Source organism: Chrysemys picta, chromosome 11 (genome assembly GCF_011386835.1).
Source record: "Chrysemys picta bellii isolate R12L10 chromosome 11, ASM1138683v2, whole genome shotgun sequence".
NCBI lineage: Eukaryota > Metazoa > Chordata > Testudines > Emydidae > Chrysemys > Chrysemys picta.
The window spans coordinates 14,638,853-14,927,210 of record NC_088801.1 but is presented as its reverse complement, the minus strand read 5'-3'; the positions used below and the strand labels follow the sequence as shown (position 1 = coordinate 14,927,210).

Genomic DNA, 288,358 nt, shown 5'->3' with positions numbered 1-288,358 from the left:
TCTTCAGCAAAGCCTGGCGCTTTTCAAATGTTATAAATTGGGCACCCAAAAACACTTGTCACTTGTGACAATTCTGGCCAGTGCTTCACAAAAATGGGCCAAATCCTCTGCTGACACCATTCTGTCTACTGAATGAGGTTAGGCCAGCAGAGAATTTGGCTCAAAGCTTCATCGTGTGTTTCCCTAACCAAATTCTCTTTTATAAAATCTCACAGTGAACAACTAAACTATCATTAACGTGGTATTTGTAGGACTAATAGTGAGCGCATAGGCACATGTGCACTGCTTTTCAGCCCTGCTGAAAAACAACGGAGACATTCCTGTTCCTTCCACACATTTGCGTGGAGCTACAGTCTATAGCTGGGCTCAGGCTGTCCCTGCCATATCTATAGGGTCCAAACATTTTTCAGCTCTTAAAATAACATTACTTCTTAAGCTTCTTCCTATAAATACAATCACATCCAACATGGGATCAACAGACCACGTATCTGAAAAACAATGTGTCATTATTCATATTTAAAGGGGAAAACACACACACACAATATATAAATATGAAGGCAGGGAGTGCTGTTTTTGTTTACAATCTGCTAGCGAAAGATGGTTTCTATGACAGCAGGAAATCTAAAGTTTCTTTTTTCAAGAAGGGTTAGTGATTTTAAGGAGATTTACTTACTCTATTAAAAATATTTGTTCTTTGACGATATGCTAAAAGTGATAAAGCATCAGCCATTTGTATTGTGCAATGTGGAGTAACCCTTACCTGCAGATACGTTGAAGGAGATTTTTACTTTCTTATTGCTGTTTCGTGTGTGAAACAAAAGCATTGGAGAAGTAACAAGGGCATTTGATTATTGTTTTATAAACAGCTGGAAGGAGGGAATCCTAAGTTAATTAACAATATGATGCTAGGAGAGCATGAGAGAGCAGCAAAATTTGTCATAATTTGCCATCAGCTCTTTAGAAGTACATAGCATTAGGTTCACAGGAATTACATTACTTTTAGGATAAACAGCTGTTCAACTGATCAAACGTAGAAGCATTTAGAAAGAACCATCAAATGTAGAAACATTTATTACATCTGACAACGGGGTGTCTCCTACTCATTATGACTTTCTACGTTTCTGCACATTCATAATGACATTTGAGATGGGTGAAAGGTTGTTTTTTTTGGGGGGGCGGAGGGAAACCGTTTTGAGTTCATCACATGAAATCCAAACATTGCAGGTTCAAGTTCAAAGAACACAAAGATTGTGATGTCTAAGTTGCACAGAGAGCTGAGCAGGAACTGGATTTTCTATTTTCCATTTTGCAGGAAATTCCACAATTTAAAAAAAAAATTATTCCAAAACAGAATGAAAACAAAAAAAAAATCAAAATTCCCCATAAAAACTAAATTCTGACAAAAAATTCCTTGCAGGTCAATCTAAATGTTTTGTTTTGATAAATCATAAATATTTCATTCCAATTTTGACCTTTAAACTTCTTTAAATGTTTGTATGTAAACAAATTAAATTTCAAAAAATCTTTTCAAGACAAAAAGTTTAAACTAGTAATTCCAAATCTGTCAAAACAGGACATGTTGGGGTTCTCTAAACAAATTTGTCAAAATGGATACATTTTCAAAACATTTTTATTGCAACAAAAATAGGATTTTTCATGAAAACTGTTAACTTTAGATGAAAAATGTCCAACCAGTTCTAGCTACATGAGACATGCTGATGCAGTGTCACATGATGATGTTGGCCTCTTGGTTTCATTTCGCCACTGTGCCATCACAGAAGACATAGTATTTCAGGGTCACAGTCGTAGAAGCATGTTGCCCTATCCACGCTACCATGTTTCAACATAGATGAACCTAACAGTGGCAAACCACTGTGCAGAGATGCCACTATATTGTGAGCCCAACATTGTTTAAATGTTTAGGAGCCCGGAGGATGATCCTGAAGTCAATGATAAAACTTCTATTGACGTCCATGGTGTAGGTTCAAGCCCCTCTCTTTGTGAACTGTTTTAAAATAAAATACCTCCCAAACTCTACACAACTTCCTAGTCCATTTGTTCTGGGCCTTAGCTCACATGCCCAGGTGTAACACCTACTAAGGTGCTATGGAGGGAGCCCTACTCTGATATGCCACAGGAGCTCTGCAGCTGGGGAAGGTGTCCGAATGGCAGAATTCCTATGATTCACCAGAGCAGGAGTTTTGATCCATTGAACATCAGCACACCACAGCACTCCCCATAGGCTCTTCCCAGTTTTCTCTGGAACCGCAGTTTGCCTCCAAATACACATTGGGAAATAAAGATTACATTGTATAACTTCCTCACTGTTTTCAGGAGGATTCAGTCAAACAAGAATGGCTAGGTTCTGGAGGCCTCAAACAAGGATGTCAATGTGAGAGTGATTCTAGTTCATGGAATATACACTCTCTATTTGCTGTTCTCTGGAAGCCAGTAAATCTTTCAGCATTAGGGCCTGAGCCTACAAACACCTATGCAAGTGAGTAACTTCATGCAAATCTATAGTCCCATTTTACCCAATGTCCAATGTCACGTAAGTTGAACTCAGTGCAACTACTCACATCCATGAAGTTACTCACCTATAACAGCGTTTGCCGGAGTGGGGCCTTAATCTGCCCACTTACATTTTAGAGTAGACAATACTAGTTAGAGTCTATTTCTGAGCACTGCCAATGCTAGACAGAGCACTTAAAGCTTAGCTCATGCTTTTACTTCTTGAGCTGCCATTCTGCTGAAGTGTGACTTTCATTTTGTCAAACACAACATAACTGATGATAAAGGATCTTGCATCATTCCAGTCATGGGAATTTTTCTGTTGACTTGACAGGGAGCAGGATTAAGCTCTTAGACATCTCCATAGAATAGTCAGAATGAAAAGGTGGTTTTGTTTAGTTGTGCAGCAAGATCTCTCTTTGTTCTGTTTTTACTTAACAAAACAGCTAAGAGGTGGTATCTAAGACATAAATGGCAACTAGGCCCCTAATTCCTATTGATTTGCAATAAGAATTAGGCACCTAGCTGCCATTTGTGCCTTTGACGGGTCTCCCTCTAAATGTAAAAATGACTGATTTCTGATAGGGGGTTGAGGAAATTGAAGAAAAAGAAATTGCATGAAAAGGTAGCAAGTGCTAGTGATTTCCTTTCTCCTCTTGATATCTGACCTATCTCTCCTCTTCCCAAAGAAGTTCTCCACAAATCAGAAGAAATTGAATGATATATTTTAATATCACTGCAGGCTAAGTTTGACCTTTAAATATTAGTTTTTAAATATTAATGAAATTCCAGGAGGAAAGCAGACTGACAGGTGTATTACAAGTCAGACAAAATAGCACAGTAAAATTCTATGCTGCTTTGAAATTCCCATTAGTGGTAATGAGATATGCACATATAACTCCACACACTGATCTGACAATATACTCTGAAACATCCAAACAGAATAAATGAACAGGAAATTGTGTTAAAAGTAATTATCCTTATTTCATAATTTTGGGGGGTATATTTAAAGGAAGCAAAAATCAGAAACCTACCTTTATGTAAGTAGATTTGTTATTTTATTTTTTTTAATTGACTCCTTTATCAAATTCATTTCCTGAAATATTTTTACCCAGAAAGCCCTCTTCCATTCCACTAATTTAGGCAAATCTTAATCTTCACATAATTCTTCTAAGCAGCTCACTACACTATTCCCTATTCATCAAAGATAACCTTCCAAGTTTGCCCTGTGTACTAGCATGGTTTGACTTCGGTGCTATTGAAGTTGTCTGGGAATGGCAAAACACACACACACACACACACACACACACACACACACACACCAAAAAGCATCACCACGTACAAAGAGTATAAACACTATATCATAAAGTACAGTATTGTAAATAAGAATCAAATTGTCCAAGTGGTCTCAATCTGCCCTTCACCTCTGTATTCAAGATCTTGCAGATATAATTTTGTCACCTGTGTATTCAAAAAAAAGGCAGAATTAGACAAATTAGGTAGGGAACCACCTAACTGGTAAACTTGTATCCACAAAAAATCTAAATGTTGGAGATTACAAAACATGGGCATTTAAAACTGGGCAAAAAAAAACTGAACATGCAAATACACAGGCTGTTTTGCAAATGTGACCCAGAGAGTCTGGCTTAAACCCAGAGAAGACAAGAAATTCAAAATTAAGAAGAGCTTAACTCTGTTCCCTCAGAGATATGCATTATTATAGAACATATGTTGTTTAATGAAAAGATAACACAATGACTTGCAAATATTTTATTTACAAATCCAGCATAGTTAATTATCTGGGAGGATGTAAATATTCATATTAGGAGCCATGAAGGTGAAATGCCTTCAACCACCTGAAAAAAGAAATATCCTGCCTTAACAGACTTCTTGTGGCATTCTGGTTTACCTAAAAATGCTTTTCATCTATAGGGCCAGATTCATTTTGAGCAGTACTTTACTCTTATCAGCAGTAAAATCAGTGGCACTACTGGTGGAACAAGGAACTAATCAATGTTAGTAACAGTACCAAAATCTGACACAAGGCCAGATGGTGAACCCCTTACTCCCACTGATGAGCAGTTACTTGAACTAGCAGTCCCATTGAATTCAACAGGACTCCTTTTGCGAGTAAATGCTCACCAGGGTGAATAAGGATTTCATGATCTGTACCATAGTGACCATAGCATCATAGACTATTAGGGTTGGAAGAGACCTCAGGAAGTCATCTACTCCGATCCCTTGCTCAAAGCAGGACCACCACCAACTAAATCATCCCAGCCAAGGCTTTGTCAAGGCAGGCCTTAAAAACCTCAAAGGGTACGTCTTCACTACCCGCCGTATCGGCGGGTAGCAATCGATTTATCCGGGATCAATATATCGCATCTCGTTAAGACGCAATATATCGATCCCTGAACGCCCTCACCGTCAACTCCAGAACTCCACCAGAGTGAGCGGCGGTAGCGCAGTCGACGGGGGAGCCGCGGCTGTCGATCCCGCACCGTGTGGACCAGGTAATTTGATATAAGATACTTCGACTTCAGCTACGCTATTCGCGTAGCTGAAGTTGCGTATCTTAGATCGATCCCCCTCCCCAAGTGTAGACCAGCCCCAAGGATGGAGATTCCACCAGATCCCTAGGTAACCCATTCCAGTGCTTCACCACCCTCCTAGTGAAATAGTGTTTCCTAATATCCAACCTAGACCTCCCCCACTGCAACTTGAGGCCATTGCTCCTTGTTCCGTCATCTGCCACCACTGAGAACAGTCAAGCTCCATCCTCTTTGGAACCCCCTTCAGGTAGTTGAAGGCTGCTATCAAATCCCCCCTCACTCTTCTCTTCTGCAGACTAAATAAGCCCAATTCCCTCAGCCTCTCCTCGTAAGTCATGTGCCCCAGCCCCCTAATCATTTTCGTTGCCCTCTGCTGGACTCTCTCCAATTTGTCCACATCCCTTCTGTAGTGTGGAGACCAAAACTGGACACAATACTCCAGGTGTGGCCTCACCAGTGTTGAATAGAAGGGAATAATCACTTCCCTTGATCTGCTGGCAATGCTCCTATTAATACAGCCCAATATGCCATTGGCCTTCTTGGCACTGAGGGCATACTACTGACTCATATCCAGCTTCTCATCCACTGTAATCCCCAAGTCCTTTTCTGCAGCACTGTATGGGATTCTTCCTTCCTAAGTGTAGGACTGTGCACATGTCCTTGGTGAACCTCATCAGATTTCTTTTGGCCCAATCCTCCAATTTGTCTAGGTCACTCTGGACCCTATCCCTACCCTCCAGTTTAGTGTCACCCCCAAACTTGCTGAGGGTGCAATTAATCCCATCATCCAGATCATTAATAAAGATGTTTAACAAAAGCGGCCCCAGTACTGACCCCTGGGGCACTCCACTTGATACCAGCTGCCAACTAGACATCAAGCCATTGATCACAACCCGTTGAGCCCGACAATCTAGCCAGCTTTTTATCCACCTTATAGTCCATTCATCCAATCCATACTTCTTTAACTTGCTGGCAAGAATACAGTGGGAGACTGTATCAAAAGCTTTGCTAAAGTCAAGCTATATCACATCCACCTCTTTCTCCATATCCACAGAGCCAGTTATCTCATCATAGAAGGCAATCAGGTTGATCAGGTATGAATTGCCCTTGGTGAATCCATGTTGACTGTTCCTGATCACCTTCCTCTCCTCCAAATGCTTCAAAATGGATTCCTTGAGTACCTGCTCCATGATTTTGCCAAGGGCTGAAAAGAGGCTGATTGGTCTGTAGTTCCCCAGGTTCTCTTTCTTCCCTTTTTAAAATATGGGCACTATATTCACCTTTTTCCAGTTGTCCAGGACCTCCCGCGATCACCACAAGTTTTCAAAGATAATGGCCAATGGCTCTGCAATCACATCAGCCAATTCCCTCAGCACCCTCGGATGCATTAGATCTAGACCCGTGGATTTGTGCACATCCAGCTTTTCTAAATAGTCCTTAATCTGTTCTTTCACCACTGAAGACTGCTCACCTTCTCCCCATACTGTGTTGCCCAGTGCAGCAGTCTGGAAGCTGCCCTTGTCTGTGAAGACCAAGGTAAAAAAAGTATTGAGTACTTCAGCTTTTGCCACATCATCTTTCACTATGTTGCCTCCCCATTCAGTAAGGGTCCCACACTTTCCCTGACCTTCTTCTTGTTGCTAACATACCTGTAGAAACCCTTCTGGTTATCCTTCACATCCCTTGCTAGCTGCAACTCCAATTGTGCCTTGACCTTCCTGATTACACCCCTGCATGCTGTAGCAATATTTTTATACTCCTCCCTAGTCATCCGTCCAAATCTGACCAAGATCTGACCAACAAGGGTCCATCCAAGAGCAGCCAATATCAGAGCACTGTATAGGCTATGAACTCTCAGGATAGCTGAAAATGTTACTCTTCTAATACTCCCATCTCCATGTATTGTGGGAAGTAAGTGATCTTGTGCAGGGTTGAAAGAAAACATTACTTGTCACCTCATCCCTGCCCTCCCCCCAGAGCTCGCACCCCCAGCTGGAATCCTCACCCCCACACATACACCCCAACCCCCTGCCCCAGCCCAGATCCCTCTCCTGTATTCTGAACCCTTCATTCCTGGCCCCACTCCAGAGCTCACACCCCCAGCCAGAGCCCTCACTCCCTTCCCACAACCCAACCCCACCCCCCTGCCCCAGCCCAGTGAAAGTGAGTGAAGGTATGGGAGAGCGAGCAATGGAGGGAGGGGGGATGGAGCAAGCAGGGCCATGGCCTTGGACAAGGGGCGAGACAGGGGTGTTCGGTTTTGTGCAATTAGAAAGTTGGCAACCCTATGGCCAACAGAACATTGAGCTTTTGCTTCACAGAAGAGGAGAAGAACCAGATGTCTTCTGCTCTTTCTCCTAGGACTGACAACTAAAGGGTAAAATGATCTTTTGGAGCACAAAGTCTCTGCATGCTCTCAGACCCATGTAAGTCCTCAAAATAGGAGTGAAACAAGACTCATTTCATTCATAGGCCTTTAGCTGCATCTCTGCAGAGTGCTGAATTTGACCTTCTTCACTATTACCCTTTCTGCACCCACAAATAGGAGAAGTTGGTATAATACCATTGCAAACTTATCTATATTAGCTTATTTATATTGATAACATATAGGTCTAAATCCTGAAAGTTGGGGTGAAAAAGACACCTAAAGCAGAGGACCTAGCACAAGGCCTATGGCCAATTACTCCTACTTAAGCCCTAAAAATAGGGACGTATGTGCAACTTAGACCTTCTGGTGGCCCCTCTGCACCTGAATTCACCTTTGAGCATTGACTTTCTATGGCCTTTGTTATACAGAAGTTCAGACTATCATAATAGTCATTTCTGGCCTTAAAATCTATGAATCCACAATTCCTCATGAAATTGGTATCTTAGCATCTCTCAGGATTTGCTCACACCAGTTATGGAGAGCAATATGCTGTATACATACAAATTGTGTTAGTACTTAACATATCCTCAATGCCTTTCTCTAGCTGTGCACCTGCGTCACTGTTTTATTTTCCTTGAATCACATTAACCCTGGCTCAGGATTTTAATTTTCAACATCTGAAAGGGCTAGGGCTCTTTTATACTTCTTGCCTCCTGCTGTGAAATGGCATTTATTGCTGTGTGAGTTCTGTCATACCGGGGATGTAGGTACTCTAGTCTTCACATAAAGTTCTGAATCATTCTTAACAAATATTTTTGTCGGTGCATTTGTTCTCTGTCTGGGGCTACTCTATACTGCCTCCTCTTCTTCCTCCTCCTTCCTTTTTATTCTTCATTCATTAGGGACACAAAGAGGGAAGAAATCCATTATGAAAGAGTAACGCATCGTTTACTCAAAGCATGGACATTTCTAAACAGTGCAATCTTCAGATGAAAAAAATTCTTTCCAGTCTGTTTGGTCTTGACTTCTCATTAACAAAGCTTTGTTTCACCCTATATATTCCAGAAAAGGAATCCAAGCCTCATTGCAAAGAATGCTGGGAAGGAAGGCAATGTTGAAAAGTCTGGGGAGAGACCTAGAGGGAGTAGGACTTGCTAGGAGTTAGACTTGGAGAGTGCAGAGCTGCTGCAGCTTCTCTGCAGAAGGAGCTAGGTGGTAGCCGCAGAAGGAGCTGAAGCGACATGAGCAGAGTGATAGGAGGACTTTGAAGAGGAATAAATGAAGGGAGCTTGTGCAGAGTAGCAGAATGGGCCTGAAGCCTGACTACCTGCTTCCTTCCAAAGGGCCAAGGCTGACGCTTTTTGGTAGAGGAAGGGAGAGCAGATTGAACTTCCCCTTCACCTCCCCACTGTACCAAGAAAGGACTTGGGCATAGAACCCAGAGACTCCTGTGAACCAGGGACACTAGCAGGAAGATTTTGTGTAGACTTGAATTGGATGTTTTTGGTTTAGCAGAAGGCTAAACGACTGAGCCAGCAAGAAAAATGAAGTAAATGGCTCCCTCAATACCCCAAAACTTGACAGAAAGATGGCTGGCCACCAGGGATGGCACAGGGCTGCTGAAAGCAACGTAGAAGAATGTCAGACCAGCTTGGGGCTGAATTTCAGCATAAAATTTCCACCAGAAAAGACAGCAGAGCTGCTCCACAGATGGAGTACCTCCCTACAATCATTAATTTTCTTATCATGAGGAAGTCTCATTAATTTGCTGAGCCCCATTACCAAACATGAGACTTCTGTTCCTTTTCACCTAACTACACCTGGCCACGACCCACTCATAGGGCATGAGGTTAGAATTTCTCAAGGTTTAACTCTCAAGTTTTGGAAAGTGGAGTTGAGGCTATTGCTGTTGTCTCATGCTTTGCTCTCGCCTTAGTTGCTCGGAATTCCCATGAATGTCAGTTAGAATTCTGTGTGAGAAATTCATGCTAACTATGCTGTAGACTCCGGTGTTTATCTCAATGAAGTAAAGTAGCTCTTATTCATTTCCAGGTCCATTGGCTTTTACTCTGGGACAAACTCACCAACCCTGGAGTTTCTCCATGTTCCTTCCAGTATCTCTGTTTAGATGTATTTGTTATAAATGTAGTGGTGTGAGATGCTACTGGAAAAAATAAATCAGAAAGGTTTACTTGAGTGGCTATACATATCTTGCCCAAATCTGCTTCCCTTACTCTGTTTTTTCTATGCACAGACTCTCACCACCTTCTCAGCTATCTTTGTATTTCTTCAGTCCCCATTGAGACTCCTGTAGCAGAACTTCATAACATTTGCTCTGGGCTATTAATGATTCTACCCAAGTCATTCCGTGAATTTCCATCCATTATAGTTGGAGGGAATAATGTTTGAGTGGAAGATATTTGACCATCTAAATAGACACGACAAAGGGTGGGAGAAAGACAGTATTATCATCTCCATCTTATAGAGCACTGAAGAGCAGACTTTAAGTGACGTACTTAGATCACACAGGACCTCTGTGGCAGAGCTGGGAATTTAATTCATATTCCCTGAATCCAGTCCAGTGTCTGAACCCCAAGGCCAGCTTATCCCCTTGGGAAAAAAATAGTGGTAGATAATTTCCAGGATCTATCTTAGGGCTTAGCACTGCCCCACATCACTGGTGTTATTATTGTTAACACTTATAGTGCAGTAGTGCCTGCAGTCGCACAAGGCTGGGCCCCATTGCACTAGGCACTATACAGATAAATAGGAAATGAGAGTCCCTAAACATCTGAGAGCTTTCCACATAAAATAGATTGGCAATAGTGAGGTCTGGTCACACTTCTCAGGTTACTGACAGGTACCTCCTGCTGTGGGCACTACAAAACACATAGAGCACCTCCAGCTGCATACACAGGACTCTCACTGATACTCAATTGAGCAGAATAATCTGACTGCATTTGACAGGAACAGAGCTCTGGGCTCCCACTCCATAGTCCTTTCAGTAACCCAGGAGGGGTTGTTGAGCAAAGCAGTACTGACTACTTAACAGCTCTCCTTGAGGCTTGCTTGCTGAACCTATCATCCCCAGCTGGTATACCAGAGTCTGCTGTCTCCTTGTAGGATCAGCATGTGACCTCCTTGAGGGCAAAATCCCTGAAGCGTACCTCAGGTCTTTCTTTGGAAACTGGGGTCTACTCTCTCCTCCCTCAGCTCCTGTCTGACACTTGCTATTTTTAAACCCTTACTCCACCCCTGACATGATTGACAGGGCAAGAGGGGCAAGGCCAGCCCTGCTTACAGCAGCTCTTTAACCCCTTTGTCACCAGTGCAGGATTTATACACCCCATCACAGGTGCCCAGTGGACTTCATGGAATCTCTGGATCTTCTCCCTTTCTGGGGTTACAGAAAGCTCTGTTTGGGTGTGGGCTTCTGTGGGGGGCAAGTGGGGAAATGGGAGAATGGTTGATACTATGAACTTCATTCTTGTTATATTTATATTGCTGCTTTCCCAATTACCTGGCTATGTTTTAACCTCAAAAAAGTAGGTGGGGGGAGGGACTATATTGTTTGCATTAGCTGAGTACTGCATCTTTCAACCTGTACTTGCTTCCCTTACAAAAACCTCTCTTTTAATAAAGCTTTGTTAATTCCTTTAAACAGAGCTTCAGTATCTGATGTTCTACCGCATACATTGGAAATGACCTGTGTTTTAATGGGGACTTGCCATTATGTAAGTAAAGAAGGGAACATCTCTCTTTGCATGACTCAATGATGCAATAATTATTAATGAGATATTATGCCTTTGCACATTTCTGGCAGATGATTTAGTGCACTATAGACGTTTAACATCGCTCTTTGAGGTTTGCATTCTGATACCATGTCTCTATTACAATTTCACACATGCAGATAATATCAATTAGATTATAGCTGTATGGAACCAGTGTTGAGTTCCTGAGGAGAGTAACACAAGTTTTGCTTCTTTCAATCAATGTAGTCACATGTTCAGTGTGTCAAGAAGCTTGGCTACACATTGGAACTGAACACATTTGCTGTGTGCGTATCTGGTCAATTGTCACTGTTTACATGATTCCTACAAAATTCTGGCTTGCCTTTCATCTTTCTGATGAATGAGTTCAGCCTCCTCCTCGCCTACACTATAGGGGAAGGAACTCAACATAGTGCTCTGACCGGAGTCACTGGAAGTCGCTGTTACACTTAGGCCTGGTCTACACTATGATTTTAGGTCGAATTTAGCAGCGTTACCTCGATTTAAGCCTGGACCCGTCCACACGACACAGCCCTTTTTTTCGACTCAACAGGCTCTTTAAATCGATTTCTTTACTCCACCTCCAACGAGGGGATTAGCGCTGAAATCAGCCTTGCCGGGTCAAATTTGGGGTTGTGTGGACGCAATTCGACAGTATTGGCCTCCGGGAGCTATCCCAGAGTGCTCCATTGTGACCGTTCTGGGCAGTGCTCTCAACTCAGATGCACTGGCCAGGTAGACAGGAAAAGGCCCGTGAACTTTTGAATTTCATTTCCTGTTTGCCCAGCGTGGAGAGCACAGGTGACCATGCAGAGCTCATCAGCACAGGTAACCATGATGGAGTCCCAGGATCGCAAAAGAGCTCCGGCATGGACCGAACGGGAGATACAGGATCTGCTCGCCATATGGGGAGACGAATCCATGCTAGCTGAACTCTGTTGCAGTAAACGAAATGCCAAATCATTAGAAAAAGTCTCAAAGGGCATGAAGGACAGAGGCCATAACAGGGACACACAGCAGTGCCCCGTGAAAATTAAGAGCTAAGGTAAGCCTACCACAAAACCAGAGAGGCAAATGGAAGGTCCGGGGCAGAGCCGCAGACATGCTGCTTCTATGCTGAACTGCATGACATGCTAGGGGGTGCAGCCACCACTACTCCAACCTCCGTCAATGGAGAGTTGAACAGCTCCTGACTACTGTCCAGGCTGCCTGTATATGGCTTCATTAGCCATGGCATTAAAGGGTAGGCTGGGTCCCCAAGGATAACTATAGGCATTTCAACATCCCCAACGGTTATTTTCTGGTACAGGAAGAAAGTCCCTTCCTGCAGCTTTTGAAACAGACCAGAGTTCCTGAAGACGCGAGCGTCATGTACCTTTCCCGGCCATCCCACGTTGATGTTGGTGAAACGTCCCTTGTGATCCACCAGTGCTTGCAGCAGCATTGAAAAGTACCCCTTTCGGTTTATGTACTCGCTGGCTTGGTGCTCCGGTGCCAAGATAGGGATATGGGTTCCGTCTATCACCCCACCACAGTTAGGGAATCCCATTGCAACAAAGCCATCCACTATGGCCTGCACATTTCCCAGAGTCACTACCCTTGATATCAGCAGATCTTTTATTGCGTGGGCTACTTGGATCACAGCAGCCCCCACAGTAGATTTGCCCACTCCAAATTGATGCCCGACTGACCGGTAGCTGTCTGGCATTGCAAGCTTCCACAGGGCTATCGCCACTCACTTCTCAACTGTGAGGGTTGTTCTCATCTTGGTATTCTGGCGCTTCAGGGCAGGGGAAAGCAAGTCACAACGTTCCATGGAAGTGCCCTTACGCATGCAAAAGTTTCGCAGCCACTGGGAATCGTCCCACACCTGCAACACGATGCGGTACCACCAGTCTGTGCTTGTTTCCCGGGCCCAGAATCGGCGTTCCACGACATGAACCTGCCCCATTAACACTATGATGTGCACATTGCCGGGGACCATACTTTGTGAGAAGTCTATGTCCATGTCTATTTCCTCATCAATCTTGTCACCACGCTGCCGTTGCCTCCTCATCTGGTTTTGCTTTGGCAGGTTCTGGTTCTGCATATACTCCAGGATAATGCGCGTGTTGCTTATAGTGCTCATAATTGCCACGGTGATCTGAGCGGGCTCCATGATCCCAGTGTTATGGCGTCTGGGCTGAAAAAAGGCGTGAAACAATTGTCTGCCGTTGCTTTCACGGAGGGTGGGAGGGAGTGGGGGCCTGACAACATGTACCCAGAATCACCTGCGACACTGTTTTTGCCCCATCCGGCATTGGGATCTCAACCCAGAATTCCAATGGGCGGTGGAGACTGCGGGAACTGTGGGATAGCTAGCCACAACTACCCACAGTGCAACGCTCCGGAAGTCGACGCTAGCCTCAGTACTGTGGATGCAGTCCGCCAACTTAATGCACTTAGAGCATTTTGTGTGGGGACACACACAATCGACTGTATAAAAACGATTTCTAAAAAACCGACTTCTATAAATTTGACCTAATTTTGTAGTGTAGACATACTCTTAGTTGTATAAGTTCTTTTTCTTAACATGCAAGCACTGTTCAGTCTGAGGAAGTGTTGTGCTATTACTAGTTTTGTAATGCAGTTGTGCAAGAGCTTTTGCTCGCTGCCCCTTAATTTCTCTAACAAGAATCAGTTCTTGGGGCAGTGTTATTCCCGGAAACAGGCATTGATGTTTTGCTTAAGATTGATTCCTGAGAGAGGAGATTGCTCTGAGCTATTTGACCACCTCTGTTCAAGGACTGGTTATGGTAATGTAATGAAACAAGTTACACTAAGAAAATAACCCAGACTCCATGTCACTGATTTCCCTTCAATGGGAATCTAATCTGCAAGGCCCTGATATCTACTACCACTCAGCAGAGGAGCCACAAGATAAGTTGGCATTTTCACCATAGCTGAAATCAAGGTTCCTGGACAGCTGGAGGCAAAGAAAGACAGTTAATCAGTTGGGAATCTCCAGACCTTTCTGAAGTGAAGGTCTCTGTTGCCATTAGCTCAAAGAACAGCGCTATGGTGACCTTAGCACCTTGTAATTTGCTAGTCTGTTGCACATAATGGTTCCAGATTCTCCCAATCTTGGTATATGGGAAGGTTTAGGAGCTTCCCCCAACATACTGACAGTCACCAGGACTGAGAACCCAGTTGGGTATTTGAACAGTTTATTCCTGTTTTCTGTTTAGTTTGATTTACTATGGGTCCCATGTGTGCTGAATTTCATCTGTCTTGTGTAAAGAAACTGTATCTTCTTCTCTCTGTCTTCAGTGTTGTGATACATTAACGAGATTATTCATCTTTATAGTTTGTTATTCCTATTAACCACAGAGGGTTTGTTTAAAGCAACATCTACACAGGGAACATAGAGACTGAGATCTGCAAAGCAAGAATTTGTTCCATAAGAAGGCAACATGCTCATTCAAATATTGAATGAGCCCAATGGGATTGTGAGTAATAACCTATACTTCCTCCAAGCATACCATTACCACGTGCTAAGCTTGGTATGGTGGTATGAGAAGGGACTCAGTCGGCAGGAATGGTAACAGAATAAGGGGAGATTTGGGTGTGGGGAGGCTGAACATACATACGGAGAAATGGAAGGGTTTGCTGACGTCACATTAAAATTCTTCATTGACATTAATTAAATTCACCATGTCTGTAGTGAACACCTGAAGCCAGATTCTCTATCCCCGTTGAGTACTGCTTGGGTAGGAGGGCAAAAAGTGGTTTCTAGCCACATTTGTGTTCCCCTGAGCCTGGGGAAACAAGTTGTTTACCCAGTCTCCAGGATAAGATAGACAGGATAAGACTGACCTCTTTTATGCTAGCTGCCAACAGCCCAAAGTGCCCATTCTACCAGTCAGGAAGCAGCTGGATGCAGTGGAATCCCATGCACATCCCCTACACCTGGACCCTGAGGGAGATGATGTAGGAACTCCTAATGCAGCCCTATCCCATAGAGGATTCCTCTATACAAGAGGAATCCCTCACTGCCTGAATCCACTGCATTTTGGCTGCTTTGCACCAGTGGCCTGGCACTAAGGAACTCTATAGCATAGCCAGAGATCTGGCCCTTCATTCATTTTATTTTTAATACTAACTTACTTTTGTGTCCAATCCTGCAAAGCCTTACTCAGGTGAATTGTCCCATCAAGTTCAGTGGGGCTTCTCACATGAGCAAAATTGCCTGATAGGAGTGAAGGATGTAGAATCAAGCTTTTAGTTTGTATTCCCATTTGCAGTATTAGACTTTAACGCTTATCTCTTAAGAAACAGTGCCATCTCCTGGCTTTCACTAACAGTGATCTTCCACCAAAAATCAATGTGACTCTAGTTAAAGAATATGGCCGATCGTAAAGTCAAGCTTGCTTTGAACTTTTAAGGGAAAATGTCACTAATAATAAAGGACAGACAACTGAAAGTTGCAAAGGTTGATTTATTACAACCGCACTATAGAGGTTGTCAAAGTGTGCGGCAATCACAGCTTGGTACACTTCGTAAAGGCTTGAACTGTAAACGCTCTGAGCCTGATGGCACAAGCGGCTGAGGCCCACCTGTGAAGGCTGAGCTCCTTCAACATCCACGGAGTTTCAATAAAAAGTACAAATATCAAGTGTACAATTCAGGAATTAATTTCTAACAGCCTGGTCCTGATTCTAAGGGATGCTAAGACCCCCTTCCACTGCCCTGGCAGTGTAAAGAGATTTAAAGTGAGTATAAATGTAACTTAGGCACACTTTAAGGCCCTTTTATGCTGCCAGAGTGGTGTAAAGGGGCCACAGTGTCAATAGTGTAAATCTGGCCCCATACGTCCTATCATTCTCTGGTACCAACATAATCTATTGCTATGATTTGTGTATTAGCATTTAATGTTCCTGGGGAGTTAATTATTGTGAGGACACTCAGAGCTTCTGTACTGACTCTTTTTTACCTGTCAGTAAATCCAAATAAATTGATATTTTTAGTATTATTATTATTAGTGCCTAGGGGTCCCAACTGAAATTGGGATTCCACTGTGCTAGGTCCTGTACCAACACACAGTAAGGGCTGGTCTACACTATGGGGGGGGGGATCAATCTAAGTTACCCAACTTCAGCTACATGAATAATGTAGCTGAAGTCGACGTACTTAGATCTACTTATCGCACTGTCTTCATTGCGGTGTGTTGACAAGAGATGCTCTCCCATCCATTCCCCTTGCACTTCTGGTTGAGATGGAGTACCAGAGTCGATGCTAGAGTGATCAGCGGTCAATTTATTGTGTCTAGCAATTTATCGTGTTTGGCACAAGCTGCTGCACAACCCCACTGGATTGATCGCTGCTCATCGCTCTGTAGTGTAGACAAGCCCTAAGTGTCCGTCCCTGCTCCAAAGAGCTTACAGTTTAAAAAGAGACAATGGGAGAAAGGAAATGTGGTGATTCCCATTTTACAGAAGTGAAACCAAGACTCAGTGAGACTGAGTGATCACCCAAGCTCACACAGGAAGTCTGTGGCAAAGCAAGGAACTGAACTTTGATCTTGTGAATCCCAGTTTGATGCCTTTAAGTGCAAGACCATCCTTTCTCTCTACACAATAAAGAAATAAACATTCAAAACTGACAAAGTGTATGTATTATACTGAAAATAAGGAGCCTCTATTCTCCAGGAATTCTACAATTCAAAAGATCTGCCGCCATTCTATAATAGGAAGAATGCTATTCAAACCTATTATTAAATTTAATTAATACTTTATTTGATGGTAACATTTTGACTTCCTCCTTCCTGTATGGATCTATTCTCTTAGGTTGTTAGTGTTTGGATCAAGAGGAAAGATGTTAATTTTAAGATGTTAAAGGAAAACATTTTCTCTTTTGTTTAGCCCAACAGAGTGAAGTTTGGTAGGAAGCATCAGAAATAAGCTGTGTAACGTATCTGAAAGTATTTCACTGCAATTGGCATTGAAACTGAGAAGTACTTGGAATAACATTGCATTCCTGCTCTCAGTCTTCCATTACACCAAGACAAAGATAATCTTTGACCTCCACTTGGTGAAGCTAACATGGCTTCAAACATCAAGGAGCCTGATTTTTTACTTATTTTCCTAAACGGTATTGCACAATTGTACTGAAATTAGTATAGTTAAACCCAGTAGGAAAAATTTGCCATTAAACAGGAATTTCCAGTAAGGAGCAAGTTTAGTGATTCAGTAAAATCTACATTAATTATAAATGGAGGAACAAATTCAATGAGTACCTTGTTTACAAAAAAACAAGCAACCTCAATCTTATTTTGTGTGAATCTCCCTTCCCCTCTCTTTTGACTAACATCTCTTATCCCTGTGTCACATCATGTTGTACCTAACCTACAATCCTGAGGCAGAACCTTGAGTTCATTCTCCCTGCAAAATGCCATGGACTTGACTATACCCAACTTTATATACATTTACCTGATGTTCATGTCCAACTGCTATGCATGCAAATCTTTTTTAGCAGACCCAACCCTACTGTTCAAGTTTAGAAAATCTGGCCTTCAAAATAGAAGTTGAAAATTTTAGCCTGTACACTTCACTTAGTCGCTGCGTCAGGTGTCCGAGCTTTTGTGAGTTTAAATCTGACTTTTCATGTTAATTAAATGCAGCTGTTGTAGATAAAGAGAGAAAAATGATAAACCAGAATAAGTGGCACCTCTCCGCAGGAAAGGAGAAAGAAATACTTTTATTGGGATTCTTTAAATTAATAAGGGCAATGTATTATAGGAAAGCCTTTACCCCGGAGAAAATTATGATTTTAAGGATTATGAACCTGTCAGTCTGTAAATTATGAGCTAGCTGCTGCATCTGCAGTTTTGATTAATCTATTCCTCCTCACTTGACCCTACTGAAAGGCCACACAGCATTTTGAAAAATCTACACTGAGTTTCTTTTAAAAAAGGAAAATATTGGAACTCAGGTGCTCTGAAGTAATGAAAGAATGTCATGTTTTAAGAGACTATTCCAGTGCAAGGTACAGAGTATACAAATAAAAAGTGATATTGTGCTGTGATGTGGGCAGAAGCAAAAAAAAAAGCATAGAGAGGCCATTATTCACCGTTCCTCTCTGTGGAAAGGTTAAAATTAGGGCTGTTGATTAATCGCAGTTAACTCACGCGATTAACTCAAAAATTAATCGTGATTGAAAAAATAATCTTGATTAATCTCAGTTTTAATCGCAAAACCCAATTGAAATTTATGAAATATTTTTGGATGTTTTTCTACATTTTCAAATATATTGATTTTAGTTACAACACAGAATACAAAGTGTACACTGCTCACTTTATATTGTTATTTTTTATTACAAATATTTGCACTTTAAAAATGATAAAAGAAATAGTATTTTTCAATTCATCTCATACAAGTGCTGTAGTGCAATCTCTTTATCATGAAAGTACAACTTACAAATGTAGATTTTTTTTTTGTTACATAACTGCTCTGAAAAACAAAACAACGTAAAACTTTAGAGCCTACAAGTCCATTCAGTCCTACTTCATATCCTCTGGAATGGTGGTTGAAGCATGAAGGGACATATGAATCTTTAGTGCATCTGGCATGTAAATATCTTGCAGTGCTGGCTACAAGAATGCCATGTGAACGTCTGTTCTCACTTTCAGATGACATTGTAAACAAGAAGGGGGCAGCATTGTCTCCTGCAAATGAAAACAAACTTGTTCAGCCAATCGCTCAGACAAACAAGTAGGACTGAGTGGACTTATAGGCTCTAAAGTTTTACATTGTTTTGTTTTTGAATGCAGTTTTTTTATACATAATTCTACACTTGTAAGTTCAACTTTCATGATAAAGAGATTGCACTACAGTACTTATGTTAGGTGAATTGAAAAATACTATTTCTTTTGTTTTTTACAGTGCAAATATTTGTAATAAAAATAAATGTAAAGTGAGCACCGTACACTTTGTATTCTGTGTCGTAATTGAAATCAATATATTTGAAAAATGTAAACATCCAATAATATTTAAATACATGGCATTCTGTTATTGCTTACCAGCATGATTAATCGCGATTAATATTTTTAATCATATGATTTTTTTTTATACCTTGACAGTCCTAGTTAAAATGTGATCAAAATCCTGCATATTGACGGGGCTAGACTAGATGACCCTTGCGGTCACTTCTAACCCTATGTTTCTATGATTCTACAAAAACAAGACAATTGCAAACAACTCACCATGATAAACCTGTTCTCTATTTTCAGTTATTCATCCATCGAATGCAGAAATGTACTAGGATAGTACTTCAAAATTATGCCATTATGGAAGCAAATTTGTTGTGCAATGTTGCAAAAAACAGGATCTCGGTGATTCTATTCTATATGGGTTTTTATACCATGCTCATCACATATAGTAGCTAAGCACCTCCCAGTACGCATTAAGTAATGTGACTAAACATCTGTCATGTGTTGTTTAGTCTCTCATCCTCTAGGGGGAGAAACATGTGCAGTGGAGTGTCTTGCTGCAGTAAGGTTTTAGGTATCTTTGTTTGCTATTTAACATACAAGTTGCTATCTATGTACCTGTATTATAGAAGGCAAGGTCAAAGAAATGTGCCTTGTAGTTGGTTGGAACACAATGTGGTGAAGTTTGTGACAGTCCTTAGTTCCTGGGGGAGTTCATTCCACAGTCTCAAACCAGCCCCTGAGGAAGGTTTGTCTCCCACACAGACAACCTTTATGCTCGTAGAGAGTGCCTTTGTGCCAGAGAAGCAGAGTTGTCAACCACAGTTTTCAGCCCAGAGCTTTTGGAGGGCTTTTATATCTCCTGGGTCCAGGCCATGGAGTGCCTTTAAGATAAGGACCAAAACCTTAAATTTGATTAGAGCTTCTGATTTTTGGTTTTAACCGATAAACACTTATAAAACAGCATTGATTAAAAAATCAATCAATTAGTGTTTATCCAGTAAACACCAGAAATAGTTACTAAGTGCTTGTCTACACAGAGCAGTAATGCAGACTTGGGGGTGTGATTTCTAAGTCGCACTAACATGTTGTGCATCTACTGCCGGTGCCACTAAAGATTCTCTAGTGCACTTTAACCTAGTGCTGTTTGAAACAATACTGAGTTAAAGCGCGCTAGGAAACGTTACAAAGCGATTACTCATTACAGTATAAAGCACTGTACTGAGTAATGTAAATAATATAATATTACTAATTATAGTATATATAAAGAGGAAGCTCTGAAAAACCCCAATTTTTGACATCTACATAAAACTCAAAAATTGCTATAAATAACCCCCCAAAACTGAAATTAAATAAGCACTGAAAATCAGAAGTCCTAAATTTGATCTGAAATTCTATGAAAAGCCGGTATAGAGAGTGGAGAACAAGTAGAAAGTGCTCACAGCAGCCTGTGTTGTTGAGGAGACGTGCTGCAGTGTTCAGTACTACTTGGAATTTCCTAAGAGCTTGTGGCTTCATGCCCAGGTATATCACATTGCTGTAATCCAACCAAGGGGTGACGAACATGTGAATAACTGAGGCCAGGTCATCATCTGCCATGATGGGATGGAGACTCTTAGCCAACCAACCATGACGGAATCCATTATTTGCAGATGCTGCAAGGTGAGAGCTTAGCTTCAGTGAGGAATCCAAGACTACCCCTAAACTATGGACTGAATTGACCAATTGTGGATGTGTAACTTCAACCAAAGGAGACAGCACGTCACGTGGCTGCAAACTCCTCAAAATATTATCCTCTGCTCACCAGCATCACCTCTGTCTTGCTTAGGTTAAGCCTCAACTAACCGTTCTTCCTCCATAAAGTGACCTCATTCAAATTCTGGGTGGTAGTGGTGTGGCTGTATGTGGTGAAGGACAGACAGAGCTGTGTGTCATCTGCCTATTGCTGGCACTTGAGTCCATGTCATATGATCAGTTTGCCTAGTAGTTTCACATAGCTGTTGAAAAGGACCATAGTCAGAATTAGTGTTTGTGGGGTTCCACAAATGAAGGATGTGATGGTTGAGGAGCACTTTCCCCACTGCTATTCATTGGCTGCGTCCTGCCAGGAAGCCAATGTAATGCATTAGCCATGACTTCTGCCACCTCTCCCAGATGAGATAGCAGTATCTCATGGTCAACACTGAGTGCTGCAGAGAGGTCCAGGGGAATGAGAATGGATGTCTGCCCTCTAACCATTGACGGTGGAGATCACCCACCAATACCACTAAAGAGTTTTTAGTTCTATGTTCTGGCCTTTATTCAGATTGTGCCAGGTCTAGAATGTTGGCTTCAATTAGATGAGCTTGTAGTTGTAGCAGTGATGGATGTGATAATTAAAACTTAAAAAGGAAGAACTTTCCCAGAGCCAAGAAACCTGATCCTGCAAAATGTTGAACACCTCCTCGGAGGGGCTGAGCACTCTCAGCTCCCTGGGCACTGGACACTTGCAGGCCCCCAGATGTATGGAAAAAAGAAATGGGTTGAGTTGTACAGTATAGATGTGGAATTTGGAACCACCCTGAAGTTCAGATGGGTGTGGATTTGGGTTTCCAGTCTGACCACACAAATAGACCTGAGTTGTGAAGTTTGGAACCTGATGTAAAATTTCCCCAAGTTCTACAGGAATTCAATTTGAATCCATCTATATTTAAAAAACCTCCTAAAGGCTCAGAAGTTAGCTGTCTCCCCAGGAGTCAGCACTGAGCCAATACCCAGACTGATGTAAGGGGTACTGTGCCACTTGAGGTGCCATCATTTGCAGGCAACGTAAAACCAAACTCGTGAATACCTGTGATTGTTAAAGATCCCGTAGCACTTTTTGCAAGTGTAGGTGAGTTAACCCTCATGCCCTAATCAAACTCCAATACATACCTAAAATTCCTTTTGTAGATTCAATAGGATAAGTTATTCTACACTTCCTAAACTGTTGCTGCACAGTAGTAAATAGATGTTGCATTTTACTCCAGTGATAGCTGCACGTCAGTGGTATTCCAGGGAAAAAAATCCAGGGCAAAAGCTTGGCTCCATTGAAATCAATGGCAATTCTCCCAATGACTTCAAAGTAGCCAGGATTCCATCCGTTTATGCAGCAATAAAGTTGGAAAGCTAAGCATTTGGAAGTCAGGATATGCAGGTGTATATGCATCCAACTAGAGCCCTGTGTGGGACTAATGTGGAGCCCTGCAGTGGGACCAGGAGCCCGTGGGTCCCACAGGACACACTGCCATAACAGGGCAGGTGGGAGTGGGCATTGCGGGGTGGGACAGGACTCTACATCCAGTCAATCTGACCTCTGCCCAATATGAATATGACTTTAAATACAATCTCCATTTTTATTGCTTTATATTCCTTGTCAGATAATACACTATGCCATGTCCTGAGCTACTGTAAATAGCTCCATTGACTTAAATCTTCGTGCTACACTGATTTGCACCAGCGGAGTGCTACATAATATACCACTAGATCCATTGAGCTACACCAGTTTATACTAGCGGAGGATATGGCAACTCTGTCTACCGTCCATCTTTTTTAAAGTGTGATATTGCTGAACTAAGTGTGCAAATCAGTGATTTATATTTGCAAGTAACTTTGCATGTGTACCTCTTAGTTGCACACATAAATTGGAAGTTATTTTGTTTATAAAAAAAAGCATACCCACGTTGTTTAATGAATGTATCTGTTTATCTGATGTTCGACTTTAAACCTGTTGATTGTCCAGGACTAAATTTTGTCCATCCTAACAAACAGGCCAGTTTAAGAGGAAAAATTACACCTTTCTGAGAAAAAAAACATTGTTCTTGTTTTTAGAGTGGCAGCAGACAATAAAAGCTCTAATTTTCCATTTCAGTATTTTTAGATTTATGGCCAAGATTTTCATAAGTGATTAGTGATTTTGAGTGCCTCAGGTTTTGGATGTCAAACTGGAAACTATAAGGCCTGATTTTCAAAGGGTAGGTGCTGTGCTGAGCACTTTCTGAAAATCAGACTCCTTTAAGGTGTCTCACTTAGGCACCAAAACTTAAATCAAAATCACTATTCACTTTTGGAAAAACTTGGTCTTACACATTTGAAGTCAGATTCTGATACCCTTGCTCCAGTGCTTAATTTGTTGTAATGAAAGAGATGCCGGGGCTCAAGCAATTTTTTTACTTTCATAACTGATGCAGCAAACCCAGAGGTGCCAGGGCTATGAACTGCCAAGTCTACTGGTGCCAGGGCTCAGCCCTGGAAGAAATTAAGCACTGCCTTTCTCACCTTGAACAATACCTTATGCCAGGAGTGGGCCAGTTGAAATCAGTGAGATTATTCCTGCACTACAGTACTCATCAATGTAAGGAAGATACTAGTGAACATGAATAAGGATATCAGAATCTGGCCTTAATATTGATATTGCTCCTAGAGAGAAAATTATGAGATCAGATACAGATGGTATCAAAAACATTGAGTTGTCCTCCGAGAATAAAAAGTTTCTTAACATGGAAACTTCCTTAGATGTATATGAAACTTTTCCAGTCCAAAACATAAATTCCCTGCAAACCTTCCGGTAAGATTTTAGTGCAGAAGATTTGAGACATTTTGATGAGAACTCAATAGCTGTTAAAAACCTATGGTTAGTAACGATTGCTTGATATGAGACAAGTAATTGGGAATGAATCTGTGGGATAGAAATGAGATATATATACCTGAAGGAATGTCTGTGCCATCTAACAAATGCCCAACATCAGAGATAAAATGTTAATATATGAACTAGGGGTTAAACCACAGTCTGGACCTGTCACCAAGCAATTAGCAATACTGTTTGCTGAGCCTTCTGTTTCATGATTTTTAAAACTGCTGTTTGAAGGACAATTGAAAACAACTGAAAAAAAATGAAAAAAAGGCAGAAAGCAAGTATCCAAAGATGGACTGGACAGCTGCAACTTTACATCCTCTAATCAATGTCTTTAAAGCAAGCTATTGTAAAGAGCCAAACAAATGTAATGTCTGCACATCGTCATGTTTGGAATGTCTGCAAACATCACACTCGTAAGCAACTATCTCTAGGGCGTAGTAGAGGTCGTCTTTGACTAAAGGTCAAATAAGGATTCCATCCTGAAAACTTTTTCAAGTTAACAATCCTTATTCTCGTAAGTCATTGTACTGAATACAGTCTCTAAAGTGTAGTCTGATTAGTTGAAAGTCCATATACAGGATTAAATTAGCTGCAATCCTTCCACATTCACTTAAAATGCAGAATCCCTCAGCAGACTGTCAGGAGTAAAACCAAATTATATGTAGAGGCTTGCAACAAATGCTTATCTGTCTAACCTAGATAAAATGAAACCTGCATGAAGGATCTGCATTTCAAATAAGCAGCTCCTTATGTGACCACTTTAATGTATCCCCAAGGTTTCCAGACTAAGATCTGCATTTTGCAAACACTTACACATATGAGTAACCTTACTTATGCAAGTAGTTCCAAACCTTCCAAAGTTCAGTAGTTTTCCTTTCTGGGAGTTTTGTTCAGCAAAGTTCCAATTGGATCCTTTCCTCCAAAATTTTTTTATTGTTATGTCTCATCTCAGATTTATTACCACACAAATGAAGGATGGCACCACCTTTTCAATAACAGAGATCACCGCTTAGGAGAAATGTCCTTCCCCAGTCATTTTCCCCATCTCTTCAGATAGTTCCCGTAAGCAAAATTATTTTGTACTATTGCTCTTGTCTTACCACTCTCTCCCTGTGTACGTCTCCCTTTTCTTTCCTACTCTTTTTTATATCCCTTTTCCTCTGAAAATTCTTGGTATAATTTATCCAAAATATTTCTGGAGCAAGATGTTTGCAGTCAAGCAAAAGAATTGGCCAGCCCATTTGTTTACCCTTAGTTAGGCAGGGAAACTTGTCAAGAATTAATGACTGGATCTAACAATGGGAAATGTTAAGGTGGCAACCCTGAATCTTTATATAAACCTAGTGAATATGTCAAATCAAATCCTTGTGTCGCTCCCGTCATTTGGAAGGTTACACTAGCATTTTTAATTCTCATCCAACTAAGCCACACGAGCTCTTCAAAACAAAAACTGAAAAGGGCAAAAATTGAGTTTTGTTCTGCCTCCCACATCAGTAATTTTTATGAGAAGTTATACGTAATAATTGTTCTGAAATTAACATAGTAATAGCTCTGTATAGTGTGATTAATCCACATTATATCAAGATATTATAGGTTGCAAATTATGTTGTGTGTAGCAATTAAGGCTTTTAAGACCATGCAGCGGTTATTGGTTTATGATGGCAAAGCCACCTGCTGTATAATTCTTGTACTATTTGTGCCACCTACTGGTCAAAGTGCCTGGAATAATCTTTATTCCAAATTGATAGAATCAATTTTTTGGAAGAGGATGGGGAGCTGAGAAGAAAGAGAACATTAAAAGGAAAGGTCACATTGCCCATCACTTGGACTAAGGAGCAGCTGGGAAATCCAGCTGGCCAGTTGGAAAGTGCTGCCTGATAAAGATCCAGGAGCTCATGCACTGGAACTGATAGGCTCTAAAACTTGGCTGGCTGAGCAAGAACTGGCTGGCTCGTGAAGATTCAAGAGATTTGTGAGTTCTGGGAGCCCATCACTAGGGACGGACAGTACACCAGATGGTCAGTAAAGATCCATGGCTCTAGCAGAAGATCGTATTGAAGGCACATCTGTGCCCATTCTCACAATGGTCAGAGTCTAGGAGACCGGATTTCTGAAAGTTTCATGAATTTTAGCACCATTAGTGGAAAATGCCTGAGTCCTTTCTACACTACCGCTTTCACAGACACTGTCATTGGCGGAGCTACACCTACTACGAATCTTGGGTCTAAAAAATCCTACTGTAGCCACAGTCTAGGTTTATTTGTTGGCAAGAAGCTGAGCCATGTAGCAGCAGCAGTTTTCCCAATCTCACTTCTGCCGTTGTTGTTGGTCTGACTGGCCTCTCGTGTGGATAGGATGAAGCAGTGATATGCTGCCAATAAGGTTTCCCCCAAAATATTTTTCCCTTACAGACCTGCGTCAAACCCCATGTAATAAGGGTGAATGGGGAAGAGAAGACTGAGAGGGGACACGATAACAGTTTTCAAGTACATAAAAGGTTGTTACAAGGAGGTGGGAGAAAAATGGTTCTTAACCTCTGAGGACAGGACAAGAAGCAATGGGCTTAAATTGCAGCAAGGGAGGTTTATGTTGGACATTAGGAAAAACTTCTGTCAGGGTGGTTAAGCACTGGAATAAATTGCCTAGGGAGGTTGTGGAATCTCCATCATTGGGGATTTTTAAGAGCAGGTTGGACAAACACCTGTCAGGGATGGTCTAGATAATACTTAGTCCTGCCTTGAGTGTAGGGGACTGGACAAGAAGACCTCTCGAGGTCCCTTCCAGTTCTGTGATTCTATGTGATCACAGAGGTGAATGATGGGGAATAAATTCATTTATTTCCCCTACTTGAATTAAACACTTTCAACCAAGGAGGCAATGCCACTTTGCAAACAAGCTTACAGTAAATGCACTTTGTGAGAGAGGTTTATATTTCATTCCTGAAAATATAATACAGCATGTTGTTCATTCTCTGTAATCTGAACTATAGCAGGAGGGGAAGAGTGGAGTTTGGAGTGGATCACTGCGCATGGATGATAGGGGCGTGTAGATGTGTCTGTGGTGTGGGTCACTGAGCATGGATGATGGGGTGTGTGTATGGGGGGTCCTGTGGTGTAGGTTAGGGTTGCCAATTTTGGTTGGACATATTCCTGGAGATTTCATCACAAGATAATCTTTAATTAACGATTAATCTTTAATTCCTGGAGACTCCAGGACAATCCTGGAGGGTTGACAACCCTTGTGCGGGTTGCTGTGTGAGGATAGGGTGGCCAACCCTCCAAGATTGTCCTGGAGTCTCCAGGAATTCATCTTTAATTAAAGATTATGTCATGTGATGAAATCTCCAGGAATACGTCCAACCAAAATTGGCAACCCTATGCGAGCAGGGGCAGCTCCAGGCACCAGCGCACCAAGTGCATGCCTGAGGCGGCAAGCTGTGGGGGATGGCGTGCCGGTCAATGTGAGGGTGGCAGTCAGGCTGCCTTCGGGAGGTCCACCGGTCCTGTGGTTTCGGCGGCAATTCGGCGGCGGGTACGCCGAAGGCGCGGGACCAGCGGACCTCCTGCAGGCATGCCGCTGAAACCATGTTACCAGCGGACTTCCCGCAGGCGCGCCGCTGAAGGCTGCCTGACTACTGTGCTTGGGGCGGCAAAAAACATAGAGCTGCCCCTGTATGCGAGGATGATGCTGTGTGTGCTGTGGGTCGCTGTGTGTGATAAGGTGTATGTAGGTGTGTTACTGTGCATGGATGATGGGGTGTGTGTAGCCGTGTCTGTGTGTGGATCGCTGTGTGTGGAGGAGGGTGTGTAGAGGTGTTTCTGTGTGGTGGGTCACTGTGCGTGGAGGCAGGGGGGGTGGAGGTGTGTCTGTGGTGTGCATCCGAAGAAGTGGGCTGTAGTCCACGAAAGCTTATGCTCTAATAAATTTGTTAGTCTCTAAGGTGCCACCAGTACTCCTGTTCTTCTGTCTGTGGTGTGGATCACAGTGTGTGGAGGTGTGTCTGTGGTGTGGGTCGCTGTGTGTGGAGGGTGTGTCTATGGTAGGGTGACCAGATGTCCCGATTTTATAGGGACAGTCCTGCTATTTGGAGCTTTGTTTTATATAGGCACCTATTACCCCCCCACCCCGTCCCGATTTTTCACACTTGCTGTCTGGTCACCCTAGTCTATGGTGTGGATCACTGTGCGTGGATGATAGGGTGTGTATAGGTGTGTCTATATTGTGGGTTGCTGTGCATGGACAGTGTAGGTGTGTCAGTGGTGTGGATGGCTGTGCGTGGATGATAGGGTGTGTATAGGTGTGTCTGTAGTGTGGGTCGCTGTGCATGGAGGGTGTGTGAGTGTAGGTGTGTCAGTGGTGTGGGTCGCTGTGCACAGATGATGCAGCGTGCATATCCATGATCTGTTGCTGTGTGCATGTATAGCCGCACATACCCCTTCCCCCGGAATCTGTACTGAAAACTGTATCTTACAGTCACCGGTTCACTGAGATTTCTTATGGGTGTGGATCCCATACACGGGGGGAGGGGTGGGCGCGTGTCCCATAGGTGGGATCCACACGGTACCTGCACCAGCCCTGGGGAGAAACTCCCAACTGCCCTTCCCTTGGCAGCACCTCTCCGGGCAGAGGGAGGCGGAGGAGCCCATCCTCCCTCCGTCACCCCACTGTGAGCTCGCCCAGCCCCGGGCAGGGAGCGCGGCAGGGCCGGGCCTGGCAGCCCCAGAGAAGAGCGGCACGCGCCTGCCGCTGAGCCTCCCCGCCGCGCACGCGCAGCTCCCCGAGCGCAGTGTCTCCTCCTGGCCGCTAGAGGCCGCTGCGGGCCGCGAGAGCGGGGGAAGCGGTTCTGGGGCGCCCCGGCGGCTCTGTGCCCGGCCGATGCCCACGTGCGGCGGCGCTGCCGGACTCAGCGATCGGCGCGGGATGGCGGCGGCGGCCGGGAACCTGCCCATGCGGCTGCTCCGCAAGAAGATCCACAAGCGCAACCTCAAGCTGCGGCAGCGCAACCTGGCGCTACAGGGAGCCGGGCCGCCAGGTAGCGAGCCGGGGGGCGAGTCGGGGCCGCCAGGAGCCGAGCCGGGCCGGGGGGCGAGTCCGGGCCGCCAGGAGCCGAGCCGGGCCGGGGGGCGAGTCCGGGCCGCCAGGAGCCGAGCCGGGCCGGGGGGCGAGTCCGGGCCGCCAGGAGCCGAGCCGGGCCGGGGGGCGAGTCCGGGCCGCCAGGTGCCGAGCCGGGCCGAGCCGAGCCGGGGGGCGAGTCGGGGCCGCCGGGGGGCGAGCCGAGCCGGGCCGGGGGGGGCCGAGTCCGGGCCGCCAGGTACCGAGCCGGGGGGCGAGTCCGGGCCGCCAGGTACCGAGCCGAGCCGAGCCGGGGGGCGAGTCCGGGCTGCCAGGTACCGGGCCGGGCGGGCCTACTCCCGGAGAGCGCTGGGGGTGGCAGGAGCTGCCCCTGCCCGTCCCACTCGGGGTGTGTGTGCGGGGGGGGGGGTATATCTGGAGGCCCGGTCCGGCCCAGCCTCCCACGCAAAGCGCCCGGGGTACCTAGCCGAACGCGCAGCGGCCGAGCCAGGAGCGCCGGGCCCAGGGCAGAGCTCGGGCGGGCAGGCGGTCCCTGGGCCCTGCCCCGTTTCTCTGCCTAGAGCTCTCGGGGGGCCGGGGGCCCACGGGAACGCGTGGGGGGCGATATTGTAGCTGTAGAACCGGCCCGAGCTCATTATTTGGTGGTTGTGGTAAATGGCAGCGCGGCTCCAGGAACAGTTGTGTCCCTGACCTCGCCTTTTAAACGTGGCCCCTCCTGGTTAGCACTAGTGATTATGAATGTCCTGCGGAAACACCACCAGCCTGCTTTTCAGGGGTGCGGAGCAGGTCCCCTTGAAGTCATTTGGAGTTGTGTGTGCTCAGCTCCTCGGGAAATGAGGCCCTGATGCTCTCATGTTGGACAGTCAAGAACGGAAGTTCTCTCCATCAGTGGCCACTTTCGAAAATGGAGGTGGTGTTGCAGAGCTAGTTGTCACTGGACTACAAGCTGAAACAGCGACACCAGGTTCTAAACCAGAGAGAACTTTGAACTCGGTCTTCCATGGGTTTAATAAAGCACCTGCCCAACTAGTAATCGCACCATCCTGGAACTGTGAATGGTCACAGCTTCTGGAATTCTGCAGCTCCTAGTGTATTCTCAGGCATCAAACTACTGACTGTTGTTAATACTGTGCATATTACCGCAGAGTTCCAGGTGCTGTGATATTAGCTAGTGACTAATACCATTTCTCTGAACAATTCCAGTATTTTGATTAAACTGTAAATGTTTGGGATTTTTTTTTAATTTCCTTCCTCTTTTCTATTTTGGATTTGCCATTCCTGCTTCTTCTAGTGGAGACAAGATCTGTGGATCCGTCTGAGGAAGCTACGAACAATGTCATTTCTGAAGAATCAGTGGAGGAGCTTAAAGTGAAGAATGTAAAACAACCTCCACTAATAGCTAACGGTGAAGTAGCTGCAGAAGCAAAACATTCTGAGTCAAAGAAGAAGAAAAAGAAGAAAAAAAGGCAAATGATTAACACGGAAGAGGGTATGTCATCTTCAGTCTTACTTAAAATGTTATCCTCTGAGTTCCACCCTAAGCTGGCAGTAGTGTCTTTGAATGGGCCTACAAAACTCCACTAGTATAACCAACTTCAGCCAGCATTGATCTTGCAGCTATTCCTAGGGCTGTCCTGGGAATTTTTGGAAAGTTTAGTGTGATGATTCCTAGGGGTTATATCCAGATGTGACCAATTTTATGTAAACCATATGCTAGAAGACTTCTAGGTACCCCTATCTCTCTGTTGCAAGAAGAGTGTTACCCAAAGGTTTGTGATGAATCTCTGAATACTTCACTGTTTAAGAAAGTTTTGAAGGGACAGGTATCTAAATAAACTGTATATGGTCATATGCCTTAGAATTCATCACAATAAAAATAAAATCCTAACACATGTAGTTGTAAATGTTAATTAGTCATCACAGCCCTCTCTGTGAAGTAAGATATTAAGCATTTAAATTTGAAATGTATAGAAAGTAAGGAAAAGAGGTCAAGTAGTGTGACAAAGTGGTTAACTTTGTCTGATCTGGGATCAGAACACAGGGATCTTTTAGTGTCCTATGCTTTGTCTACACTGCCTCTCCCACCACTGAGCTATCCCTTACTGTAAACAGAGGTCATACTGGTGAGGTAGTAGGCTGTAGCTTCAATACTACAGTTGGCTGGAAGAAAGCTTGCATAGGGACAATAAGGATAGCACTGAACCTGTCCTGAAAACTGGTCTGATGTCTAACGCTTTATCTACTCTGAGTTAAGGGTGTGATTCCCTTGCTCATGTATACATACATGCAGTAGCTCCATGAGAGCTAGTGCAAGTGCAAATAGCAGTGTAGCCATGGTAGCACAGGTACTGGAGACGTGACTAGGCTGTGCCAAGTACATACCCACTGGTTTCAGCTCAGCTAAGTTACTGTGAATACACAACTGTTTATACTTTTGCTAGCTCTTATTGAGCTACCATGAGCATGTGTACGTGAGCAGGGGATTCACACCCCTAGCTCATAGTGTTAGACATAACCTTAAAAAAGTCATGATTTTCACAGACCCCACGTCAGCTTGAATAACTCATGATCTTTGCTACTGATTTTCCCCCTGAATTTACAACTTAAGTCATCTGTTTCCTATTTTCAAGGCTACAAGTGTTAACTATTTGCAAGGGCAAAATGCTATGAGGTTCTCAGATGAATAGAACTGCAAAGTAATACTACTCGGAGAAACTGAATATCAGAAATGTGTTCCTGACCGCAAATGCTACTATAACAGAATATTTTATCCAGGTTAGTTGGTGAAGCCCCACCACATGATACATTTAAAAAAAAAAAAATCAAGCTGGACAAAGCATTAGAAAATGTACTTAAGAATTGCACTGAAAGGCCTAATAATTTTCTCTCTCACCCTACAAAACTCATGCAACAGAATTTGATGAATGATACCTATGGATACACTAGAAAGCTTAGAGCGGTGCAGCTGCGTCACTATAAACTCTGTAGTGGAGCTGCTCTAAACTGGCGGGAGAGAGCTGTCCTGTCAACTTTTAATTAATTAACCCCCAACGAGCAGCTGTCCCTGTGTCAGTGGGAGAAGCCCACCCGCCGAAATAGCACTGTCCACGAAGGCGCTTAGGTCAGCGTAATTTAGGTCACTCAGTGGCTTATTCCCACCCCGGAGCGACATGAGCTATACCAACATAAGTAGTAGTAGCCTCAATGTTTTTGCATCTCATATATGTAGTATTTATAAGTAAAGATTTCAAACACAAATTATTTTTAAATGAAAATGACTGTCATTTATTCTATCTGCACTATCATTTAAGGGAAGTAATCAAAGTAATCATTGAGCTTAAAATGTAGATGTATATTAATAGCTAGTGATTTACATATTGTAACAGACATGTTTTTCCTCTAAATGAGAGAACTATACTCTAATGCATATTAAAGAGTTATCAGTCTACTTGTTGAACAGGGATTCTGCACGTTACATACTCCATCATACAGATGTTAAAATATTTCAGTATTTCCTGTTAAGAAGTGGAACTTTGCTCTGTAGTTGATTTCCAGAGTTAACTGTGTACCTCATGTCTTTCTGTTCAGGAGCACCGCTTCCCAACCTTTTGTAGCACATTTACAACGAGTGTACAGTTAATGTAAACTAATAATTATATCCTATAGCTATTGCTAAGCTTATGCACTTGCCTGCTTTGCAAAGGAAAGGAAGTAACTTTAAACTTTGTTTTAAGTTTTTCTCTCTCTCCTTGGTTGGGAACACACCTTCTGAATATGAACTGATGCAGTGTTGCCTGCCCTAGCTTGTGGGATGACTTCCTGAAACAATTTTTTTTCTCCCTGTGGGTAGATAAAAAGCATGAACTAAAATGAAACTCCTGCTATATTGAAATGTGCATGAGTGATTTACGTACTGGGGGAATAAATATCCCATTCTCTCTTTTTTTTTATTATAATGATTGCAAAGAATATATCTAAGTGTGACTTGTTTGGTATGTTCGTTCTCTCAAAAAATAAATTAATTGCAGGTACAGAAACTAAAAAAGCAAAGATTGAAGAACAAGCGTCTGCAGACATGGAAGATGCAAAAGATAGTAAGGATCCTGAAGTGGAAGAAAATAATGAGGATCCTGAAGAGATAGAAGTAATGGATGAAGATGCCGAAGAGCCCAGTTTACCTCTTGGTGTAACAGGTAACTTGTCAGAATTTCCATATCTCTGTTTTTCTTTTTGCCTAGAGCCAGAATGCAAGTTCTGAAACTCTTTAGAGTAAGTAATTTTTTTTCAAACTTAGGTACTTAAAGTTAGGTATCTGACTCTAAACAGCCAAATTTGAAAGTTTTTGCAGTAGGTTTTTCTTGTTAACGTTTGGCAAATATCTGATTCTTCTAAGTTGAATGTTAATTTTCATTTGTGAGGGCCTGCTCTTTAAGAGGTTTTTATGTCACTTACATGTTTGATTTGTCTTAGTTCCCCTGGTTTTCCTTTTCTTATTAACTTAATGATGAAGTGGTACTAATCTGCATAAGACAAAACTGCTTGTAGTAATCAGATACAGTAACTTGAAACTTAACTTGTTAATTCCTAGATCAATTTAGCCAAGTAGCCAATGAGGGTGGGCAGGTTTTGAAGAAACAAGGTTGAGATGATTGATGAACTGTTTCTCTTCAGGTGCTTTTGAAGACACCTCATTTGCTTCACTGTCTGATCTAGTCAGCGAGAACACGCTGAAAGGAATAACTGATATGGGCTTTACACACATGACAGAAATTCAACATAAAAGTATTAAACCCCTTCTGGAAGGCAGGTAGGAAAGAGATTTGTTTTGTTTTTTTAATAAAGGAGCATGTGTAATTAAAATTCCACCTCAGTTTTGTCTCCATGTGAAATGCAAACACCTTAAAAGTATTGGGATTGCAATTCCACCCTCGTACACAGACTGGCTTAGTGACATCTCTGCTACTGCATTAATGAAAAATTCGAATAGAAATGCTCGGAAAGAATGAGGATTTCTGGTCACACATGAAACTATTGAATACTTTTGCAATTTAGTATATATTAGTCCCTAATATTTATAGATTATGTTCTCATTTATTTGTCTATTTAGTCACTTTAATAATTGATGTCCTGCATGACCACTACAGGTTCAGGGACCCGTCCCTGCCCCGCCCAAGGTTTTACAAATAAATAATATTGAACATGTTATTTATATGGTATTTCCATCTTGTGCATGTGTTTTGTTTCATTATGTGTGTATATTTTATATAAAAATAAAGGTTTTTAAAAGTATTGGGATACAACCTATTTGGATTGTAGGAGTTATGTTGTAATATTTTTTAGAAAAGTCGTGGTTTTTTTTAGTGCTCATGTGTTCTAACTACTTTATATATGGTCCCCCGTTACCCAAGTACTAGTGTCTTCCACATATTTACGATACTTCCACATAATTCCCAAGTAGAATTAATTTTTCATTTGCTTGCTTTCTTCCCAGCCTTCTGGAGAAAGTTTGTTTGGTTGATAGGCTTATTTGTTTACTTTGTGCGAGTGTCCATGTTGTGCTTGTATGGTTTGTGTGAAGAAATTGAGGGGAAAGCTCAGTAGTAATTAGTTTTACATTTCGTTTTGAAAGTGGGGAGGTGAGTGAGTTCCATAGCGTAAGTCAGGCTTTCTCAAACAGGTCGCTGCTTGTGTAGGGAAAGCCCCGGCGGGCCGGGCCGGTTTGTTTACCTGCCTCGTCCGCAGGTCCGGCCGATCGCGGCTCCGGGCCAATGGGAGCTGGTGGAAGCGGCGTGGGCCCATTGGCCCGGAGCAGCGATCGGCCGGACCTGCGGACGGGGCAGGTAAACAAACCGGCCCGGCCCGCCAGGGGCTTTCCCTACACAAGCAGTGACCCCTGTTTGAGAAACCCTGGTGTAAGTCCTACACCTGTTAAAGTTCCATCTCTTGTTCCCATCGAACATAACTAGTGGAATGTCAGTCACGGGGGGAGAGAGAGAGTCTGTAAGCCAATCCCATAGCAAGTTGACTGCTCTGGTGACCAAAGTTCTCTGCCTTGATTGGATGGTTCCAGTCACAGTTGGCCAGGGTGGTTTTTGAATGGCTAAATACTTACCATTATCAAACCTTTGAGCTGTTAATTTTTTTTCTACAAAAGTAACTGAAGTTTTAAATGTTGCTGACAATGAAAAACTAAATATTTTCTTCCTAATTATGCCACCTACAGAGATATTCTAGCAGCTGCAAAAACGGGCAGTGGCAAAACACTTGCATTCCTCATTCCTGCCATAGAGCTCATCTACAAGTTAAGATTCATGCCTAGGAATGGTAAGGCTCTCTGTGCTTCTCAATTAAGTTGAAGTTATTCTTAAGGAGAAAGGGAAGGATTACTTGGTTTAATTTTTGCTGAAATGAGCAACTTCTTTTTTAGGAACAGGTGTTCTGATTCTTTCACCTACTCGAGAGCTTGCCATGCAGACTTATGGAGTTCTGAAAGAACTGATGACTCATCATGTTCACACCTATGGCCTGATAATGGGAGGCAGTAATCGATCAGCTGAGGCACAGAAACTTGCAAATGGGATCAACATTATAGTGGCAACACCAGGTAGACTTCTGGACCACATGCAGGTAGGTAAAATATCAGGTAGCCTTATGTATTTACAAAACAAAACAAAAATCCCACCTATATGTAGATTCTCTGGCTGACTTTGTGTTCATTAAAATCTTGTAGAACACCCCCGGGTTTATGTTCAAGAACCTGCAGTGTCTGGTAATTGATGAAGCCGATCGCATCCTAGAGGTTGGGTTTGAGGAAGAAATGAAACAGATCATAAAACTTCTGCCAAGTAAGTAAAAATCTGTGTCATTCCTAGAAATCATGTTACCTTCTGAGCAGCATGTTGGTCAAGGAAGGAGAGAACTAGGAGAAAAGGCTTCGGGTATAGTAGTTTTAGTATTGGAACGATTGTCCTACACTGTCTAATGCTTGTTCTCTCTCTCACACACACACACACACACACACACACACACACACACACACACACACACACACACACACACACACACACACACACACACACACACACACACACACACACACACACACACACACACACACACACACACGTCTTAATTCAGTAGTCAGCAGAAACTTGTTATATTCTACCATCTATAGATAGGTCAACTCACCACTGGAGCACCCCCTTATGGCTGGATGTGGGCTAGCAGGCTCTCCTCGTACAGCACCCCCTGCTGACAGTCTTTTTTTGCCTGCAGTACTCTGCTTCTTCTTGCAACTCAACCTTCTGATCAGGTCATATTTAGTCCCATCCCATCAGGGATGATAAAGTCCAGCAAAAACAAATGTCTGATCCCTCCATCCAGTCTGCCACCCTCAATTCTGGGTCCAGTGGTCCATACATCTTTTTCTCAGGGCTCCCATTAGTCCATATCTCATTTTCAGAGCTTTACACCACCTTACCGGTGGCTGGTAGGGAAACCCAGCCTCTCTCGCTACACTGGGTTCCAATCTAGGGACCCTAGGACAGGTAGTCAAGGTTCACTCCACCATACTCCTTGCTGTCTCCTCCCTGGACTTCTTCCTACTAAGCCCTACTGTGGACTTTCTCCTCACCTTACAAAATGCTTCCTATTTCCTACAAGTCTTGTCACTCCCTACTACCAGGACAGAGACAGCAGCATTTCTCCCTGCAGCCTCTTTCTGCTCCAAACTTCCTCTCTTTATAGAACCCAGCTGGTTTCATCATTAATTAGGGTTGACCCATCCCCCTTGTGTAACCAGGTGGGTTAATTGGTCTCAGAACCACATTAACCCTTTCATCGCCTGTGTGGGGTAGGCACTCCATCAGACCATCATTTATCTGAAGGACAGGCTTTTCCTGGGCACCTTAAAGAAATAATATAGCCCATAGAAGTTAACATAAGAGGTGTCTTTCATTTTTATCTAGGGCATCTTTCTGCCAATGCAGGCTTGTTCCCTACCATACAGTATTTTCTGACACAGTTTAAATGTCGCATGCTAAAAGGTTTCCATCCCTTCACTTGGGAGTCTCCTACACATATTCAGAGACTATACTTCAGGAAGTTTATCCTGATCCTTACCTGATTTTTTTTCTTTCCCTTTTCTAAATTTCATCCTATTACTCCTTGTATTGCTCTTTTATAGCAGGCAGTCTTTCTCCGAACCACTGAAGAACTCTTTCATCTTAGAAACAGAGGAAAACATGCAACAAGTGCATTTTAGTAAATATGCAGTCTGATGTATTTAAGAGTAGTAGCAACTTAATATGCAGTATGTAAAACCAAACAACAAAAGACGAGTAGAATAGCCACTCATACTGATAACTAGAGAGGCTAAAACTATAGGGAATCAATTTTGTTATTGTTCTTTGCATCGTAAGTAAAAGGGATTGTGCTTGATTTCCTCCCTAACCCCCATACATTTAGACAAGAGTGAAATATTGCAGGATCAGTGTCTATGTTTGTATAAGGCAATGGGAGCCAGGCAGGCAGCCCCTTGCACCTGTGCACAGTCCCAGTGAGGTCAGCAAGGCTCAGCATAGGGGTTGTCCCACACAGCAAAAGTAATGTGTGTACATATGTAATGTATGGTGGTATGGTATAACCTCTGTACCATGAAATTAGTTTAAAAGGTAAAACTGATAAAATAAATACTTTTTTGCATAACATATTAGTTACCTTGTTGCAATGAATTTCAGAAGTTTTTTTTGAGGATACAAAAAATATTTGATATTTATATGAATGAAAAAATATGCAGTTATACGGGCTAGAATTAAAATCTGATTTGGTCTGATTGCTATTTTCTGTGTAAACAGCAGTGCAAATGAATATTAACCTGCCCCTGAAGGGAAAGGACTGCTTAGGGTTTATAGGTATTAAATGTTTTTTAAAACAAGCATTGCTTTGTAGGTCATGAGTACTACATAGTGTAAATTACATTGATAGTGGTTGTAGTAGAGACAGACATGATATAGTAAAACCTATATTTGCCCACCCACTGAGGAAAACAGGCAAAACACACACCAGGAGCCCTGTAACTGCATCTTGTGTCTCTGCTATTTGCATAATTCTCTGCAAAAGTGAGATTATTTTTTGTGAATTATTTCAGAGCGCAGACAGACCATGCTTTTTTCTGCTACACAAACCCGAAAGGTTGAAGACCTGGCTAAGATATCGCTGAAAAAGGAGCCACTGTATGTTGGGGTTGATGATAACAAGGAAACAGCAACAGTAGATGGTCTTGAACAGGTAAAGTTAAGCAGATCTACTAGTAAAAATAGATGTAATATGTGCACAAACTACTTCTAAACATTGATTTATGTGCATTCTATAAATGTAAAGTATAGTCTTAAAGTTAAGGTGGCCTTTGGTCATCCTGGTTGGACAACTGCTAGTAGATTGATTAAATCTCTCTGGCATTAGCCACTTATAAGGAATTATTTACATTTAGTAGATGTTGCAAGATAAGCAATACCAACAGCTTTGGAATTAGAGCTTCAATTCACCATCTCTTCAATACTGTGAGGTGAGGAGGGTTGCTGCAGAATTACAGGTTGTTACATCACCTTTCCAGAGATGCCAAAGACTGGATTAGTAGCAGAATTTCTTTTTAAATAATGTGCTTTGAAAAAAGTTCTGAATGTTAAGGACCCAGGAGATGGATAGATATTGTAAGGTGTGTTATTTACAGTGATAAAAAAAATCTTGGAACATCTTTGTTGTTGTATAAACAACATAACTTCTACTCATCAATAATTCCCTAGTATGCGTCTCTTCATTAGATAATTTATTAAGTGTACTATGTGGATGTCAGTTCCCAAGAAGGTGAGACTGGGAAAAAGGGAACATGGGTGTCTGAAAGTTTTGTTTAATATTGCTGTAGAACCAAAGACTTAAACTGTGTGTTTTAAAGCTCCATTTGTTTGCACTGACTTAATTGAGTTATTTGAAACAAAAGCATATTTCATACATGTTTTAAATAACTGGCCTTGAATGATTTCCAGGGATATGTAGTGTGTCCATCCGAAAAAAGGTTCCTTCTGCTCTTCACATTCCTCAAGAAGAATCGGAAGAAAAAGCTGATGGTATTTTTCTCGTCATGTATGTCTGTGAAATACCACTATGAACTACTCAACTATATCGACTTGCCAGTCATGGCCATTCATGTAAGTATTTTCCTAAGTTAATCCTTTCAAACCAGCTTTCTCTTAAAGCTGGTCTTTTAAATATGCACCTGAAAAACAAGGTTTCTGGCACTGAGCTGGAGTTGTGTGTTAAAAGGGCATTTTCCATCAAACATCAAGTTTAGAGATTCCAAGTTTGCTCACTGAAACTGATTTCATCATGCTTCCGTGTTGTGGAGGTAGTGGAGCTTTTCATTGTCTATGTGGAAATTAATGTTACTATTGTTTTTTAGTTTAGCATTAGTCTTTGCTTAATAGTCTCCCCTTTACTAAGCAAGCCACCTGGGCAGGTATTTATATTTGGTAGAATTTGCAAAAAGGAAACAATAATTCTTTTTTGCCACACACTTCAGGCATCTCTTCAGTTGGTAACTGTTTTTTAAATGTTGACTTCCATTGCGTCCCCACTTGGATACGTGTTTTTATTTTGTTATATTATCACAACTGCAGCCCTAAATAGTTGGGAATATGGACTAATTGTATATTTGATTTAAGGTGATAAATACCTTATGAAACAAACATAATTGCGTTGTTAACTCACCTCAGTGTGTTTTGTTTGTTTTGGGGGGTTTTTGGGTCCTACCAAGGTCTTTGTGCTGCATTCTGAATGGAAGTGCTAAATCGGGGGTGAGGAGGAAGGAATCTTACCCTTCTTCTATTTCTCTGTAATCTTGCAAGTGTTACTGTTTTACTCTCTGATCCTTCAAACAATTAGGCATATCCTTAACTTTAAGCCCTTGAATTAGTCCCATTGCATTGTGTGTTCGGAGGATTGAGCACTTATTGCTTTAGAATGTACAATGTAACCTCCTCCAAAGTAGCATTTATGTTGCTCTATGGTGTACATCAGCCTGTTTTGTTTATGCACTATGAAAATGGTTCTGCTTTTAAAAGCCGTGGATGTGTGGGTATGTATGAGTCGGATAGATGGAAAGATGCTTTAACACATTGCTTTAAATCTTCTTAGTAACCACACAGTGTCTGAGAATATATTTCTTGTATATATGTAAAGCTATAATTCTGAAGGCTGATTTGCAGAATTTTTTCATTGTTAACTAATTCAATCCTGAATGTTTTCTCCTAGGGCAAGCAGAAACAAACTAAACGGACCACCACTTTTTTCCAGTTCTGTAATGCAGATTCTGGAATACTGCTGTGCACTGATGTAGCTGCCAGAGGACTGGATATTCCTGAAGTTGATTGGATTGTCCAGTATGACCCTCCAGATGACCCAAAGGTAACTTGTCTCCTGCAAATGCTTCTGATTTGTCTTTAACGTTCCACACTTTTGGAGAAAGTATGGACTTAATTACCCTTCTGCAGAAAACTGTTAAGGCTCAGGCAGGGTTTGCATCAAACAACTGACTTTCTATTGTTGTTCCTGGAAAATGCTTGATTTTGCAATTCATGTGCTGAATGCACCACTTATTTGAAGCATTCAGCATGCTTTTAAAATGATTGCCTGTTGGAAAAAATTATGTGTACTTAGACTTTTAGTTTAGTTAATTTTAAAAATGAGTCAAAAGAATTATAAAGTTGCATCCTTGACCTTAAGTCCCCCTGACAATTTTTGTGATTTTTTTCCAGTTTAGTTTTTCTTCCTGTTACTATGTGAAAGACCCATACAAACAACTGCACAAAGAAATCAAACTGAAAAAAAAATAGAAAAATTAGTTACAGTAATCATAGATGTTGGCTATAACAATAATAAGTAAAATATTTTCAAATGGATTTTTTTAAATTGAGTGTCTCTTCATCAAACCTAGTGCTTCAGGTTTGCAGCACTTGGTTTCTTTATCAGTAGATTTCAATGTGATGAGCAGAATTTACATCATTATGGATGAGAGACCCCATAGCTGCATTACTATTAAGTTTGTTTTTCTGTTAGGCTGTTCACATTTGCAAGAGTCAAAAGCAGATCCCATTGACCCAGGACCATGGAAATATTTATTTTGCATAGTGTTAAATGTTGAGTTTGACCATCATCTGCACTGATATTAGCATATTCTGGAGATAGTAATAGTGTTAATTTTAAAGAAATTACTTGGCGTAAGAATTTTGATTTCAAATTATTACACTTTTAACTATTCTTTTTCCAAAAAGGAATACATTCATCGTGTTGGTAGAACTGCCAGAGGTATAAATGGCAGAGGACATGCTCTACTCATTTTACGACCAGAAGAATTGGGTTTCCTTCGTTACCTAAAGCAAGCCAGGGTAAAGTCGTGTATAGTATTTTACTATGCTGCTGGAATTTTTTGATGTAGAAACTGTAATGATTAATCAAGTGTTTCAGTATTTTAACCGAAACCCATTTTATTGCTTAGAAAATGTTTAACTGAATAATTTAATAGAAATGCAAGGTGGCCACCGCAATAGAAACTAAATAATCATTTAAATTCCAGTGTAGCTGGAATCACTTGACAATGCAGCTTTACGATGTGCTGCAAAAGGGAAAAAATGTTTCTGAGAGTCCTCTACCAAAGCCACTAGGTACGTGGTGCTACAAGGAAGACACAACCCTAGTAATATATTTTTAAAAGTCTCTATTTTAAGAAATGGCAGGAAAAAAATCACAAGTTTCAGACAGTAGTATATCAAAAGGCAGGACAGCTGCTAAACTTACCAATTCTTCATTTGTTTTCTCAGTCCTGAGTCACTGCCACATTTCATTACCATAAAGGAGAAATGTCCCTTCAATGAGAAGAACATTAGTGTAAATATTGCTGCTAATGATGTGCTCTGATTAAAAACCTGATATTTCTTTAGCAGCAGGAAAGAGACTGAAATGCCTTCAAAATATCTATCTCAAGCCTTTATTCATATAGAAAAAGTGGTTCACTTTTTTCCATCGTTTTCAAGTTCAGAACCTGACTGTGGAAAACCCACTGTTCTCACCCTGGTGATAGAATGCTTTGCAGCAAAAAGCCCTGCAAAAATACTTACAGGAACTTTTAAAGGACATTATTTGAATAATGAAAAGAAGTCAACTATCTGCATATTCTTAACTTGCCGTCCTTTAGAACTTGTTTACATTAGAACATTTTGCTATTTTAATTATACCAGTATAATTAAAGTGGCAAAACCACATAGTCTGGACCACAATGATATGGATATAAAAGTGTTTATACTGGTATAAGATATTATACTAGTGTAACTGTGTCCACACTAGGGCATATTAACAGTATTAAAGTTATACACCTCTATCCTGATATAACGCGACCCGATATAACACGAATTCGGATATAACGCAGTAAAGCAGCGCTCGGGGGGGGGGGGCTACGCATGCCGGTGGATCAAAGCAAGTTCAGTATAACACGGTTTCACCTATAATGTGGTAAGATTTTTTGGCTCCCAAGGACAGTGTTATAGCTATACAAGTATCACTTTTTCTAGTGTAGATGGGGCCTTAGTTACCATTTTCTTTAGGTGAATGCTGTAACTTATTCCTTCTTGTTTAGGCTATATAATACTGTGTAAGAGTTATCTAAACACCTTTTTTTTTTTTTTCTTTTCTTTGTAGGTACCATTAAGTGAATTTGAATTTTCCTGGTCCAAAATTTCAGACATCCAGTCTCAGGTATAAAGTTATTTCATATTAGTTCTCTGAATTTTTACATGAAAATGATTATAGGTATAGACTAGCCTGCTCTTACAAAGCAATTGAAGGTTTAAAGAAATTGTGGAAATGTGCTTACATGATTTGAAAGATTCCTCTAGATATTTGCTCTTAAGTGCTAAGCCCTCATGTCATTACAGCTATCCATGACTTTATTATGACACCATGTTATAATTTCAGATACATTGTTTCATTTGAAGTATCAAATTCTGCCCTCATAACGTACAGGTCACCTGTCATTGACTTCAGTGAGAATGAACATATGCTTGTTTAGAAACAGGTCTTTTTCTTTTTTTAAATATGACAGTTTAATCTGCCATAGTAATTTTAAGCATATCTTTGACTTTATGAATAGAGGTTTATATTTGTGGATAAAGTGTGTGTACCTAGCACAATAAATGTAGGGTGTTTTTCCCTTACTGAATAAATGTACGTGTTCCATTTACTTTTCAGTAATGGAATACTTCATAAAAGGATTACTCTGTACCTCTACAGGAACAGGAAAATCTAGAAATGACATTTGTAAATTCTATAATGCATAGTAGGAACCTGTTTAACTGGCCTGATTTACATGCTGCCATAATCCAGTGGAAGATAGATCTGTTTAATGTTCAGCTATAAGGTGATGAGCATGGAGTAGGAATCCAAGTAGACTAGAATACGCATTTTTTGTAAATGTGGGAAGAATTCCATGTTATACGTACATACATTCAGTAATAAAAATGACTAATTTGAATTACATTTTAGAAAAAAAATTAAAATTTGGAGTGAGCTGTTTTTCAGTTAATACATAAATGTTGGTTTTATGCAATAATTTTTCTATAAATATGATTTTTCAATTGGCTTGAAATCCTGACTCAGCAAGATCATGGTTTAACTTAGAGTGTCAGAACTGATGGGCTCACCGTTCAGTTTGTGTTCTGCTTAAGTTGAGTTGAATTTCAGAGAGAGGCTCTGTTTATTTTTCAGAAGGTTGTCACTTGATTCTAAATGCAGAAACTAGTGAAGCAGTGTATTTGGGCACTGGCGGTTTTTTGGTCTATTATTTTTGAGGAATTTTGCCGTCTTTTTTGAATATTTGTTGTTAGTTGGTACATGGAGAACAATAAGTCTTGTCAATTCTAAATAATAAAAACCTTCAATTTAAGGAGAAAATTCAGATGTGCATCAAGGGAGAAGCTAACATTGCCTGTTTTAGTGGTAGAATCTAGCAACATACGCGTATCTTCGTAGGCCACCTTTGTCCATTAATTCCAAGCTCCCTAGTTTTAAGATTTGTTTGTACCATCTAAATATAGCTATAAAGTTAAGCTAAAGAGAATGCATTCAGACAGTGTAACTCATTATTTTTACAATACTTTTTAAGATTACTTTTTGAGGCTATGTAATGTAATTCAAATTGTTTTTTCCCCTCTGATTTATAAAGACACATTGAACTATTACAGTGAAATACAGCTTTATCAATTTTTCTGAAGTGAATATTATGGTTAATGTACTCATTGTAAATTACAAGCAAAATAGGGTGACCAGACAGCAAGTGTAAAAAATCGGGACGGGGTGGGGGGTAATAGGAGCCTATATAAGAAAAAGACCCAAAAATCAGGACTGTCCCTATAAAATCGGGACATCTGGTCACCCTAAAGCAAAATGAGTTATTTGCTGTATAATTTATAAACTGGTTACAGCCATAATTGGATACAACTGTCTTGCCTTTCTTTTTCCAGCTTGAAAAATTGATTGAGAAGAACTATTTCCTTCACAAGTCAGCTCAGGAAGCATACAAAGCATACATTAGAGCTTATGACTCCCATTCTCTGAAACAGATCTATAACGTCAATAACTTGGATCTACCCAAAGTTTCCCTTTCGTTTGGTTTCAAAGTCCCTCCGTTTGTTGATCTCAGTATCCTTTTATCGCAATGTGTCAAAACTAATTTATCTATCTGCTTAACATTTCTAATATGCACATCACTGAAGTATCCAAATGCAAATGATAGTTTTACTATTAATTATCTAAGCATGTCCTAACCCTAAGAGAATAGTTTTATAGAAGAAGTTAACCAGTTATTTGCCAGTTTTAATATTTGTTCATGACTATGTATGTATGGCAGGGCAAGAATAACAGCATTTTAATTTTTGCATATATAGTGGATCTGGGAATATTACATGTATATGCTTGAGAGTAATTTCCTCTTTTACTAATGTGGGGTTTGCACAATGAGATACATTCTTCAGTGTAATGGTTGTGGCATATTGTCCTGGGGAAAGAAAAATATAGAGACTGCTCAAATTGTTTCAGAACTACTGGTGGTAAAGGCTGACCCATTTATAGCTTTAGTGCAGTGCATTGTGTGAGAAGGAACAGAGTTAAACAGTTTGAAAGAAGGAAAAATAGAAAACAATCAAAGGAATAACAAACACTTGGTGAGTTTTCAGTTTGACAGGTTTTCTCCACCCTTGCATCCACTAAGTTTTTGCTCTGTAAAATGCCAGGCACACTATTATTCTTTTCCCCTGAAAGCATCCCACCATACTGAAAAATGTGACAGTTAAGTTAGTTTAATGTTTATTGTCTGTATTCCTTAACCAAAAATTCTTAGATGTGAACAGCAGCCAAGGTAGAAGATTGCAAAAAAGAGGCGGAGGTGGAGGATTTGGTTACCAGAAATCCAAGAATGTCCACAAATCCAAAATCTTCAAACACGTTAACAAGAAAAAGTCAGACAGCCGGCAGTTTTCTCGTTGAAGCTGTCCATTGAAATGACTTTTGTCATTAAAATAGACTCTCTCTTGGTGAAAATAATCTTACAGATATTTCCTTTGCAAATTGCTCAGGTTTAAGCTGTGCTCTGTTTAAATTTTAAAATTTTACATTTGGTTTCTGGCCATATATTATAACTCATTTCAAAAGCATTTACGCAGGAGAAAACAGACTGAGAAAACTAAGTGGTTTGGGAAACTTTCATCACAAAGGAGAGGATAGCTGGATGTAACCTTTTTTACCATAAACAAGCTAAACAAATTGTTCCTGAAAATAGAACACATTTTTCAGTGTTGTTTTTTCTATAAGATATTCTCCCTTTTCCTTCCTCACTCCACTGTCTAAGCACCCATCAAAAAAGGCAATTCTGAATACAGTATGGTTGTGCATAGCAAGAGTCCTTCAGAGTATTCAGAAATTAAAGGGGATGGCAGGTCGCTGAGACTATTTTTACAGCACAAAATAAAAGATCCTTGTTTACTTGGGTCACTGGACTTCTTTATAAAGCTACAAAACTGATTGCTTTTTCTAGTAAATACGATGAAGAATATGAAAATTCTTGACGAGCAGAGAATTTCTATGAGCATAATGTGTTTTTAAACCATCAAGGAAAACACTTTGGTCTGTGTATCAAAGAGTACAATGGCAAGACTACAAAAGCAAACTTAATAGTATATATTATGTGACATGCTTGAACTGCTTTTTGATATTATGTTAATATGCTAATTTATATTCCAGAGGAGCAATCTGTTTGCTTCAGCATCTTCTCTCAAATTTAGATTTAAATTTAACCATCTCATATAATTTCTAAAATATATTCACTTAAAACAAGAATATGCAAATAAAATGATACACCTTAATTTAATTTATAGTATCCTTTATGAAGAGGGTACAACAAGAACTGTTGCAACTATATTTTGTAAGTGTATTACTTTTTAGTAGCCATTCCTTAGATCAGTAGTGAGTAAAGCCAAAGATATAGTCACAGAATTGAGTGAATGCAACACCGTGTATGTAAGATTTAGAAAGGTGAAGTAGGGTGTAAATATAGGGAGATCTTGGAACGAGAAGTGGAAAAGACAGAAAATACAGGGTAAGATACAGAATATACATTATTGGGAAGGATGAGGTGGGGAAGGGTAAGAAACCAGTATGGTAGTAAGAAAGAGCGAGGGCAGTAAATTGATTGACAGTATTACAATTAAATACTTTGCACAGTGGACAATACACAACCAACTTAGTCCTTTAAATTGCAGAGTATGACAGGGCATGTATTTTCACTCTGGTGGATAGATTTAATCATTGGACTAATTTTTCATGTTTCTCCTCAATATCACTGCCCTGGTAGATAAGTAGTATTCTCATAAGACCACTGTGAAGTAGGGAAATAGCATTAGCCCTCTTTCAAAGATGCTAAGTGACTTGCCCACCTTGCTAGGGTAAGTCAGTAAAAAAAAAAATCAGAACCACAGAATCCTGATTCCATAATCCTGCAGCATCTCTCTGTGTAGCAGCTCAAATTTCATTTTACCCTCCCCACCACTCCCAAAATGCGGTAGGAATTTCCCTGACACTCAAACATTCCGTTTTTCAATCTTAATACTGATGTATAAAAGTGAACAGATTGTGAATGTGTTAATTTGAATATAGTTAATTCACTAAAACAGGCAATACGTTTTTAAATCAGCAAGTCAGACGTAAAAGTGAAAGACTTTGTATAGGAAGGCTTGACTCCTTTGTTTTATGGAGGGAACCGATTAGTGTTGAGAGAAGGAGCATGACCATTCTATTATCACTATTATCCTATAAATAATTAAACACATACCTGTAGCACTATGAAGAAACATTTCTTTAATCTGGCCCTTTTAAGGCTAACCTCAGCTACAAATTTTTTAAAAATAAATTTGTCAGTTAAGAAGTTTGGATTTCTGATACATCAAGTTGTTTGGATTTAAAGGCTTAAAGCTTCACTGGTTGCAATGAGGAGCAGAAGCTGTTCTTTAAATTAAAACTGCATTGATCAGATCTCTCTCTAATACCTAGCACAGTGGGGCACTGATCCTTGACTCCAAGTTATATTCTTATACAAATAATTGTTAAAAAGTCTCTAACGTGTTTTAGAAATACCTATGAAGTATATAACACCATAATATGTAAGGGTTTGTCTAGATGTGAAAGCTATCCAGTTTTGCAAATGGGAGCTGAACCCAGAACTCCTGTGTGTTAGCTACAAGACTCTCTTAATATTTTCAGAACTGAATGTTGCCAGTGAGCAATATTTCACTCTTCCTTTATACAAAGAAAGTTGTCTTATTCAAATCTAGTTTTTAATAAAGGAAGGCAATCTCTTACTGAGAGTGTGTGCTATCCTAAATTTTTCTTTCCCTTAGCTTAAAACTTTTATTCCTAGTTTTCTCTCTTTTTGCTTCCCTAAACAATTCCTCTCCCTCGTTGTTGAAGTCAATGGGAGTTTTGCCACAGACTTCAGTAGGACCAGGATTTCACCCTTAGTTCATAATCTTTTCTCAGCTGTCACATCCTCCAGCCCCATAATCAGAAAACAATAGCAAGTGATCTCTCTCCATTTTGTCTACATCTTTCTATTGGTTAGATGCCCAGAGTTGAATTCATTGCCTTTAACTGTGATCTTGTGAAAGCCATGGAGAGAGAGAGCTCCTGCTCTTGAGTCTTCTGTGAATTCAGCTTAAAAATAAGAGTGCTGTTCACTCACAGGTTCACCTTTCTGGAAGTTGAAAACTAATTGTCCCATACCCAGCTGCACAGCCCCCAGTCCGACCCTGCCTCTTTTGCAGTGTAGCTATGCAGCCAATACTGAAATCTAGCACAATGAAAACTAGGTACATGGGTTCAGTTTAAAATAGTGTCAAAAGAAATAAAGGGGCCACTCTACTGATTGTATTTTCATATTCAATGAAATAAAACTTCCTTTAAAACATGTCACTGAATTTTCATTCTGCCATACCTGAGAGCTTCAGGAACCGGAATACATTGCCATAGAGTTTGGGATCAGCTTGCCCTGGAAGAGGACATCTTTGCCAACAGCTTGGAATGTACATTTTCCATCTTGAGGGACCATAGTTGGTTTTACTTAAAAATCCTAGATTTATTGCACTCAGTCTGTATCTATGGGAATACTTACATATTCCACTATTTCATGTTCAGTTTCCTGACTAATCAGAAGAGTAAGTCCAGAGGTGAGTGTACATATGTATTGAAAGACAAGGACTGCAGCTCACTGGATTGTATAGATGCATAGATATCCTTCCTGGTTAATGCATCGTTAATGAAAAATACATCTGATAATAGAATATCTGCTCATTCAGATCAGGCGTCTGTTTCTACAAGGATGTTACTATAAGTTTCAAAGATCAAACTGATTGGAAATCTACAGTTTCCTTTACAGCTTCCCCTGTTATCAATCTTGTGAGCAGTTAATAGACCTCAGCCATCAGACTCTCAAGGCTTGTCTCATAAGAATGACTGATAGGCTGTGAACTAATATTGTATTCCTTGAGAAATTGCCTCCTCTCTCTTCAAGAACCTTGACAAAGAAATTGGACTTTTTAAGCTAGTTAAAGGGGTGATCAAAACTGGAAGAAAATTTTTTGACATTTTCCAGAACAAGTCCGTAGAGGAATTTTCCAGTGCCTAGATACTACTCATAATTGTGAAAGAATTTGTCATGATACAATCATCTCTTATGAATGCTGTAATACGGTGCGGTCCTAGACAGGCATAAACAAACTCCTCACTTTCAGATCTTTCAGGGCAAAATGTCATAGGTAGACAGTGAAGATTTACTAACACAGATAGCAAGGTTTTTGGGAGCTGGATGCAGGCTAGGACAGGTTTTTATCTATACTTGCTTCACCATGAATAGAAAAACACTAATTAAAACCCTGTTTCTTGCATAAATTGATGGCTTAATTTCATAATGAACAGTGAAATTCTAATGACTGAATTCACACTAGGACATTAAGGCCCTGATGCTGCAGTGCCTCTTGCAGTGTGCAAAAGGTAGATGTTCATCCGGCTATAAGCGAAGTGTTAAGCACAGCGCTACACATCAGAGTAAGCGTCAGGCCGCTTAGTTCTTCATGAAGGATGTTCTGGAGCCGATATGAACCATGTTGAAGGTTTATCTAGTTCCTAAAGGCAGATTTTCAAAATAAAAGATCACATAATTGGCATAGCCTTGTTAGTACTCCCTGAAGAAGCCACAAATTGATTGAAGGGCTTGGAGGTGATTTTCAGTCACTGCTGTAGCTGGTCCTCCCACATCAGGATTTGAGGCAATTTGATTAGGTCAACCAAGAGTTCTCTCGATCATTTCTTCTTTACCTGTACTCTGGATTTACAGAGGCCTCTGGATTCCAGCCCTATCACTCCAAACTCTCAAACCAGCATTAAAGTCACTCTGAAATAGTTGTTCTTTCCAAAGCTACAAGTGGTTCAAATTTTACTAGTGGTTTCAGTCACATCCATATCACGGGTCTGGATGATGTTAAGAGAAACATCTACATTGCTTTCCTACTCGAAATTGGTCCTTTAGAATCTCTCCAACCTTAATGTGGAATTGTGAAAAGATGAGGTAGGTTGGCCTTCTAATGAAGACACTGGGCAAAGATGCAAATGATCTAGGTTCAGTTCCCTGGTTTTACCAGGTTTTTTGGGAGGGGGGGGGAGAGCAAGCAATGTAGTCTGTCTGCCTCACTTTACCATCTCTAAAATTGGGGATGAGATTATCTTTATATATTTTTGTCTACTTAAACTGTAAGTTATTTATAGTAGGGACCATCTTACTATGTGTGTTCAGTGACTAGAGCATATCTTAATTAAGAACGTAAGAATAGCCACACTGGCTCAGACCAATGGTCTATCTAGCCCAGTATCCTGTCTTCCACCAGCAGCCAATGCCAGATGCTTCAGAGGGAATAAACAGAACAAGACATTTATTGACTGATCCATCTCCTGTCATCCAGGCTCAGTTTCGGGCAGAGGTTTAGGCTAGTAGACATGGATGGAGCTATCCTCCCTGAACTTATTTAATTCTTTTTAGAAACTTCCCTCTTATCCCATGACTGCTCAGCGTGCTTAACGACCTCTGGTGAGGGACCTTGTTAAAGGCTTTCTGAAAGTCCAAGTAGGCTATTTTGACTGGATCTCCCTTGTCCACATGCTCGTTCACACCCTCAAAGAATTCTAACAGAGTGGTGAGGCATGATTTCTCTTTACAAAAGCCTCAATATATTGTGTTCAAACTATGTGCTTGATAATTCCATTCTTTACTGTAATTTCAGACAATTTGCCTGGTACTGAAGTTACATTTACTGACCTGTAGCTGCCAGGATCACCTCGGAAGCATTTTTTAAAAATCAGTGTCACATTAGCTAGTTTCCAGTCATCTGGTACAGAGGCTGATTTAAGCGACAGGTTACATACTAGTTAGTAGTTCTACAATTTCATATTTGAGTTCCTTCAGAACTCTTGGGGGAATACCAGCTGGCCCTGGTGACATTACTGTTCAATTTATCAATTTGTTCCCAAACCACCTCTATTAACACCTCAATCTGGGACAGTTCCTCAGATTTGTCTCCTAAAAAGAATGGCTCAAGTGTGGGAATCTCCTTCACATCCTCTTCAGTGAAGACTAATGCAAAGAATCCATTTAGCTTTGGTTAGTTGGGCTCTCTCAATGCTATCATGACACTGACCCTCATCGAAGGTCATAATTCAGTCAGTACAAAATGGTGAAGTCACAAATCTATCCTCATCCTGTAGAAAAACACCATCCCACTCGAGAATTACAGTGGCTCTATTAAACAAAACATTGAGTATTCCATAGTACTACACCATAGCCCCAAATATTGCAGTATCACTAAGCTACAGTAGTAGATCATTAAAATAAAATTCTATAGTGTCTTTTGTCTGGAATCATCTTAAGAGTGCAGAGAAGCTCCCAGGCCATGCAAAATCTTGCACTGTGAGCCCCTAATGTCCTCCACAAACTCTTCCTTCTTGTAGCTGCCATTTTAAATATGCTTTGCTAAGGTGCTCTCCACACTCCCCTACGAATGAGTGCTGTTTCCTCTAGGAATGCTAAGCAGTGGTGCAAAAGGGTCATCATTAGAGTATCTAAATGCATGTTATGTTGGCATTTAAACTGGACATTCATTCCCAGGATATTGACAAACTCGGGTGCAGTAATGACTACTGAGTCTTTGTCCTTTAGGTCATTGTTTCAAGATTATTAGACTAAAGCATGTGATTCATTGTTGCTTTCTGTTACCAAGCTTGCAGTGAACATAAGTCCTTACATCATAGAGGTCCATTTAGCAGCCTACTGCAGCTGGGTTTGTGGTGCCATTTGAAGATAGAATACAGGCTGGTAAAATATTTTGGAGCTTTTGCCATGCTCCCCAACTCCACTCTCCCCCTATAGATCCTAGGACCCACGGAGCACCCTCCACAAGTAGAAAGGGGAAAAATATTGCCCTGGAGGCAGCAAAGCCATTCTGCACATCTAGCATCCTGACCCTGGACTGTCTCCTCTGCACGTGGATCTATGATTGGGTCCTGCATTATTAGTAGTATAATAGCACTGACAATGTAATGACAAGAGAGCACAGGCTGATCAGTGCTTGGCCTAAAACCCCTGCATGAAGGGCATGTCTGGTTCCAAAAACTGTAGTAAGCCAATTACAGAGACAGGAACTAATCAAAGTTTAGATCTGAAAGAGCTAAGACATTGATTTAGACTGATAAAGAGACTTGTGCCCTGCTTTTGCAAGTTATCTGTAAAGCAAATAATGCAGAACATATACTTCTCTCAAGCTGCAAACTACTATTGATGGGATGCGTAGATCTTAACTAATTTCAATATGGGACTGAAAGGATCTGATTTTTTTCTTACAATGTGGGCTTGCAATCGCTGTGTATACAATAAATATTTTCACACACAAATGAGCAGCTATGCCTCTAACTACCTACTTTCACATGCAGATTCCAGGTTTGTGAATGGGATCAGTTCATACAAAGCAAGCATCTATGTGCCCATACTTTCACCTACCCTGACCCCACATCAAAATCAAAGCTCTTCGTGATAATGGAATTCGTACATGTAGATCAAGGGCAATACATGAGCCCTACTGTGGAATGGTCTTAATAAGTTTTTCACTAAAAAGATGCTACTTCCAGCAACGTTGGAACTCAGCAATGAACATTAAGGAGAGTCTCCCCACAGATATAGAATGAGTTAGTGGCAAAGTCTTCTGGTGGTGGAAAAACACTTATGTTTAGCTGTAAAGCTTTGTTGAGGTGCCAAATCTGTCTGGGTGAGATCCACAAAAGTAGGTAGGCATCTGAGTCCCAGGTCTGGCTCCAATTCAATACACAAGACTCCTGCCAAACACGGTAGGTGCCTAAACTCACTTGATGCCTACGTTTTTCAAAGAAGTTTTCTAGGTGCCTATGATTCAGCCTCTGGGCAGGCACATTGCAGCCTCCCTCTAGGCATCCAGACACTTATCTTCTACCTAAGCCCTAGAGTGAGCCATAAACTGGGGGAAGACAGGCATGCAACTGCTGAGTCGCATGCAGGGGCACATCCTGCAGGCAAGCTCAGAAGGCACCTGCCGCATCTGGTCCCATTCAAAACGAGGAGGAAAAGGTACTGCCACTCACTTTATAACTTTTAGGCCAGGGGTTAAAGCAGAGGGGGAGAAGAGAGACCCCTGTTCAAATCCTATCTCTTAGGAAAGTGCTCTACTGCGCTATGGGACAGTCTGACATGGGGCTCCCTCAGTCAGTCCCGTTAAAGGTGTTCCACTGTGGACACATAGTGAAAGAGTGACTGGATCCAGGCGCTTCCATTTCCAGGTGGGTGCCCTAACCACTGAGCTATAGAGAGTATGTTGACACACCAATGTGAGTCCTGGCTTGGGCCTGGACTCAAGCCTAATCCTCCTTGCATCCACACACCAATTATTTTAATTTAGGGCTCAAACCTAGGGTCCCAGGACCCTCCAGGGCTGGAGGGTCTGAGTCCATGTTAAGCTGGGACCTAGGGTCTGAGCCCTATTCCTTTCCATAGACGCAGGAACTAGGGGTGCAGGGGATGCTGCAGTATTCCCAAGTTTTACTGTTAAAAGTTTGCTGCTGCTGTCAAAACGAAGCTAGCATTATTTTGCTATTCTTGAGAATCCAGGAGCTTTCCGACCCCCTGTGTAGGAATTGCACTTTTTTCACATTGCTTTTTAAGACACAGGGTTTACAGTCTTGTTAGCTGGCTTTCAGCACCCCCACTATAAAAAGCGTTCCAGCACCTCTGTGCCTTTCCTGTGTGCACGCGGCCCAGCTTGACTTGGGTCCCAGATGTTCTTTGGGTGTATCCCAGAGTTCCTTGGGGAAACTTCCTTAGTCCTCTATATGCTGACAATCTGAGGCTATTGCACTCTATTGCTAACAGAAGCTACACCCCCCTTTGCAAAGAGAGCTGCTGCCCGGTCACAAGAGCACAGTGCCCAGTGTACCCCTGTACACATGCCCCTGCTCTGTGGCTGAATGGTTTCATTTAATCTTACTGGCAATTGGGGATACTTTCCCTTTAGTTTTGAAAATCCCAGCTTAAATAATGAGCTCTTATTCTCACAAGCTACATAAAATTAACCTGTGTGTCAGTTGCAGTTCTGATACAATTATCAAAGGCAGAGGTGCTCCCATTGCTAACAAAATTAATAGTACTTAGCAGTTACATGATAAATATTTCAATTCCCCATAGAACTTTTTCCTCTACACAAAACTATGCTACCTCCTTGTAAAGAGTTCTTGTTCTTTCCCAAAGCTGTAAATCATTCTGACAAACTTCCTACATCTGCATCAATTCCATTGCAGTATACAAAGAACCAGTACTTACAGTGCGAATTTTGTGTGGATCTCTTTGTAAAGCATACTGGTTTTCCAAAGTAAGTAAGAAAACGCTGAGCAAGTTTCATTCCATTCTGCACTCTCTACCCACAAGAGGTCCTTTTGCTGGATATATTTTAAAATACATCTTTGAAGAGAGAGAAAATACAAATCACGTTCAGTGTTGCCCCACGCAACATCCTAAAACTAAGTGTTTCTATGATCCTAGTTATAAAAATTAGAAGTTCTTTGGAAATGTAAACTGTATATAAACCACATTTGCTATGACAATAGCAATCAGGAATGTGCAAAATTGGGTCCGCTATTTAGTTGTAACTGCGTCTCCCTGACATGGATTGTTAGCATAGCCTACTCCAGCACAGGTTGGAGTCCTCGGATGCCTTAGAAAATAGAGAGGTAATGAAGGAACTAGTTTAGGGAAATATAAAATGAGGACAGCTGCATCCCTGACAAAGTCAACTGTCTAAGAAGAAGTCCATGTAGGAGTTCAAAGGACTCAAGGTAGCAGGTTGCAGTGCAGAGCATATTGTAAAGAGCTTAAAGACAGAAAATGTTAATTATTTTTTAAGGACGTGACCATGCTCCATTCAAACCAATGGAAAAACTGCCATCGATTTGAATGGTGCACGATGAAGTTGTTAGTGAAGGGCACAGGCCTTGTGATGAGTTTTCTATACAGCATCTGCTTTGTGGGATTTCTTTGGGTGGTATTTGGTGATAGGTTACAGTCTGGAAAAATGTTTCAGAGCCTAGGCAATACTCCCCCCGCTCCACCTCAAGTCCACTCATGCACCCCAGAGACAACAAAACACCCTCCACAGAGACTGGAGAAAGGGCAAAAATGGTGTCAGGGAAACAACAAAGCCCCTTTCTGCACAGCTAGAATACAGAGCATGGACGGTCTCCTCTGCCCATAGATCTAGGAGCAATAATTGGGTCTTTTATTATCAGTAGTATAATAGCATTGATAGACTAATGACAAGCAAACACAATCTAATCAGTGCTTGGCCTAAGATCCCTGTATCATACGATGTCTGATTCTAGGATTTTTAGTTGGCCCACTACTGAGATGGGAGCTAGTCACAAAGTTACAAGCTTCCTCCAAAAGTTCAAGCTAGTTGGATGCTGGTTAAGGTCCATACCGTCTATAAATTATCCTTCTAACAGCGTGGCACTGACCTCTCAAGAGTGCCCACTGGCCGAGTGTGTTTGCCTGCACTCTCTTAGGGCTGGTCCACACTAACCCCCCACTTCGAACTAAGATACGCAACTTCAGCTACGTGAATAACGTAGCTGAAGTCGAAGTATCTTAGTTCGAACTTACCGCGGGTCCACACAGGGCAGGCTCCCCCGTCGACTCCACATACTCCTCTCGCGGAGCAGGAGTACCGGTGTCGAAGGCGAGCACTTCCGGGATCGATCCCAGAAGATCGATTGCTTACCGCCGGACCCGGAGGTAAGTATAGACGTACCCTTAGTCTGCAGCGACCCTGGTTGGTGGTTTCTCAGGCAGTTTTGCATGACTCTGTCCTCCAGCCAAGTCACACACATAGTCTGTCTGTGAAACGAAACAGACCCCTTCTATCCCAGTATCCATCTGTTGGTATCTCTGTAGCCCTCTCTGGGCTCAGTCTTTAAATAGTCCCGGCCCTGGTATGGGGCTGTGCCCCCAGGGCTTCCTCCCTGCAGACTCTTCACCCTTTCTGGGTCTTTGTAGCTCCAGCTGTTCTATCTTCAGTCCCAGCTAGGGTGACCAGATGTCCCGATTTTCTAGGGACAGTCCCGATATTTGAGGCTTTTTCTTATATAGAAGCCCATTACCCCCCCACCCCCTGTCCCGATTTTTCACACTTGCTGTCTGGTCACCCTAGTCCCAGCAGCCAGATAGGAGCTCCCTTTTGCTCCCTCCGTCCCTGCCAGCAACTGATCTGTTCGTGGTCCTACTGCTCTTTCAGCCAGCCATTAACACAGTCCTCACTCCTTCAGCTCCAGGAAGCCATTGAGTGACTCCGCCCCTGCAGCTCCTTTTATGAGAGACTGCTGGGCCCTGATTGGCTGCTCCCTGTGCAGTCTCTCTAGGCCACCTGGAGGACTTAGCTCCATTGCTCCTTTCAGGGATGGGGTGTAGTAGGACCCTGAGGCCTCCTGCAGGAGGCCTCTGGGTCTGATACACCCTGTCACAATCCTATTTCTGATTTGTTTGTGATTTCTATATTTATAAAAGTTTTACAAAAACAGATTCTTGTTTCCCATCTCTTATTCCTTCTTCCCTGAGCTCATGAACCACTGCGTCTATAGAAAGAAAGATAATGCCACTTTGCATTCACAGATCATTCCCTTCACCTACTCCCAGGTCCTTTGCAATAACATAAATTATAAAAAAAAGTGATGAAACAGTTGTTGATATCAGTTATCAAGTAAGAATGCCAAATATGCCTTTTGGAGGAGACAGGAAATTGAGTTAGAAGTTGCAGCCTTGACATAGACTGTGGCTTCAGTAGTCATTAAAATAGCAATGTAATCAAAGCATTTATACCCTGCTTCAAGAAGGCAGCATTTTGCAATACTGTAACTGCAAATTGAACTAAAATATGGTCTGTTGTTTACTTCCATTGTTCTACAGAAGAAGCAAGACACATTTATTTGTATATTTTACCCCTTTCACTTAGCATTTCAGTTGCTTTCCCATTATTTATAATATGTGAATATCTGGACGTCTCTTCACTTTCTTTTTAAACCATCTCCTCCTTCTCAAATCAGAGCCTGGTTCTTGAGGTGCTATAATGGGTTGCCATAGCAATCTTATAAAGCACCAGGACTTTGCGTTCATGGAATGAGAGAGCAGCCAAATGATTATCAAGGAGAAATAAATTCTGCTCAGACATTATGCAGTTACTGAAAAGGAAGTATTAACACAGAGCTTGGCCACCTCCTCCCAATGAGAAACATACAAAAGGGGTGCGTAGGGGGTTAGGAATCTCAAGAAAGTTGATCTCAAAGAGTTAGCAACTACTCTCAACTGAAGACGGGGCCTACCTGTCCCTTCAGGTGCGATGAGTTTGGGGGACTGTGGAAGAATCTGGTGGGTGCGTCATCCCACCAGGGGAAGGTGGCTTGTGTAAGATTAGCTTCTCCCCACTGTTAATAAGCCATGCTGGTGTGTTGATAAAAGGCGGTCTGGGGTCCAAAAAGGGAGATGAGGCTAATGAATCACTTGTTGACAGTTATAACATTAAATAGTGGTCCGGGGTTCCACGTCAAGTTATTGTTGGGTTATTCCAACTGTAACAATCATCATTAATTGGTTTAAACATATAGGAAAAGAAAGAACAGTTAAAAATGGAACCTAAAGAATCAAGTATGGCTTTTATTTTAATAATTTCCCTTACTCACTGTAGCTGTACAGAGTCTCTTATATGGGGAAAATCTGTTTGACAGTCGTTTTAGATGGCATTTAAAGATGGCAATAACTGTTCTCTTTGCAGGGAGAGATAAAGTTAGATTAGATGGTCTTGAGCTGCTGGTGAACTCCAATCTTGTTTTCTTTAAGACACATACGCAAAAAGGAGAAAAGAAGGATTGCGAAAGACAGAGCATGTGGCTTCTGTCTCTGATGCTCCCTCTTGGTTGCAACCAAATTAAGGTATGTGGTTTTATCAGCCACTCTAAGACCTGGCAAACTTTTACTGGCACTAGATTATTTCAGACATTGCTTTTGGTTTGCCTTTCTGATTAGCATGGCAAAAGGTAGAATTGTCTTAACCAGTTAAGCCAGGCTCTCATTAGATAGAAGGCAAAAAAGATAGATAGGAAAAAGAACAAAATTAGGTAGGAAAGGAAAATGACACAAGAGGGAGGATGACAACAGGAACCTCAGGTTCACATTTTAGATGAAGTTCAGGATTTAGTCAACACCAGTGCAGGTGATGATGGCAGCTGGTTCCCTTTCTTTAGCTAGATTTGTGTGTTACTCTGTACCTCAAAGTCACCGCATGGTGACTTGCCTGCCTGGTGCGAAGGTTGCGGATTTCTCGAGACATCTAGATAGACTTATGTGTAGTCCTTGGGAGGATCTGGTGGTCATGGTACATGTAGGTACCAATGACATAGGGAAGGATAGAGGAGACATCCTGGAGGCCAAATGTAGGCTGCTAGATAAGAAATTGGAGTCCAGGACCTCTATGGTAGCATTCTCTGAAAGGCTTCCAGTTCCACGCGCTGGGCCAGTTAGACAGGCAGAACTGTAGAGTCTCACTGTGTGAATGAGACGATAGTGTAGAGAGGAGGGGTTTAGATTTATTAGGAACTGGGGAAACTTTTGGGAAAGGGGGAGCCTATACAGGAAGGATGGGTTCCAAAATGGAACCAGATTGCTGGCAATTAAAATTAAAAAGGTTGTAGAGCAGTTTTTAAACTAATGGCTGGGGGAAAGCCGACAGGTACCGAAGAGCACATGGTTTGGACAGAGACATCCCTTAGGGGAGGATCTATTTAATGGAGACTCTCTAGGTCCTAGTAAGGAGGAGAGGATGGAAGATGATAAAATATGGGTAGGATCTGATGAGAAACAGTCAAATGAAAGAGAATCCCGTTCAATTACATCATGTAATGGCAGACAGCTAAAAAGGAACACGTTTTTAAAGTGCTAATATACAAATGCTAGAAGTCTAAATAATAAGATGGGTGAACTAGAGTGCCTCATATTAAATGAGGATATTGATATAATAGGCATCACAGAAACTTGGTGGATGGAGGATAATCAATGGGACACAGTAATACCAGGGTACAAAATATATCGCAAGGACAGAATAGGTCATGCTGCTGGGGGAGTGGCACTATATGTGAAAAAGCGTAGAATCAAATGATGTAAAAATCTTAAATGAACCAAAGAATCTCTATGGATAGTAATTCCATGCTCTAATAATAAGAATATAGCATTATGGATATATTACTGACCACCTGACCCAGATGGTGATAGTGACTACGAAATGCTCAGGGAGATTAGAGAGGCTATTAAAATAAAAAAAACAGTAATAATGGGGGATTTCAACTATCCCCCTGTTGACTAGATACATGTCACCTCAGGACCGGATGCAGAGAAAGTTTCTTGATAACGTAAATGACTGCTACTTGGAGCAGCTAGTCCTGAACCCACAAGAAGAAAGACAATTCTTGATTTAGTCGTAAGTGGAGCACAGGATTTGGTCCAAAAGGTGAATATAACTGGACTGCTTGGTAATAGTGACCACAATGTAATTAAATTTAACATCCCTGTGGCAGGAAAACACCACAGCAGCCCAACACTGTAGCCTTTAATTTCAGAAAGGGGACTACACAAAAATGAGAAAGTTAGTTAAACAGAAATTAAGAGGTTCGGTGCCAAAAGTGAAATCCCTGCAAGCTGAATGGAAACTTTTTAAAGACACCATAATAGAGGCTCAACTTACATGTATACCCCAAGTTAAAAAACATAGTAAGAGAACCAAAAAAGTGCCACCGTCGCGAAGCGACAAAGCAAAAGAAGCAGTGAGAGCAAAAAAGCATCCTTTAAAAAGTGGAAGTTAAATCTTAGTGAGGAAAATAAAAAAAGAGCATAAACTCTGGCAAATGAAGTGTAAAAATATAATTAGGAAGGCCGTGCCACCCCGAGCCAGAGCCACGCTGCCCAGCCGGGGCCGGAACTGCACCACCTGGCTGGGGCTGGAGCCGCACCACCCGGCTGGGGCTGGAGCCGCACCACCCGGCGCCGGAGCCACACCCAGGGTCGGCTCCAGGCACCAGCGTAGCAAGCAGGTGCCTGGGGCGGCCAATGAAGAGGGGGGCGGCACGTCCGGTCATTCAGCGGCGGGGCCGGAGCCGCACCACCCGGAGCCGGAGCCGCGCCCAGGGCCGGCTCCAGGCACCAGCGTAGCAAGCAGGTGCCTGGGGCGGCCAGTGAAGAGGGGGGCAGCACATCCGGCTGTTCAGTGGTGGGGCCATCACTCCCTCTCAGAGCGAAGGACCTGCTGCCGAATTGCCGCCGTAGAATGAAGCGGAGGTGGAGCTGCCGCCGATCGCAACTTTTTTTAAATTGCTGCTTGGGGCGGCAAATATGCTACAGCCAGCCCTGGCCGCGCCGCCCGGCCAGAGTTGGGGCCGGGGCTGGGGCTGCGCCGCCCAGCCAGAGTCGGGGCTGGGGCTGGGGCTGGGCCGGAGGGAGCCGATCCCTGCAGCCTTCCTCGTGCCCCTCCGCCCCAGCTTACCTGCCACTGCTTGTTTCCAGGCTTCCTACGTGAACATCTGATTCGCGGGAAGCAGGGGAGTGGGAAGGGGAGGAGAAAGGGGGCAGAGCGTTCAGGGAAGGAGGGGAAGGGGAGCTGGGGCCGGGGGCGGGGCGGACAGCTGCCGGAGCTTGGGAACCGGCTCCAGCTCACCACTGGGCGCGGGGCCCTCTTAGGCACGGGACCCGATTCAGGGGAATCGGCCTAAAACTGGCCCTGATTGGAAAAGGTTCAGAAAAGGGGAACAAAATGATTAGGGGTATGAAATGGCTGCCATATGAGGAGAGAATAATAAGACTGGGACTTTTCAGCTTGGAAAAGAGATGACTAAGGAGGGATATGATTGAGGTCTATAAAATCATGACTGGTGTGGAGAAAGTAAATAAGGAAGTGTTATTTACTCCTTCTCATAACACAAGAAGTAGGGGTCACCAAATGAAATTAATAGGCAACAGGTTTAAAACAAACAAACGAAAGTATTTTTTTCACACAATGCACAGTCAGTCTGTGGAACTCTACCAGAGGATGTTGTGAAAGCCAAGACTATAACAGGGTTCAAAAAATAACTAGATAAATTCATGGAAGATAGGTCCATCAATGGCTATTAGCCAGGATGGACAGGGATGGTGTCCCTGGCCTCCGTTTGCCAGAAGCTGGGAATGGGCAAGAGGGAATGGATCATTTGATGATTACCTGTTCTGTTCATTCCCTCTGGGGCACCTGGCATCAGAAGACAGGATACTGGGTTAGATGGACCTTTGGTCTGACCCAGTATGGTCATTCTTATGTTCTTAAAGTAGCACCCTGTAACCCCTATATTCATCATTCATATATGGTTGTGATATTTCATACAAAGCATGCCAAGTAAGATATCATATCTGCTGAACCCATTGTTCTGTCAAAATATGTATATCATTGGTGTGTATGAAGTAATGAGATTTTGCTGTATGGTTGTTATTGAAATATGTTGTAAGTTTGGGAGTCAGCCCTTGCAAGTTCTCCAGTGACAACAAAGGAGGTGACCCACACCCAGGTGGGTGTTAAATGACTATTAAATCAGTAGGGGAGTTGTAAACAAGGGATTTACAATTCTGTGAGAGAAGCACCAAATAATGGGGATTGCTCAACCCTGTGAGTTAGGAAGGCCCACGGGGCATGCCTGGGCTAGTTTCTTTCCAGGGACATGGACTAAGAGTATAAAATAAGGGACAGTGGCATCGTGCTTTTTACCTTTCTCCTCCCCCCCTTACGCTGGAAGCAACAAGAACACTAGGAAGACAAAGACTTGGACTGAGGAGACTGGTCCCAGGCTTAAAGGGAAAGTCTGTGAATTAAGGACAGTAACCTATCTGCAACGTCCAGTGGGGTGAGAAAAACTGCTTGATCCAACTACTGCTTTGTCTAATAAGGTTCAGGATTTAGACTGCATGCTTACTTTTTATTTTCGTTGGTAGTGATCTCTGACCTTTTGTGCCTACCACTTAAAATCTATCTTTCTGTAGTTAATGAATCTATTTTATATTTTACCTAAAACACTGTGTTTTGGTTGAGGGAAGATCTCCTCCTCTGCTGTCAGAGCCCAAGGAAGGGGATACATGTCTGGGGGACCAGGATGGTGCCAAAGCCACCTCTCTACCCTGATCCCGTCGGCTCTGGCCCCGAACCTCTGCTGAAGATCTGTACAAGGGCGATGGCTCTTGGTGACATGATCTTGGCAACCGGCGGTGGCATTCGGCAGATCAGTGATAGTATCCCGGCGATCAACACCTTACACTTAGCGAATGATGCCATTCTGTTGAGCAGTAACGTGAGAGAGTAGACTGATGTGTTGGGGACCATCAACATACTCACGGTGAACTGTACTGGTGGTCTGGTGACCGGACTCCAGGGACCAGCATCTCAACCCTCCGGAGGGGTACCAGGCACTTGGAGAGCCGCTTGGGTGCTCCCAGCAGCGGGGCTCTGGAGACTGCTGTCGTGCCTCTGCGGGTCTGCGCCAGCCCACTGTTGATCGTCGCTTCGAATCTGAGAAATGCTGCCTGGAGTCCGGGGACCGATGCCAGGAACTCTGGCTGGCAAGCCAACCCACGTCCATGGGCTGGTGGTGCTGCTCAGGTGAGCACTGATGGGACACCCCCTATGGCAAAGAGTGGTGCCACACTAATGGGGACTGTTGGAAGGGTCCCAAAGCAGGTTTACCCCTCGAACAGGGAACGTCCGTAACTAGCATGGGAGGCACTGGCAGGGACAGAAGGCCTCCAGCGTGGACGGCACTGATAGGTGCCGAGTGCCTCTGCCACTTCCCAGGGTGATGGGTGGGTCTTGGAGTGGGCTCAACCACGCAGCAGGAGTTGGAACCTGACCTCCGTCCAGAGGGGAAGAGCTGCCCCTCGTGGGTCTTTGCTCTCCTCCGGACCTCTCTTTCTCTTTATGGGACATATGTCCCCTCCCGGCATTTCTTTGCTTTTTAGCCGGTACCAGGGATTGGATTCAGCACAGGTATTAGACCTAGCACCACGGCCTTGGTGCAGAGCATGCCGCTGGCACCGGCCTAAGACCAGTGCCAGTGGCATGCTCTGCACCAAAGTCACGGCAGTAGGAGCAGAGTCCGATCTGGTCGGCTCTGGAGCCGGTGTAAGTACCGACTCCATAAGGAGCGCTCGGAGATGAACGTCCCGCTCCTTTTTGGTCCACGGTCTGAAGCTCTTGCAAATGTGACACTTGTCGCTAATGTGGGTTTCCCCTAAGCACTTCAAACAGCTTATATGGAGATCTCTGACTGGCATGGGTTTCTTGCAACAGTCACAAGGTTTGAAGCCCGGGGACTGGGGCATGCCCGGTCCCTAGGCTAAGTCCCATTCGGGACTAACACACACTAAGGGAACTATAAAACTAACAAATTTCTAACAATTATATACAGCAAGTTCTCAATTGTGCCTAGTTGTGAGGAGTAAGTTTCCCGAGGCAAGGAGACGTTTCAGCACCGTCACTGGCGGTAAGAAGGAATTGAGGGTGCAGGGGAGCCGACGGTGCCCCTTATATCAGTGCATATGCGTACCATTCCAGAGGGCGCCAGAGCTGGTCCTTTACGGATACCACTGAGAGAAAAACTTCCAGCACTGGTGCATGTGGCGAGCACACGCACCTACAACGGAATGGATATGAGCAAGCAGTTGAAGATGATGATTTTGTTTTTGTTTTTTTTTGTAGAGAAGTGGACTTCTCAGTATGGTTTGCATTGAATAACTTCTCATTGTGATCATGGTTCCCAATAAAATGGAGGTTTACTAAGTTTCCAAATTATTATAAAGGAAAACAAAGAAGCAGTCTTGCAGGATGAATTCAAAAAGAAATTCACATGTTAGAAAGTGAGCTGGCAAAATATGCAAGTTGCTATTTGATACTGTCAGACAGATATCACATCATCCATTTTAAAAAGACAAGCTTGTCTCCAAAAATACTATCAATGTCACTCTTAATAGATATTAATGGCTTTTCAAAGGAGATTTATAATAGACCTAAATTTTCAGAAGTGCCTATTGATTTTGCATGCTTCAATTTTTGGGTGCTTATCTTCAGAGACTTGAAAGAAGCCTGATTTTTCAGAAGGTGACTGCTCAGCACTTGTAAAACCTAGAGTGCTTCAAGCTGAACATAAAAAAATGGAAGCACCCAAATCATTAGTCACTTTTGGAAGTTCAGGCCTACAGAATTTTTGGACTGGAGAAGTTCCAGCAAGGCAAAGAAAGCTTGCATTCTGAAATAACATGCAGGGTTGGTAAAGTTATAAAACAAAGAAATGGAAGAGCTAGGAAATCTCTTATGAAGACATCTCATTGAGGAAAGACTGCACAGACAGAACATAAGTCGTAGTTTCAATTCTGAAACAGTCAGAGTTTGAGTCCTCTAAACACAGTTGTCAAGACAAGCAAAGGATAAAAATAAATTCTGAAGTAATAGTAAGATGTGTGATTGGACCCCACTTCTGGGATGCCACCAGATGTATTGGGATTTCACTGAGCCCACCAGCTCCACTAGTCTGGTCTCCCTTTCCCTCTTGCTGAATCAGGCTCTCTGGCATCTTGTAGCACATAGGCAGAGAGTACCAGCTGTAGAATCACACAGAGTTTTTAAACAGCTCTGTATGGGAAATTGCCCCGCACGCAAGTGCAGCTTCCCTCTGGAAAGTACACCCAAGATAATATTGTCTTGCACTGTATAGAAAGTTCTGAACAGTGCAAGCTCATAAAAATTCGTCCTATCCCTCAATATGAAGAGATATGCACAGCTTCTCCCCCCTCTCCCCGATATGGATTGCACAAACTGGTCACGTTAAAAACAAGAAATAAGTTTATTAGCTACAAAAGACAGATTTTAAATGATTATAAGGAATAGCAAACAGAACAAAGCAGATTACTAAACAAATAAAACAAAACACGCAAACCCAGCTTGATTCGCTAAAGAAACAGGTTACAAAATGTAATTTCTCACCCTAAATGTTGAATTAGGCAGGATGCAGTTTCTGTAGCTCAGAGTTCCAGTTATTTCTCTTTACAGACTAGACACCTCTGTCTCAGTCTGGACTCAGCCCTTGCTTTTCCCACTGCTCGCAGGGCCGGCTCTGGCTTTTTGGCTGCCCCAAGAAAAAAAAAAAAAAAACACACCTGCGGCGCGGCCAGAGCACAGTTGCAGGGGGACCGGCTGGGGGGGAAAGGGAGTGGGAGGGAGAGAGAGAGAGAGAGACAGAAGGGGGCGGCCACGCGGCCCCTCCCACTGTGCCGCCTCCTGCCACGAGGGCTCCGCTCCGGTCGGCGGGGAGGGAATAGGGTGACCAGACAGCAAGTGTGAAAAATCGGGATGGGGGTGGGGGGTAATAGGAGCCTATATAAGAAAAAGAACCAAAAATCGGGACTGTCCCTATAAAATCAGGACATCTGGTCACCCTAGGAGGGAAGGAAGAGGACTGCTCTGCAGGGCGCTCTGGTTCGCCGCGCCGCCACCCCCTACAGGGCGGCTGGAGCGGAACAAAAAAAAAAAAGCAGCCGTGCCACCCTAGGATTGGGCAGAATGCCGCCTCGAACAATCTGCTGCCCCACGCACCAGCTTGCTCAGCTGGTGCCTGGAGCCGGCCCTGACTGCTCGGTTCCTTTTTCTCTTCAGGTACTTTCAGCAGTCTTTCTTCTTGGGCAGGAAGGCAATGGAGAAGAGTCCTGCTTGCCTTACTCTCCAGCCTTAAATAAGATTTACATAAGGCAGGATTCTTTTGTTTCCAAGTCTTGACCTCCTCCTCCTTTTAGGGGGAAAATTACTAGAAGTCCAAGATAGTATTTAGTACCAGGTGACAGGACCACCTGACCTAGTAGTGTCACAGCTACATCTCAGGAAGGAGATTAGTATCTTTAAAGTCTTATTGTTTCTTCCAAATGGCCCATAAAAGCTGATGATCTGTTGTCTGGTGGGGGTCTCCCAAATACATACACAGTTGTAATTGTTACATAGTCAATATTCCTAACTTTGGATACAGAAATTATACATGCATACAAATTGGATAATCACATTCAGTAAATCATAACCTTTCCAATGATACCTTACAAGACCCATCTTGTGTAAAATATATCTTAGTTAGGCTATATTCATATCATGACCATATTTCCATGAAGAATCTGGCGTGTAACATCACAAGATGATATACAGTACATTTCTTTCCACCATTCTGTAAAGAATTATTGCAGTCACAAAAGTTTGGAAAAGTCTTAATGGCATATTTTTGACACATCGGGTATCCAAAGCACTCCATAGGTTAAATTGTGACAAGTGGAAAAATAGCTTATGAGTTTAAAAAAGTAATTTCTTAGCTCTAGTCTACACTACAAATATCGGTATAACTGCGTCATTCAGGGGTGTGAATTTTCCCGCTCACAGTATAAACAGCACTATGTCAGCCAAAAATATGGGCCATTGGGTTAGAGAGGCCTACAGTAGGGGATAGTTCAGTTTGGGTGGGTGTGCTGATGCTCCCAAAAGCGGTTGCCTCTGCCTGTTTTGAAGGATGGGGTCTTTGCATAATCCCACAGGAAATCAAACTGCTATTGGAAGAAAACAGCAAAAGTAAAGAAGGTAAGGATTGGGGCCTGTGGACTAACAGCTCATCTACATTGTAATTCATACCGTGTTGGGTAAGCTATATACAACATGGTAACCCTGCCCTAAGGCAGATAAAGCACAGTTGTGCCTTGTGTAAGCGGGGGAATGGTCCCGCTATTGTGGGGAACTTTCCTGGCTTCTGCACTACCCCGGTGAAGTGGGCTAGCGAAAGGATCTGAGTCCTTGCTCCCACTTCCTTTACCCAGAGGCCTCCCTGCCCTTGAGGGCTCTCCTTCCACTCTCCTGTCTGGCAGAGTCCTCATAACCCTAACAAGGCTGGGCCCAGGATTCCTGGGGGGCTCAACCCCCAACCCTGCTGTGGTCACCTAGGACAGGGGCTAGGATGTCCCCACTCCAGGGTACTCTCTCTGCACTGGGCACCTCCCTGACCCACTGATCATTTCATACAATTTAAAGCAAATACAAGTTGTTTAATTAACAATTAATCTAAAGAAAAGAATAAGGAAAAATGGGAGAGGTGAAAGGAAAACACAACACCCCGCTCTGTGGCAGGGAACATCACAAACAGTGTCTCTGGACATCAGGGCACTTCGCAGTCTGTTCCTTGTAGGTCTCAGGCCCTGGCTGTGCTGCAGGTATGCTGCGGGTTGGACACTCGCAATGGTGGTGGCCACACACCTCCGGGCTTTGAGTGGTGGGACCCTTCTTCCCAGCATCAGCCCCCTGTCAGGTTACGGTCCCCCTCCCGGTCTGGCCTGCAAGGGCCCTTGTCTGGGGGTGTCTTTCTGTGCTGGGCCCTTTGCCCAAGGTACCCCCTTGGCTGGCCCCACTTGCTCACCACACCTGGCTCCGTGGCTGCAGCTCTGCTCCCAGCACAGGATCTGCTCTCCCTGGGCTGCGTCTCTGGCTCTGTGGCTGCGCCTCTGGCACCTCTGGATCTGGTCCGGTTCTGCTCTCCAGCTCAGCTTGGGCCCCTGCTTTCCCCTTAGCTCCGCCCCACTCTGTCTGACCCAGGCAATTCCAACTCACATGGAGGATGGGACCCACTCTGGCCTCCTGTCATGCTGATTAGCCTGCCCGCCCTGTCAATCAGGCTAACCTGCAGCATTGGCCTCTCACCATTGTTCCTGGGGACTGTCAGTCTCAGGGTCCTAATTTCCCATCGACCCCTCCCCTTTTAGTGCTGGGAGCTAGCCAACCAAAACACCCCCACTGAATGTTAGTAAGGGGCAACAGTCCCCTTATACACTGCAAGTGTATATTACACCAAATTATACTTTAATCATGTCCCTGAACTATGCAACAGCCTTGGATTCTTACAGGTTACAGCAGAGTTCTCGAACACCATTAAAACAGTGCAGGCTTGTCAGCATTGCAACTCTAAACTATGTGGTAAGAAAACAAACATATTACCATAGTGTTTACCATGTTGTAATTATCTTCATTTCATAGAGTAACTGGATCACACAACATTGCAAGTATTACAGTGTAGATGGGACATAAGAGTACCTTTGAGCAACATGAAGATACAAAGTAGTTCTCCGACAGCACTGAAGTATGGGTTTTGATTGTCATGCCTGCTTAAGAGATACTGGATGCATTTTTAAATACCTTTTGTTTAATTAAAGGATTCAGATTGTAGATGCAGAAAGGAGGGAACACAAGTTACATAACAGTAACAGAAAAAGTTTTTGTTTCATGAAATAAAAAATAAGGATCATTAATTTTTAAATCAACATGGAAAGCAATGCCTCTTAGGGTGAAAACAACAACAAGATCACCAGTGATTAACTGAGGCACACACACATTCACACAATAATATTAGTTCTTATATAGTCCTTTTCATTCATATCTATTCTTTTCTATCTAGGTATTTGTACAGCTCTGGTCACTGTCGTATATTAGGACCTCACCATTATTAATGGATTTCATCCTCACAACAACTCTGAGATAAAGAAGTATTGTCCCCATTCTAGAGATGGGAAACTGAGGCACAGGTCAGATTAAGGCCCTGATCCTCTAAGGCTGTGGTTGGCAACCTGTGGCCCGTCACGGTAATCCACTGGCAGGTCACGAGACAGTTTGTTTACATTGGCCGCCGCTTCCCGCAACTCCCATTGACCGGGATCAGCGAACTGCAGCCACTGGGAGCTGCGGACGGCCGTGCCTGCAGACGGTCAATGTAAACAAACTGTCTCATGGCCCGCCAGCAGGTCGCAGGTTGCCCACCACTGCTCTAAGGTATTTAGTTGCCTAATTCCCACTGGAGGATCTGGGCCTAAGTGATTTGTCCAAAGTCATGCAGAAAGTCTGTGGCAAAGCTAAAGAATGAACCCAAGTCTCCTGAGTCCAGTTCTAGACACTAAACCAGTGTTTCTCAGCTGGTGGGTTGTGAGCCTCCCACCCCAGGCAACAACAATTTTATGACAGTCTAAAGCAAAGAAAATCTCTCTTCCCCACTCCCTGTTATGTGAACCTTATCCCTCAAGGTCATGTATTCTCGGACACTCTTGAAACACACATACAAATAAATTACATGGGCTTATCATGGGTAGGATTATGATTCCTACGGATAGAATTATGATTCTCAAAGCACTTCACTAAGGAAGGCAAAATTCATTATCCTAATTTTGCAGCTGGGGAAACTACGGTGTGGTGAACTGAAGTGAGTTACCCAAAATCACAGAGCATATAATGACACAAAGGGTAAGGCTGTTGCTCGGCAACCCTATGGGCCTGGATTTGACACACATTGTACCTGATTTAGATAAGCTCATAGAGGATAGGTCCATCAGTGGCTATTAGCCAAGATGGTCAGGAACACAACTCCATCTTCTGGGTGTCCCTAAACCTATGACTGACTGATGCTGGGACTGGACAACAGGGGATGGGTTACTTAATGATTGTCCTCTTCAGTTAATTCTCTTTGAAGCTTCTGGCACTGGCCACTGTTGGAAGACAGGATACTGGGCTAGATGGACCATTGGTCTGACCCAGTATGGCCATTCTTATGTGAGTGGCACTACCAAAAACAGAACCTGGATCTCCTGACTCCCAGTCAAGTGCCCTAACCAGTGGGGCCGCTCTATCTTCTTGACTCAAAGGACAGCAGTAGCCACAGATGTGATAAATTGGTGAGATGTTGGTCAGAGGCTCCGATATACAAAAGTCAAGTCTGAATTTGTGCTGTCTAACTAAGGGGTACATCTGAAATTCTAGAGAAGGCTGTTGGTGACAAGGGGTACATAAAGTTCAGCCCCAATGGGATCAGCTAATCATAAAATATGGCCTCAGCTGCACTTTACTCTGCCTCAAGAACAAAAACAGAGCAGATGACAGGAAGGTTTTATTGCTAGATATTTTGGGGGAGGGGGAGGGCAAAGTGACAGATTCTTTTAACATTAACTCCAGGTTAATGAAGTTTTCTGCCAGGAAATATTGAAGTTAGTAATCAATCCTGATTTATGCTGGCTGAAGGTATGATTCACCGTCTTCAGTTTTGGTCACCCCATCTCAAAAGGATATAGAAGAAATACAAAAGATCCTGAGAAGGGTATTGAAAATGATTGGAGGCATAAAATATTTCACTGTGGGAAAGATTAAAAAGACTAGAACTATTTAGTTCAGTTGGGGGATGAATAGGAGGTAACAAGGTAAAGAAATATAAAATAAATTGTACAGAGAAGGTAAATTGGCTGATTCTATATATCCTCCTACAGAATACAAGTGCAAGAGGAAGCTCAGTGTGATTAGGAGGCAATATATTAAAATCTGATAAAGTGTATAATTAACCTCTAGAACTCACCATCACTATTAATGAGTCAAAGAGCTTAGCATGATTTTTTGAAGTTGTTATTTATATGACTAGCAAAAATATCACATGCTTACACTAGCTAGGTTAAACATTTATAAGAGCTATTAACCCTCTTGCTTCAAGACCTTAGTCAATTACTCAATGCTCTGGCTTGGAAAGAAATTTCACCCACAGGCATGGTATTACGTAATTGCTCACACTGATGGTTTTACACCTTCCTCTGAAGATTTTGATGCTGGCTACTATGGTAAAGAGGATACTGCATTAGATGGACTGGAGAGCAATCACTGTTCCCTGTTCTGGAGCTTTAAGAAACAAACCAGGGAGATTTGAGTTCCATAATAAACTTAATTTAAGAAACAAAATATCACTTCCCTCCTTTTGTCTGTCACATTCAGCTGCTGTAGCTTTTCTTAAATTAGGATTGTAGATTCAGAGCAGGGATTGCTTCTTCCTATGTGTTTGCACAATGCCCTAGCACAATGGGACCCAACACTGACTGAGGCCGTTAGATACTACCGCAATACAAATGATAAATAAATGAAAATATTAGACCTGATTCCGAGGGGGAGTTAAGGAGGTGGGGCAGTACAAGTGATTGGAGAAGGCTTCCCGGAACACTGCAGTCTCCATCTTTTATAATGGTTCCATTAGAGGCCATCATAATTTAGAATAGCCTTCAGGCTTCTATGATGAATGCAGGGGAAGTGGCTCAATACACAGACAGCCCCAAATTGCAGAGTACATAGGTGTCTCATATCCGTGTTACACGAAGAGCTCACTCCCTGCAGCCAAGGAACAAGGGCAATGTTCTCTGACTGATACATTAACTTAAATAAACTCTTTGGATAAACTTCCAGTTAGAATTCATTGTGGGTGATTGTTATACCAAGCATGGTTCACAAACACACGCTCTCATCTCACATGAGCTGTCCCCTAAGTGTAACCAATACCGTGACACAAGCTGGAAGGACTGATGCATCCCACAAATTTTAAATTTATGCTTTTTTAAAAAAGAAATGGGATGGATATTTCTTTTGAATGAGTTTGTGTAATAACTAGTTGTTCTCTTCTTTTACCGAATAAGGAAGATCACCTAAGAAAAGCACATTGGCTTCATTTCCTGGAAGCAGGAAAGGATTTTTGCTTTCAATTACTCTGATTCAACAACCATAGAGACAAACTGATTCCCAGGAATTTCAGTTATTTACTTTAAACCATGTTCTATTTCTTCTACTGATTAGTATTAAATTTGCCTGAATAACACTTGATTGATTAGATGCAAGTCATATATTATAGAGTAGGTATAAATTGCTTGATTTACAATGTTAAGAACTCACTCTTCTCTCAAACTGGAGCCAGTTCCCTTCAAGTGTATTGCTCAGAATAGCACCAGTAAAGATGGTAACTGTTTTGGGCATCAGTATTCTTCCAACAACCCTTTCAGATGTTTCAAGAGTTAGTGCTGAAATTAGGGTCAACTTTCCCACTTCTAATCCACTCCAAATTTTAGCACTGATTATACCCATTGGCTTTGGATTTGGTGGGTCTAATTATCACTATGAAAGAGGCAGTGAGGAGCTGATGTGGTTGGGGACTCACATTATGAAGGAGGATGGGGTTGGTTATTTAGGAGTAGAGAGGGGTAGGGTTATGCTGTCCATCACTGAGGAGGAAGTACAATAACTAATCAATATGGTATAATGGAAAATAGATCTCCTCAAACAAACATTTGATATTGTTTCTTGGTGAGATCCCAAGTTAGGCTGATAAAGGTAACTAACTGGGTTGCCATAATATACGTAAAGTTTTGTAAGGCATGTTGTGACAGATATAGCCATTTCCTGCAATATCCTTGAAAAACTATGATTTCAGGATGGTCAGTTGAGGCATAAAACTTGAGGGGGATTGGGGAAGGGAACACACCTCAGCTCTCCCTAAGAGAGTGTGAGCACAAGGACTGACCTGAAATGTTCTCATTAAACTGTATTTTGGTATAATCACTGGAATTGTTTACCAGCTGAACAAATGTATGATATTTGAATTAATAAGTAGTAACAGCAGATGTTCTGTCTAGCAGTGGGGTGCCAGGAGGTCCTTGCGGTATTTGTCATATACCCCTGCTTTGTTCTTTTATGAAAGGGGGAGCAATATGACAGATTGAAAATTTCCTGTAATATCCTTGAAAAGCTTTAATGAATTGAGTTGAAGTATCTTTGGGGTCCATTATACTAAATGCAACATTTATGTATTATTGTGGGCTGGTATTGTATGCAACATCTTTAGGGAGGAGATGTGACGTAAGGCCTGGATGACCAAAGGACTACATTGAACAATGTGCCAGAAAAGAATGGACTATTGGGACAATATGTGTGAAATGGATTTCATGGGAAATACCTAGGGAAAGGTTAATGCAAATTCTCCACCTCTGGTTATGCAACAACCCAGCCTTTTACACTCTGAGAAGTGAGTCTTTGTCTGCTGATCACCTGTTATGTAAGGCCAAGATCAAAGGCCCAAGCTATATAAAGATAAAATTGAACTATTTATGGTGGTTCTGGTTCTAAATCTGAGACAGTCATGAACTTGAAACCATGGGGAAAACTCAGTTGAGGGTTTTGAAGGACTGACATCTACCAAAGCCCAGGGTTGCAGTTGGGGTGACCCTGGTCAGCTTTTTAGCATGTGTGTAGGTTCTTTTATTTTTTTTAAATAGGTTTTCTCTATAATGCTTTCACCTTAAGAATACATGCACTTGCTTATAGAGAGTTGTGTCATAACTAAAAACTTCATGCCATCATGCTGTCCATGGCCTTCGAAGAGAAAGAACAGCACAGATGTTGGCCTGGTTAGGCAGTCTGGCTTGCTGGGAATATTATAGTGTTGGCAGGGAATTTGTGCAGCCTGAAGAAGCTGGTCAGGAGGGAAAGATGCGGGTTTCTACTTAAGAGAGAAGACGCACTATACAAAATCATTGTGGCCCATGCTAAATGGATGAAAGACTGTTTAACTGACAGACTGCCAAAAGTAATTGTAAATGGGGAATCATCATCCTATGGGGATGTTTCTAGAGGGTCTCACAGGGAGCTGCTCTTGCCCCAATGTTATTCTATAGCTTTGTCAATGATCTGGAGAAAAATCATTGATGGTAAAATTTGCAGATGACACAAAAATTGCAGAAGTGGTAAATAATGATGGTGACCGGTCAGTTAGACACCAGCTTGGATCACTTGCTAAGGTGGGCTCATTTGAACAACCTGTTTTTTAATTCAGCCATATGCAAAGTCATACGTTTAGGAAGAATTGGGTCACACTTATGAGATGGGAGATAGTATCCTGGAATGCAGTGACAATGAAAAGGACTTGCGGGTAATTGCAGACAATCAATTGAACAGGTGCTCCCCTTGCAATTCTATAGTTGAGGGCTAATGTGATCCTTGGTTACATAAGCAGGGGAATATCAAGTAGGAGTAGGCAGGTGGTGTTACCTCTGAATACCACCTTAATGAGACCATTACTGGAATACTGTGTGCAGTTTGGTGCCCACATTTCAAAAAGAATGTTGAAATACTGGAAAGGGTTCAGAAAAGAGTTACAAGAATGGTTCAAGGTCTGGAAAATGCTTTACACTGAAAGACTAAAGAAGTTCAGTCTATTTAGTTTATCCAAAAAAAAAAAAAAAAAACACCTAAGAGCTGACTTGATCACAATCTACAAGTATCTCCAGGGTGAAGAGATTGCTTTTTTTGTGATTCATTTTCATAAAGAAACAGGCAATGAAAGGCACAAAATGGTAAATGACTTACAGATTGTTTGTTTCCAAATACATGTGCTTCACAGGAGCTCCAACAGAATTATGCAATTTTACAACCTGTCAAAACTGCAGGACCACACAGTACTGTTACATAGACAATGCTAGGATGGGGGTAACAGAGATAGTATCCTGGAATGCGGTGACAATGAAAAGAGAAGACATATCTAGGTAGGGAGAGGAGGAAAAAAGAGAAGGCATTCAGAGAAACGGAGGTCTGGCATTTTTTCAGCCATCTCAACTTTTTTTATCCAAATATATCTCAAAATGGGTCCAAATTTCTTCAAATTCATTTAACTGCTCTCTACGGTTAGCTATTATTTCCCTGGCTTCTCCCTCAGTCAGGTCCAAGTACCATGCTACTCTAGGTATAAGCCTACTCTTCCATTTTTGTAAAATCATATGTTGATAGTGGATGGCTATTTAATCTACAGAAGACGACGTAACAAGAGGTCATGTTTGGAAGCTGGAACTAGAGAAATTCAATCTAGAAATAAGGTGCAAATTTTTAACAGTCAGCATAATTAACCATTGGAACAACTTACCTAGGGATGTGGTGGAGTCTCTGTCACTTGAAGTCTTTGCATCCAGTCTTGATTTCTTTCTAAAAATGTGCAATAGCTCAAACAGGAGTTACGGGCCTGCTGCAAAAATTTATGGGTGAGGTTCTGTGGCTTGCAAATAAAAGTCAAACTAGATGATTATAATGATCCCTTCTGGCCTTAAAATCTATTAATCTGTTTAGGAAGAGTGAATGCCCTGACTGTGATATAGGAGGAGGGAAGGATCAGGGTGCTCTGGCTCTGACAGAGGAGCAGTGGGGTAGTTATTGCTAGGAGGGAAGGGGTGTCCTGACTGTTAGAGAGGAGGGAGGGGTAGGAGTGCTGGTACAGAGGAGGGAGCAGTGCATTGCCCACAGAGGAGGTAATGGACTGTGCTATTTGTACCCTGCCCAAAGGGGGAGTCCTGGTGCTGTGGGCTGGGAGGGGAGGCCCTAGCACTTCCCCCAGCAGGGGATCAGTGGGGAGGGGGGCTGCAGTCCAGATGCAGGGTCTCTCCACAGGGAGTGGGGCTGCAGGGGTCCACAGGAATGTACAGCACCCCCCCCCCCCCCGTGCTCTCTAGGCTAGGCCCTGTCCTGGCATGGGGGGAGGGGGGTTGGGTGGAACAGGAGGGCAGATGCTTCCTATGCTGGCTACAGCCCCACAAACCTGCCTGCAGCTGGCTCTGCCCTCTGCAAGCTATGCCTGAGGGTCACCCTGAGCCCTTCATTCTTCTCTGCCTCAGGACATGTGCCCTACTGGAGAGGGGTCCTTTCCCTGAGCCCCCTATCTGGTTGCACCCTGGTGGAGTAGGGTGTTCTAACTGTTTAGATGGGGGTGGGGTTCTCTGGTTGTTACAGATATGGGAGGCTGAGTGGGGGGTGGGGTAGGATTCTTTGGTTAGTATAGGGGGTGTGTGGGTGGGATGGTTGTGGGGAGGGGTGGAGTGTTCTGGTTGTAACAGAGGAGGGAGTGGGTAGGTTGGTTGGGGAGAGGGTGCTCTGGCGTAACAGGAGGGGTTGTGGGGGTAGAGTGCTCTGGCTGTTACCAAGGAAGGGGGTGGGTTGGTGGGGAGTAGGGTGCTCTGGCTGTTACAGAGGGGATGAGTTGGTTGGGGTGGGCGGTGCTCTGGCTGTTATGGGGGGGGGTGAGTTGGTTAAGAGAGGAGGGGACAGATGGGATGGTTGGAGGAGCGGTGAGTGCCCTGGCTGTTACAGAGGAGGGGATATGAGGATAGGGTGCTCTGGCTGTTACAGGAGAGGGGTTGGTTGGTTGTACTAGGGTGCTCTGGCTGCAACAAAGGGGTGGGGGTGCTCTGGTTGCTACAGGAAAGGGGTTGGTTGGTTGTGGTAGGGTGCTCCGGCTGATATAAAAGGGCGGGGGTGCTCTGGCTGTTATAGGAGGGGGTGGCTGGGTTGGTTGTGGTAGGGTGCTCTGGCTGCAACAGAGGGGTGGGGGGTGCTCTGGCTGTTAGAGGAGAGGGGTGGCTGGTTGTGGTAGGGTGCTCTGTCTGCTACAGAGGGGTGGGTGGGTTGGTTGGTTGGTTGGTTGGGGTAGGGAGCTCTGGCTGTTACAGGAGAGGGGTGGGTTGGTTGGGGTAGGTGCTCTGACAGTTACAGATGGGCGTGGCGGGGGGGTCATTCCTGAGAGCCCGGGGTTTGGCGCTCGTTGTGTCTCGCGGGCACCTGCCTGCGGGGAGAGGGGGCAGGACAAGGGGTGACAAAGGCTTTTCTCCAGTCCCGCCGCCGGCCGGTTGCCGCCCGCAGAAGCGCCGCCGGCTCCGCCCAGCGCCCGAAGCCCCCCAGCAGGCGGACCCCAGCGAGCTTCTCTTTCCCTTCGCCCTTTCCTGCAGCGGGAGCCGGTGCCACGGACCGGGGGCGAGCGGGGAGCCGGTGCCGCCTGGCCGGTGTAACGCACTACACCGGCACAGCGCCCCCCTCCCTGCCAGGGAGGCAGACGGGAGCACATGGCAACGGCAGGGAGCAGCCGCTGAAGGGAGGCAGCCCTAGCGTAGCTCTTACCTAGACTCACTTCGCTTCCCGGCGCCCGGACTGCACGCGGCGGCCAGCCCGGGCTCCGCGCTCGGCCGCGGGGCATTTAGCGGGGAGCGAGGGGCAGGCTCCGGATATCCCGGGAGCGCGTCTCTCCGGCGGTTTGCACCCCGCGCCGGGAAGAACGGACCCGCGCTGGCTTCCCCCTGGGCGCGCCAACGGAGCGCGCAACCCGCCTAGCCCAGCGCTGCTCCCCGCCCGCTGCTGGGGATGGCCCAGAGCCCAGCTCCATGGGCATCCAGACTCCCCGGCCAGCCAGCCATGGACATCAACGCGTCGTCCGCCCCGGCGGGGGGCAACGCCACCTCGGAGCTGGGGAGCGGCGCCTGGAGGAGCCGGGAGCCCTTCTCCATCTTCAGCATCCTCATCCTCACCCTGCTGGTCCTCCTGACCATCGCCACCTTCCTCTGGAACCTGCTGGTGCTGGTGACCATCCTGCGGGTCAAGACCTTCCACCGGGTGCCCCACAACCTGGTGGCCTCCACCGCCGTGTCCGACGTGCTGGTGGCGGCGCTGGTCATGCCCCTGAGCCTGGTGAAGGAGCTGTCGGCCGGGCGGCGCTGGCGGCTGGGCCGGGCGCTGTGCCACGTGTGGATCTCCTTCGACGTGCTGTGCTGCACCGCCAGCATCTGGAACGTGACGGCCATCGCCCTGGACCGCTACTGGTCCATCACCCGCCACCTGGAGTACACCCTGCGCGCCCGCCGCCGCATCTCCAACGTCATGATCGGCCTCACCTGGGCGCTCTCCGCCGTCATCTCCCTGGCGCCCCTCTCCGGCTGGGGCGAGACCTACAGCCCGGCGCAGCAGCGCTGCCAGGTCAGCCAGGAGCCCTCCTACACCGTCTTCTCCACCTGCGGCGCCTTCTACCTGCCGCTCTGCGTCGTGCTCTTCGTCTACTGGAAGATCTACAAGGCGGCCCGGTTCCGGATCGGCGGGCGCCGGAGGAACGCGGTCCTGCCGCTGCCGGAGAGGGGCCCGGTAAAGAGCCGCGGCGGGCGGGCACCGCGCCGCTGGGCTGCACGGGGAGGGGTGTGAGGAAGGGGGCAGGCACAGCTGGGCTGCACGGGGAGCAGGCAGGCACAGCTGGGCTGCACGGGGAGGGGTGCGGGGAGGGGACAGGCACAGCTGGGCTGCTGGGGAGGGGAGCGGGAGAAAAGGGGCAGGCGGGCACAGCTGGGCTGCACGGGAAGGGCGGGAGGAAGGGGGGCAGGGAGGCACAGCTGGGCTGCACGATGAAGAGGGGCAGGCGGGCATAGTTGGGCTGCACGGGGAGGGGGGCAGGGAGGCACAGCTGGGCTGGCAGTCTGCAATGACTATCTAAACTGAAGTCATCTATCTATCTACACAAACTCCTCTCCCATTCCCCTTGTGCTTCTGATCTGAAATGCAACATCCTTTAACTGAATTCTGCCTTCATGCCCAAGTATAGAGAAATAATATAGTCATGCACATGTGTTTCTCTTAGACTTAGAGTGTATATAAATATAAACAGATCCTAAAGTGAAGATGGTAACCTTTTAAACAGTGGCTAATAATCGACTATCAATGGACCATTTACCACTATTATGGGATAAAAGTTATTCCCATTTTTCTCATTTGCTTTTGTTTCAGTGTTCTTAAATGTGTGTGTATGTGTGTGTGTATATGAAATGAAAGTAATATATATGTCGATTAGATACTAATTGCAATATCATGCATGGTCCATTTAAAAAGTCCTAAATATGAATCCAGTGTTCCTGGGTTTCTCTTTCAAGAAAATTGTTCAGATAAAGATAGAAATAGAGCTGTACAGTATGTGCTGTTAGGGTATGTGTTTAATCTGTACACACTCTGTTGTATGTCTCTCACCGTCCACATACATAATTTGTTCACTCCTTTCATTTTATTTTATTTTTAAAAAGTATATACTTAAAATAAAATTATGGAATCAAGCAGAACACAAAAGAGAAAAATGGGAATATAATACTTATTCCACAATACTAGTAAATGATCCATTTATCATGTAATTGCTGCCAGCTGTTTAAAAAGTTCATATTCTCTCCTTTAAGTTATCCCAAACATTGATCCTGGTACTGAAAACACCTACTTGGTTAGTATTGATTTCAATACTACTCAGGCAAGTAAGAACTATTCTCCGGAGGAAGAGTTTGCAGGATTAGGAGCCTTGAGGTCTATTAAAACATGGGCCTCTAAGAGCCCAGTTCTGTCCCCTTACTCACAGTAATACCATACTGCACCAATAAGCCCAAATAATTTCAGTGAGGCTGCCTGCACAGTGAGGTACTACTCAACATGACAGAGACAAAGGGAAGTGGACTGAGTTCTAAATTAATTCATCTATGTTCATATCTACTTTCCTCTCTTTCTACAATCACTCAGTTTCCTGATACACACCCGTCCTCCTCCCTCCTCTGTTCTGAAACTACAGAATAATTCCTGATGGTTTGTTTTCCCCCTTCCTGACCAAGTATTTTCACTATATATATATATATTTTTAAAAAGTTGATCTAACCAAATGCAGACTGACTGAATGTTACAAAATAAGTATGGTGAGGTGCTCAGCACCATCTCCTCCACTGGGCCTGGCCCTGGCCCTGTCAAACCTCACTAATATACAAGCAGTAGAGCCAGTGGAAAAACTTAAACAAAACTTTTTTCCATTTGTCAAAACCAAAATCTTTTGATGGAAATTTCTTTTGAAGATTTCTTGGGTCCCAGTGGGGAGAGAGCAGCCTACCCAGAACAGCCAGTAAGCTGGTGGTTAGGGCACTCAGCTGGGATGTGGGAGACCATCCTGAATCCACCCTATCCCAGGTGAGGTCTCTAATCACAGGGCTACTGGCTATTCTGGGGTGGGTGGGTTGATAGTTCTCTTGTGAAAATTTTTGAAAGGTCTCATTTTCATTCGGCATCAAAACAAAAACAAATTTCAAAACCTTGAATGTTTGGTGGAATGGAATTGTTTTCTGGCCTGTCCTAGAAATAGTTGCATTGACTTCAACTTCAGATTGAAGTCAGTGGTACATATCATGTTACAATGGACAAGTGTGAAGGTTTGCATTCACTCTAGTGAGTAGTGACATCATCAGCAGATTGTAAGAAGCACTTGGCACCTCACAGGACTGGGACCTTATGTCTTAAAATAAAGAGATGCATATGGTTTAAATTGGCTTATAGACGAAACAATCATTCCAGAGCTATCGCCTGCACTAAGTCAGAAAATGTGTTAGAAAAGATGAGTGCCTCAAGCCTTTGGAAATGCATTCCTCCCCTCCCACCCTTTTGCACCAGATTTCCTGCCAAGTTTACTTCTCTAATTACAAATATGACAAATACGTTGCTTGGGATTTATCTACAACCTTCCCAAAGACAAAAACCAAACTGAATATGTACAATACATTTGCTCTCCCATAGACACTCATGCCCATAAAGTTTTCTACTGCTATTGTTTTGGAAAACTAATTTAATTGAGACAATACTACTAAGATTCTGCAACTCTCTCATCTTTTTCAGTAATTTAAACAAAATTAATTCCTGGGTTTTTGTTTGTTTGTTTTTAAATATATGTTGAATCTGTGATAGTATGGTAGATAGAGAGGACTTTACACTGTGGCTGAAAAAAATTAAGCTTCATTTGCAGGTTTAAAAAGCACCATACTAATCCAGAGGGAAATCTTTACCACCTGGTGGAAGAGCTAAACGCCTGAGGCAATGCTCTGAGCACTTATTGCTCTAGAGACTTGGTAGGCAAAGAAGACTGCTCAGGAAGAAAAATCGTGGTTTTTTTTTTTTTTTTTTTTTTTGCATAGTTTATTCCTGATGTCAGAGATTGTGATGTACTCATAAAAAGCTTCGTCCTGGTCACACTGAAGTCAATGGGAGTTTTTTTCCATTGGCTTCAGTAGGAGCAGGATCAAGTCCAAAATGCCACTGGAAAAATACCAGATTGTGGAGAGTTTAGGGAAAAACAAAGGGGATGTAGATCTGAGCCTTCTTCCCAAAACATCACTGTCATTCCACAGGAAGAGCTGAAATGCCTAGATTTTTTTTTTTAAGTTTGCATAAAATTGGATATAGCAGAGAATTTGTCAAAGTGGAACACAAGAAAATAGGGATCAGCATTTCTGGAATAAGGGGCGTGTCTCTTCCCCCCCCTTAAGTCAGGTGATCCAGCTATTCCTTCTTGCTCTTTCCATGTCCAGGTCCAATTGATGGTAGTTTTGTGGATGAAGCCTGTCTTGACTCTGTCTCCCTTCTCTTGCGTCCACCAATGCTCCTGTTTTCTGTTTTTTTCCATTTCTCTTTTCACTTCTATCCCTCATTTCACATTCTTCTTCCCCTTCCCAATCTCCTCTTACCCCCACCCTGCGACATCCAGCCTCACTCATTAACTCCTTCTGTACACCCCTGGCCGCTCTGTCCCCCAGCATTTCTAACATTCAGTGCTGTAAGGCAGCAGTTCTAATGACTAACACTAGAAATGCTATCAGCAATAGACGTCAAAGGCGGGTAGTGCTTCTCAAACTGAAGATGAGTAGTGAGAGTGATGCCTGTGGGGAGAGCGTGCCATGTTGTACCAGGAGGATTACATATTGTGACACTGGATTAGAACTGCCTGCCACGGGTGCAACTCATACCTTGAAACCCTGGTAGCCTAGTTGGCATTTTTCTAGCAACTGAGATTAAGGAGGAACAGATTTGAAGCCACAGGAGTTAAATGCCATCAAAATTGCCTGAAGAAACTGATGCTCCAGATGGAAGAATTATTATAATTATACCTTCCTTCTGTATAGTGCCTTTCAGCCACCAGAACCAGACCCCAAGGTGCTTTACAAACTGTCAGTGTGCATATAATTATATATAGGATAAGGATAATTGTCTCCAGGCTGAGACTTGGCATATCTAGGGCCAATTCCTATGCTTAAATACAATGGTGTAAATCCAGAATAACTCATCTGATCTGAGTGTAGTTAATCCAGTGTAATTGTGAGCAGAATTTTGACTAAAATCCGAACCAAGGAGTTTTAAAAAACACTATTAAATGGTTTTGTGGTTTTTTTAAGAGGAAGGAAAATGAACTGTCGGAGACCCTTCTGTTACGTAATTAAGAATATGCAAAAATTCAGGGTTTTCTTTTTCTTTTTTTAAACACACAGGTACTTGTTTCCCACTGAAACCAATGGGAGTTTTGCCTGCGCAAGGACTGCAGAATCAGACCCTGAAATTATGCTGGTCCTTTTACATACAATTTCTTTTATAACAACCAAAGCCTTGATTCTCTAACCCTTACTCATATGACTGGTCCTTTACTTACATGATTAGTCTCATGGCTCTTGTCACACACAGCCACAGTCTGACGCACGCTTTTTCACAGTGAGCAATACCTTATCTTTGGGAAGAGGCCTGTTGAAATAAATGAGATTACTCTCAGAGCCAGATACTATTAAGAGTGCCATTGAAATCAGTGGGACTCCTTGTGAAGTAAGGTATTGCTCAGGGTGAGCAAGAATGGCAGAATCTGGCCCATAAGGATTAGTTACTTGCATGAGAAAGTGTTGCAGGATCAGGCCCCAAGTAAAGCATGAAGAGCTAGATACAAGGGCCCAGATCTTCAAAGGCATTTAGGAGTCTAACTTTATTGATTTTAATGGGAGTTGGGTGACTATCTTTCAGGATCTCGGCCAGCTTCTGTTAATACTGTTTTTTATAATGTACATATAACGCTTACATCTTTGTACACTGATCCAAAGTTCAAAAGGTTAATGAGTGTCTTTCCATTGACATCAATGGGCTTTGGATCAGGCCTTGCATTCAGAGCTCTCGACTTTACTGAGTTATGCAGCATATTCTGTGTTGTAGCTGGGTCAGCCTCCCTGTATGACATAATCCGGCAGGGCGGTACGGGTCTTCCTCTGGGAGCTGCTCTGGGTCCTCTCCCCTCTCTTCTCCTCCCCACTCTGAGCTTGAATAATCCTTTTGCAAGTAGTTCCATTGACTGCAATCATTTTGGGCTCCACTCATTCTACTTTTTCCTAGTGTCCCCAGCAATTTAAACCTGGGGGAGGATTCCTTTAGAGTAAGGTAGCTCTGAAGCTGCTCTGGGAACTGGGACGGCACAGAATCCGCTCCAGAATTGGAGATGGGGTTGCAAACGGGACGTAGGGTTTGATCCACTTTCCATTGACATCACTTCAGTGGGAGTTGGATCAGACCCTTAAGAAGGAATATAACAATTGTTAGGGCTGAAAGGAGCTAAAACATTGTTTTGGCCTGCACCCCCACCCAGGCATTGCAGAACCTGTGGGAGATACAACATCTCCCTGATCTGTTTGCAGAGGCGATGCTCCATGTCTGGATCTTCTCCCTTCAGCCATCTGTGCCACCCAGAATCTCTTTACACTGCAGTAATCACCTTGTGGCATTTTACTTTGGCTTTAAAGCCTCTGTGCTCATGAGGTAGCATAGAGGAGCCTCAACACAGCCAAGGCTCAGGGCCAACATTTTGTTGTATCAAGTGTAAGAATGGAGCTGCCTAGGAAAATGCCCCAGGCCAGCTAGAAATCAGCTGGAAGGTATCTAGTATGTAAGGTGATAAGAGTTAGAATGATGGGAATCATTCTGGGAAGTTATCTTCCACTTTTCATGCAACTCTGTTAGGCCCCAGTTGAGTAAAGCACGTGCTTAACTTCCATGTTCAAGCACTTTGCTGAATCAGGGCCTTAATTTTCTTTTTGAGAGAATGTTAAATATTCATAGAAGGCCTATAAGTGCAAATTGCATGTGAGAGATCTCTGATTCTTAAAGAACCTTTTGGTGATTTGATGACATTATGGAGCAATATATTCCTCTCTCTGCTCACCTCAGGCTCATTTGAAGATGAATCTGTTGAAAAGCTGTTGAGCTAAACTGGGGCAAATCACATTTAAATACCTCCAGTCTGCTGGAGTTCACGCAACAGTACAGAACATTCCTCAGAAACGTGGACCTTTCAGACACCTCGCAGCCACTGAATAAGCCACAATGCCATTGTTTGCAGAAGCAATAGGCTGCAATTTGTACTTTTATTATTTAACATTCATATTGGAAGAACAGTGCTCAGAGACCCCAAAGCAGCATTGGCGCCCAAAAAATTCATTGGTGAACCACGAACAGTAGCCATAGGAAGTATAAATTATTTAAATCCAAAGAAATATTAGAATAATTAAGCCTAAATCAATGGGATCTGGATCAGGCTCCAGATGCATATTGCATTAGCAGCAAAGCATCTGAAGTATGTTGTGCTGTAGGCAAAATTTAAACAGTGGGTGAAATCATCCTTTCTCCCTCCACAGAATCTTGGGGAAGCAGGGAAATAATCAATTTTGGACGTGTTTCACCAGCCGTGTGCTTCCCAGAGAAAGAGATGATTCACGCGAAGTGTGAAGAGTGCATTTATTCCCATATAGACAAACATTTAAAACCTTGATTTGTGGAATGAAATGGATTACTGCAAACTATTTTAAAAAGTGCCCCAGCCTGTGGCTGTGTATCTAACTGGATGGCTGTTCTAGCAGGTAATCAAAAATGATGGACACTAATAACTATGCTTAAAACTGAGCAAACCAACCTGGAAAAAAAACCACTGATCTACTAGCCTTAATGTGACTTGTGACACAGACCAAAACAGCCAGGGAATTCAGTGTGAACACTTGGTTCTTACTTAGTACTCAGGCCTCTTTTATGTATGCGGACAAATATTTCTGATGCTCTCGATGCTTTATCTCTGCTGCATTACTCCAGCCGGTTATACCGCCCTCCTCCCCAGTCGTACAACAGTGAACTGGCTTCTGCCCCCGGCATACACCCAAGGGCCTGATTCTTTTTTGCCCTACATCTTGTGTAATGAAGTATGCCTGTGCAAAGTGGGTGTAAAAGGCCACCTGTCATGCAGTGGCTGGCCCCTTTAAGAGAAATTGGCGAATGCTGTGAGTCTAGGGATCAATTGATAGCTTGAAGATTGCCTGAGGCTAGGCCCACAAAGATGACTGTAGGCATTACAGTGTCTTATGCTTAGGCAAAGCAAAATCCATAGCCCTGAGTTAGGTGCCTAAGAAAGGGATTCACAGAAACCAGCAAGCTGAGAGGGGCAAACCTTGGGCTGCCCCTCAAAGGTAAGGACCCCAATTCTACTCAGGATTCATCCCTGTGACCCCTCTCCTGGATTTAGGCACCTAAACGAGGTCGGTCATGTCTCAGGGAGGGCGAGGGTCCATCCTACCCAATTCTATCCAACAGCAGTTAGGCCAATCTCCTGAAACATGGGAGACCTGTTTGCAAATCCCTATTCCGACTGATCTGGAGTGGGGCCTTGAACCCAGACCTCCCATAGCCCAGGTGAGTGCCTTCACTGTCAGGGTATTGGGTATTCTGTGGTTGGTGTGTCCCCATCTCTGCTGTGGCAGTGTGTATAAATAACTTTTTCACTGGGCTAGAGAGAGAGAACGTGAGCAACTCGCTGTAGCCCAGTTATTAGGACACCCCTGGGATACGGGAGCCTGAGGTTCAAATCCCTGCTCGAAGCAATGTAAATGACCACACAAGGCGGTGGAGTATCAGTGCCAGAGTTTCTGCATGCCTCATCCTATCCACAGTTTCTACACTCCACATACAAAGCTTCCAGAAACCTTAACTGTAGTATGGGAAAGAAAATGCCATGAACTGATGGACAGCTGATCTCTGGCTCTACCTCACAAGGAAAGTTTAAGTATAGTAAACAAGCAATAGATTCCCTCATCCATCTCTTCCTAACAAGCATGCAGAAGTAGTAATTGTCCACTGTCTGTCACTAATTTGCATTCGCATAATGTGTTTTGAGCCCTTTTTGCAGACCATGATTAAAGATATGCAGAGCTAGCCCTCCTGCAGGCAAATTATGTGACCCCTGCTACAGGAGTGCCATCCTATTTACATTTTTGGAACAAATGTGATGCATTTCATTTTCCTCTACTCCTTCCCCAGCAGCCCTAATCACCTGGCTCTTACATTCTGCAGTCATGTCTCACGGCTCTGGGCAAAGATAGGGATATCCATCTTGATGAGTGATAGTTTAGCATTTGCCAACATTTCAGTCTCTTGGCTGCTACTGCCCTCATATTAAACAGAGGGTCAATCGCTATTATAAAGTTTACATACACAGGAGGAATATGTATGTAGAACACATAGCTAATTTCTGAACGAGGGACCATCTCCTGAGAGAGGTGCCAAGTCCTCACAACTATTAAATTTTCACTTCTAGGGGAGTTTTTTAGGGGCTCAGGCCCTAAACTGTGTGGGTTTTATTGTGCTGTCCTCAATCGTATTGCCTAGCAGAGCCGAAAACGTACGGACGCTTTAATTGTGACAGAAAAGTCACAGAGGTGTATTTTCTATGGGTAAAAGCTGGGCCCATGCTGCATGATAGTAAGGCACACATTGGTTTGTGTGACAGTGAGAATTAATCTGCATTCCCTCTGCAAGTGAAACCATTCCTCACCCTTCCAAACAGCTCTTGGTGTTTCTTTTGTCTCTCTTTTTCACCTGCTCTAGAACCGCTGAAGTTTCTACACACCTCGTGGAACTGCTGAGGGGTAGAGGGCATGGATTGAAGGGGTCTTGAATTGGTGTCTCCCACTAAACAAAATGGATATAGTTTGTGAGGTTGGGAGTAGAGCTGGTTGGAAAATAGTTCTTTTCCCCCTGGGTGAAGTCAACTTTGAAAACCGAAATGCTTTAATTCAAAATTGTGGTGCTTCATGGGAGTTGTAGTTGGGGGCATTATGCTCCCATTCTCCTCTATGGGCTGGGCTCTCTGGCCAGACTACTTGTCCCATGACACACCATTTCCTCCCCTCTTGGTGTGGGGAGAGGGTGCATGATAGGAGTCCCTGGACGTGATGCACAATGGGAAATGTAGTCCCACCTGAGAGCCCATAGAGGAGAATTGAAGCATAAGGCACTTGAACAACAATTCGGATGAGGCACCACAATGACATCTTGAATAAAAATATTTCAGTTTTGTGTTGAAAATCAACCCCCCTCCAGTTTTTAGGCATTTGGGTTTTTGATGAAATATTGAAATTTTCCACAGAAAGCAGACATTTTTCTTGTAAAAATCAAAAACCCAAATTTCCAACAGAAAAGAAGTTTGATGGAAAATTTTTCCACTGGCTGTAATGGGGAGTATTGTCTTCTCCCCTTTCCCACCTGTGCCAAAGCGACCATTGGGTGGTCTGGCAAGAATGCAGTCTAAGGGGCTCATGGTCTCTGAACGTCCCTCCACTTGCTTGACGGATAACCAAGAGACGATGGCTCCCTCCCAGATCTGAGGGACACAATAATCATTGGCAGTATTATCTTCCACTCTGCCTCTGAGTAGCTGGGCTGATTTGAGTGGCCCTAGTTGTAGAAGCCATAGGTCCCTCTCACCAATGGGTTACAATAACACTTGTGCAACTACCTCAAAAGAATTGATTGGCCCATCAGATATGCACAGCAACTTCATGGCATGAAATCCAGCAGGGATCCATTCCACAGATACTCCAAAGACAGGCTTTTCTCTTTGTCACACTGAGAGAGTCCCGTTTTGTGACAGTACATCCAAGTGTCTACTGTATCTTTGTAACCCATGGTTACAGCACTCTCCCTCATATCAATACACCGATGAAAAGAAACAGGAAAAAAAACAGCTTCCAGAATTCCTGGGCCATTGTTATTTATTTATTAAACTACTTTCAATCTTCTTTTCTTATAACAAACCAAACAAATTCTAGGTGCCAATCTATCCACAGAACAAGTGCCAAAGTACTATGCATCAAAAAAGAGGAAAGACCAGTATACCTGTGCTCCTCTGTAGCACTTACCTTTCCAACATGATTAGAAGCCCAGTAGTTTTAGCACTTCATGGCATTTTCTTTTAACATGCAAGGACTGGTGCCTGGGACATTTGTTGTAAGCGCACAGATGTTATGCTGTCATTTAAGAAATAATAATAATTTGACTCAAACAAACTGTTTTGGTAAGAATCCATGTTTGCTTTTGTTTTTAGGTGAAAGAAGCTTCCCATGAACCACAGATGGTGTTTACAGCTCGCCACGCGACTATCACTTTCCAGACAGATGGGGAAACATGGAGGGAACAGAAAGAGAAAAAAGCAGCTCTGATGGTTGGCATTTTAATTGGAGTTTTTGTACTTTGCTGGATACCTTTCTTCATCACAGAATTAATAAGCCCCCTCTGTTCCTGCAACATTCCACCGGTCTGGAAAAGCATCTTTCTCTGGCTTGGCTACTCCAATTCTTTCTTTAATCCTCTTATTTATACAGCATTTAACAAAAATTACAACAATGCCTTCAAAAACCTTTTTGTAAGGCAGAGATAAAAGAGGGAGGGTTACATTACCATGTAATACACTGACTTAGTAGAGGAAATATGTGCCTGTGAAATGTCTGCTTGTAAAGAGCAGGCCCTATCTAAAGAGATTTTGCAGCAGTGGAGAACTACACTGAACACCTGTTTGTTGGGTCATAAACCTACTTACCTTGTACAGTCTCCCACTGAAATGCATGTACACTGAGCTGTACTGAAGACAGACAATGCTAGAAGACTGAAGGGGTGAATGTTTCCCTTCTCTAGGAATTGAATTGATTTGTGCTAAATTCTGGAAGAAGTTAATTAAAAACATCTTGCATCACACTAATCCAATCTAACCAGACTAACCCTATCCAGCCAACTATTGCTGCCAGGTAGTAGAATCTTCTTAATGGGCACGGGCATCAATGGAAACTCTGCCACTTAAGCAATAGCTCTGAGTGATTGGTGCACAGCCCTGCTGCTAGTTTAATTTTAGGAATGTCTTGGGGGGGTGGGGGGGGAAGACAAATGCACTTTGATATCATTTTTGGTAATATTTGAATAAAATAAATTGGACTAAGTTAAGCAGCCCTACTAGAGCAAGAACGCAGCCGGAGGTGAACCAATGGCACAGCACTTGTGCTAGCAAGCATTGGTCCACTTCTATAAATTATAATTAAAGGTGAACCCTGAGTTAACTGAAACTGAAGATCAATTATGTCCCTTTAGGTTACAGGAGTGGAGTTTTAGGACCAGATCCCCAATGGTGTAAAGCTGCACCATTCTCATTGAAGACTTAACTTTCATAGAATTAAAACTGGAATGGGGTGCTCCGCTTGTCAGGGAATGTACAGAATTAGAGATTTGTCCTCTCTCTTATACACCACTCTTTGGGAAGGTCAGAGGAAACATTGCCCAAGCTCCCAGCTCAACACTGGGTGAGTTCAGCCAGAGTGGTTATAGGGGTATTGTAGTCATCTCAACCCCATGCAGGCCATGGGCAGCTAGGATATGACTGTACTCCACGCTAGTCCAGCACAGAACTTCAGAGGGACTTATATATGCCCCTCTTAAACGTGATGGAAGCACACACTCCTCAGTGGAAGACTGGTGTTTCATGAAGTTCTGGGATAGCGGCTCTGGCTTGCAACACCAAACTCAGAGCATACTAGGCAGGTCCAGGGAGAGACCTCAGGACGCTAACTAGAATCCAAGTATAAACAAACCTCCAGCCGAATGCTTTCCTTGTTCTCTGTAGTACTTTTAAAATCTCTTTACTGCCATAACCACTTAGGAGTTAACTTTAAGCATTAGAAGAGAAAGGAAGACAAGTCTCTTGTGGCCTTTCTGCTCTAGCTGATATTTAGATCTAAAGTAGATGGGAAGAGAAGCAGAAGAATTATGCACAAGGACCACGGATGGGAGTTGAAGAGCATAAGTCCACCAACATTCTTCCCTTTCCTCTTGTGATGCCTTGGGTTAGTTATGATCTGCTGGCCCGTCAATTTAAATGCAAGGGGCTATTAATAGAACATTTTCAGGCCACACTGCGGCTCTAAGTCTGCTGACTTTCAAGGCATACGGGAAAGTTTCTCTTTTTTACAGATTTTCTCCCCAAAGAGTGTGGGAATTTTTGGTAAGAAATTGAGATTCCGCTTTCTGCCAAGAGTGGGGGGAAAAGGGAGCTAGATCCTCAGTTCTTTAGTTGGTGTTGTGCCACTACACAGAGCCATGTAACTGATGTATTTTTTTAATTGTACATGCACTGATAGTTTTCTGATCAACACATTTTGTAAATTAAAAAAACAATAATGAAACTCTCTTTGTGATCATTTGCACTCTGACAGCTCCTACTAAAGGGAATTACTGGATTCTCTATTTAAAAGTCAAATATTTACACAAGGCATGTTGTTTAAAGAAAGAGCCTAACAAGTGATAGTTCACATGAGTATTTCCTTCCCTCCTTCATTTAAAGGTGACAATCTTTAGGCTCCATTATCTACTAACAAGTAACTTTTCCTCATGAGCTGTAGTTGGTATCTACAAGGAAGAAAGGATTGGAGACAGTTTTTAAGTGTTAGAGCAAAGGGCCAGGAGCCCGTCATGTAGGTTCTATTCCTTGCTCTGAAAGCAACTTTCTTATGACCTGAGACAGCCACCTAACTTTTCTGTGCCTCAGTTTACCAGCTTATTGAACTGATATAATTATATCAGGAGTATTGGGAGGCTTGAAAGGGCTGCACTGTACTATACAAATGCAGAGTTGTTTTTATATAATGGTAGTGGCCTAGGGACCTTATCTGAGAGTGGGACCCCATTTTGATGTACATATGCAGAAGAGACAGTCCCTGCCCAGAGCTTGCAATCTATATAGATAAAATTGACAAAGTCAGAGAAAGGGATTATTAATCCCATTTTACAGATGGCAATTGAGGCACAGATGGACTAAGGGCCAGATTTTAAAAGATATCTAGGCACTCAAGGATGCAGATAGGTGCTTTTGAAAATCTTATCTCCATCTTTAGATGCTAAAATACCTTTTAAAAATCTAGCCCTAAGCAATTTGCCCAGACTCACACAGGAAGTCTGTGGTGGTGCAGGGACTTGACGCTTCTGCTCTCACTTGCACCAGATTTACATTGGTGCATAACTCAGTGTAGTTCTTTTTGCTTTGTACTGTTGCGAGATCAGAATAATGTACTATAGATAGAGGAATCGTCTTAGTACTGTGCTGCCATTTAAAAAAAAAAAATCTGCCATCCAATAGAATCTGAGCTGAGAGCAAAGGGGATGTGGGGCTTATGTTAACATATGTTATATATGACATAGCCCTGCTTCTCACCATCAGTTTTATAGATTTTTAAAGCCCTCATCTTCAGTTGACTTCCTGCAGAATACAGGCCACAGACTTTCACCCAGTAATTCAGGCACTGAGCCCATAACATGGTAGAACTAGAGTATCATTAGAGAATCCTTTAGTCTTGATTTAAAGATTCCAACTGGTGGCTAATTTACCCCATCTCTTGGTGATCTGTTCCAGTTATTAGTTACCCAAATTTGCATCTTTATTTCAATTGAAAGAAAAGGGAGAAGATGATGATGAAGCATACAATTTGTTTTCCTCTCCTCCACTTCAAGTGTTGCATAGAATTTACATAAATTACTACTGTGTTGTTACCCTTAGCTCCAGGATGGATTAAAGAATGTTTAGCAGCACAGCTCCCAGTATGTACATCTAAAGAGGTTAAAACAGCTACTCTAAAGCAGTGGTTCCCAAGCTTTAACAACCTGTGAACTCCCTTTACTAAAATGTCAAGTCTCACGAACCCTCTCCTAAAAATGAGTATTTCCAGGGATTTTCTCCTTTACCTGAATATAAATTATAAAAGCAGTGATCTTGGAAATATAAAATTTGTTTTTATGTCATGCTTATTACACATGCTATTATTTATCATTACAGTATTTTCATTACATTATGAAAATAGCAACACTTCCAAGATTTCACTTTCGTAGCTTGTATCACTTTGAATAAGCCTGTTATAAGACAAATCAGGCAAACTGTTCTCCTACAGCAACGCATATATTAGTGGGCCAAACTAATTAGATTTACTGAATTGTGAATTAAACCCCTAGAAGAATCTACTAGTATACAATAGATTTGCTAGAAATCTTTTAAGTCTTACTTCACAATCCAGAGGCAGATTTTTATTTTTTAAACTGTTGAATTAATCTTCAGCATGAATGATGGGGCAAAATGTTAAGAAATTGGCTCCACATGCCCCAGCAGCTAGTTTGAGTTAAGATTTCTCTCTCTCTCCCCCCTCGGCTTGTACTTTTGAGAATGGAATTTTTAATCTACTTTTCCTGATGACAAAATGTGGACCCAAAGTTTAGATTGTAAAATATTTCCTAAGTAGAAATTGATTCTCATTCAGTGTGTTCATTACAATTCTCATTTGTATTTGTATTTCTATATAAATTTCTCTTACCATCATCCATTTTGGATGTACAAAAAAAAAAAAATCAGACAACATAGGGGAACTGGCATACTGGTCCAAAGGTCCATTTAGCCCAGCATCCTGCCTCTAATATGGCCAGAAAAAAATCGAGGAGCTCAGCAGATGTGAGATAATCTACCTCCACATAGGGCAGATTTTACTCATCCTGGTTAATCACTTGGAAGATCTAATTCAGACTTGCATTTTGCAGAACTGCTTCTTGTAGCTTGCAACAGTCTTATCTAATCTGATTTTGAGTTTTGAAGTAATGGTTCCATTTCCCTTGGGAGTCTGCTTGACTGTTCAATTGATCTTTCTGTTCAGATCTTTTCTTTAACGTCTAATCAAACTTTGCCTTAGCTTCAAACCATTGCTCCTTTTCCTACAGTTTCCAGAGACTAAAAATATTTCATTCCTTCATTTATTTTGTAACCTCTGAGGTATTTATAGACTGATCACATCTCCCCAGATCTTCTCTTTTAAAGCCTATAATTTACCTCCCTTACTCTCACCACTCCTCTTATCAGTTTTATTGTTCTTTGTACATTGTCTGACTTCCCTATTCTGTGGACCCACGGAAAGGAGGCCCTTGAAGAATTCCACCTGGACTTCAACAATTTCCACCCCACCATCAACCTCAGCCTGGACCAGTCCACACAAGAGATCCACTTCCTGGACATTACAGTACAAATAAGTGATGGTCACATAAACACACCCTATACCGGAAACCTACTGACCGCTATACGTACCTACATGCCTCCAGCTTCCATCCAAGACACATCACACGATCCATTGTCTACAGCCAAGCCCTAAGATACAACCGAATTTGCTCCAACCCCTCAGACAGAGACAAACACCTACAAGATCTTTATCAAGCATTTGTAAAACTACAATACCCACCTGGGGAAGTGAGGAAACAGACAGAGCAAGATGGGTACCCAGAAATCACCTACTACAGGACAGGCCCAACAAGGACAATAACAGAACACCACTGGCCATCACATACAGCCCCTAGCTAAAACCTCTCCAGCGCATTATCCACGATCTACAACCTATCCTGGAAAATGATCCCTCACTCTCACAGACCTTGGGAGGCAGGCCAGTCCTCGCTTACAGACAACCCCCCAACCTGAAGCAAATACTCACCAGCAACTACACACCACACCACAGAAACACCAACCCAGGAACCTATCCCTGTAACAAACCTCGTTGCCTACTCTGTCCCCATATCTACTCTGGCAACAGCATCAGAAGATCCAACCACATCAGCCACACTATCAAGGGCTCATTCACCTGCACATCCACTAATGTTATATATGCCATCATGTGCCAGCAATGCCCCTCTGCCATGTACATTGGCCAAACCGGACAGTCCCTCCGCAAAAGAATAAATGGACACAAATCGGACATCAGGAATGGTAACATACATAAGCCAGTAAGTGAACACTTCAATCTCCCTGGTCATTCTATTACAGATTTAAAAGTCAGTATCATTGAACAAAAAAACTTCAGAAACAGACTTCAAAGAGAAACAGCAGAACTAAAATTCATTTGCAAATTCAACACCATTAATCTGGGCTTGAATAGGGACTGGGAGTGGCTGGCTCATTACAGAAGCAGCTTTTCCTCTCCTGGAATTGACACCTCCTCATCTATTATTGGGAGTGGACTACATCCATCCTGATTGAATTGGCCCTGTCAACACTGGTTCTCCATTTGCGAAGTAACTCCCTGCTCTCCATGTGTCAGTATATAATGACTGCATCTGTAACTTTCACTCTATGAATCGGAAGAAGTGAGGTTTTTACTCACGGAAGCTTATGCCCAAATAAATCGGTTAGTCTTTAAGGTGCCACCGGACTCCTTGTTGTTTTTGTAGATACAGATTAACACGGCTACCCCCTGATACTTGACTTCCCTATTATCTTCCTCAATCCTGGATCCAATACTGCTGCTGTTTAGTCCACCATCTTGCCATGACACTCCAAAGATTTCCCTTACATGAGTAAAGGACACACACTATGGTATATCAATAATAAAACAGTAACTTTTGAGATTAGATTGGGACAAAAATGTCTAATTCACCTAGACAAACAGGGGAATGTACATCTGATACCTTACCACTGCAATTCCACCACTGGACAGTAGGTGGAGTATGTAACCCTGCACCTGGCCTCCCCATTACGCTGGTGATATTTAGTCACAGGTGTATGCCCTTACTGAACTGGTTATTCCCACCTGATGTAATAATTATGAACCTGATCCTGCAGCCACTGAAGTCAGAGTTTTCCAATTGGATTGTGTGCCCATTCCAGAAAGGTGAGGATCAACTCAATTTCTATGAAATCAATGGGAGCAAAGGGCACTCAGCCCTATGGCCATACTCTATGGCCACGCTCATCCTGGCATGCACTGAAACAGTTCATTCTTCTCACTGAATAGAAAATGCCAACATGCAATGAGAGCCTCTGCAATTACAGATTGCTGTCATGGGAATTTAAGCTGGGGTTAACAAAATTTCAAGTACTCCCCAAATCATTGCACACACACAAAACTGAAAAGTTCTATATGTCAGCACTTCATTAGCTTAAGCAGGTCCCAATACCCAGCCTACTGCCCAGTGCTTTCTTGATTTACTTTTCCTTATTCCATCGATGAAATAGTAATACATCATTGTGTAAAGTGATTTTAACATTTTAATTTCTAGCGCAGGCAAGGTCTAAATTGAAATTCATTGTTTCAAAGGAAACTGTCAGCCATTTATTTATGACCCTTCCTTGTTTGAAGAAACCACTTAGAAGACTATTTCTTTACTGACTTTGCCCTTCAGTTTGGCAAATGAGCTGTTGCGTTCAAGGAAGGTGAAAATAATGTGGCTGTTTTTAAACATTCTCTCCAATTTATATAACACCGCATAATACCAAAGCATCTTCAGTCACAAATCTTTACGCACCTGCGTAGCTCCAGGGTGTAAGGGTTGGCAGGATCAAGGCCTTAGGTTACACGTTTGCATCCTCCTTATGGCAGCACAGCATTTAGAAGTGTGTGTTCCTTCAGAACCAGCGAGTGAGCACACAGTGGCCTGACAATTATTAGTCTGTCCTATGCTGAATGCAAGAAGAAACCAAGGCTGGCAACCAAAAGTGCTTTCAAGTGCTCATGTTTTGGTCCCTTTATGGGTCCATCATGGCCCCCAGCATCAGAGAAGCCTCAGGATTTCTCTAACAAATGCTCTACTTTGCCCACTGGCTATGGGAAGCAAAGAATAGTTGGAACCACACCTCCCTTCCCTTCCCCACCCTCCAACATCAGGGGCTGAGAGCAGGGCTAGCATATGGCGGCTCTGGCATCTCTACTTTAGAGAAAGCTGCTCAACATCGGGGTTATTCCCAAGGGTCTGTTTCTGCTCTCTTGAAGGGCTCTTTTTGCAAAGGGACTGTTCAGTTCAACAAAAACAACACTTTACTCACAGGTCTACAGGCTGGGAACTTGTTGCTTTGTTCAACTGGATCCCACAGAAAGCATGTGTATGTGTTGGGGCGAGGGGGATGGGAACTCCCACTTACAAAACAAGAAGAGAGGAGCATGGCTTCATCCCATAATACTCCGGGTAACCCAGTTAATCTTATCATGACCACTTTACTACACATTTACACTGCTAGATCAGAGTCTTTTCCAATATGTTCATACGTTCTTCACAAAGAGGCCCTTGCCAGAATAATGGATTCCATTTTTTACTTTTTTTTTTTTTTTTTTTTTTTTACAAAAAGTAATGATTTATTTAGGAAGTTTTAAAGATTTGAATAATCTGTTATGTCTGAAAACTGCTTCTGCTGCTGAGCCGATTGATCAGATTTTTAATGTTCATCTGTTAAGATTCTTATGCCATTAAGAATAACGTAGAAGACATTGATTTACTGTGTATACATTTTCAAGATGGACTGATAGACCCATTCAGGAGCCTGTTGATGGGCCAATATGTGGTATTGAACATAGTATCCTATGGTTTGAAAGAGCTTAAAACAATTTACCAGACAGAATTTCCGTGACCTTGCTACACATAAGCTTCCACTTCTCACCCCAAGAGGGTCCTGTGGCACCTTTGAGACTAACAGAAGTACTGGGAGCATAAGCTTTCGTGGGTAAGAACCTCACTTCTTCAGTCGCATCTGAAGAAGTGAGGTTCTTACCCACGAAAGCTTATGCTCCCAGTACTTCTGTTAGTCTCAAAGGTGCCACAGGACCCTCTGTTGCTTTTTACAGATTCAGACTAACACGGCTACCCCTCTGACACTTCTCACCCCAAGTTACACAGATTTCTCACTTTAAATGCAGTGCAGTGGCCATAGGTTCCAAGGTCAAATCCTGCTACTGACTTCAATGGGAGTTGGATCAGGCCTTCTATGGTGATGCCTTTATAAGTATTCCTTTCAGTGACACAGATACACAATTCTGCATCCCGCATTGATGATCACGAAAGGCAATCTATCCTGATATGGGCCTTTTTTACATACACTGTGGAGTTTTATTGTTTTTACAAATTCCACAGAGAGGAAAAAACTCAAAACAAAACACAAAGGTGGCAGCTCGGGTGGTTAATGTGCAGAAGTGGCACACTGGAATAATATATACTCAGTATGTGAGATATTAAGAATAAACATTTATACAAGTCAGTGAATGCTGTTATGCATTCTTAATCAAAAATCTATTAAAGCTTCTAAAGAAGAGACACTTAAATATAACAGCTGCAGATCATTGGGTTCCAAACATTTTTATTTCACATTCACCTGCCATAGACAGTAATTTAATAGCACTGTTGTCCATGTTACTGAACACAATGAAGAACTTGGGTTTTTTAGCAAAAGAGGATGTGTTGTACATTGGCAAGTCTAGTCCAAACAACTTGCTGTTGTGTACAAGCTGTCCGAACTATAAAATACTGTATACAGATGTTCTATACAAATTCACAAGGGGGTTCAACAAGTTTTCTAAATTTTCAGGGCCAAATCCTTCTGATGTAAATTAGCAGAGCTTCATTGACTGCAAAGGAGCTACACCCGTTTACACCAGCAGAAGATCTGGGGCTTAATCTTTCCAAATTGCAGACGACAGAGAATTTGTGTTGACAGATGTATTTTTCAACCCAACCAGTGATTCTTGAAGATCTTAGTGATTAAAATCTAATTTGTCTGGAACTAGTTAATAGCAATCCCCCTCTACACAATGCTGATGTTTCAAAGAAAGTGGTATACAACAGCTACACTTGCTGTAATAAAAATACAGAAGTCTATAATATTACACTAGAGAATTATGCAAGTTAAGATTCCATTTGCTTGAGTCTTAACCACCAGGCTTCACATTTCTTATTGTCTGAAATCTTATCTATGGCTAAAATGTAAATCTGAAGTAAAATCTGGCTTCTTAGCAGGTGAAAAAAAGTGAAAAACAAATTTTCTGTTTCACTTTTGGCTAAATGTATCAAATCACTGCTTATTTACTACACTCTCTCTTCATGGTGTCTGGATTTATTTTTTCGAGTATGTTACAAAATTACAATACATATATATATTGTCCTGAAGTTAGAATAGTGCAGTATTAAATCCAAAGTACAAAATAATCCTATCTTCTTCATTGTGAAAAACAAATAAATAAAATTAGACAACATTCCTAATTTACTATTTACTACTGCATTAACTCTTTACTGTGTAATGGAGGTGATCAAGAATAAACAGCCACTGGACAAAGTAATGTAGAACAGACTACAGATTGAAAAATAAAGACTTATATAGCAATATACATGTATCTAGGCATTGCAGTTATCACTGTTACCACAGAAAGTATTCAATTTATGGACCGAACAATCAATTCTAAAATTCACTGGCTAGAGGAGTTCCTCAGGAAGAACTGGCTTTCAGCTTGGATAGCAGCATTTCATTCTTACGGCACTCCTGTTGATAAAAGTAAATAGATTGTTAAATGTTAACTATAATAGTTATGGTACCTATATTCACATCATCAAGACAAAGCCTTCTATGTTGTGAGAGCTGACAAGGAGGAATGCAAAAGGAATCTCCATTTGTCTCTTTAGGGCAACTTTATGGCTATTTTGTGCTCCTTTGGTGACACAAAAAGGTGATACAAAAAGGTCAGGGTGGAGCCCAACGTATGGTTATGAAGTGACTAAGTGACAGTGACATCATCTAACTAGTGATTTAAGCCTTCTTACTTTAGTGACAAAAATGATTTTACTAGTTTTCGTTCCTACTCTGCAATCCATGGCAACGCAGAGTAAGCTGGAGTTTTTTTGATTCATGAAATCATCAACGGAATTGTTATTGGTTCCAATGGCAGGATCATTATTACAGGCGATGATGCACAAGGCAGAAAGAATCTAGCTTTATGGTCAGTCCCAAATTGGGTTTACGTTGCTGGTAGTTATGAAATCCATCTTCTTCCTTATAACTGAACTAATTTGAAATGAAGGTCATTGATACCTGATCTGGAATCCTGCAATGCTATTTGGCACAGTCTATTTTCAGAGAACTACTACAGCAAGGTCAAGAATTATGAAAATGTTTTCTGTTCCCAATAAGGTTACCATCATCTTCCAGGAGACAAAACAGGAGACATGCCATGGTGTGGAAATTCCCTCAGAAGACAACTGATAAGGAGGGATTTTTCACTCTCCACAGAAGCTTAATTGCTAGAGAGGATGGGAACTCCTACCATAGTCATAAAGTGGCTAAGCAGCTTGTCAGTCTCCCAAAGATATGTGATGCAAGGCAGGGGAAAATAACCCAGCAAACCACGACTGATTAGAGAAAGCAGCCTTTTCTAACATGCAAACCCCAAAGATCTTTTGCACAGCAGTGCTATTTTGGCATTCGCTCTCAAAGAGACAATTAACAAGCACTGGGAAGGCTAAATCAATGAAATATTAACAGTACTTTTCCAATGTTTAGATGACAAGACTGTGCATTTCCTCTATTATTTTACTAGAGAAAAAATATACACAGTGAAGACAGTAGTAGCACACAATTTAAGAACCTCTACATAAATTGCAGTATCAGAACCTCTACAAAAACCTACGACTCTTCCCCTCTTTTCTTCAAAAGACAGATTCTCCTGCCACAAAAGGCTATATGTTAACAATATTCCTATTCTATTAATTTAACAACTGCCACCAGGAAACATGGAACCAACTTGTGTGCTTCATACAAAGACAGCTCCTTGCACACACCTTCATCACCTCCATGCTGCACTAGAGTCCCTTTCATGGGTTTCCAAAAAAGATTCCATCAGACAACTGCGGTCTATTCAAAAGCTTTGATATCAGTCCATAATTAAAATGTCTTGTAGTGTTATCTGAATGGTTAAAGAATTGCTTAGTATTTGAAATACACCCCAACCCATCCTCTGTATTATAGATAATCCTTATCAACTATGAAAGAAATCCCCAAGTCCAAGAACATTTAGAAGGTCAGGATGCCCTATCTTTGTCAACTATGAAACACTGAACATATCTGGTACAGATGATCATGGCATGTCCCACTGCTAAAACGTTATGTAAACTGAGAAATCATAAATTATGACATGCAAGAGAATGCAAATTTAAATGCTGAATTGCCTCACATTCAGTTTTCATAAATTACAATTTCCACGTTAATTCCATTATAGAGAAATCGCATTCACTGGTCTACAGTAGCTTCCATGCAAGGATCTCAAAGTACAACAGCTCAGTGGATTAGCTAAATAGTATACCTCTTTTACAGAAGGGTTAAGTGCTGGAGCAAACCTATACTTTAGTCCACTGTCAGTGCTACATGGAAGACTCACTAATCTTCTTCCTCAAACGTGCCATGCCTGCCAGGATCCATTCCTGTGTATCTGCCGGTATTTCCAGCATATCATCCAGGATCAGCACTCAAAGAATTTACAATCAATACACAGGATGAGACAACAATCTACACATAGAATGATACAATAATAGATGGATAAAAGAAATATACTTTTCTATGGAGGAAGACAAGACAAATAGTGAAGCAATCCTCATTATTTTAAGGAACAGGTGTTGTAACTGTATGTTAAAAACAAACCCTTAACTGAGCCACTATGACATGCATATGTCTAAAAAAAAAAAAGTAGACCATTAAAACTTAACTCTTCATGATGGGATTTTCAAAAAATAAATTGTCCTAATTCTGCTCCCATTGAAGTCAATGGTAAAACACCACTGACTTCAAGGGGAGCAGATTAAGCCAATGAATGCTTCTGAAAATCTCACTACCTCCAACTAATGAAGACTGCCTTTAACTTACAAGCAAATCAGGCCTGATCTAATAACTAATTAAAATATTTTAAATTGGAAACCAATTTGCATCCCTGTACCACGGTTCTTCTCAATGAGATTTTAATGATCTGAATAATAAACTTTTTTAAAAAAAATCACAGTTTATAGGCCAATGAAAGATCGTTAGCTCCACCCCTACTGCGGGAGTTTCAGTAATAAAGACCAGTTCTCTACAATAATAGGAAGTGAATTGTAAAGATGACTGGGGGTTTCCTGAGAGCTTAACCCTCTCCTTTGGTTTGACTCAAGACGTAGATAACCCAAAGGAGCCTTGTGAAAGTTATCTGACGTGAAAGTGTTTCTTGGCAAGCCAACACATCTAGACAATTGCCTGTTAACAATTGGAATATTTATGATCCATCTCAAAGTGACCGCCTTTGAGCAGGATGGCTTTTAAGATTATTCTTAAACCCACCAGTTATTTTACTGGCTCAAATTCTCTCTACCCAATACAAACAAAAATGCTCTTACCTCTTTAAATTCTTTCACGGTTTTAAAGTAAAGCCTCTGTTTCTCTAGCAGTTCCAGGTATTCATCATTTAACTGGTCTCTTCGCATTTTGTTTTCTTGTTTCTTCTTTTCTATCTGTTTTTAATGTGCACAAAGAATGAAAGACCATGTACCGTAAGAACCAGAAACATCAAATACATTTCCAAGTAGACATTAGAGAAAGATGCTTCATAAGACACACATAATGGACTCGGCTGATTCTTTCAATGCAACAAATATTTAGGCTTAGATCTTGCAAAGACTTACTTTGAATCAATGGAATTACTTACAGTGGACATGTTGCTCATGCATATGTCTTTGTGAGATCAGGACCTTATTTACGGACTAGCATTCAAATATGGCAGACAATTTACTGACATTAAAATTACAGGTGATAAGAACACCCAAAATATTTTTACAACAAAAAGTTATTGATGCAGTAGCGAATCCTTGATTTGGCATCTAAGGTGGTTGCCTCCATCATCTATTAACTTTGGAAAATCATACACTAATCTGGCAAATTTAGTAGAAAAATTCAATTACTCTTAATCTAAGGGTCAGGAACAAAAAGTTTTAGATAAGTACTCTGACATTTTTAACGCAAGTATTTTATTACTTGATGCGTTCTGTCTCCAGCCAATGTCTCCAGATGGTGTGTTGTAAGTAAATAATTAACCCGCATTTAAAAATATAATATTCTTCATGTTCCAGATATAGCCTGTATATTTTATTTCTATCTTGTCTGTTCCTGTGGGAGACACTGGGGCTGATTCTCCACTGCCTTATGTAGTCATATATTTCTGTTCAAAGAGGGTATGCAGTGCTGTCATTCTGATTTGGGTGCAGTTTGCACAGAGGTAAGGAATCACACAAGATTCCAGGAAGTGGAGAACTGGGCCTATAAATGGAGAATACCCATTTAGACAGATTCATCACAGAGGCACTTTCTACTGCTATAAAACGTTAATGTGAGCTGTTTGGAAAGCACCTGCAATTTGTGCTATTGTTATTCCAAACAAAGAACCAGGATGCTCCCTGAAGAGAGACCCTATCAAACACACCGGTAATTCATATTGAAAAGCTGCGCTCTGAGTTCCCAGCCCCTAAGGCAGAGTGAAGAGGATCAGTGCTAGTGGCTTGGCACTTGGTATACATAAACAAGAGCAGAGAGGCTCTGCTGGGAGTGCTACTGGAGGGAGACAAAACGCTCCTCCTGCCTTTAGCACAATGGAGCAGGCTGCTGCTTGTCTTCTGAAGTACATCTCTTAGCAAAGAGAAGGGCAAAGAATATTCAGTCAAGTGAAAAACCCTGCAGCATTGACTATGTCTATCCCTCTCCTGCTCAAATCCCCCATAACCTTCCTCAATCTTGCCAGCAAGGACTTGCACTCCCCTCATCAAACCTTGAACACTTAATGTAAAATAATTTTAAAATTTTATTTATTTCATTTATTAATGAAAACAATGAGAAACTAATACGATATGAACAAAGTTAAACCTCCATCATCCCTCCTTTGCCTAATACCTCTCCTTGTGGCTCGTCATGTCAAATCTAAACTTGACTCTTTAAGGCAGGGACTGTACTTGTAGGGTCTCATGACGATAACCCTAAGACATTACATACAAATGCTCATTAACAAATATGTACTAATGCATGGTCTGTATAGCAAGCACATTTTTGGTGATCAACAAAGAAATAACAGGTGAGATTTTCATTTACATTAAGGCCCCTTTAAAACTGCTCTTGGCAATTAAAGACTCCTTAAAATAGGAATAAGATTATATTTATACCCATTTTAAGGCACCTGTATCTGTTAGCATCAGTAAGAAGACTGGCCGGTGTTCTGTACCCACTAAACTATTATTTGAACAATAAGCCATTTTTGTCTCTCTCCCCAGACAATTTCAGTTCTCACAGCCAGAAGGGACTATTGTGATCCTCTGGTCTTCCTCCGACCACAGAACGTCACCCACCCATTCCTTAATAGGTCCATAACCTCTGCCTGAGTTACCGAAGTCCTCAAATCATGATTTAAAGACTTCAAGTTATAGAGAATCCATCATTTACTCCAGTTTAAACCATACTCTCACAGAACCCTCCATGTTTGCTTTTTTCCATTAGACATCTGATGGGTAGGAGGCAGCCCCATGGGGACCTAAGGAGAAAGAATGAGCTCTCTCAGGGCCTTATTCTACTCACAATGGCTTCAGTGGCAACACTACCTCTGTCTCCAATGCAGCAGGACTGAGACCTCACAGCCTTCTCTCACACAGCAGTTGGAGATGCTGTATTGTCACCAACCAATGATAGTCATCGGACTCTACAACTTTTTTTCTGGATAAGTAAATGGCTGAACTTTTGTTTTCTTAAGTGGAATCAAACAGGAGAGCAGTGGGGGCTTGCCTGGTCTTAGAGGCCAGGGGTCAATTCATAATAGATGAAGGAAGGAATACAAGAGATATCAATAAGGCTCCTCTTCCCTCACAAAATCCCTTTGATTTTCTCAGCTGTCACCAATTAAACAATTTGTGGAGTAGCAGAGGGGGAGGAAGAAGAACAACTTTGAACAATTGTTGACATTTTTGGAGTTTGCTGGGGTTGTTGCTGCAGCAATCAAGTGTCATTAAAGAGTTTGTCAGCCTTCCAGAACAAACAGGCATAATTACTGCCATCTTCATGAGTAAAAAATATGCTGCTCTGAAATATTTCCATAATCTCAATAAGTGCCTCAAAATCAAATGATCTCAATGGGCTTGCTAATGGAAAATCGACCAAAGCAAATAACCAACTTCACTACTGTTTATGCCATGCAGAATTGATCCATTCTATTCAAAAACAACTGCCCAAACAATTAGAGACAATTCACTGCAAATTTTAAAGTAATGAAACATCTATTTCCTCCAGGTCAGTGGCTAATAAAAAATTCTCCGTTTTTACAGAAGAGCTTCATGCTAAACTGAATTCCACTGTATCCAAGTTCTCTATACATAGGTTTCATCATATTAATATCTGGAAGTCCTTGTATGGCTATTTATCCCAATAACAAAGAAACGGCATGAAGAGTCTGTAACTCTCAATATGTGACTTCTGGTCTAGTGTCTTCCCTGATACTCTGTCATGCTTGAGATTTCAAATGAAATAAAGAATATAATTATAAAAAATCCTAATGTCACACATGATTCTTAGTTCTTAAGAATAGGGAATCTCAGTGGGTTCATCCACTAGGACCGGTTGACATGGTGTCATTAGCTAGGCTAAAACTCACAAGTGTTATAACATTATTTGGGGGCAATCAAGAATACTTTTTTAGGTGAAAAGAATAAAGCAAAGAAAGTAAAAAAAAAAAAAAAAAAAAAAACAAAGACATCCAAATGGCAATAATTACATTATATTTACAAAGGAACAAGCAACTTCAAAACCTATTCGGGACCATCCTCCAGTGCACAAGACGGCCTATGGTCTCTTCAGTTTCAGCTTTGCTACTGCTGCCACTGAAGAACAGGTTAAAGGGACTGGAGAAATGTGCACGAGAGCAGTCCACTGAGGGCCAGATCCCACTGCCATGGACACCAAAGGCCAAACTCCCAACTTCAGTGGTGTTGAATCAGGCTATGAATCCCTATGACTGATCCATATTGCAATACCAGAATCAAACTCAAATGCTGCAACCTGTCTGGAGTGAGAGACGTGCTGGTATAAAGACGCAGTTCTGGTCTATTCCCTAATAAGAGCCCGTAACTAAAATTTTAGTGAAGAGTACAAAATAGAAATGAGGAGACTTGTCAGGTGTTTAATTAGTTTACATCTCATCACACCAATTTTTTTAACCATCCAGGCTTGTCTGAAATAATTCCAAGCCTCTGCCAAAGAAAACGAGAAGAAACAGTCTAACCTTCATTCGATTCTGTTTAACTCCTTCTACAATCTGTTCCATCTGCCGCAGAAACTGCTCACGAGCACCAGAAGAGGCCATTGCTCTGGAAGAAAAATGGCAACTGATTGAGAGGGGAGGGAATTGGACAAAAAAAGAAATTCTTCTACAATTTTTATCTATCCTGCATGTAGAACTTTCAAAATAGACCTGAGCAATATGAATATTTGGGCTTAAAAACTACAGCTGTTCTTTCTGCAGAGTGTAAAGGGATAAAAAGCAGATTCAGACAATCCAAGATAAAAGATAAAGGGACAGATCATCAGCTGGTGTAAACTGCCATAGGTCCACTGGGATATATCACCAACTCTATTAGATCATCCAGTTCATCTCCCTGCCTTGTGCAGGTTTGTTCCCTTTGCTAGTGTTTTGTGCAGTGATCTTAGCTATTGATGGACCAAAAGCATGGTTTCAAAGTGTTTAAAAAGAGTAGCTTATGTGAAAAGCAGGAATAGATTAGAGGACTGGCATGTCAGTAAGAATTTTAAGCAGAGTTTTGTTTTAGTGGTTATAATTTACATTTTTGATTTAATAATTATTTTGGTGTAAAGTACAACAAATGTTATTCTATTCCATGCTTAACTATAAAGCTGTGGTAATTTTAAAGATAAAGTGGTTATCTAAATATAAACTGCCCAAGTGAACCGTCAAGAGTATAACTTCCCATTGACTAGAGAGTACTACAACGGAGATCTCATCACTGAACACAGCAGATCTCTGTACTGTAGTGGAATGTATCCAATATATTTAGTTAGTTTGTTACAATTAACAAATTTAAAATGTTTCTGTTATAGTTGGGGTGGTTGCTTGTCATGGCAAGAAAATGGTCAGTGTCGATACAAGGCTTTATCAGGATAACAAAAGCAAACGGTACAAATTCATAGGAAAATTTAAAAAGTCATGATTGCATTATGATGAGCAAAATCTGTCATGCACTAAAATATCAAGCTATTTAATAACAGAATAATAGTTCAGAACTATTTAATAGCATAGTTTTTCTCCCATTCTTCACTTTACTGGACAAAGATAGAAGTACATTTGTAAAAATTCACGTTGGAGTATTGCTCAACAGGCTGTAAAGGCCAAGGGTGAAACCCTGGCCACACTGAAGTCAATGGCCAAGATTTCACTCCGAGACTTCTGTGATCCAACCATCACTTTTTAAAAAGAGGTTTATCATAGCAACTCTGGGCTATGACAAACATATGCCTAAGTTATAGTTAAGAAACGTGTGGAGTCTGTAGTTATTTTCATATAACACAAGCCCAACTTTACAAATATGTCAAACAAGGTTTTTAAAAGTGCCAGTAAGTTAGAAGTATGAAAAAAGTGTTATCTGAGTAATTTTAGCATAATTTAACACAATACAATACCAAGAGCATGTACATTCCACATGTATTCGTAAGTAATTATATTACTTCATTTGTGCCAAGCTATAGCATGTGGCTATCAAAAATTACAAAACATGTACTGGATCTTACTCAGAAGTATAAAGTTTAAATAAGAAATCAAAGTTTTGCAAGAATTTTTGAACAATTTCCACCCTGATTTTGCCAACCAACTATAGCTGTAAGAGTAGATACCAAGAGCTAATGACTCAAGTTACTTACTGCTGAAAATTATCATGAATTGAGTTCAGCAAGTTAACCTGGTGAAGACAAAAACACATAGTTGAAAATGTACATCCTCCTCTCCAACACCAACATAGATTTTCAGTTACTTTAAAATGTGATTCAGCTCAGAAAAAAAGTCAACTGCATAAAAAAGCCATCTTCTTGTTTTGCAGAGCATTACACGAGGCTGTCTGCATGTACTGAGAGAGTTACAATCAGCTTACGTTAGCAACAAAAACAGTTTTACTGCTTTTCACTCCTGTTAACTAGTGCACGGTTAAGGCCCTGTTTATTTAGAAAAATCTGCACTGGTGGAGAAGCTGCACCAATGTAAAGCAGAGCTTACATCATAAATGCAGCACATCTATGTTATAGCTTAACTATATTGATATAATAACACTAGTGAAAATTCTGCTATATAGGCAGACTTCCCAAACCAAACCACAAATGTCAATGGGGGTTGAATATATAATACAATTAAGGTGAACAGGTGTAATAAGGGGCACCACGTGGCCTGCAGAACTTATATCACTGAAAATAACGGGATACATGACAGGACTCTGCTTGACTCATGGAGGCCAAACCGTGTTTGCAGGCCTTGAAGTGGAACAAACATCTTTAGTAGTAAACTAGGCACATTCAACAAGCAAACCATTAAATATGGGATTCCACAATGCAGTTTTCAGAGCAGACCACACTTTTCCAAAGGTCCTGAATGAAAACACTGAATTCAAAAGATCTGTTAAAAAATTCGTTTCCTTGTGGAAAAAACTTCACTTGGACATGCAAACCAGGCAACTGGTTGGCACAAATGACACTTTAGATACATTAACTTTCAATCAGAGTTAGTCATCCATGATTTGTGCCTTTGAAAACTTCCTCCGTAACTACTTGCTTTATTAATACACATTTAAAGGCCCTTTGCAAGCTTGTACCTATCAGCATATGGAACGACTCTTTCATACAAAATGAAAACTGAGACTTGTTGGGAATCTTATTATTCTCTCCAACACATTTAGAGAAAAAGAAAATCAGAGGAATGGTTGATGGGATGCTTTATCATAGCTTTGAATAGTTCAAATTAGTCTCCACTGCACACGTAGTGAGGTTTTCCAAGGTACGATTTTGCCTTTTGATGAAGAAGGTTTGAAAATGTGCCATCTGTACTGCAAGAATCCAGTTCTGCAAATAATACTATACTTAGTGTTTACTAATGTGCATATTCCCAATGGTACAGCGATAAGCACACTGCATGTTAGAGTTTGTCGAATCAAGCCCCAACCCTAACAGATTTACATCAATGATTTCAAAGAGTATTATTAGCATGCAGAAATCCGGTTCTTACTACTTAGAGGTGAAGAATACTACTAGAGGTCAGAAATTTTTTGACAAAATTTTTGTTTTGACCAACGGATGTTTTCTGACCAAAAAAACCCAAAACAAAAAAACCCAAAACAAAAACAAACACACCAAACACAAAAACAACAACTTTCTGCAAGAATATGCCAGTTTCAACAAAACTTTTGTTGGGAAAGGTTTCTCAGGTCCAGGATAGAATTTCTGGTCAAAACCAGACCAAGAGACCACCCTAAAATAGCAAATAGCCTGGTGGTTAGGGCAGTCACCTGGGATGTGGGAGATGCCGGTTCAAATCTCCCACATGAATGCCTTAATAACCAGGCTATTGTGAGAGAGAGAGAGAGAGAGTGTGTGTGTGTCATTTTTTTGTTGAAAAACTTCAAAATGTCTCATTTTTCTCCCAGTGTAGAGCAGGAGGAAAAAGCCATTTCCCACCCAATTCTACTTCATTTTCATTGTGTAAATTTTCTCCCTCTCTGATACAATAACTAAAATAGTATATTCTATCCAACTTTGGAAAAAAGCTAAAAAGTCCACCTCTGCTTACTTCTGTCAATACTAACGAACAGGACATCCTTAAGGATGGGCGATGTTGTTACATAACTTACATTAATGTATCCTGCAAAATATCTAGCAAATGAAAAGGCAGGATTTTGTGACCATGACAGAAAGCTATAGGGTAACATTTCATATCTACAAAGTCAGTGGAAAAATATGACAATTTGAAAGTGGGTTCCCAACAGTCACAGCATTTTAAAAAGTAATGCTATGCAAATTTTGTAAAAATCAACTGTATGAGCATAGATACCTTTGATGTCGCAAGTCCACCCCAGCAATGAGTTATTCCATTACTATTCTGAAATCACTCTATACACAGAATACTTCAAGGTTTTTTGTTTTATTTTTTGTAATAAGAAATACCTTCCAAAGAATCTTAAGAAAACCAAGACCCAAAAGGGTAAAGGGACATTTGGTTTATATCGGGGTGACCAACCTGTGGCTCCGGAGCCGCATGCGGCTCTTTGGAAGTCAATATGTGGCTCCTTGCATAGGTGCCAACTCTGGGGCTGAAGCTACAGGCGCAAACTTTTCAATGTGCCAGGGATGCTCACTGCTCAACCCCCGGCTCTGCCCCAGGTCCTGACCCCACTCCACCCCTTCTCCCAAGGCTCCTCCCCTTCCCCCAAGCCTGCCATGCCCTCACTCTTCCCCTCCAGAGCCTCCTGCACACAGTGAAACAGCTGATTGTGGTGGGCAGGAGGCATGGGAGGGAGGGGGAGGCACTGATGGCGGGGCTGCTCTTTGGCAACGTACATTGGTAAATTCTGGCTCCTTCTCGGGCTCAGGTTGGCCACCCCTGGTTTATATGATACTAATACAAAATATTTGTTCATTGAAGCCTTTTTTCTGAAGTAAAATTAACAAGAAAACTGAAACCATATTGTACATTCTTGACATCCAAAACCACGCAGACATCTCTTGAGATTAGCATAATCCATTGGAAACCCTTGATGTATGTTATGGCTGCCTTTTTAAATTGCATTCATAAGTATACAGTTAGGTAAAAATAAAACTCCTCACAGTTTGTACTTAAATAAGTATTGAGTTCCTTTGAGCAAAACTACTCCAGGTTTCTTTTCAATATATTTACAAAAGAAAAGAGACTGTTAGCCTTGATATACATTATTTAACAATCAAGCACTTTTGGTCTAAAATCTGTCACCTCTGTCTTTAATAGGTTCATTTCTATTTCAGAAGCAATCAGTGAAAAGAGATTAGTTTGTACGCCTGTACCCTCAGTAAATGTTATAAAAATCTGCAGTAAAATCTAATCCACAGAAGACATTAAAGCAATAGCATGAGTTCCATAGTTGCTACTTAATGTGCCATGCAAAATAAAGAATATGTGATCTGCAAATTGTCTGTTCATTTAGAATAGTGCACAACACAATAATCATTCAGGCAAATAAAATGGATATAATGCAAACAGATAAAACAAGGCATTTGGTAATATCTTTCTAGAATTTATTAGATAAATATTTATAGCCCAGCATTCATTACTGGTGTAATATTTCTTCTCTCTCTCCCCCAACCCCCTTTACACAGATTAAATCTCTAAGAGTTGGCTCTAGTCTCATAATTCTCATATCATGGGATCTATGTTCAGATGTTTTGCCGATAAATTCCACATGTAACATATAAACACAGATTTAAGTGTAAACCGGAATATATACAGCCGACTCAATTCTTTGTCTAGTAAAATTCAGCATCAGATCTCACCAGGAGATAATTTTTAAAAGCTTTTGAGGAAGACAAAACCTTAGTGACAATTTTATCAGACCAAGAGATAAGCTATATCTATGCTGCAGTGATAATTTTGTCTTGCTGATCTTATATAAATGACATATTGAATACATTTGAGAAAAACTGAAAAATATTGAATGATAAATGCACTGTAGATATCCTCCATAAAATGACATTCCTAGTTCATGTCCTAATTATCAATACAGGTAAGTTAGAAAACAGCAGGATGTCCTATTTTGATGATTATTGGCCTAATTAAAAAAAAAAAAAACCATTCTCAGCTGTATTGCTTGGTTCAGCACAGTATTTAGGCATACTTCCTTATGTGCTTTGCTGAACTGGAACTTCACAGAAGTTATCCCAATGTCAGAATCTAAGCGACATTTGCATTACAATAGAACACTCTCCATAGTGCCATGGGCAGGGCATACCTCAGTACTGCAGCCATCTCTTAAACACAGGTAAATGTGTAGAGTCTTAATTCATTATAGCACCATCAGAAGGTCGTTTTGGTGGCTTTCCCCACACTGACTGAAACAAAGAACTTCAGTAAATCTGTGTAAAGCCCAGTCTTGCAGGATTGCCAGTTCAAGGAAGTGTTGATAATGCTGAATGAACTTTGCATATAGCAAAATCCTGGCCCTACTGAAGTCAATTAGTTTTGCTATTGACTTCAACAGAATGATGATTTCACTTCTGAACTTTGGATGCTTATCAGAAACCAAATTTCCAAACCTTTAGACACTTGTCCATTACTAACTGATAACTCATTCTTTCCTACTGAGTAACTTTCCAGGGCTGTCATGGGCAGGTCTTAGGTCACTGTACACTAACTAAAGGAACTGTGAAAGGACGAAACAGGTCTTGCATTTTGGAACATGTTACATGCATAATATACACATACACATATATCTGAGTTCTTGATATCTTCATATATCTGGGGTTTTTTTTCAGATGATTTTCATGGCAAGAGACTGCCAGAATCAACTGTTTCCTCACTGAATTCAAAGAGAACAGAATCAGACCCTTAAAACCTGACCCTGCTGCCATTGATGTTAATTTACTTTGGTAACTGAAGTCACTGGCTGTAGCATTGGTCCCTAAACTAATGCAGACACTGGATAGCTAACCCTCAGGCTAATCTGATTTTGTGAAGCCAAAATTTAAGTGGTGTGTGTTAGAATACTAATTTTATTCACCTTTTGAGCCTAAATTGAATAATTCAGATATCTATTTCTGGTGTTGGCCCTTCTGTTAAAACAATACACACATATACACACAAAATACACGAGCGGAAATTTTCCTAAACAGAATTAAACCAAACAAAGATTTCCACAAACATTCTGTAAACAGAGTTTTAGTTCCAAGTCAATTTCTTCTCAGTTCTGACCTTTTGAGATAATTACCCATACCTTGCATAGACAAGACCAAGTCCAGTATCTATCAGACGGAAACTCAGCAATATCCTATTTTCCTATCATGGGCTAAACATTTAAAAACACGTTCTTACCTCTTTTTCCAAATATACCTTCTTATCATCCAATGTATTATAGAGGGTAAAGAACTGCTTGGTTTCTTTGTGAGTTGCTGACACTAAAAACAAAACAACAGAGCAATGAAAGAGCATACGAGGCACTGCCCCCTCCAATATGTTAAGGGGGATTTATTATTGTTTACATAACCTAATATTAATAAAAATGTTTTCATGAAATTTTAAAATCCTCAGTGCAACAGTCTTTCTGCATTTCAGTATTCCCATACAGTGCTAACAACCCAAAGACTGTTGTATCATGGGATTTCATGAGAATCAGAGTGCAGAAGAACAGTCTTTTTTATAATCTTCTCAAAAAAGGGTTGGGAGGAGTTGGAATTAATGCCAGTACAGCATTCAGCCTGATTAGCTGTTTTAAGAAGACAAAGAACTTGTCTACATGGGGAAGTCAATGTGCAGTAAGTTAGGATGTGAATTTAAGACACACTACCTACTCCACATTAATTCCCTGTATGCACTCTTACTGTGCATGAAGCAAACCCTCTGACCATTTACTGCACTTCACAGCTTAATTCCCCAAAGATTCCACCCACAATGATCATGCTCCAGCCCAGGTTTGAACATATTGTGTACTATAGAATGATATGCATTCTGAAAATTCAGGTTTTGGAGGTCTCAAATTGTGCACCCAAAATTAGTGGATACTTCTGACCTTAATATCTCTGTGCCTCAGCACCCATCCGTAAAACGTAAAATGGGGATAATACCTTCTCATTTCACAAGGGTGTTGTGAAAATAAATTAATGAATATTTGTCAAGCTCTCAGATACCACAAAGATGAGCACCCTAGAAAATCCCATAAGGAAATTAATAGTCTCTGTCTATAGAGCAGGATTTGAATAGTGTGCAGCAAATAGGTCCTGAACAATGAAGCGAAAACAAAATATTGAATAGCTGCTAACTAAATGAGCATTGTCCATTCTGTGCACTGAATGAGGCTGGGTTGCTGTGCAAGTACATGATCATGTAATTAAAGACTATTACACTGCATATGCACAAGGGAGCCAATTAAAATTGCACTGCCAACCTTAATTCCAGCATTTCCTAACTTTTGAGTTCTTGACAAAGCAACCTTAATGTTCTTTTAAAATAGTTTGTGTGTGTGTAACATAATAAACTCTGTGTATATGTCTGACTATGCACTGTTCACAGCTGAACATACAACACACACACAAAGTACATATAGTATATACATACCAACAGATGCATAGTATGCGTTCCTCCTTTCCTGACATCATGATTACAGGAATAAATTTAGAAGCATATAAACAGAACGGTCAATTTGCATGCCCAATTTTATTATCTGGGGGCACACGCACTTCTAAGAATTTGGGCCATAATATCTGAATTACAGATTGGTAGGGAAGAAATTGAGAGGGAAGGCTCACACTCGTCTTCTGCCTAGATATCGCAGCACATTTGTAAAACCTGACAATTTTCTGTTTCAACTCCTCTAACCTGCAGCAATATTGGGACATGAGGTGTTTAAGAGAGCCAGCCTTAACTACAGATTTCTTGACATTGTTTGGGTCAGAACCACACATACTTATAAAGAAAACACACACACGTCATACAAAAATGGTAAACCAACGTTAACTGTGATTAATAAAACATGAGTCAGATGTAGAGACTTTCCCTGTAAATGGTGGATTAAGGGCTTTCTAAACACTAATCATTGATCCAAGAGACTGAACCTACTGCAAACAAAAGAACAATTACTCCAGAGACCTCGTGCATCAAGTTTCAGCCTCAAGGGAATTTTTATAGCCAGTTTATAAAACCTTGAAAAGAGGGGTATACAATGTGAATGTCCAATGACCCTTAAATAGAGCAGAATTAGCAGGTGCTGTTGACATGCACCATAAGCCTATAATGTGATTACGCTCCTTCCACTGGTTAGCCTTCAGAAGTACATTTCTGTTTGATATACGTACCCTGACCATAAAGTTCGATAAATCTCTTCTGATACTGAGTTAACTCCGCTCTGCTGGGTACCTCATCAATCTTGCGTTGTAAAATAGCTATCTCTCTATTTCTTCGGGCCTGAGTGAAAGGAAGGGAGAAAAAAAGGCCCAGCTCTCATTTTAAATGGATAAAAGATAGCAAGATTTAGAAATAACCTGGTAAATAAGCTAATAAAAAAATACCTGCACAAAGGAGAGTTAATATATCCGGTAAGTTTTGTTAAGCCTCAAGATTTATTTCCCAACATTAATTATAAAGGTACTTGCTTACACTTACAAATGTTGAAGAAATTTACAGAAATACATTTTAGCGTTTAGCTAAGAAAACTTCAAAAATTCTGTCCTAGTAAGTTTGCCAAAAAACAAACAAACAAAAATCACTTTGTACTCACCAGTAATAGTCTGATCTTTTGAAGCTTATCTTTTTCAGTTTTGTATTGCTGGTCTATAATCTTATTAGGTTCCTAAAATTTGAGAAACCAAAGATAATCTCTGATTAACAGGCAAATCAACAGAATTTAAGCATGGTCTTAAAAAAAGAGCGGCTTTTGGTCAGCAATTATAAAAAATACAGATTGGATTCTTTATTTTGTTCACCTTTAAGGATATCCAAAATATTGCCAACATTTTTATATTATTTTAAGGCGAGTGGGTCAATGAAGCTGAATGAAAAACAAAATTTAAGTTCTGAATGTCACTTACACTACATAAATAATTGCATATTTTACTAGCTTTTAGGCCTTTGAGATATATATATATATATATATATATATTATATAAGATTGCTAAGTAGCCTTTTCACTGAGAACAACACCTCCAAAGAGACAATCGCTAAGTACAGTAACATGCAGTTAAAACATAAAAGTTGTAAATCAGATTATGTTCTCAGTTACCACAAGTGTAAAACTAGAGTAACTCCATTGACATCAATACATTTGTTATCAAGGACTTCTATGAGACTACTCATCTGTGTTAAGTGAAGCACATACATTATTCTATACAGGATGGAGGCCCCAAATTATCACCATCTTCCTTTGATTCTCCCATTGTGTTGTCCTTAGGTTTCTGTTTATCTTTCAGTTTTGTAGGCCAGGGATTATCTAGGGCCTGTATGGTGCCAAGTGCACAAGTAGGCACTTAAGCAGTGATCACCACCATCACCACAATAATAGTGACCATGACACCAATAATCATAACAATAATGATAGCTACATCAATCAATCATATCTAGGTGCAGTTCACCCGCTGGGACAGGGCCTGTACAAGATTCCCCCATGCCATGTTAGCCCTATATTATCCATGCATAAGAGCCCCTTTATTCTCCCTCCCTTGTCTTACTCCACCCTAGTGCTCACACAGCACCAGTTGCTGCAAACCACACACAAGGGTTTGTTCAGGCTTTGGGTGGGGGGCAGACAGGTGGAAGTTTTGTTCTTAAACTGTTTCAAATCCTAAAATGACTAGTTAAAAAGCATTTCTGTTCTGTTCATTTTTAATATCTTCTGGAATATTGAGGTACAGCACACGCACCAGGTATTTAAGTTCATTCTGTTCTCATCTCCTTAAACCATTTACTTTAACTTCATTGAATAAGTGACGTTACAGAGAGAAATTTGGTGCAGGGCTGGTATTTGTTCTGCATTTCCCTGCTTTTGTGGATTTCCAAATCAGATCTTTCATGTGAAACTTTAACCTAGAAGTCTGAAGTTTCCTCTCCATGCATGTTGTGTTCCGGAGGTGGGGGATAAAGTTACATGCGCTGCCACCCACTCGATTCTGGAAGAAGTGTATAAAGGCCGCTCTAGTCATCTCAAGGTATACAAAGTAACTAAACCTGAGCCTCCACTTTTCTCCACTATAACTCCCTGCCCTCCTATTAGCAAAGATTAGGGTGACCATATGTCCCAATTTTATAGGGACAGTCCTTATTTTTGGGTCTCTCTCTTATATAGGCTCCTATTACTTCCCACCCCCATCCTGATTTTTCACATTTGCTGTCTGGCCACCCCAGCAAATATGCATGGTAGCAAAGTTTCACAGTGACTGCTACTTGTTAAACTGTAATCTCATGCTCCATTGTTTGTTGTATACACCTGTTTATTATTTTTTTTACTTATATTTGCTCCTTGTGGTGGGACTATCTTTTTTCATTATGCGTGTACAGCAGCTAGTTTGATTGGGGACACTAGGTACCTCAATATCTATCTATATATTTGCTTTTAATGTTTGCTAGTTAGCAAGAGTGCCGAGGCTATTCCTGAACCCTAGTAACCTGCATGATAGTCAATCTGTTATGCACGGTTAGTGGCTGTATGTTTCAAATTCCAATTGGTGGTGGATTTTTTTTTTTTTTTTTTAATACAACACAGGTATAAAAAGGAAGAAAATTACCCAATGAATATTTTTAAATACAAATGAAAAATCAGCCTTTTGACATTTGCTGTTTACCTTTTCTTCCCCATTTTCCTCTGCTTCGGCTTTCAAACTCTCAATATTTTGCTGTAGGCGTGCCATCTCTTCCTTTAAAAGCAACAAAAACATTAGTTACCTTCTCAAGAAAAAAAAAGAAAAAAAAAAAGCCCAAATCTGTATTTTAAGAACTTCTGCATTAGACAGTACTCCACGATGTACATGTATTGGGAACATTAAATAGCATTCTGCGCTAAGGGGAGAAGGAGGCGAATGTTCTTCATTATGTTAAAATGCATGCCTTGTTTTTCCAAGTAGAAATAGCCACATTTCTTTCTTATATATATACTTTGGATGCATCTTAAGCAACTAACACATAATATGGAAAGCAGGACTGGAGAAATGTAGGCATGTTAAAATACCAGCACCCTGACACTGGTCTGCCGTATGTAGACACCACCACCACAACTGCACCCAAGACAAGTTAAAGGCTGCAAAATTATTTCCATTATAACCCTCTGTTTTCACAACTTTTCAAATTATTCATCTTTGGGGCTAAAATGTTCCATGCTTAGTCTCTGCTGAGGGATGACATTTCTTCTTTTCCATTATGTTTAAACAAAACCTCTTCAGCTGTTGTTGAAATAGGAACTAGAGAAGGAAAACAATTCTCTCTGATCTTTTTTATCATATTTCCAGGGTGTGCATCACCATAGCAGCGAACCGAGCAGAAAACACATTAATTATGCATTGAAATTGAAACATACTCTTAAAGTAGTAAGGCTTGATCTTGGGCTTCTCTCTTCTGGTGGGTTTTACAAAGCCAGTAGCCCTTGACCAAGAAGTAGGTCCTGGGCACTGTTAGCTGCTCTGTCCAAGAGGAGACCAAGCTGTCTCAGTGAATAAGATAGAAGGGTATCTAATGTAGCTAGGCCCAACACTGAATAGGCTTTTCAGTGGTGTTATTTGTAGCATGGTTCATGGAGTAAGACGATACGTAACCGTGCATCAACATACTGATGACACTATTACCTACATTTAGAAATGATCCTTCCAAGAGGCCTCTTCTGTACTACGCAAGCTGAATGACAGGTAACACAAGACAGAACCTTGAGGGATGCCACAGTTTAGATACAAATGAATAGGTGGTTGATTGTGTGTCCTTGCAAAGGGTGTCTAAAGACCAATGGTGAGCACTTCTGGCTAATCCAGAGCTGGATCTGCAGGCTTGTCCAGCCTAGTATCAGAGATATGTTAGATGACAGATCTAGGTGATTCTCCACAATTCTGTCATGGACCGGGTTGGCATTATTCAAAATGGATCTGACATTACCAGTAAATACCAATAAACAAACCTAGTACAGGGCAGGTGGAGGTGGGCAATTACATTTACCAATTTTTGATCAATCTTCATGTAACAAGATAGGGAGACAGAGAGAGACACTTACCCTACAATGAGCTCTGAACTCTTGCTCTTGACTTTTGAGATTTTCATTCATAGCCACCAGTGCTCGTAGGTTCTGCAATATGCTAAATTAGAAGACACAGCAAACTACATTCATTCTTTCAGTTTCTAAATTTACACACAAGAAAAATTAAGCTATTAGAACAAGGTTAATTTTAAACAAGTTTTCCTGCCACTGAGCTAAACCAAACAAACACAAATATCATTATGGTGCCATGGAAAATAATTAAGATTTGGTACTGCACAGATTATAATGCTTTCATGATGCTTCCCTCCAGTCCTCGGTTACCTATAAAAAGTTCTTGGAGCGCCTCCCGGATATATAGTGTAGTTTTTTTCAAGACATGGGCTTTAAGTAGGGGGGGAAATGGATACGGAAGGCTTTATCCTCTTGTCAAATCAGCTTTGGGCCCCTCTGGTTGCAGTACATATCGAAACTTCTCCAATAAAGGAAGAGTTTCATTTTTAATTGCTGATTATGGTCATGTTGGGTGAAATTTTAAAGGCTCAAATAGGAGTTTCTAACTTCTACTAACTTTCAATTGGAACTGGGGTCTTAACTTCTATTTATGCCTTTGAAAAAATCTTCTCCCCCCTTGTGGCACTCTAAATGGAACTTATCCTACATCTTCTTGACTTCTGAAATTCCAGGTTGTCCCAGAGAACATGAGCCATTTATTTATTAAAAGGTAAAGAGTATTAAAGATAAAATAAACAAGCCAACCACATTTAAAACAAATCAAGCAATTGGAAATTTAATAGTTTGTGATACCCAACTCATTCTGCTGTTCATTCAGGAATTGTAATCTTCATTTAAGATTATGAGATTTGTTTGACATTCTAAAACTGGCTATTGTCAATTAACTATGCTGACATTTTGCAGAACAAAAAAAAAATACAGAATTTAAATCCACTGTAGTAATAATTTGGGTGCTTTTCTTTTTGTCTAATTAACTGTAAAACTGCTTGTGACATTCTATACCTTGGAGGAGCATCTTGTAACCCCCATATTCCTCATCGGTATATAATTGTGATATTGCATATAAAGCAGGCCATGTAAAATATCAGGGGAAACGTTATGATCTGCTGAAAGGCATTCTTCTATCCATATATGTATACCATTAATGCATATGAAGTTATGAATCATGTGGTATGGTTGTCACTAAAACATGCTGTAAGTTGGGGAATCAACCAGATAAGGAGGTGTTAGTACCGTTATACAAGGCACTGTGAGACCTCATCTGGAATATTGAGTGCAGTTCTGGTCTCCCATGTTTAAGAAGGATGAATTCAAACTGGAACAGGTACAGAGAAGGGCTACTAGGTGATCCGAGGAATGGAAAAACCTGTCTTATGAAAGGAGATTCAAAGAGCTTGGCTTGTTTAGCCTAACCAAACAAGGGGAGATATGATTGCTTTTTATAAATATATCAGAGGGATAATATCAGGGAGGGAGAGGAATTATTTAAGCTTAATACCAATGTGGACACAAAAACCAATGGATATAAACTGGACATTAGGAAGTTTAGACTTGAAATTAGATGAAGGTTTCTAACCATTAGAGGAGTGAAGTTCTGGAACAGCCTTCCAAGGGCAGTAGTGGGGGCAAAAGACATATCTGGCTTCAAGACTAATCTTGATAAGTTTATGGAAGGGATGGTATGATGGGATAGCCCAATTTTGGCAATTCATTTATCTTTGATTATTAGCAGGTAAATATCCCCAATGGTCTGTGATGGGATGTTAGATGGGGTGGGATCTGAGAATTCTTTCCTGGGTGCTGGCTGGTGAGTCTTGGCCACATCCTCAGGGTTTAACTGATCGCCATATTTGGGGTCGGGAAGGAATTTTCCTGCAGGGCAGATTGGCAGAGGCCCTGGAGGTTTTTCACCTTCCTCTGCAGCGTGGGGCACGGGTCACTTGCTGGAGGATTCTCTGCACCTTGAGGTCTTTAAACCATGATTTGAGGACTTCAATAACTCAGGCATAGGTTAGGGGTTTGTTACAGGAATGGGTGGGTGAGATTCTGTGGCCTCCGTTGTGCGGGAGGTCAGATTAGATAATCATAATGGTCCCTTCCGACCTTAAAGTCTATAAGTCTATGAGACATTAGCTCCCCAGAGGCAACAGCAAGGAAAGTAACCAGCGTACAACCCATCAACAGCTATTGTCCAGCAAGGGAGCTACAATTCAATGACTCGCCTGCATGAGGCCACACCAGGGGAATTGCTCAACTTTGCCTGGAGATTCAGCAATGCCCACCAGACATGGCTGGACTTGTGTTCCCCAAGCACATGGGACAGAGTGTAAAACAGAACACAGGGGCCCCATGCTTGGCCTTTCTCCTACCCCCACCTATGCTGCAAGCAACCAAGATATTCAGAAAAAGACTGAAAACTCCAGAGGAGGCTGGCCTAGATTTACAGGACAAACTTGTATATTACGGACCACAATATCCAGTGGGGTGAGAAAAACTGCTTAATCTAGACGTTACCCAGTCTAAGAGGGTTGAGAGTTAGACTATGTGCTTATCTTTTATTTTCTTTTGGTAACTAACTCCGACTTTTTGCCTATCACTTATAATCACTTAAATCTATCTTTTGTAGTCAATACATTTGTTTAACTTTTATCTTTACCAGTGAGTTTGCCTAAAGTGTGTGGCAAAACTGCTCAGGTTTGCAAAAGCTAGTGTATATCCACTTTCCATTGATGAAGTGGTGAACCAATTAATAAATTTGCACTGCTCGTCTTGAGCAGTGCAAGATGGTATATTCCTGAGGTACAGTGCTGGGAGGATTTGGCTCTGATGGCTTTCTCTGTGGGATTCATGAGTGGCTCTGGGAGCATTCATGCAATCTAGCTGGGTGTAGGCCTCCACATGCGGTTGTGCTGAGTGCTAACAGCACCTGGAGCGGTTTGCTGCTGGTCACTAGCATGGCACTGTGAGAGACAGCCCAGGCTGGAGAGAGATAAGGGGGCACAGCAGTCCCACAGTCCCAGGCTGCACCCCGAGGGTCCCATCACACTGCGGTCCACTAAACTGAAAACAGACTCCTCACAGCCATATATTAATTATACATTTAGGCTGAATAAGAAATAAGCACTGAATGCTACATTGCCAAAGCCAGCAGTTTTCAATGATCATAAGTCACATAAATGAAGAAAATATACCTAGAATCTGCTTGGGATTCCACCGTTTCTAAGGCTGCCAGCTCCTTGTCCAATTTATCACTGTAACTCTTAACCTAAGGGATGCAATTAATAAAACATGTAAATACATTTGCACACAGAATGATTCATGTTTCTCTGCCTTCCCACACAATGAAGCCAAGGAGATGAGCTTTCTCCAAATAAAAGCTTTAGAGAATTCCCTAGAATCTTTGGCTCTATTTCTTAGCCATCATTAACAAGTAAGATTTCTTTCTAAGGTTAGCAGAATTCCCTTACCAGGTATGAGTACTGCAAACATGACGAATGTACTGACCGTTACACTTGCCCTCTACCTTGCCCTCCCAAATCAATACGTAGAATCCCTGTTCCACAGCAAGATGGATAAATGAATTCTACATTGCACAAGACTGTACCAAATGCTCCTGTCTCTCTTAATTCAGGAACCTATCTACATACGAGCAGAACTGTCATATTTCATTTTTTTCAGGGCTGTATGAGTCAGTCATAAAAACCTTGCCTTGGAACAAAATGTGAAAGGTCAACAGATCATGTTGTTTAAAAAAAATCTTATCTAAAATTAAAATCAGATTGGGGTTGTAGAAAAGAAATATTATAACTGACTGATTCAAGACTTCTGTGCTCTTTCTTCCAATGAACTTTTGTAGCCCACCATCTAAGCATAAAACTGATTCAGACTATATACCTACACAGGGGAATCGGAATCTGCCTTACACACCTATATGGGCTGCCTGGACCTCCAGTGCAGGGACATAGGACTAAGCAGAGCTAATAATGTGCTTACTCCCTCCCTGCAGTGTGTGGACAGGGAGGAGCAGAGGAATGGGGGGAGTCTTTACTACACTTCCTGTTCTTATTGATCCAAGAAGTTGAACCAGTGTGGGGGAGTTGTACTTCGCTGCTAGTAGAGGCCAGCAGTAAACTACTATCCCCAGGTAGCAAAGAGGAAGGAGGGAGATGTATGACCACTGGTACAAACTATACTGATCAGCTTAAAGCTCAGAAGGGAGCCAAGGCTTTAACTCAATCTAGCTGAGCCAGGCTGAAGTACAACAGCTTGGTCTGGACTAGAGCACTGGAAGGTATTAATTAGAATGGACTAATTAACAAAAATGTACATGTCCCAGCTTTTATATTTAACCTAGAGAAGGTCTCAGAGAGGTCTCTCTGACTCACACCACCTCCCAGGGCTACTCGTGAGTGGTGCAGTTTATTTGCTACCCCTTGTGCGTGTGCAGAGTTGTGCTTCAAGACAACAATCTAGTCGTAAATGTGCTACATTCTTGTACAGTGATGAGAGAGATAAAGGGACTGGATGTTAAATAGTAAAGATTTTCTGCTGTTAATATGAATTTTACATGCCTGGTTTATGGACAGATTCCCCCATATTGTATAATTTTACAATACAGTTCTATTTCTCATGGGAACAGAAACTGAAGAGGAAAAAAATTATGTTTACATTACCTTTATCCCTATATGTTTTAGCAACATAGATGGGCTTACAAACTATAAATAAAGATCACTTTGTCCCTGCTAAGGTGGTGAAAGCCCCAAGACTAAGGAAACCTATAAAGATGATGAACTAGGGATGGATTCTCCATGGCATTGGCAGGGGTTCATGCACGACATATGGTGCAGTTTCATCAAAGAACAGCTTGAGTAGAGACGAACCTTAAAGGTGAACCACAAAGCTTTTGTTAAAAGTAAACAACTCAAGATGCAGTCTTATGGACAGACAGTGGAATTATCTTCTGCTGCAGCAAGTGTTCAGGCTTTCTTTGAGAATAAAACTGCTCACATTCAGATGCTAATGGCTGCACTGTTGGCACCAGATCCATGTCTGAAAGTGCCAAATACCTCTGATTGAGTTCTGTCCATTTCCACTCACTGAGGTTCTACAGGTGCTGGGAGGTGTTGAGTCTGTTGGTGGTCATCAGTACTGGCACTCTAAGGGAGGGTGAGTACTCCAGTGCCCCTCAAACCTGAGATTAGGCACTACCGGAATACTACTAATATCATAAAGACCCAGCATGCCACCAATGATTGTAGCAGGAGCTGAATACTAGGAAGTCTTGAAAACAAAACTTGAACTTGAAAACATGCAAACTGTTAAACAAAAGGACACAAGTGCACTTAGAGATTCTGTACCCCATGAGTGGCAAAAAAAGAAGGAACACAAACTGACATATCGAATCACACAAGTGACATACCTAGTTCAATAACCTGTTTCTGGCTATACATTCCAAACCCTTAGCTAAAACTGTAATCTCTTCTACTGAAATGAACCCCATTAGCTTTGATACTACAGTCACAGGTGGTATAGAAAACCTCATTACTCTGACATCATGACAGAGACCTTCAATTAGTTCACTACAATGATCCAAGACTTCAAAATAAAACTAAGTTTCCTAACATTTTAAACATAAACATACTTTAAAGTCAGAATTAACTACATGTAGAAAGGTTCAGGAAAGACAAAAAAACTTTACAGTTAACATCTAATCACATTTTTACTGCGTTTCCATGGCATCACAGACTATTTCTTTCTTTGTTCCCTACATTTAATATGGTGTTGCAATTACATTTCCGTTCATTTCCTTGGTAACCTGATGTTGATATGTATGGATTTATATACAAAATGAATAAGCTCTTTATATTACAGCAAATTTATACCAGATTATGAAACCAATGCTACAGATCCAAATGCCAACTGTTAAATATTGACCATTTCTAAAACTGCACTGCATGTCAATCTTAAAATCAGGTAGATCATCCTGCACTTTGCTGCTTTTGTTCTTTTGTCCCAATGAAAACTTCATCAAAACATTCTGGATTCAACAAAACAGCATATTTTGACAACATGAAATTTAATTGACAATGTTCTGACCAGCTCTAGTACAGTGAAACCCCGCTATAACGCGATGATTGGGGTCCAAAAAATTCGATCCCGATAAATGCGGGGTCACAGTATAGCGAGGTTTACCATTTGAAGCTGGTCAGTTTCAAGCTGGTCAATTTCTCTTGGGCAGAAAACAACTTGCTTTTGAGAACTACCCATAACAGTAACTGAAAGGGTGCAGCTCCAGCAGTGTGGGCTCTCAGCCATGCAGCGAGAGAGGGAAACACTTGGGGAAAGTAGGGGAGACGTGTAAGGGGCAGAGGAAGAGCGAGGAGCATCTGGGGAGGAGGAGGGCTCTTCTCGCCAAAAGGAGAAGCTAGGGAACGGGGGGGTGGGGTGGGGGAAGAGGCAGTGGGGAAGGCACATTCCATTTTTTGTTTTTTTTTCCCCTTCGGCAGCACTCCAGCCTTTTTTTTTTTTTTTTTTTTTCCTTCCTTTTTTGCGCTCTGGCCGCTTTTCTTCTTTTTTTTGCTTCCGCGGCGCTCCGGCCGCTTTTTCTTTTTTTTTTTTGCTGCGCTTCGGCAGCGCTCTGGCCGTTTTTTTTCTCTTTTTTTTTTGCGCTTCCACGGCGCTCCATTATATATCCAAATTCGTGTTATCGCAGGGCACGTTATAGCGGGGTTTCCCTGTATTTAGATTAAACAGCATTGGATTAAGTGCCTAGCTAAACCAGCATTTTACTGTACTAGCAGTTCTATCAAGTCTAAGTATTCCAAATCCAATGCACTGGTTGCAGAACCACCCCGCAAAAATACCAGTTTTCCTCTCCACCAACATGCTTCAATGCTGCTGGGGAAGGATCATCTCTATGGTAACAGTTAATTTCTCTACCCATTTAATTCTTAGTCTTACTGCTGAGTTAGTCATTGGGGATGGGGACGTAGCTACCCATTTATTTGGAATGCATGTCAAATTGGATATCAAACAGCTATCAGATGGAAACAATCTTTAGTCTTGACCAAACTGGGCTAAAATTCAAAACTATGACCAAGAGATGAAAGATTCTGTATATTCTATTACTAATCCAGGGAGGCAGCTAGCCCAGGAAAATTCATTAAAAAAAAAATACATGTTTATTTTTGATGGAATTGAGAGGAGATTACAATCTCACCTGAATTTATGACCATCCACTGTTTTATCTCCCCAAAATCATGCAGAAAACCAACAGACTGGCATCAAATTAGCTACACCCACAGTTTCAATAGAATGAGATGAGTTAGTTTCATGAGCCACAACTCCAGTAGTTTCTGTACATTCTGCATATATCCTGGTCCCACTTCACACTCAACCAGAAGTACTCTCCTCAGTGTCCCCAATATGATCAGAAAAAAAGATCCCCTTTATACTATTAGGACTCTCTGATTTGATTGTCAAAACATTTCTCAGTGGGAGCAGAGTTAGGCCAATGCTGAAAGCTTTTCAAAATCCCACCCTTCGTGTATATTTTGTCTATGCAGCAATAAAAGAAAGTAGGGATCTAGCTGGGCAGTACCAGTTTCAAAGAAATACTTGTGTCTGTCTAATATTACACGCTAGCCTCATAAAACAAAGGATGAGAAAAGTAGTGTTACAGTTTGATATTATTACCACTACCGTCACAGAGGCATACATTCTAAATTGGTTCTTTTCATCCTTCTATATGCATGATACGTTCCCTGAAGAGGGAAGCAGAAGAAATGTTACATTTTACAAAGGGGGGAAGAAAGAAAGATTACCTCAGTTAATGTCTTCTTTGCTTCACTACAGCCTGCTTGCAGGTCAGCACATTTAGCTTGCAACTATTATCAAAGAAAAAGAAGAGTTTGATTCCACATTCACACTAATTACACCTGTAACGGAGAATGGCAATATTTGAGCTACTGAGTTATTTATTACATTGAGGTTCACAATGGCTGTCTTCTACACAAGAGGAAAGCTGTCAGAATCACAGTCTTTCCCTGTCAGATTCTTAGTCTACATTCTGTTACATGAATTTTGGCTGAAAAATTCAACAAACGTGTCAGACATTTACTGATGAACTCTCCAGATGCATTAGCCTTAAAACAAATAGATGTCAATGGACTGGTTACTTGCGGGATGGAATCTTTGTGCTGTGGAACTCCAAAGAGGTTTTAACAATAATCTAGACCAGTTACCTTATATTTCGTAGCTAGACTGGAATGAGGGTCACGTTAACAAGCTACCTCTACTCTTCCAGACAATTTGGTACATTTGGGAGACACTGGGCTGTACATTATTGTTCTGATCATGGTCACTGATCTCTTCAAGTAACAGTCAGGAGGAAAGACTATTTTAGCAGCAGCAGGGTATTTACTTAATATGCATCAACCTATTATGTCTTTATTAAGACAAAAGTCTAAGATGACAGCAGCGAGGAAAGCTCTACTGACTATTTCACCTTGTCACACAGAAATTACAAGCTCCCCTGATAACATATGAAATAATAGAGATATACAGTACTTTACAGGTAAATAATAAGAAGGTCCTTTCCTTTAGGCCCAGTTTTTTAGAGGAATTCAGGTGCCTAATTCCCACTGATTTCAATGGGAGTTAGGTGCTCAAATACCTTTAAAAAAATCTATTCCATAAAATCTCTGTTTACACATAACTCTACAAATAGTGAGAGCAGAAATGGAATTGGGGTCAGAAGACGGGAGGACAAATGATGCAACAAAAAGATCACATAGTTGCCTTGGTTAGTTATTGATGAATCTAAAGAATTTTGCTCTCTTTTTCTCTCTCTAGAGTTTGGTTTGCTGCTCAAACTAAAGTTGTGGATCTAAACACTCCATTAACTCAACTCGTAATTTTTGCAAGACTTCTTATAGAATTTATAATATTAGCAAAGTCTTTCATGGTGTTCCTGAGGAGTCAGAATTAAGAGTTCCAAAAACTCCAAAAATTAGAATTTAACCTTTAATCCTGTTTGCCAGTTCTCACTAAGGATTAACATATAAAACAAATTTACATATTTTTTAAACCAAGCAGTTTTGAACTATGAACCAAGCTTATTGAAGTATTGGGACCTAAGACTTCAAAACGTGAAACCTAAAAGCCCTCTCTCAAAAACACTGCAACCAATTAACTTTAAAGCCTCTTCCCAATCAAACTTCCCAAGTCAAAACAAAATTCTCCTCTGGCCAGAGGTGGTAAAAAATTTAAGAAAAGAGCTTTACTGTAAAGTTAAAAAAGGGGCTATATTTGGGCTTATAAGGAAACTTACAAACTAGAGAGTCAATAGTATTACTCCAGACTATGCAAAAGCGTAATATTAGGGATATAAAGTTCTGCAAAGTGGCATTACTCGTTTCACAAACACATTTTCATATTTTTTAAAATTGTTTTTCCTCTTCCTTGTTGTTGTTTGTGTAGGTCTTTCACACAACAAGGGGAACTGACAGGGGAATAGCTCAGAAACGAAAGTAAAGGGAGAAAAGTCAACACGTTTAATATACACCAGATGAAAGAACTATTTCTGTACTACTGGTCCAATGCTCACACTAGCGTTTAGTACTGTGGAAGAAATGGACCATCTGTTCCAGTAGGATTCTTCTGAATATCGTGCTCATGCTTATTGGCACAGGAGCAAGTGACAGACACACGTTTAACACTTAAACATTTAATTAACAAAAAAAAAAAAACTTTTTTTAAAGGGCAGGAGGAGGAAGGAGAAAAATACAGAGCCAGACTCTCCTGCTTTCCAGTCCATGTGCCACGGGAGCAGCACAGGGGCTGCAAAGCTACCAAATCTGTCCAGCTGAGAATTCCCTAAGCACAGGGTGTGCTCAGCTGGCAAAGATCCAGCACCTGTGGCAGCTTCCCCTCTGCTCAGCTATACCTAGTAGAGAGAGGACAGAGAAGTAGCAGGGCTAGAGCACAGTGTCTTGGGCCAGTGTCAGCAGAAATAGGTTAGAGAAATCCCAAGACCATTTCAACTTATGCTGGAGCACGACTCGTCCTTTCCCCTCGCCCCCACAAAAATCAGCTTGAGATGATCCTCTCTCCTAATCCACAGGCAAGGGCAAGGGGTCTTGTGTGCTGATCTCTCTCTGTCTTTGAAACTGCAGCTCTCCTTACATACATGCAAAATGAAGAGAGATAAGTGGAAGCAAGTGTCCCACACGCTGATACGTTCATGTATGTACAACACACTGTGGCACGATCAAATAACTTTAGCACATGATTGGCAGCAAGGATCCATTGAGTTCTAATACTGGAGGACATATATTCCCTCCATGCCTGAAGACAAGAACACCTCTCTGCCTCACTTCATTCGGCCTTACCCTGGGTCTCCAAAATGAGGTCATTTATTTACTTGCTTCATGAGGATTGGTTGTTTGTAAGGCACACTGAAGAATATGCATTACATGACATACACACTGTTGATAGCAGTCATGATTTTTGGTGTATTTCTTAAAGCCCCATCTGGGATCAAGAGATTGCTTGAGAATCTCAGTTTTAATTTAAAGAAAAATAAAAGAGGAAGTTTCTAGCTCTCATAATTTTGGAGAAAAACATGAAGTGAGTGTATCCTGATGGCAAATTTTTTTTTGGTTAAGAGGTTATGATTTTTAAGCCAATCTCATGATTTTTTGGGCCTTACTTTTGAATTTTGAGCACTGAAGGTTAGTAATACTATAGTCATGCTACTTATTACTGATACAGCACCCACATTTTGCTACACACTTTAAAAGCATTTCATCTGTTTGGTTTTTCCTACTTTGAGAGTAAAGTGCAGACAAAGTTAATGGCTTTTTCATATGGAGATATACCTATCTCATAGAGCTGGAAGGGACCCTGAAAGGTCATTGAATCCAGCCCCCTGCCTTCACTAGTAGCAGGACCAAGTACTGATTTTGCCCCAAATCCCTAAGTGGCCCCCTCAAGGATTGAACTCACAACCCTGGGTTTAGCGGGCCAATGCTCAAACCACTGAGCTATCACTTCCCCCGCTACAATATGAATTATACACACAGACACAGACAAAACCCACATACCACACACACACTTGATCCATTAAATGTTAGAATAGCATAAGAATATCCAGGAAGTATGATGAAAATAAGTGATAGGATTTTTATAGTGGAGATACAGTGCTAGTTTTAAATAAACTGGGATATCTATTAAAGTGCTAACAGTTTATGACAGATGGGGTAGGCTAGAAGGCAATAAAGATATGGAACTGCATTAGCTTTGACAGAAAAAGAAATTAATCCAGTTCTGTGTGTTCCATTATAAGATCCAAGCTAACGTTTACTAGCATTTTTAATTAGCTGTCATATTAAAGTTTTCTAAGTAAAATAACCCAACTTTCTTTACAAAAATTTGTAAGTTAGCCAAAAAGTTTCAATCTAACTTTTTTTGGTTGGGAAGGGGAAAGTAGGAAGCAGGAAAAATATGTTATTTATTATTTATTTAAAAACGTAAATTTAATTTAAGATAAATTTAATTAATACTTCAAATTGTCAATGCATACATATGGAATGAAACCCATACATACGTATAACTTAGTCCTAACCTTGTGTTCGTTTAATGTTAGATTCAGATAACTGAGCTATGTTCAAAAAACTATGCTCCACTGATAACTTTACCATAGATTTACCCATTAAAATGCTGAACCCCCTATACAAAAGTCTTCAAGATGTATAGCAAGCAACCATGAGATTTTATTGAGCCAGACTGTGGATGACCCTTACGCTGGTAAAAAGAAGAACAGGAGTACTTGTGGCACCTTAGAGACTAACACATTTATTAGAGCATAAGCTTTCGTGGATATATGCATCCGAAGAAGTGGGCTGTAGTCCACGAAAGCTTATGCTCTAATAAATTTGTTAGTCTCTAAGGTACCACAAGTACTCCTGTTGTTCTTTTTGCGGATACAGACTAACACGGCTGTTACTCTGAAACTTGTCCTTACGCTGGTGTACAGATGTGGGCTGGGAAAAATAGACACATGAGAAGCTGAGCATTCACCAAGCATCTCTGAATGACCATTATAACTATTACTTGAATATAGTGGTTGTCACCATTTCAACACCACACTCCAACAGCGGAGGTGGAGAAAAAAAGAACTAGAAAGTATTTCTGTTAGAGGTTTTCAATTTAGATATGAAAGGAACTTTTGTATGCAGCATCACATTCACAACGGTATCCTATTCTTTAACATAATAGTCGCATAATTGTCTTAGTAAAAAATGTGCAAGCAAGACATTAAAAGATACTTAACTAATGTTCAGCATGACAAGTTACTGGTACAGAGTGTAGTTTTCAAATATTTTCTGAACGGCAAAAGCATTGTGGTCAAATACATTTACCGATGCTTTTTCTTTGTTACCCACACAAGCCTACCTCTTCCAAAAGTTTGGTTTTCTGCGAGATTTGCTTGTTTAGTGATGCCACTTTCCTTCGGTGCTGCTGGGCAGCTCCTAGTCTTTCTGGACGCTCCTCAGAAGAAAGCTCAGATTGCTGAAAATAAATAACAAACAACAAAAACAACAGAGGGTTGAATTGCACATAGCCAGTATTTGCTTTACAGGGACACAGGAACAGACACAGTGGATAGGAATTATGGTCTACCTAGTCCAGTATTCTCTAAGAGTAACCAACACCAGCTACCTCATAGGAAAGTGTAAGAACCCCACAGCAAGCAGATGTGGGGTAATTTACTCCCACTATGCTGGCTTCATCATTGCATGTGGCTTCCACTGAGGTCAGCAGGCAACTGTACAGATGAATTGTATAATGGATGCAGGGATGTGCATATATTTTAAGAGTTGGAAGAAAGTGGATTAAGTCTTCTTGAAAAGCCCTTCTAAAACACTACAGTATTCTATAGTAATGAGCTAAAATAATACAGCTTAATACAAGAGAGGTTAACATTTGCACTATACTGTAAAGGGATGAGCTGTTACAGCAGTACAACTGTTCTTAACAGCAGTTCAAGGGTGGTGTGGCGGAAACAAAAGTTGCTAAAAAAGATGCAGGAAAAAAGAAAATGGGAAAAATTTTCAACAGCTCTCACTGAAAAACCACTGTTAGGAATGGGATAGTTTCCCAATGTAGTCTGGCTTTATGAACCCTATTTTGAAGCAGACATGGTCCCAAAGCCTCAGTGTCTGATCTTGAACATGAACAAACTCAAGCTTTAGGGTGTTCTGATTTGGAATATTGGTTCAGGCTTATCACTATACTGAAACCACATCCTCAATTAATCAATTTTCTTCTCAAAGCCTCTCCATTCCTGTGAACTTAGAGCCTTCGTTATTTACTCAATTGAGACTGCATTTCCAATAGTCTTCTATAGAGATAATGACTATAGCAACTTGGATCCAGATTCCTGCTGCTTATAGACTAAGGGATAGATTGACTGAAAAATTCTTTACCAGCAGTATTATTTATAATGGGAGAGTATATCTACAATGGACCAAGAGGAGTTTTTCAAAGGCAAAAAATGGCAATTAGGCATCTCACTGAGTGTTATGTATCTAATGACCATTGGTGCCTTTGAAAATCTCCCCTTATCTATTTGTCATTTCATCATGACAAAGATTTTTAATTGCTTCATCTACTTCAGGCTCCCTTTTCATTCCAATCAACTTTTGACATTTCATCAGCAAAAAAACCCCACTTTCCACTCATTTAGGTGCTAATTTATGAAGTCTGTCAAAGGCATGAGGACTCTATCAGACCATTTCCAAGAATAACCTTATTTTGGTAGCTACTGAAATATATATAGGTAAAATATTATTGGGAGAACTCCATACTCTTTTGACATCTACTTGCTTCTGAGATCTGCTCTTGACAGATCACATAGACAAGTCTTCGTTAACAGCTTAATTTTAGACAAAGCAGAGATGGAAGTTTCCTTTCCTCCACTCCCCTCCCTTTTTTTCTTTTCTAAAGGCCATATTTCTACATAATTTAGACAGAAAAGCCGTTTTGTGACTGGATATATTTATGTCTCTTTTGAAAGAAGAGATTATTAATCTCAGGCATCTCATTCCAACAACTCATACTTAAAGCCATATATTGCACATTTCTTCTATATGAGAAAATGCTGTGAAACAACGAAAGACGAGTACAGTTCAACACGACACTATTTTTTCAGTTAGTTGGGCCAAAACCATTCCCTTGTCAACTGTAAGTGTAATGCATTCCAAAATACCGTTTTAATTTCTATGCAGAATGAAAGACAAATGGACAAGTAATGCATGAGGAAAAGTTACATCAACAAATAGTCAGCTTAAACTTTGGAAGAGTATTATGATCCATGAAATGCAATGAATAGTTCAAGCATCAGGATTAAGACCTCAACTCAGCAAGGCATTTAAGCACATTCATAAGCCCCAATGACTTCTTCTATATCAATATATTGAATGTAATGGGGTCGCTTGACTGAGCTGGAGCCTAAGAGCTGAGGACTGCGATAAGAAGTGCAGATGTCACACAGTTAATGACGAATGAAACAATTTTTTAAAATATCACTATTAAATTGAAATACACACCAGAACCTGCAGAGGAACAACACATCCTAGGCATTTCCCCTAGATACTAAAAATATCAACTATATTTAAAAACTACATGATTTTCCTGAGGTAAAGAGTAGATCTATACTGCTAGGGAAAGAATTATTGTCCTAATTTATTTAAACAGAAGGAACTTTGTTCAGATTTCTTTTATGTGACAAAACTCCTACAAGACTAAATATGGAAGGCAAATGTTTTTCTCTCACCCTACTTTCAATGGGCTCTGTGAACTTAAGTTGCAAACTCTCATGGACAATAGGTATGGTAATACCTAATTTTCTGAGCACAAGCCAAAAATCTGCTATCATTTGTAAACCCATAGCCCCCAGAAACTCCAACAGGGATTAGGGTCTCAGGGTACTAGATGCAGTGCAAGCACAGAGTCCATAGAAAGCAGGATGAGAGAACATTTGCCTCCCATATTTACTCTTGTAGGAGTTTTGTCTCATAAAAGAAATCTGAACAAAGTTCCTTCTGCTTAAGGAAATTAGGGCAATAATTCTCAACTATAAATAGGGGGCTCTGAATCTTACATGATAAGCAGCTGAATCAACTGATTGAATACAATATAACTGTATTATAAAAGTGTATCGAGTAAGGTCTTATGAAAGCCTGACAGACACTGGTGATTAATAGCCTTGTGAAATGTATGCATTAACACTATATGAGAAATTATGGATACTCACTGGATTATGCTTTGAAGTCTCTGACTAACCATAGACAAAAACAGAAGCTACCCACCTGTCTCCAATGTAAATTAAAGATTACGAATCAAAATAATGGAAGCCCCATTTGCACACAAGTCAGAAAGGGGATGGGAAGTCCCCTGGAAGGGAAAAACAGGAGGAAGACTTCCTGCCTCTTCTAACAAAGACAATGAACTATAGGGTGACATAAGGGGGAGGAGGGGAGGCGCAAAAAGACATTTGAGTTATCCATCACTTGGGGAATTAAAGGGGCCAGAGCTCTTTAAAAATAATTTTAAAAAATTCACAAATTTGGATCCTTCAACCACGGGGATTGAAGTCTCTGGGAACTCAGTTTAGAGAACCTGCTTAGGCAAAAGACTAACTTGCTGAAAATAAGTTCTAGTCTTGGAAGGATATTTTATTTTGGTTTGCTTATAATCCTTTCTATCTTTTCCCCTTATACTTGGTATCACTTAATCCTATGTCCTTTTGTTAAATAAACTTGTTTTACTTTAATATAAACCATTTCAGGGCTGTGCCTGAAATCAGAGTTATTGTTAACCCCACTTAGACAGTATACTGCAGCTCGTTAATTTATCTAAAGGAAATTTGGGATTGGGAGGTTGTTGGGGTCACTGCAAAAAGTAACTGGGCAGTGGAAGTCAGGGTGTGACCTACAGTAACTCCTCACTGAACATTGTAGTTGTGTTCCTGAAAAATGCGACTTTAAGTGAAACAATGATAAGTGAATCCAATTTCCCCATAAGAATGAATGTAAATGTGGGGGTTAGGTTACAGGGAATTTTTTTTTGGCCATACAGTACAGTACTATAGTTGGGAGGTGCCCCCGCCTTACCCCACACAAGCACAGCCCACTGGCACTGGAGACAATGAGGCAGGCAAGGAGGCTGAAGGTGCTGTATGTTAGGAGAAGTACGTTGTGCAGCAGCAGCAGCTTCCCCTACTATGCAAGCACCAGGAGCAGGGGGCTCAACCCTTGGCCTGCCCTCGCCACCCCTTCCACCAAGCCCATACCCTTAACCCGCCTCTTCCCCCTTTACTCCGCACGCTGCGTCCTCGCTCCTCCCCCTCCTCCTCCCTCCCCTGCCTTCTGCCCACGACAATCAGCTGGCTTGCAGCGTTCAGGAGGCAGGAGCGAGGAAACAGCATGCAGGCTCCCCCTCCCTCCTGAACACTGCAAGCCAGCTGATTGCCACAGGCAGGAGGCGGGGGGCGGGGATGAGGGAGGTGCACCGTCCTCGCTCCTCTCCCCTCCCTCCTGCTCACAGCAATCAGCTGGCTTGCCATGTTCAGGGGGCAGGAGGGAGGGGCGAGGACTCGGGGTGCAGGCTCCTCCCTCCCCTGCCTCCTGCCCGCAGCAATCAGCTGGTTTGCAGCGTTCGGGAGACAGGGGGAGCGAGGACTAGGCATGCAGGCTCCTCTCCCCCGCCCTCCTGAACACTGCAAGCCAGCTGATTGACGTGGGCAAGAGGCGGGGGGAGGAGGAGGAAGGCGCTCATCCATGGGGTCTGCCGGCAGGCGGAAGGCACGGGGGTGGGGAGGGGGCGCAAGGGAGCTGATAGGGGGGCTGCCAGCTGTGGACAAAGCAAGCAGCCAAACGACATTATAGCAAAGCATTGCACAACTTTAAATGGGGCATGCTCTGTAATTGAGCAGGGACATAAGATCGAAACAACGTTAAGCGAGAGGACGTTAAGTGAGGAGTTACTGTACATGCTTGTATGCTGGTTGTTGGTGTCAGGGCTGCATGCCGCAGCAACATAGCATCGAAGGCACCCAGAACTGCAGGGCAGGTGGTAACACAACCTCTTACCTGTCTGGGTTGAACCCAAAGAGTCATAGCGCACCACTACCATCTTCCCAGGCTTGCCACCTTTTCCCCCTGCATAGGATTTCACCAAGTGTCATTGCTGCTTCTCCCACAACTTACTAGAAATCCAACTTTCCTGTCCTGACAGCACTTGCTTGAAGCCCTGGTCATCTGTAATCTTTGTGTCTTAGCTGGACATGCCCTTCTGACAAATGATCAGTAAAATGTTTATTTATAAATAAAAGTTTCATTCTACTCAATGGGGGGGTCTCATACTGAATAGGATTGCATTTTTTCTGTGAAAAATAAAAACAAATTTAGGTAACCATGTCTGTAAAAACTAATTTGAAGCTATAAAGTTTACTGTGGTTTCATCTAACTAGACTAAAATTAGGAAACGAACAGAGAGACATTATTTGACTTGATAAACAGCTTTATAATTGGTATGTTTATCACGTTTTACATAAAACTTGTGTATAACTCAGATTATGTTACATTTTATGATGGTGAAAGCCTAATATAAAAAAACCCAAACCTATACTCTGTTTGTCTCTAAATTACCAAAAATGAATGGTTCTGAATAAGATATTTACAATCAAATTGTATAAGCTTTGTTCTACAGACACTGACTTAAAACATTTCTCATCTAAGAACTAAGGAAAAATATGTGGTTAGCATCAGTCACATCGATTCCCAGTTTTAAGATTTCAAAGAAACAGATTTATTGAGTTCCTCAACTCGGCTGTTTCAATTTATGGCTTATTCCTGTTCAATATACATTTATAACCACTTTTTTAGCTTTCAATTTTAGCATCTTGTTTATGTTGATCTATTCAGGCTTTTGATATCTTGCCAGCATGTGATTTGTGCAAGACTAGACTTTTATCAATTCTACACAACCATAATTCATTATCACTTTAGACAGAACCCTTAACTTATTCCTCTATAGAATCTGCAATATTCATAAACCCAGTAACTATCAATGTTACTCTTTCATGCAGCCTTCAGTTAGGATGCATATATGAATAATGCTCAGTGAAAATCTAGACTGTAGCTTTTGTGCACCTGAATACAAATAGCTGAAGCTGAACTTCATTTTTAACCAATGACTTTGCGGCAGCAACACCAGTTTTGACTATAATCCCCTTTAGTGGCTCAGCTGCAGAACACCAATGACCATTTATGACAGTGCAGTTACCAGAGAGAACATTGTTCTGCTGAATATCCTCTCTCCATTAATTATCAGAATCTCTTAAGTCTTTTAAAGTAAGATACTGCGTGCTGTGGCATTTACTGATCATATACCAGCTGAAGTCTAAAGCTAAATCAAGCTAAAAAAATTTATTTGATTTTAGTATCAAAAACCGAGCAGCACTGAGTTCAATCCACAATTTATTCATTCTGTCCAGATACTCTTTTTCCTTGGTGAATTAAGTGACTTTGAAAGGTTATGGGGGTTGTTAACCCCAGGAGCTAAAGACCCCTTCCCAAAAGAAAACATGAAGCACAAGAAGCAACAGTGCAAATTTCCCCAAACTGCATTACCAAATGGAGTCAAACCTTACCCATAAGGACCATTCCTAAATAGTTCAGCCATATAATCAGATAATGGAGAGATGAAAGAAACCAATTATGGGCCATCAAGTCCATTCCGCCCCCCCCCCCCCGTCCCTCAAGTACAGTATTATTCCCTATGTTCAACACTCAAAACTGAACAAGAGGACCAGGTGGTACAGACATAAATTATATTACACTGGTCTACAATTTTTGAGAAGTCATCTGCTTCAGAAATGAAATGTGCTATTTATTATGTATTTTGATGTGCTGAATTCAAATATGACAATTAAAACAACTGATTGGCTACTGTTTCTAAGATATTTAAGTTTTTACATTTTATGTCTATGTATATTGTGTAGATAGTAGAGTTTTAATCATAAATTGTAAACCTAGGTCTTTTCATGTGTTTATGGTTGCTTTACATGATAATATTTCACCTGTCCTGTTTATGTAACACTTTAAAAATCAGCAAAAGGGTTATATAAATAAAATTTATTATGAAACAAAAGGCAAAAAACTATTATTTACATAGTTTAGTCCTATTCAGTGTCTACTCGGCGCTTCTTGGCTTGTCTCTTGTATTCATTAAATGGAGCATCTCTTGTCACTGTCCAGCAATAGTCTGCAAGCATTGATGGGCTCCATTTGCCATTGTTGCAATGTCCTGGTGAAATCGCTCACTGTGCTCGTCGCTCACTGCTCCGCAGTTCGGTGGAAAAAAATCTAGATGAGAGTGCAAAAAATGTATCTTTAGTGACATGTTGCAAACAAGGCTTTTGTATGCCTTGAGGAGGTTTTCCACCAACAACCTGTAGTTGTCTGCCTTGTTGTTTCCGAGAAAATTTATTGCCACTAACTGGAAGGCTTTCCATGCCGTCTTTTCCTTGCCACGCAGTGCATGGTCAAATGCATCATCTCGAAGAAGTTCACGAATCTGAGGACCAACAAAAAGACACCTTCCTTTATCTTAGCTTCACTTAACCTTGGAAATTTTCCACGGAGGTACTTGAAAGCTGCTTGTTTTGTCAATGGCCTTGACAAAGTTCTTCATCAGACCCAGCTTGATGTGTAAGGGTGGTAACAAAATCTTCCTTGATTCAACAAGTGGTGGATGCTGAACACTTTTCCTCCCAGGCTCCAATGACTGTTGGAGTGGCCAATCTTTCTTGATGTAATGGGAATCTCTTGCACGACTATCTCATTCGCAGAGAAAACAGCAGTACTTTGTGTATCCAGTCTACAGACCAAGCAAGAGAGCAACAACCTTCAAATCGCCACAAAGCTGCCACTGATGTTGGTCATAGTTTATGCACCTCAAAAGTTGTTTCATGTTGTCATAGGTTTCCTTCATATGGACTGCATGACCAACTGGAATTGATGGCAAAACATTGCCATTATGCAGTAAAACAGCTTTAAGACTCGTCTTCGATGAATCAATGAACAGTCTCCACTCATCTGGATCGTGAACGATGTTGATGGCTGCCATCAAACCATCGATGTTGTTGCAGGCTACAAGATCACCTTCCATGAAGAAGAATGGGACAAGATCCTTTTGACCGTCACGGAACGTGGAAACCCTAACATCACCTGCCAGGAGATTCCACTGCTGTAGTCTGGAGCCCAACAGCTCTGCCTTACTCTTGGGTAGTTCCAAATTCCTGACAAGGTCATTCAGTTCACCTTGTGTTATGAGGTGTGGTTCAGAGGAGGAGGATGGGAGAAAATGTGGGTCCTGTCACATTGATGGTTCAGGACCAGAAGTTTCATCCTCTTCCTCGTCTGACTCAAGTGAGAATGATTCTGGTGCATCAGGAACCGGCAGTCCTTCTCCGTGGGGTACTGGGCGTATAGCTGATGGAATGTTTGGATAATGCACAGTCCACTTTTTCTTCTTTGACACACCTTTCCCAACTGGAGGCACCATGCAGAAGTAACAATTGCTGGTATGATCGGTTGGCTCTCTCCAAATCATTGGCACTGCAAAAGGCATAGATTTCCTTTTCCTGTTCAACCACTGGCGAAGATTTGTTGCACAAGTGTTGCAGCATATGTGTGGGGCCCACCTCTTGTCCTAATCTCCAATTTTGCAGCCAAAATAAAGGTGATAGGCTTTCTTAACCATAGTGGTTCTACTGCGCTTTTGTGATGCAAAAGTCACTTCACCACAAACATAGCAGAAGTTATCTGCACTGTTCACACAAGTACGAGGCATCTCTGCTCACTTTGGCTAAACAGAAATGTGTCCCTTTGCAAAATCCAACACCAACAAATAAGAGCACGATGCTATGATTTCTAGAGCTGATATAGGGCAATTTGTTCAGCAGAGTGATGTAAGCTTCGTTATGGTTGCATCATCCATGACTTCTAGGAATAACATGATGCAATTCATATCAATAATGACGCAATACCAGCTTCAGATTGCATCATTCATTGTTTTGCCTAAAAGCAAGTACTGTCCAAACCCAGCCATAGATTTATTCATAGATCCAGTCAAAGATGTATTTTAGTCATTTCTGGTTTAAATTGAGATCCCTTCCCTTTATAACTCACTTATCCTCTGCCATTCCCAAGTCAAGGGTCGTATACACTGACCCAATAGCATATCTTGAAAACTAGAGCCAATCAACAATTTTAAGCATCATTTTCGTTCTCAGTGACCCAGAATTAGTAAAGTTTGACTACATTTATTTCAGAAGCATTTTGGCTGTAGAGCAGTGTTACAGAACAGAATCTATTAGTGTCTTGGCTATTGCTTGAAACCAAGTCCAATGTGAAAGGTACCTTATAAAGCAACTTATTAAGAACACTAGCTTTCTAGTGGGTTCAAACAACACCCAAGGCACTCTAACCTACTCTATATCAGTATTAAATATTACAGACATTTATCAAACACTAGAAAATTGTCCACTCTCCGGAGAGGAGTAGCACATAACAGATGAAGACTTGAACTTTCATTTTAGATTGCCAGAGGAAAAACTTAAACATACAATTAAAGTGTGCTAGTCTTGCTAGATCACCCACATGACATGTAACCTTCACATACTGCCATTTAGTTTAATTATGTAGAAAGCACTGGATCAATTAATTGCTAGAAAATGGAAGCTACATTTCCCACCCTACCCCTTTCTTTTTTAGCTCTCCAGCATAGCATAACAAGAACTCTCAAGTATCGGGGGTAGCCGTGTTAGTCTGTATCTACAAAACTCTCAAAATATTTTTGGTGGATCATTTACCATTCTGTTCTAAGCTGACTTTCATTTGTTTACTTTCTTTCAGTGAGAGCTCATAGTTAGAAACAATAACTTGCAGACTTAAAACCACAATGAAAACTTAAATTAAAAGAAGCCATCTGGTCAACAAGGGAACTAAATCCATTTGCCTAATAGGTTGTTTTACAATTATTGCCTGAAGATGTATCAATCAGTACGCAGGTTTATGCCACAGAATAATCAGCAAGCATGGTCTTGTCTCAGGAAGAAACTCAAGATGGAGGGCAACATAGCAGCAACTAATTGTACTGAATTCTATCTGTATTGCACCAGTAGCAATATTGTGTTTGGGAAGCAATGGACGCATTTGCTCTCATTAATCTAGTTTCTGCTGTTTGCAATATACCATGTTGATGACAACATTGTAAATATCTTCTGTACATTTAGTCCATGACAAATTTGATACCCCTCCCCACCAAAAAAGTTGATCGAGAAGGCCGTAAACCAAAAAGCTTTTATAAAATTAAGAACTTGGTATGAGTGTTATGTGGGTTTTTGATTCGAGAACGTTTTGTTGCAGTAGATGCAAAAGGACTAAATTGACAAAACTGGCAAACATCAGTGTGAAGTATGAGTCCAACTTATATGCTGGGCCAAGAAAGTAGTGCCTGAGGAGGGCAGGCAATCCTGCAGATTCTGCCCTGCCCAGAGTTTCGACAGGGACGGTAGACTGAATGTGTCACCTGGCTCCAAAGGAGAGCTGTTTGATGACAGAAACCTTTGTAGGCACCCCTGAATCCCTGTTAGTTCTGGCTGACTAAGCCATGCTCCTGGGGCATCAGTACTCCCAGTTAGATGTTGTGTCAAACTCTTATGTTTGTCCCTTGGAGAGTGGAGATATGTCCAGTTTACACCACAGGAATGTGGGTGCCAAAGGTTTTCGTGACCCTGTATCTATTAAAACAGAGCTAGCAACAAAATGGGTGAAACATGCTCTAGATCAGGGGTCAGCAACGTTCAGCACGCGGCTTGCCAGGGTAAGCACCCTGGCGGGCTGGGCCAGTTTATTTACCTGCTGACGCGGCAGGCCCACTGGTCACAGTTCGCCGTCCCGGGCCAATGGAGGCGGCGGGAAGCCGCGGCTGCACATCCCTCGTCCGCGCCGCTTCCCGCCACCCCCATTGGCCCAGGATGGCGAACCGCGGCCAATGGGGGCCACGATCGGCCGAACCTGCCGCGTCAGCAGGTAAATAAACTGGCCCAGCCTGCCAGCGTGCTTACCCTGGCGAGCTGCGTGCCAACGTTGCCGACCCCTGCTCTAGATGGTCCCTGTATACTGACAGGCTATTGGATTATTTCAGAGGAAATTCAGAGTTCTGTATCCCACATATTGTCAATCAATTTTTTTCCATTTTTTCCCCTAGTTCTAGGATAAACTGGCACCAGTCTTTAGCCATCAAAACACGCTTTCTTCATCCCACTTCATCTGGAAGCCATTAGGTATCAAATACGCACGGGGGATATACATAGCTAACCTTCAAGAAGAAAGTTTCAGTTTGGAAGGTATGAAGAATTCAGAAGGCCATCAACAACTGGTTCCTCCCACCCACCCCAGTAGGGAAGAGTAACAAATACAAAAATCAAGATGACTATTGCTCCCCAGTTTAATTATATCCCCAGCACACTCCCAACTGAATTTTTGTACTTACACATTTTTAAATTCTCTGGCTCTCTTCCTTTGGAAGTTGTCACCGGGCCTCAGTGGGTCACAGCTGAGAATACCAAATTCAGGACAAACTGCTGAGAAATAGGGTAAACTCACCCCAAACTGGAGGCTATTCTAGCATGAGATTACACCAACCAAAAAACAAAAGTAAACTTCTCTCTCCTCTAACAGGAGGTCAAAGATGCAGTCTCCTTAGGCATTGCAGCCCTTGTCTCACTGCCCAGACACTGGACTCTATGATGAGTAGTTACTGAAAGCCAATTTAATCAAATATAGGGTCCATCTAATCTTAAGAGATGTACAGTCCTGGCTATGTGGCTGATAGCACGATTATTGAATAAGATCTGAGTTGAGGCCAATCCTTTAGTAATTAGAAACTAACAGTTTAATATTAAGAAAAGAATAAAAGAACATATAATGGTTAATAGATAATTGCGAAGTTCTTATATGAAGTTTGTAGCAGTGATGGTATAAACGGCTAGCTTATAAAGTCTCTCTGGTAACTTCCAAAAGATTGGAAGTTCCTCAGTCCATAGTTCAATATGCTCCTTTTAGTAGTAAATCCATAGTCCAGAGAACTAGGGCATGAAAGAGGCATAATGGAAATTGCAACGGGGTCTTTTATATCCTTTGCCCCATGCCTGGAAATTTACTGTCTCAAACAAATCTCCCAACCTAGTTTGTGGAAAGTTACCGGCATAAGATGGAGTCCAGGGTCACATGAGCCTATCACATGTCCTTATATGGATTGATGACTCACAGGGGATAGCCAGTGGCCCCCTGGAGGCCGAGGCATCTGCAGGAAGAGTTGGCTGGTCAGAATGAGTTTCTTCTATGGCTCACTGTGTGTGAGAGTTAAGTGTCTTTGGCCATTAACGCAAAGCTATCTAGTCTTGATGTAAATCTTAACTGCTGGGTGTTACCAAGGAATACAACATGTATAAGATACAAGTCCGTGGCCAATATTCATAACTTTAGATACAGAGATGATACATGGATTTAACCAGGATAATCATATTTGATAGACTAACTTTTCCATTGACACCTTACATGTACATTGTACAAAATTGTAATAACTGTTTATGCTGGGTAGATTATTACTCTTTATATCATCGTGATAAGGATAGGAAATTAGGTTTTGTTTCAGAGTTACTAGTAAAGTTTCATGGCAGTGTTTCAAGGTTGGCCAAAACATACTTAATATCTAATATTCTTAATATTTTGAAAGGAAAGCATTTCTCAAAATGAAACTGTCCTATGGAACATGACTAGACAAATAGATGGCCAGGTGGTAAAGACCAAGGAAGTGAGTACTAAAAGACAGAATATTTACATAAGAACAGTCATACTGGGTCAGACCAAAGGTCAATCTTGCCCAGTATCCTGTCTTCCGACAGTGGCCAATGCCAGATTCCCCAGAGGGAATGAACAGAACAGGTAATCATCAAGTGATCCATGCCCTGTCGCCCATTCCCAGCTTCTGGCAAGCAGAGGCTAGGGACACCATCCCTGACTAACAGCCATTGATGGACCTATCCTCCATGAATTTATCTAGTACTTTTTTGAACCCTGTTATAGTCTTGGCCTTCACAACATTCTCTGGCAAAGAGTTCCACAGGTTGACCATGTGTTGTGTGAAGAAATACTTCCTTTTGTTTGTTTTAAACCTGCTGCCTATTAATTTCATTTAGTGATCCTCTACTTCTTGAGTTATGAGAAGGAGTAAATAACACTTCCTTTTTTACTTTCTTCACACCAGTCATGATTTTATAGACCTCAATCATATCCCCCCTTAATCGTCTCTTTTCCAAGCTGAAGAGTCCCAGTTTTATTACTCTCTCCTCAGACGGAAGCCATTCCATACCCCTAATCATTTTTGTTGCCCTTTTCTGAACCTTTTCCAATTCCGATATATCTTTTTTTTAGATGAGACAACCACATCTGCACGCAGTATTCAAGATCCTCTCCTACACAAGTCTAAGATTTTGGAGTTAAACCTAGCTGGAAACCTAGTGTCTCGGGCTATATCTATTCAGTTGTCAAGAGTTTTTTCATAAAGGCACCTCTCTCTTTTCTGCCTACATCTGTCAAGACAAGCTGGTGAAGTTCTCATTAACCCTTAACTTTATGAAAAGATTCTTAAAATTCTGTTTTATTGTCAGATAAGGCAGTGTCCAAAATTTGGTAACTTACATTAACATTAAGAGAAGGCAGCATCCTAGAAGCTTATTTTTTAATATTCAGTGGGGCTGAGTACCTGTAGATGCCCACCAACTTCACCAAGGAGCTGGAGATGCTCAGCACTTACGGAAGATCAGGCCACTGCAGAACTGACCCACTTACATTGTCTATTTCTATACTATTTTTACAAATCTATTTAAGTTGATTCACACCCCTTGTCTGGCAGAGCTTTATACAAAATATACGCCACCTTGACAACTTTGGTCTTCAAATACTTTCTCCTGAGTTATGGTCCTCTCAAAATGGACAGCATAATGGCTTACATACATTGTCTTTTTAGCCCTTATCTTTAAAAGACATTTGACTTTTCTATGCAATTCAGGGTAATCGGCTCATTCAGGGTAATCGGCTCATCTTCTAATGAAAATTTAGAAGATCCACTGTTTTTAAAACAATAATTGTAAATTATGGTTTTGCTTTGACTGCAGTGTTGGGAGTCCTAGTACAGTTCAAATACTAAGGATAGATGCCAACAGAAAGCGATATGGTAAACAATGCCTATCACCACAAGCATCAATTTACCTTTTAGCCCAAATATTGCTAATACTGCACAGACAAGTATGATTTATAAAGTAATACAATCAATACAATCTTGGTAAAACACAAAATTCTAGCACTGTCAAAAGTTTCCTGTGGTCATTTATTCTAAGCTACATTGCATAATAAACCTTTGCCTTTTAAGCTAGGATGCTTAATTTCTTCCTTACTGTCTCTCCTGTCTGATTATCTTTTGCCCTTGATTACACGATGCATCAGGAGAGAATGTTCTGTTTCTCTTGAAGTCCTATTTTTGTTCTCTGTCTAAAATTCAAGCTGTTAAATAATTGGCAACTCATCACCTTGAAAGAACTCTAGAAATCAAAGGAGCATAAGCAATACTGTTGCAATTTAATAGTCCCTGTGGAAATAATTTTCAAAATACAAATGAAGGGAGAAAAATCACTTGTAAACAAAACCATGTAACAATTTCAGCTGAGATTCTTTACTACAAGGAAGGTAGACTTTGGTAGTTTTCTTATTGGATATTATTTTTTTCTCTATAACTAACATACATTTTAAAGGATATTATTAAACAGGCAAGTTTTAAGTAAATTGTTAAAATGCTTTTCAGCATGCAGTATCAGTTCCCTTACTAAAATATTTACTCAGCACACTCTAATGGTCTGTGTTTCACAAGTCACGACCTGTTGACTTTGTTGTTTTTTGAATAGGGAAAATATTCACAAGGCATTTTTAAAATAAGAATCCTTCGGAAGAATCACGTGTGTTATGCATACACGTAAAGCATGTAAATTCAAAAAGCCTAGAGACCATGCTGGGATCAGGATTGATCGTGATCTGCGGTGGCAATTCGGAGGGAGGTCCTTCGCTCCGAGCAGGGGTGAGGGACTGTCCGCCGAATTGCCGCCGAATACCTGGACGTGCCGCCCCTCTCCGGAGTGGCCGTCCCAAACACCTGCTTGGTAAGTGGTGCCTTGAGCCGGCCCTGGTTATCTGCGTTGATTTCTCCTGGTAATTAAGGGAAAATCTACTTTGTTTTATTTGCAGCTGTAACTGCCTTTCTTGCTCCATGCAACAGTCTGATTCCTGAGAAAGAAACTCAGTCTTAGGCTACGTCTTCACTACCCGCCTGAATCGGCGGGTAGAAATCGATCTCTCGGGGATCGAATTATCGCGCCTCGTTGGGACGCGACAATCAATCCCCGAATCGACGCTTGTACTCCACCAGCGCAGGTAGGAGTAAGCGCCGTCGACGGGGGAGCCGCGGAGGTCGATTTGCCGCTGTCCTCACAGCGGAGTAAGTCGGCTCGGATACGTCGAATTCAGCTACGCTATTCGCATAGATGAATTTGCGTATCTTAAATCGACCCCCTCCCCCGTAGTGAAAGCGTAGCCTTAATGTTTTCCACACTAAGGCCCTGATCCAGAACAGTACATGCTTAAATCCCATCGACTTCCATGGGGAATAAGCACATACTTGTGCTTAAGTAACCTTTCTGAACTGGGATGCTTTCCTGAATCAGGGCAGATCAAAAGCTGTACTGCTCACCATACACTTTCAGCAGGCTGTATATACAAGGACTTCAGTTGCAAATTGTCATGGACAATAAGAATGGTAATGCCTAATTTTCCGGGCACCAAAATAAAAAAATTTGGTAGCATTTGTAATATCATAACCCCCAGAAATCCCAACTCAGATTAAGGTCTCAGTGTGCTAGGTGTAGTATAAGCACATAGTAATAGCCTCCACAGAGCTTGTCCTTCTACTCAACAGCTATCCAACTGAAGTAATACCCAGGGCAACTTGGAAGCTATTCTGTATTTCACATATTCTGCAGACAATTTCCTCACCCTAAATTAGTTCAATGCGTACACAATTTTATACTTTTAGAAACTGGAATTCGATTTAATCTCCAATTTCTATTTCTTTCAAAAACAATTTAAGAAAAAGGAAGCATGTATAACCTATGCATTAACAAAAGCTGACTGGGGAAAAATCACTTTATATAGGAATGAAAAAATAGCAAAACATTAAAGTATGTTTACAATATGTCATTCATTATTGAGTTTGGGTGAGTTACTAAAGTGTTTATGTGACTGTAAAGTAAACTAGTATCAAAAGGAAAGGAGTGGAGGAAGGGAGAGAGAAGCAGAGAGAGAAACGGATAAGTATGGATGTCTAGGAAGAGAGGTGAGGTAAAAATGATGTTCTAAAGACTAAATAACTTGATAACTGATTTCTAAGAGGTAATGTAAATGGATATCTGTTTTTAACACAGTGATATTTTACACACACGCCCTAGAAGATGATCCAACTCCTTACTCTACTACAGTGATACTCAGACTGCGGCTCGCGAGCCTTAAGTGGCTCTTTAATGTGTCTCCTGAGGCTCTTTGCAGCACATGATATTAAAACACTGATTTAATTATTAACCAATCTAAGTTGTTAACCAATCAGGATGCTTTTACTATGTTATTAACCACTTATATTATCAACTTGCACTAAGTTATTAACGTATTTGCCGGGAGAATAAACATATATTTGAAAAAATAAAAAAAAATATTTCCTCTGTCATACTGTTTAAATATGACTAATACTATAGTAAATGAAATAATGAATTCATGCTACTATGGCTCTTTTGGGTAATGTTGATCATTAATTTGGCTCCTGAACCAATGAAGTCTGAGTATCACTGCTCTACTGTTTAAAAAGGAAGTCTGTGTTTGATATAACTGAATTGTGATGCCCAGTTTTTACGGTGATCAGCAACATAGATATACTTCTATATAAACTGATATGCAAGAGTTTAGAAAGCTTACTGACATATGATCATTAATGAATTATAAAATGTATTGTTATGAATTGTGTAAATCTTAAAGGAATTAAAAGAGCTTGCACATTCTTCCCTGGTTTTATTCCCTTTTGTTTATTACACACAAGTTTCATTATTTCCTCCCCACCCCTGCCTCCCCACCAGCTGTCCCATCACAAAAGGTTTTCTTTATTCACAAGTATTCAGGCTCTTGCCTGAACCCTACACCTTGATTGTCATCAGCCACTACTACTTTCCAATCCACAAACACCCCTTGTTACCTCTTGGCTCCTTCCCCATCAGACTTCACACTTCATTTGGAGCATTCTCTCCAAAAAGCCATCTCTCTGTAGTTTCCCCGTGATTATTCAATATTTGTCCCACTACCTCAAACAATACATGCAGCAACTGAGTGGCATGAAGGGGACACATCATCAACTTTTTACTATCCTGTGTATGTCCCACTCCATGCAGATGTAGGACCAATGCATTCTCACTCCTGCATCCCCTCTCTACATCATTTGTGACTGTACCATTGTCCCAAATGGATTTGTTATGAAAATACTGGGACTGGCCTGATTTTGCAATACAGTACTTGAAGTTTGAACAAAAAAAATCCAGTTAAAAAACACATATTATGTTTGTAAAATACGTAAAAAGTAAGTAAATAATGATCAAGAATCCATTGTAACTTGAAACCTAAGAATCCCAGAAAAAAAATCTGCTATTTATAGATTTTATGAACCTGTCTCCCCTTTTTAAAAGAAAAAGGATTTTGTACGGGAAAGAGGATACAAATGGAGGCAATGTGTCCTCTCCTTCGTAATGAGGTACTTTCTCTTTCACACAGCTATATTACTACTGTAAACCCTCCAAGGGTAGAAGAAATAAAATTGAATCATTAGGCTGAGTAGTTTCTTAGGGAGGAAAAAAGCAAAGAATTCACACACTGCTGCTCTGTAGGAAATTCAGGCTTAGCAGCAGTTAGGTATCTTTGTTCCTATAGCCAACAGTTGGAGAACGCTCCGGATATGCCCCATGTGGGTGGAAAATAATGGTTTGCTAAAATATGTATAATTAAGAAAATAAGCTGAATGATTTCTATCAGAAGAAAATAATAAAACCCTGAGTGGTACAAAATATGCAATTCTGTCTTATCAAAATATATGCACAATGGATCTTGCTCTTAAAGCTCTGGAAAATGAATGGGCTGCAGATAGACTTTCTGGAACATATTTCCATGGAGAGGAAACTGAGGCAGTGAATGGCATCTATCTTCCCTGTGACTGGTGCATATTCTAACACCTCAATATTAGTGGTAACTATGCATACACTTTTGAAGGATGAATCCAAAGAGAATCAATGCAGCATACAGTTCTATAAACGGTGCCTTTATTTGACTTAGAGTTTGCCAACCTTTGTTGTGATAACCACAGCTGCTGTTTCGGTACATTGAAGCTGTTAGTAAACAGGGTAGGAAAGAGCAGCCCTCATGCTGCTCTAAATTTCAGCCAAGTATTGACTCTGCAAACAGCAGCATCAGTATCAGGAGAAAACAGAAATCTCAACACAATGAGCCTGATTCACCACTGTGCGACTCTAGTTTTACACCAGTATAACTACACTGAAAAAAAAAATCAGTGAGGATACACTGGTGAATCAGCTGTCAATGAGTCAATTTGCAAACTGTGCCCCAGGTACTAAGGATTCTACAATTCTCCTTATATTTCAGTCTAGTACTCAAATGTATCTCTATACTTAGAAAGGATTTTGATCTTTCTGTAAAATTCATGATGTCCAAGCTTCAGGTTTTTTTTTGATGCAACTGTGGAAATATTGGGTGCGCATGATAAAATGATCACAGTTTCAACTGGTGCTACCTGTACTCAGAACACTATAGGCCTGATGGCTTATTTTGGTTTCACACAGACAGCTGTAATGGATTTAAAGGAAGCTGTTCCCGATGTGCAGTTTTGACGTATAAAACAAAGATATAAAAAGAACATGGAAGAAGACTGGGGTCAAAGCCCTAAGGTCCTGAAAGAAAATAAATTGGGGAAACTGTGGTCAATATTCACCTGTGACTGCCTATGTTTCATTCAGCTTAATTGGACCACACCTAATACTATAAGTTAAAATCCTTAAAGATTAAAACAATAAAGAGAAAAATTTATTTTGTATAAAAGTCCTATCAACTTCAAGGAAAAACATATTGGGCATGATTGTGTAACTCAGGCTACCAGAGCCTGAGTGTGTGAAATCCTGCACTCTCTGAAGTCAATGGTACAACTCTCAGACTTTCATGAAACCAGGATTTCATCCTGGTACTTCAGCTTAAGTAGTAGAGGCTGATGTTTTCATATCCAGAGCTGCCCAAGTTCAGTCCGTACAGATGTCATCTTTAAATCAGATAGAGCAACTCTGAGTTATATAAGAGGGGGAGAAATTACCATATAGACTCATTCATAAGCCGAATTTTTTTTTTTTTTTTTTTTTTAACCAAAAAGACGCATCAAAGAGCAGGGGTCGGCTTATCAATGGGTCTACACCAAAATTTGATGATTTTAAACTCTATGGAGTCATTGAATTGAATATCTAATACAGTGTTGTTTTGTTTACCTGGAGCATTCACAGGCATGGAGCCCCTCAGCTCCCTGTGGACGTGGTTCGCCGCTCCCAGCCAATGGGAGCTGCGGGAAGTGGTGCCACTTCCCACAGCTCCCATTGTCTGGAAGTGGCAAACCGCGGCTACTGGGAGCTGAGGAGCCCCATGCCTGTGAACGCTCCAGGTAAACAAAAGTCCCAACCCGCCAGCGGCTTACCCTGACGGACAGGGAGACAAAGTTTTCCAACCCCGAAATATAGGGTCGGCTTATGAAAGGGTCATACAGTTTTTGCTATTTTTACCTATCCATTTTGGGGGGTTGACTTATAAACGAACAGGCTAATGAACGAGTATTACGGTAAACACAAAACAAAAGCACGATTACCCACCACAAAAGCATATCCCACTACCAGCATTCATGATCATTTTGTCCTTGTTGACAACTACTTGTAAGCATCAGAGCTGCTCTAACTTAAGTTGGCTGCAACAGCCCTCAAGAGTTTGTTATCCCAGATGAGGTTTACCAAGAGCATGAGCACTCTTGCCATGCTGCCTCCCCTAGGCTGAAAAGCACATACCTAGGTGCCATTACATGACCTTCAGGGTAACAAGTCCCTTGCAGGAGAAACTAAGCTCTTAGTTTCTCTCTCAGTTTTACAGTTGCGAATATGAATGGATGCAATCTCAGGTCCTTGTTTGCCAGAGAACATGTAGCTTAGGTCACTGTTTCTCTTAGTAGTGAGAAGAAAGCCTTCAGAAAAGCATGAGTTTTGCATCATGCACTAAAGATGGCTGTAGCTCAGTCTGATCTCCAGTACCAGCTTGTCCTATAACTGAAGGAGCAGTGATCTGAAAAGCGAGAATTAAATCCCTTTAGCAGGACTCTTCTCTTCTGCGAAATCCTGCAAGTGGTCAGCCGGCAGCATATCATAAATAAGTGTGTCCAAAGGACATTTGAAACAAACTACCAAGAGAAGTGGTGGATTCTCCACTTATTGAAATCTTCAAATCACGACTGTTTGCCTTTCTGGAAAATATGCTTTAGTCAAGCACTGATTACTGGGTTCAATACAGGAAAAATAACTAGATGAAAGATGATGTAATGATCTCTTCCATCCTTAATCAAATGAATATATGAATCTTTGTCCGTAGCCAATAGGAAATCAGGCATCAGAAGGAGGAACACCATCCCCTTGCTTTATCCGGGTTGGAGCCCCACACTGTAAGGAGATTAACACATAGTAAGGTAGTAACGTACACTACCATTGGCCCACTGTCACTTTTACAGCAACTGTAATTTAGGAAGGAGCAACTGAAAAGATTCTTTACATGGGCTGATTGATCCATTCTGTGCTCAGGAAGTTGTGTGTGCTTTAGGGTAGATGGTAGACACAGGCTTGGAAGGATTACATTTTTATTGGTAAACATTATACACTGATTTCGCACACATACCCAACCCACCCCCCACACAAATATTTCCATCAATAAAACTGAAATTTACAGATAGAGTAAAAAAAATGCTGCTTGAAACCTTATTATTTAATTATGGATATTTACTTTGAAAATTTTGACATGTTGACAATTGGTGTTTTAAAAGGTTATAATGTTAAGTTTTTGAATCTCAGTATCTACTGTCAACTATTGTTTGTCACATCCCTCAATTTCTTACAACGGAGAAAATTTAAATAAATAAAATCTATTAAAATGCTTAAAAATAAACATTGATATTAAATCTAATTCTACCAAGCCTATAGCTAGACCTTCTTACGGGCAGTTTAGACTCTCTCTTAATGGAGTGGCCCTAATTATTCCCAAGCGTTTTTCACTAGTCAGAGAGGCAATGGTTTCAGTTGTAAATGCTAACAGATTGCCACCACAGCTTTCAGAGCCTGCAGGTGAGAGACTGACCCATCTAGCTTAGCTTTGGCTGATGGCAGTACTATTATCTCCTCCTCTCTGGTACTGTGTCCATTGAGCTGGAAAAAATAGTTTAACTCATGGTTTCATGAGGCAGGGAATTTGAGTCAGAAATCCGGCTAGGAAGTGATGCTCTGTGAGCTGCCATCGTAGTTTGTCAAGTAGGGTGTTCAAACAAGGTCCACAGCTCTTTAAATTTCCTCCCCCACATGGGTCCCAGAGAGCTTGAATCCAGTGACTTTTAGAGCAAGGTTTATCTCATTTCTAGGCTTTCATAAGTGATGGTACGGTTTTTAGTTTGTCTCAGAGCTTATCCAGAAAAAGGCAGTTGGGTCTGATTAGCTGGCCCACCACCATGAAAGTTCTGCAAGACTGTGGAAGCTTTGGTGAATGACTTCTTAGAATCTCCAACTAGTCCAGCCTTTGCAGATTCCTTCTGCTGATGACTGGATTCAGATAGGGACTTTGGCCATGATTGCCACAATCTACTGTCCCCTTTTCATTCACTGAACATTTATGATGCAGGGTGAACTAAGATCATGAAAGGCAGTGAGAGCGCAGCTAATTGCTTTGGATAGCAGATAGTGGTCACGTCCAACTAGCTGCAATCTGGTATTTAAACACTGACCTCAGGGGAAGGGAGTTCTAGAAGCCTGTCATACATTTGCACTCATACTGGACAGCATCAGAGCCAAGAAAGACTGTTATTTAAAATCTTATACTTGGCTCCAACTTGACAAAGACCGTAATTTATTTTCTCCAAAGAGGAGGAACAACCAGAGGTACAATCTGACTGAGTACCCACAGTAAGTGCATCCTCATTAGAGCTTCTCATGAAGGTTAAGAGCTGAAAAGTTCTCTTTTCCCTTAAGAGCTTTTGTTGTACATAAGTAGCAGCTGTGGTTAAGAAAGAAGTTAGCATAATTCCATTTTTTGTCCACACAAATGGTATTGATTCTGAGAGCTACTGAGCACTTACAAATCCTATCTAACGTTCTTGAAAACAAGGTACTGGGAATTAGAGAATAGTTTTGTCAAATATAAATCTGGACTGCACAGAGAAGTTTAAAGACTGAGATGTTACTAGGTTACTAGGGCTGCAGAGGCAGAACTTTGTTCTTTGGCATAACTAAAACCCTTCCTTTGGGACTAAATGTCCATATACATGCATTTTCAGTGGAGCGGTCCCTTAGATTTCATTTTTTCAGGACGTCTTCATTATCTCTTCAGGACTATAAAGGGCACAGAGTTTGACACAAGGCTTTTTTTTACTTGTTATTTGAATACATGAGTGCAAGAAGCTAGGAGGGTTTAAAAATGTAATTTGTCGGTTTTGTTGGGACTGCATGAATTTAATGTTGATAAAAAAAGTGCCAGATCAACAGCTCTATAGACAGAAATAATTTATTTGTCCACAACTAGTTGCAGCATAGCTAGTGGCAATGAAAGACTCCTCCCAACATGATGGCCTCACTCCTCCCCACACATTTCATGTTTCCACTCTGACTCAAAGGGACACAATCACAGGCTGAGATGTATGTTTGTGCCCAGTTTCCTTTTGGAGTTAGCCTGAGACCTACATACAACTCATTACATGCAGACTGTTGAATGACTAGTTTGAATTGATGTTAAATTGTAACCTCTTCACAACAGGTAGGTCATCTTCAAATCAGTACTTAACACACTCTTTGGACCATACAAATAAACAACAACAAATCAATTTTTGTTCACAGTCAATAGGAGCCAATGCACTACAAGTGGAAAACTTTGTATTCTATTTAGGGCTGTCAACTAATCGTAGTTAACTCACACGATTAACTTAAAAAGATTAATCATGATTAATCAGTTAATTGCACTGTTAAACAATAGAATACCAATTGAAATTTATGAAATATTTTTCTACATTTTCAAATATATTGATTTAAATTACAACACAGAATACAAAGTGTACACTGCTCACTTTATATTTTTTATTACAAATATTTGCACTGTAAAAATGGGATAAAAAAGAAACAGTATTTTTCAATTCATCTCTTTATCATTAAACTGTAACTTACAAAATGTAGATTTTGTTACATAACTGCACTCAAACAAAACAATGCAAAACTTCAGAGCCTACAAGTCCACTCAGTCCTACTTCTTGTTCAGCCAATCGATACAAACAAGTTTGTTTATATTTACTGGAAATAAAACGTTAACTCACTTCTTATTTACAATGTCACTAGAAAGTAGTTTGCACGGGACTTTCGTGGTTGGCATTGCAAGGTATTTACATGCCAGATATGCTCAACATTCATATGCCCCTTCATGCTTCGGCCACCATTCCAGAGAACATGCTTCCATGTTGATGAAGCTCGTTTAAAAAAAAAAAAAGTGTTAATTAAATTTGTGACTGAACTCCTTTGGGGAGAACTGTACGTCTCCGGCTCAGTTTTACCATATATATTCTGCCATATATTTCAGGTTATAGCAGTCTCGGATGATGACTCAGCACGTTGTTCATTTTAAGAACACTTTCGCTGAAGATTCAAAAAAAGCAAAGAAGGTACCAATGTGAGATTTCTACAGATAACTAAAGCACTCGACCCAAAGTTTAAGAATCTGAAGTGCCTTCCAAAATCTAAGAGGGATGAAATGCGGAACATGCTTTCAGAAGTCTTAAAAGAGCAACACTCCAATGCAGAAACTACAAAACTTGAACCACCAAAAAAGAAAATCAACCTTCTGCTGGTGGCATCTGACTTAGATGATGAAAATGAACATGCATCGGTTTGCACTGCCTTGGACTGTTATCAAGCAGAACCCGTCATCAGCATGGACACATGTCCTCTGAAATGATGGTTGATGCATGAAGGGACATATAAATCTTCACGTCAGATCCACTAAATATCTTGCAATGCCAGCTACAATAGTGCAACGCGAACGCCTGTTCTCACTTTCAGGTGACAATATAAACAAGAAGCGGGCAGCATTATCTCCTGCAAATATAAACAAGCTTGTTTGTCTGAGCTATTAGCTGAACAGGAAATAGGACTGAGTGAACTTCTGGGCTCATAAGTTTTACATTGTTTTGGTTTTGAGTGCCGTTATTTTTTGTACATAACACTGTTCTACAGCCAAAATGCTTCTGAAATAAATGTAGTCAAACTTTACTAATTCTGGGTCGCTGAGAACGAAAATGATGCTTAAAATTGTTGATTGGCTCTAGTTTTCAAGATATGCTATTGGGTCAGTGTATACGAACCTTGACTTGGGAATGGCGGAGGATAAGTGAGTTATAAAGGGAAGGGATCTCAATTTAAACCAGAAATGACTAAAATACATCTTTGACTGGATCTATGAATAAATCCATGACTGGGTTTGGACAGTACTAGCTTTTTAGGCAAAACAATGAATGATGCAATCTGAAGCTGGTATTGCATCATACATGATATGAATTTCATCATGTTATTCCTAGAAGTCATGGATGATGCAATCATAACGAAGCTTTGTCAGTGTTTGATTTTGCAAAGGGACACATTTCTGTTTAGCCAAAGTGAGCAGAGATGCCTCGTACTTGTGTGAACAGTGCAGATAACTTCTGCTATGTTTGTGGTGAAGTGACTTTTGCATCACAAAAGCGCAGTAGAACCACTATGGTTAAGAAAGCCTATCACCTTTATTTTGGCTGCAAAATTGGAGATCAGGACAAGAGGTGGGCCCCACACATATGCTGCAACACTTGTGCAACAAATCTTCGCCAGTGGTTGAACAGGAAAAGGAAATCTATACCTTTTGCAGTGCCAATGATTTGGAGAAAGCCAACAGATCATACCAGCAATTTTTACTTCTGCATGGTGCCTCCAGTTGGGAAAGATGTGTCCGAAGAAGAAAAAGTGGACAGTGCATTATCCAAACATTCCATCAGCTATACGCCCAGTACTCCACGGAGAAGGACTGCCAGTTCCTGATGCACCAGAATCATTCTCACTTGAATCAGACGAGGAAGAGGAAGAGGATGAAACTTCTGGTCCTGAACCATCAATGTCACAGGACCCACATTTTCTCCCATCCTCCTCCTCTGAACCACACCTCATAACACAAGGTGAACTGAATGACCTTGTCAGGGATTTGGAACTACCCAAGAGTAAGGCAGAGCTGTTGGGCTCCAGACTACAGCAGTGGAATCTCCTGGCAGGTGATGTTAGCGTTTCCATGTTCCGTGACCGTCAAAAGGATCTTGTCCCATTCTTCTTCATGGAAGGTGATCTTGTAGCCTGCAACAACATCAATGGTGTGATGGCAGCCATCAACATCGTTCACGATCCAGATGAGTGGAGACTGTTCATTGATTCATCGAAGAAGAGTCTTAAAGCTGTTTTACTGCATAGTGGCAATGTTTTGCCATCAATTCCAGTTGGTCATGCAGTCCATATGAAGGAAACCTATGACAACATGAAACAACTTTTGAGATGCATAAACTATGATCAACATCAATGGCAGCTTTGTGGCGATTTGAAGGTTGTTGCTCTCTTGCTTGGTCTGCAGACTGGATACACAAAGTACTGCTGTTTTCTCTGCGAATGGGATAGTCATGCAAGAGATGCCCATTACATCAAGAAAGATTGGCTACTCCGACAGTCATTGGAGCCTGGGAGGAAAAGTGTTCAGCATCCACCACTTGTTGAATCAAGGAAGATTTTGTTACCACCCTTAGACATCAAGCTGGGTCTGATGAAGAACTTTGTCAAGGCCATTGACAAAACACAAGCAGCTTTCAAGTACCTCCGTGGAAAATTTCCAAGGTTAAGTGAAGCTAAGATAAAGGAAGGTGTCTTTGTTGGTCCTCAGATTCGTGAACTTCTTCGAGATGATGCATTTGACCATGCACTGCGTGGCAAGGAAAAGACGGCATGGAAAGCCTTCCAGTTAGTGGCAATAAAATTTTCTCGGAAACAACAAGGCAGACAACTACAGGTTGTTGGTGGAAAACCTCCTCAAGGCATACAAAAGCCTTGGTTGCAACATGTCACTAAAGATACATTTTTTGCACTCTCATCTAGATTTTTTTGCACCGAACTGCGGAGCAGTGAGCGACGAGCACAGCGAGTGATTTCACCAGGACATTGCAACAATGGAGAAACGCTTTCAGGGCAAATGGAGCCCATCAATGCTTGCAGACTATTGCTGGACAGTGACAAGAGATGCTCCATTTAATGAATACAAGAGACAAGCCAAGAAGCGCCGAGTAGACACTGAATAGGACTAAACTATGTACAGAATAGTTTTTTGCCTTTTGTTTCATAATACATTTTCTTTACATTACCCTTTTGCTGATTTTTAAAGTGTTACATAAACAGGACAGGTGAAATATCATCATGTAAAGCAACCATAAACACATGAAAAAAGACCTAGGTTTACAATTTATGATTAAAACTCTATCTACACAATATACATAGACATAAAATGTAAAAAGTTAAATATCTTAGAAACAGTAGCCAATCAGTTGTTTTAATTGTCATATTTGAATTCAGCACATCAAAATACATAATAAATAGCACATTTTATATCTGAAGCAGACGACTTCTCAAAAATTGTAGACCAGTGTAATTCTACATTTGTAAGTTCAACTTTCAAGATAAAAGTGATTGCACTATGGTACTTGTATTAGGCGAATTGAAAAATACGATATCTTGTGTTTCTTTACAGTGCAAATATTTGTAATCAAAAATAAATATAAAGTGAAATACTGTACTCTTTGTATTCTGTGTTGTAATTAAAATCAAGATATTTGAAAATGCTGAAAACATCCAAAATATTTAAATAAACGGTATTCTATTATTGTTTACTAGTGTGATTGAGATTAATTTTTTTAATCGCACGAGTAATCGCAATTAATTTTTTTAATAGATTGACAGCCCTAATTCTATTATTGATCCTTGACGGATGAAGCAGCACGCAGTGATGCATGGCCGTACGTCCGCCTAGGAGCTGAGGGATGTTGCCGCTTCCGGGGAGAGACAGAGCCAGGTAGGGAGCCTGCCAGCCCCGCCAATCACCCCCTGCGGCACGCCCCCGACGCAGATAACCTCCCCAGCACTCCCCCGGGCCGCCCCCATCCCCAAGATTTAGTACAAGTCATGGACAGGTCACAGGCCATGAATTTTTGTTGACTGCCAGTGACCTGTCCATGACTTTTTTACTAAAAATACCCGTGACTAAAACATAGCCTTACAAATAACCCATGTGTAATAAACTAAATCAAGTGAAGCATTCAAGACAGGTTCAATCAGAAGAACTCTAACAGTAGTGCTGTTGTGTTTTGCACTTTGCACAGTTCGATGATAATCTGTGATAATTTATCCTAAAGCTTTTCATACACAGGAAGGCAATGCTAGTACATTGCATTTCTTCTTGCCTTCATACATTTCAGGTTCCAGTATTTAAAAAACCCAAACCAAAACAAAAAAAAACACATACACAGTCTTTCAGTGACATAGTTATTAATCACACTGAGCTATTAATATGCTTATTTTATGTTATTCCAACTGAATTTATATGGTGCACGTTAGCTTCTAATAGAAGATTGTAGACATGGACACATTTTTACCCACGCAAGCCTTGACCAATATTCTGACTTAACAACTCTCTCATTGTGTAATCACTTTGCAGGCAACAGTCATTGCCGTCACTGGTAAGAACAATCCCCTTTATGTATTTTTTTAAAAGAGGTATTTTTGACACTACATGCATCCAATTCTTTTAGTTCTGTCACTTGTATAATTATCCTTCCTTGTTAAGAAACAGCAAAGAAGCTTTCCTAATGCAAACAATACTTCTGTGTATTGAAGTGGGCACCATCTGGCATACTCACATTAGAGGAATCTCTCACACCTTAGTAACAGCAAACCTAATTTTGTACAAACAGCCCTTAAAAAAGATGGTGGAAAAACATATGCTTCATAGCAACATTCTGTCAAGATTTTAAAAAGGGAGGCTCCCCCAACCTTGTGATAAACCCACTCTTTCAGGAGAGGTGCAGGACTGCAGAATCCAGTCATTTAACTTCTTAAAGAAAAACTCCATCTTATAGCAATGGAAGGAGGCAACCCTGAATGACAAATAAACTTATAAGTCTAACTTCACTGGGAATGTGCAGCAAGTATATTGAGAGTACACGACCTGTATTCTTTGAAACAGTGGGAGGAATTCAAAGTTAAGAAGGGTAGAGGGAGGCCTTGTAGATGCAACCACCTTTTGAAATTATTATTAAACATCTATCTCTTGGCACAATATGGTATATGCAAAAGGCAAAAACAGTTCTCAAAATCTCTTTCTGGGCTTTTGGACACGTCACACCTGGCAAGAATGAACAAGATTAACAAAGCTGGGGAAGAACAGCAACTCCATCAAGGGCAGGGATGTCACTGCCAATTACCCTTTAATTTGGGATTTAAATAGAGGTTTCTGGAAATTGGGAAGTTGTTAATACTTCAATGAGCTGTGTTTGATAATACCCTCAACTTCCTCTTCTATTACACACACATGAGGAAGGATCCTGTTCTAGAATATCTAGTAAATTCAATTTTACATGTGATACATTTTGGTCTGACTTGAATCAGTTCTTATTTTCTAGATTATTAATCATCGTTCTACTGTAATAGTCAAGGTCCTGCTGCCTTCTTTCAGAAGGGAAGCAATGTAACATTGAAATATGACCCTATGGCTTCTGTTCTTCCATTCCTTTATAATAGAGAAAGGCAGGGTATTTGCCATAGCCTCTGTTGAGTTATAGGGTTTCTCTCATAAGTGGGAAAGCGCCATACCTCATAAGTGTCAACGAAAAGGAAGAAATATGAGAAGACTATTGGACATAAGAACGACCTATAACTCATATCTGGCAGTGATGTATTATACGTATTAATTGCTCAAAGAGCCAGATTTTCTTTTCACAGTACTGTAAAAAACAATCCCAGTAGAATACAATAAATTGAGCTAAAAAACAAAACTAATTGCCTTGATTAATGAAGCAGCAAGGATTTGGTTTTGACAATGCTAGTTACTGAATCAGTACCCAGTCATATGGCTGGTAATGGGGGCCCAATGAGAGCAATGTCCAAGTTCCACAAACAAACACTTACGCTTGCTTATCTTTACTCACATAAGCAGTCCCAGTGAAGCCCAGGGGACTACTTGTGTGCTTAAAGCCAACCAGGTAAGCAGGTATCAGCAGGATCAGGGCCTTTGTTCCATGGCTGTTCTCAGTCACAGAACAGGGTGTTGATTCAGGCCCCAACTTGGCAAAGAATTTAAGGACATGCTTAAGCTCATCCCTATTCAAGAAAGCTATGAAGCACATAATTCGCATTGACTTCCAAGTTCCATCAAGACCTAAGCATGTGCTTAAATGCTTTCCTGCTTAGGGATATTTTCCTGAATCGTGTCTTCACTATTTAGCACTGTCATAAATGCTGCTTTATAGAAACCACTGCAAACTAATTGCCTTATCGGGGCCTAAATGATCCAATATGATTTGATAAAATGTAACCAGAAAAGAACATACCTTTTCAGCATACTCCGACACTATCTGCTTGATCTCATCAGATTGGAGTCCAACAATCTGACCTACTGTGCTAGCTGTTAACCTGCCCTGCAATTAAACCAAGAAGCATTTATTGAAGCTTTGAGACAATCTATAGTAATAAATTGTAGGTTTGTTTGTAAAGCACCTCCCCCGGAACTATATAAATACAATACTATTTTAATGTAATCAAATCTGTTTATAAAAGAATGAAGCATGTAATGAAGTTCATCTTCCGCAGAACTCAGTAAACAAATGAAGCTTCTTACATGCCCTCCAGGAAGAAATGTAACTACTGAGGCTTCCTTCATAGCACCAATAATTCAACTAAATTTGAAGTCACCTTTGCAGACTGTCAAAGTGCTTTAGCTCTTGGGCAATACATATTTTTGCATTGTGCATGCAAAAGCATTCTGTAACAGGAATCAGTTTGGATCAACAACTTTTGAGCCAAATTATTGCCATGTAGGTGTGTGAAATAGTGTTTGTCCTAAATCATGTGTTTAGGGAAGCCAAATCTCTCTCCTAAGATGAAGAATTCAAGGAAGCATCTGATCACAAAGCAAGTCTGTCATGTCCACCATTTGTCAAATGAATTTCTGTCCATTTGGTACATCAGAAAATGTGAAAGGTATCAAGATTTTCAAAATAGTACAGAGATGTTTACTATGTTTATTGATACATCCGGAATCACTATGCAATTGCAGGGAAAGGATAATAATGCAAACAAGCAACATTTAGATGTTATGTTATATCAAAGATATCAAATCTTAGATGTGATGTGTTGAATGCAATGAAATGCACACAATATTTTTTCCAGTAAGAGGAATACCCTATCAGATCCCTACCTTAGCTCTGTAAAGTAAAAGTGTGAGAAAGTCTAGGTTACACAAAGGCTTCATATGTTTAAATGCCATTTCAAGGGCAGTTGCATTGTAGTATGTTTATTTATGCAATTATTTCTGCAGAAACCACTTAAGCAGCACTAGAATTATGCAAAAGCCGCAATCATTATTTTAGGGTGAAGGATTTTAAGTCAGAAGTCTTATGAAAAGTACTCTCTCATGTTCAATCATCTTTCCCTGTATCCATTTTTAATACATAATTTCAGTACCTCATGCCGACTTACAACTGTTAACCATATTTCAGGAACAATGACAGCTTTCAAAGCCAATGGCAGATATAGAGAGGAAATTCAGGGGCACAAGTAATTTAAGTGTTGTTAACCGTGCTGAACTGATTTATTATACAGCAAAAAAACCAGACTCCTGGGATTGGAGCACTCTATTATTTTAATCTCTGTAACTACACAACAGTCCTTTTATCTGACTAGCAAAGTCTCAATGCACTTTGGGCCCAACCCAAATCCCAATAAAGTCAATGGGATTCTCTCTGCTGATAAATTTACTTTGAATTCTGATGGCTAAGATATATCAATGCGCATAAATGTTGAAATTGTCGCTTTGCTTTAAGTATTGCTTACCTCTTCTGTTGCCATTGCAGCCATTCCAGTCATCAGTGTTTTAATGCGAAGCTAATGAGAAAAGAAAGATAAGAGAGAACATGTAAACAAAACAATTACCATTATTGGCCTTTAAATACTTAGCATACTTCTGTTCTATGAGAGTTCTCATCAGCCAATCAATCCAATTTGCATTCTATTTTAATGCTCCTAACAGAAGAGTAAACTTAACGTTACCACAAAAAGAAGAACAGGAGTACTTGTGGCACCTTAGAGACTAACAAATTTATTAGAGCATAAGCTTTCGTGGACTACAGCCCACTTCTTTGGAAAATTTGTTAGTCTCTAAGGTGCCACAAGTACTCCTGTTCTTCTTTTTGCGGATACAGACTAACACGGCTGCTACTCTGAAACCTGTCTTAATGTTACTGAGGCAGTTGCCAAAATTAGTCCACCCAGAAAGTTCTCTGATTACAGTAAAGACTCAGTTCATGTGGCGCCTACGACACTCAGCTCCCATCATTGTCAATGGGAGATGAGGCCACTGAGCTACTCCTTTCCCAAAACGGCATTGACAGGATCAGGTCCTAAATACGAATGGCTCCATGGTTGCAAAACAAAATGTTGGCCAGGTTTTTACATGGAAAATCCTAAGTGAACATTTACTTTTTGTGCATCTGTTTATTATCCCATATTTCCCTATCTGAAAGGAACTCATTGCTCAGCTAAGCTATTGAACGTTTCCTCTTTGTAGAGAGGAAAGAGAACATGCTGTGCTTTTTACACTGTCCCCAAGCTATTAATATCTAATGTGTGTGTGTGTGTGGCACACCTCTTCAGCAGCTTGAAGGTCGTCATCATCATAGGCATCAGCCTTTCCTGCCGCTGCAAGTCCTTGAGATAGTACCATTTTTTTGTCTTCAGCCTATTTAAGGAAAATAAATATACCACATAGCTACATGATAAGATAATACCAGCAGTCAAAAGGTTATGAAAGTAAAACAAGGAAGAAACTGTAATTCAGTTTTATATTTAAATAACTGAAATATATTATCTTCTGCCTAGCATCCAAGTTCAGGCCCTGCCCAAGCAAGTGCAACTCACTTTGAGTTTAATGGGAATCCAGCCTGTGTAAGACTGATGGCTATTTAGCCCCCCCCCCCATCTCTGTGTATGGTATAGCAGGTCAAATATAAGAAAGCAGCATTTTTTACAAGTGTATTTTAATATACATAAAGTCTAAATCTAGATCAAAGTAGTGGTTTAAAATATGTGCACCTGAAAACACATTTTAAATATAAAGATATAAACCTATGTGGGGGACTGTCCACTTTCAGAAGAATTAATTCTGTTAAGGTAAGTAGCATTCCCCAGAGATTTATACTGTATTTCTTGACACCACGTCATCACTCTGCCCAAACATTTAAGTCCCCTCTCTTGTAGTGGCTTAATTCAGATGACAAATGGCGACACTCTGACATATTGGCTAACAAAGCCAACAGGACTTTGTGAAGGGACATAGTCATATTTTATGGACTGCACTTCAGTCATAGCTGCAGATTGGTTTATTTTTTACCCACAGCCACACAGTTAGAAATATCTTCTTATATTACTTGAATATTAAATTTATAAGTTAAATGTTGGTGTGCTACTGGTTCTTCACATACCCTACCGCCAACCATATTATGCTTTCCTACCAACCTGCAACAGGATATGCTCACAATTTGATGCATTATCTATATCAATAAGAACATCTTGTTACTGAAACAAAGTAATATTGTGCTGCAGCATGTTCTATTTCTATGGGTGTATTAAATTATACAATTTTTAGGGCTGTCAAGCGATTTAAAAAAGTATTTGTGATTAATCGCACTGTTAAGCAATAAAATACCATAAATATTTATGGATGTTTTCTGTATTTTCCAATATTTTCCTACTTCTTGTTCAGCCAATTGCTCAGACAAACAAGTTTGTTTACATTTGCAGATAATGCTGCCCACTTCTTGTTTACAATGTCTCCTGAAAGTGAGAACGGGGGCTCGCATGGCACTGTTGTAGCCGGTGTCGCAGGACATTTACATGCCAGATGCACTAAAGATTCATATGTTCCTTCATGCTTCAAGCACCATTCCAGAGGGGATGCATCCATGCTGATGATGGATTCTGCTTGATAACTATCCAAACAGTGCGGACAGACGCATGTTCATTTTCATCATCTGAGTCAGATGCCACCAGCAGAAGGCTGATTTTCTTTTTTGGTGGTTCAGGTTTTGTAGTTTCCGCATTGGAGGGTTGCTCTTTTAAGCCTTCTGAAAGCATGCTCCACGCCTTGTCCCTCTTGGATTTTGGAAGGTACTTCAGATTCTTAAACCTTGGGTCGAGTACTGTAGCTATCTTTAGAAATCTCACATTGGTACCTTCTTTGCGTTTTGTCAAATCTGCAGCGAAAGTTTTCTTAAAATCAATGGCATGTGCTGAATCATCATCTGAGACTACTATAACATGAAATACATGGCAGAATGCGGGTAAAACAGAGCCGGAGACATACAATTCTCCCCCAAGTAGTTCAGTCACAAATTTAATTAACATTTTTTTTTTAAACGAGCGTCATCAGCATGCAAGCACGTCCTCTGGAATGGTGTCCGAAGCATGAAGGGGCATATGAATGTATAGCATATCTGGCACATAAATACCTTGCAATGCTGACTACAAAAGTCCCATGCATACGCCTGGTCTCACTTTCAGGTGACATTGTTAATAAGAAGCAGATAGCATGATCTCCCATAAATGTAAACAGACTTGTTTGTTTTAGCAATTGGCTAAACAAGAAGTAAGACTGAGTAGACTTGTTGCCTCTAAAGTTTTGCATTGTTTTGTTTTGAGTGCAGTTATGTAACCAAAAAAAAAAAAAAAATCTACATTTTGTAAATTGCACTTTCACAATAAAGAGATCACACTACAGTACTTGTAGGAAGTGAACTGAAAAATGCTATTTCATTTATCATTTTTACAGTGCAAATATTTGTAATAAAAATAATAAAGTGAGCACACTACACTTCGTATTCTGTGTTGTAATTGAAATCAATATATTTGAAAACTTAGAAAAATGTCCAAAAATATTAAATAAATTTCAATTGGTATTCCATTGTTTAACAATGCGATTAAAACTGCAATTAATCATAATACATTTTTTAATCGGTTACTTTTTTTTTTTTTTTTTTTTTTTAAGATAATCGTGTCAGTGAACTGCGATTAAATTGACAGCCCTAAAAATTTGATATGCACAGTACTAGTAAGAGCATTATTTAATCAAAAACAAAGCATGGTCACATTAGCTATAATAAGGGACAATCTTACAATATTTTATTCATGGCACAGCATAATACATTTGCATCACAGCATATGATCCTTTGCGTGATCATTGCTTGAAAACAATTTTATCTAATCAAATGACTTTTAGCAGTCTGTTATTGGATTTGTGTCAAACAGATTGTTTGTGAAAGCAGCCTGACATGACCTTTTAAGGGATATTTTCAATGTCGGGAGATAATTTAAAAAAAGAGGTAGAAATCAATTATATCTTTCATGGGCTGCAGAGCTTTAGTTTCATTTAGCAATTAAAAAAAAAAAAAAAAAAAGGCAACAAAACACACAAGCCTGCTGACTTCATAGCCTTCCTTCAAGATTTTCCAGAATTGAGGTTTCTTTAGAAGAGAAAAAATACGATTCCTTCCCCCTTGACCACACTGTTGTTTCTTAATTTATATCAGTAATCAATATTACCCCTTACCTTCTCCATTTTGCCTGCTTGTCTGCTAAATCCATACCTCCTAAAATACACATGAAAGAAGTTAAAGAAATGTGTTGCTGGAACAACCAACATTCTCAATTTCATAAATACACTTGTATTAATTTTCTGTACCTAAGAAATGCACTAAGAGGTAAATTCTGTAACACAAGAAAAAAAGCCAGCTTTGGGTTAGTTACTGAATGCTCCAATAAAATAGACTTTATGGCATATTTTCAATTTAATTTTCATTTCCCCACCAATCTTTCTATACTGTCATTCCATAGAGCTGCAATCAACATTCTATAGTGCTCATGTCTGCAGAGCAATATGCTCTTACTTAGGGGAGGCTTAATCATTGGTGGAGGAAAGTAAAGCTTAGCAGTTATTTATATATGCCTGATTCAGGAAAGCGCTTAAGTTCCACTGAAGTCAATGAATGGGACTCGTGCAATGCTTAAACACTTCTCTGAATTGCAATTTTTTCCCTATATCAAGGCCTTAAATCCTCACAGCACTAAATACATACACACAAATGGGCTTTTGGTTTAATTTTTTCCTCAAAGAAAAACGTATCCCCCACTAACCCACATTTTTAAACAGAGTGTATTTTGTTATTATGCACAACTTTTCACAAGTAACCAAATGTTATTAGGTCAGAAATGAGTAACCAAACTCAGCATTATAAAGACTCACAAAAAAAATAAAAAAATATATACACACAAGTATGAAAGGACAAGCTTGACATTCCTGGAAAAATTATTTGGAGATAAAAGACTGTTTAAAGTGGTGTTTGCTGTAGAAGGAGTTTCTAACATCCTATGAATAAAAGTAGTAAAAGTTTAAACAAAAGGCTCTCACAGTGGGAAACACCCCTGATATCACTAACTGCCCACTTATCTCCTTCAACCTTTGTACCTTCAGGGTCAAATTCAGCCTTTGATTATGCCAACACAACTCCCAGCCTTAAGAACCTGATCTACACTAGAAAGTTATACTACTTTAACTATGCTGGTAGAGTTAAAGCAGTACAATCCTCCTCTTCTGGATGCAGTTATATCAGTTTAAAGGTGCTTTATACTGGCACAGCTATTCCCATATGGGAAGGGGAATTAGCTATAAAAGTCATCTACATAATTGCATCCACACCAGGGGTTATACCAGTATAACTACTTCAGCAATAAATATAGAAATAAATCACACTCCTAACAGGTACAGTTACACTGGTACAAAACTTATGCATATACCATGCCTTATAGCAGTGGTCCCCAACGCGATGCCCACGGGCGCCATGGCACCCGCTGGAGCATTTATGTGCACCCGTTTAGTGCCCAGCAGGGGAGAGAAGCCGCAGCCCCACGCCCGACAGGGACAGAGAACTCAGGCTGTGGGCGCAGTGTTCTCTGTTCCCGGCAGGTGCGGGGCCCGCCTAGTGCCCAGCGGGGGAGAGAAGCCGGGGCCCCGCGTCTGCTGGGGACAGAGTACTCTGGGGCTGCGGGCGCCAGTGTTCTCTGTCCTCGCGGCTTCTCTCTGGATTCATATATTATGTAATATTAAATACACCTCTACCTCGATATAACGCTGTCCTCGGGAGCCAAAAAATCTTACCGTGTTATAGGTGAAATTGCGTTATATTGAACTTGCTTTGATCCACCGGAGTGCGCAGCCTCGCCCCCGGAGCACTGCTTTACCACATTATATCCGAATTCGTGTTATATCGGGTCGCGTTATATCGAGGTAGCAGTGTATGATGTTTTTTGTATTATTTAATGTATAAATACAAAATAAGCCTTGAAAAATTGTTGGCGCCCACCACACTCTTCTGAAAACATGAATGTGCTACTGGCCACAAAAAGGTTGGGGACCAATACCTTATAGAATGTACTGTACTACAAACGGATGTATTAGAACCTTTGCCCCCAAATTAATTTGTGATATGTAAATAAGGGGTGGCCAAACCCCACAGAACTCAACAGAAAGATTTCACTGGGCTTCGGATTAGGGTTTTGGCCAACCTATGAGCTTTAAACTCAGAAAGACTAGTAGAAGAAAAGACAAGTGAGAATATGGCAGCAGATATTCAGTGTCTATAGCCATATTATGCCACATGCCATAACTGTATATAGTAATGCCCATCTGTTTCTCCAGGCATTTGGAAGGAATGGAGTTAAAGGCTAAATGGGCTTTATAATTACTATGTCTGCAGTGAAGGAGTCTTAGGGCTAGCCTACATGATAGATATAAAAAGCAACAGAGGGTCCTGTGGCACCTTTAAGACTAACAGAAGTATTGGGAGCATAAGCTTTCGTGGGTAAGAACCTCACTTCTTCAGATGCAAGTGAAGTTCTTACCCACAAAAGCTTATGCTCCCAATACTTCTGTTAGTCTTAAAGGTGCCACAGGGCCCTCTATTACTTTTTACAGATTCAGACTAACACGGCTACCCCTCTGATACATGATAGATGTAGTCTTTTTTCAAACAGGATTATATTAACAGGTACTAAGGAACTTTTAGTGTGCACCAGCAGGGTCCACATGGGCCACTTAGTGTGCAAGATGCTGGTGTGAACTAGAATTTACACCCAAATTAGTTTGGACTAAGGTATTGTGTAAAGACGGCCTGATTCAATTACTGTACTACGTCTGATCTGTATTTGTTGAAATGGGATCAATGGTCCATTCCAAAATTATTATGGCAGTTAAAACATTGAAGGTTACCACTTACACCTTTGTGCAATGTGCCTCATTCTTAAGTACAGCTGCTTATTTTATTTTAATTTACATCATCCTACATTATACCCAATAATACCAGTCTAAACTTTAATGTTTTCCTCTTTGCTAGCACTTAAGCTTTTGTAGTCATCCTTAGTCTATTAAACGTTGATTTCTGCTTCCCATTTTCCTCAACAACTTTTACTATATATTTAATCTTTCTCCTCTCTCTGATTACCACCACTTTTGGCTGGCAGGTTCAATGCAGACCTATGATCACACAAACGTTTTCCTTCTCTGACCAAATGCAATGCAGTTTACGCCACAGTTTCAGATCTCTTCTGTAATCATAATTCTGTACATATCACATGTTCTCATTTGTTGCTTATTGTGCCGTATCAAAAATGGTTCTCTTCAGTCAGGAGTCCCAGAACATATTCCTGTTATAATATGTTATGCAAGATATCCATACTTAATCCATTACAATTCTGCAATATTCCTAGTTTTCTCCAAGTTCCCTTCACTGTTTATAAATCAGCCTAAATTTCCACAATTCCTAACAGCATGCTACACATACTGTAATAATTAAAGGGGCTAATATCAGCTCAAATGATCAATCTAACAAATTTCCAGTCATGCCCACTACCCTGCAAACTGCATGCCTCTAGTCTCCTTTAATTTCCTACTGAAGCTCCTTGACTTTGTAAATGAGCTCTTTAACAAACCTTGTATTTTAAGCATATTTTGTTTCACGAGTTCTCACTAATTCATGACTGAATCTAACAAAAACCTCATTTCCACTACAAGACCTTTTTATCCTTCAATGCCTGTCCATCCCTATTTTTATTTGCTCTCTCTGTACTTGCCCTTTCCTCTGAAGTCCTAGTTTAAACCTCCTTATGCTGCAGCTTTATCTGTTCTTTCCACCAGTTTGGTTCCTCTTTCCTCAGGTGTAGAGGAAACGTGCCTCCAAATGTTCTGCAACATTTAAGCCAAAATCATTACTGATGATCCACAAGATGAAAATTTCCTTGGTTTTACTCCATCTTTCAAGCTGCTCATTCAGATTCTTAAATGTAGTGGGCCTGGAAGAGCACCAAAACCTTCCTATAAAAAAAATCTACCCAGAATTTGATATTCCTGAGATTTTTACTCTCGCCTGCTGGGGTCCAATCTGCTGATCTAAACCAGAACTATCTCAGGATTTAAATGGGCAGTCCTAAAAAGGGGGGGGGGGGGGAGAGAATCTACTAGCACACAAGTCAAAATCATTCCCAGCCGAGTGCCACCAACCAGTGCAGAAACTAGTATTTCATTAAAAAAAAAAGTCTAGCTTAGATCATTGCAAAGAATATTTTCCAACAGTAAATTGTTGAGTGTAGCAGAGACAGATGTTTAATGGAATGCAATGGAGCCACTCCCAACTGTAACATTATATTTTTCTTTATAAAAGTAAAAACAAAATTCATTATGAAGTGGTCACAAGTAATTAAAAACTAATTCTAATTAATTCTACCCAAAAACTAAAAAAAATTGCCCTTTTAAAATACAAAGTTTTCCAAATGAACAAAAACTTCAGGGAGAAGCCAGCAATTTTATTCATTCAAGAAGGTATTTTAAAAAATGGTAGATTCATGGGAATATTTCAATTAGGAATGGGCAAAATTCTGCAGCCTTTGGACAAACTCCCACTGACTTGTTGTTTCAAAGCATATTGTAAGATTTCTCAACACGGTAGCTAAGGAACATTTACTCATTTTCCGTCACAAATGTGCAGCTGTGTCATTTCAAGATTACGGCACACAGTTTTTGTAAATGTTAGATTCGTTATAGAATTATTAACAACTGTATACAGGAACTCCTCACTTGACATTGTAGTTATGTTCCTGAAAAATGTGACTTTAAGCAAAACTATATTAAGTAAATCCAATTTCCCCATAAGAATTAATGTAAATGAGGGAGTTAGGTTCCAGGGAAATTTTTTTCACCAGACAAAAAGACTATATATACACACACATAGTACACATAAACAAACAATTTAATACTGGTACACAGTGATGATGATTGTGAAGCTTCGTTGAGGTGGAGGAGTCAGAGGGTGGGATATTTCCCAGGGAATGCCTTACTGCTAAATGAACTAGCAATTGACTGAGCCCTCAAGGGTTAAACTCTCACAACACTCTACAAGGCAGCAGGAAAGGAGGGAGGCAGACAGAGACACACACCCTGTGTGTGAGAGAAAAAATGCGCATTTCCCCTTTAAGAAGCTGACCCCAGGCTTAAGTACACTGCCTTGTTAATTAAATCAGCTTGCTGAGACCGGAGACAGCAGCTACTGCCTAGAAACTCTCTCCCTCCCGTCGTGTGTCCCCCCTGCTCTATGGAAGATGGGGTAAGTGGGCTGCAGGAGCAGGGGAAGACACCCTAACATTAGCCCCCCTCTTACCCCCTCCCCCAGTACAGCAAGCAGGAGTCTATGGGAGCAGCTGCAAGGTAGAAGGCAGGAGCAGCACATGGCAGTGGGGGGAGGGACAGCTGCTGCACAGGGAACTTAGGGGAGTGGGGAGCTGATAGGGGGGCTGCTGGTCCACCCTGGTTCCAACCACCCACCAGCTAGCTGCAACGGGCTGCTCTTCCTGCAAGCAGTGGACAAAACAGGTGGCTGCCAAAGACATTAGAAGGGAGCATTTCACAACTTTAAACAAGCATGTTCCCTAATTGATCAGCAACTTGACATCGAAACAATGTTAACCGGGACGACTTTAAGTGAGGAGTTCCTGTATACAACAGGCATCTTATTTCTTGAAGCACTAGAGATTCCGATGATAGAGTAGTGTTCTGAACAGATCCAGAGATCTCATTAGATCTACTTACACACAATGGCAAATACACTTATTTTTCCGCGCCAATCTGCTAATATTTAAAATATCTATATTGAAATCCACTGAAAAATAATGTTCTTTGGTTAGCTTATGTATAGCATTCAAAGGTGCAAGCATGTGTGCTGAGTGAAAGGAGAGTCTTTTCTCATTCATATTTGCATTCCAAATATACCTCAATAGTTCTGTTAAGAACATAGTGGAATAAAATCTGCAGTCTTATTGTCAATGGGCAGGAAAGAAAATGTTAGTCCATGCTGCCATTGCCAAATACACAGAGAATGAGAGGAAATGTTATAAAGCATGCTCCAACACAGGGCACCGTTGCTGCCTTAAAATAAAAGTCAAAAGGAACATACTCACAGTAAAGAGTCAGTAAATCTAAGGTGGGGAGGAGGGATGAAAAAAAAGATACAAAAAAGGAAAGAAAAAAAAAAGATATAAAACTCAATACTAGCTGAAGAACTTAGAAAGAGATCACAGTGGAAAAGTCATCTGGTAAGGGAGGCTTAAGTATTACTAAGCTAAGAAAAAGAAAATATTAGAAATAGAAGTTGGAAACAGAAAGTATATTAGTAACTCCAGTTCCTTCTTCCCAAATACTGAACATGTTTTCCCCCATTTATCTCATAAGAAACTGGAAAGATTTCAAAAGGCAACAGATATTTGCAAATATTTATTTTCAATTAGCTGTGTCTCTTCATCTGGAAGTTCGTTCGCATAGCACAGGCAGCATCAGTGCTATAGCCACAATTCAGTCTCCTGAGGTATTAACCACATCCTCACCATTTCAAAACAAAATGATAACCCCACTGCACTTCAATCCCCTTTCTTTCAGACTTCCAGAAATCACTCCCTGAAAGGCAACATTGGTTAAAGATCACAGCTGAAAGTCTCAACCCAGTTAGAAGTGTCAGGAATCTAGACCAATTTTTTTTACGTGCACAGATCAACCATGTACAATAAACTATCATTATTTATATGATAGTGGTGCTAACAGACCTCACCCAGGGACTGAATCTCCACTGTGTTAGGCACTGTACATATCAACAAGACAGCCCTTGCTCCAAAGTGTTTATAGTTTAAGTAAACTTAAAATGTGAAACCCAACATCTCTTTAAACCTGAGCAGTCTGCATGAAAATAAAAGGGTTCCAAACAAAAACCTAGGTTGCTAGGCTTACACAATATAAAGCATTTGAACCACATCAGGATAAGTGAACAGTTAACACTGATGAGATCCACTTACCTGCCATATTCCAAAAGTGTGGCATGAACCTTAGATTCCTCATCTAGCAGCTCTTCTGCTCCATCCTGACGTTTGTATTTTCTCTGGGGTTTATAAACCTCCTGCAAGATAGTAAACGAATTCAGAAACTGTCAAGAACTTCTCCTAAATAAATGGTTTTATTTTTTAAATGGATAATGACCAATCCCACGTTCAACTTCCCACCTCCTCCATCCACGCTGCTTTGAATTCTGCTTCTGCAGTTAGGTTTGTACACCCTGACCACGTTAGACCTAAAAGGCTTCGTAGAGCACCTCTTTTCTTTCTCCCTCTTCTTCCTTTTTTCTAATATTACACATGAATATTTCACAAAAGGCATAATTTATTCAATTTGCCATTTTAAGCACATTTGAAAAGATGGCCAAAACCAACAAAACAGATGCCTCTTTAAATGAAAAAACCTATAATTAAACAGACAGCTTCAGTAACTGGGAATTATGTCTTAATTGGATAATTAAATTTAATTACTATCTACTTAATTGCTGCTCCTTTAGCCACTCACACAGGAGGGGAAAACAGATTCTATTATATTTTAAGGGGAAAAGCATGCAGGAAAAAAAATTCCCAGCATTCTATCAACCAAAATTAATCAATGCCATATTGTAGTTAAGTTAAAGAATGTTCAATACAATTAAATACTAGTTGGAGAGAAGTGCAGTAAATACAGTAGAATCTCAGAGTTACAAACAACAGAGTTATGAACTGATCAGTCAACCACACACCTCATTTGGAACCTGAAGTATGCAATCATCATCAGCAGAGACAAATAAAAGCAAATACTGTACAGTACAGCACTGTGTTAAACTACTAAAAAAATAAAGGGAAAGTTTAAAAAAGATTTAACGAGGAAAGGAAACTGTTTCTGTGCTTGTTTAATATAAATTAATAGGGTTAAAAGCAGCATTTTTCTTCTGCACGGTAAAGTTTCAAAGCTGTATTAAGTCAACATTCAGTTGTAAACGTTTGAAAGAAATGTAACGTTTTGTTCAGAGTTATGAACAACCTCCATTCCCAAGGTGTCCGTAACTGAGGTTCTACTGTACCATGCAGGATCACTAAGGCCACATCTATAAAGTTCTGTAGCACTGTAACTATTGGGTGGGGTGATTTTTTTAAATGATATTGTTATACCTGTACACCCCCTAGCCTGGATGTAGTTATGCCAATATGAAGATGCCTTATACCAGAATAGCTTATTCTCCTTCCTGTGTGGGAACAGCTATACCGGTATAAGCACAAATATACTACACTGTGGGGCTATACCACTTAAACTATATTCGTATAATGAAGCAGTACAACCTTTTATGTATAACAAAGACCTAAGAGTACTTCAGGGAAGTAACAAAAGAACTACTGGATCCAGGATATGAAGCACTTTTAATGGGGTTATTTTTGTCATTTGTTTGGTGCGAGGGAGAGGCAAATACACGAGACATTCTGTAACTGGAACAATAGTTCTTAAAAAGTGATTTATAAAAGGATAAATCTCTATAAAAAACATTAAAAATGAAGATCCACAAATACTACTGGCGATGAAAATACTGGAAAAACAGATCAAAAGATATGTTGTCAACTCTTCTGATTTTACTGCCAGGTTTGTAATGTTTGGTGTTTTTCTTAAGGCCCCAGCTATCAGAGTCAGTTGATTAAGTGCGAGTCAGCTCTCTTTCTCTCAGAAATGCACATTTCTAGCCCTAGCCCTCATGGTTACAGAGAAAATTGAAAACATGAACCTTAAAGGCTCCAAGACCAGATAGGTAATACCCCACCCCATTTTTTTTAAAATGTCACAAATTTTAAGCCAATCTCATGTTTTGGAGGGGCTTGATTCATGATGTTTGAATGCTTGGGGCTGGTAATGCAACAAAACGTTAAAAACAGGGAAAAGCAAGCCTAGTATTTTTCATACTTAACCAATATCAGGAAAACTAGTGGACATGGCATTTTATCACCTGGGATGATAGTTTCAAAGATTTTAGAAAGCCAGAAGAGACAATAGTGATCTTCTAGTCTGACCTCCAGTGTAACACAGACCAAGATTTTCACGCAGCAACTCTTGCATCAAGCCCATAACTTCTTGATAAAGTAAAACATATCTTTAGAAATTCTGATTTATAGAGACTTCAAGTGAGCAAGAATCAACCAAGTCTCTTAGTAAATTGACAATTCCTCTCACTTTTAATCTACCTTATTCCTAGTCTGCATTTGTCTAGCTTCTCCTTCCAGCCACTGGATTTGGACTTTGAGAGCTTTCTACTATCAGATGTCTCCCTATGCTAGACCTATGCTAAGGAATGGAATTCGTCATAGCAATTACAGCATGCACAAATACACCATAAATGTTAGTCTTAGCATCAGATAATTGTGTAGATGAACGTAAAACTACTTACTGAGAATCTCAATTCACAGCACATTCATCTTTCATCAGTAGCAGCTCTAGTTCCAGTCACTATTACTAATTCTTAATATTCCCTTTGCCAGCCTTCAGTCCTGGCCAGAACCATAAATTTCATTTCATATTCCCCTGGAGTACAGCGGGTAGGTCTTTAGTCCACAGTTTTAATAATTAATCCAGATGACCGAATAATCTTTTCACATTTATTTGATCCTCTTTTAGAGAAGATGATCTCTTCCCACAAATTCCAGTGCAAAGTGATGTAAGGATGCCCTGCAAAGGTGACTTTTCCCCAGTACTTAATTATGTAGTATGAAGGTTTGGGAGGGTTTCTTCCCTGCAAGAAAAGTTATTCTGCTCATTTTCTGCATTAGAAATTCAAGTTGTCTGGCCTGCAAGATTCCACGACCTTGTCTCCATAAGACACCTACCAGCAACACTGATGGTAGCAACAGTGGAGACTGTAGTGAAGACAGAGCACAGGTATTTTTTTTCTGTTGTGCTGTTTAATGCTACTTTGAGCAGGGGGAAAAAAACAAGAGTGATAGACCCCCAACCTCTGAAGTTGCACAGATGGAAAATTACAGGTCCCAATTTTCTTTAGTCTTATCTACACTGGGAATGCACCGCCATTCCAACTACCTAAATAGCTTAGCATAGACCAGGAAGCTACAGTTTGCTCTGGTGGGAATTACTACTGTAAGCTTCGTTTTTGTGGCTCTCCTTGTCTATGCCAAGAGGCAGTTACATACTTGGCCACTAATGGCTGGAAGCAGGATAATTTCCAGTATAAACAAGGCAATACTGTAGACCCAGCCTACGATAACTGGAGAATCAATTAAATGTCTTAAGCAGCAGGATGATGAAACCCAACAACTGACAGAGGGAAAAGGTTTTTAAACCAGTCTGCTTAAGATGCTTGTAAGCTGCCAACATTCCTCACCAGCCTAGAGAATTATTAAGCATGCCTAAATCAGTCTTTAGCCCTTGCCTCCAATAACGACCAATAAACTCGCAAACGGAAAAACTTCCAACAGGGTCTCTCTATCCAGCCACAACTTACAGGCTTCTCACCTGAAGACTCCTTTCTCCAGTGACCACTACAGGAAACTGTCCCTTCCTCTACAACCTCCCTTCCACCCTCCCCCTCCCCACCCCCTTCCTGCAACTCTTTACAGGGAACACTTGTCCTATTCTCGGCTGGACCCAGGCCTCTGGCCCTTAGAGGGGCAGGCTATCCAGTAGCAATGCTGTTTGTTAACACCTATTTAATCACCAACTGACAGTTTGCACAGGAAGTTTCTGTTAAAGATTTAACACACTCTTTAAAAAACAGGGAGGACAAGAGCAGATATTTCCAAGGTTAAAAAACTGATTTTTTTAATTTGTTTTATAAAGAGGGGAGAGGGTTAAAACCACCTTTCAAGCGTTTATATATCATAATGGAGCAAAAAAGGCAAGTCCAATTTTAAAAGAAATAATTTCATAGGCCATCTTTAGAAGCTGTTCTACAGAAGGAGTGTTGTGAAGAAGGCACAGGATGGTAATTTATGCAGTAAGGAACTTGCTGATGTATGAGGCAAGCAACTCAGGAGTTATAAAGTACATTTTTAAAGGGTTATAATTCCATAGTGGCAACACTAGTTTTAGTTGAGGAAGCATCTTCTACTATAAAGTTCCTATTTTCAAGCACTGATACCTTTGGGATTAATTTTTCAATGACTGCTTTTAGCTGAAAAGAGAGTTTTTTGACCAATTTGGTAAAATTCCACTTAGACCTCTGAGTTCAACATAATAAAATAGTGTTTTTCAGATATTGAGAAGTATACCAGGCATTGTTTCTGTACATGGAATATTCCCAAATGGCTTGTGTTAAAAGACCTCCATACTCAACGTGTACTTAATACTTATATTCTCTTCTCAGTTTCACTGATGCAAACTCTCTATCATCCATGGAATTCCAATAGTACAACTAAGAAGAATTTGGCCCAGAAGTCTCAATCAAATGCTTTTGATGCATCTGAAAAGAAGTGTAGAAATATCAAAGTTGTGTGTCTGAAAGGAGATGAAAAAATCTCCTACACTACATTTTTAATCAAGTATAAAGGTGCTGGGCTCATTACATTATTAAAAATTAAAAAAAAAATGGGTCTTACAGCAATAATGAATTTCATATACATTGAAGTATAAAATTTAACAGTGCACTACACAATATTGCAAATGTGTAAACAGATCCAGTTAACACAGGAACCATAACCTGAAATTTCTTACTTTTTTTCAAATTAGCATAGGGGTTTTTATTAATTTTTTTCAGCTGTAACTTCATTTCTTTACTTCCCATTATTCATTCTACTCTTAGTCCCAAGTCCCGCAAACGGCACTCATGTTCTTAAAGTTTGCAGGATTGGGGCCATAGAATCTTGAAAACTGGCCTAACTCAAGTGTCGTGTAAGTAGGTGCCACTTCACGGACTTCCACTGACAGAACAACGCTCATTTGCATCAATCTGAATTTGACTTAACAGGTCTATGCCTGCTACTTTTCTGCCCTTCTCCTTATGCCCAATGCTAAATTTCCCTCACCTTTTTCCCTTAAGCACAAGCCAACACACTGTTTACATCATTGTCTGTCATCAATGGAGGCAGCACAGTAATGGGATTAGGGTTTGTTAACTAATTTGATCCAAGTGTCCATCTTGCAGAGGGCTTTGCCCCAGCACAGAATATCAGTATGTATAAAACACAGTTGTTACCAGCACTTAAAGTTTCTTGACAGACAAATGGGTATGTTATAAACTAGATGCTATTGCCCTCTGGAGCAAGTTTTCAAGCAAGTCTAGTTTTGGGCTCAAACTATTTGATAGGGTCCCTTTAAGACTGCTACTGTCTAAAACAAATAACTCTTTCAGGTCAGCTGAGGCCTGGTAAAATGATTAATCCTGGAGTGACCCTACTGCCTAGGAGAGTAAGTGTGTGGGAGGGAGAAATGAGTAACCACTGTTCAGCTGTTACAGCAAGAAATGAAGAGGATCTTGGATTCAAATACATAGGCAGACTTGGGCTGAGCCAGTTGTGCATTGTGCAGCCTCAAACAAGTCACTTGATCTCACACACAACTATTGGGGTAAGAGCAGATGCACAATGAAAACCAGACTCTGTTCTGTAAGCTGATTTCTAAAGAAACACATTGCAAAAACAGACCCAAAGAACAAACTAGAAGAAAACAGGGAGTTTCCACTCCCCACCCAGATTATAAAGTGGCTTGTGGTATAAGAGAACACAGGGGGCCAGATTCTGGCTCAGTTACACCAGTGTAAATCCAGCATAACTCAAAGCCAATGGACCTATTCCAAATTTACTCCTGTGTAACAGAGAGCAAAGTTTGTCCCAGTAAGTGAAAGACAATGACAGAAGCTATACGTTACTGCTATTAACCCCCTTGAAACAAGAAGAACAGGAGTACTTCAGATGCATACAGAGTGGAATAAATATTGAGGAGATATATATACACACATACAGAGAGCATAAACAGGTGGGAGTTGTCTTACCAACTCTGAGAGGCCAATTAAGTAAGAGAAAAAAAAAAAACTTTTGAAGTGATAATCAAGATAGCCCAGTACAGACAGTTTGATAAGAAGTGTGAGAATACTTACAAGGGGAGATAGATTCAATGTTTGTAATGGCTCAGCCATTCCCAGTCCTTATTCAATCCTTTGTTGATTGTGTCTAGTTTGCATATCAATTCCAGCTCAACAGTCTCTCGTTGGAGTCTGTTTTTGAAGTTTTTCTGTTGTAATATAGTTAGTCTCTAAGGTGCCACAAGTACTCCTGTTCTTTTTGCGGATACAGACTAACACGGCTGCTACTCTGAAACCCCTTGAAACAGTTATTTAACATACAGTCACAGGGCCACATTTTGGTGGATTACTGTATAGAAATCCCACATCCCTTAACCCAAACAGTTTACAATTTATGAACTGGAAGGACATAAGCAGTAATGTATGCATGGTATTTTAAGAAGTGCTATGTAAATGAAGTAATATACATTCAGAATAATTTGCAATCGCAAAACTGCATATTTGTGCTGTTACAACAGTTGGAAGGCACTATGACCAAAACAGGGCATTAGCAAACTAAGGCTACATCTACACTACAGGGGGGAGTCGATTTAAGATACGCAAATTCAGCTACGTGAATAGTGTAGCTGAATTTGACGTATCGCAGTCGACTTACCCCGCTGTGAGGACGGCGGCAAAATCGACTTCTGCGGCTTCCCGTCGATGGCGCTTACTCCCACCTCCGCTGGTGGAGTAAGAGCGTCGATTCGGGGATCGATTGTCGCGTCCCATCGGGATAAATCGATCCCCGAGAGGTCGATTTCTACCCGCCGATTCAGGCGGGTAGTGTAGACCCAGCCTAAGCAACATTCCCTCCTTTCTTAAGGCTTGGCTACACGTGCGAGTTACAGCACAATAAAGGAGCCCCGGACATCCTAGCTCGCTACCCATCCACACTGGCAAGGCATGTAAAGCGCTCTGACTCCGCGGCTACAGCGCTGCTGGAACTTCACCTCGGCGAGTGAAATAATGCCACAGCGCCAGCGTGGATGAGGTGTTGTATTATTGTGCTCTGTATTTAATCCCCTTAAGACAAGTGGCCACTCTTGCCATTGTTTTGTAATCACTGCAGGAATGCAGATATACCCTTTGAAAGCTCCATTTCTGACAGCCGGAATGCTTATCTGCTCCAACAGGAACTGCAGAGGTGCAAATGGAAGCTTGCAGACTCTTGAGAATTTCCATTATAAAAAGTTACCTCCTACAGGAGTAGGCTGTACGCACTTCAGCTGCTACAAACTAACCTTGGTTTCGAATACACTCAAATCTAACCTGATACCATGAATTGCATTTAGTCTCTTAAAATGGGGAAACCTCAAGCAGCACTTTGCAAGCCAAACTGGCTTAACTCCATGGCACTGTTTATGAGAAACTCACTCACACACACACAAAATCAGATTTTTCAGAGGGTTTCTTTCAGAATTAGGTGAGGTAACAGAAATCCTTTTTTTTTTTTTAACACAATCTAGTGCCATGATCTAGTCCTTAATCCTAATACACTATTCACAGTTTTGCCAGCATATTTACAAGATCTAGAAGTAATATCCATACTTTCCAAATCTGTCAGGTCAGACATAAAACCAAAGCCCTGGAACATTTCCAATCACTAAAGAACCCATGTCTCTTTTTATTAATACAGGGAAGGTATCCCAGTGCCCTGGCCAATTTCATTTCTGGCAGCTCTGTTTTGCCTCCCCTATGCAGTATCAATTGGATACAGCACTCTTCATGACATGCTGTCCTAAATGGTTGTTTTACATCACTTGTGCTCTGTTCAACAACTACTGCTTTTCACACCACAGGAGGCTGCATTTCAATAAGGGATAATGGGAGCCCTGTGTAGAGCACATATAGCCTTTTTTCAACTTGTAAACCATTTCTGCATCTGCTAAGATCAAAAGTACATTTTTAAAAGGAAGAAACCACACCAAATTTAACATCTAGCAGCTTCTGCATTACATAATATTAACAGCAGGATGGATAAAAATCAATCTTTTTTTTTAATTCGGAATTTTTTTTTATTTAAATCCAATTTTTTTATAAAATGCTTTTTGAGGAAAAAAACCTATCTAAAGATAGTTTTAATTAAGATACATTATAGCTCAAAGATATCTCATCATGGAATAGGGATTATACATTTTAATTCTATAGTATGAGACAATATATTCATGTAATGTTTAAGAAAGTTTTGGAAATGAGTTCCAATAGTTCATGGATTAGGGACCTAATTTTATGGGGTTCCAGGGGCTTCTGTATAGATTATTTAGATTAATCTTTCTACCTACCCAATGGGACTCAGTGCTTAGTCTAGAAGATACCATCAGAGATGCTTAGTTTTGCAGATCTCAAATTGTGGATTGGTCTCTCCAGAGATAACATGCTTGTTAACCCCCAAAATGTTTTCAAATACATAATATATAGAGGTGAAAAATAACAGACCTCAACCCTATTGTCCCTCTTCAAATTTGTGTACACAGAGTCAAACCCTTACCTCTCTCTAAAAGTGAAAAATTTCAAAAAGTTCAATGAATAGAAGAATAGATCTGGACAAGAAGAAGTTTGGAGATAAATATGAGAAGGGAAGGACAGGCAGTAGAAACAAAAGCAGCATATTCCAGAAGTCTTGAGGTCTTTCTGAGTGTAGCCTTCATTGATTTGAGATCATACCATTCTCTCACTAGGAGGGAAAACCTATAATAGCAGCAGGCTGTAAGAAACCCAGTTTGGGAATATTTTAATGAAGTTCCTCTACCTGTGGATAAGAAAGGCATGTGTGCAAAATGCAAACAATGCAACAAAGAAATGCAAGGCCTGGTTGCCCAAATGAAACAACATCATGAGAAGTGTTCCTTCTCAGGAAGAAGCTGCGTTGAAGATGATGAAAGGAACATGTCTGAACATGCAGGATTTTCAGGTTGGTTAACTTTTTTATTTCATACTTAAGGACTGCCTGTCTTCCTTCTGGATTATTCTTGAATTCTCATGTTTGAGCAAAAAATATAGTTGTTACTCTATGGTACTATCATTTTAAATGCAGTTGCGATAAAAAAATAAATAGCTGAAATAGGCAGATCTTCCTTTTACAATTTCACCTTTAAAGTAGTGGGGTACTGAATGTCAGTGAATGCAATGAATAATATTAAATGAGCAGTATGGTAATAATAATTAAATAACTGCATTGACTTATTTTGTTTAGGAGAATCCATCCTCAACATACAGGATTCTGAAAACTATCCACCTTCAAGATCACCATCGTTTTCTATAGTTTCAGAGTTATCTGCCAATGATAGTGTTTCAGTCACATTATGTATGTCACATAGCCACAGTATATCACCTGTAGCAAAAAGAAAAGAAAAAAAATCTCCATCATCCAGAAACAATCATAGATAAATTTGTGATAAGAACCAGCAGATTACAAAACGAGGTAATTGATGAAAAAATTGCCCGGTTTGTTTATGCAACAAACTCTCCTTTCCATATGATTGAGAACCCACACTTCATTAACATGGTTCAGTCATTAAGACCAGGATACAGTACACCCAACAGAGCAGATGTCGCAGGCAAATTACTGGATAAAGTGTATGAAAGAGAAATTGAGCAGTGTGCAAAAGGTCTAGAAGGGGAAATTGTTAACCTGAGTCTTGATGGGTGTAGCAATGTCCACAGTGATCCTATTGTATGAGCTTGTGTGACAACAGAAGAAGGGAATGTCTTCCTACAGAAACAATTGATACATCAGGAAATGCACACACAGCAGAACACTTACAAGTAGCAGCAGTAAAAGCTATAACAACTGTGAAAAAATTTCAAATGTCTACTATGCAACTTGGTCACAGACAATGCTGCAAATGTATTCAAGATGAGAAGAAATTATTTAGAAGAGAGTCCCAAGCTAACAACATACGGTTGCAGTGCTCATTTGATGCACCTCCTAGCCAACGATTTCAGTGTTCCAGAAATAAAGGCTAACGTTGTTGAAACTTCCGTAACAACCACTTTGCAACAGCTGCTCTGAAAAAAGAGGGAGGAACCAAGCTAACTCTCCCACAAGATGTGCAATGGAACTCAGTAGTGGACTGTTTTGAGCACTATATCAGGAACAGGCCTAATCTGATGACAGTTTGTGAACAAAATCGTGAAAAAATAGATGGCACTGTCACAGCCAAAGTTCTCAACATTGAGCTTAAAAGAAATATTGAACATGTGCTGAGTACCCTGAAGCCCATTTCTGTAGCCTTGAACAAAATGGAGGGAAACAGCGGTTTTATTGCTGACACTGTTGAAATCTGGAAGGAATTGAGTGAGATCTTAAAAAAAGAAATATGCAATGACAGAGTTAAATTACAAACATTAAAAAAATGAATGGGACAAGCACTATCTCTAACTCATTTTCTTGAAAATATTCTCAATACTCGGTACCAGGTCAAACCTTACCTGCTGAAGAAGAGGAGTTGGCTATGACACGGACATCTAGCACTCATCCTTCCATAATGCCGACTATAATAAACTTCAGAGCTAAGGGTGAACCCATTCAAGAAAGAAATATTTGCTGATGATGTTTTAAAGAAAGTCACACCAGTGAACTGGAGGAAGTCACTTAAGCACTTGGATTCAGAGACTGCTGAAGTGATAATCTCACTTTTAACAGCAGTAGCTTCTTCTGCTGGTGTAGAAAGAATATTTTCTTCCTTTGGACTGATTCATTCCAAATTGAGAAAACGTTTGGGACCTGAAAAAGCTGGAAAGCTTGTTCTTCTTTTCCAGATTATGAACAAACAGGAAAACGAAGGTGAAGACGACTGTTAGCTGCAGAAGCCAATATTTTAAGTTTCTCATGTAGACCTGGCTGAGACAGTCGATTTAATTTTTTTTTTTAAATATTTCATTTAACTATTTTAGTTAACAATTTTAACAAAAACAAAACGGATTTTAAAAAACTTGAACATTTAACTCAATTCAAAATTTCATATGCTTGTTTTGTTAAAATATGTGTTTGTTGTTGAAGAAAAAAATCCAGAATACATAACATTGTTGTTTTAGTTAAATAAAACAATTTAAATGTCTGTCTGGTTCTCCTCCTAATACAGCATGGCAAGAAAATCCTCCAAATATTAATGATTAACTTGTTGAACTGGAGATAGTTCACCTCCCAATGACTTCATAAATATCTACTTCAATTACCTTTGGTAAATGAAATAACCGAACAATCATTCATTTTCTGATATAGCTGTAAAACTAATCTGTTTTTCAAAATAAATCACTTTAAAAATGTATAGTGTGTACCTTCTAAAAATGGAACCTACATCTATCTCCGAGTCGTGAAAAATGTGTTAAGGTTTTAACAACCAACAAGAATGCACTTTTATGTAGAAATCCATTATTTGAGTCTTCTGACTAGTGATTTAAATCAAATCCACCCTGATTAAGAGAACAAAAACTCCAGACCTATTAAACAAAAGAACAAACAAAAATCATCTATCAGTATAGAACAGGGGCATCTGAGCTGCTCGTTATGACATTCTACACTTTTCTCCTGACACACTGTCAAAACAGTAACCCTTTTACAGATACACTGACAAAGAACATTGGTGTTCCCAGAATCTGCTCTCTAGCTTTGCTCACTAAGTATCATGAAAATACGTCAGAGCCTCCTCTTTTCCCCCTCTTGTTTTTAAGTGTTTTGATGAGTTTTGGCAGCTTTACATCAGGAAACACTTTTTTTATTAAAGCCACTGGGTATCAGTGCAAGTGCCACAGAAGCCATTTAAATTCATGACAGTTGTCCAAATGCAGCAGAAGTTGTCCTTTAAGATTTTTAACTGGCTTACATATTATATATATATATATATATATATAAAAAGAGCTGAAGTGAAAATGTAAATTAGCCATCTCCCAATGCAACTGTATTCCAATTCCCCTGCCACCCACCTAACCACTATGTCTCCTGCTTTAACATTAAGAGATTGCAAAAATTACTTCGGTATTACTTAATGCAGCCAGATGTCCTTGTTTTAATGCCAAAAAAAGTGTTGAAATGTCATTATTTAGACCTCAAGATGAGAGGTTATAGCTCAGAAATCCACTTTACAGCTATACCTCACAGGAAAAATATACATAATAAAAACATAGTCAGGGTCTAATCTCAAAACAACAGTATTTTACATAGGGGAGAGAAGGAAGGGAGAAATGTGTAGACAGGACCAGAATAGTACTACACCTCTACCCCGATACAACGCTGCCCTCAGGAGCCAAAAAATCTTACCGCATTATAGGTGAAACCATGTTATATCGAACTTGCTTTGATCCGCAGAGTGCGCAGCCCTGCCCCCCAGAGCACTGCTTTACCGCGTTGTATTCGTTATACCGCATTATATCGGGTAGCATTATATCGGCGCAGAGGTCTATGTGTTTTAAACTTTATCCCCTGGTTTAAACAAAGCAGATACTGAAGTTCAAAGAACAGCCATTGTTCATAGTCTAGAGCTACCTTCCATACTGGTAAGAATGCTAAAAATCAACATTCTCCTATTTAATTCTCAAGAATTTACCATAGCAACCTCAGCACATCACACAACATCAGTACAAAAAGCATCCATGGCCCATGAAACCTATCTTTCACTACACCCACACCAGCACGAAACCCTTTTTCACCTGACAGTTCTCTTCACATATCTGTGAGTTAGAAATACACATACACACTATAGTCATAGCATCTACACATACAAAATAACTACAAGTTCTACTGCAAAAGGCCCCCGAGCTCTTCAAATCCTCCCCTTCTTTCAATATCTCCCACCCCCAACCACATAAACACATCTCTGCCGATACTTTCCAAGCTCACAAAGACTTGGGGTCTTCCTGATCTCTGGTGGTAAGGAGTTCCACACTCTAGGACTTTCCACTGAGAGTGCTCTGCCCATGATACCCAGAAATTTCACCCTGGAGAAAAGCGGGGGGGGGGGGGGGGAAAGAGGAGGGCAGATGTAGTGGCCTTGTTAATCACAGCTGCCATGGAGGGCAGTAGAAGGAGAAGCGGTCACTGAGATGGGTCCAATCGAAGGGATTTGGGAATCAAGAGCAGCATCTCAGGCTGAATCTGGAACTGTAGAGGTAGTCTGTGCAGACTGTGAAGTACCAGTATGATGTACTCTCTCCATCTAAGTTCATTCCATTTAAGGGGCAGAGCCGCCCATTGTAGCGCCATGTGGCCCATACAGTTAGCCCCAGGTAAGCATATTGCAGGAGTCTAGTCTGAGAGTGACTAAAGCATTGATCAGCCTACTTCGTCTCAGAGATTATGGGGCTTCGAATTTTGGAAGAAGGCATTTCTATATACTGTGGTTCTTCAGGTGTCCAAAAGCAGCAATTACTTCAGTAGGACCATAACTGCCTTGACTCTCAGATAAGGACTTTCAAACACTAAGTCTAACAATGTGTTGGAAGAGTCCTAGACAGAGCAGGTGAAAAAGAAGAGAGCTCTTTGAACCATCCATGTCAGACATGGTCAGTTCTCGACAACAGAAAAAAAAACAACTAGAGACCTGTAAAAATAAAGAGGCCTTTCAGTATCACTGTCACAGGTGGCAAGAAGCAGAGGAAAAGGCATGCCTGGAAATCCTAGCGGAAAACAGCACTGTATACCTAGTCCTTATAAAATATCTAGATTGCAACTCTTTCTGCAATGCACTTGAATACTACACAATGATAAGAGCAACAGAAAACTAAGATATAAAATGAGCCCCACGGCTTCAGATCAACTACTATGTAAATTAGAGCCTCAGGAGTGGGTAGATTTTCTAGCTCATTTTATACATGGAATTGAAATAATATTTCAAATAATTATGAGATGACTGATATATGCTGCATTATTTTAAGATTAAACATAAAAAAGTGTTTACTTTAGAACAATCTGAAGTCTATTTTTTCTTCTAGTTGCAGCTCAGCTTGGTCTACTCTGATTAAAAATTATGCAAATTTAAAGATAAGAAATATGGAGCTGAGGGTCCAGTGCACAAAATAAATTCTTAATGGCTCTTACTGGTGATCTGAAGTTTTGTTAAATATCACCAAGGTTTTTTTGTTTGAAGTTCTCCCCACACAGAGATACAGCATTATAAATTCTAATGCCAAAGTAAACTGGTGGTTTCTTTCCTCAGAAATATTTCTGCTAGGTATTCAGCATTATGGACCCACAACTCTTATAAATCAGCATTGTCTTATGTTCTACTAGTAAGAATCCATACTGCATGCTGAACATGCATGTTGTACTATGCAATCCATGGGGACATTATCAGCGCCAAATTGATTTCTATATCACAATTTCCTGCTCGCTTTGAAAAGGAAGGGGTCTGTGTATTTCAGATTAGTGTTAGTTTTGAGAAGGAGGGTTTTTACACAAATGCACAAACTGCTTCCTACCATCGCTGACTAGAAAAGACACTATGCAAGAAAATGTTATGGTGGAATCAACATTAAAGATGATACACAGAGAGCAGCGGGTCTCTCTCCTGCGTGTGACAGGAGCTGGTACAAAATTAATCCACCTCCAATCCAGAGGTAGGCAATCCCTAATATTCTCTTTTAATGCCTTATTCTGAGCTGGTGTGGAACCTATACCGCCAGTATTCAGCAGATGTGCTGGCAGTTCTCCCTACTCGAGAATACCATGGGCCTGTCCTAACTCATGTCAATAAAGTGAAGATGCACTATCATTTAACTAAAAATTAAAGCGCTGCAGTTATCTATAATCTAGTGGAGAAGAGCTCGCAGATTCTACATTATAAAAAAGTATCCACTCCTTTGTCACCACAAAAACAAATATATTTACTCACTGCATATTTAGCCCTGGGTGACCTCAAATCCCAGAGCGTCCAGCACTTTCCCAGAGTTAGTGCTGCATGTCCTGCCTGCAGTCCAACCAGATCAAGACTGGGGACTTCGTGGATCAGTGTCCCAGAACAGGAAACCTACCTAACCTGGGATTTCAAAGGAACATCCAAGGTAAAGCTTGTGGAAACATGAAGGTTTTTTCCTTAGAGAATAGTTTGAAATCCAAAGTCCACCCAGGTTTGAGACAAGACTGTGATTACAACATTCCCAGTAAGAGAATTAAACTTTCCGTGTGCAATCTGACCACCAGTTGGGTAGCATAAGCCTTGGGAAAGCTAAGAAAGTCAGCAAACACTGATGGGCAGTCAACAAGTGCAGGTCAGGTACCAAAGGTGGTCTGATGTATTTATACTGGGTAAACGGTATTGGTGGGGGCTGGGAGCAGGAAAGGAAAGAAACCCAACAAGGCAAGCCAAGTCTTCCTTTTGAGAAGATGCTCAAGTTGAGCTGCTTCAGCACTTCATTTGGGTCTTTTCTAAAGCAATTAACAAGATCATAAGCTTCCTTAACATGTGTCCATGATATCTGTAGAAAGATTCATCCTGGAACAAGGATGGGGGGGAAAGGTAATACAGGCCATTTATATTAAAAAAAACATTTGTCCAACTATATATTTTTTTATAATTGTTTCAGCAATTATACAACATGGGTGACTAAGACCCGTTCCTCCTTCTGTTCTTGAATATTTTTAGATAAGAAGTTAGTCTTCCAACTTATTCAAGTTAGTGTGAGAAAGTGGAGAACCAATACAAGGTCTAATAATTGAATTTTATCTACATAAATAAGGCTTGGCAGAATTTGATTTTTTTTTTTATAATTTTGATGGATATCAATGTTTATTTTTATGCTTTAATATTTTTATTGATTTAAATTTTCAGAGTTGCAGGATATGATGGGAGGTCAAACAATAATTATGTAACGATAGTACATGTTGAGAGTCAAAAGTTAAAGCTTTACAACTGTTGACGGTTGTGTTTTAACATCACATCAAAAACCACAAAATAAATATCCTTAAATCAAACTATTAAGTTCTAAAGCAGCATTTTTCTTACATTGTCTATTTGTAAGTTTCTATCATCATCGATGGAAATATTTTTTTCGTCTGTTTGTGTGTATTGGGTGAAGTCAACGTTTATTGACATTTGCCAATAAAAATCTATTCCTTCCAAGCCTATATATTAGGAATACCCAGCCTCTGGAGAAAGGGGGGGCATGACTTGGATTTGCCTCTTTCCACAAACCAGCATTCCCTGAAATCTACAAAAAACAGAGATGCATGGTCAAGTTCCATCCTGCCTGTGAAGTCTGCAGACTGAGAAGCAGAAGTGGGACAAAGTGTGCATCACCACCACTAGGTTGCTGCCATTACATCAAGGTCTATGACCACTGAGGACATTCCAAGTTTCTGGGGCAAAAGGCCCACATTCTGGAATCCCAGTTGCTGGGATTTCAGTTCAGGCAGGAATCTAGTCTTCAGTCTGAATGGGGAGGGGGAAAGGAATGGAATCTGTTGGGATGGAGGATCCTGAACTTGATGTGCTATGTAGATGTATGGCAATGAAATCAAGATAGTGTGAGTGGGAACCCTGTTCTGTGGATCAACCTCATGAGGGGTGTTCTGTTGATCTTCTGTGGATAAATTAGGATGACCAGAAGGGAGAAAAGTATAAAGGGATGATGTATGGCTGTTATTTCACCTGAACATAGGCATTCATGGCATGGACTATGCTAATGCAGCTGTGACTCTGTTGCTGATGGGCATATACAAAAGCAGGAAGCTTCTCTGAGGAGACTGAACAGAAGGCAATGTAGCCACTAAAACCCAGCTGCTTCATCAGCATCAATCCAGTTTTTTTAAGATCATCACTTCTTTGTACTGGTGACCAAAATCATACATCCAGCATTATGATTTCACTGAAGAAACAAGAGCAAACTATGCCTGAGATTGGACAAAATCTTCTAATGATAAATATCTTTAACTTAGAACAACTTTGAAAAACAGGTGAAAGTTCAATGGATTTAGAGGGGGAAGTGATGTGACACACATTAGGAGTTTGCCTCTCAGCATGACAGCGCCTCTTTAATTTACCTGATGCGGCTGATAAACAAGAAGATTGAATTCCTTATGCAACAGAAGCTATGTTATCAGAGTATGCAAATGGAAAAGGGCAAACCTAGAATGGGAAGATAAGTTAATTTCCAGTTTCACATGAAATATGGACTATTGGAGTGGAGTTACTCAAAGGGTCACCTTTGACAACAGCTAGTAGTTCAAAGAAAGATGAGGGGTCAATTAAGGCAGAATGTAATTAACATTTTTAACAGGGAGGGTAATTAACCAAAGAACAGACTGTCAAGGGAAGTGATACATTGACCACCACTTTGAGACTCTTAATATAGATTGGATCGCTTCCTAAAATATATGCTCTAGTTTCACCACTTATTTGCCTCAAAAATGTTGACTTATGTAGCACAGAAGAATAATTCCCATCAATGCAGCAGGAATTACTGTGTGAAGTTCTTTGATCTGTTTTATTCAGGCAGTCAACTAGATGATCATAGTGGCCTTAAAATCTACAGACAAGAATTTCAAGGCTGACTGTCATTTTGGGGGGGCATCAATTTCTGGGTACCCAGCTCCACCCACATTAATGGGGAATATCCCCCCAACCCCCCAGAGGGCAGGTACTTACCATTTTCTGAAGACCAGGCCTCTCTGCAGGGTTTATTTGAATACCCCAAAATTGAGACCACCAAAATCACTAGTCACTTTTCAAAAATTTGGCCTTTGAATGTACAGAGAGCATCAAAGACAAGTGAAGCAAACTAGTGACGTTGAAAGTAAATGGATAGTCAGATTAGAAATACAAATTGTTCAGCAAACAAGACCACAGAGATGCCTACCTGCTATCTAGACATTTTAATTCAGGTAAGACAGAATGACAAAATACACATGATATATTAATCCTTGGTGGCATTATCTGATTCATAACATTATTTGCAACAACATGGTTTCTGATAGCAGCAGCTTCTTTTTCAGTTTTGACATTTGAAGGGTTAGAAGCTATACGTTTAAAGAAGGAGAAAAATAAAATACTATCAACTCTCAAGAGTTTGAATGCCTTGAGGAAAAAACATTGCCAAGTAGGCATAACTTGCAAGGAGTGCTCATATTTTGGTTGTTAGTTATAGCAAGTAGTTACAATGAAAACAAGTTTTGAGATTTAAATTCATTTAAATACATTTAATTTCCAGGGCTTGATTCCATTTTAATTCATTTTAAGGGTAAATTATTCCTGTTTCTGACAGTTTCAAATGAATGTTTTAGTCTCCTAGAGTTTTAATGATGTATGTGTCATCTTGTGACTTTTGTTTGATGGCATGGAAAGAGACACTCCCTGCAGTGGCAACTGACGTGCTTTATGCCGGCAGTGCATTATACACCTAAAGGTTTCTAATGGGAAATGTTGGCATCTATGACCCTTTCTGAGAACGAGATCTGACATGCAGCACCTAATTGGGACCTCCTCATGAGAAAACCCAGTAGCAGTTGCATTAATTAGAATTAAATATCACATTTCATTACTCATAAAAAGGTCTTTAAACATTTAAGTTCTGAAGCTTGATCATAAAAGCTCAATATATTGTACTTACAAAGATATTGGTAACTGTTTTGATAGCCTTCTCTTTCCTTTGCATAAACTCGTCATCCTGCAAGACAATTAATTGACACAATTAAAAACCAAAAAAATTAAGCTTAAGCCTCAACACTACTAATGCATTTAGCACGCAGACATGTCAACTGGTTCCTAACTGAATAATTGAGCAGCTCATTTAAGTACACTTAACTCTACAATTGCATCAACAGTCTGTTTGTTCTCTGTTCGTACAGCACTGCTACAGTAGGGTCCTACCCAAGACTGGAGATCTTTGGTGAAATCGCAAGGCAAATTAACATGGACTTGTTGCAGAGAAAAATAAGTGTTTCAGTGTATAGTAACTCCTCACTTAACATTGTAGTTACGTTCCTGAAAAATGCAACTAAGTGAAACAATGTTAAACAAATGCAATTTTCCCATAAGATTTAATGCAAATGCGGGGGTTTATGTTCCAAGGAAATTTGGGGGGGGGGGCAGACAAAAGGCGTTATATACTGTACAGTACTGTACTGTGGTTTGGAAGTGCCCCTGGCTTATCCCACACAGGCACAGCCCACTGCAGGCAAGAACGCTAGGAAGCACCTTCGCAGCAGCAGCTTCCCTGGAGAAGAACAGGTGCCGACTTTGCCGGGGGATGCTCCAGGCCTGCCTCTTTCTGTCCCCGCTCCATTCTAGGCCCACCTCTTCCCACCCCCACTCCACCTCCCCTCCGGAGCAGCCGCATCCCCGCTCCTCTCCCCTCCCCCCCCCAAAGTCCTAAGCGCTGCCAAACAGCTGTTTGGCATTGCTTAGGACTTTCTGGGAGGGAATGGGAGGAGTGGAGATGCAGCGCTTCCCTGCTCCTCTCCCTCCCTCCCAGAAAGTCCTAGGTGCCGCGAAACAGCTGTCTGGCAGTGGGGGAAGCACTGGGAGGGAGAGGGAGGAGGTGGAGAAGAGGAACTTGTGCAATGCTCCCTTGTAAAGTCACTGGTCTTCTACAGAATCTTACAAGCAGTGGACAGAGCAGGCAGCCAAACAATATTATAAGGGAGCATTTTGCACAACTTTAAACGAGCATGTTCCCTAATTGAGCAGCGACGTAACTTTGAAACAACGTTAAGCGGGAGGACGTTAAGTGAGGTGTTACTGTAATGGTTACTTAGATTTCAGTTTGGGAAGGAGGGTTGTCAGAATTATTATTTCCATTTTAATGAGGATACTGAGGCAGAGAGAGGCTCAATGACTTGCCCAATGTCACATAGGAAGTCTGTATCTGTACCAGAGCGGGGAACTGAAACCAGTTGCAGCCTATCACCCTAGCCACTGGGCCATCCTTCCTCTCACAATTCTGTATTCAAAATACAGCTGTTTTAGGAAGTGGATCTATTATTTTAGTTTAGACATTTGAGATTTTTAATCTCTTTTTTATTACCACTCATCCAGCATTATCAAAGGAACCTATGGGGTTTAGGAGTCCAACTCTAAATGAACATCAATGGGATTTGTGCACCTAACTCCCTTAGTGGCATTTGAAAATTTCAGACATATGCCAGTCTGTATCAGCAATCTCACTGGTTAACCAAACCAGTTAACAACTGAAATAGCAACTGCACCTTCCCAAAATGGAAAAGGAGGTTTAACTCTAGATGTCCATAATATTCCTAGCACAAATGGTCTATGGAAAGACAACACAACAGTAACCTTAGACAACCAATTAAAATGAGCAGGTGAAAGATGTAACTAAATGTTTGTAAACTCATACTTCCTTAAAGATAGTGCAATTGAATACCACAATTTCATAACAAGTTCAGATGAAGAGTGGGGGAAGATTGGCAAGCGGTTATAAAGTTTTCAGTTACATATTCAGAGATGATGTTTCACAACCTCAAGGAAATAAAAAGGGATTGCACAGCAAATCAGCCCATCACACTAGAATTCTACTCCACAGTTTAAGCAAAAGTAGTCTGTTACGCAACTGTAAACTCCTCAGTATTTCATTTCTAGAAGCCGTTGTGAAGATAACTAATGTACTGACAGAGAACTAGTCCCAATGGATTTGTTCAGAAAAGGACATATTACATCTCTCAACCTCCAGGCTAATATGACTAGCATTATCAGAGATATTTTGCCCAGAGCTGCTGCAACTGTAACAATTTGATATTGTCACTTTCTGGGCTGAAACAGTGGCTCTAAACAAAGGCTGGTAATATCATACTTATGAACTATTTGGGGTTAGCAAGAATTCATCTCCCCCGATATACGCAGATGGAGCTTCAATTTGGATTCTGGTGTTTACTTGCTTTTCTAACAGTAACCTTCATAGTTAGACCCATCCAGTTATAGACTAAAAATCATGGCCAGATCCTCAGCTAAGGTAAATCAGCACATACCATCAACTTCAATGCAGTTACATGGATTTACAGCAGCTGAGGGGACAGCCCCATGTGTGTACAGACATATTTTGAGAGAAAACAAAAAGATTTAGCTAGGTCTTACCTCTGGTAGACTACGAGTTTTCTGAAACTGGGATATGGAATAGGAGCGGATATAGTCTCCCATTTCTTCTCTAGTTTCTATTGCACGTTTCACCAGCCACTAAAGAGAATATTGATACTATTATGCAACAACTTATTTCTAAGTATTTTGTATGTGAAAAAAATCAAATCAAAACTCAAAGTTTTTATGGATGTGTGACATCTCAGTGATTAACTCCATAAATAGTTCAATAACATTAGCTATTATCTTCATCTTCCCTATTTTTGTACATAGTTTATGACTCTGTTGAGTTTTTAATAAGTAACATACATACTGTGTCTGTAACCCAGGCCTTCCCACACCCCATGGACTCATAGACATTAAGGCTAGAAGGGACCATCATGATCATCTATTCTGAGCTCCTGCACATCGCAGGCCACAGAACCTCAGTCACCCACTCCTATAATAGGCCCATAACCTCTGTCTGAGTCACTGAAGTCCTCAAATCTTGATTTAAAGACTTCAGGCTACAGAAAATTCTCCATTTACTCTAGCTCAAACCAGCAAGTGACCTGTGCCCCACATTACAGAAGAAGGTGGAACACCCTCACCCTCCCATCTCTGCAAATCTGATCTGGGAAAAAATTCCTTCCCAACCCCAAATATGGTGATCAGATAGACCCTGATACGTGGGCAAGACCCACCTGGGAAAGAATTCTCTGTAGTAACAGAGCTTTTCCTATCCAGTGTCCCATTTCTGGCTGTTGGAAATATTTGCTAATAGTCGTCACGTGCACTCCCTACAGACAAGCATGACTGAAGGAGTAGGGACAGAGTGAGTGCCCTGATCCTACATTGTGAATCACATGGGTCATTGACTTTAACAGGTCTCTGTGTAGGTGCAATAGTCCCCCAGAGTAAATCACAATGCAGAACCAGAGCCTTAGTTTGTAAGTTCCTTTAGGCAAGGACTGTGTCTTTCTAGGTTTTCTGAGTCACCTAGCACATTCTGAGCAACATTATTTGTATAACAACGCATTGCAGAACTAGATATATTTACATATGATTTATCCCATATATTCATGTCTGCTATTTCACTAAGAACTTTTTAAATTCTCACTGTAAATTTATTCTCATGGATTTTCCAAATTAGTGACAATTACTGAAAAAATGCTGAGTTCCACATCAAAATCCCATTGCCTCTCTCGCCCAAGATAAAAAGCCAATTGTCAAAGTTGATTTCGAAAGAGACAAGGAAGTCAACACAATTACTAGGAATATTCATTGGAATTTTGCCTGTATTGACTGATTTTTTTAATTCAAATATTTAGATTTCACTCAATCTCAGTCCAAAAAGCAAAATATAAAATAAAACCTAAGAAAACTATGTGGGACAGTTTAACCACAAAGCATCAAACTAGTAACTGGAATGTTTTAGCTTTTTCCCTTGCTGTTCATCTTTAAAGAATTTCTGAGCAGAAGCAGGCTGACTCTTCCCATCCCCCATTTTTAATTCTTTCCTTTCTTCTCTCTCTTTACACCCTCTGATCCCCACTTTAAAAAAAAAAAAACACAAACGTGAGTGTCTTTTAATCTCATTTATACCCTGTGTTTTGAGCCACTTTCCTTGTAACTTATTCCATGTATTTCTTACACTTTGCAAGGAATATCTTACTGCACCAGGACCCTACATGGGCTCGAAAAAGAACCACTAGCAGATTCTAAAGCAAGATTTCTTCCAACTGGCAGAATGACTGCCTGCAGAACCCAGCCCAATGTTGCAGGTAATCCAGACAATTTTGTTCTTCATGTGGGTCAGAGTGTGCTTTAGAATTCCCTTTTATATAAAGACATCCTGGTGTTTTAAAATATTTACCCTTAAAAAAAGTTTTTAACCTGATATTTCATTCCAAAGCAGAACAAACTTGCAGAAGGTATAAAGTTCAGCAGTCACACGGGTATTAAAAGTCCTATGTAAGTTTTAAGGCTTTTGCTTTGTTTAAAAAAAAAAAAAAAAAGTGTGATGCACAACAAAGCTATTACCTGTACAACAGGGAATATGTGAATGAAATCCAGTCCCTGGATCTGATGCGGCTCCAAACGATGGGGGCACTTCATTTTTGGTAAGACAGACACAATTTTCTCTGTTAAGGCACTATTTTAAAAGAAAAATATCAAAGTATAAACAATAAAATGGTTTAAATTTTAAAGAATGACATTTCCAAAATATGCAATGTTGTTGTAGCCATGTCGGTCCTAGGATACTAATTTCCAAATTACGTAGTAGTTTGAAAGTGCCCTCTATTGGATGAAACTGGATAACACAATTTGGAAAAAAACCTCTTGTTTTATGAGCACAGCTGTGAAGTCGTATTTTTTAAAATTAATAAGCCTATTGCTTGTTTCCTAATTTCCATTACTCAACATCAAATTTAAAATAGCTTAGGCTCATCAGATGCAGTGCACGCAAGATCGTGAGGGATATCTATTTTATACATATGTTTCTGTTACCATGCACATACATTTAACTGCTCAAAGATAGAGAGACTAACTTTAAAACATAATTATATATTTTATCAAAGAAAGTTCAATTTCAGGATGAAAAATCTGAAACTTAAAACTGTCTGAGTGGATCTCTGCCGTTGTTACTACTTAAGCGCCCTCTCCTACAAAAACCATGAAATAGCTAGAATATTGTAAAAGTGGAATATCTACCAAGAATGCTGCTTACATGTACAAAGTCCAATCAACTGGAGTATATATAATCCAGTTTGCTGAGAAAAAATGTCCTTCTGCAGCTCATAAAAGTGCTGTTAAAGTGAAAGGTAGCTTAACAGGGGGATAACTCTACTGGGGTTCAATCTTGCACCACTGAATTAACAGGAGTTTTGTCACGGATTTCAGAATAAAGCATTCTTTTCTGACCACAAAGAATTAAGTTGATATACAACAAATTGGTGCTCATGCTCAGGAAGTATCAATCTTTACAGACAACAACTTAAAGGAGTCACTGATGTGATATTTTTCCCCCAAAGGAAAAAATAATGAGTGTCCAGATACTGATATCAGTGGCAGAGACTACCATCCTAAAGAGCTGCTGATGTTTTGAAGGAAAATTGCCCAGAAGGATGGTAGAGAGTGGGATGGAAAAGAGAAAAGATCCAGAAACTGGGGATAGTGCCTGAAGAGCCAATGTTGATTCAAAGAGAAATAGTTGAATGCGAATTTTGTAATTCCTCTTATAGATGTCTCACCATGTGATGTAATTTCCACTATGTCAATGTGTTAATGAGATGCATTAGTGTTCTTTCTTTGTACAACTAAGAGTACATGCAATCCGTTTAAAATACTTTTGTCCCACAGAGGGACAAGAAATCATGTAACAAACATAACTGTGATGTTAATTTATGCTTCCATACTTATTTTGATTACATTTATAATAGAAGACCCAAGATTTTTATTATTAGAACATTGTCTAATCAAAGCTGGCAAAATGTGCACTGGACAACAACATCAACAGAATACTTGCTAATTAATCCCTATTAACACCACACCAAGAGCTGCATGGAAATATTGAGAGAGACTACCAGTTTAAAAGAAACAATACATTTTAAAAAAACAAATATCTTTATTTATACTACTAACACCTTAGATAATTAAACATCCAAATAGTGTTGTTATAACAATTTCTGCTATTTTCTCACTGTTTACTTTTTGCATTTTCTTCAGCTAGAACAATTAAAACAGACTATAAAGTTTCACTTTGATTCTTGTAGACTAGCACAGTCCTTTATTTTTGGAGTTCCAAATATTCCACGGGAATGTTTAAATTCAAATTTCTCTGTATTAAATTTTAAAAAAAAATCAACTAAAATGTTTTCATTAAAGTAACAGTATCAAGGGTGACTATTTCTTTTTAAGGACACAACTGATTTCTTTGTCCTGCTACCGTTAAAACTAACATCTAAGATTTTTATGAGAGATAAGAGGAAAAAATACATTCTATTTTCTGTTTCTTTGTACATTTAAGAGTACTTTGTGTATAGCTCATTTCCCCTGGTGATGTGGATGTCTCTCAAAGCAACAGGAGATAAAAATAACTTTTTTTTTTTTAAAAGTAACATGATTGTAAACATCACTGAAAATCAAGAGGGGAACACAGAGGCAGATATAGTAGCTGAAACTATATTCCACTTATCTGAAGTGGAAAAATGGGCTTTTAATGCAACTTGCCTGGCACTGTCCTTCCTTAGTTACTTCCTGCAAATTTTAATTGTGGTCTACAACAGTGGGCGCTGCGGAAGCGGCGCGGGCAGAGGGATGTGCTGGCTGCCCTTCCTGCAGCCCCCATTGGCCTGGAGCGGCGAACCGCGGCCAGTGGGAGCCGCGATTGGCTGAACCTGAGGACACGGCAGGTAAACAAACCGGCCCGGCCCGCCAGGGGCTTTCCCTGAACAAGCGGCGGACCGGCTTTGAGAACCACTCGTCTACAAGACCCCAAGTTTATCAAGAAACATACTGCACTTTAAAAATGTTGCATTGCCCTTCTAAGGAGAGCTGCCATGGACTAATTTTGCATGATGCAAGGACTGGCTAGGTGGCAATCAAGTGCTGCCTATAAAAGGCGGCAGCAGCAGGAAGAAGGCTCTTTGGGTTTCCACCCACCATGTGAATGCTCTCCATCCTCCCTTCCTCCACAGTTTGGGGTACTTGTGAGCGACTTCCCTTTCACAAAGGGCTTAGATCACAATGTCATGCTGTAGATTTTATTGGTTGATCCTTGCAATTCTAAGTTTGAGACCACAAAAGAGGACCAAAGGCGATTTACAGTGAAACTTGTCTTCCGCAACAGACAACTAATTAACATGCATCATCTTCCAAGAGACAGAGAATTGAATTATACTAAATACATGGGAGCCTTTGGGAAGTGGTCTCATAAAACAGGACATTTCTCAGTAAAACTGATCCCCTGTACAGGTTTCACATACATAAACATGATGGTGATTTGTATCAAATTTTTTACAATATGAAAAACCAAACCATGGTTCCCACTTCATCAACTTACATTTTCTGACCAATTGTAGAGTTTTCCTGAAACAATAGATCAACATCAATGTCAAAGCTGCAAGTAGTGATGCACCAGGTCATGCCACCAACTACCTAAAAATGAACAAAAATACGGTTATTTTCACTTTACGTTTGAGAGGAGAAATTTTCAAACAAATATGATTTAAATCCAACCAATATGGCTTCACGTTTTTAGTCTCCTTTCCCACCTCCAATACAGCACGATTCAAATGCCATCTCATATCTCATCAAAATATAGTGAAGAGAAGAGAAATACAAGACCACCATTTGTGATGTTTCATTTTATTTTTTAAACTTGATTTCCTAGTTTTCTTGAGACATTGAGTTCTCTGACATGCAAGTAGATGAAAATCCAAGTACACTGTCAGCCACGAAGAATGGAATAAAGATTTTAAAGAACTGATGAAATGGCTGTTTTAGAGATCGTGAGCTATACAAACTCAATAAACAAGGATTGGAACGTGTGTTCTCATTTACCTAATCCAAGTTTTCCCACTGCTATTCTTTTATTATTTGCATTAGAAGTAGCACACAAACCCCCCACAACATGCTAAGCACTATACAAACAGTGACAGAAAGCCCCTGACCTGAAGAGGTCTCTATCTTAGGCCCCAACCCTTCAAATATTTATGAACATGCTCAATTCAAAATACCAGAGCAGTCTCTTTGATTTCAAAGGGTCTACTCACTCAAAGTTAACCATATGTACATATTTGCAAAACCTAAATACACAACAGACAAAGAATAGAAGAGGTAACAGGCACAGAGAGGTGAAGTGACTTACCCAAGCTCTCACAGCAGGTCAGTGGCAGAATCTAAATAGCACTCAGGTTTCCTGACTTTCAGTCCAGTACCCTTTCTACTACACCACACTGCCTCTCTAATATAAAACACTCAGCATAGTTATGAAATAATCCTTGTATATGAGTGTCTAGTTTGTTTCTCATACTTGACTGTCTAGTGTGACAGTCGATAGAAGGGGGGGTATTTTTATTATAACAATATTTGTTAGTTAATCAAACAATTAACAAAAAGTCCTATAAAATATTCTATACCATAACAGCCTACAGAGTTTCACTACAAACACTTATGTATGTAAGTAACGCCACAGCAGGATCAGGATACAAGGCGCCAGTCCCACAACTGGATGTGTGTGAGTACCACTGAAGTGTTCATTTCCACAGATCCAGTTATAGAATCAGGGCCTTAGATAGTCTTCCTTAGGCACACTTATATTTGTGCTTGTAAAGTGCCGTGACTGCCTATGGCGCTATAAATATAATAGCTTGCAGTTTTAACAAGCAAAGGTTTATAGGACAGCACAACTATCCTGTGTACAAGCAAATTATTGAAAGAAATGAAAGAGCCCATTTTCAAAGGCTCTGCCATAACTACCAGGGATGCATTTTCAAAGCAAGGTTCAGGGATTTATCATCAAGTCAAATGTTAAACCAACAAAGGTACCTCTCTAAGCATATACTCTGTACAGCGTGACTTACTGCCTGTCTTTGAGGATGAAGGTCCCTATAACTGCCTTTCCACAGAATTACCTAACCCTTCCCAAAAGATTTCCAGCAACAGTCCAAAAACAGCTTCACTAGATAAGTTGTTCCATTCTTTCATGAAACTCCACACCTAATAACTTCCTTAACCTTCTTTCAACTTGCCCCCATTACTCCTCATTTTCAGTATGAATAGTACCTTTTACAATGATCATACCACAACGCAAACAAGTTTTCATATTAAACAAATTTAGGTCCTTGTTTGTTTAGCCATGAAACTCTAGTTCTAGCTAAATGCCCCACACACCCACTTCAGAATTTTAGGCACTGATTCTGCAAATAGTTATGTATGTGCTTAGCTTTATGCATGTGAATAGTCCCATTGAAGTCAACAGGACCACTCATATGAGTAACTGCAGAATTGGGTGCCTTAGTTCCCTGAGACAGGGACTCAGTTTTGCTCATATCTTCACTACATTAGGTGCACTATATAAATAATAAAAATAACTTGATTTGCTGATAATCTCCCCTCCTCCTTACTACCTGGAACTATTAAGCTGAATTTGAAAACCATATTTAGTAAATACAGTAAACTATGTCTAATTAATAATCCTGGATTATAATCTCACCTTATCAAAGGGTGATAACCCTTTGATTCTTGCCCTGAAATACCCAGCTGCCACCAGCAACTCCAAAATTTCAGTCAATTTGATGTTTTGTTCTTCATCTTCTCTGGTTTCAACCTAACAAACAAAGATACAATTAACCCTAATTTTAAAATATTGTATTCACTCTACTCCTCCAACCACCCAACATTAGGACTCAAAATAAATTTTCCCAATTTTTTTCTTAATATAGACCACGTGTATGTTAATAGAGAGATTCTCTCTCACACACTTCCCTTCCATTTGCAATCTGATAACATCTTTATGGCAACTACAACAATTGCACACATGGAAAAACATTAGGCAAGTATTTAATGTGTTTCTAAGTGGCTTTAACATTAAATGTTTTGTCCTGTTTGAGAAAACCCATGCATTATTTACCAATCACTCTTGCCCTTTTATTTCAATCAGTCTACATCTCTTCTCTAAATGTGGTGTTTTCTCCCTCTTTTAAATAAACAATTCAGCTGTTGCATTCAAATTGAAACCATATCAGTTCCTGCTCTTCATTAGATCTCCCTGTCCCATCTGTTCTTAAAGTAAATCCAAACAATACGGGCACCAATTGCCACAGCACAGGTAACATACCTGTGATTCTGCAGTTTTCTTTCAACTCTGTAGGTCTTATACAATACTACATCTTAAAGGTAATGTTTTCACAAAACTTTGTATGAAGATGGTAAGAGAAATGGTTGTGGGATTCAACTGTTTCCTTTACACCAAACAAACCATTTTCAACAGTCCAGAGTAGGGCAATACCAGCACTACTATTGAGCACTTATATTAAGCTTTTTTTATTATTATTTCCAAAGCACTGTGCAAACATTAACTAATTAATTCACACAACACCCCTGTGTAATAAGTGTTGTTACCCCCATTTTACAGGCAGGAAATGTGGGGAAAGGAGAATTTCCATGACACTCCAACCCCTTGAAGAAGAGTCAGCTGTAGAGCTAGGAACAGAATTCACACGTTCCTGGCTTCAGGCCTTATGCTCAATCGGCTAGAAACATCCTGTCTCTTTTAACCCAAGAGTCAATGCAGGAAAAAGGAAGCAAGGCTGGGAAGTTGCTGCCTTTGCAGTATTAATAAAGTAAGACAATCCGCCAGACCAGAGTGTCTCCAGCCGTTTACGTTTGGTAGAAATGTAAGGGTCCAACCTCTTCATCTGGGAGTCTCCTGATATTTTGCGTTGATGTGGGAGCTTTCACGCTCGGCAAGGAATCACCACTCACACGTACAACACTGCTGAGATGAGCAGAGGGCTGCGGCCAGGGCGACAACCGCAACCCTCTCGCCCTTAGCCCCTCTGGCCCGGACAACCCCCTTCCCCGAACTCCCCAGGATCTGGGCCTGATGCCAAAGCCCAAAGCCCGTCACCGGGCAGGCCACGCCGGGGTCAGACCCTCCAGCAGGGGAAGCCGCCAGGCCTGGCAGCCACCGGCATAGGGGAGAGGCAGAGGCCGCCCCAGGAGGCTGTGACCGGCACATAGCGGCGGGCGGGCGGGCGGGACGTGCGCCTGCTGACCGTAAGGAGCCGGCCCCGCAGCCGGGCGCAAGGCGGGGGGCTGGGGCAGGGGTCTCGTTGCCCCCCGGCTGCAGGAAGCCCCGGGGGGGGGGGGCGGCGAGGCCCGGGGAGCTGGGGCAGGGACGGAGGGAGTCAGTGCAAGCAAGGGGCAGCTCGGTGTCCCCGGACGGGCAGGCGGGGCCGTACCTCCTGCGGAGCCTGGTACCCGTGTCCCTTGGGGGCGCCCATCGCGCCCGCTCTCCAGCCTGCCTGCGCCGCGCGCCTGCCGCTGTCACCCGCGCTGCCCCCGCCCACCAACGGCCGCGGGGGGTGTCCCCGCCGCGCGTGCGCGTTCGAGCCTCGCCATTCGCTGCGAAAGGGGGCGGGCGCTGAAGGGTGACAGGCGGGTCATGTGACCGCTTGGAACACAGAGCGCTGGGGACTGGGGGTAGCCGCCTCCAGGTCTGCCCTTGGCTGTGGGCTGCGGGTGGCCGCTGGCAGCAGGCAGGGGGTTAATTATAGGGAGGGCCGGGGCAACCTCCCTGCCAGGCCAGAGCATTAGCCCCTAGCGTCCAGGGAACCCGGGATTTCCCTCCGCTCTGCGTTTCACTGGGGGTTGCGAGGCGGTTTAAAAGCATTTGTGGGCACGTGCGTAAGCCCTGCAAATGCATCTTTTGTAAACGCAACTACTTATCCCGATTTTTTTTCCCTCTCTATTGCAAAAGTTTCCCGCACCCCCCTAAGGGTTTCTCACCGTTGCTGCTAGTGCTATGCAGTCGTATTCAGAGCGAGTAATGTAGGCTTGTTAGTTACTAAACTAACTATATGCATAGCTATATGCATCCGAAGAAGTGGGCTGTAGTCCACGAAAGCTTATGCTCTAATAAATTTGTTAGTCTCTAAGGTGCCACAAGTACTCCTGTTCTTCTTTAAATCAGTGGGAGTTTAAAAGCATGCCCCTAATTTTCTCCCCCAAATATAAGCGCCATGCTAGCAAACCCACTGCGCCTGGTAGATCAGGGGTTCTCAGGACAAATTATTTGGTGGCCTCAGAGTGCGGCCACCAACTCTTGCTAGTGGCTGCTCTCACACTTTTCCCTAAAATACTTCTTGATTAGCTTTAGGAAAAACAAATATGTACAGATACACGTCCATTTATTTATTGCTAGCTAGTAAGTCTGTTGTGAAAAGTGATATTAATAAACGTACAAGTATCACTTTTCACAGCAGACATACTCAGCCCAAGCAAACCTAGGGACGAATTAAGCCCTGGATTAGGTGTTGGGGGAAGCAGTGGGTGGCTGGAGCCTGGTGCCCCTGGCCGGGAGATGGGGCCCAAGGATGGAGTCTGAAGCCGCATGGTCCGGACCCTAGGGCCCGGCCCTAGCAGCTGGAGCCTGGTGCTGCAGCCCAAAGCCCCACTGCCAGAGTCTCCCACCCTACCACCCCGGAGCTGCTGCAGCCTAAAGCCTGAGCCCCACTGCCCCTGGGAAAGTGGGGAACTCACTGCTCCTCCAACGTTGTGCCCCAGGTGTCCCGAGAGGCAGGCAGGGCCCAACCCCTGCTGGTGGCTCCACCAACCAACCCCAAGGCATTGGCAACAGGAAGGAGGGGGGGCCACTGCTGCTCCCCCCCTCCCCGCGCAGTCACACCACTCAGGAGGCTGTGGCTTCAAGAAAAGGCCCGGGTGGCCCCATGCAGCCACAGAAATGCTATATTAGATTCATTGCAGGTTGGGACTTCCGGCCCTGATGCAGCAAAGTACTTGCTTAAGTCCAATCCTATTCAGCAAAGCACTTAAGCACATGCTTCAACCCCACTGAAGTTAACACAGGTTTAGGTGATTTTTTTAAAATAGGGATGGGGCTACGTGTGCTTAAATTTACTTTCGAGCGCTATGCTGAATAAGAGCCTTAGGGTCTGATCCTGCAAACACTTATTCATAGAGTCCTGTGTGGATACAAAAATGTGGATCCTCCAGCCAGTAGCTATAAAAGCCCTCTTAGTAGCAGTTCTCTAATTGCTCTAGCAGTAAAGGGTTAAAAAGTCTCACTGCTATGCATAGGTAAAGGGAAGTAAGTGGGCACCTGGCCAAAAGAGCCAATGGAAAGGCTAGAACTTTTTAAAATTGAAACAAGATCCCCCTTTTGTCTGTCTGTGGTTGTTCTCTGGGGAGAAGCAGACAGGGTTGCAACTATGCTGTAAAAACAACCAGAAGTCCAGTGACACCTTAAAGACTAACAGATTTATTTGGGCATAAGCTTTCGTGGATAAAAAAAACCCACTTCTTCAGAAGTGCATCTCTCGTTGTTTTTGTGGATACAGATTAACACAGCTACCCCTCTGATACTTGGAATTATGCTGTAAGAAGCTTGGGGCCAGGTATGAAAAATCGTTGGTATCATACCTAGAAACTACTCATTTGAAACCCCAGATATGTAAGTAGATCAGGAAATGTCTAGGAAGACACAATTAGGTTTATCTCTTTTTATTTCTTTATGGCTTGTGGACTCCTCTGTGCTTGTAACCTTTAAACTCGACCTCAAGAGAGCTATTCTTGATGCTTAATCCTTGTGGTTGTTTTTTTTAAATCTAGCAAAAGCCTCCGTTCCCAGATGTATTTTCTTCTTTTTTTTATTAATAAAATTTACCCTTTTTAAGAGGTTTGTGCACACATTATTTAATTAGCTGGTGGCAACAGCTGATTTCCTTTTTTTTCTCAGCTCTTCCTCAGAGGTGGGGTGAAAGGGCTTGAGGGTATCCCACAGGAAAGAATTTCCAAGTGCGCCTTCCTGGGTTCTCAAAGGGGTTTTGCACTTGGGTGATGGCAGTATCTACCAATCCAAGGTCAGAAAAAAGCTGTAACCTTGGGAGTTTAATACAAGCCTGGAGTGGCCAGTATTAATTTTTAGAGTCCTTGCAGGCCCCCACCTTCTGCACTCGAAGTCCCAGAGCAGGGAATCGGCCTTGACAGCATCAATGATAATTAACTTGTATCTGACCCATGATCTGCACTCCACCTTCTATATGTATCCACATCCGCACCAGCACCCTATCTCACTGTAAGAGCCCTGTGCAGATACAAACATTTGGATCCGCATCTGATCCCCGGTTCGCAAAGATGGTAAAGAATACAGACGGAGATCAGATGCGGATCCAAATTGTTGTATCTGCTCAGATGTATATTTTCACCTTTTTAAATAACAGACCTGGGTTTAGACTTTACCTAGGTTCATCCTTTCCTTCACTCACTCATGTTTTAATTTCTTTGCAAATAATATTAACATTTATATATTGTTTGTCTGGCTCCAGTTCCGTATTCTGACACCAGTGTCACTCCTCCAGAGCACGTAGGGCCTTGAAGGTCAGCTTCTCAATGAAGGAGCATTGTGGAATTTTGGTTCATGCTGAAGAATGAAGGGGCATACAAATGTTTAGTATACCTAACACGTAAATACCTTGCAACGCTGGCTACAAAAGTGCCATGCGAACGCCTGTTCTCACTTTCAAGTGACATTGTAAACAAGAAGCGGGCATCATTATCTCCTGCAAATTTTAACCAAACTTGTTTATCTGAGCGATTGGCTGAATTAGGATTGAATGGACTTGTAGGCTCTAAAGTTTTACATTGTTTTATTTTTGAATGCAGTTATTTTTTTGTACATAATTCTACATTTGTAAGTTCAACTTTCATGATAAAGAGATTGCATTACAGTACTTGTATGAGGCGGATTGAAAAATACTATTTCTTTTGTTTTTTACAGTGCAAATATTTGTAATAAAAATAAATATAAAGTGAGCACTGTACACTTTGTATTCTGTGTTGTAACTGAAATCAATATATTTGAAAATGTAGAAAACATCCAAAAATATTTAATAAATTTCAATTGCTATTCTATTGTTTAACGGTGCAATTAATCACAATTAATTTTTTGAGGTAATCGCGTGAGTTAACTGCGATTAATTGACAGCCCTAAAATATCTAAATTGACGTTGGCTTTACCTCATCCCTTCCCTGTAATCACTGGGGAAATCCTGGACAATGCTTCTTATCATTTTGATTCAAATGTTCTCTGAACTGTTGTAGGCCATTTTTTTGGAGACAGTGGAACAGATTTTATGGTCTCCATGAATTGAAGTCCAAGTTTTATTATACTGGACATATCAAGGATTTTCTGTCTGTGATCCAAGCCTTTCCTTTGATTTTTGAAAAGCTTGGCATAATGTTCTTTTCAAAGACTCTCATATTCTCCAGAAGCAATTACTAAGAAAAACAAATTAACTTTCATCACGCTGTCTATTCAGACTTTGGAAATAAGGACAGATGCTGAACTGACAATTATTTGCAAATCATAGTCAGTTAATTTCAGCATGAATTGAACCTGAGTATCGATGACAAATAAAATACATTACTTGCCTGCAAAGGTTCTTGTTTCACTATGACACTCCAGCCCATTCCATTAATGTTCAACACCAAACTAACTTGAGTTTAGTTGAGAATCAATGGAAGAGTTATCTAACTATTCTTATTAGTTAAGAAGATACTTTGTGGAATTTTGGTTCATGCAAAGGACTGCTTTTCACAAGGGATCATGGGTTCTGATTTGTGGGGAGTAATTGGCTCACTTTGAAAGCTTTGTCAAGTCTTTTGACCTCAGTAAATCCAGCCAAAAATTTGGTACAAATTAGGAATAAGTGAACAGAGAAAGTTCCTTATCTGGATGTTAACCAGAGCTCCATGTATAATGTGACCAAACATGCATAAAAATTGCCCCATAATTTCTAGGTTTTTTTTAACATTACCACATGATATTGGTCCAGAATCTAAGTTTTAATTTAATAAAATAAGTCAATACCCCACATGATTGTCACCTAGTCTAAGACTGGGCCATGATGTCTGAGTCTACAGACAGTATAAAACCATTGCGCTGAAAGAGATGTGAACTGCTCCTCTTCTTCTCAGTGGGTGATAACTGAGAGGCCGAATGATGTCAATTAAAACATCATCAACTATTTCACTGCTGATTATTTTAGCGCAAATAGCCAGGCGATATGTTTGCTTATTATTGTTTAATGTAGTGATAGGTAGTGGGTAAGGCTGCAGGGGGAAAGATGGAACAGACAAGAATTCAACCATCCACTCCAACCTCCAAATTTGAAGTCACCTCTATCTTTGTCCAAAATGGAGGGAGAGAGGAGATGCATCTTTCCATCCCCAGCTTGTCTCCCATACCTCCTTTGGTGGCAAAAAGCCACAACTGGCTTATCAAATGTCTGTAACCTAAGAGCTAGTGTGAAAGGCTCATAGTTTTTGATCCAGAGGTCCTGGTTCGATCCCTGTTGGTGACAACCCACCCAGGCACATTGCATTACAGGTGCTGGCCCATCCAGGGATTTGAGCTGGGTGGCTCTCTGAAGCTTGGAACAACCTTCCCTCAGCTGGAAGGAGAAATACCCTGATGTGGTTCTGTCCCTGTCTTACTGTAAAAGAGAAGGCAGCTGTAAGTGATTGTTTGCTACCCAACTGGCTGAAAGGGAAGGCACCAGTGCCTAATTGGCTATTGCTGATTGGTTGAAAGAGAAGACAGGGAAGAGGGAGGGAGGGAGGAAGGAAAGCAGGCAGGAAGAAGTCGGGGGAGGAATAGCTCAGTGGTTTGAGCATTAGCCTGCTAAACCGAGGGTTATGAGTTCAATCCTTGAGGGGGTCATTTAGGGAACTGGGGTAAAAATCTGTCTGGGGATTGGCCCTGCTTTGAGCAGGGGGTTGGACTAGATGACCTCCTGAGGTCCCTTCCAACCCTAGTATTCTATGATTCTATAAGTCAGGGAAGAGGAACTAGGAAAGAGAGAGAAATGGAGAGCTTCCTTTCACTGGAGGCAAGAGAGGAGCAGCTGAGGGCAAGCTCTTGATAGGATTGGGGGAGGCTTCTGGAGGCCTGCCTTGGGGATTCAGAGAGCACAGGCCTGAGTACCTGAAAGGAAAGAGATTAAGGTGTCATAGACTGTGAAGTAAGTGGTCTAACCTAATGGTCAGAGGAGTGGTGATCAGGCCTACTGGTCAGAGTCAGAGCTAGGAATCAAGCCAAGCATCAGAGCTGGAGTGGGGTGTAGGAACAAGGCAGGCTCAGGAGTCAGTCAAGAAACAGGGTCTGATGTAGCAACCAGACAAGGATTCACGTAGTTGCTCATACAATTTCCTGTGCCTCCTTCTGGCTTAAATAGTGAGCCAATCAGATATGCTGGATATTTCCTTTAATCAGGAGCTTTGTGGGTGGTGTATAGGGTAAGCCAGTGGTTCTCAGACTTTTGTACTGGTGACCCCTTTCACATACCACGCCTCTGAGTGTGACCCCTCCCCCTTATAAATGAAAAACACTTTTAATATATTTAACACCATTACAAATGCTGGAGGCAAAGCGGGGTTTCGGGTGGAGGCTGACAGCTTGCGACCCCCCATGTAATAACCTTGTGACCCCCTGAGGGGTCCAACCCCCAGTTTGAGAACCCCTGGGGTAAGCTAAGTTCCACCAGCCCCCATTCTGTGCTGGTACCTGTGAGCTGCCAGGTGGTGGCTGTCATCTGGGGACCCACAGACTTGGGTTTAAGCCCCTGATCCTTCACACCAGGGAGGGCTGAGCTAGTGTGTTAGGTGGGGAAACAGAAGCCAGATTTCAGAAGAGGGACTGTGAAAGAAAATTAGGCCTCAGAAAGGAGGGATAGTGTTCAGTGGAAGACCCGAAAAAAAATCTTTATCTGAAGCTGCAAAATGGTCAGACCTTCAGAAAAGGAAGGGTGGCACTTAGTGGGAGACTGGAATGAAAAACACTGTCTTTTGAGCACACTCTAAGTTAATGATCTCTTCCCCAAGAAGGGGCAATGGTATGTGCCACAGGACTTGGTGGACGTGTTGAGGAGCTCTGGGATGAAAGGAAACTGAAGCTGGGTGTGGCAGAACCATGCAAGGGCCAGAAGGGGGGCTCTGCAGAACAGGCATGCTCATTTACAGTCCCCTTCTGGTGGCTGGACAACATAGAGATTTGTGAGGCCGCTACAACTGTAAGCTAACAGATCCTTTACTGCCTTTTAACTCAGGCAGTAGAGGACTGGGATTCAATCCACTCTGCCACTGACCCAGCCAGGAGCCTCGTGTTTTCTTTTGTACTGAGTACCTTGTCCAGTCAAGGAGGATTTTGCTGTATGTCCAATAACAACAGCCAGTGTTGCCTGTTATTTTTCCTCATCCAGCTGATTTAGAACTGAATTGACTTTTTGAATGTGACTAAGTTTCAGGCTGTATTCAGTTCGTTAAAGAAGAAAACCTCAGATCTCTTAGACTTGGAATCTCAAGTGTTACCATTCCCAATAATACAAAAATCACAAATCACTCAATGAGACAATAATCATGTGAGTGGCTTTAACATGAGAGGTTTTTTTTTTTTTTTTAAATCCTTTTTTTCCCCTTCTGACTTTTGAGATTGTGGAGTGCACTCAGATCACTGTGTCAATCTTTGCTCCACAGTCATGAGAGCCATGTTTCTTTTAATGAAAGCATAAATTCTCACCTAATCTCTTGACTTCAAGAGCTGGGACTGTAAGAACTACCCCAAATATTGCAAGACTCTTGATTAAAATCACAAGAGTTAGCAACACTGTATCACTAAGGCCTTGTCTGCAATACAGAGTTTTGTCAACAATTTTATATCAACACTCAAAAAACACTATAATAAAAATCAGTATTGCGTGTTCACATTCGCTCCCTCTGTTGGCAGAGCACTCCACAGTTCGGGCACTATCATCGACAGTGTGAGCAATGCACTGTGGGTACCTATCCCACAGTCCAGCTCAACACCTCCTGCTGCTAGGTCTTGTGGGAAGGCAGATTGGCTCGTGGTGCAGCTTGGGACTGGTCTCAATGTCCCATGATGCATTGTTTTTGTCCCAGCATTCCATGGGCTTCTGGCTTTCTTTCGCGGCATTTTTCAACGACCCTTGTTTGCTGTTCACCCCACCATCTCTGTGTGAAGGGATGGATCCTGCACTGCTCTCCTGTGCTCTGATAACTGTCATGAAGACATCACGGATGGCAGTGCAGTTAATCACAAAGTTCCTAACTGAAGAAGACTCCCAGTTGCCTGACATGCTGTGTGATATGGATAGGAGCAACTTTAGATTGCTTTTGGCATTCACAGAACAGCTGCAGATGGTGGACCGTCACTTTTGGGCTTGGGAAACAAGCACTGAATGGTGGGATTGTATCGTCATGCAAGTCTGGGATGACGAGCAGTGAATATAGAACATTCAGATGCAGAAAGCCACCTTCCTGGAACTCTGTGCGGAGCTTGCCCCAGCACTGCGGCACAAGGACACCAGAATGAGAACTGCCCTATTGGTGGAGAAATGTGTGGCGATTGCTGTGTGGAAGTTGGCGACTCCAGACCGGTCAGTCGTGAATCAATTTGGAGTTGGGAAGTCGACCTTTGGGGCTGTGTTAATGCAAGTGTGCAGGGCAATTAATCGCATCCTGCTACGAAGGATGGTAACTCTAGGAAATGTGCATGAAATAGTGGATAGCTTTGCAGAAATGGGTTTCCCCCTAACTGTGGAGGGGCAATAGATGTCACACATGTTCCAATTTTGGCACCAGACCACCTTGTGACAGAGTACATCAATTGGATGGGGTACTTCTCCATGGTGTTGCAGGTGCTTGTGGATCACTGTGGGCATTTCACTGACATCAATGTGGGGTGGTCCAGGAAGGTGCATGACGCATGCATCTTCAGGATCACCAACCTGTAGAGAAAGCTACAAGCAGGGACTTTCTTTCCAGACCAGAAGATTACAGTGGGGGGTGTTGAAATGCCGAGACTGATCCTGGGAGACCCAGCATACCCCTTATAGCCATGGCTCATGAAAACTTACACGGGACACCTGGACAGCAGTAAGAAGCGGTTCAGCAACAGGCTGAGCAGGTGCCGGATGACAGTGGAATGTGCCTTTGGCAGATTAAAGGCACGCCGGCAGTGCCTTTATGGCAGGTTAGATCTCAATGAGGATAATATTCCCATGGTCATAGCCGCACGCTGTACATTGCATAATCTTTGTGAAGCTAAGGGTGAAAGGTTTGCTCAGGGGTGGAGTGCTGAGGCAGACCACTTGGCTGCTGATTTTCAGTAGCCAGATACCAGGGCTATCAGAGGGGCCTAGAGGGGAGCAGCTCACATCAGCGAGGCTTTGATGCAACACTTTGAAAATGAGAACCAATCATGTACATCTCTGTGATTAGTGCTGCAATGTTACATTACATGTAGTTTTCCTAGGAAGCAATGATGAAATTTGGGGCCTTACATTCCAGTAAGCAAATGATTAAGCTGCCTGTGTATGTATTGGTAGTGCCTGGTTTAATGGTAAAACATAGTAGTCAAGGAAAGCCAAGCAATGGTGGGTAAATAGTATAATGGCTAACGGGGTCGGGCTGGAGACGCTTGCCTATATGCTCGGGGTCTTACTGATCGCCACATTTGGGGTCGGGAAGGAATTTTCCTCCAGGGCAGATTGGCTGAGCCTCTGGAGGTTTTTCGCCTTCCTCCGCAGCATGGGGCAGGGATCTCTAGCAGGAGGGTCTCTGCCGATTGAAGTCACTTAAAACAGGATTGGGGACTTCAACAGCAGAGTCCAGGGAAGGGGTAGGGACGGTTTTATGGCCTGCAGCATGCAGGGGGTCAGACCAGATGATCATAATGGTCCCTTCTGACCTTAAAGTCTATGAGTCTATGAGTCTATCTCAATTTGTAGGAAACAAATAAAGATGAGTTACCATTCAAAAACTTTGCTTTTATTGCACACGAAACAACACACACACACGAAGGTGCTTGGTGGGAAAGGAGGTACCAGGGAAGGGCAGACTTTCAGAGCTGTATGTAGGTCCAGCTATCATTTTGAAAGCTGTCCAAGGGGGTGGAGTGAAGGGGAAACCGAGAAGTCTCGGAAAACGAAAAGGACGGTGCAGGCGGAGTTTGGGGGGGGGCACGGAAAAGAGTTCTGAATGTGCTGCAGAGGAGGGCGGGCATGCATCTGCTCAGTCTGCAGCATTATTAAGGGCTTCAGCATCAGCGTTTGCTCCTCCATGACTTCAATCATCCGCTCAATAGCATCCTTAACAGACTCCTGATTTTCTTTTCTGTCCTGCCTTTCGGCTTCCCTCCACTCCTTTGGTTCCCTTTTCTCTGCACTGGAAAAGTGCAGTACCTCCCGGAACATGTCTTCTTTGTTCCGTCTTGGGTGCTTTCTTATCTGGCAGAGACGCTCAGCCGGTGTGTGTGCGGGGGGGTCCTCTGGGCCACGTCTGCTGAAGCACAAGGAACAACACACAGAAGCATGATTGTTAAGTTCATGCACAGCATTGAAACATTTCAGTAAAATACTCCTCTGGAAACATAACAATCACTGGGTTGATTTAAAGGCCCTGGGGCTCCCAGCCACAGCCGGTGCCCCAGGGCCTTTAAATATTGAGAGGCCCCGCCTCTTCCGGTTGAAGCCCCGCCTCTTCCGGTTGAGGCCACACCCTCCTCAGGACTCCGGCAGTACCGGTAAGTCCTGTAAGTTACTTTCACCCCTGGTTCAGCAGGTCATAGCCCTGGCACCTCTGGAAAGTGTTTAATTTGTGCCGGGGCTTGCTGGGGCTGAGCCATGGCATCTCTGGGCTCGCTCCACCAGTTACTGGTCCTGGCACGGGTAGCAGGAGGCTCATGCTGGCCACAGAGCACCCTTTCTGCGTTGGGGCAGCAGCCACTTTGCCCACAGGCTCCAGCGCTGCCACGTCGCCTGTCCCCCAGCGCAAGGCCAGCAGCACTTTGAGCCTGCCTGATGCCCAGCAGGTGCAGCTGCAGCTAAATTGGCGCAAGCTGAGCTCCCATGTCCTGGGCAGTGATTCTTTCGGGGCTGGGGATGCCAGCCCCAAGCAGCGTTTCCACAAGCGCCCCCTTCCAGCTTCCTAGGGCGGAGGTTCCTGCAAGGAGGCCACTGCCCCCTGGGAGGCCCAGGAGAGGCAGAGATTCCCTAGGGCTGGCAGCGAGGAAAAAGGTGAGGCGTCAGGAACTGGTGAAGTGACCGTGCAGCTGGGGCGCAGTGCAGGGCAGGGGGAGCTGGGCAGCAGGGAAGCTCTAGGAGGCAGCCCTGCCCATGTTGGCAGGGCCCCGCCGGGGGAGGCGGAGCAGGCACCCAGAGAAGTTGGAGCAGGGGTGCACAAGATGCACCAGGCCGGGAGGCGGTTCTGCACTCCAGCCAGAGGGCACTGACCCCATGGTGCCCACTATCCTGGCTGCTGCAGCCCCTAGTAGCAGGTTGCTGCCCTGCTGGTCCCCCCCCCCCCACAGGGGACCCTCACCAGGAGGAGGTGAGAGCTGGGCCCGACCCTGGACCCTCTTACGCGAGGTGTGGGGTGCTCTTCCCTCACCAGGGGATTCCAGCTGAGCAGGTGCCCCGATCCAGGCCGAGAGCAGAGCAATCCGGGTTCAGGTAATGGGGACCATAGCCCCTTTGTACAGGAGTGATGGGTGGGGTGGAAAATTAACACCCCCCCCACATTGAGAGAACAATGGGAATGGGGGTAGTTGGGGGGCCAGTGCTGCTCTTCCATGTCCCCTGCCCCATTTGGAAACCAAAGCACCATCCCCCCAGGACAACCATGCAGGGCGTGGGGGTATGTTTGGGGTGGGTGTTTGTGATGGGGTGTAGTTTGGGGGGGGTATGGGGGACAGGCTGGGATGGGGGTGTGTGCATGATGGGGGACAGGCAGGCTGGGGTTTATGGAGTATGTGGGATAGGGGTTGCATCATGCTTAATTTGTGCCAGGGCTTGCCAGGGCTAGGCCCCGGCACCTCTTTCATTACAACTTAAGCACTGTCCGCGTCCGTGAAGAGGAGACATTTAAGGGGACTCGTCCTATCAGCTTGAACTATGGGGGAAGGGAATAAAAATCCCTGATGGGAAGAAACTGCATCTTTATGCTGCTTGGACTCTGAGAGGCAAGGATTACTAAGCATAAACAAAAGATCCCCAGTGCTTAGCCTGGGTTAGCCCTAAAGGACATATAGAACTTGCTTATTACAGAAGCTTCTATTACCTTTTGGAACCTAAGACTGTGACTCATTTGTGTGTGAGTGTTTGCCTGCTTTAACCCTGTAAATAACGATTTCTTTTTCTTAGTTACTAAATCTTTAGTTAATTCATTGTAGCACTGGCTACAAGCTATGTCTCTGATGTAGGATCTAAGGTGGAATTGACCTAGGGTAAGTGACTGGTCCTTTGGGATGAGGGGTAACCTGAATATTGTGGTTTTTGGTGTAAGAGACCATCTGTCTCAAATGCAAGCTTGCCTAGGTGGCAAGATAAACCGGAATATCCAAGGGGACTGTCTGTGACTCCATGTTAAGGCTGTTATAGTACCTAAAGGGTTCACACTTCAAGCTGGGTTGGTGAAATCTAATTATAGAACTCAAAACCACTTTGGTGTTTGTGCCCTGGTTTGTAATAGTCTGCCCTGAGGTACTCAAGCTCTCGAGCCACTCCAGATAGCTTGACAGCTACCATATACATATGTTGCTTTTCTTCATCAGATTGTCGATAAAGGAAAATGACATCCATATCAACTTCTGCTGCCTGCAGGGATGCTTAGCAGAATTTCACTCCTTTTCATTTGGAAGGATTCTGGTGGGTTTGGGAAGTCAGAGGATAGGCAATGAAAGCAATGTCCTCCAATGGCATTATATAAATTGTCAGCTTTGCACAGTCAGCATGGAGCAGAACTAGTTAGAATCCAGTATTTTCTTCTAGTGAGGAAAATATAGTGAGTTGCGCTAGTTAATTTGGAGGTTATACCTTCCACAGTGAGATAAATATGCTTTTGTCCTCCTTACTACTCTATCAAGCTTAAAGATACTCTTGCTCTCTCTCTGCTCCTCTGTAGAGATTCTGGCTAGAACCTTGTTTTGACCTCTTCCTGCTACAGGTTTAAAGAAACAGTGCATATATTCTCACAGGTATGACCACCCATGTTGTCTTTGGGGGCTCTCTCTTTCCTCAGTGACAGACTACTCTGGTATCTGTCTGTCCTTTTCCTGATGTGCTTCTCCCTGGATTGGTAAGAGAATGCCTGGGCAGGGCCATCCACACTGGCTTTGCATTTGGGAAACAGGACAAAGCAGGCTGATGTACCTGATGCTTCCAGTGGGTGTGTCAGGAGGGCTGAGAATCCAGCCCAGGAACCACTTTAGGAGGTGTATGGGACGTGAGGGAGAAGAGCAAACCTAAAAGACAGAAGGCAGCCTGAGAAGGCATGGAGGTATGTGTAGTGGGGGAAAACTCATGCAGCTGTGCCGAGAGCAAGAAGTCAAAGATCTCAGCAAGAGGTTCAGCAAGAAGAGGCCTATGCCATGTGCAAGAGAGAAAGATAGCATCTGCCTGCAGCAGTGGGGCAAATGAAGAGGACTAGAAGGCTCCAAAATGAAGTACAGGCATAAGTAGGTAGGGATAAAGACTGTTATGCCAGAAAGGGAAGCAGAAGCTTTGGGGTTACCCGTGAACTTATCAGCAGAGGCAGAACTTCTGGGGTGAGGTACCAGACTGGATCTAAGCAGGTCACTGCTGTGTAGTCTGCCTGCATAAATGCCAGGCAGATACCCCAGAAGAGGTGGATTTCCAGACATGCACTCACAAGAAACTCTGGGGCAAAGAAGAAATTAACTGACTTGCCCAATATCCTGGAGGAATTGGGACTGGAGCTACAATTCTAAATTGTAAACCAAATTAAAAAATAAAGAAAATAAGAAGGTGGGGATGGGATGGGGAGAGAGATGGAAAAGACTTATGTTTGCACCTCTAGGCCAAACCTTTCTCATTTAACATATCTAAGATATGTATTTGGTTCTGTAAATTACCTGTATCATGGTGTAAAAGTGTTTTTAGGGGATCCAAACAGGAGTATGATCTCTAATAAACCTCTTGAAGCTAGCCAATCAGAACATAACATAGGGCAATGGAGGAACCAAAATCATGTTTTAATTTCCCATAAATGGCTGCTTGCTCTTAAAAGGTCACTCTACTAGGAAATATGACATGTTAGGTGTCTTCGCTGACTTCCATATAAAATTTTCACCATTTACAAGGCAAAACAATTTTTCCTACCAGCACTGTGGCTCAACATAGATCTGAAAATCAAGCTATGTTCTTTTCACCTCATAGCTCATCACTTACCATCAATGGTGATAAAGATTCTGAGATCAGGAATGAGCTGGTAATTTTGTTGCCAGTGCATCAGGCAGGATAGAGTATATCTTGCTTTTTTTGCAACTGTATTGACTATTCATCTTTTCAGAATCTAAAATTTCTCAGTAAACTAAACAGACAGTAGGAGTTACCACATGAGCTCAGTTTGGTTCATTTAGTCTAGTAACTTGCTTCTGGTAGCATCCCACACCTGGTGCTTCAGAGGAAGACTAAAATGTCCATTATGACTATAAATAATTGTGTAATGCTATCATTTAAGGGAGAGGGGGTGGGAAACCTTCAGTACCTTGCAGGCCATCAGATTAATCCCCCAAGCTTAAAACTTGGTTAGTCTTATAGCATTGTTTCAGCTACTACATCAACGATAGTTCTTTGGCATGATCCAAAGCCTACTGAACTCAATGGAAACAGTTCTGTTGATTTCAGTGGGTTTTGGATCAGGCCCTTAATATGGTCAAAGAATATATAAATATATCAGATAAGACTGGTGAATGTACACATGAAGCAGAATGGTCACTTTTATAGCCTCTTTCCTGTCTCTAACGGCATCTGAAGGTGACAGAATACTTTTAACCATTAGAACCTCTTTCATATTCTTGGTTGCAAATCAGATTGTTTGAATTTCTGTTTAGATGCAGCAAGGTTTCTCATTTAACCTAAGCTGTTGTCCATAATGCATATCGTGCTACTTATTTGAGGCAATGGAAATAATAATATATTTTTTATTTTTCAAGACAACAAAATTTGCTTGAATGCCTCAAAAAAAAAAAAAAAAAAAAAAACCAACAACAAAAACAGTAGATGCCTGGTCTCACTGAGACTATCAGCAATTTGGGGCAGACCAAGCCCCACAGAACATACAATCAAAGTCAGCAAGCAAGGACCATGAACAAATGAACTAAGGGAATGAATTCAGAACAGTACTTTAGTACGTGCATAACTTGAAGCACCTACGTAAATCTCCTTGATTTCACTGGAATATAAAAACATGCTTAAAGTTAAGCATGGGCTCAAGTGGTGTCCTAAATAGAAGATGGACTTGCACAGATGTTTAAATTCTTTCCTGAATCAGGGCTATGTCAGGGAAGAGGAGAGAAAGCACAAGGATTAGACATAAGATCACATGGCTACTCCACAAGATGTGTGCACATCTTCATGGTTCCTGATAATTTCCTTAAACCCCAGTTACTTTCCTTCTCCTCCCACTCCCAACTCTTCCTCTTCCCTTTCAGTGCTCCTAGGTGAGATGGAAGAAGCGGAGTTTTAGGAGGGATTTGAAAGAAGCAAGGGAAGTGGTTCAGCTAACAGGCCTGGGGAGGGCATTCCATCTATAGGGGAACCATGGGAAAAAGCGCAGAAAAAGGAGTGGGTGAAGGGAACAATGGGGTTATTAAGGTTGGCATCACTGGTGGATTGGTGAGGATGTGATTGGGTTAGTCGTTAACAGGCACAGTACTGCATGTAATAAGGCAATAATCTCTATTAAGGGCCCAGTCTTGCTGCCATTGAAATCAGTGAGCGTTTTACCACTGATTTCAATGGGAGCTGGACCAATTTCTTAGTGTCCCTGGAGCTATTTTAAAAATATCTAATAGCGGTTGCAGTTCCACAGTGCACCTTGGGACAAATGCATATGGAAAGAGAGATTCTATCCCATCTCTTACAATGACTTTAAATATGGGAAGCTTAAGAATAATTTTGTAATATCTTGTGCATGCCATGGTTTTTTCTAAGATTCTGTGGAATCATTTCTCTGTGTCAACAACAGATGGCGCCGAAGTTAAGCAAATGGATGAAAATAAAAAGCAAATTTATTTCCCCTTCTAAGTTGTACTGATGCCTACCCTGAATAGATCTTGATGCATATTCATAAAGTAAAAAGTGTGTGTCCAGTGTATTGATCATCACTGGGATGAACGAGGCTTGTTTTAGTATCAACAAGTATTGCTTAATGGAAAGTCAAAGTCATATTATGCTGCTAACGCAACGTCAGAACATTTCTGACTGGGATGCTGTTAATGGTCTGTCAATATTTCCAATTTAAACCCTTATCTGACCATGTGAGGCTGAAGCTCAATTTCAAGTCAGTACATTTTCAATTCATTTTTTCAAATAATTTGTACTATCAGAGTATTTAAAAATATAAGTTTATTGGCCTGGGATGCTTTAAAACTGTTTTAAAATGCCAAATAAGAATGGAGGTAAAGCCACAAAAGCTGCATGAAAGTGGTACTAACAACTTGATTTCAAACAACAAGAGCAATGAGATTACTCTTAATCTTTTAAAATCCAAACTGACACTTTAACTTCATCTCACATCTGAGGAGATTTTTTTTTAACTTCCAAAGGGGGAAAGGATCGAGATGTCAACATAGAAATTTAGCTTCACTTTTGATATTCCTTGCCTGAGATGAAGAACAGGGTGAAGGGAAAACTGAAAGTCAGATTGTCTTCCCTTTAATGTAGTTGTTTGATTGATCACTATGCTAAAAGCCTGCTTGATTTTCTTAGTTTAGCATGTTAGTTACAAATTGGTACTATATATATATATATATTATATATAAAGTTACCTTCACCTAAGGAAATCAATATATATATATAAATTGTACCAATTTGTAACTAACATACTAATGCAATCAAGCAGGCTTTCAGCATATTATGTATATGCAATGATATGTATAAAACACCATTTCAGATCAGATCACTGGCCCATCAAGTTCAGCATCCTGTGTATGTTCATGTACAGTACTTAATAATTAAGAGGAAAGTGAACACTATCCTACTCCCGAATGCACCTAGCTAATTATGCAGTACTGCAGCTGAGAGACTCAGATACTATGGAGATCAGGCACTGAGGGAGGACCTCTTTCAAAAGCCCATTGAAGTCAATGAAAAGACTCCCATTGACTTCAATGGGCTATTATCAGGCCCTCCGATAGTATGGTGATGAAAATAGTGTAAATGCCGAGAGTGGACAGAAAAATTCCTTCTTGACCCTTCTGTGGATCAGTTTATGCCCTGAAGTCTGAGGGGATGGATTCTGCAGCATTACTCCTGAGTGAAGTCCCAGGCCAATGGGACTGCTTACAAGAGCTTCAGCATCACTCTCAAGATTTGATTGCCCTTATCGTAGCATGCATAACTACATATTTTCTTTTCAAGTTCGTATCTATACATATCATGTTTTGAATATGCTTTTAATCTTGCTGTAATATTAGAATCTTTGCTTTAAAAATGTGCATGACATGCTGCTAGACATATTTATAACAAGCAGCACATCCAGTTTCAATCACTTGTGAAGGAGCGGCTCTTCTTAATCTGTCAATCAGCCCATGCACAAAATGTACAGAGCATCAATTGCATTTTAGGTTATTTACTGTGACTTTTGTATCTGCCAATAAATCTAAAATCCAGGTCAAAGAATATGTAGCTCAAATAAATCCATAAATGTAGCAGAAAAGCTTCACTAACTACCTGAGATTGCCAAAAGCTGAGTTCATTCCTTATTGCGAAAAATATTGAGGTCCATAAATTATTTTTATCGCCTCCAGAGCAATGCAAACAGTTTCCTACAGATGCTGACGGTGATAGAATTTTTATTGAACATCAAAATATCACATTTGTACACCTCCGAATATAAGGTAAAAGTTTATACTTAGACATTAAGGCCCCAGTTCAGTCTACAGTCCACGAAAGCTTATGCTCTAATAAATTTGTTAGTCTCTAAGGTGCCACAAGTACTCCTGTTCTTCTTTTTGCAGATACAGACTAACACGGCTGCTACTCTGAAACCAGTTCAGCAAAGCACTTAAGTACTTGCCTAAGGTTAAGCCCCTTAAGTGCTTTGCTGAACAGGGATGGACTGTTGAACTGCAGTGTAAAGGGTGGATCCTGATCCCATTAAAGTCAGTGGTAACATTTTCATTTCATTCAGATGGGATTGGGCCTTAAAACATTTCTGTTTATTGAATCCTTAAATAAATACAGAAAAAAAACGGACACATGTTTTGGGGCCTATGGAGTGAAAATAATATTAGCGCAGGAATTAAACCTTGTGTTTGACTAGATTTGACATTCCTTGCTTTGGTTTAGTTGCTCTTTAGTTAGGATTTAGTTGACACTTTCCTTAAAGAAATTAAAAACTATGTTGGGCATGTTAAGAATGTAAAAATAATGAATGGTGAACATTCTGCAGAGAACTTTGTAGAAAACACCACTGAATTAACTTGCAGTACATTTGTTAAACATGAGCAGCTCTAATAATGACATTTCATTTAACAATGCCCTTTGTCTTTTCAGTTCATCAGTTACCTATTTCAGTAATGAACTGCAGTCATACCATTCTGATTTTCTCCTAATGTAAAGGCTGAGATCACTTCACTTGCACTGAAGCATGATGCTATTATTCAGTTTGTGGCTTAGGAAAAAAGCTATAGAATATATCACAATTCTAATTGGCTAACAAATATTAAAGTCTATGATTGTTAAGGGCAGCCAATAATTCGGTTTAGTTTTTGATGGGAACAAGTAAAATTTTAAAAAATGGTTTGAAAATGCTCAGTATATATACTTTATGAGCAGTGTATTAAATATTCATTGGGAAAAATGAGCCATGCATTAAATATTATTTTAATTCTTTATCAACAATCCATGCACATAACTTAATAGCAGCATCTTTAGTTAGGGATAATAATCTCAACTGCAGAAGCAAAATTGAGTTACCTGCAATTTTGATAAAAGATTTTCCAAAGAACTACAGGAGGCCAGATTTTGTGGGTGATATCCCACATCGCACTATGTAAACGCAAGACAGATAAAAGAAATCATATGTCTGCTTGATATGATCCATAAGTCTTACAAAAGGTAATGAAGCCTGTGTTCAAACTCATTTGTTGGCCCCTTTAAGGTTTCTTAAATTTAAAAAAATTCTCTCCATTGCCTTCTCAGCTATGAAAGATACATTTTCACTTTCTATCCACCAGGATCCATTCAAAATATTTTCAGAGCTCACCAAAACATTTAATTAGCAAAGACTGATGTTCAGCACTTCATAATCTTTTCCCAACTGAACCAAATCTACACAATTTACAATAGATCTTTGGAAAACTGCTTTATACCAAGTGCTGCATCTATAGATCTCTCTCAATTACCCACAGTAAATTTAGGCATTGTACAAGAGCAAATTTTACAGTCCATGAAGAGATGAAGTGAAATCTAGATGAAATTCATTGTGACAGATTCTCAGTTAGTGCCCTGATGTGTCTGTATTACAGAAGATAGACATTCTATTAGCATGGAAGCTCCCATAATGGACTGTGAATCATTTCAGGTAATAGAGATGCCAAGTAGAATGACTGAAAAGCACTATTGAATTCCGTTAGCGCTCTTTGTTTTTAAATCAGTCATTTCTTTGTGAATATCCAACTATATACTTCTTGACCCTATCTGAGAGTAGTAATTGTGAACTAATATTACAAAACATTAATCTGAGTTACTGTTCAATTAATGTTTCTGTTCAAGGGTTATTTTTATACTGCAAATGTGAAGGAGACTGTGGCTTGTATTACAAATATGTATTTTGTACTTGTGCTAGTGCAGAATGCCATTTTCAGTTACATTTGAGCATCTACTGTATTCAGTCTCATCTCATTAGGTATAAAAAACCAAGGTATTGGGTATTCTTTTTTGTAAAGTCATATAGCCAGCATAAAATAACTATAATTAACAAATCTATAAAGATAAACATTTCAGAAAGGATGCCACAACTAGGCTTTTTTCATTTATATTCTTGGTTAATTATTAGCAAAATAAATAACTAACACCATATCCTGCTATCCAAACAGCCCCACCTTATCTATCAATCATGTACGATTTATCAGACTTAATAGTTGTTTGGATAATTAGTACAGGATTTAGGTTTATTCAGCATGCTGAAACCTCAGGAATGCCTACATAATTGCCATTTACCAGTAGATCAAGTTATGAATTATTCTTGTCCAGATAAACATGAAGGTTAGAACCTAAGCAGTACATATTTCTTCATCCATTGCCTTTAATACAATTATCAGTTTACATATCATGTCATACAAATGGTATTTCACTATGCCAGATATCCTCCAGTTTATTTATTTATGAGTAATTTAGAAACAAAAAACCCCTCTCCTCTTGTGTGTAAGTGCTTTGTAGCTAGTTTAGAAGGAATAATAGAAGTAATATTGAATACACTGGCAACATGATTTGAATCTCCTCTGTATTCTCACATAAATCCTTTGGGATGACGTTAAAAAGAGTAGTCTCTACATCCTCTGTCTACAATCATCTACCTTTGAATCAGAATGAGCAATATTATCCTTATATACTTAGAGTATCTGTGTCTACAGCTTGAAAATGAGACTCTCCTTAATGTTGTAATGACAGGTGTAAGATTAACTTTGTTAGGTGTCTAGCCACTCATGCAAACTAAATTAAATTAATGGAACAAATTTCTCTCATAATTAAGATAAAAATTCATGTCAGCTGTAACCTTGCTGTACACTAATTATATACAAATGATTTATCATCTGTTTCGCCCAGAATATTAATCCTCACCTCATTGATAACTGCAGCCAGTGTTAAGAGATGAGAGTTGATTAACTATGACAGATTGGGCAACCACAGTACTAAGTGCCTGAACAACCAGTGAAACCAATAATATTCAAATAACACTTCTTATTTAAAAATGAATTCCCATGAAAACAGATGCATGTTTAATGAAGGATATGGTGATTATTTCAATAATGTCTGATATTGGAACAGTGGGCAGAGCTAATCAATAACAATTAACCACGTAGTCAGCTAAAGATATGGTTCTATAAAGCAGGTCACATACATATTAGTGGGACCCCAGTTCAAGGCATTTTATGCATAATGTCTTCATGCTATATAGTTACTTATTTACTTTTCTGATTGCAGAAGGTTTTTGATTGCTTATGCATGCTAACAAGCGAAATAGTCTATTGTTGGCTTCTCCTGGCTGTAATAAAAATAAAAACAAAAACAAGGGATTGGTACTGTCCACAGTCCTTTGAATGGTCCATATGTAGAGTCCAAAGGTAATTATGACCAGGAAAGCAATATCTCTTTGTGAGAATGTTGCTTTACAGAAAAATTAGCTCAAGAGGCATCATTCTGTGAGACCAAAAACACTCTTTGATCTTCCATCGTATGTCAAGGTTGCTTTTAATTACATGAAAATGATCAAAATTAACTTGTATAAGCCTTTAAGGAAAAGTAATTCGGTCTTTTTTTTTTTTTTAAACTACCACTGTGTACTTTTGGGAAGATGGTTATAATGCGTTGTTTAATGAATAGTTTAAAGCATGTAACCTTCCAAGCATTTTGAAGATTTGTACTTTTTGTTTTGTATTAATGCTGTCACCGCCTGGACTCTTTTCAGGTTCTTTTCATGCTTATTGCTCATAGAGACTCCCAGAATCCCCTTACTAGCTGTCAGAATGGAGAAAACTCAATTTCCTGTACCTAGGCATTAAGAAAGAATGATTAGCAAGAGGGCAGGCAGGGCGGGGGGGAATAATGCTATTATAAATGAATTATTTTCCTTGAAAGTTTGTGTGTCTGAAGCAGAATTATACCTACAGGAAAAGTAACAGCTAAAATTTGATTTCAAGCAATTCTGAACCTGAACCAGATTGTGAACCTCTTACTCACACTGGTGAGCAATGGGACTACTTGTGTGAGAATCAGCTCATCAATATGGATTCATAGACCAGTCTTCAGTGAGTTTAGTGCTGGTGAAAGCAGAAGGAGACAAGTCATCTCAGCTATCTACATTACAGGTACAGAGCAGGCAGTGGCAATGCAAGCTTCCATATTCACCAACATACCCCATCTGGGATATAAAGGAACACTCTAGTTAAAAAGGCAGTTTGTGTTCCCTATCTATTCAGGGAATGGCTTCTGCTGAGATCACCAATTCTTCAAATAGTGGTGTTTCTTATAATGTGGATATCCATTCCCTCTGATCTGCACTGAAACTCATTTCAGCTGGGCCACCAATACAAAGCAACCACTTACCAATCTGATGTTTGACCCATGAATCTAGGAGGGAAATATTCTATTTCCCCTGAGCCATCTGATCCCACTGTTCTGTTTACCTTGGCCTTCAAATCACAGAGTTAAACTCAAACTAAGAAGGAAATAGGATCTTCTAACTTCGTCCACATTTCTTGCAATTTCAGGGCTAACTGCCTCTGAATCTGTAAATGCAGATAATTAGAAGAATCATATGTATAAAGTATTAGAATATATGCAGAACAAGTCAAGTACTTGATAACCAATTAATTTTGAGTCTAATATCAACTTTAAATAAGGAAAGAGGCCATAAGATTTATCAAAATCTTATTCCTGGGGGACACATATCTGCTATGAACCTAATCAGCCACAGTGTATCACCACTGCTCTACACAATTGCTAATGAAAGAAAGTTTATATGGTAGAACAAAAATGGATCATAATCAGTGCAAGTCTGATGTTACACCTAGAAATTACCCTACATGTTTCTATCAAGATTCAGTGTGTCAAGCCTGCATGTGGCATTGTTCTTTGTCGCCATGAATAAAAAATGAGAAAATGTGAGAAATCATAAATAGAACATCAAAAGGAAATCACAAAAACAGCCTCCCTGGTAAATAAGTTTTCTAATGGCCGTTTAGCACTCTTTATATGCAAAGCACTTTACAAAACCTTCACTTATTAATCCTAACAACAGCCAGGAACTTGGTAAGATAGGCCTTCTTTGTACTGGTGTTTTTAGCCACTGGTGTAGTTGCACTAGTGCAAACACCCAGCGTAGAGGTGGTGCACCAGTCCAACATGTGCATCTTAAGTGGTACAAGTCACAGTTTACACCAGTGCAGCATGTCCGCCCTAGGGGTCTGCATGGGTAGAGATAAGTTGGTGTAGCTACTCTGTGGGCTAAAATGCCCCATTGTAGACAAGTCCTTAGCATTGCTCCTTTTAAATAAGGAAATTCAGACACAGCAATAGTTAAATGCCTTTCTAAAGCACATAGGAGTCATTGGGGCCATTTCAGCTCAGGTTTCCCCAATGTGAAAAGTGAAAGTTACCTTTATTTTGAAAAAGGACCAGGGAGCCAAAGTATGTAAAGAACATTAGTCAGAGAGAAGGCATATGCTAATTCATCACACCTCTTCTCCCAGCATAAACCCAGTGGGATATCTGGGAGCAGTATCATCTCGATCCAGCCCTCTCTTGGGGAGAATTCCCTCTGGGGCACAACTGATGCAGAGAGCTGTACATTATATGTGACTGCACCATTTTGGATGAATTTGTCCCAAAGTGAAACAGGGGCTTAGAACTCAGCAGTTCCTGGCTCCACTAGACTTACGCCCATTAGGTCTGATTCTCATCTCACTCATATCAATCTAACACAGGTGAAAATGCATTGACTTCAATGGAGTTACTCCAGGTTTATTCTGGTATAAGCAAGAAGGAGAAGCAGATACCAAATATGGTACTGCTCCAGTCCTGTATCTACCACCCCATTGCACAGTTAATACTTATTACCTCAAGCATCTACCTCTACATCCTCTCAGAATAAGAAATGAGATTACACATCCTCCTGCAAACCCTCTAACTGTGACAATTCCACGAGTCAGACAGTGCAAACATCCCAATTATTTCAGAGGGGAATAAGTTGAGCCCTGCTTTTGCTATTTACAATTATTACTGAGGAGCATCAGCTAAACAACCATTTTCCTGCAGCCCTCTTTAAAAGAAGAAATGAGCCCAATATGCTGAAAACCTAATGAGGACTGTGTGACAGAGTCATAGATACATTTTCTCACTAGCCTAATGAGGAAAGTGACAGACAGTGAAACAGTTCACACTTGAGTAATTTTCTAGTCATGAGCAACCGCAGTGCTCATAGTAGCAGAAGCCGGAGAAGGAGCGAAGAGATATACAATAAATATACACTGGCTCCACTGGCCAGAATAAGTTATCACTAGAATAGAGGTCTTGGGGCAAACTCCCCTAGGAAATTTAAACAAAAAGAGTCAATTTAAGGCATCTCTAGCAGTGCATTCAATTAAAATTAAATTTTTAAAAAAGAGGATCAGCTGCCATGCTGCTAGGCCACCTGCCCAAAGGAAAAAAAAAAAAATTAGAGATGCAATGACCCTGCACTACCAGTGTCTGCAAGCTGCTCACAAATAGCTGAATAATATCTGCTTTTCACAAACGTCCATGGCCTTTTAGTCCTAGGAAAGAAAGGAACTAGTATCAAGTAACTCATTATCCATATTGACAGAAAGTGTTCACCATGAAAAATGCTTTCCCTCTTACTTTTTTAATACACTGGCACCCTCCTACAGTGTAGTCATTATTTTCACAGAAAAATATCATTATGAGCCAAGTCTCATCCATTGGCATGGATTCCACTGGGCCTGCAAGATCCATTTGGGGAATGGTACCACGAGGAGCTGCCCTTGGGGGTAGCCTGGTAATGCCAATCACTGTGGGCAGACTCCACCCCCACACTTTCAGCTGCGAAGGCACTCAGGGTGCTGGGGATGTTAGGAGACAAAGTCCAAGTCTAGGGCGTGGGGGCTTTTCCCAGCTGAATGACGGTCAGGGAAACCAATTGGGCTGAGTGTCCCAAAGAGAGATGTTCCATCCAACAGCTTGGAAATGGAGCTGTCAGCCATGGGGAGGAGATGCGGGAGAGAGAGACTGAGTACAACGCCCCCTGTCTCCAAAGAGCTTGTTGTTTTTACCAATGAGGGCGGCCATGCCTGTTCACCTCTCTCTCACACCAGCACAGGAGATTCCTGGGCTGCTGTGAACCCCTACCCCCACCCCAAAGCTGCAGCAGGGGGGAAAGAGAGCCCAGCCTGCAGACAGATGCTTGGGAAAATCAGGAGCTCATTTGCATCCAAAGCCTCTCTTGTGAACTGGTCTAGTTCTCTCCAGGATTGCATCACGGTAAAGGGCTGCCAGGTAAAGGAGAAGGATTACACAGCAGCAACGTTCCCCTTCTAGGAACTTTGCACCTTCCTGGTTCCAGGCTGCTCTGGGAGCTGAAATGACCCTCAGTGTAACTTAAGCTGGACAGCCCAGTTATGACTGCCTCCCTTGGCTGCCCTATGGGTGCTGGTGGCACAGAGAATGTCTGTAGCTATGCACTTGCCTCCTTCCTGGCCTCAGCCTCACCTCTGGCATGCCACTGCATCAGAGTTTTTGGGGTGTGGGTGCTCCAAGTACAGTGGCTGTAGCATGGGTTAAAACACCACCCAAGTACCATAGTAGAGAGAGAAAAGTGCTGTTGTGTTACTAACGGCACCCCCTGTGAGAGTAGGCTATAGCTTCCTGGTAGACAATGTGTCACATTCTACTTCACTAAATACATAGCAGCCTTGTCAACTCTCTTGTCAAACATTGAACAATTAAACCTCTCAGCCCTATTATCATCCCTATTTTACAGATAAGGAAGCTGAGATAGAAAATTAAATGATTTATCAAAGGCCATAAATGAAGTTAGGAAAACAGCCAGAAACAGAACTCAGGAAGTCCTGGCTTCTGGTCCTACATTCAGGCTACTAGAGCCCAATGTATTTATCCATTTATCGTATTTATATGCTGTGAACAGGTTCCTTTGTATCCACCATTTTTCCTCCTTAACGACTGTAGGTGAAAATATCTCTTTGGCTTAGTTTATGAGATATTTGGTTTACGAGGGAAGCAGTTTGATCCGGCTATGAGTCAGAAGACTTCTGTTCTAGTCTCATTTCTGCCACTGACTCACTGTATGATATTGAGCAAATCATTGGAACTCTCTGTCCCTTATTGTCCCCATCAGTAGAATGGAGACGATCATTCTTACTCGCCTCCACATAACCCTTCTGCCAGGTGCTGATGGCAGCAAAAAGGGCAGGGTTCAATTTTCTAGGGTTTTTTTAAAGATTTAACTAACGCCGACTCAAGCCCCTACCCAGAAGCCTGGGGAACTGTATACACCACCTTGATGGGCAATACTTCCCCACTTGCAAGCAATGAGTAAAAAAAAAAGAGAACTTTATTTGGAGGGAAGATGGGACGGGGACACAACAGAATGAAATTGAGAAAACTAGCAATTAATAAATCCACAAATTCTATGAGGTAAAACTCCTCACCTCCCCCCACCAGGTGACTTAACCCTAGTCCAACCTCAGTTCTCCTGGCAATTGTGAGTGGCTCATGTATTCCAGCCACTTGCCTTCTCCCCAGATTCCGACTCACAGTTAACTATCTGGGGTTGGAGAAGGCCCAGGATGCCTGAGCTGCTCTGGGGGCTGTACCACCTGATCCAGGTGGGGTGATTTCAGCTTTAATTACTGGGAAAGGAGGCCTGCACCAAGGTTCCTCAGATAGGCAGCCGCTCTTGCTGTGGCTTAAAGGTGAATTGCAGAGTAAAATGAAAATAGAATTAAAAACTAAATTTCTGTTCTGAGTGTCCCCACAAATCAGGCTCCGGAGGACATGTGCCACAGAAATATGTTTTAACTAACTTTTAAAAAAGAGTCCCCCACTTCCCTCTCTGAAGTTCTCTTGGTGCTTCCTACCTGACTGCAGACATCCCAGAATATGCCACCACAAATACCAGCGTCTCATTGTAACCTACGCCATCCATGGCATTTTTAATATCATAGGCCTTGACTGAACACTCAAGTTATACTGATTTAAGGCAAATTGATTTAAATTTATCAACACAAATTAAACTGCTATAAGCCAGGTATAAACGGATATAAGAGTGTCCACACAGGAGTATGCTCTTGTTTAAATACATTGGTTTTTAAACTGAGTTGAGTAAAACCAGTGCAACTTTTGTATGTAGATTGAGCAACAGAATCAGTCTGAAATATGTTCAGCAAACCAGGAAGTGTCAAGAGGATTTCAAAGAGGGGAAAAGAAAAAAGGGGTACTAAAAAAGTTAGTGGTTTACTCATTGCTCATCTTTGCTTTGCAAATCACCTTAACTAATCCTGTGTGTGAGCTATAATGCCTGGGATGGTAAATATGTGCAAAATACATAAACCTAAGAAATGGAGAAAAAACTCTCCACTGTCTAATAAAGTCTAATAGTTACTTGTTAAAAGAACAAACAGGATAAATCAATAAATATGCTCTACATCTTTTTGTGTTCGTGCTATAATTAATGTAAGATCCTTTAAAACTCCTATCGATACATACACTTGTCACAGGGTGTGATGGGGCATGGGCCCCACACAAGTGTAAAAAGGGTTCACCGCAGCAGGGGGCAGTCAAGGTGAGTCCTCCAAGTGACCTAGAGAGGTTGCCTGGGGCGCAGCTAATAGGAGAGAGGCTGCAAGAAGCAGCCAATCAGGGCCCAGCAGGCTCACATAAAAGGAGCTGCAGGGCAGCACTGGGTCAGTTGTTGATTGGAGACTGTGTTTCTTGTGACACCTTAGACAGAGCAATTGTTCACAGGGATAGGGGAAGCAAGAGGGAGCTCATGGCTGGCTGCTGAGATTGGGTAGTTGCATGCCTTGAAAAAGGTGCTGGGGCCATAGGGAAGTGGCCTAGGAAGATATAGCAGCATTGGGAGAAGTTAAAGAGTTGCAGCAAGAGGTTGCTAACTGTAGGGTCCCTGGGTTGGGACCTGGAGTAGTGGGCAGGCCCAGGTCCCATGCACCACTGGGGAAGTGGCAAGATTATTGGACTGAGATGCTAACCTCCCAGAAGGGGGGAACACAGATGTTGACACAGCCTGAGGGCTGAGTCATGAAGAGGGTGCAGCAGTTCCTGAGGTGGCAGGCAGATGTAGAGATGGAGTGATGGTGTGCAAGCTGCAGACAGGGGGTGTTGGCTTGAGCTAATCCTCAGAGTAACCAGGAGGAGGAACCAGTCCAGTGGTGAGTGATGTGCCCTGTGACACAAGCACATATTTAATATATGACAGAGCTACATCTTTTAGAGTTTTCTTTTGCTTTATTCAAATTAGTAATCATTTAGATCGTCTTTGAAAGACATTCCTCCCTTGATCCCAATGCATGCTTAACCTAATTAACTATAAATGAGAAAAAATGCTATTCACATAAAAAGAAAATGTTAACCTATAAATTATCCAGCTCTCCCTATTGAGGCTGGCAACACCTCTCCTAGAAAAGCTCCAATGTTGGTGCAGTGTTCTTGGCTTGCCCTCCGGTTGGTGCCCCCAAAATAATTTGAGACAGCATGTTTTTCTGCCACTTTGGTCATCTGACAACATTTGCTGACAGTGGGTTGTCTCCAGCATTTTCAAGATTACACACAGGAGGATTTCCAAGATGATTTTGGAGGGTGAAAATCACTCTTTACATTTCAAAAAACAGTTGCAGAAAACTAGTGGTCATGTATGGAAATATGAATTCTTTATTCCCATTATTGTCCTCAGCTGCTCAGTGTGTCTTTCTGCTGCTCTCCTCTCCAAGCCTTCTTCTCAGTCACCCCCGATCTCTAGGACATGTTCGGTCCCTCAGAGCCTGATCAAAAGTCCATTAAAGTCAATAGGTGTCTTTCCATTGACCTCAAAGGGATCAGGCCTCCCCTGAGCCATGCATCCACCACCTTTCAAGTTCCTCCTTAAAATATGCTTCTTCCAAAAGGCCTTTCTCCTCCACTCCAGGTACATCTACACTGCAGCTGGGAGTTGAAATTCTCAGCTCTGGTAAACGTACATAGGCTAACTGTGTATAACTAGCCCACTAAAACTAGTGTGGCCATCCATGGAGGCATGGGCGCTGACTCAGGTTAGCCACCTGAGTACTTACCTAGGATCTCAGATTAGATAATTGAAACCTTTGATTTGTACAGCCAGATAGGATTCCCCTGGCTTTTCTCTTCTTGTTATTTTTTTTCCTGAAGAACTCACAATCCTTCATTTTCATTCCCTTCAGATTGGTGATAGGTGACCCACTGTGACCAAGACAATACTCAATTTACATGTAAACAGATAGAGGAATAAACATCTCTTGTCTGACAGAAAACCTGTTTTTTCACCTTTGCGGGTGATGAACACCCCAGACACAGACTTGAAGAATAATATTTTCAATAACTCCTTACATTGTATCTATGCATACATTTCACAATGATATTGATGACCAGGGTGACACCAGCTTTCATTGGAGACCTCACATGACCATTCTTTGGTGAACTAGAGTGTACGTGCCAGACTCAGGAGATTCCTTTAACCCCTCTTCACTCTCTTGCCAGTTAGCATTAAGAGGCTCTTGCATAACAGAGCATTAACAGAGTTGTTCCTTTAGCTGATTGTTAGGGAACTAGGCTTTTTGCTGTTGTTGGTCTGCTGACAAAAGTCTGTCTGTCTGCAACCACAATTCATTAATTGCTCTCTGTATCTAAATAATTTGTTTCAGACATTTTATTATGTACAGAATATTACAACTAGACTTTTGACCCTGTATGAAATGAAAAATATCCAAGCACGGGTGGAAAGAATGTAGAAATGATGAATACACAGAGAAGGGCAGACAAAAAAGCCACAACAGTATTGAGGTCCTGTGGCTTCACCAGGCAAAAGAGAACCCATTATCCTGTAATGTTTAAGTACCATTACTCATGTAATACTAGTTACTGATACAATAAACTAGAGAAAAACCATCATCAGTCTTCTTCCCCTACCCCAACCCCTGACTCTTCCAGCATCTTGATGGTGCATGGTCATGAAGTGAGATGTACCCTCTACCTGTGAGCAGAGATCCTCACACTAAAACACAAAACAACAACATAAATTGTTTGCATTATGGGGATGTAGTAAAAACAGAGAGAAAAATGCAGAAAAAGTATCGGTATGTCTCTTTAACCTTCTAGACTGTAAAACCCTCATAACATGGACTTTCTCGTTTTGTGTGCATTACATAGTTCAGAACACATTGCTGGCAGTAAACTAATTAATAATAAATAACTATCTTCCATTTAAACCTGCTAGGCTCTCATGGTGAGAGGTGTCTTTTAAAGCTGTGGGGGGAAGGAGGAAATTACTATAACCTTATAGTGTTGGTAGTCTCCTTAGTTTGTGGTGCTGGTGTTGCTCAAAGGATGGTTCACAGCCTTATATCCTCAGCAGAAAATACAAAAGACATTCTAAGAATTATCATTCCGGTTTTTAAACTAATTTGCTTTGGCCAGTTATGCACCCTGTTTTTGTTCCATCGACTTTCAAAAGAGTATATCAGGAGTATAATGACTTGTGGATGGGCCCTCAAGCAAAACTCCCTTTCCCCACATATGACGTGTCTCACTTTCCCCATATTCCATGTCTTCTATTCCCACTGATTCTGCTGCAATAGCCAGTCTCTCTCTTCCATATCCCCACAGAGAAACTGCAGCTAAAAACATTCACCCAATACCACTCTCAATTCACCCAATACCTGAGGCTTGGTCTACACTAAACCCCCAAATCGAACTAAGGTATGCAACTTCAGCTACGTGAATAATGTAGCTGAAGTTCAAAGTACCTTAGTTCGAACTTACCTCGGTCCATACGCGGCAGGCAGGCTCCCCCGTCGACTCCGCGGTACTCCTCTCGTCTAGCTGGAGTACCGCAGTCGACGGCGAGCACTTCCTGGTTCGACTTATCGCGTCCAGACAAGACGCGATAAGTCGAACCCAGAACTTCGATTGCCAGCCGCCGAATTAGCGGCTGGGTGTAGACATACCCTCAGTTACTGTTAGCCAGTGCCATAGTCACCCACAGCCACATGGGGCCATAATTATCCTGCTTCCAGACAGTCACATAGTATAGCCATTCGCCTCCACCCCTGCAGGAGGCAAGCTGGTGAGGATACCTTTGTTCAATGGTTCACAGAGATGTAACTGCTAGGAACGTAGACCTATATCCTCAAAGGTATTTAGGCACATAACTCTAACGTAATTGCTTTCCATGAGACACTTAAATGTCGTTTGAGGGTCTGGGCCTAAGGGTATGTCTACACTTAAACCGTGTCACTGTAGCGCTTCAGTGTAGATACTACCTACGCTGACAGGAGGGGTTCTCCCATTGGCATAGGTAACCCACCTCACTCTTATCTGGATCAGTTCTATGGGCTTAGTAGGAATAAAAAGTAATTAAAGCTTATTTTTATCAGCATGTATATGAATACACAGAGGGAGGAGATCTGCTGAGTATATAGATTCCATGTTTATGAAGTCACTTTAGCGAGCAGAATTTCACTGTAATCAGTTTTTACAACACCCCATGTTACTAATGGGGTAACTGAGACACAGAAAAAGCAAACAACTTTCCAGGGCTTTGCAAAAAAAAAAAAAAGGCAGAGTCAGGATGAGCACTCAGGAGTTCCTGGCTACAAGTCCATGCTGAGTTTAGTAGATGAAAACTTTTCTCCTTTAAAATCACTGAACTGTGCAACAGGCATCCTCTCCAAAGCCAGAACTTTTAGGCTGAGCTGTGTCACAGCTGCACAATTTAGTTTTAATTAATCAGTTCCGAGTCTCATTAGCGGAGCACAGCAAGAGAAAAATATTTGAAAGAAAATGAACTTTTGTCAGAAAAGAGCATATTATTTGTGAGACTAAAACCTTGCTTCAATTTACAATTAATAGGATTAATAGGATTCAGTAACCACCAGTAGAAAATGTCAGAAAAGCTATTCGTGGACACTTAGGTCATGTTGTAACTTAACATATTTTGTTTCAAAGCTTTAGATCCAAGAAAAACACCCACTGTTCTCTGTGGTCCCAACTATATCTTAGCTTCAGAACAAAAATGTGAAAGGCCCAAATATTAAGCAAGGATAGATGTAGATACTTAAGCAAATGTCATGTTACAGATTTACCTGCCAACAAGCTGCCAGCAGGGTTCAGGTCAGAGGTTAATGAAAGACATCCAAAGGTCATTCAGTGATTATGTGAGAGCATGAGTTTAATAGGGCATCAGGACGACAGACACTGACAGAAGATTTATACCAGAGGTGATGACATTGCTACGAATACTGCTGATAAAAAGAGCCCCAATATAGGACTGAACAGAATGATGAATGGGGCACATGTCGACTCACACTTCTCATTATAAGCTCTTTCACTCTTGGTGGCACTTAGCATCATTTATTTACGTGGCTTGAAGGTGCAAGGCAGTAGCACGGTATATCTAGTGCTTTTAAATGTAGGCTTGCCATATAAAAATGAAAGAAGAGATGAGATTAGACCTTTGAATAATTGCCCAGCTTTCCAGCAGAGATTATATTCACTAGTGCTAACATTATTTTTTCCCTAATGTTCTCTGTGTGAACAGCTCAAGTGAATGAATTTTCTAAGGCAGAAGGTCAAAGGAAAATAACTGATAAGCATTGCGCTTGGTATAGAATATCGCTTTACAATATTCTGTCCTTCTCATTTGTCAGATAGGGAATAAGAGATAATATAATAAAAGTATATAAACATATTTTTGTCACGCCACATTTAGTTTTACTTGACCCAAGCACTATTTTTCTTTGTGGATATTAGTAGGGGAAGGATCAAAGAAGTCAGCCAAAAATGTCTAATAATAATAATAATAAAAAAAACCCTCAGAACCAAATGCAAGGAAAACTGAGACCTGATGAATAACTGGCACTGCACCAAAAAAACACCTTTTCAGCCTTTTATATATTTATCAAACCACTGGAGTGTGAATTCTATGAATAAGTCTTATCATCTTTCAAGAAGCAGGCACAATAAAAATTAGAACTACAGAAAATTGTGGGTATTACAAAAGGTTAGTTCTACCCATTCATACCTATCTGTAGATGGGAATGTCACAAAGGAAAGTCTCATCTGTCTTTCTGCCTGGGTTCTCAACCAGTGATGGAGCAGTGTTGGATGATGTCACCTTTAATGTTTAGCTGCACACACAACAAATGAAACGGCTTGATCAAGAGAGATTGTAAAAGGCATATGCAATTTTAAAGGATGGAGAGGTGGATCATTCAAAGCATGAATTCCCTTGATACTATTATTATCTAATTTTAAAATCTAACATCTCTGTATTTCATACCACAGTCACCATAGTATCTGAGCACATTACAAGTATTAGAAAAACTAAATATAGCAAAAATTTATTAGTATAATTATTATTATTATTTATTAGGGACCATTTGGTGAGCCCCTGACTCCTGTTGGGAAGCATTGGCTTCACTGGGACTACTCATGTAAGTAACTGCTCACTAAAGTGACTAAGGGTTCACAATCTGGTCCCATAGAAATAGTAGTAGCAATTAGAGATCCCCATAGGCCCTATATATACATACACACATGCAACAAAAATATGGTTCCTGCCCCGAAAAGCGCACGCATCACCTTTCTGAGCTGAAGAACTGTGGTTTCTAAAGTTGTACATAAGACACCATTTAAAATGTAAAGGATTTGTTCACAATAGCATTATATAATTCCAAACCAATCTCTTTTCCAAGGTGAACACTCCCAGTCTTTTTAATCTCTCCTCATATGGAAGCTGTTCCATATCCTTAATCATTTGTGTTGCCCTTCTCTGTACATTTTCCAATTCTAATATATCTTTTTTGAGATGGGGCAACTAGAATTGCATGCAGTACTCAAGGTGTGGAGGTACCATTGATTTATATAGAGGCAATATGATATTTTCTGTCTTATTATCTATCCCATTCCTAAAGGTTCCTAACATTTTGTTAGCTTTGACTGTTGCTGCACATTGAGCAGATGTTTTCAGAGATTATCCACAATGACTCCAACATTTGTTTCTTGAATGGTAATCGCTAATTTAAATCCCATCATTTTGTATGTATAGTTGGGATTATGTTTTCCAATGTGCATTACTTCACATTTATGAGCACTGAATTTCATCTGCCATTGTGTTGCCCAGTTTTGGGAGACCCCTTTGTAACTCTTTGCGGTCTGCTTTGGACTTAACTATCTTGAGTAATTTTGTATCATCTGCAAACTTTGCCACCTCACTGTTTACCCCTTTTCCCAGATCATCAGGAACAGTCCTGTACAAGTTTTCCCACACATTTCTACCAATAAACTTCAAGCCTGACATGCAGTAATTTAGTACTGAGTCTCTGATATCACACATAGTGGGGTGGCTTACTGATTTGGATATATGTCCATCATGGAGCAGTATAAAACTACAGGTTATATTTTTATTTTGAGCCAGAGCCAGCATTTGAATGGAGGACTTTAAAAATGAAAGGTTGGTGTTTGAGCATGCTTAGTCACCAGTGAGACACTTTCATTCAGAGTGTTTTATTATACACAAAAGTCAAATGAACACAACACATTTTATTTGGTGATGGAAGACACGGTCCTGAGCACAGGTAGCATATTTGTTACCAAAGCAGACAAGAAAATCTCAGTAAAGCATTTGAAGCTCATATCCTCCAAATGAATAAGAATGAGATTTCTTATTTAGGAATAAATTAAATAGAACACAAATCAGATTTCTTATTTATATGCAGTGAAAGAGAAAGCCAGGAGTAATGACAGTATTGCTGAAGCATAAGATCATAAGAATGGCCATACTAGGTCAGACCAATGGTCCATCTAGCCCAGTATCCTGTCTTCTGACAGTGGCCAATGCCAGATGCTTCAGAGGGAATGAACAGAACAAGGCAATTATCAAATGATCCATCTCCTGTCATCCAGTCCCAGCTTCTGGCAGTCACAGTCTTAGCAATCTTGGCTAATAGCCATTGATGGACCTACCCTACATGAACTTATCTAATTCTTTTTTGAATCCAGTTATACTTTTGGTCTTCACAACATCACCTGGCAATGAGTTCCACAGGTTGTGCATTGTGTGAAGCAGCACAAGGACACTAATAAAATATGATTCACTCACCAATGTTCTAATATTCCCACTGGAGATCAAGTCCTGTCTGAAGGTGTTTGATGGAGGATCAAGTTGATTGTCAAGATTAGACCACTATTTCTGAGACTGCAGATAATCATTGAGGTTCTAGACAAAGCATCCTTCAGTTTACCCCATATGCAGTGTTTCCCTAACAGTGGGTCCCGACCCACCAGTGGGTTGTGGGAAGGCTCCAGATGGGTCACCACATCCAAGGCTGGATTAACCCACCACCGGGCCCCAGCCTAGGCAAACATACATTTCTCTTGGCACAGTATGGACGGGAGGCCTAGAGGAGGGGGTTGAAGAGCAAGCCCACCCTGCACTTAGCCTGCAGCAGCAGTTTCTGTCCCACAGGGGTGGGCCTGGCTCCCTGCTCTGGGTGTTGTGACCTGGTGCATGGGATTTCAGTGTCATTCAGGTTTGGCCCGGCTGCCCAAGTGACACTGTGATCCCATGCACTAGGTCACAATGCCTGGAGCAGGAAGCTGGGCCCAGACCCGCAGGACAGGAGTTGCCACTGAGGGGTGAGAGTGGGGTGGGATTGCTCTCCAACCCTCAGCCCTGGAGCCTCTCCTCTGCCCCAGCCTGGGATTAGAATTGCGGTGCCAGGGCAGAGGGTGCATAGATGTAATGGTGTGTGTGTGTGGGGGGGAGATTTGCAAAAAAAGACAAAATGCAGTTGGTGGGTCATCGTAGTAAAATGTTTGGGAAGCACTAAATTATAACAGGTTTCAGTTTTCAACAGAAAGCAACAAAATGCCATAAAACTTTTTGACCGTACACAATTGGAATCCCATTTAGTAGCATGAAACATTATCTTTGCTCCACTGCACATTGAATGGCAGCAAGATTGTGCTAAGCATTGGGGAATTTCCATTGAGAAATTGTATGAGAAGGTTACCTTGAAACAGATTGGCGCTACACACTCCAGAAATGCGTCTTGTTTCTACCATGTGCAACTGCCACTCCCTGTTCGTGTCTTTGAATTTATTTGGAATGGAAGATCTTCATAAAACTTTCAGAAGGAATATGTGATAATTTCTCACATTGTACTAATAAAGGTTGGTATAATTTTGCAAAGTGATTATATTATATGAACAATGGACATGGAGCTCAACACTTACCTAAGGAACAGAAATAAAAACAATGTGAATATCAGATAACTCAGAGAATGTTACCTACTGGAATTTGATCACAACTCTATAAAAAGAGACTGCTTGCTCATATTGAAAACAGATGGTCAATCATTATATTTTAGCACCTTCTATGGAATGACTTAATATTGTTCTTGGAAGAGGTTTCTCATCCTACTTTTCCAGTCTGTAAAGGATCCAGTGAGTAAGTAATAAAAGACATAAGTTCTAATACTACTTTGTGTTTCCAGTATTTCTATTTGTATGTGATTTCTGTTTATGCAAGACCTGGCCTGCTCAGAGCACTTCAATACTTGGATGATGGAAATACCATCAGAAGCCCAGATCTCATCCAAAAAAAATAAAAATCCAAACACAAGTATGGAAATATTATTTGGGTTCCTTGAGAGTACACACCCCAAATTCTTTACTGGTATAAATCAATGCCACTCCAGTGGAGTAGGGCCAATTTATACCATCAGAGACTGTTTCCGAAATACAGTGCCATAATAAACAGGAACAAAGGGATAAGGGGAAACCTGAGATCCTGTCTAAACCATGCTTTAATTCAGTGCCTCCATATCACCAAGGTATCGAGGCACATTCCTGTCATTAAGCACATTTATATTCCCATTGACTTCAGTAGGACTACTGACATGTTTAAGGTGCAATGCGTGTATAAGTAACTTGCTGAATCAGACTTCAAAAAGAATGTATGCTCAAAAGCCCTGGGGCAACCTTAAATAAAACAAGGTAAAACATCATAAAGCTAATGCTGAAAACAGAAACATTTTTTGTTATTGTGAAAATCTGGACATGGGCCCAAGGCATAAAGATTAGATCTGGATTCAAACTCCACCCAGATTTGAAGGGTTCCGCTCCAATGTTCTGAAAAAATACAGCTGGATTATTATCAATGCTTTTTCCAGAAAGAGGAGCTAAAACAACAGTGTAGACAGTTGTAAAACCAGGACTGCTTCAGGACTCATTGCTGACACTGATTGATGGATGACTGTAGAAGACTCGGACAAGTCTTTCCAATCAGTTTCTAACAAAGATTATAGCAAAAGCGGCAAAACTAAAAGGGAGGAGGGAAAAGGGTTTAATGTTTAGGCCAGATCAATCTACAGTACAAAACCTACTATCTAAGGGCCCTTTTTGCTAATATTTATATCATGCAGCCACTCTAGGCATTACCTTCATTTGTGAAGTACATAATTTCTCCATATCGATTGTGAATATAATAGTTTAATTAACTAAATACAGATGAATAATTCCTCCCTTTACAGTTGTGGTGAAAACTATGTCGAGTAGGTTTCTGGGCTATGGATCCATTAATCCTGAAGCATTTATATAATCACATTACCAACTACTGAACTGCAGTCACACGTTTGGTAGATGTTTTTCAATACAGCTGTGGCTAAAACACGTTATAAGTAAAACTGACTTTAAAAGTGAAATCAATCTCCATGGAAAATAATGTATTGGAAAATATTTTGTCCATTTTGCTTCAAAAATTTGACAATTTTCAAACTTTCCGACCATGACTACTTATAACATGGTTTGACCAGTCAGTGAGGATGAGTTCTGAACTTTGTTATAACCAAACTAAAAAGCTATGCTTTAGGCTACATGAAGATCCAAAGCAAGATATAAACTGGTTCAGATAAACATCTTTTACTTATGCTTATTGTGACATTCTATACCTTGGGAGAGCATCCTGTAACCCCCATATTCCACATTTATATATAATTGTGATCTTGCATATAAAGCATGACATATAAGGCATCAAGGGAAAGGTTATGATCTGGTGAAAGTCACTGTTCTATCTAAATATGTACATCATTAGTGCATGTGAACTTATGAGAGTGTGTTGTATGGTTGTCAGTAAATCATGCTGTAAGTTGGGGAATCAGCCAGATATTAGCTCCCCAGAGACAACAGCAAGGAAAGTAACTCACGCCCAGGCGGGTGTCAAACAACCATCAACAGCCATTGTTCAGCAAGCAAGTTACAATTCAATGACTCGCCTGCATGAGTCCATGCCAGGGGAATTGCTCAATCTTGCCTGGTGACTCAGCAATGCCCACCAGACACGCCTGGACTTGTGTTCTCCAAACACATCGACTAAGGGTATAAAACAGAACACACTGCAAGCAACAAGGACACTCAGAGGACTGAAATCCCCAACAGAGGGGACTGGCCCAGGTTTCAAGGGTAAAAACCATGTACTATTAACTGCAATATTCAGTGGGGTGAGAAAAACATAGGGTTGAGAGTTTAGACTGCGTACTTATATTTTCTTTTCTTTTGGTAACATAGGGCTTGTCTACACTGGCACTTTACAGCACTGCAACTTTCTCACTCAGTGGTGTGAAAAAACACCCCCCGGAGCACAGCAAATTTCAGTGCTGTAAAGTGCCAGTGTAGACAGTGCACCAGCGCTGGGAGCATAGCTACGCCCCTCCTGGAGGTGGTTTTTCTAGAGCGCTGGGAGAGAACTCTCCCAGCACTCTGCCGCAACTACACAAGCCACATTTCCAGTGTAGCCTAGCCCTAACTCTGACTTTTTGCCTATCACTTATAATCACTTAAAATCTATATTTTCGTAGTTAATACATTGGTTTAACTGTTTATCTTCACCAATGAGTTTGCCTGAAGTGTTTGGTAAGGATGTTTGCTAGGTTTACAAAGGCCGGTGTATATCCACTTTCCTTTGATGAAGTGGTGAACCAATTAATACATTTGCACTGCTCGTCTTGAGCAGTGCAAGACAGTATATTCCTGAGGTACAGCGCTGGGAGCTGGGGGGATTTGGCTGGTGCCTTTTACTGTGTGATTTATGAGTGGGTCTGGGAGCATTCATGCAGTCTAGCTGGGTGTGGGGCTCCACATGCAGTTGTGCTGAGTGAGAACAGCACCTGGAGTGGTTTGCTGCTTGTCACTAGCAAGGCATTGTGAGAGACAGCCTAGGCTGGAGAGAGTTAAAGGGGCACAGTGGTCCCACAATCCCAGGCTGCACCGCAGGGATCCCGTCACACTTATGCATGTTTGTTAAACATGATATAATGACAGGAGGCTTTCAACTGAGGCTATTGGCTAAGACTCCTAAAGCATGGCTGCACAGAGGTTTTTCAGATAGGGTTGCCACCTTTCTAATTGCTGATAACTGGTCCCTTGAGACCCCACCTCTTCCCCAAGGCTCCGCCCTGCCTCTTCCTCCCTAAGGTCCCAGCCACTGTACCTCACTCCTCTGCACCCTCCCCCTGTCGCTCGTTGGATTGTCTCCACCTCCTCCACCCTACCCCCGCTGGGCTCCCTCTGTTCCGGGGCTGGGACAGGAGCAGCTGCAGCTTGACAAGGAGCCTGCCTGCAAGTAAGAGGCAGCCCTAGTTGAGCAGGGGCTGGCACAGGTTGATGGCCTGGCACCTCCCCCGCCCTGCAGTAACCAGACTTTGGGTGTGCTGCCAGGTCCCCTTTTTGACTTGACTTTCTGGTAATAAACCAGACACCTGGGAACTCTAAATGGCACCTGGACACAGAAGCCAAAAACTGGACTGTCCAGGTAAAACCAGACGGGTGGCAACCCTGTTTTGGAGACCCAGGGCAAATTGTGAAACTGAGGTCCTCCCACCCTTCCCAAAAACTACCATGGTGACGAAAGAGTTTAAAAAGCGAGGAGGAGAGGGGCAGGTCAGAGAGGCCAAGGCCTGTGAGATTGCTGGCTTCCCCTGGGGGATGAGGGCAGCGCAGTCAGTAGGCATTTTAGGGCCCAGGGTGAGCAACCATATTTGCACCCCCTACCTTTTTTCCCTCCTCATTTTTCTTATTTAATTCTCCAATCCTTCCAGTCATTTGCTTAGGCTGGCATGTGCTTCTTTCTTCCCACTTGCTTATCCATTCATCTTGACCTTGTTTTGATTTCTATTGTATTTATTGCCAAATGACACACACATAATGCTTGGGAAATGCATTACTTTATGTCTATACATTTTCAATTTCCTTTCTGTGACCTTTCTCTTCATTGTTTTAGCGCATTTAAATTCGCACAAACCTTCCTTTTCTTTTCTTTTTTTTTTTTTAAAGTATGCTGCTGAAGTTCTTTGTTCCTGCATTGATTTCCTGTGTTTTAGTTTCGTTTAACTCCTGTTAGAATCTGGATGTCCAATGGAATTAATAATGCAGTAGGAGGCCCTTCACGTCTAGGTCTTCTGAATCTGGCCTAATTTGGTAGTGATCAAACCTATAATGTCAGTGGCATTATTTAAAACCTAAATCCTACAATATGATGGGTGTCTGTGGCTGTTTGGTGTATGATGTAATGTGGTTGTCTTGGTCATGTTCCTAGTGGGCAGGTCTCCATATCACAGAAACCACCAGCGTCGTTGGCACTACACCACTCCCTAGGTAGCAGTCTCAGCAGAGGTGCCAAGGACTGAACGTGTATGGAGACTAGATCACTGCTGAGACATGTTGGCAGGCTGGTGTGGGGAAACTTGTGCTGTGACTGTCCATGCTGCACCTGTTCAGTAGATAAATAAAGGGCTTTAGTCTCTGGAGCTGGTGATCCAGCACCTTCTGCAAGCAGTAAAATAAACAAATAAAGCAAACAAAAACTGCCACTGATATCGTCCCTAGGATTTTATATTCCATCCATAATGTGAGATAAGTAATAACCCTTTTCACATGTAAGAACAGATGTGAGCTGATAGTTTAACATTGCTACTGCTTTGTTATGCTTCTGTCTACGAAATGCCAAACTTGTTGAAAAGCCAATTTTATACAACTTATCTATAGCAGGTTGTACTCTTGCCGAGATATTGGAAACATTCACAGTGTGCTGCCCCTTTGTGCATAACAAGCTTCCCATATGTTGCAAAACACATCAGTTGTTCTGATTTTTGCATGTGTCCCAGCTGCATGCTAACCAGAATGGCTAGTCTGCCTCCTTCTTTGAAGAAGAGACAAGACAGCTGCCTTAGCTGCCAGAATAAAGGAAATCTGTGGGAAATGTGCTTACTTTTCCACATGTCTGAAGACCTTCCAGAGGCCTTCTGTATGGATGGAGCACTTTCAAGAAGGCTTTCCAGGAGATTTGTAGGGTATTTTGTACAGATATATTTGCTATATACTGTTTATAAAATAAAGACCTTTTTTACTGTTAAGATGATACTCAGATGCACAGTTGTACCTGATGTAGTTGTCTGGATTTTGCAATAAAGAAGAGGCAGACACTGCTGACTACTCGTTCTTAGTCAGACTCCAACATAATGTATGTGAGAGGCTCCTTGCAGAACAGGGTGTGTGTGTGTGTGTGGGGGGGACACACTCACATTCACACACTACAGACCCCTTGGGCCAAACTCTATTCTCTGTTACACTTGTGGAACCCTATTGATTTCCATGGAGCTGCATGCATGTAAGGCCTGGTCTACACTAGGAGGTTATGTCAAATTTAGCAGCATTAACTCGAATTAACCCTGCACCCGTCCACACAACGAAGCTATTTAGTTCGACATAGAGGTCTCTTTAAATCGATTTCTGTACTCCTCCCCGACGAGGGGAGTAGCGCTAAATTCGACATGGCCATGTCGAATTAGGGTAGGTGTGGATGGAATTCGACGCTAATAGCTCCGGGAGCTATCCCACAGTGCACTACTCTGTTGACGCTCTGGACAGCAGTCCGAGCTCGGATGCTCTGACCAGCCACCAGCCACACAGGAAAAGCCCCGGGAAAATTTGAATTCCTTTTCTTGTCTGGCCAGTTTGAATCTCATTTTCTGTTTGGACACCGTGGCGAGCTCAGCTGCACTGGCAACAATGCAGAGCTCTCCAGCAGAGGTGACCATGCAATCGCAGAATAGAAAGAGGGCCCCAGCATGGACTGATCGGGAAGTCTTGGATCTGATCGCTGTGTGGGGCGATGAGTCCGTGCTTTCGGAGCTGCGATCGAAAAAATGGAATGCAAAGATCTACGAGAAGATCCCCAACAGTTATTTTGTGGTCCGGGAAGTAAATACCTTCCTGCAGCCGTCTAAACAGACCAGAGTTCCTGAAAACGCGAGCATCATGAACCTTGCCCGGCCATCCGACGTTGAGGTTGGTAAAATGTCTCCTATGCTCCACCAGTGCTTGCAGCACCATTGAAAAGTAGCCCTTTCGGTTAATGTACTGGCTGGCCTGGTGGTACGGTCCCAGGATAGGGATGTGAGTTCCATCTATAGCCCCACCGCAGTTTGGGAATCCCATCGCAGCGAAGCCATCTATGATCACCTGCACATTTCCCAGGGTCACTACCTTTGAGAGCAGTAGCTCAATGATTGCGTTGGCTACTTGCATCACAGCAACCCCCACGGTAGATTTGCCCACTCCAAATTGGTTCGCGACTGACCGGTAGCTGTCTGGCGTTGCAAGCTTCCAGAGGGCTATGGCCGCTCGCTTCTGGACATTCAGGGCTGCTCGCATCCGGGTGTCCTTGCGCTTCAGGGCAGGGGACAGCAACTCACAAAGTTCCAGGAAAGTTCCCTACGCATCCGAAAGTTTTGCAGCCACTGGGATTCATCCCAGACCTGCAGCACTATGCGGTCCCACCAGTCCATGCAGTGTGGACTCACAAAGTCGAATTACTGTCCTTAGTGTGGATACACACGTTCGACTTTGTAATATCAGTTCCACAAATTCGCTTTAAGTAAAATTGAACTACCCTAAGGGTATGTCTACACTACGAGAGTAGTTTGATTTTACTTAAAGCGAATTTGTGGAACCGATATTACAAAGTCGAACGTGTGTATCCACAAATTTGTCCTCAAACCTGAGAAGAAGCAGTTTACAGAGTCCTCTGTCTGGATATCTGTAGCCCTCTGAAAAATACAGGCAACAGTAGGAGGGGTTTTCTTCTGAGTATCGTCTCCACTAGTCAAAGGGAGTGTTTCCCCTCTTTGCCTAATCCACAGAGGATGTGAGCCTATCACAGCCCCAAGCTATAGCAACCTACACTCTTACTCCTAGATGTCCATGCTCCAATCCCCAGTGTGGGCCATGATGACAGCCACACATATGTATCACCCCTGATGTCTGTTTCTTTAAATTTGCTTTGCCTTTGGATTTTTGTAAGCTTCTCCCTCAGCAGTTCCCCTGACTCTTTTAAATGACTGCCTCTGAATTTTGATTTAGTTGTTTGCTATAATCTTGTTTAAATTCAGCTCATTTCATTTCTTTCCCAATGTCTTTCTTTGCCATTCAGGCTCAACCTCCTGAATTCTCCGCCTGGTACCTCAGGAGCTGTTTTGCCTCACCAAGAGTTTGATTACCAAACCCTTTGAACTTGATTCTGGATTTGACAGCCGGAGGCAGGCTGGAGGGGATACATCAGAGCTGCAATAGAGAGGGAGACCCTAGGGAGAATAGGGTCTCTGAAAGAATTTCTCTAGAGCAGTACATTCTGCTGCCTGGCATCTCTGCACTCTTACACTTCATGCACTGTGCACTCCTCCCCACCAACTCACACACTAACTGGTGTAGAAAGGTGGCAGTAATATAGCCCTAGCTTCATTATGCCCCCCATTCAGTTAACACATGGGCAGGGTCGGTGCAAGGAAGTTTCGCGCCCTAGGCGAAACTTCCACCTTGCGCCCCCCCCCCAGCCCTGCGGCAGCTCCCTGCCCCCCTTCCGCCCTGAGGCGCCCCCCCGCGGCTGCTCCTCCCCCTGCCCTGAGGCGCCACCCCCGCTCTAATTCTCCTCCCCTCCCAGGCTTGCGGCGCCAAACAGCTGATTGGCGCTGCAAGCCTGGGAGGTGGGAGAAGTGGAGTTGCGACCGTGCGCTCAGTGAGGGGGCGTAGGAACGCTGTAAAAAAAAATTGGGGGCACCGCTTTTTGGCGCCTCCAAATCTTGGCACCCTAGGCAACCGCCTAGTTTGCCTTAATGGTAGCACCGGCCCTGCACATGGGAGCATTAGCAGGAAGCAATTCCTGCTCCCCCAACAGCACTGCGCTGAGCAGAAGCAAAGGAGCGTTCTCTTCTTACCCAATATACACACACACACACATAGATCCAGGAGGAACTTGGCCATTTATGTCACACGTGGCCACATTGTGACCTACAGACCAATGTAGATTATTGAGTCTCTTCCTGTCTGCTTCTCTCTCATCCATCAATTCATTGTTCTCCTCTTCTTCATTTATACTGCTTTCAAGGCACATGTTCTGGTAGCCAGCCTGTTGTCAATATCACCTGCTAAGCTGAACAATTGCTAACCTCACTAGGGTTAGAGTTTGTATGGGTAGAGCTCTGCACCTAAGGATTAGGGTTCCTATGGGTAGGGTACTTGGAGTTAGGGTTAGGGATCCTATAAATAATGTATTTGGAGCTAGGATTAGTGTGGCTTTGGGGAGGACTCCCCGCCCTAGAGCTAAAGTTCCTATGGGTAGGGTACTTGGAGCTAGTGTTAGGGTTCCTATGGGTAGGGCTCTCTGACCTAGAGTTAGGATTCCTATGGGTAGGGTAATTGGAGTTAGGGTTAGGGTTTGTATAGGTAGTGTTAGGGCACCAATGGGTTTGGCTCTGCACCCTAAAGTTAGGGTTCTTATGGGTAGGGTACTTGGAGTTAGGGTTAGGGTTCCTATTGGTAGGGTATTTGGAGCTAGGGTTAGGGTTCCTATGGGTAGGGTACTAGGAGCTAGGGTTAGGGTTCCTATGGCCAGGGCTCTCACCCCCAGGGATAGGGTTCCTATGGGTAGTGCAGCCCACCATAGGGTTAGGGTTCCTATGGGTAAGGCTTCCCACCCTAGGGTTAGGGTTTGTATGGGTAGGGTACTTGGAGGTAGGGGTAGGGTTCCTACGGGTAGGGATCCCCACCCTATGGTTAGGGTTCCTATGGGTAGTATACTTTGAGCTAGGGTTATGGCTCCTGTGGGTAGGGTATTTTGAGCTAGGGTTAGGGTTCCTATGTGTAGGGTTTCTGGAGCTGGGTTTAGGTTTCCTATGGGTAAGGCTCCGCACCCTAGGGTTAGGGTTCCTATGGGTAGGGTACTTGGAGGTAGGGGTAGGGTTCCTATGGGTAGGGATCCCCACCCTAGGGTTAAGGTTCATATGGTAGGGTAGATGTAGCTAGGGTTAGGGTTCGTATTGGTAGGGTTCTGGGAGGTAGGGATAGGATTCCTATAGGTAGGGTACTTGGAGTTGGGGTAGGATTCCTATGGATAGGGTTCCCAGCCCTAAGGTTACAGTTCCTCTGGGTAGGATACGTGGAGCTAGTGTTAAAGTTCCTATGGGTAGGGCTCCCTGCCCTAGGGCTAGGGCACCTATAGGTAGGGCTCTGCACCCTAGAGTTAAGGTTCCTAAGTTTAGGGTATTTGGAGCTAGGGTTAAGGTTGCTAAGGGGAGGGCTCCTGCATTGGTTAGCATTGCTATTGGGAGGGTACTTGGAACTAGGGTTATGGTTTGTATGGGTAGCAATTCCCGCCCAAGGGATAGGGTTCCTTTGGGTAGGGTACAATGAACTAGGGTTAGGTTCCCATGGATAGGGCTCCCCGCCTTATGGTTAGGGTTCTTCTGGGTACAGTACATGGATCTAGGGTTAGGGTTCCTATCGGTACGACTCTCAGTCCTAGGGTTAGGGTTCCTATGGGTAGGATACTTGGAGTTAGGGTTCATATGGGTAGGAATCCCCGCCCTAGGGTTAGGATTCCTATGTGCAGAGTACTTGGAGCTAGGTTTAGGGTTCCTATGGGTAGGGAAGCCCACCATAGAGTTAGGGTTCCCCTGGGTAAGGCTTCCCACCCTAGGGTTAGGGTTCCCATGAGTAAGGCTTCCCACCCTAGGGTTAGGGTTCTTAGGGGTAGGGTACTTGAAAGTAGGGTTATGGTTCCTATGGGTAGGGATCCCTGCCCTATGGTTAGGGCTCCTATGGGTAGGGTATTTGGAGCTAGGGTTAAGGTTCCTATCAGTACAGCTCTCAGTCCTAGGGCTAGCGTTCCTATGGGTAGGGTTCTTGGAGCTAGGGATAGGGTTCCTATGGGTAGGGTACTTGGAGCTAGGGTTAGGGTTCCTATGGATAAGGCTCTGCACCCTAGGGTTAGGGTTCCTATGGGTAGGGTACTTGGAGGTAGGGGTAGGGTTCCTATTGGTAGGGTTCTGGGAAGTAGGGTTTGGGCTCCTGTGGGTAAGGTACTTGGAGGTAGGGTTAGGGATCCTGTGGGTAAGGCTCTCCGGCATAGGGTTAGAGGTCCTAAGAGTAGGGCTCCCCGTCCTAGGGTTAGGGTTCCTAGGGGTAGGGTATTTGGAGCAAGGATTAATTTTGTTTTGGGGATGGTACCTGGAGCTAGGGTTAGGGTCCCTATTGGTAGGGTTTCCCGCCCTAGGATTAGGGTTTGTATGGCTAGGACTCCCTGCCCTAGGGTTAGGGTTTGTATGGCTAGGACTCCCCTCCCTAGGGTTAGGGTTCCTATGGGTGGGGCTCCCCACCAGTGTTCCCTTTATTTACGTCCATGTGTGTAATGAATTTTGTTATGTACACCAATATGGAGGTGATATGTGGTGGGGGAGGGGAGCGAGGGGTAAGGAGTTTGGGAGAGGGCTCAGGGCTGGGGCAGAGGGTTGGGCTGTGGGGGGTGAGGGCTCTGGCTGGGGGTGCAGGCTCTGGGGTGGGGTTGGGGCAGAAGGGTTTGGGGTGCGGGAGTGGGTTGACGGCTGGGGCAGAGGGTTAGGTGTAGGCATGAGGGCTCCGGCTAGGGGTGAAGGCTCTGGGGTGGGGCCAGGGATGTTGGATTCAGGGTGTGGGAGGGGGCTCATGGCTGGGGAATAGGGTTGGATTGTGGGGGATGAGGGCTCTGGTTGGGGGTGCGGGCTCTGCGGAGGGGCTGGGGATGAGGGGGTTGGGGTGTGGAAGGGGGCTCAGGGCTAGGGCAGAGTATTGGAGTCTGGGGGAGATGAGGGTTCTGGCTGGGGGCTCCTCGTAGCCAGGGTTTGGGTTTTTGTTAGTAGGGGTCTCCGGAGGTAGGTGGCCAGAATTTGCAGGAATTCATAAAAACTGGGACAAAATACCAGTGTTTTTTAAAAGTAGCATGCACACTGAGACAAATGTGCGGGGGGGAAAGCCATTCTAGTTGTTTGTTTTTTGTTTTTTTAGTTATGTGATCATCTTGGGCGCTCCTTTATGTTAAACAACTTTTTGTTATCTTGTTCATCATACTAAGGGAAATATTCATTTCAGAGGACTAAATCCAGGATATTCTGAATCTTGTTGTTTGTTCTGTGGTCTGTGTAAAGAAAGAGCCTTTTAGTGCTCTCCAAAAAAGATGCCTTTTCTGTGTGGTTTCATTGTAATTCCTGTCAATGTCAACCTAAGTACGAAATCCCTAGAGTCTACATTTTGGCTTTATGTCTACCTCTTTTCTGATTTGCTTACTTCTGAAATCTCAAATTCAAACACAACTTCCTATCTCTCCCCCCCCTTCATTTTTTTGATGTTCTTCTCTTCTATGACAGCCACATTGAAAGGTGGGTAGATCTTCAGCTGGCACAAATTGGCATAGCCCACTGAAGTTCTTGGAGCTGCACTGATTTATTTTCATGCTGTCACATATTAGACTTTCATTCCCCCCATCCTCCAGTCATACAGTCAATATTTCTAATGTGATCAATTTAATTTTTCTTTACAAATTAGTTCCTTGTAATTTTATTGTACTAAACACTTGGTGGCCCGGACTATAAGTAACCTTAATTTATTTATAGATAAAACATTACTAGGCCATATATATGACAAGGAAGGAAAAGATCCATCAATCAATTGTAGTCTTCATACATTCAACCTATTCCTTACTCGAATGCATTAATTTTGTTTGTATAAAGCTTTTACTATAAGGTTGTTCCCAGTGGACTGACAGGCCTTCTCTTGGAATAAAGTTCCTGAGCCATAAGTATGCTTTGTCTTGGGGAGGCAGCTGTCCTAAGAAGTTTATCTTACATCCAAAAAGGTCATTTTATCTGATTAAAAAAACTTGCGGGATCCAAAAGCTGTAAGTCAAATATCATCACATAAAACACACTGACTAAGCAGTTGGCTGTAGGAGTAACTGAGATCAATATTTTTTGTTCATCTCTATTGTATATAACAAAAACAGACATTGAATGACTTGAAAGTAGGTAACTGCATACCTAGCACACTTCTGTAATCATGTACTCCCATCGCAGTTAACGGCTTCTTCCTTCCCCCATTCCTTAATATATCTGTCACAATCTCTTGTGTCTTGCCTTAAATTAGATTGTAAGTGCTTTGTGGCAAGGACTGTCTCTTACTATATATTTGTACATAGTCCAGCACAATGAGGCCCTGGCTGTGACTAGGGCCTTGGGTGCTACTGTAATACATAATATAAAATAATTCCATATTAACCAATCAGTCTTCTTGCAATTGTATTGGGGTTTGCACTCTTATGTGCAACAACAACCCCCGTTCCAATCATCATATAAGTGATTTTGTAAAGTGGATATAGCAAAGTTCTTGCAATAGTCGACTTGATTTGTAAGTATTCTAAATCCATTATATTGTATTTAAGACACGTGAAATAAGAATAAAAAGAAAGTTCATTGACTAACACCATAATGGAATGAGTAATAGTATTCTTTCCCAATGGTATTTCTCTCACATAGATAAAAATATAAATAACAAGCCTCAGGATGTTCTTATTTATTGTTCTTCCTGCTTGTTGTTAATCAAGTTAGTTTACCAGAGGTTGTGTGCCTCACATTGTAGCGTCTCCCCAAGGAAGTCTACAAATTAGTGATAAAAATGGGATTCCTGGATTAGTAATCGCTGTTCATTTTGCCCTAGTCAGCAAACCAACACTGTTAAACAACATTAAGTAAGTGCACAAATCTTCGTATCAGAAAGGGCCCAATTCAGGCCAACAATTTTTAAGCACTCTTTGAAATTAATTGCAAATGAGTAAATCTTTATCTCTCTGTTAGTGATATTTATTAAGCACAGCAATAGTGGGGGAGGAGGGATAGCTCAGTGGTTTGAGCATTAGCCTGCTAAACCTAGGGTTAAGAGTTCAATCCTTGAGGGGGCTATTTAGGGATCTGGGGCAAAAATCTGTCTGAGGATTAGTCCTGCCAGTTGGACTAGATGATCTCCTGAGGTCCCTTCCAAGCCTGATATTTTAATGTGTCAAAATAACAAAACTGAAAGCAAAAGGATTTTACACAGCAACTCAGCTTTGCACTTCCTGTTTTAGTAATGAACTGGATTCATAACAAAGGCCAGTGTTTTGCATTTTAAAAAGAACTGCAGTTGCATTCATTGAATTTTACTTTTTTATATATTAATTGCTCTTTTATTCATTTGTTATACACTTTTAAATTGCAAAAATACAAAATATAAAAAATAGACTTCTAAAAATGCATTTTAATACTCTTCCCCTTTACACATTCTTTCTGCATTTTAAGCATTATTGCACAGATTCTCTTTTTATTTTTTAGTATTTCTTCCCAGCCCCCATTTTTTTCATTTCATAGGCCCCAGTCCTATGCTTTACACATATCCTCAATGTTATTCCGGAGTAATCCCATTGAAGTCAATGAGCTAATGAGTTCACAGAAAAAAAATCTAAAAAAATGCAGTTGAAGGTGACATGTAAAGAATAATATTATGGAGAAAAAAGAATTCAAAGACTGCAACTGAAGTTTCTTTTTCAAGCGTAAAACACTGAATTATTTTAAATCCAGTTGCACCAAAGTCACTGCGGCTAGGTTTAAAATAAATCAATGGGAGTACAGTTAAGCATTTGCACAGCTGTTTGCAGGATCGGAGCTGTAGTATTTTTTTAATTGTTACAGATTATTTCTTATTGCAGTTTTTCCTTCTTTCGCTCTCCCGTTTTTTCAGTCTTTTTAAAGGACTTTTTTGATGTTGCATTTCTTTTTCTTTGAATAATTCCTGCCTCTTCCCCCGTTTTAGCACTATCACACTTCCGTTTTTTCTCCACTGTGCCTTTTTTAGCTTGCATCCCTCCCATTTCTTAGCACTGGTTACTTCTTCGAATTACTGTTTCCTTTTGCACTTTTACCTCCTTCCTCGCTATCTCTTTATCTTAGCCGTTGCTTGATGGGTGCATTTCCCACCTCTCTATAAATTACAGACTAGACTACATTCTTCTTGCACTTTTTCCAGGAATCTCTCTCTTGTTTCTGGCACGTCCCCATCTCCCCTTTTCCCAGCTGCTCGCCTCCTGCTTCGTGACTACAGGAGCGAAGGGGAACCTCCGTTCCGGTCCGTGCTTTGCAAGCGCCCTGACTGGCCCCGCGGAAGCCCCACTGCCCCGAGCTCGTCTGCAGCGGCCGGGCCCCACGGAATCCCTCGTGCCCCGAGTCAGCTGTTCGCCCCAGCCCAGCTGAGCGCCGTGGAGCCTGCGCGAGGCGGAGACTGAGGCAAGGGAGGGAGAAGATGGCGGAGGCAGAGTAAGTAAGGGGGCTGTGGCGACACTTGCCCTGGGGCTGGGCACTTGCAGTGGGAGTGGCGAGGGCGGTAAGCCGGGGGGAGATACGGACTGTGCCTTCTGGGGGATGCAGCTGGGATGGGACAGAGCCGCTGCCGAGTTGCACCCCTGATTAGGCTGGTGGTGTCTCGCTGCTAAAACCTTTCCCCTGGAGGAAGTGACTTCAGATGCCGTGTTCAGTGGGGTGGCGCCGGGTTCCCTCTTTGGGATCCTATGTAGTGAACTCCCCCAGGCGGGAGTCAGCCCTATATTATAAAAAGCAACAGAGGGGCCTGTGGCACCTTTAAGACTAACAGAGGTATTGGAGCATACGCTTTCGTGGGTGAATGCCCACTTCATCAGACGCAAGCCCAATATTATGTGTCAGAAGGGGCCACGTCCACATCTGGCCCTGGGTACGGGTCAGATGCTGCCCTCTGGGCACACAAGCCCCTTGTTGACTGGAGCAGGAATTGTATACGTCTGTCCAAGGGCAGAATTTGGCCCTAAATGATTAATAACAATGTGCTGCTTCATACCGGGCCCAGTCCCAGTCACTAAAAGTTGTTGCCACCCGACAGCTGACTTCTTGGCGTATGCAGGGCCGGATTAACTCTCCTGTGGCCTGCGGCTATTAGATTTTGTGGGGACCCTGTATACAAGTCTTTTTCCTAGTTTAAAACAAAATGACCACAATTATGGCATCGAGGTTATTAACGCTATACTAAACTCGGCTTTTATTTAACACAAAGCCGTTCTGTGGTTACATTTCAGTCTTAAAACATGTAGAATATAGTTAAGTTAATTCAAAATAGCCTACTTCTTACCTTAGAACATCTGTTATATTAGTTTCTTTCTGGGAGGGAGTCTGGTGCAGGAGGGGGCTCCGGGCTGGGGCAGAGTGTTGGGGTGCAGGAGAGGGTGAGGAGTGTGGGCTCTGGGAGGGAGTTTGGGGCAGGTAGAGATTCTGACCTGGGGCAGGGGGTTGGGGTGCAGGGTCTGGGAGGGAGTTTGGTGCAGGAGGGGGCTCCGGGCTGGGGCAGGGGGTTGGGGTGCAGGAGAGGGTGAGGGGTGTGAACTTTGGGAGGGAGTTTGGAGCAGGTGGGGATTCTGACTTGGGGCAGGGGGTTGGGGTGCAGGGTCTGGGAGAGAATTTGGGTGCAGGAGGGGATTCTGATTTGGGGTAAGGGGTGTGAGGTACAAGCTACAGTCGGGAGGCACTCGCCACAGGTGGCTCCCAGCCGTCAGTACAGCAGGGCTCAGGCAGGCTGCATGCCATGGCCCCATGCCGCTCCCGGAAGCGGCCAGCTACTGGCATGTCTCTGCGCGCCCCAAAGGTGAGGGGGACAGCATGTCTCTGTGTGCTGCCCGCGCCACCCCGCAGCTCCTATTGGCCGGAACTGACCAAGGGGAGCTGCAGGGATGGTGCTGGGGGCATGGGCAGCACGCAGAGCCATCTCCCCCCCTCCCCCAGGGCTGCAGGGACATGCCAGCAGCTGGCCCCTTCCGGGAGCAGTGTGAGGCCACGGCATGCAGGCAACCTGCCTGGGCCCTGCTGCACCAGGGCCCCCCTTAGTCCCTGCATTAATCCGGTCCTGGGCCTATGTGATCTTCGGACAACAGGCATCTCTCTGAAAAATCCACCACCCGCAGCAGATGCTCTAGTTGGCAGACTAATGAAGGTCTGAATTCACCTTGCCATCTAGCTATTCTCTTATCTCTGAACGTGTGCCAAAGCCACCGTGGCAGGCTGTAGTGGAAAAATTTGCACTGCTATTGTCTGTCCTGAACCTGTTTTGTTCTATGTTTTTGCTTTCCAGGGCTGTCAGGCTGGTACTTCTCATAAGCACTACATTGACTTTATAAAAAAAAAAAAGCCTTCAAATTAATCCAAAATGATTCAGAGTCTCCTTCCAAATGAATGGGACTTTCAAGGCCAGGAATCAGTAAGGAGCAGGACAGGGAAAGCTGCATAATTATTGGTGCGGTGCCTGACTGGTTAAGGTGCTTGACTGCAATCCCGAAGGTTGTCTCGGGTTCAAGTCTAACTTGATCTCACACTGAAAGGCTACTTCCAGTTCACTCCGCTGCAAACTGGATACCTGATTCATTGGGTTAGGGCAGTCAAAGTCAGTCTGATGTGATGCTGGCCATATCACTCGCTTGTGTACTGTTGGCTAAGAAACTGACATGCCTTAACGACCTCAGCATGAGAAGCTATTGGTTTGGAGGAACTTTGACTTGGCTTTGAGGTGAAGTTCCTGGATTTTAATGTCATGAGAGAAACTTAGGCCTGGTCTACATTAGAAAACTCCCTCGGTGTCAGAATGGTAGCTTTTCATTTCCTGGTTCTCATCACCTGGTGCTAGATTTTTAGTTTAAGAAACTCAGTCTTCTTTTCCACTCCCCCATGTTCTGCATAACATCTATATATTGCATAAGAATAGTTTATCTGTGGGATTCACACAAATGAGCCTTATTGATTAGCTCAACTGGTAAACTTTGGAGCAGTTTCAGGATGCTTTTCCTATTCGAGACATTGCAGTGACTGGAAAAAAATCTCCGGTAATAATTTTATTATTGTACATGACTCCCAAAGCCTTCACGTAGCACAGTTTCCCCTCACTAAAAAGTTTAAGTTGAAGTGGCGTGCCACAGAAGGGATAAACTGGAGCCGAGCCTGTCTTGCAAAGGTGCCCGCTCTGTAGCTTTCCTGCGTTGTTACAGCTTTGAATATCCATTTTCAAGAGGTGATGGCACAGCAATGTTGTAGGGTCAAATTGTAAACTGTGGTGGCGTTATTCAGACCTGGATGGAAGCTTTGGATAAAATATAACTGATTTCGATTAATGTGTGTGTATATATAGGCACACACTCTTTCCACACCCACAGCTGTAACTTCTCTCAGAAATCTTAATCTCCGCAATTAATACAGGAGGCACAGTAATAATACATTGCAAAAACATAGGATCTTGGTGCTTTTTAAAGATTGGTCAGTTGTTGTCCCTTATTTATAGGTGGGGAAACTGAGGAACAGAGGTAAATTGATTCCCCTTAAAATCACACAGCAAATCAATGGCAGAACCAGGAGTAGAACCTAGGAGTCCTGTGTCCTCGTTGCCTGCTCTTAACCAATACACCATGCTGCTAATTCAAGGCAAAGCACTCGCTGCTGTAAACATGTTCATACCCTATAAGTGCCTCTGCACTAGGGAATTCCTTTCCTTGATCTGAGTGGTCAAGGTGACACTGGTAAAAATGTTTAGTCCACAGCAGAGTTTGCCCGGTTAATAGCACCACTGCAGCTGCACTGTTGCTGTAAAACAAGTAATTTCCTGCCATGGGCAAGGCCTGTGATTGGTTGATGAATGTTGCTAGTTGTTTCATAAATCATTGTCTGCTGAATTATTTTAATATTGTGTATGCTGGCATCCTTAAACTCTATCCATGCTACTGCCAATATGTTTTCTCTAGTAACTAATAATAATAATACCAAGCTGTATATAACATTTTTCACCAGTAGGTCTCCAAGCACTTACAAAGGAGATCAGTATCATTATCCCCATTGTACAGACGAGGAAACCGAGGCACAGGTAGGTGAAGGGACTTGCCCAAAATCACCTCACCTGCTAATGGCAGAGCCAAGAATAGAAGCCAGGTCTCCAGAGGCCTAAATAGAAGGCCACATTGCTCCCCAGTGTTGACCCTTCAGTCCCATGCTTTTTATTTTACTTATTTAAGCAATGACCTATTCTTACTTGGAACTTCAGTGATTGCGCTAGAGGTCCATGGCTTATCCCGCTAATCAGATTTGATAATGTTTTGCTGCTGCTCTTGCTGTCTTCTCATTTTGTATGATGCTCATTACCTTGCCCTGCTCTCCTCTTTCCCCCTCTTTAGGGGCAAGAGACATGACATTGCAGTGGCAGCAGTGAGATAAGGAGATTTATCCTCTGCGCCATCATGCCAGAGCTGCATCAGATCTGGTAGTGTAAATTTCGCACTGGTGTAAATGACTACACAAGATGCAGGAGGACAGAAAAGTAGGCCCTCTGTAGCAACAATAACGGCAGCATTTCAAGTTCACAAACCTGGGTCGCACACTTAACTACTCACAGGTGTAGTCCTATTGGAGTCATTACGACTGTCCACATGAGTAAATTGATGCCCAAAATCCACAAGAATGAAGTTCTATATGGATAGGGCAACACTTTTTTTATGTGGCCTCTTCGGTAACCCTCTCAAAAAGTATGGATTTCTGCCTAGCCGTGGATCATAAGACAGTATTGAAGACAGTATGGTGTGCTCTAGGAATGGAATGGGGAAACAAGGAGTCTTCTACTTCTGTCTCTATCCATGTGGCCATGAGTCAGTTATCGAAAGCTGCCACTAGTTGGCCGTTTCAAATTTAAAAACAATGTTTGTTTTCTTTAAAGTTCCAGGTGGCTAAGCTGTCCCTGTCCTACACGAATGTAATGTTGAATCCACGTAAAACAATAGTTTTGATTGATGGTTTTAAAAAAGATGCTTGGGAAGGAAATTCTGCCATTCATATCTAGTGTGTACAGAGCTGGACATGTATGTATGGAGTGCTCTGATGCTGATGGGAAGATGGAGTTTCTTTACCTCTTTGCACTGTTTGTTTTGTAGCTGAGAATCATTTTTCTTAACCCACTATTACAATTTTAATGAAATCTGTGTTGCCTTCATGAGAATTTCTGTGTAATGGGACTGTGTGCCCTTCTAGCTTTCAAAGACTCACCTTCTCAATTATTACAAAGGTTGTTGGCTCCACCCTGCAAATTTTTTCTCAAATTTCATTTCCCCACTCTACACTGTGAGCTTTTTACTGGCTTCTTTTGAAGATCAAAGAAGTGTGTAACTCCACAGCTGCCTTGAAACTAGATGCCTCATTCTCTTGTGAGCCACCTACACCCTGGTACCACTTCACTGTCTTCTTTCACATCAGAGTCATCACAAACTCAGTTTTCTCTGAAGCAAGCACCTCCTCCTGAGTAGTTTTAATTTCCTGTTCTTGCGCCATATGGTCCCACATCATCAGCCATGCCGTCCCACTCCTTCTCGGGTTTGGTTTTTCTCCCCCTCCAAAGTATGTAAAGCTGTTGCTAAAACTTTATTTTTAGCAGCATATTCATCAGCTTAACGCATGATTGTAGACAGAACTGCAATAGCATTGTTGCACAAAGCGCTAGTTCTGTTGAGGTTTGCCTTCTTCAGAAGGTAAATTCTATCTTCTGCCAATTCAGAAAAGCTTGACTTATTTTTAAATATATTTTTTAACAGATTAAAATACATTTTTGTAAAAATGTCTTTTTTTTTCAGCTGTGTCTATTGTTTTCACAGGGTTTGGGGTACATCCTAAATTGGGAGTGTTAAAATACCGACTACAAGTGGATCCTCCCCAGTCACACTGGTGGATATTGCCTCGTGCGTCATGGCAGAAAGCGATGCAGCACCAACCATATCAAAAAAGTGTGGTCCATACATTTCATCTATAACCAGTCATGGCATAAACTTGGTGATTCGTGGATTAGTGCTGTTTTTTATTGGCGTGTTTCTTGCATTAGTATTAAACTTGCTACAGATTCAGAGAAATGTCACGCTCTTTCCACCAGATGTGATCACAAGCATCTTCTCTTCAGCTTGGTGGGTACCACCTTGCTGTGGCACAGCCTCAGGTAATGTCAGAAGGTGCCAACTGTCTGTATGTTTCGTGTGTGTGTGTGTGTGCGCGGCGGTGGGGGTGGTAGTGAGGAAATTAAAAATCCTTCATTAATAGAAAAATATGGAAGATTTAAAATTTTGGATCTAGTCCTGCTCCCTTTCCCATCTGTCTGTTTCCTCTCCAAAAGATCTTTGTACATTTTTACAGAAGTTGTAGGGTGAATCATAGAATCGTAGAAGTATAGGACTGGAAAGGACCTTGATAGGTCATCTAGTCCAGTCCCCTGCACTGAGGCAGGACTAAATATTAGCCCTGCTGTGCTGAATTCTTGAGTCAGAAGATTATGCTCAGTTTTCAGGATTAGGAATACTGAGTTTGGCAATCCACTGAAATCCAAAGGATTGTAACCTTGAGGCTAGATTACTGCCATGCCCTTTGTGGGCAACTCTGGAAAGGAACCTGGAGATCCCAGATTTTGCAGCATGGAGTAGTTTGCCTTGTCTGGTGTAAGCCGTAATGAGAGTATGCCATTTTTGCCCCAGCTTCCTGTTCGCTTCTGATAGCGGGTCAAGGTGCAGGATTAGATCTGTAAAGCTCCACGTGGTCTGGAATGCAGCTGTCCCCCTATATCTTAAGGAGATATAGGCACAAGGTGCTGCTTTGCTCTTGTCAATGGTACATTGTTAACAATGGATGTCCTCTGAAATCTGCTCCCTTTAAAAGTCTGACAGAGTTTGGGCTTCAGAACACAGTGTAAGACCTTTCCCATGGGTCAATATAACACTTTACCAGTGGATTATTCTGAGCAGCTGGATGGGGGAATTCGATTATAAGTAGACCTTTATTTTAAAGACAGTATCTTCCTTGAGCTTGATTTTAATGAGTGAGGAGTCCATTTGCCTCTTTGGGTGGTACTACAAATCAGTAAACTTACCTTTGGTCTATTGGGTACTTCTGGCATCAAGGTTTTGCTAAAGGTAATTTTTAAGTCGAATATTTTATCTAATTACTTTTCTTTTGGTATGGTGTTGAACCATTTCACCACAGATTTCATAGAAGAGCCTGATCTGAAAGGAAACTGTCCAAATAGCTGTCTCAATATGTCAGTTTTGTTCTCTCTGTCTTTGGAATATTTTGGTCACAGTTATATACTTGTTGTATCTGTAAGTTGCCTGTCTAACCTAGCTCTTATTCTCTAATCTTGCTGCTATGGTACCCTGTATTTGCTGCATATTTTTTTATGCTTAAATTGGTTGTCTTGACATAGAGCTCATGAGGGGTTTGATTTACTGATAGAGCAGTTTGATTTGGCCATCTCGAAGGATTTTTTCTTTCCTATTTGTAGCGGGGCTTAGCTATCCAACAACATATCTATTATGTCTTTTTACAGTAAGTGATCTCAGGTTTGTTTTGTAAAAGAGAATACATGGATGTAGCTCTGTAAAATTATCTGTTAGTAAGATGGGCTTTTTGTGTCCATGGGACAAGGGGAGAGGGGAAACAGGCCCTGAAAAGATTTAAAGGGTCAGTGGTATGCCTACTGTTCTCATTTAGCTACACACCATGCTCCCACACTATTTTCAGTGCACAGTCTACTACAGTTGTTTCTACCTAAAGGATTTGTTCTGGGGGTTGAAATGAGTGTGTCCCACTTGCAATAGTGTCACTCTCTTAGCAAGCAATGGAGACCATTACATACCTACAAACTCTTTACCAGGAAACTCTAAGGTTCAGGCTTTGTCACAGTCTTGAGGTGACAAGCTGAGCTTCTATGCTGAAATTGACTTACAAGGTTGCATGTTCTTAGTCGATTTCTTCCAGCTTTAAATGCTACAGCGTCTCTTTGTAGGAATGTTTCACAATTCTTCCTCTCCTGCTCTTGTCTGTCTAGCATACAAGTGCTACCTGAGGGAATAATGTTTGCAACCTACTCAAGGCAATCTGCTGGATAACTCGTGTTGTTCTGCTATCCCTACCTACGCAATCTCATTGACATTAATATGTCTCTGGGGTATGACTTCCCCCTCTCCATCACCCCCAGTAAACAGATCTGCAAAACCACAATATTTGTAATTCTTTGAACGACCCCTTAGGCATTAGGCCTAGTTTACTCATCCTAAAGACACCAATGAAGAGAGATTTTTCATAGCCCTCCATCAGTGCTATTTACGGAGACTTTTTTCATCTACCACTGTTAGCGATCAGTTGGGCCCCACGTCCTCAGCTAGAATGCTGGTTACATGGCAATTTCTGATGCTGCTTCACTGGTGATTTTTCATTTATTTCTTAAACCCTGTAGATCAGGTTCCTCTCTGGCACATGGAAAACCTCTCCTGTGAGATGCATCCGACCTATCACCATAATAGGTGTTAGAATTCAAAGCTGCCTTCTGAGCCCTTGCTTCTTACATACTAAAACAGCGTAACATTAAACTTTCACGTGTGCCTCCCAGCTGGTGTGGGAATTGTCTTTATAGGTGGAACTACGGTATAGTGAGTGTTTAAGGAAAAGTATTGACGATGTTTAGAAAATCCCACATTTAGTTTATTTTCACCCCTTCCTGGTATTATGCACCAGCGCAAAGCTGTTATATATGGAGATACACCTATCTCATAGAGCTGGAAGGGACCCCGAAAGGTCATCGAGTCCAGCCCCCTGCCTTCACTAGCAGGACCAAGTACTGATTTTGCCCCAGATTCCTAAGTGGCCCCCTCAAGGATTGAACTCACAACCCTGGGTTTAGCAGGCCAATGCTCAAACCACTGAGCTATCCCTCCTTGTGACTGAAGATGCTGTAAGGGAATTTTAAATGACAAACATATAGCTGTTTTCATTGAATTTTAAGGCAGCCGTTTAATAATAACTTATGTTTTGGGCCTAAACTATCTGAAATGCCTTTCTTTTTATTTTTAAATCTTGACAGTGTTTGAAAAATATTTGTTTTTTATGGTTGCAGAACCACCTTGGTCTAGATTGTCTCTAGTGCAGCTAAATATTGCAGATGCTTTAATTGTTAATTTTTCTTTCATATTTCCACAGCTGTGATTGGGTTGTTGTATCCCTGCATGGACAGACATCTGGGAGAGCCACATAAATTTAAGCGAGAATGGTCCAGTGTAATGCGATGTGTAGCAGTCTTTGTGGGTATCAATCATGCTAGTGCTGTATCCTTCTATGTGGTAATGAAGTTTGCAGTAACAAATTAGTTTCTGGTGAACCAAAGGTTAAATAGCTGCTCACAATGTAACTGTTTCTAAAATATGATGTATAATGTTTTAAAAGGACATACAGAGTGTAGCTTAGAGTTAAAACTGTTATAGAATGTCAGTAGCTGCACTAGTTAATGAAGGTTATGCATATAAGTTTCTAGAAATACCACTTAAACTGAAATCTCCCTGTTTTTTTAAATATATATTTGTGTCTTTTTTTAGAGTTTATTCAAGTACATATGGGAAAGGAGTTTATGCTCTGAGAAATTTTTAAGGTTGCTCTTCTTGCACTTATTGTAAACTCAATACAGTTACAGTTTTAAAGACCAAACTTCACATGTGCAGCAGCATCAATGAAGAGTGTGCACTTTGCTAAGCACGGGAAAAAATTGGTAGGAAAAAAATACTTGGCATTGGTTATTCATGGATCTCAAAGCATTTTACAAAAGCGAATAAGCATTATTATCCCTATTTTACAGACGAGGAACTGAGATGCAGATATTCTAAGGCAAGTCACTTAGCCTATGCGGAAAGGAGAGAAGTTACAAGTGAATCAATGTGGCATGATGTGAAATGCATCAATTCTCAAAAATCCATGTACACCTTTACACTAGACTAATACTAGCCCCAGATGAAGGAGTCATGATTCCCAGAAGCCCATTGGACAAAAACATGTCCTCAGAATGGACTGTGATGTCTCACTGGCAACCCATGAGCAGTTGTGCTTTGTGTCATCGTGTATAGGATCTCCCTCTCCAAGTTAAGGCAATTGACTAGTCTACCAAACCCAGACTCAAAGATAAGTAATTAAAAGGAAAATTAAGAATCTCTAGAAGGCTCATTCTTTCATCTTTAGCATCAGGTCCCAGACTATGGTCTGCAGAGAATTGCTGGTGATGTGATGCAAACTCCCTGGCCATGTGGTGTTGGCTCTCTTTTTTGTTTCCAGCTGAAAGAGATCCAGAAGAGAGAGAATGGATGAAATGAGATGCCAAAGGAAGGCATGGAAAATGGGCTGCGTTCCCATTCAAGTGGCCTTACCTTATGGATGGATATTGTTCTTTTCCCACAATACCCCATCCTATCTAGTGTGGCCAGAAAAGTTGGAGCTATCAAAGCTAGGGTCTGCTAATATCCTCTTGCGGGCCTCAGTTCTCCCATATTTGAAGACGTGTCCATCTGGTCACGTGGATGCCACCAACTTCTGACCATCCCCTGACTGTGGGCACATTCAGATACAGGACCCTAAGAAATTCTGACATGTTTCTTGAAAATTGGGTGGTGAACTCCTCATGAGTCAGATTACTTTCAGCAAACACCTCTGCAGTTTGCTATCAGCCATTCCACATTTTTAAGGAAACAATGCCTCTTCCATAGCTATTATTAGTGTAGCAACTCTACTTTCTTCTAAGTGGCTTCCTGAAAAGCCTGAGCTTCAGTTCATCTCACTTTAAAATAACAGCATTTGATCTGACTTTGGTCATTGTGTCCTTGTGTCTGCCATTCTCTCTGTTACCATCAAGTTAACCCCATTTCTTGTTAGACTACTCCACTAGATCTTTCTCCAGGCCAGTGGATTCCTGTGGTTGAGACCAGGACAACCTTTTTACCTATACATTTGTCACCCCCTAAATCTAAGTTTAGGCTTATGAGTGTTAACAATCTCTCTTTAACGGTACTTTCTTACAGAGATGTTGAGAAAATGAATTAGCTGATATTTGCGAAGTGTTTTGAAGAGGGCAAAGTGCTACAAAAGTGTCTAGGATTATTAATTTATCATATTTGCATAGCTGTAGCTTTTTTAAAAGCAAACAAGATTCTGAATAAATGTTTTACTGGATAAAAATACTATTCTAATTAAAAACATGTAATAGTTATTGAAATTAAATATATTTTGTTTTTCCAAATGACCTTATTTCAGTAGGCAACAACATAAGATATATGGCATTTTGGCAATTTAATGCTAGATTTAAAGCTTTAACCTTAGGATATTAAAGGAGCAACAGGTGAGGCTGGACTGTTGTTGGTACTTCTTCATCTGAACAGTAATATTTTTACAGTAAATCTGTCAAAAAATCTGGTATTCTACTTAATTTCCGTCTAGTCTCCTTGTATTTAAAACACTTGTACAGTTTGTAGCGAAGTCCTGAGACAACATTGTGGGTTTAAAAAAATACTGTAAACATAAAATAACATTTTAAGTAAATATTTTTCTTAACACAGATAAAATAATACTTTACAATTATTATGATAATATTCTTATACCATTTAGTTGTATTAAATGAAGAGAGCCGTGTTTATGCAAGAGCTAGGTGTTGTTATTATGTAGGACTGTGTTATTTTTCAGATCAAAAGTTAGTTAATGAAGTAAATATTATTGCACTTCACCTGAAGTTGGCACTTTAAAACTGATCCTTAACAAATGACCACAGAAAGTGGATTTTGCCAACAACATACAGTTGTCTCTTACACTAGCAGCGCTTTCAATTGGACTATGGTGGACCTTTGATAGATCACGAAGTGGCTTTGGTCTTGGAATCGGAATTGCTTTTCTGGCCACCTTGGTATCACAGCTTCTGGTCTACAATGGGGTTTACCAGTGAGTCTTTATTTTTCTTCTGGTTAAGTGGTGTTCATGTTCGATTAGTAAACAAGAACATTGAAGGTAGATCTGACTTAACTTGAGCCCCGAACTTGCTAAGTCTTAAACGTGTGTAACTTTAATTCGACTATTCTTGTGAGTGCTTATGTGTGTGTAAGACCGAGATTTTGGTTTGGAGTTCTAAAACTGCTACATTACCAACAGCAAAACAACCTGGATCAAACAGAGAAAGGATATTAGAATGAATGAATGGATGGGTAGTAAATTTGATATTTGCAGTAAGAAATCAAACTTCCTACTACAAGTGTGTGTATCTTTAGGCTAATATATTCCCATATCCAGATTTCTCAGTATGTCTCTGTGCCTAACTTTAAAAGTATATGTTTTTTTGAAGAAAGGATTGTGCATAGGGTTAAGTTCAATGTTGGCAGTAAACAGATAATAATGCAAACTTGTATTCCTTTCTAGATATACATCTCCAGATTTCCTTTATGTTCGTTCCTGGTTACCATGTATATTTTTTGCTGGTGGCATTACTGTGGGGAACATTGGTAGGCAGCTGGCAATGGTAAGTTAGAGTTTATTTTATTTTTTGGGGGGTACTGAGCTTGTATTGTCTGGTTTCAAAAAATTATTTCCCAATAAACATCAACCAGTTATTCAGATTGCAAATGTGGACTAAGATGGGAGTCCAGAGACAGTGCTTTTCAGTTTGGTCAGCATGTCCCTCCCACCAGCAGAAGTTCTGTCCACTGCTGAGTGCCCCACATATCCTAAAGGGTTCCCCATTTCATTGTGTTCATTCCATTCTGTACACGCACAAGCCTTTGCAGGATTAAGGCCTAAATAAGAACACCATGTTTCGGGGGAGGAAAGCTGCATAAGCTCTAAGTTAATAGCTAATGTACTTAGGCTCTCTTTTGCTATGCAAGGAGGCACAGAATGCTAGCACTCTGTGCATAGATTGTGTACAAAATGTTTACTACAGAACTGTAGTTGGTGAGGGTACCCTGAAAAGCATGGGAGTTTGGGGGTCTGAACTGATCTGGGGGAAAGTGTGGGTAGAGCTGTTGTGTCAGTTGCTATGTAGATCCCTCCCTTTCACAGCTGTCTAACTCAGAACTTAATTGTATAAATCCTTGTTCTCAAATAATTTTCACTCTCTTTGGTTGTTTTGCAGTATGAATGCAAAGTCATTGCAGAAAAATCTCACCAGGACTGAGGAAAAGCAAAATACATCTTTTATACAGGAAAATATATGACAAACAACTGTCGGAAGAACACGCTATAAGGAACATTTTGACTCTAAAATTGCCAAAATGCAGTCCCCCCTCCCCTCCCCTTGAATGGTACATGTTATTGCAATCTGTGATTGCTGCTTCTGTAAGTCAGTTAGAAACCTTGGTGTCTGATTCCTGTGAAGTAACACTCGTATGCAATACATTTGACAATATTTGTTCATAGACAAGATTGGTTTTTTGCCAATCTAAACTAGGTTTACCATCTTTTTCCACAATGTTTCGGTGCCAAACAGACCTTTGAGTTACTGTACTGTAGCCGAAAATTCTGCTTCAGTTTTTCTAGGCAATTTGGGGAATTGAAGTTTTTGATAGTTTAGCAAAAGCCAGAGAATTCAGAATTAAGGCTGAAGATATTGCAACTCCTGCTGGTAGCTAGTCATAAACATGTCTTTTCCCCTGAACAGAATCACAGCCTTGCTACTGATTAATAAAGACACTCATCACCTAGGGCCAGATTCTGACACTACTAGTCATGCTGAGTAATACCTTACTCTACAAGCAGTCTGGCTGAAGTCTGTGGGACTAGTGGGTGGGGGAAAGTTCTATTTTAGGTACATGTATGGCCCCACTTGTGTAATAGCTAAGTGTCTCAAACTCTATAATGTATTTATCCTCACTACCCCCACTGTGAGATAGGGAAGTACTGTAATCCTCATGTTATAGAGGGGGAACTGAGGCACAGAGCGGCTAAATTTCTTGCCCAAGGTTCACACAGGAAATCTGTGGCAGAGCAGGGACTTGATCCCAGGTCTTCCAAGATGGAGGTTATTGCACTAACCACTTCTCTTTCTGTCTGTGTGTGTGTGTGTTGGAATCTGGCCTATATTTTGGGGCTTACCCCCAGTTTCCCTTTTTGTCTTTGCAATTCCCCCTTCAGATTATAGGGCAAACTCACCTTTGCTTCAAATAGACACCCACCTGATTGATTTAAGTTGACTTCTGCCTGATTATGCCAGCAGTGAATTAGGCCTGGAACGTCCCTACCTCTTGTCTCTTGACTTCCATCACTGTCTTGATGTTGTTTAAGCAAGCTCTTTTATTGCATTTTAATTATTATTATTTTTAATCTTCCATGAAAGATTTTTTAAAACACGTTACAGTCACATAAGGAGACTGAAGTTGGTCCAAAGAACAAATATATGTTTAGATAAGTTTTATAATGTCTATGTATGTATTGTACATGAAGCCTGATATAGGCAATCTTTTTTTCAGTCTTGTGTGCTTATATCTGAAGTCTAGAACACATGTAGTGAAATGCCTCCAATAGCATGTAACAACAATAAGAGTTACCAGAAGGAAAATCTTTTGCGTGGACGCAGCTTTTAAAATTTTTAAATAAGCAAATGATATTTGGAGATCTCAGTTCAGTAGCTCCACAGTTTTTCATTGGCTTATTACAGCTCCATGACATTTCAGTGCCTCATGCACATTTTCACATATTGGCCACAATTCAGGAAAGCACTTAAGCAGGCTCTTTCCTTTAAGCTAACCTTAAGCATATGCTTAAGTGCACTCCTGTTTAGGGATGTTTCTCCTCCATCAGGGTCATAATAAATAATGCAACCTTGGATGTTACATAAATGAAGGTTGTAATTCCATTTTCAGGTTCTGGCATTTCACAAGGAACCTGCTGATATATTTTAAATTTATTTTTTTTCCCATAACATTTCGCCTGATCTGCATTCCTTACTCAGGCAAGTGATTTCAGTTGGACTGCCTGATCAGATCCTCAGCATGGTTGTCTTCATAAAAAGTCAATGATTGGCATAAAAGCTGAGATATTGATCATAATTTTTACAATAGCTGTAGGGAAATAATGTGATACCTCATTCCACGGCTTTAATGTTGACCACTGTGTGTGTTTAAAACTGGAGATAAGTCATTTCTTCTTTGCTTAGTAATAAGTTCTTCTATCTATTGGTTTACATACCTATAGAAAACAGGACGTGTATTCAAATGTACAGTAAAAATCCTTGTGAAAAGTGGTTACTGTTCATTTGTGGCACCCACCTTGCAACATTTTAAAATCACATTCATTTAAAAATGATTGGAATATACTGTCAGCTAACTTCTTTCCAAATTTCAGTTTTGCAACTTTAAGCTGATTGTGCAAAATGCACTTGGGCGGTCTCCTGTATTACAGAGATGTTATTTTTTTAATTCTTATTTGACTAAAATAAATTTGCTGCCGGACTAAAACCTTGTATGCCAAATTTTCAAACTGCATTATAATTTTATGGCTGGAATACTCAGAACCTGAAAAAAGAGGTACATAATGGGAATGCTGACACAGCCTTAACTATAGTGGTGTGAACATGCTGCTATTGTATAGTGTGTAATTATAATATTAGACTGTCTTCAAAATGTTCAGTATAGAATGAATAAGGTATATTTTAGATACAACTTTATAAGCACTATAAACTCTTCACTAACTATGAGTTGTAAGGTCTATGCTGTTTATTTCTGCTGTTAAAAGCAAAATATGTATTAAATATAATTACAATATTTTGTGACAGGTTTATTTTTTTTTAAGTAGTAATCATTCATAATTATACTGAACATCTCCACAAGTGTTTCACATGCTAATTTTAGCTGTAGAGCTGGCACGATGGTTTCACAATCCCCCTGTTTAAAACTACTAGATTAAAAACAGGATTACTAAATAAGGAGTGAGACTTAAATCAACAGTGATTCTGACAAAACTTTGGTACTGAACTGCCTTTAAAATTCTGACATTTTAAATCTGAAAGCTGGAAGGGGGAATACCAGGGCTGGATGGGAGAATATATACAAATGACCAATTTTATCTCAAACTGCGTAAGACAGAAAATAAAGATTTTGGAATAAATGGTAATTTAAACATGGAAAAGAGGTTAATTGTGGGGTGTCCCAAGAATCCATAACAGGACCTGTGTTGTATAACTTATTTATCAGTGGTCTGAACTGGGTGGGGTTAACAGTGAGGTGGCAACGTTAGGTAATGCAGCGTTAGTTAGGTTAATCAAGTCTAAAATTTTGAGTTGCTTCAAAGCTACCCCCTTAGCAATTCTATAGTACATATATAACTTTCATTTCATAAACAGATGTGGAGGGGCCTGGACTTGATGACTTCTTGAGGTCCTTGTTAGCCCTATATTTCTATAATTATCTAATGCACATTGGAAGGTTCAGTATGAATTATTCATATACATTGATGGATCTTACATTAGCGGAAAGAGAGAGAGGTGTCATTGTGGGCAGTCCAGATAAAAATTTCTGGTCTATATGGTGTACTAGTCCAAAAAAACCCAACAACCCTGGGAAAAAACAAACAAACAATCAGTCATAGGTGTATTAAGACAGATAAATATTCAGGCTGAGGCATAATAGTGTCTGTGTTCTGTTTTGGACACGACATCTCAAAAGTAATATAACAGAAATAGAAGAGGTCAAGAGCATTGCAACCAATGAAAACAAACAGCAGTATTAAATGACTTCACATCTGAACATAAGAATTACTACACATATTTCCCTGTTGTCATAATAGGTAATACTAACAAAAATTTTTGGAATGGATACGAAGCCTCATGCTGCATGGTTTAAATCAACCTTTTAAGTATTAGAGATTAGGCTGAGAGAGGATGTAGGGGCAGATTTTCCCATATCTGCTTGCTCCAGCCTTCTTACAGCTTCCTCTGAAGCACCTGGTGTTGGCCACTGTCAGAGACAGAGTACAGGACTAGATGGACCTTGGGTCTGACCCAGTATGACAATTCCTATGTTTCTGTGGACTGTTGTGGAATAACTCAAAGCTTTTTCCTAACACCTGTGAGTTAGTGGTTAATTTATGCACTGAAGATTGAATGTTTACATCCCTCATTTTCTCTAATGAGATCTCGCACACCTCTGGATGATGTTATCCGTATAAACATCTAAAGTGGGGGATACTAAAAGGGTTAGGATTATTTAGATTAGAGAGGAGACAGGTAAAATGTGGTACAATGGAACTATTTACAATAATGAACGTTATAAAGAACATAAATTGGGCATTTCTTTACCTCTTCTCAATGCTGTAGGAAGGAATTTAAACCAATGAAATAGCCAGGCAATACATTTCCTCATTCTGTTTCCTCCTTAAAACTCACCTCTGCCTGGATGCCTATAAATCACTGCACAATGGCTAGACCATTGGCATACTGACACTTTTATTTATTAATATAAACCGGATTGTTTCATTGCCTATCTTGTCTTATTCCAGGCCCATTTATTTGTTTTATACACTCATTGTCTCAACAGGTGTATAGATTGTATACTCTTTGGAGAAGGGGAGGCCTTTGTATTATAGTATCTAGCTAAATGGGTCCCAAATTCCTAATTGAGGCTTCTGGCTGCTTCTGTAACTCATTGGCAGAAGGTAGTATTGAGGAAAAGAGCATGTAAAATTAAATTAAAGATTAGACAAATGATTAATAAGACTATCCATAGTTATGCTACACAGGGTAAAAATGTACAATGAACAGAGCCCTCATGCTAACCCTCCAGGAGTATTCTGGAGTCTCCAGGACTTACAGGTTAATCTATAATTGGAGATTGTTATGTGATGAAACCTCCAGGAATACATCCAACCAAACTTGGCAACTCTGCCTCATGCTAGGTCATGCCAAACAGTTGCATGGGGTTAGGAAAAAACTCCACCCCACTCCCATAGGAAAGTTATTGAATAATTGTCCTTACCAGGGAGGTTTGCACATTTCTTAGAAATATCTAGTGCTGTCCATTGTTTGAGATTGGATATTGCACTAGACCAGGGGTCGGCAACCTTTCAGAAGTGGTGTGCCGAGTCTTCATTTATTCACTCTAATTTAAGGTTTCGCGTGCCAGTCATACATTTTAACGTTTTTAGAAGGTCTCTTTCTATAAGTCTATAATATATAACTCAACTATTGTTGTATGTAAAGTAAATAAGGTTTTTAAAATGTTCAAGAAGCTTCATTTAAAATTTAATTAAAATGCAGAGCCCCTGGACCGGTGGCCAGGACCTGGGCAATGTGAGTGCCACTGAAAATCAGCTCGCGTGCCGCCTTCGGCACACGTGCCATAGGTTGCCTACCCCTGCACTAGACAAATCATTGGTTCAATGCAGTGTGCTTCTTAAAGTCTTTAGCTAATGAATTTACTGACCTTTGCAATTAAAAAAACAAACAAACAAAAAAAGCTATGGAAAGCTGCAAGCTACCCTATGATTTGGGGAGGCAGGGGTTGGCAGTTGTGAAGAAAGCAAACCTGATGCCAGTCCTTTAAATATTAATGTAAAAGAAACCCTGGCAAGAGCACTTGGATAAAGAGTACTATGACTCTGTGATGATTGGTGCTTCATTAAATATGTAGAAAGCTCACTTGAGTCCCTAATAAAATAATGGAACAAATATGGAAAGAGAGAGCTCATTTTCTTAATAGAGGGTGACAGTTATGAACAATAGACAGCATGAGTTTACAAAGAACAAATCAAGCCACATGAATGTGATTGCTCTTTTGATGTTGTTTGGATGAAGGGAGTAGGTGTAATGGATCTGGATTTTATGAAAGCATTTTAATACAGTGCCTCACTGTTGTGTGTGAAAGCTTAATTCAAATGGTCTTAAATACAGGCACTGTCATACACACGTGAAAACTGGTTGAAGGAACTGTAAATAAATAGGAATGATAAACCACAATAGTAGGAGCTGGAGATTGTCTATTGGGGATCTAACAGGGATTGGTTTTAGGTCTGATCTTGCCAGCCCAAACCCAATGCTGATGTCCTCTCCCATGGACAAGGAAAGCACAGAGCTTTCAATGATGTCACTTATCAATTTACCGGCTTGGTGGTGACCCAGAGTTCTGTGTCTGGAAGTTGGATGGAACTTCTGCTGTATGCTTTGTGGCTTAGATCTGTCTTATTTTTCTCTTACTTTTTTTTTTTTTAAGCCCATCGAACAGTGAAGACCTTTTGGAAAGAGGCTTTTGTAGGCTGCAGTCCCCAATTTGTTGCTGTTTTGACCTGCGGCTTTTTCTTAGCTGATGCATTGGGTGCTTTAGTGGGTAGGTTGTCTGTGTCTGACTGTTACTATTTTGTTATGATAGAACCTAGAGACCAGGACCCCATTGTTCAAAACACTGTATAGACATAAATGACGTATCCATTCTGTGCTGCTGCCCATCGTCTTAGCAACTTCCAGACACAATAGATTGAGATTGGCAATAGAGAAGTCCCAGGCTTCATTGAGTTTCTAGTTTTTCTCCTTTCTTAGGTTATAGACAGCTCTGCCTGGGGTAGAGTCTTTTTTCTTTTCTTGAGGAGGGAGGAAGGGTAGAGAGAAGCAGCTGGCTGTGAATGTCTTTCTGTTGCTGTGGAAAAGGAAGCTTGGCAGCATCTCTTAGAGTAGTGTTTCTCAACGACTGGTCTGGATCGGCACTGTTCCCTGAGATTTCCCTGACAGTGTAGGAAGGCAGCACCCCGGTGCCTGGTATCAAAAAGGTTGAGAAACCTAGAGGACTCTGGCCTCATCTAATCTGTCCTGGACCGCTGGATCCCCTCCCCCAACCTCACCTCAAGAATGCCTTGTCCTGAGCTTTGTGATCTATGATGTCCTGGGGATCGCAGTTGCCAGTGGTTTGTATGTGGAAATGTAGTCTGTGGGATTTGAGCCATTAATGGCTCTGAATAATTGATGGGGTCACCTGTTCCCACCCTGCCCTGTAGGAATGCAGCAATGAAGAAGCTCATACATGCAGTGCCTGGTGATCCTCCTCATGACCGTTCCTGGAGGCAGGCCTGTCCTGTATGGGCCAAAAGGTAGGTGCAGGAATTTTACCGTGGAGTGTCCATCCTAAGCTACTCTGTGTCCTCTCCACCCCTTTCCAACTTTCCTCTCTGTCCCCCATCTAAGCCAGTGTGACACGGCCACCTTCTCCACACCTCAGGCCACCACAAACAGACTAGATGCTCTCAAGTTCATGAACACCAGTGTGTTATTTATTGGGTCCATGGCACCAGCTTACCAGTACAGCCTTGTGCAGCACCATACCCTTGGAAGTAAACAACCTCCTTACCCGCTTGCTGGGGAAGGGAGAAGGCAAGATCTCCCCATCCTGAGATCCTGTATTCCCTGGCAGCCTTCCCAGCACTTCCTTCCTGTCCTGTAACTGTTCCCAGCTGACAAACTGATTGCTCTCATTAGCTTGTCAACCTCCCCCCCTAATTAAGCCATTGAGCACCCATCTCCCAGTTAACTCCGCTCCATGGGAGAAATAGCTAGTACCTCAGGTCCATCTACGCAGGGATAAAAGACCTGCAACATGGCTGCAGCTGCCATGGGTCACAGGGCTAAAAATCGCTGTGGAGACATTTGGGCTTAGGCTGGAACCCAAGCTCAGGGACCCTCCCCACTTGCAGTGGTCCTGAGCTCAAATGTCTGCACAGCAATTTTCATCCTTGCATCCCAAGCCCCGTGAGCCCAAGTCAGCTGACCCGGGCTAGCCATGGGTTTTTTATCCCAATATAGACATAATCTTAGTGACCAGAGTGCTGGGTCAGCTGTAGGCTCCTAGCACTCTGTCACAGCTAGGCTTTCCATCGCTGCGTTTGGCTGGATTCTGCAGCAGTAGGGACTAGCAGCCCCTTCCCTCCCCCGGCTCCTAAGGAAAGAGTGTTGTCATAACAGATGCATCACCCTGCCCGTCTTGTGTGTTTTTTACATTTGGAATCCTTGTTGCTAGTAATGCCCATTTATAACATTAATGGATAAACATCACACACTTAAGTGGTGTTAAATGTGAAATATAGTGCTTGTAAAAGTACAACCATGGCTGGGAAGAAGGGAGTGTGTGCCTCACAGTGGGAGGAATCATCTAGTGCTTAGTTCTGATGCCAGCACTAAATGCAAAGCAGGAGGCATGCTGGAATTTAATGTCCAACTCTAAATCTTAAATGAAAGGTAAATCCAACTACTTAACAACAGTGGAATAGTAAACATTACTTAGTTTAATTGTTTCATGCAGTCACATTGCATTTTCACTATGTATATGATCATGTTTTGAGCAAAAGGACCTACGGCTTTGTTCTGAATTTTCTTCAGCAGGCAAGTAGCAGCCTCAAATTAAAGTATAAACTTTATGCACAGATTTGCAGGCAGCATACTGGCAGTTAGTGTGTTGACTCCTGAAAGGCAGTTAGTCCTGAGGGGAAGCAGTAGTTCTCCCCTGACCTCTCCTAGCAGGCTTAAATCCAGGCCAAAGGGCAGATTTGCATTTTTTTTTTTTTAGAAAGGGATTTCTTTTTTTCCTAGCAGTCATTAGAACTCTGCTGTCTGAGGTGTGAGGTACAAAAGATTAACTGTCCTGTTAATACTTTTGCACTAGGTATTTTCTAATGCACCCAGTGTACCATAATTTCAAGAAATCAAATACAATAGTAAGAAAGAGAAGATGGGGGAGAGAGAGACTAGTAAGTACATTACAGATCTACGAGTTGAGCGTTCAGAAAATTCTACGTTTTAGGCTCCCAGACAGAACTCACGACATCCAAATCACAGATAAATAGAATTCATCCAAATGTTAAAAGAGATTCTCGTCGGCTATGCCCACACCCCTATTGTGTTTGCTTTCTATGAATACGCTAGTAAATAAGTTTACTGGTGGCGATGTTTGCTGAAATGGTGCAATTTAAGCTAAGGTTGTAAAATATATTCAGCAAGGGAATATTGAGTTTGTAAATGTGAGTGTCTGTGCACTTCACTCGAAGTTATGCTCAGCAACTCGGGGAACGGGAATATGCCTTGTGGTAAAAGCAGCTTGAATTTCAGATTTTTGAATATTTGCTGTGCCTAGTTTCTGAAGCAAGAATTATTCTGTGAAAATTCGTGACCAGAAATGGAGACAAAATTTAGCAAAGGAATTGTTACAAATTATTTATCCATCCCTGGGGAAGGGAAACCACAAAACTTTGCACAGGGCTACACGACGAACAGTAAGGGGCAAGAAAGCTTGAAATGATAAATGGCTTTTTTTCACAGCCTGAGTTTGAAGATTGGGAGCCAGATCCAGTGTTCATACAGACACGCTCTCGGCTTTTTGGGCCTGCTTCAAATTACGACAATGGGTAGCTGCTCCTAAGGAGTAGCTCTGCTGCCTAGACTTGGCACAGTATGTTGTGCATCAGCCCCATCCCATCCCCATCCCCAATCCAACCTGGAATACCACCTTATAACAGGGGTCAGCAGTCCCTTAGCATAGGCCATTCTTTAGCTGCAGTCTTTAGGCAACTTTAAGTACCCGCTGGAGCAGTGCAAAGCTGTCTTGGGAGGATCTGATCCCCAGTAATTTTGTTGGTAATGTGAGAGTACATCAGGTTTATGTGGGGCAGAAATAACTTTGATTGTAATGGGTGTGTGTTTTAATGATGTACAATTGAAACACAGGCTGCCTTGCTTTTCAAGCACTCACTTGCTCATCCTCCACTGCTGAGATCCCCGTCACTCAAAAATACCAAAGAAGTAAAAGTGATATCCTCTTCTCCTTTCTCTTCCTCTGCCCCTCTCTTCGAACTATTTTACACATATGAGTTTGATTTAAAGGCACTTTAGTTCTTGGAAAACTGGGACTATTTATAGGGTGGGTTAGCATTGAAAGAACCCACTGTTTTACTTTTAAAAACAAATGCGCATTCTGTACTGCATGTCAAGTACAATCATTGCTGAATGAATGGAGACAGGGCCAAGTCCTCTGCTAAACTGGCACAGCTCCATTGACCTCAGTGGATTTGCAGCAGTTTCACCGCAGAGAATTTAGCCCACCATGGTTGAGAATGCTCAAGAATACTACAATAATTGTTCAGTCCTTTTCCTAAGGTAATAAGGAGTCAGAAATGTACCTAGATAGACCAGAACAAACTGAAATTTGCCTTTCCCTCCTTCTTTCATCATGGATGGAAGCTGTCATCTTTCTCTGTGATTTACAAAGTGCACTTTTTATAGGGTACGTCAACTCTTCAGAGGGACGAAGTTGTTAGCATCAGATGTGGCAGCGTAACGATGATGTGAGTGCAAAGTGTTGGCTATTGAAGAGCTTGTTGTCATAACAGATTGCCATATTCATGCATTTTTGTTTGATATTTCACTGGTAGGAAATTCAGCTCAAGATTGATTTGGGACGGTGTCTCTTCTGATTAAACAATAATAATGTTCCATGTGATTTCAGACCCACATTTAGCACACTGCTTTTGGGAAGCCAGTGAACAGCACAGACAGTTAGAGGTGCCCTGGGTGAGAGTTGGTGAAATCTAGAAATGAAATCTCTGAGGTGGGTATCTGCTGACGGTAAAGTTTTCATGTTATGTCTACAGACCCTGATCATTGCATTGATCCAGTGGGCTAAACTGTGGGTCGGTGAAGGGAAAGTTCTCCAGGGCATTAGAAACTGAAATATATTTCCTGAAATCAGCAGAAAAATAAACAAATACTTCTTTGTATGTGGAATCTCTCTGCTCTGAGGATACCTATTCTCTTTGTATGGATGTTCCCTGAAGCTCCAAAAGTGGTGTGGAAGTCTTCATGACTCCTAGAACATAAGAATTTTCACACTGGATTGGAGTAGTGGTTCATTTAGTCCAGCCTTCATAACTCTCAGTAGAGTTTGACTTAAACTCTGAAGTAGAAAACAGTTAATAGAACAAACAGAGATCTGTTGTGCAGCTGTCCTTTTATTTGGTACAAAGTTAAAGGATTGCAGGCAGGAGTTTGTAGAGAGAAGAAATCATGATCCTTCACCCGAGGATCAATGGGTGTGAATTGTTGGACTATAGCTTTTGCTCAGGGAGCCAACAACAGACAACTCTGAAATTCAGTTCAAATATGTTTGTACAGACAAATCTATGTGAGATACAATACCTGATCTAAAACTGGTTGATATCAAAGTTGCCTAGTGGGGTGAAATGAACAGGTTAGAAATTGTTTACCTGAATCTTGGTGAAGCACAGAGAGATGCAGCCAGTTAACCTACATGAAGCTGGTCAACAGTTGCTTGTACAATGCAGAAGATATATTTGATGCTTTTGAGTGTTTTAATTGCATAACACCTTGTCCATCCTACTAATTAGAATTCTTTGAAACTATCATCAACATATAGAGAGAGTACTGTCTTCTTCTAGCACTGACCCACCCAATATTCTGGATCACAAGAACTGTCACTTCTTTACCCTATGGTTAAAATGATCTTCCTCAAGTTGCTCTTCTGTTTGGAAGAAAGTATATTTGATTTTAAATTTTCTACGTTTTTCCAGTATCAAAGGTTTTTTCCCCTTCACAATGCTATTTTTAATAAAAATGTGCCAAATCAAATTTTGATTATACTTGATAAACTTCCAGGGAGGATGTCTACTTTAAAATATTTTTGGTTTATTTCTAACAAACACTCAGAGTCATAATTAAGGTCCCAATCCAGAAAAAGTTACATACATTCTTACTGTCAGGCATGTGAACAGTTACATTGACCTCATGTGCATAAAGCCAAGCATACCTGTAAGCATTTGTAGGATTGGGACTTCAGGCTTTGTTTTATCTAGCTTTGGGGCAGAGTTTTGTTCTCAGTATGTACAGTGCCTAACACAATGAATCCTGGTCCATGGCTCAGACTCCTAGGTGCTACTGGAATACAAATGATAATAATTTAGTACTCCCTAATAACACAATCCTGAGAATTTAAACGTAAACCTCTACAGTCCTACCCAGAGCCAAATGATAACTGTACAGTTTTGCTCTACAGTTTCCCAAGTGTTGAAAAGTGGTTCCTTTTCAACACTGTCTTGTCAAAATGCCAGACACAGCTTGTTTTTGACATTTTCAGCTATGGTTAAATAATAGTCATGTTTCTGTTATACCTAATGTTGACTTGAAGGCAGTTGTGCATTTCTCAGCTCAAACGTGAAATAACCAGACATGGGTCTTGACAAATATTTTTCTTGCTTGCCCAAGGCAACTCCGAGGGAAAAAAAGCAGCTTCCAGTTAATCACTTGCTTCAAAATTCAGTTTGGTGAAATAGGCAATTAAAAAATACGACAATTTTCATCAAAATCTGCAAATGAAATGCCTCTAGTCAGAGTGGGCTGCAAAAAATGCACTAGATAATTGCCACTTGAAATCAGTGAAGTATCTAATGTTCTAGGGGAGTGAGGATTGTGGCTGTTCTGCCTTAGTAAGCCTTGATTGATTTAGTAAATAAGCATTTCCACTTCTCTCTTTAAAATAAATAAGCAATTTTATTGTTTCTGTATGGGAGGTAAACAAGCTCGTGAGCAGTAACCCAGTAATAGCATGAGGCCGAGTGCCATCTGTCATAGAGAATTTTGTCCCTTTATGCACAATACTTTCTCACAGTGATGGGTCCAGTGTAGGTTAATTGATTAGCAGAGATCTTCCTTTTCTTTGCTGATGAATCTGTATTTCTCACATCCATGTGCGGTTGTCTTGTCTCCTGAATTTAACATACCCTTTGGTGTCAATAGTTTAGAACACCGATTGCTAAAAATCTAAATCCATTTATATTGGGGGAAATGCTATTGCCCTGGGGATTAACAGATACTTCTGATGATAGTAAGAGGTGGCAGTGAGGAGAAAGTCAGGGGGGAGTGAAATAATTTGATGCAATGGTGTCGGATGCAGTTGATGATTACATTACTATTATACAAGTTTGAGAAACGCTATTACAATAAAGAACAAAGGCTAAATCACTCACATGTTTCCATTCAAATTTTGCCACAGTTCCCCACACCTGTTTCTCCCCCTCCCAGCTGTTAACACCTTCCTTCTGTCAATGGTAATAATGAAATTTTAGGTGGGCTATATATTACTGTAACATGAAAGAATTATTAAGTTTTGATATCAGAAATACTTCTATGGAAAAATATATATTTTTGTACCCATGCCTCAGAACAACATGTGTTTTTTGGTTTCAGGTTAGAGATTTTAGGCTCATATTGCATAGATAAACTCCAAACGCATGAGAAGTCCTACAGTGACCTGTTACAACTGACTTTTGTAGCTCTCATTTTGTTGCTTGACATATACTCAGAAGGGTATTGCTGCAGGGTGCGCCTCTCCCCTTGTGATGCTTGTTATTTGTCCTCATCAGTGGCATACATTGTGCCACTGTGCGTTGATTGCTACCAGAGCGGACACATCCAGTGAAGTTCTCTTTTCTTACTTCTTAGATGAATGCAACACACACAACGCTGCCGGCAGCAAGCACTCCACACCTTAGTCATGTCTATGTCTACACTGCCACTTATGTCAGGTATAACTTGCGTTGAATGTGTGTGAATAAACCACTCCCCTCAGCAACATAAATTATACCGACATAAGCACCGGTGTGGACAGTGCTTTATGTCATCGGGAGAACTTGTTTCTCCCACCTACATAGCAACCACTGCTCGTTGGGGGGTGGATTAATTATGTCGACAGGAGAGCTCTCTCTCTCTCGTTGGCATAGAGCGGCTACACTAGAGAGCGTGCAATGGCACAGCTGCATCAGTACAGCTGCGCTGCTGTAAGATGTGTAGTGTAGACATAGCCCTAGTCATTAAAGAAAAAATTGCCCAACTTCCCTGCTCTTAAAGATAACGAATTACATCCCCAGCTGATGTAAATCAACATGGTCCATTTACACCAGCTTCTCCTTTACGGTTAGATTGTGCCACAAGGACTCAGCCCATACGAAGGGCAGAGCTGCCCAGGGAAGGAACTGTGGCTCAGGGAGTCATAACTCCCTCCCTTCTCTCCCCTTGGTGTGGAGGTGGGGGTGTTAGTAATTTTCTGCTGGCTTATATCAGTGACAAATTATGATTCTCTTACCCATTACTGGCTCAGCTTTGCTGGCTGGAATGGTGAGGGAGAGGAGTCAAGGCTCTGTTCAGCCCCCCATCTCTACCAGTCCAATCCCTGTCCAAGAGCCTGGTAGGCAAGGTAGAGGCAGAAGAGGATTTCTTACTCCTGCATTTTGCAGATGCATAGTTCAACCCAGAGCCCAGCCCTTAGTTTAGTGTAGGATTTCATGGTGGGCATAGGTGCAGTAGGTCTTTGTATCCATACACTGCTTGATGGTGAAGTGAGACCAGATAGATCACCAGAGGTATCCATTCAAGAAATGAGGGGATGTGGCTCCTACAGCAAGCAAAGTGCTGTCCATTTTACCCCTGCCAGGACTTCTCGTCTGCAATTTATAGACTTCCTTCATGTATATTACAATACATTTGCTGTCGTGATAGCCACTTCAGACCCACAATGACTCCTTGTTGTCATTCTAATGGGCTCTCCACAACATACTTTGTTGCTAATGAAATGTTACTAATATTTGAAAAAATGTTAAATTAGGCCAAAGTTTCCAAACTTGGGAACTAAAGTCCAGAGCCTATATCAATATTGTGAGCACCGAAATAATTAGCCTGGTTTGCAGAGGTGCAGCATTTCCACAGCCCCAAAGTTTGAAAATTTTGGTTGTACTTAATTGCACATAGGACCAAAAATCTTATAAACCAAATCGATACCATAGGGCCAGTCCTACAAGCCCTCCGCATATAGTGCTCCAATGGAAGCCAATCAAATGAAGCTGACTACATGGATGAAAATTCCTCAGAAGCTATCACAGCCCAAGAGCTATAGCAAAGTCAGTGATGAACCACTCCCACCCCATTGATTTCAACGGGAGAAGAGGTAGGCCAATGCTGCACACTTTTGAAAATCCCACTCCTCATATTTAGTCGTTCACAATCCCTGAATGAAATCTGACTAAATTGTCATTGCACAGAGAATCTCCATGGGCTTTGGTAGGGGACTGAACCCTGTCTGCCTACGGCACGTGCTAGTTCAAGCCCATGCTTGGAATGATGGTGCCAAGAGCCGGCCCTGACGGCACACATTAATAGTGTAGCCATTAGAGATTTTTATTAATGGAAAGATGAACACAACCGTAACTGTGAATCAAGAAGATTATATCCTGTCCACTATCACTGGGCTTTGTGTTTTGTCAGATAGGCAGCATTCATTTTGGGGAGGAATAATTATGTTATAGGTCTTCAGCAGATTGGAAAATTCAGTATCCCTATTACAGAGGGTGAGAAAGCTAAATGCAAACCATGACTATCCCTGCTCTGGAATCAGTTTGCCTAAGAAGACCAAATTGCTGAGTCATTTTGTTTTTCATGCTGTAATTGCCAGTTGATATCCACACTAAGTTAGAACTCCTGGTAACTTTCAAGAATTCAAGGACCGTGCAAATTACAACCAGGATGTTCCGAGAGCAGAACGTCCCCCTCTTAGCAGATGGCTGTGGCCCACAACGTCCAATAATCACATCATGAAATCTTATTACTTTTGCATGCTGTGCTTGGAAGAACATGCCAAGCTGTTGTCAGGTTTCATGGGATCTGAAAGTTTCTTAGTGAAGAAATAATTTTTCTTCTACTTCTTTCTTCTCCCCATCTCCCCAATAAATGGACAGTTCACAGCCTAGAAAAAGTCATCAGTAGTTCAGGGTACACTGACAGGAATAAGGGAACATACTGATTCTCGAATGAAAATTGCTTAGCTTTTCCTTACAAGGATCATGTTGTTACCCATTTATAATCTGCAACTGTAATTGGTATCCCAGCACAGTAGTGTTCAAAGAGGTAGCATGAGCAGTATCATTCTGCTCTATAGCAGTGGGTGAGCGTTTAAAAACCCTTTTAGATTGACTGATTTGGCGTTGCTTTACATGTGTCTTTGCCCTGGGAAATTTTTAGGTTTGGCTACTATCAGTATGAGACTCTAATAAGACAGTTTGCCTCATGTGACTTCAGCTAAGCTTTGTTCCCGCTGCCTCTTGGCGATTTTCACAGATGATAGATGATGCTGTAAACGAAGTGTGCAGAAAAGAGCAACCTTCCTGCTGGAGACAAATTACCTTCTTGCTTCTGCAGGCTGCATGACTGTTATGTTTTTTCCTCCATTGCAATCTGTATTGGGTGTAACATTACATAATAAGTGATTAAAGATCAATGATGACTAAGAAGGTAAGTGATCAAATATTGTACCTGATAGACATGTACACATCATTTATCTCACTTTTCTCGGGGAAGAAAGTATACTGAATTCTTCAGCTATTAGTTCAAGGCAAATGGAATCTTTAGATTCAATTAAGGGTTGGTACTTCTGCCTTAAGTTCTCTTGGAAGTGTTATTCAAAAGTCAAGATCATGTAGTTGCACTTGTCCCTTTTAGCAGCTCTAATCAAACTCCAGCTTATCAAAACCTTTACACCTTTACTTGAGGGAAGAAATCAAGTCAATCAGGATATTGTGTAGATTATAAATTAGGACAGTAACTATTTATTTTGGCTTGAAACATTTGCTACTGAAGTTACCCACTAAGTCAATATCTGAACCAGACCTAGAATGAAGTATTTCCATCCTGTATATTGTGGCAATACCTAAAAGCTTCATTCAAGTCAGAGTCCTGTTGTGCTATCCGCTGCGCTGTACAAATATATATTAAATTGTTGTTCCTACCCCAGAGAATTTGCAGTGTGAACAATAAACCAGAGCAGCTGGAGGAAACAAATAAAAGACTAGGGGAAGAGAGTTTGAGGTGAGGAAGGAAAATTCAATGTTTTAGCATAACTGACTGCACAATTCACAGCCAATCAGCATCAGTAATCACAGTATTCACAATTTGCCTGCCTGTGTAATTCCTGCCTCTCAGTCCTTTATTCATACCCCTGGAATATTCTGGATTATACTGGGCAGTTTAAACCTGCATAGGGTCAAATTAGTTAAATATTGATACGTCACTTCATGAAGATTTGGCATGGCTTTAGATGCATTTTTGCAATAGAATATTAGACGACACACACTCAAGACTGACTGATACAAGGTTTCCTGGCTCCCACCCCAATCCATAGTGTACATGTCTTTTTAAAATTAGCCTCCAAACTAGCAACCTTCCAGAATGACAGCTGCAACATAGATAAAATCCAAAAACTCAGGGTGTGAAGTGAGTTCTTCACGCTGAAGAGGAAGACATTTGTTCCACACTGCAGAGTATTGAAAAAGAAACATCATATCTGATGTTGTTCAGTTTCTTATGTCAAATGAATTAGGTGGTTTTGGCCAAGTTTGTAGCATTCCATTCTCTTCATCACAAAAGCCACCACCGCAGCTGTCACCTATCACCCTGCCTTAGATGAGAAGGAGTAGAGGAGGGCAAATAATCCTGAAGCCAAACTTTTAGGGTGCAACATATTTACAACCATTTTGCAGTGAGAATACCTAAGAGCTAGAACAGGTGTAATAGAGGTTGGAGGGAGAAGAGAGCCAGGCCAGGCTTCCCTTTCCCTCCCTCCCTCCCTCCCTCCTCTTAGTATCAGGCCCCTGTGGCCCATTCTTCTCCACACTCCCTGGGGGGACAACACATGGGACCAGAGGTCCACCAACCGCAGATGTGGTGAGAGAAAGATCCAGGTTAGGCTTCCCCCAAGAGGCCCGCACATGGCCCCTGAGGCTCATTGTCCCCTCTGGCAGCACTACATGGGGCAGGAACTGCCCCAACTCCTGGGAGAGAAGAAAGAGAGAGGGGCCAGGCTAGCCTTCCCTCTTGTCCCAACCGCGTCCTCAGCATTCTTTTAATGTTGTTTTTTGTATGTAATACATATATAGAAGCCCTGATGCTGTGAAGACTAAGCATGTATGCAGAGATCTGCAGGTTTCTTTGAAGCATTGGAACCACAATAAAGAAAAGCAGCCCAAGAGAAACACAATGGTCAGGCCAGAATCCCTTCTAAAGAGGTAACCCAGACTCCCTATATCAGAACCAGACTGATATAGTGCTCATCTCTGTCTTTATATATCTATATACACACCTATCTCATAGAACTGGAAGGGACCCCGAAAGGTCGAGTCCAGCCCCCTGCCTTCACTAGCAGGACCAAGTACTGATTTTGCCACAGATCCCTAAGTGGCCCCCTGAAGGATTGAACTCACAACCCTGGGTTTAGCAGGCCAATGCTCAAACCAAGAAGAGGCTGATCCTAGTCCTCCATTCTGAAGTTCTTCAACCAAATTATAATTCATTGCCTGGAATAGTGAATCAGTCAGGAGCAGGTATGTTTTGTAGAACACAGAGACATTAAGGCCAGATAACCAGCTCCTGTCCCAGAAACCTCAATGTGTGATCTTGGGCAATTCTTAACCTCTCCATGCCTCAGTTTCTCCAGCTACACAATGGGGATAATAACACTTACCCACCTCAGAAGACGGTTGGGAGGTTTAATTCATTAATATTGGGGAGGGGCTTTAATATTCTTAATGCAAAATATTGTTATTCTCATGTCTAAATGGCTTTCTTTGAAAATGGAACTCTGCTCTGAATGGCCACGATGGAAACGCAGACTTGATTCTCAGCTTCTTACTCCCAGGGGGCTGGCAGCAGGAAGAAGGCAGCAGGCTTGTTCATATCCTGGAGGCAGGGAATGAATACCTCAACAGTGACCCCTCTGGCTGATTAAGGCATTGCAGCAGTGATGAGTTTTGAAGTAAGTCATGTTCCTCTATACCAGTGGTTCCCAAACTGGGGTTTGTGAACCCCTGGGGGTTCGCGAAATGTTACAGGAGGTTCTCCGAAAAAAATTCCCTAATGGCAGACAGAGCTGTCCCTAGGGACCCTGGGCAGCACGGGGCCAGCAGCCCGGAGCCCCTGGACTTCCAAGAGCTAAGCAGATCAAAGCAAGCATAATCTATCACACTGAGGAGATTTAAACTTCAAGGACTCCTTATAAGAAATGGAAAGGGAGGTGGATATATTTTGCTGTTTTTAAAATTAAATAGGCAGCTAGTATTGTTGTAACGTGTGTTGTTTGCCTGGACTGCTCAAGACCTGAATGCTTGTGTAGGAGGAACTCTTTGAGTTGGCTTCTTAAATACCTTCATGCTGTTTCACATCTGATACTCCGTGATGAAACATAGGAACCTTGTCCTATAACAGGCTTATTCAAAGTGATACGAGCTACGAAAGTGAGATCTTGGAAGAGTGTTGCCATTTTCAAATGTAATAAAAATACTGTAATCATAAGTAATAATAAAGTGTGTAATAAGCATGTCATAAAAACAAATTTTATATTTTTTATAATTTATACTCCGGTAAAGAAGAAAATCCCTGGAAATATTCATTTCTAGGAGGGGGTTTGCAAGACAACATTTTAGCGAAAGGGGTTCACAGGTTGTTAAAGTTTGGGAACCACTGCTCTATACAGTGGTTCTCCACCCGCGGACTGCGGACCAATCCGCACACAGCTGTGGCCCATGTGACATCCTCAGGGCCATACAAGTAATATATCAATTGTGTGGATGCAGCCCACATAACACATAGAGCTGCGTATGTGTCCCACAATGGTAAATCAGTTGAGAACCACTGTGTCTAGTACTTCTGAGTACTGGGCATAGTGTGGGCGATTGCAAGGGGACAAATCAGGACAAATTTCCAGCAGATATCTACCTTTTTATATAGCACTGACTGTTTCATCACGTTCTTTCTTTGGAGCCCCTTTAAGAGCCTAGGCGTGCTTACAGCACATTTGAAGTGTCAGGATCAACACTACTCCAGTGACTGAGTTTTGTAATATAATAGTTACAGGGCTTCTTTAGGAAAGCAAAGCTAAGAAAGACTTCACAAGATGTTTCTCTAGTCTAACGGTGGGCAGGTTTTTCACCGCATCATCTCCAAAAGCTCTGCTGTAGTGCTGTTCCTTTCTTCTGGTGTACAATACATCACACCCTGTCAGAGTGTCTTGTTCAAGGGGGTTGTTTTTTTTAATTTGCTTTTCCTGGCTGGAATGTCCCCCTGGATCTGCCAATTAGCGATTATGCATCCAGAGCCTAGCGTGTCCTGACATGACAGCCTTAAATGCATAAGCTCTTGAGGGCAGCATGTGGTAAACTGGCCACAGGTGAGGACATGAAGAGAGAGTCTAATTTTGGTTCCCTAGTGTAAAGTTTCCATGTAGGAAAGAGCAGGAAGAAGCGTGTACCCTTTCAGTTAAAAGAAGAATGACTTACTGGGATATTGGGATGTTTTGGTTATTTATATGATTTAGATCGAATACAGGGTGAGGAATGGTATGGCTTGGGGCCTTAGAATAGGTTATGGGAGGATGTTGAGATACAGCAGCCAGGGGATACTCACTCTCCCTTTCCAAGCCCTAAGGGAAGGGGGAGCTGCTGGGAATTTATGTTTCTTTAAGGAGGAAACCTCCAGTGCTCAGGAAAGTGTCTGATCTCTGCTGTGTTCTGTCACCTCCAGCTGGAATCTCTCTGTCTCCACTGGGCCTGGTGAGACCCAAGCTACATTATCCATGGGCGGATCCGCTGTGTGTTGGTGGCAGCAGGCAGCCTGCTGCTCCACCAAAACATGGCCATGATGTTGTATTTCTATGCACAAGAACTGCTCATGATACTGCCAATGCAGGCCCCTGCCAAACCTTGACCTGGTATAACAGCACCACCTGCCCTGCCCCCTGGGCCCTCCCATTGGAAAACCCACTGCACCGATTCATTAACTGACACTAATCAGCATTTGTGTTGGCATCTCAGAAGTGAAGACATGAAGAAAGAACTACTCTTGAACTTCTAGCCAGGGTGCTGAGGCCCATTGGCAGGGCAGCATGGGGAAGCTGGAAGGGCCACAGTCAAAGTTGTGTCTCTTCAGTGGGTAAATGGATGGTGTCAGTGGTCTCCAACCATTCACCCCAATTACTTTCACAAATATTTATAATGCCTTTTTAAAAATATGGGGGAAGAAAAATATGTTTTGTGTGGTAAAAATATAAAGGTTTCTTTCAAAAAGTTACCTACAGGCAAAGCTGAGAACATTTAAAAATTCCACATGCGTAGATGGGTAGGCTACGAACTTGTTAGAGAGATTGAAGCTCAGTAAATTCATCATCATCATCTTCATCATCAAAGCAAACCCAAAAGTCTCCTTGCACATTTTGCTCCATCCCAGCCCAATACATTGCATTATAATAACTGTGTTTGCTTCTCATGGAAGACACTCAGTTACTACAATGATGAGTGCCATTATACAAATCTAGAAAGACAGACATGATGCATGGGTCAATAAAATTGTATTCATGTATGTTCCAAGAGCTTTTGTATTCCTGACTAAAACACTAAAGGGAAAGTTGGTCCATTGTCTTTGTTCACAAACTGAACATTAGTCACTGCTATGGTATATTAAATATAGCCAGAAATAAGGGGAATGAATGGCTAAGCAGGCTGGTATGGGGATGCAAAACCTTTCATATAACAATATGATTGGTTGGTGGTCTATGTGAAATGAGTTGTTAGTTTCATTTAGAGCCAAGTGAATAATTGTCTTTTCAGTTTAGTGGCCAAACCAAAAAAATCTAAAAAATTATGTGGTTACTTTCAAATTGAAACTTGAATTTTTTCAGTTTTTCTCAACAAAATGAAGAACAGAAAAAATTGTTTGGGTCAAAAATGAAACATTTTGGATATGGATTGAAAATGACATTTTGAAACAAAATGGTGATTTGAATTGATATTTGCAAAACAAACAATGTTGACACTTTCAAAATTTTTGTTTTCGGGGTTTTTTGGGGGGGATGAGGGTAGGGTGGGGGTTGGCCAAAACTATTAAATGAGTTTGACCTGAATTCATGAATAGTTTATACCACCAAAAATACATTTTTCAGCAAATTTACTATTCACCAAAAAGTTTCAACCTGCTTTCCTCTCACTACATTTTCTAGAGGATAGGTGTCCATGGTTTTCAGTCTGTGAGTACCTCCAGTGAAGTCCTGAATACTTTAGACTCCCAGTCAAGTCAAGACTACACTCTTTAACTGCCTGGTGAACTATATTATAGACCATTTTATTTTGGTTTGGTTGGGAGTTGAATATCAGAGGGGTAGCCGTGTTAGTCTGGATCTGTAAAAAGCAATAGAGAGTCCTGTGGCACCTTTAAGACTATCAGATGTATTGGAGCATAAGCTTTTGCGTCTGACGAAGTGGGTATTCACCCACGAAAGCTTATGCTCCAATACATCTGTTAGTCTTAAAGGTGCCACAGGACTCTCTGTTGCTTTTTGGGAGTTGAAGATACTCATCACCTCACAGGTTTAGGCCCCATGTCCCCCCAAAATTTCACAATTATATCTCATGTGTAACTAGAGGATTTTCATGGATTTTTAAGGCCAAAAGGGACCATTACAATCCTCTTGTCTGACCTCCTGTATAACATAGGCCACAGAATTCCACCGCATGGTTCCCGGGAGCTAAAGCATATTTTTAAAAGACATTCAACCTTGATCTAAAGACCTCAAGTGATGGAGAATCCACCACATGCTTAAGAAAGTTGTTCTAATGGTTATTTACCCTCACTGTCAAAAATTTAAGCCTTAGCTACATTTGTCTAGCTTCAGCTTCTAGCCAGTCAGTCTTGTAATGCCTTTGTCTGATAGATTAAAGAGCCCTCTACCACCAAAAACCTCCTCATATAGGTACTTGTAGACCATGATTAAATCACCTCTTATCCTTCTTTTTGTTAAACTAAATAGACTGAGCTTCTTTAATCTCTCATGTTTTCCAGACGAAACATTCTTGTATCTCTTTTCTGAACCCTTTCCAATTTGGATTTTAGTCTGGAGAACTGCGAATCTGGCAACTTTCATGTCATGAACAATACAATCATTTAAATGACAAGAAAAGAGGG

The 288,358-nt window shown here is 41.4% G+C and overlaps 4 protein-coding genes across 13 annotated transcripts; 3 read left to right on the top strand and 1 right to left on the bottom strand.

Moving 5' to 3' along the window:
* The first annotated feature begins 28,648 nt into the window (after positions 1 to 28,648).
* On the top strand, positions 28,649 to 48,452 carry DDX18 (DEAD-box helicase 18). The gene is made up of 14 exons (XM_005286826.5): positions 28,649 to 28,853; positions 30,186 to 30,383; positions 32,923 to 33,087; positions 33,566 to 33,701; positions 35,118 to 35,218; positions 35,322 to 35,521; positions 35,625 to 35,739; positions 38,043 to 38,182; positions 38,938 to 39,099; positions 40,202 to 40,354; positions 41,221 to 41,334; positions 42,641 to 42,697; positions 44,461 to 44,638; positions 45,336 to 48,452. The coding sequence occupies exons 1-14, from the start codon at positions 28,697 to 28,699 to the stop codon at positions 45,479 to 45,481; spliced, it is 2,022 nt and encodes a 673-aa protein (XP_005286883.2). The 5' UTR covers positions 28,649 to 28,696; the 3' UTR covers positions 45,482 to 48,452.
* Positions 48,453 to 76,595: 28,143 nt separating this feature from the next.
* Positions 76,596 to 96,150, top strand: LOC101946450 (5-hydroxytryptamine receptor 5A-like). Its single transcript, XM_005286825.5, has 2 exons — positions 76,596 to 78,006; positions 88,091 to 96,150. The coding sequence occupies exons 1-2, from the start codon at positions 77,236 to 77,238 to the stop codon at positions 88,421 to 88,423; spliced, it is 1,104 nt and encodes a 367-aa protein (XP_005286882.1). The 5' UTR covers positions 76,596 to 77,235; the 3' UTR covers positions 88,424 to 96,150.
* A 998-nt stretch (positions 96,151 to 97,148) lies between these two features.
* Positions 97,149 to 202,359, bottom strand: CCDC93 (coiled-coil domain containing 93). Of its 7 annotated transcripts, none has more exons than XM_065561592.1 (24): positions 202,202 to 202,359; positions 200,452 to 200,565; positions 198,298 to 198,392; positions 195,276 to 195,387; positions 193,254 to 193,352; positions 190,774 to 190,830; positions 172,181 to 172,281; positions 171,296 to 171,313; positions 165,345 to 165,384; positions 162,387 to 162,479; positions 161,576 to 161,626; positions 160,075 to 160,161; positions 130,267 to 130,383; positions 125,634 to 125,696; positions 121,002 to 121,075; positions 117,814 to 117,895; positions 116,405 to 116,476; positions 114,349 to 114,420; positions 113,927 to 114,035; positions 111,951 to 112,033; positions 106,775 to 106,812; positions 105,126 to 105,210; positions 101,215 to 101,328; positions 97,149 to 98,341 (listed from the first exon to the last, which is right to left on the bottom strand). In XM_065561592.1, the coding sequence occupies exons 1-24, from the start codon at positions 202,241 to 202,243 to the stop codon at positions 98,288 to 98,290; spliced, it is 1,872 nt and encodes a 623-aa protein (XP_065417664.1). In that variant the 5' UTR covers positions 202,244 to 202,359; the 3' UTR covers positions 97,149 to 98,287. The 7 variants fall into 7 exon arrangements, 5 of the variants coding, with proteins under 5 accessions (XP_065417664.1, XP_065417669.1, XP_065417665.1 ...); XM_065561597.1 differs by lacking the exon at positions 202,202 to 202,359 and adding an exon at positions 201,648 to 201,777; XR_010591540.1 differs by lacking the exon at positions 106,775 to 106,812.
* Positions 202,360 to 252,537: 50,178 nt separating this feature from the next.
* Positions 252,538 to 268,091, top strand: INSIG2 (insulin induced gene 2). 4 transcript variants are annotated; one of them, XM_042855367.2, is made up of 7 exons: positions 252,704 to 252,771; positions 256,309 to 256,381; positions 258,153 to 258,487; positions 261,514 to 261,638; positions 264,116 to 264,282; positions 264,754 to 264,853; positions 265,466 to 268,091. In XM_042855367.2, the coding sequence occupies exons 3-7, from the start codon at positions 258,244 to 258,246 to the stop codon at positions 265,505 to 265,507; spliced, it is 678 nt and encodes a 225-aa protein (XP_042711301.1). In that variant the 5' UTR covers positions 252,704 to 252,771; positions 256,309 to 256,381; positions 258,153 to 258,243; the 3' UTR covers positions 265,508 to 268,091. The 4 variants fall into 4 exon arrangements, with proteins under 4 accessions (XP_005286879.1, XP_042711307.1, XP_042711301.1 ...); XM_005286822.5 differs by lacking the exon at positions 256,309 to 256,381 and having other exon boundaries at positions 252,538 to 252,771; XM_065561591.1 differs by lacking the exon at positions 256,309 to 256,381 and having other exon boundaries at positions 252,719 to 252,771; positions 258,132 to 258,487.
* Positions 268,092 to 288,358: the final 20,267 nt, after the last annotated feature.

Coding starts and splice junctions, on each gene's coding strand:
- DDX18 (XM_005286826.5), top strand. CDS start 28,697: ATGCCCACGTGCGGCGGCGCTGCCGGACTCAGCGATCGGCGCGGGATG. Junction 39,100..40,201: donor TGCCAGTCATGGCCATTCAT/GTAAGTATTTTC, acceptor GTTTTCTCCTAG/GGCAAGCAGAAACAAACTAA. Junction 42,698..44,460: donor TTTCAGACATCCAGTCTCAG/GTATAAAGTTAT, acceptor TTCTTTTTCCAG/CTTGAAAAATTGATTGAGAA.
- LOC101946450 (XM_005286825.5), top strand. CDS start 77,236: ATGGCCCAGAGCCCAGCTCCATGGGCATCCAGACTCCCCGGCCAGCCA. Junction 78,007..88,090: donor CGCTGCCGGAGAGGGGCCCG/GTAAAGAGCCGC, acceptor TTTTGTTTTTAG/GTGAAAGAAGCTTCCCATGA.
- CCDC93 (XM_065561592.1), bottom strand. CDS start 202,243: ATGGGCGCCCCCAAGGGACACGGGTACCAGGCTCCGCAGGAG. Junction 160,162..161,575: donor CTGCAATGGCAACAGAAGAG/GTAAGCAATACT, acceptor GTTTAATTGCAG/GGCAGGTTAACAGCTAGCAC. Junction 112,034..113,926: donor TATCGAACTTTATGGTCAGG/GTACGTATATCA, acceptor TTTTGTTTTTAG/TGTCAGCAACTCACAAAGAA.
- INSIG2 (XM_005286822.5), top strand. CDS start 258,244: ATGGCAGAAAGCGATGCAGCACCAACCATATCAAAAAAGTGTGGTCCA. Junction 258,488..261,513: donor TTGCTGTGGCACAGCCTCAG/GTAATGTCAGAA, acceptor ATATTTCCACAG/CTGTGATTGGGTTGTTGTAT. Junction 261,639..264,115: donor GTATCAATCATGCTAGTGCT/GTATCCTTCTAT, acceptor AAATGACCACAG/AAAGTGGATTTTGCCAACAA.